Source organism: Phoxinus phoxinus, assembly GCF_949152265.1.
Source record: "Phoxinus phoxinus genome assembly, chromosome: 4".
NCBI lineage: Eukaryota > Metazoa > Chordata > Actinopteri > Cypriniformes > Leuciscidae > Phoxinus > Phoxinus phoxinus.
The window spans coordinates 23,184,252-23,472,609 of record NC_136879.1 but is presented as its reverse complement, the minus strand read 5'-3'; the positions used below and the strand labels follow the sequence as shown (position 1 = coordinate 23,472,609).

Genomic DNA, 288,358 nt, shown 5'->3' with positions numbered 1-288,358 from the left:
CGATGACCCGGGACCTGTCGTCAAAATCCCAAAAGTATGAGAAAAAAAAAAAACATGACCCGGGACTTGAACTCAATTTCTTTGTGGATGGAGCTTAACTGCCATCAGTTTAAAGAATATATTTTGCCTTTTAATAATGATAGGAAAGTATGAAAAAACAAACAAAAAAAAAAAACGATGACCCGGGACCTGTCGTCAAAATCCCAAAAGTATGAGAAAAAAAAAAGAAAAAAAACATGACCCGGGACTTGAACTCAATTTCTTTGTGGATGGAGCTCAACTGCCATCAGTTTAAAGAATATATTTCGCCTTTTAACAATGATAGGAAAGTATGAAAGAAAAACCAGATGACCCGGGACCTGTCGTCAAAATCCCAAAAGTATGAGAAAAAAAAAAAAAAAAAAAACATGACCCGGGACTTGAACTCAATTTCTTTGTGGATGGAGCTTAACTGCCATCAGTTTAAAGAATATCTTTTGCCTTTTAACAATGATAGGAAAGTATGAAAAAAAAAAAACAAAAAAAAAAACGATGACCCGGGACCTGTCGTCAAAATCCCAAAAGTATGAGAAAAAAAAAAAAAAAAACATGACCCGGGACTTGAACTCAATTTCTTTGTGGATGGAGCTTAACTGCCATCAGTTTAAAGAATATATTTTGCCTTTTAACAATGATAGGAAAGTATGAAAAAAAAAAAAAAAAAAAAAAACGATGACCCGGGACCTGTCGTCAAAATCCCAAAAGTATGAAAAAAAAAAAAACATGACCCGGGACTTGAACTCAATTTCTTTGTGGATGGAGCTTAACTGCCACCAGTTTAAAGAATATATTTTGCCTTTTAACAATGATAGGAAAGTATGAAAAAAAAAAAAAAACGATGACCCGGGACCTGTCGTCAAAATCCCAAAAGTATGAAAAAAAAAAAAAAAAAAAAACATGACCCGGGACTTGAACTCAATTTTTTTGTGGATGGAGCTTAACTGCCATCAGTTTAAAGAATATATTTTGCCTTTTAACAATGATAGGAAAGTATGAAAAAAAAAAAAAAAAAAAAAAAAACGATGACCTGTCGTCAAAATCCCAAAAGTATGAAAAAAAAAAAAACATGACCCGGGACTTGAACTCAATTTCTTTGTGGATGGAGCTTAACTGCCATCAGTTTAAAGAATATCTTTTGCCTTTTAACAATGATAGGAAAGTATGAAAAAAAAAAAACAAACGATGACCCGGGTTCTGTCGTCAAAATCCCAAAAGTATGAGAAAAAAAAAAAAAAAAAAAACATGACCCGGGACTTGAACTCAATTTCTTTGTGGATGGAGCTTAACTGCCATCAGTTTAAAGAATATCTTTTGCCTTTTAACAATGATAGGAAAGTATGAAAAAAAAACAACAAACGATGACCCGGGTTCTGTCGTCAAAATCCCAAAAGTATGAAAAAAAAAAAAAAAAAAAAAACATGACCCGGGACTTGAACTCAATTTCTTTGTGGATGGAGCTTAACTGCCATCAGTTTAAAGAATATCTTTTGCCTTTTAACAATGTTAGGAAAGTATGAAAAAAAAAAAAAAACGATGACCCGGGACCTGTCGTCAAAATCCCAAAAGTATGAAAAAAAAAAAAAAAAAAACATGACCCGGGACTTGAACTCAATTTTTTTGTGGATGGAGCTTAACTGCCATCAGTTTAAAGAATATCTTTTGCCTTTTAACAATGATAGGAAAGTATGAAAAAAAAAAAAAAACGATGACCCGGGACCTGTCGTAAAAAAATCCCAAAAGTATGAAAAAAAAAAAAACATGACCCGGGACTTGAACTCAATTTTTTTGTGGATGGAGCTTAACTGCCATCAGTTTAAAGAATATATTTTGCCTTTTAACAATTATAGGAAAGTATGAAAAAAAAAAAAAAAACGATGACCCGGGACCTGTCGTCAAAATCCCAAAAGTATGAAAAAAAAAAACATGACCCGGGACTTGAACTCAATTTCTTTGTGGGTGGAGCTTAACTGCCATCAGTTTAAAGAATATCTTTTGTCTTTTAACAATGATAGGAAAGTATGAAAAAAAAAAAAAAAAACGATGACCCGGGACCTGTCGTCAAAATCCCAAAAGAATGAAAAAAAAAAAAAAAAAAAAAACATGACCCGGGACTTGAACTCAATTTCTTTGTGGATGGAGCTTAACTGCCAACAGTTTAAAGAATATCTTTTGCCTTTTAACAATGATAGGAAAGTATGAAAAAAAAAAAAAAAACGATGACCCGGGACCTGTCGTCAAAATCCCAAAAGTATGAAAAAAAAAAAAACATGACCCGGGACTTGAACTCAATTTCTTTGTGGATGGAGCTTAACTGCCATCAGTTTAAAGAATATCTTTTGCCTTTTAACAAAGATAGGAAAGTATGAAAAAAAAAAAAAAAACGATGACCCGGGACCTGTCGTCAAAATCCCAAAAGTATGAAAAAAAAAAAAAACATGACCCGGGACTTGAACTCAATTTTTTTGTGGATGGAGCTTAACTGCCATCAGTTTAAAGAATATCTTTTGCCTTTTAACAATGATAGGAAAGTATGAAAAAAAAAAAAAAAAACGATGACCCGGGACCTGTCGTCAAAATCCCAAAAGTATGAAAAAAAAAAACATGATCCGGGACTTGAACTCAATTTCTTTGTGGATGGAGCTTAACTGCCATCAGTTTAAAGAATATCTTTTGCTTTTTAACCATGATAGGAAAGTATGAAAAAAAAAAAAAAACGATGACCCGGGACCTGTCGTCAAAATCCCAAAAGTATGAAAAAAAAAAAAAAAAAAAAAACATGACCCGGGACTTGAACTCAATTTCTTTGTGGATGGAGCTTAACTGCCATCAGTTTAAAGAATATATTTTGCCTTTTAACAATGATAGGAAAGTATGAAAAAAAAACAACAAACGATGACCCGGGACCTGTCGTCAAAATCCCAAAAGTATGAAAAAAAAAAAAAAAACGATGACCCGGGACCTGTCGTCAAAATCCCAAAAGTATGAAAAAAAAAAACATGACCCGGGACTTGAACTCAATTTCTTTGTGGATGGAGCTTAACTGCCATCAGTTTAAAGAATATCTTTTGCCTTTTAACAATGATAGGAAAGTATGAAAAAAAAAAAAAAAAAAAAAAAACGATGACCCGGGACCTGTCGTCAAAATCCCAAAAGTATGAAAAAAAAAAAAAAAAAAAAAACATGACCCGGGACTTGAACTCAATTTCTTTGTGGATGGAGCTTAACTGCCATCAGTTTAAAGAATATCTTTTGCCTTTTAACAATGATAGGAAAGTATGAAAAAAAAAAAAAAACGATGACCCGGGACCTGTCGTCAAAATCCCAAAAGTATGAAAAAAAAAAACATGACCCGGGACTTGAACTCAATTTCTTTGTGGATGGAGCTTAACTGCCATCAGTTTAAAGAATATCTTTTGCCTTTTAACAATGATATGAAAGTATGAAAAAAAAAAAAAAAAACGATGACCCGGGACCTGTCGTCAAAATCCCAAAAGTATGAAAAAAAAAAAAAAAAAAAAAACATGACCCGGGACTTGAACTCAATTTCTTTGTGGATGGAGCTTAACTGCCATCAGTTTAAAGAATATCTTTTGCTTTTTAACCATGATAGGAAAGTATGAAAAAAAAAAAAAAACGATGACCCGGGACCTGTCGTCAAAATCCCAAAAGTATGAAAAAAAAAAAAAAAAAAAACATGACCCGGGACTTGAACTCAATTTCTTTGTGGATGGAGCTTAACTGCCATCAGTTTAAAGAATATCTTTTGCCTTTTAACCATGATAGGAAAGTATGAAAAAAAAAAAAAAAACGATGACCCAGGACCTGTCGTCAAAATCCCAAAAGTATGAAAAAAAAATAAATAAAAAAACATGACCCGGGACTTGAACTCAATTTCTTTGTGGATGGAGCTTAACTGCCATCAGTTTAAAGAATATCTTTTGCCTTTTAACAATGATAGGAAAGTATGAAAAAAAAAAAAAAACGATGACCCGGGACCTGTCGTCAAAATCCCAAAAGTATGAAAAAAAAAAAAACATGACCCGGGACTTGAACTCAATTTCTTTGTGGATGGAGCTTAACTGCCATCAGTTTAAAGAATATCTTTTGCCTTTTAACAATGATAGGAAAGTATAAAAAAAAAAAAAAAAAAAAAAAAAACGATGACCCGGGACCTGTCGTCAAAATCCCAAAAGTATGAAAAAAAAAAAACCATGACCCGGGACTTGAACTCAATTTCTTTGTGGATGGAGCTTAACTGCCATCAGTTTAAAGAATATCTTTTGCCTTTTAACAATGATAGGAAAGTATGAAAAAAAAAAAAAAAACGATGACCCGGGACCTGTCGTCAAAATCCCAAAATTATGGAAAAAAAAAACATGACCCGGGACTTGAACTCAATTTCTTTGTGGATGGAGCTTAACTGCCATCAGTTTAAAGAATATCTTTTGCCTTTTAACAATGATAGGAAAGTATGAAAAAAAACGATGACCCGGGACCTGTCGTCAAAATCCCAAAAGTATGAAAAAAAAAAAAAAAAAAAAACATGACCCGGGACTTGAACTCAATTTCTTTGTGGATGGAGCTTAACTGCCATCAGTTTAAAGAATATCTTTTGCCTTTTAACAATGATAGGAAAGTATGAAAAAAAAAAAAAAACGATGACCCGGGACCTGTCGTCAAAATCCCAAAAGTATGAAAAAAAAAAAAACATGACCCGGGACTTGAACTCAATTTCTTTGTGGATGGAGCTTAACTGCCATCAGTTTAAAGAATATCTTTTGCCTTTTAACAATGATAGGAAAGTATAAAAAAAAAAAAATAAATAAAAAAAACGATGACCCGGGACCTGTCGTCAAAATCCCAAAAGTATGAAAAAAAAAAAACCATGACCCGGGACTTGAACTCAATTTCTTTGTGGATGGAGCTTAACTGCCATCAGTTTAAAGAATATCTTTTGCCTTTTAACAATGATAGGAAAGTATGAAAAAAAAAAAAAAAACGATGACCCGGGACCTGTCGTCAAAATCCCAAAATTATGAAAAAAAAAAACATGACCCGGGACTTGAACTCAATTTCTTTGTGGATGGAGCTTAACTGCCATCAGTTTAAAGAATATCTTTTGCCTTTTAACAATGATAGGAAAGTATGAAAAAAAACGATGACCCGGGACCTGTCGTCAAAATCCCAAAAGTATGAAAAAAAAAAAAAAAAAACATGACCCGGGACTTGAACTCAATTTTTTTGTGGATGGAGCTTAACTGCCATCAGTTTAAAGAATATCTTTTGCCTTTTAACCATGATAGGAAAGTATGAAAAAAAAAAAAAAAACGATGACCCGGGACCTGTCGTCAAAATCCCAAAAGTATGAAAAAAAAAAAAAAAAAAAAAAACATGACCCGGGACTTGTCGTCAAAATCCTAAAAGTATGAAAAAAAAAAAAAAAAAAAAACATGACCCGGGACTTGAACTCAATTTCTTTGTGGACGGAGCTTAACTGCCATCAGTTTAAAGAATATCTTTTGCCTTTTAACAATGATAGGAAAGTATGAAAAAAAAAAAAAAAACGATGACCCGGGACCTGTCGTCAAAATCCCAAAAGTATGAAAAAAAAAAAACATGACCCGGGACTTGAACTCAATTTCTTTGTGGATGGAGCTTAACTGACATCAGTTTAAAGAATATCTTTTGCCTTTTAACAATGATAGGAAAGTATGAAAAAAAAAAAAAAAAAAAAAAAAAAAAACGATGACCCGGGACCTGTCGTCAAAATCCCAAAAGTATGAAAAAAAAAAAACATGACCCGGGACTTGAACTCAATTTCTTTTTGGATGGAGCTTAACTGCCATCAGTTTAAAGAATATCTTTTGCCTTTTAACAATGATAGGAAAGTATGAAAAAAAAAAAAAACGATGACCCGGGACCTGTCGTCAAAATCCCAAAAGTATGAAAAAAAAAAAAACATGACCCGGGACTTGAACTCAATTTCTTTGTGGATGGAGCTTAACTGCCATCAGTTTAAAGAATATCTTTTGCCTTTTAACAATGATAGGAAAGTATAAAAAAAAAAAAATAAGTAAAAAAAACGATGACCTTAAAAATAAATAAAAAAAACGATGACGAAACCTTACAACGGGACCTGTCGTCAAAATCCCAAAAGTATGAAAAAAAAAAAAAAAAAAAACATGACCCGGGACTTGAACTCAATTTCTTTGTGGATGGAGCTTAACTGCCATCAGTTTAAATAATATATTTTGCCTTTTAACAATGATAGGAAAGTATGAAAAAAAAAAAAAAACGATGACCCGGGACCTGTCTTCAAAATCCCAAAAGTATGAAAAAAAAAAAACATGACCCGGGACTTGTTCTCAATTTCTTTGTGGATGGAGCTTAACTGCCATCAGTTTAAATAATATATTTTGCCTTTTAACAATGATAGGAAAGTATGAAAAAAAAAAAAAAACGATGACCCGGGACCTGTCTTCAAAATCCCAAAAGTATGAAAAAAACAAAACAAAAAAACATGACCCGGGACTTGAACTCAATTTCTTTGTGGATGGAGCTTAACTGCCATCAGTTTAAAGAATATCTTTTGCCTTTTAACAATGATAGGAAAGTATAAAAAAAAAAAAAAAAAAAAAAAAAAAAAACGATGACCCGGGACCTGTCGTCAAAATCCCAAAAGTATGAAAAAAAAAACATGACCCGGGACTTGAACTCAATTTCTTTGTGGATGGAGCTTAACTGCCATCAGTTTAAAGAATATCTTTTGCTTTTTAACCATGATAGGAAAGTATAAAAATAAAATAAAAAAAAAAAACGATGACCCGGGACCTGTCGTCAAAATCCCAAAAGTATGAGAAAAAAAAAAAAAAAAAAAACATGACCCGGGACTTGAACTCAATTTCTTTGTGGATGGAGCTTAACTGCCATCAGTTTAAAGAATATCTTTTGCCTTTTAACAATGATAGGAAAGTATGAAAAAAAAAAAAAAAAAAAAAAACGATGACCCGGGACCTGTCGTCAAAATCCCAAAAGTATGGAAAAAAAAAAAAAAAAAAAAAAACATGACCCGGGACTTGAACTCAATTTCTTTGTGGATGGAGCTTAACTGCCATCAGTTTAAAGAATATCTTTTGTCTTTTAACAATGATAGGAAAGTATGAAAAAAAAAAAAAAACGATGACCCGGGACCTGTCGTCAAAATCCCAAAAGTATGAAAAAAAAAAAACATGACCCGGGACTTGAACTCAATTTTTTTTTGGATGGAGCTTAACTGCCATCAGTTTAAAGAATATCTTTTGCCTTTTAACAATGATAGGAAAGTATGAAAAAAAAAAAAAAAAAAAAAATGATGACCCGGGACCTGTCGTCAAAATCCCAAAAGTATGAAAAAAAAAAAACATGACCCGGGACTTGAACTCAATTTTTTTTTGGATGGAGCTTAACTGCCATCAGTTTAAAGAATATCTTTTGCCTTTTAACAATGATAGGAAAGTATGAAAAAAAAAAAAAAAAAAAAAAAACGATGACCCGGGACCTGTCGTCAAAATCCCAAAAGTATGAGAAAAAAAAAAAAAAAAAAAACATGACCCGGGACTTGAACTCAATTTTTTTGTGGATGGAGCTTAACTGCCATCAGTTTAAAGAATATATTTTGCTTTTTAACCATGATAGGAAAGTATGAAAAAAAAAAAAACGATGACCCGGGACCTGTCGTCAAAATCCCAAAAGTATGAGAAAAAAAAAAAAAAAAAAACATGACCCGGGACTTGAACTTAATTTCTTTGTGGATGGAGCTTAACTGCCATCAGTTTAAAGAATATCTTTTGCCTTTTAACAATGATAGGAAAGTATGAAAAAAAAAAAAAACGATGACCCGGGACCTGTCGTCAAAATCCCAAAAGTATGAAAAAAAAAAAACATGACCCGGGACTTGAACTCAATTTCTTTGTGGATGGAGCTTAACTGCCATCAGTTTAAAGAATATCTTTTGCCTTTTAACAATGATAGGAAAGTATGAAAAAAAAAAAAAACGATGACCCGGGACCTGTCGTCAAAATCCCAAAAGTATGAAAAAAAAAAAACATGACCCGGGACTTGAACTCAATTTCTTTGTGGATGGAGCTTAACTGCCATCAGTTTAAAGAATATCTTTTGCTTTTTAACCATGATAGGAAAGTATGAAAAAAAAAAAAAAACGATGACCCGGGACCTGTCGTCAAAATCCCAAAAGTATGAAAAAAAAAAAAAAAAAAAAAAACATGACCCGGGACTTGAACTCAATTTCTTTGTGGATGGAGCTTAACTGCCATCAGTTTAAAGAATATCTTTTGCCTTTTAACAATGATAGGAAAGTATGAAAAAAAAAAAAAAAACGATGACCCGGGACCTGTCGTCAAAATCCCAAAAGTATGAAAAAAAAAAAACATGACCCGGGACTTGAACTTAATTTCTTTGTGGATGGAGCTTAACTGCCATCAGTTTAAAGAATATCTTTTGCCTTTTAACAATGATAGGAAAGTATGAAAAAAAAAAAAAACGATGACCCGGGACCTGTCGTCAAAATCCCAAAAGTATGAAAAAAAAAAAACATGACCCGGGACTTGAACTCAATTTCTTTGTGGATGGAGCTTAACTGCCATCAGTTTAAAGAATATCTTTTGCCTTTTAACAATGATAGGAAAGTATGAAAAAAAAAAAAAACGATGACCCGGGACCTGTCGTCAAAATCCCAAAAGTATGAAAAAAAAAAAACATGACCCGGGACTTGAACTCAATTTCTTTGTGGATGGAGCTTAACTGCCATCAGTTTAAAGAATATCTTTTGCTTTTTAACCATGATAGGAAAGTATGAAAAAAAAAAAAAAAACGATGACCCGGGACCTGTCGTCAAAATCCCAAAAGTATGAAAAAAAAAAAACATGACCCGGGACTTGAACTCAATTTCTTTGTGGATGGAGCTTAACTGCCATCAGTTTAAAGAATATCTTTTGCCTTTTAACAATGATAGGAAAGTATGAAAAAAAAAAAAAAACGATGACCCGGGACCTGTCGTCAAAATCCCAAAAGTATGAAAAAAAAAAAACATGACCCGGGACTTGAACTCAATTTCTTTGTGGATGGAGCTTAACTGCCATCAGTTTAAAGAATATCTTTTGCCTTTTAACAATGATAGGAAAGTATGAAAAAAAAAAAAAAAAAAAAAAAAAACGATGACCCGGGACCTGTCGTCAAAATCCCAAAAGTATGAAAAAAAAAAAAACATGACCCGGGACTTGAACTCAATTTCTTTGTGGATGGAGCTTAACTGCCATCAGTTTAAAGAATATCTTTTGCCTTTTAACAATGATAGGAAAGTATGAAAAAAAAAAAAAAACGATGACCCGGGACCTGTCGTCAAAATCCCAAAAGTATGAGAAAAAAAAAAAAAAAAAAACATGACCCGGGACTTGAACTCAATTTCTTTGTGGATGGAGCTTAACTGCCATCAGTTTAAAGAATATCTTTTGCTTTTTAACCATGATAGGAAAGTATGAAAAAAAAAAAAAAACGATGACCCGGGACCTGTCGTCAAAATCCCAAAAGTATGAAAAAAAAAAAAAAAAAAAACATGACCCGGGACTTGAACTCAATTTCTTTGTGGATGGAGCTTAACTGCCATCAGTTTAAAGAATATCTTTTGCCTTTTAACAATGATAGGAAAGTATGAAAAAAAAAAAAAAAACGATGACCCGGGACCTGTCGTCAAAATCCCAAAAGTATGAAAAAAAAAAAAACATGACCCGGGACTTGAACTCAATTTCTTTGTGGATGGAGCTTAACTGCCATCAGTTTAAAGAATATCTTTTGCTTTTTAACCATGATAGGAAAGTATAAAAAAAAAAAAAAAACGATGACCCGGGACCTGTCGTCAAAATCCCAAAAGTATGAAAAAAAAAAACATGACCCGGGACTTGAACTCAATTTCTTTGTGGATGGAGCTTAACTGCCATCAGTTTAAAGAATATCTTTTGCCTTTTAACAATGATAGGAAAGTATGAAAAAAAAAAAAAAAACGATGACCCGGGACCTGTCGTCAAAATCCCAAAAGTATGAAAAAAAAAAAAACATGACCCGGGACTTGAACTCAATTTCTTTGTGGATGGAGCTTAACTGCCATCAGTTTAAAGAATATCTTTTGCCTTTTAACAATGATAGGAAAGTATAAAAAAAAAAAAAAAAAAAAAAAAACGATGACCCGGGACCTGTCGTCAAAATCCCAAAAGTATGAAAAAAAAAAAACCATGACCCGGGACTTGAACTCAATTTCTTTGTGGATGGAGCTTAACTGCCATCAGTTTAAAGAATATCTTTTGCCTTTTAACAATGATAGGAAAGTATGAAAAAAAAAAAAAAAACGATGACCCGGGACCTGTCGTCAAAATCCCAAAATTATGAAAAAAAAAAACATGACCCGGGACTTGAACTCAATTTCTTTGTGGATGGAGCTTAACTGCCATCAGTTTAAAGAATATCTTTTGCCTTTTAACAATGATAGGAAAGTATGAAAAAAAACGATGACCCGGGACCTGTCGTCAAAATCCCAAAAGTATGAAAAAAAAAAAAAAAAAAAAACATGACCCGGGACTTGAACTCAATTTCTTTGTGGATGGAGCTTAACTGCCATCAGTTTAAAGAATATCTTTTGCCTTTTAACAATGATAGGAAAGTATGAAAAAAAAAAAAAAAAACGATGACCCGGGACCTGTCGTCAAAATCCCAAAAGTATGAAAAAAAAAAAAACATGACCCGGGACTTGAACTCAATTTCTTTGTGGATGGAGCTTAACTGCCATCAGTTTAAAGAATATCTTTTGCCTTTTAACAATGATAGGAAAGTATAAAAAAAAAAAAAATAATAAAAAAAACGATGACCCGGGACCTGTCGTCAAAATCCCAAAAGTATGAAAAAAAAAAAACCATGACCCGGGACTTGAACTCAATTTCTTTGTGGATGGAGCTTAACTGCCATCAGTTTAAAGAATATCTTTTGCCTTTTAACAATGATAGGAAAGTATGAAAAAAAAAAAAAAAACGATGACCCGGGACCTGTCGTCAAAATCCCAAAATTATGAAAAAAAAAAACATGACCCGGGACTTGAACTCAATTTCTTTGTGGATGGAGCTTAACTGCCATCAGTTTAAAGAATATCTTTTGCCTTTTAACAATGATAGGAAAGTATGAAAAAAAACGATGACCCGGGACCTGTCGTCAAAATCCCAAAAGTATGAAAAAAAAAAAAAAAAAACATGACCCGGGACTTGAACTCAATTTTTTTGTGGATGGAGCTTAACTGCCATCAGTTTAAAGAATATCTTTTGCCTTTTAACCATGATAGGAAAGTATGAAAAAAAAAAAAAAAAACGATGACCCGGGACCTGTCGTCAAAATCCCAAAAGTATGAAAAAAAAAAAAAAAAAAAAAAACATGACCCGGGACTTGTCGTCAAAATCCCAAAAGTATGAAAAAAAAAAAAAAAAAAAAACATGACCCGGGACTTGAACTCAATTTCTTTGTGGACGGAGCTTAACTGCCATCAGTTTAAAGAATATCTTTTGCCTTTTAACAATGATAGGAAAGTATGAAAAAAAAAAAAAAAACGATGACCCGGGACCTGTCGTCAAAATCCCAAAAGTATGAAAAAAAAAAAACATGACCCGGGACTTGAACTCAATTTCTTTGTGGATGGAGCTTAACTGACATCAGTTTAAAGAATATCTTTTGCCTTTTAACAATGATAGGAAAGTATGAAAAAAAAAAATAAAAAAAAAAAAAAAACGATGACCCGGGACCTGTCGTCAAAATCCCAAAAGTATGAAAAAAAAAAAACATGACCCGGGACTTGAACTCAATTTCTTTTTGGATGGAGCTTAACTGCCATCAGTTTAAAGAATATCTTTTGCCTTTTAACAATGATAGGAAAGTATGAAAAAAAAAAAAAAACGATGACCCGGGACCTGTCGTCAAAATCCCAAAAGTATGAAAAAAAAAAAAACATGACCCGGGACTTGAACTCAATTTCTTTGTGGATGGAGCTTAACTGCCATCAGTTTAAAGAATATCTTTTGCCTTTTAACAATGATAGGAAAGTATAAAAAAAAAAAAAAAAAAAAAAAAAACGATGACCCGGGACCTGTCGTCAAAATCCCAAAAGTATGAAAAAAAAAAAAACATGACCCGGGACTTGAACTCAATTTCTTTGTGGATGGAGCTTAACTGCCATCAGTTTAAAGAATATCTTTTGCCTTTTAACAATGATAGGAAAGTATGAAAAAAAAAAAAAAAACGATGACCCGGGACCTGTCGTCAAAATCCCAAAATTATGAAAAAAAAAAACATGACCCGGGACTTGAACTCAATTTCTTTGTGGATGGAGCTTAACTGCCATCAGTTTAAAGAATATCTTTTGCCTTTTAACAATGATAGGAAAGTATGAAAAAAAACGATGACCCGGGACCTGTCGTCAAAATCCCAAAAGTATGAAAAAAAAAAAAAAAAAAAAACATGACCCGGGACTTGAACTCAATTTCTTTGTGGATGGAGCTTAACTGCCATCAGTTTAAAGAATATCTTTTGCCTTTTAACAATGATAGGAAAGTATGAAAAAAAAAAAAAAACGATGACCCGGGACCTGTCGTCAAAATCCCAAAAGTATGAAAAAAAAAAAAACATGACCCGGGACTTGAACTCAATTTCTTTGTGGATGGAGCTTAACTGCCATCAGTTTAAAGAATATCTTTTGCCTTTTAACAATGATAGGAAAGTATAAAAAAAAAAAAAAAAAAAAAAAAAACGATGACCCGGGACCTGTCGTCAAAATCCCAAAAGTATGAAAAAAAAAAAAAAAAAAAAAAACATGACCCGGGACTTGTCGTCAAAATCCCAAAAGTATGAAAAAAAAAAAAAAAAAAAAACATGACCCGGGACTTGAACTCAATTTCTTTGTGGACGGAGCTTAACTGCCATCAGTTTAAAGAATATCTTTTGCCTTTTAACAATGATAGGAAAGTATGAAAAAAAAAAAAAAAACGATGACCCGGGACCTGTCGTCAAAATCCCAAAAGTATGAAAAAAAAAAAACATGACCCGGGACTTGAACTCAATTTCTTTTTGGATGGAGCTTAACTGCCATCAGTTTAAAGAATATCTTTTGCCTTTTAACAATGATAGGAAAGTATGAAAAAAAAAAAAAACGATGACCCGGGACCTGTCGTCAAAATCCCAAAAGTATGAAAAAAAAAAAAACATGACCCGGGACTTGAACTCAATTTCTTTGTGGATGGAGCTTAACTGCCATCAGTTTAAAGAATATCTTTTGCCTTTTAACAATGATAGGAAAGTATAAAAAAAAAAAAATAAATAAAAAAAACGATGACCCGGGACCTGTCGTCAAAATCCCAAAAGTATGAAAAAAAAAAAACCATGACCCGGGACTTGAACTCAATTTCTTTGTGGATGGAGCTTAACTGCCATCAGTTTAAAGAATATCTTTTGCTTTTTAACCATGATAGGAAAGTATAAAAAAAAAAAAAAAACGATGACCCGGGACTTGAACTCAATTTCTTTGTGGATGGAGCTTAACTGCCATCAGTTTAAATAATATATTTTGCCTTTTAACAATGATAGGAAAGTATGAAAAAAAAAAAAAAACGATGACCCGGGACCTGTCTTCAAAATCCCAAAAGTATGAAAAAAACAAAACAAAAAAACATGACCCGGGACTTGAACTCAATTTCTTTGTGGATGGAGCTTAACTGCCATCAGTTTAAAGAATATCTTTTGCCTTTTAACAATGATAGGAAAGCATGAAAAAAAAAAAAAAACGATGACCCGGGACCTGTCGTCAAAATCCCAAAAGTATGAGAAAAAAAAAAAAAAAAAAACATGACCCGGGACTTGAACTCAATTTCTTTGTGGATGGAGCTTAACTGCCATCAGTTTAAAGAATATCTTTTGCTTTTTAACCATGATAGGAAAGTATGAAAAAAAAAAAAAAACGATGACCCGGGACCTGTCGTCAAAATCCCAAAAGTATGAAAAAAAAAAAAAAAAAAAAACATGACCCGGGACTTGAACTCAATTTCTTTGTGGATGGAGCTTAACTGCCATCAGTTTAAAGAATATCTTTTGCTTTTTAACCATGATAGGAAAGTATAAAAAAAAAAAAAAAACGATGACCCGGGACCTGTCGTCAAAATCCCAAAAGTATGAAAAAAAAAAACATGACCCGGGACTTGAACTCAATTTCTTTGTGGATGGAGCTTAACTGCCATCAGTTTAAAGAATGTCTTTTGCCTTTTAACAATGATAGGAAAGTATGAAAAAAAAAAAAAAACGATGACCCGGGACCTGTCGTCAAAATCCCAAAAGTATGAAAAAAAAAAAAACATGACCCGGGACTTGAACTCAATTTCTTTGTGGATGGAGCTTAACTGCCATCAGTTTAAAGAATATCTTTTGCCTTTTAACAATGATAGGAAAGTATGAAAAAAAACGATGACCCGGGACCTGTCGTCAAAATCCCAAAAGTATGAAAAAAAAAAAAAAAAAACATGACCCGGGACTTGAACTCAATTTTTTTGTGGATGGAGCTTAACTGCCATCAGTTTAAAGAATATCTTTTGCCTTTTAACCATGATAGGAAAGTATGAAAAAAAAAAAAAAAACGATGACCCAGGACCTGTCGTCAAAATCCCAAAAGCATGAAAAAAAAAAAAAAAAAAAAACATGACCCGGGACTTGAACTCAATTTCTTTGTGGATGGAGCTTAACTGCCATCAGTTTAAAGAATATCTTTTGCCTTTTAACAATGATAGGAAAGTATGAAAAAAAAAAAAAAACGATGACCCGGGACCTGTCGTCAAAATCCCAAAAGTATGAAAAAAAAAAAAACATGACCCGGGACTTGAACTCAATTTCTTTGTGGATGGAGCTTAACTGCCATCAGTTTAAAGAATATCTTTTGCCTTTTAACAATGATAGGAAAGTATAAAAAAAAAAAAAAAAAAAAAAAAAACGATGACCCGGGACCTGTCGTCAAAATCCCAAAAGTATGAAAAAAAAAAAACCATGACCCGGGACTTGAACTCAATTTCTTTGTGGATGGAGCTTAACTGCCATCAGTTTAAAGAATATCTTTTGCCTTTTAACAATGATAGGAAAGTATGAAAAAAAAAAAAAAAACGATGACCCGGGACCTGTCGTCAAAATCCCAAAATTATGAAAAAAAAAAACATGACCCGGGACTTGAACTCAATTTCTTTGTGGATGGAGCTTAACTGCCATCAGTTTAAAGAATATCTTTTGCCTTTTAACAATGATAGGAAAGTATGAAAAAAAACGATGACCCGGGACCTGTCGTCAAAATCCCAAAAGTATGAAAAAAAAAAAAAAAAAAAAACATGACCCGGGACTTGAACTCAATTTCTTTGTGGATGGAGCTTAACTGCCATCAGTTTAAAGAATATCTTTTGCCTTTTAACAATGATAGGAAAGTATGAAAAAAAAAAAAAAAAACGATGACCCGGGACCTGTCGTCAAAATCCCAAAAGTATGAAAAAAAAAAAAACATGACCCGGGACTTGAACTCAATTTCTTTGTGGATGGAGCTTAACTGCCATCAGTTTAAAGAATATCTTTTGCCTTTTAACAATGATAGGAAAGTATAAAAAAAAAAAAAATAATAAAAAAAACGATGACCCGGGACCTGTCGTCAAAATCCCAAAAGTATGAAAAAAAAAAAAACATGACCCGGGACTTGAACTCAATTTCTTTGTGGATGGAGCTTAACTGCCATCAGTTTAAAGAATATCTTTTGCCTTTTAACAATGATAGGAAAGTATAAAAAAAAAAAAAAAAAAAAAAAACGATGACCCGGGACCTGTCGTCAAAATCCCAAAAGTATGAAAAAAAAAAAACCATGACCCGGGACTTGAACTCAATTTCTTTGTGGATGGAGCTTAACTGCCATCAGTTTAAAGAATATCTTTTGCCTTTTAACAATGATAGGAAAGTATGAAAAAAAAAAAAAAAACGATGACCCGGGACCTGTCGTCAAAATCCCAAAATTATGAAAAAAAAAAACATGACCCGGGACTTGAACTCAATTTCTTTGTGGATGGAGCTTAACTGCCATCAGTTTAAAGAATATCTTTTGCCTTTTAACAATGATAGGAAAGTATGAAAAAAAACGATGACCCGGGACCTGTCGTCAAAATCCCAAAAGTATGAAAAAAAAAAAAAAAAAACATGACCCGGGACTTGAACTCAATTTTTTTGTGGATGGAGCTTAACTGCCATCAGTTTAAAGAATATCTTTTGCCTTTTAACCATGATAGGAAAGTATGAAAAAAAAAAAAAAAAACGATGACCCGGGACCTGTCGTCAAAATCCCAAAAGTATGAAAAAAAAAAAAAAAAAAAAAAACATGACCCGGGACTTGTCGTCAAAATCCCAAAAGTATGAAAAAAAAAAAAAAAAAAAAACATGACCCGGGACTTGAACTCAATTTCTTTGTGGACGGAGCTTAACTGCCATCAGTTTAAAGAATATCTTTTGCCTTTTAACAATGATAGGAAAGTATGAAAAAAAAAAAAAAAACGATGACCCGGGACCTGTCGTCAAAATCCCAAAAGTATGAAAAAAAAAAAACATGACCCGGGACTTGAACTCAATTTCTTTGTGGATGGAGCTTAACTGACATCAGTTTAAAGAATATCTTTTGCCTTTTAACAATGATAGGAAAGTATGAAAAAAAAAAAAAAAAAAAAAAAAAAAACGATGACCCGGGACCTGTCGTCAAAATCCCAAAAGTATGAAAAAAAAAAAACATGACCCGGGACTTGAACTCAATTTCTTTTTGGATGGAGCTTAACTGCCATCAGTTTAAAGAATATCTTTTGCCTTTTAACAATGATAGGAAAGTATGAAAAAAAAAAAAAACGATGACCCGGGACCTGTCGTCAAAATCCCAAAAGTATGAAAAAAAAAAAAACATGACCCGGGACTTGAACTCAATTTCTTTGTGGATGGAGCTTAACTGCCATCAGTTTAAAGAATATCTTTTGCCTTTTAACAATGATAGGAAAGTATAAAAAAAAAAAAATAAATAAAAAAAACGATGACCCGGGACCTGTCGTCAAAATCCCAAAAGTATGAAAAAAAAAAAACCATGACCCGGGACTTGAACTCAATTTCTTTGTGGATGGAGCTTAACTGCCATCAGTTTAAAGAATATCTTTTGCTTTTTAACCATGATAGGAAAGTATAAAAAAAAAAAAAAAACGATGACCCGGGACCTGTCGTCAAAATCCCAAAAGTATGAAAAAAAAAAAAAAAAAAAACATGACCCGGGACTTGAACTCAATTTCTTTGTGGATGGAGCTTAACTGCCATCAGTTTAAATAATATATTTTGCCTTTTAACAATGATAGGAAAGTATGAAAAAAAAAAAAAAACGATGACCTGTCTTCAAAATCCCAAAAGTATGAAAAAAAAAAAACATGACCCGGGACTTGTTCTCAATTTCTTTGTGGATGGAGCTTAACTGCCATCAGTTTAAATAATATATTTTGCCTTTTAACAATGATAGGAAAGTATGAAAAAAAAAAAAAACGATGACCCGGGACCTGTCGTCAAAATCCCAAAAGTATGAAAAAAAAAAACATGACCCGGGACTTGAACTCAATTTCTTTGTGGATGGAGCTTAACTGCCATCAGTTTAAAGAATATCTTTTGCTTTTTAACCATGATAGGAAAGTATAAAAAAAAAAAAAAAAAAAAAAACGATGACCCGGGACCTGTCGTCAAAATCCCAAAAGTATGAGAAAAAAAAAAAAAAAAAAAACATGACCCGGGACTTGAACTCAATTTCTTTGTGGATGGAGCTTAACTGCCATCAGTTTAAAGAATATCTTTTGCCTTTTAACAATGATAGGAAAGTATGAAAAAAAAAAACAAAAAAAAAAACGATGACCCGGGACCTGTCGTCAAAATCCCAAAAGTATGAAAAAAAAAAAAACATGACCCGGGACTTGAACTCAATTTCTTTGTGGATGGAGCTTAACTGCCATCAGTTTAAAGAATATCTTTTGCCTTTTAACAATGATAGGAAAGTATAAAAAAAAAAAAAAAAAAAAAAAAAACGATGACCCGGGACCTGTCGTCAAAATCCCAAAAGTATGAAAAAAAAAAAACCATGACCCGGGACTTGAACTCAATTTCTTTGTGGATGGAGCTTAACTGCCATCAGTTTAAAGAATATCTTTTGCCTTTTAACAATGATAGGAAAGTATGAAAAAAAAAAAAAAAACGATGACCCGGGACCTGTCGTCAAAATCCCAAAATTATGAAAAAAAAAAACATGACCCGGGACTTGAACTCAATTTCTTTGTGGATGGAGCTTAACTGCCATCAGTTTAAAGAATATCTTTTGCCTTTTAACAATGATAGGAAAGTATGAAAAAAAACGATGACCCGGGACCTGTCGTCAAAATCCCAAAAGTATGAAAAAAAAAAAAAAAAAAAACATGACCCGGGACTTGAACTCAATTTCTTTGTGGATGGAGCTTAACTGCCATCAGTTTAAAGAATATCTTTTGCCTTTTAACAATGATAGGAAAGTATGAAAAAAAAAAAAAAACGATGACCCGGGACCTGTCGTCAAAATCCCAAAAGTATGAAAAAAAAAAAAACATGACCCGGGACTTGAACTCAATTTCTTTGTGGATGGAGCTTAACTGCCATCAGTTTAAAGAATATCTTTTGCCTTTTAACAATGATAGGAAAGTATAAAAAAAAAAAATAAATAAAAAAAACGATGACCCGGGACCTGTCGTCAAAATCCCAAAAGTATGAAAAAAAAAAAACCATGACCCGGGACTTGAACTCAATTTCTTTGTGGATGGAGCTTAACTGCCATCAGTTTAAAGAATATCTTTTGCCTTTTAACAATGATAGGAAAGTATGAAAAAAAAAAAAAAAACGATGACCCGGGACCTGTCGTCAAAATCCCAAAATTATGAAAAAAAAAAACATGACCCGGGACTTGAACTCAATTTCTTTGTGGATGGAGCTTAACTGCCATCAGTTTAAAGAATATCTTTTGCCTTTTAACAATGATAGGAAAGTATGAAAAAAAACGATGACCCGGGACCTGTCGTCAAAATCCCAAAAGTATGAAAAAAAAAAAAAAAAAACATGACCCGGGACTTGAACTCAATTTTTTTGTGGATGGAGCTTAACTGCCATCAGTTTAAAGAATATCTTTTGCCTTTTAACCATGATAGGAAAGTATGAAAAAAAAAAAAAAAAACGATGACCCGGGACCTGTCGTCAAAATCCCAAAAGTATGAAAAAAAAAAAAAAAAAAAAAAACATGACCCGGGACTTGTCGTCAAAATCCCAAAAGTATGAAAAAAAAAAAAAAAAAAAAACATGACCCGGGACTTGAACTCAATTTCTTTGTGGACGGAGCTTAACTGCCATCAGTTTAAAGAATATCTTTTGCCTTTTAACAATGATAGGAAAGTATGAAAAAAAAAAAAAAAACGATGACCCGGGACCTGTCGTCAAAATCCCAAAAGTATGAAAAAAAAAAAACATGACCCGGGACTTGAACTCAATTTCTTTGTGGATGGAGCTTAACTGACATCAGTTTAAAGAATATCTTTTGCCTTTTGACAATGATAGGAAAGTATGAAAAAAAAAAAAAAAAAAAAAACGATGACCCGGGACCTGTCGTCAAAATCCCAAAAGTATGAAAAAAAAAAAACATGACCCGGGACTTGAACTCAATTTCTTTTTGGATGGAGCTTAACTGCCATCAGTTTAAAGAATATCTTTTGCCTTTTAACAATGATAGGAAAGTATAAAAAAAAAAAAAAAAAAAAAAAAAACGATGACCCGGGACCTGTCGTCAAAATCCCAAAAGTATGAAAAAAAAAAAAACATGACCCGGGACTTGAACTCAATTTCTTTGTGGATGGAGCTTAACTGCCATCAGTTTAAAGAATATCTTTTGCCTTTTAACAATGATAGGAAAGTATAAAAAAAAAAAAAAAAAAAAAAAAAACGATGACCCGGGACCTGTCGTCAAAATCCCAAAAGTATGAAAAAAAAAAAACCATGACCCGGGACTTGAACTCAATTTCTTTGTGGATGGAGCTTAACTGCCATCAGTTTAAAGAATATCTTTTGCCTTTTAACAATGATAGGAAAGTATGAAAAAAAAAAAAAAAACGATGACCCGGGACCTGTCGTCAAAATCCCAAAATTATGAAAAAAAAAAACATGACCCGGGACTTGAACTCAATTTCTTTGTGGATGGAGCTTAACTGCCATCAGTTTAAAGAATATCTTTTGCCTTTTAACAATGATAGGAAAGTATGAAAAAAAACGATGACCCGGGACCTGTCGTCAAAATCCCAAAAGTATGAAAAAAAAAAAAAAAAAAAACATGACCCGGGACTTGAACTCAATTTCTTTGTGGATGGAGCTTAACTGCCATCAGTTTAAAGAATATCTTTTGCCTTTTAACAATGATAGGAAAGTATGAAAAAAAAAAAAAAACGATGACCCGGGACCTGTCGTCAAAATCCCAAAAGTATGAAAAAAAAAAAAACATGACCCGGGACTTGAACTCAATTTCTTTGTGGATGGAGCTTAACTGCCATCAGTTTAAAGAATATCTTTTGCCTTTTAACAATGATAGGAAAGTATAAAAAAAAAAAAATAAATAAAAAAAACGATGACCCGGGACCTGTCGTCAAAATCCCAAAAGTATGAAAAAAAAAAAACCATGACCCGGGACTTGAACTCAATTTCTTTGTGGATGGAGCTTAACTGCCATCAGTTTAAAGAATATCTTTTGCCTTTTAACAATGATAGGAAAGTATGAAAAAAAAAAAAAAAACGATGACCCGGGACCTGTCGTCAAAATCCCAAAATTATGAAAAAAAAAAACATGACCCGGGACTTGAACTCAATTTCTTTGTGGATGGAGCTTAACTGCCATCAGTTTAAAGAATATCTTTTGCCTTTTAACAATGATAGGAAAGTATGAAAAAAAACGATGACCCGGGACCTGTCGTCAAAATCCCAAAAGTATGAAAAAAAAAAAAAAAAAACATGACCCGGGACTTGAACTCAATTTTTTTGTGGATGGAGCTTAACTGCCATCAGTTTAAAGAATATCTTTTGCCTTTTAACCATGATAGGAAAGTATGAAAAAAAAAAAAAAAAACGATGACCCGGGACCTGTCGTCAAAATCCCAAAAGTATGAAAAAAAAAAAAAAAAAAAAAAACATGACCCGGGACTTGTCGTCAAAATCCCAAAAGTATGAAAAAAAAAAAAAAAAAAAAACATGACCCGGGACTTGAACTCAATTTCTTTGTGGACGGAGCTTAACTGCCATCAGTTTAAAGAATATCTTTTGCCTTTTAACAATGATAGGAAAGTATGAAAAAAAAAAAAAAAACGATGACCCGGGACCTGTCGTCAAAATCCCAAAAGTATGAAAAAAAAAAAACATGACCCGGGACTTGAACTCAATTTCTTTGTGGATGGAGCTTAACTGACATCAGTTTAAAGAATATCTTTTGCCTTTTAACAATGATAGGAAAGTATGAAAAAAAAAAAAAAAAAAAAAACGATGACCCGGGACCTGTCGTCAAAATCCCAAAAGTATGAAAAAAAAAAAACATGACCCGGGACTTGAACTCAATTTCTTTTTGGATGGAGCTTAACTGCCATCAGTTTAAAGAATATCTTTTGCCTTTTAACAATGATAGGAAAGTATGAAAAAAAAAAAAAACGATGACCCGGGACCTGTCGTCAAAATCCCAAAAGTATGAAAAAAAAAAAAACATGACCCGGGACTTGAACTCAATTTCTTTGTGGATGGAGCTTAACTGCCATCAGTTTAAAGAATATCTTTTGCCTTTTAACAATGATAGGAAAGTATAAAAAAAAAAAAATAAATAAAAAAAACGATGACCCGGGACCTGTCGTCAAAATCCCAAAAGTATGAAAAAAAAAAAACCATGACCCGGGACTTGAACTCAATTTCTTTGTGGATGGAGCTTAACTGCCATCAGTTTAAAGAATATCTTTTGCTTTTTAACCATGATAGGAAAGTATAAAAAAAAAAAAAAAACGATGACCCGGGACCTGTCGTCAAAATCCCAAAAGTATGAAAAAAAAAAAAAAAAAAAACATGACCCGGGACTTGAACTCAATTTCTTTGTGGATGGAGCTTAACTGCCATCAGTTTAAATAATATATTTTGCCTTTTAACAATGATAGGAAAGTATGAAAAAAAAAAAAAAACGATGACCCGGGACCTGTCTTCAAAATCCCAAAAGTATGAAAAAAACAAAACAAAAAAACATGACCCGGGACTTGAACTCAATTTCTTTGTGGATGGAGCTTAACTGCCATCAGTTTAAAGAATATCTTTTGCCTTTTAACAATGATAGGAAAGTATAAAAAAAAAAAAAAAAAAAAAAAAAAAAAACGATGACCCGGGACCTGTCGTCAAAATCCCAAAAGTATGAAAAAAAAAAAACATGACCCGGGACTTGAACTCAATTTCTTTGTGGATGGAGCTTAACTGCCATCAGTTTAAAGAATATCTTTTGCTTTTTAACCATGATAGGAAAGTATAAAAAAAAAAAAAAAAAAAAAAACGATGACCCGGGACCTGTCGTCAAAATCCCAAAAGTATGAGAAAAAAAAAAAAAAAAAAAACATGACCCGGGACTTGAACTCAATTTCTTTGTGGATGGAGCTTAACTGCCATCAGTTTAAAGAATATCTTTTGCCTTTTAACAATGATAGGAAAGTATGAAAAAAAAAAAAAAAAAAAAAACGATGACCCGGGACCTGTCGTCAAAATCCCAAAAGTATGAAAAAAAAAAAAAAAAAAAAAAAACATGACCCGGGACTTGAACTCAATTTCTTTGTGGATGGAGCTTAACTGCCATCAGTTTAAAGAATATCTTTTGTCTTTTAACAATGATAGGAAAGTATGAAAAAAAAAAAAAAACGATGACCCGGGACCTGTCGTCAAAATCCCAAAAGTATGAAAAAAAAAAAACATGACCCGGGACTTGAACTCAATTTTTTTTTGGATGGAGCTTAACTGCCATCAGTTTAAAGAATATCTTTTGCTTTTTAACAATGATAGGAAAGTATGAAAAAAAAAAAAAAAAATGATGACCCGGGACCTGTCGTCAAAATCCCAAAAGTATGAAAAAAAAAAAACATGACCCGGGACTTGAACTCAATTTTTTTTTGGATGGAGCTTAACTGCCATCAGTTTAAAGAATATCTTTTGCCTTTTAACAATGATAGGAAAGTATGAAAAAAAAAAAAAAAAAAAAAAACGATGACCCGGGACCTGTCGTCAAAATCCCCAAAGTATGAGAAAAAAAAAAAAAAAAAAAACATGACCCGGGACTTGAACTCAATTTTTTTGTGGATGGAGCTTAACTGCCATCAGTTTAAAGAATATATTTTGCTTTTTAACCATGATAGGAAAGTATGAAAAAAAAAAAAAAACGATGACCCGGGACCTGTCGTCAAAATCCCAAAAGTATGAGAAAAAAAAAAAAAAAAAAACATGACCCGGGACTTGAACTTAATTTCTTTGTGGATGGAGCTTAACTGCCATCAGTTTAAAGAATATCTTTTGCCTTTTAACAATGATAGGAAAGTATGAAAAAAAAAAAAACGATGACCCGGGACCTGTCGTCAAAATCCCAAAAGTATGAAAAAAAAAAAACATGACCCGGGACTTGAACTCAATTTCTTTGTGGATGGAGCTTAACTGCCATCAGTTTAAAGAATATCTTTTGCCTTTTAACAATGATAGGAAAGTATGAAAAAAAAAAAAAACGATGACCCGGGACCTGTCGTCAAAATCCCAAAAGTATGAAAAAAAAAAAACATGACCCGGGACTTGAACTCAATTTCTTTGTGGATGGAGCTTAACTGCCATCAGTTTAAAGAATATCTTTTGCTTTTTAACCATGATAGGAAAGTATGAAAAAAAAAAAAAAACGATGACCCGGGACCTGTCGTCAAAATCCCAAAAGTATGAAAAAAAAAAAAAAAAAAAAAAACATGACCCGGGACTTGAACTCAATTTCTTTGTGGATGGAGCTTAACTGCCATCAGTTTAAAGAATATCTTTTGCCTTTTAACAATGATAGGAAAGTATGAAAAAAAAAAAAAAAACGATGACCCGGGACCTGTCGTCAAAATCCCAAAAGTATGAAAAAAAAAAAACATGACCCGGGACTTGAACTTAATTTCTTTGTGGATGGAGCTTAACTGCCATCAGTTTAAAGAATATCTTTTGCCTTTTAACAATGATAGGAAAATATGAAAAAAAAAAAAAACGATGACCCGGGACCTGTCGTCAAAATCCCAAAAGTATGAAAAAAAAAAAACATGACCCGGGACTTGAACTCAATTTCTTTGTGGATGGAGCTTAACTGCCATCAGTTTAAAGAATATCTTTTGCCTTTTAACAATGATAGGAAAGTATGAAAAAAAAAAAAAACGATGACCCGGGACCTGTCGTCAAAATCCCAAAAGTATGAAAAAAAAAAAACATGACCCGGGACTTGAACTCAATTTCTTTGTGGATGGAGCTTAACTGCCATCAGTTTAAAGAATATCTTTTGCTTTTTAACCATGATAGGAAAGTATGAAAAAAAAAAAAAAAACGATGACCCGGGACCTGTCGTCAAAATCCCAAAAGTATGAAAAAAAAAACCATGACCCGGGACTTGAACTCAATTTCTTTGTGGATGGAGCTTAACTGCCATCAGTTTAAAGAATATCTTTTGCCTTTTAACAATGATAGGAAAGTATGAAAAAAAAAAAAAAACGATGACCCGGGACCTGTCGTCAAAATCCCAAAAGTATGAAAAAAAAAAAACATGACCCGGGACTTGAACTCAATTTCTTTGTGGATGGAGCTTAACTGCCATCAGTTTAAAGAATATCTTTTGCCTTTTAACAATGATAGGAAAGTATGAAAAAAACAACAAAAAAAAAAAAAAAACGATGACCCGGGACCTGTCGTCAAAATCCCAAAAGTATGAAAAAAAAAAAAACATGACCCGGGACTTGAACTCAATTTCTTTGTGGATGGAGCTTAACTGCCATCAGTTTAAAGAATAGCTTTTGCCTTTTAACAATGATAGGAAAGTATGAAAAAAAAAAAAAAACGATGACCCGGGACCTGTCGTCAAAATCCCAAAAGTATGAGAAAAAAAAAAAAAAAAAAACATGACCCGGGACTTGAACTCAATTTCTTTGTGGATGGAGCTTAACTGCCATCAGTTTAAAGAATATCTTTTGCTTTTTAACCATGATAGGAAAGTATAAAAAAAAAAAAAAAACGATGACCCGGGACCTGTCGTCAAAATCCCAAAAGTATGAAAAAAAAAAACATGACCCGGGACTTGAACTCAATTTCTTTGTGGATGGAGCTTAACTGCCATCAGTTTAAAGAATATCTTTTGCCTTTTAACAATGATAGGAAAGTATGAAAAAAAAAAAAAACCGATGACCCGGGACCTGTCGTCAAAATCCCAAAAGTATGAAAAAAAAAAAAACATGACCCGGGACTTGAACTCAATTTCTTTGTGGATGGAGCTTAACTGCCATCAGTTTAAAGAATATCTTTTGCCTTTTAACAATGATAGGAAAGTATGAAAAAAAACGATGACCCGGGACCTGTCGTCAAAATCCCAAAAGTATGAAAAAAAAAAAAAAAAAACATGACCCGGGACTTGAACTCAATTTTTTTGTGGATGGAGCTTAACTGCCATCAGTTTAAAGAATATCTTTTGCCTTTTAACCATGATAGGAAAGTATGAAAAAAAAAAAAAAAACGATGACCCAGGACCTGTCGTCAAAATCCCAAAAGTATGAAAAAAAAATAAATAAAAAAACATGACCCGGGACTTGAACTCAATTTCTTTGTGGATGGAGCTTAACTGCCATCAGTTTAAAGAATATCTTTTGCTTTTTAACCATGATAGGAAAGTATAAAAAAAAAAAAAAAACGATGACCCGGGACCTGTCGTCAAAATCCCAAAAGTATGAAAAAAAAAAACATGACCCGGGACTTGAACTCAATTTCTTTGTGGATGGAGCTTAACTGCCATCAGTTTAAAGAATATCTTTTGCCTTTTAACAATGATAGGAAAGTATGAAAAAAAAAAAAAACCGATGACCCGGGACCTGTCGTCAAAATCCCAAAAGTATGAAAAAAAAAAAAACATGACCCGGGACTTGAACTCAATTTCTTTGTGGATGGAGCTTAACTGCCATCAGTTTAAAGAATATCTTTTGCCTTTTAACCATGATAGGAAAGTATGAAAAAAAAAAAAAAAACGATGACCCAGGACCTGTCGTCAAAATCCCAAAAGTATGAAAAAAAAATAAATAAAAAAACATGACCCGGGACTTGAACTCAATTTCTTTGTGGATGGAGCTTAACTGCCATCAGTTTAAAGAATATCTTTTGCCTTTTAACAATGATAGGAAAGTATGAAAAAAAAAAAAAAACGATGACCCGGGACCTGTCGTCAAAATCCCAAAAGTATGAAAAAAAAAAAACATGACCCGGGACTTGAACTCAATTTTTTTTTGGATGGAGCTTAACTGCCATCAGTTTAAAGAATATCTTTTGCCTTTTAACAATGATAGGAAAGTATGAAAAAAAAAAAAAAAAAAAAAAATGATGACCCGGGACCTGTCGTCAAAATCCCAAAAGTATGAAAAAAAAAAAACATGACCCGGGACTTGAACTCAATTTTTTTTTGGATGGAGCTTAACTGCCATCAGTTTAAAGAATATCTTTTGCCTTTTAACAATGATAGGAAAGTATGAAAAAAAAAAAAAAAAAAAAAAACGATGACCCGGGACCTGTCGTCAAAATCCCAAAAGTATGAGAAAAAAAAAAAAAAAAAAAACATGACCCGGGACTTGAACTCAATTTTTTTGTGGATGGAGCTTAACTGCCATCAGTTTAAAGAATATATTTTGCTTTTTAACCATGATAGGAAAGTATGAAAAAAAAAAAAAAACGATGACCCGGGACCTGTCGTCAAAATCCCAAAAGTATGAGAAAAAAAAAAAAAAAAAAACATGACCCGGGACTTGAACTTAATTTCTTTGTGGATGGAGCTTAACTGCCATCAGTTTAAAGAATATCTTTTGCCTTTTAACAATGATAGGAAAGTATGAAAAAAAAAAAAACGATGACCCGGGACCTGTCGTCAAAATCCCAAAAGTATGAAAAAAAAAAAACATGACCCGGGACTTGAACTCAATTTCTTTGTGGATGGAGCTTAACTGCCATCAGTTTAAAGAATATCTTTTGCCTTTTAACAATGATAGGAAAGTATGAAAAAAAAAAAAAAAACGATGACCCGGGACCTGTCGTCAAAATCCCAAAAGTATGAAAAAAAAAAAACATGACCCGGGACTTGAACTCAATTTCTTTGTGGATGGAGCTTAACTGCCATCAGTTTAAAGAATATCTTTTGCTTTTTAACCATGATAGGAAAGTATGAAAAAAAAAAAAAAACGATGACCCGGGACCTGTCGTCAAAATCCCAAAAGTATGAAAAAAAAAAAAAAAAAAAAAAACATGACCCGGGACTTGAACTCAATTTCTTTGTGGATGGAGCTTAACTGCCATCAGTTTAAAGAATATCTTTTGCCTTTTAACAATGATAGGAAAGTATGAAAAAAAAAAAAAAAACGATGACCCGGGACCTGTCGTCAAAATCCCAAAAGTATGAAAAAAAAAAAACATGACCCGGGACTTGAACTTAATTTCTTTGTGGATGGAGCTTAACTGCCATCAGTTTAAAGAATATCTTTTGCCTTTTAACAATGATAGGAAAGTATGAAAAAAAAAAAAACGATGACCCGGGACCTGTCGTCAAAATCCCAAAAGTATGAAAAAAAAAAAACATGACCCGGGACTTGAACTCAATTTCTTTGTGGATGGAGCTTAACTGCCATCAGTTTAAAGAATATCTTTTGCCTTTTAACAATGATAGGAAAGTATGAAAAAAAAAAAAAACGATGACCCGGGACCTGTCGTCAAAATCCCAAAAGTATGAAAAAAAAAAAACATGACCCGGGACTTGAACTCAATTTCTTTGTGGATGGAGCTTAACTGCCATCAGTTTAAAGAATATCTTTTGCTTTTTAACCATGATAGGAAAGTATGAAAAAAAAAAAAAAAACGATGACCCGGGACCTGTCGTCAAAATCCCAAAAGTATGAAAAAAAAAACCATGACCCGGGACTTGAACTCAATTTCTTTGTGGATGGAGCTTAACTGCCATCAGTTTAAAGAATATCTTTTGCCTTTTAACAATGATAGGAAAGTATGAAAAAAAAAAAAAAACGATGACCCGGGACCTGTCGTCAAAATCCCAAAAGTATGAAAAAAAAAAAAACATGACCCGGGACTTGAACTCAATTTCTTTGTGGATGGAGCTTAACTGCCATCAGTTTAAAGAATATCTTTTGCCTTTTAACAATGATAGGAAAGTATGAAAAAAAACGATGACCCGGGACCTGTCGTCAAAATCCCAAAAGTATAAAAAAAAAAAAAAAAAAACATGACCCGGGACTTGAACTCAATTTTTTTGTGGATGGAGCTTAACTGCCATCAGTTTAAAGAATATCTTTTGCCTTTTAACCATGATAGGAAAGTATGAAAAAAAAAAAAAAAACGATGACCCAGGACCTGTCGTCAAAATCCCAAAAGTATGAAAAAAAAATAAATAAAAAAACATGACCCGGGACTTGAACTCAATTTCTTTGTGGATGGAGCTTAACTGCCATCAGTTTAAAGAATATCTTTTGCCTTTTAACAATGATAGGAAAGTATGAAAAAAAAAAAAAAACGATGACCCGGGACCTGTCGTCAAAATCCCAAAAGTATGAAAAAAAAAAAAACATGACCCGGGACTTGAACTCAATTTCTTTGTGGATGGAGCTTAACTGCCATCAGTTTAAAGAATATCTTTTGCCTTTTAACAATGATAGGAAAGTATAAAAAAAAAAAAAAAAAAAAAAAAAACGATGACCCGGGACCTGTCGTCAAAATCCCAAAAGTATGAAAAAAAAAAAACCATGACCCGGGACTTGAACTCAATTTCTTTGTGGATGGAGCTTAACTGCCATCAGTTTAAAGAATATCTTTTGCCTTTTAACAATGATAGGAAAGTATGAAAAAAAAAAAAAAAACGATGACCCGGGACCTGTCGTCAAAATCCCAAAATTATGAAAAAAAAAAACATGACCCGGGACTTGAACTCAATTTCTTTGTGGATGGAGCTTAACTGCCATCAGTTTAAAGAATATCTTTTGCCTTTTAACAATGATAGGAAAATATGAAAAAAAACGATGACCCGGGACCTGTCGTCAAAATCCCAAAAGTATGAAAAAAAAAAAAAAAAAAAAACATGACCCGGGACTTGAACTCAATTTCTTTGTGGATGGAGCTTAACTGCCATCAGTTTAAAGAATATCTTTTGCCTTTTAACAATGATAGGAAAGTATGAAAAAAAAAAAAAAACGATGACCCGGGACCTGTCGTCAAAATCCCAAAAGTATGAAAAAAAAAAAAACATGACCCGGGACTTGAACTCAATTTCTTTGTGGATGGAGCTTAACTGCCATCAGTTTAAAGAATATCTTTTGCCTTTTAACAATGATAGGAAAGTATAAAAAAAAAAAAATAAATAAAAAAAACGATGACCCGGGACCTGTCGTCAAAATCCCAAAAGTATGAAAAAAAAAAAAACATGACCCGGGACTTGAACTCAATTTCTTTGTGGATGGAGCTTAACTGCCATCAGTTTAAAGAATATCTTTTGCCTTTTAACAATGATAGGAAAGTATGAAAAAAAAAAAAAAAACGATGACCCGGGACCTGTCGTCAAAATCCCAAAATTATGAAAAAAAAAAACATGACCCGGGACTTGAACTCAATTTCTTTGTGGATGGAGCTTAACTGCCATCAGTTTAAAGAATATCTTTTGCCTTTTAACAATGATAGGAAAGTATGAAAAAAAACGATGACCCGGGACCTGTCGTCAAAATCCCAAAAGTATGAAAAAAAAAAAAAAAAAACATGACCCGGGACTTGAACTCAATTTTTTTGTGGATGGAGCTTAACTGCCATCAGTTTAAAGAATATCTTTTGCCTTTTAACCATGATAGGAAAGTATGAAAAAAAAAAAAAAAAACGATGACCCGGGACCTGTCGTCAAAATCCCAAAAGTATGAAAAAAAAAAAAAAAAAAAAAACATGACCCGGGACTTGTCGTCAAAATCCCAAAAGTATGAAAAAAAAAAAAAAAAAAAAACATGACCCGGGACTTGAACTCAATTTCTTTGTGGACGGAGCTTAACTGCCATCAGTTTAAAGAATATCTTTTGCCTTTTAACAATGATAGGAAAGTATGAAAAAAAAAAAAAAAAACGATGACCCGGGACCTGTCGTCAAAATCCCAAAAGTATGAAAAAAAAAAAAACATGACCCGGGACTTGAACTCAATTTCTTTGTGGATGGAGCTTAACTGCCATCAGTTTAAAGAATATCTTTTGCCTTTTAACAATGATAGGAAAGTATAAAAAAAAAAAAATAAATAAAAAAAACGATGACCCGGGACCTGTCGTCAAAATCCCAAAAGTATGAAAAAAAAAAAAAAAAAAAACATGACCCGGGACTTGAACTCAATTTCTTTGTGGATGGAGCTTAACTGCCATCAGTTTAAATAATATATTTTGCCTTTTAACAATGATAGGAAAGTATGAAAAAAAAAAAAAAACGATGACCCGGGACCTGTCTTCAAAATCCCAAAAGTATGAAAAAAAAAAAACATGACCCGGGACTTGTTCTCAATTTCTTTGTGGATGGAGCTTAACTGCCATCAGTTTAAATAATATATTTTGCCTTTTAACAATGATAGGAAAGTATGAAAAAAAAAAAAAAACGATGACCCGGGACCTGTCTTCAAAATCCCAAAAGTATGAAAAAAACAAAACAAAAAAACATGACCCGGGACTTGAACTCAATTTCTTTGTGGATGGAGCTTAACTGCCATCAGTTTAAAGAATATCTTTTGCCTTTTAACAATGATAGGAAAGTATAAAAAAAAAAAAAAAAAAAAAAAAAAAAAACGATGACCCGGGACCTGTCGTCAAAATCCCAAAAGTATGAAAAAAAAAAACATGACCCGGGACTTGAACTCAATTTCTTTGTGGATGGAGCTTAACTGCCATCAGTTTAAAGAATATCTTTTGCTTTTTAACCATGATAGGAAAGTATAAAAAAAATAAATAAAAAAAAAACGATGACCCGGGACCTGTCGTCAAAATCCCAAAAGTATGAGAAAAAAAAAAAAAAAAAAAACATGACCCGGGACTTGAACTCAATTTCTTTGTGGATGGAGCTTAACTGCCATCAGTTTAAAGAATATCTTTTGCCTTTTAACAATGATAGGAAAGTATGAAAAAAAAAAAAAAAAAAAAAAACGATGACCCGGGACCTGTCGTCAAAATCCCAAAAGTATGAAAAAAAAAAAAAAAAAAAAAAAACATGACCCGGGACTTGAACTCAATTTCTGTGTGGATGGAGCTTAACTGCCATCAGTTTAAAGAATATCTTTTGTCTTTTAACAATGATAGGAAAGTATGAAAAAAAAAAAAAAACGATGACCCGGGACCTGTCGTCAAAATCCCAAAAGTATGAAAAAAAAAAAACATGACCCGGGACTTGAACTCAATTTTTTTTTGGATGGAGCTTAACTGCCATCAGTTTAAAGAATATCTTTTGCCTTTTAACAATGATAGGAAAGTATGAAAAAAAAAAAAAAAAAAAAAAATGATGACCCGGGACCTGTCGTCAAAATCCCAAAAGTATGAAAAAAAAAAACATGACCCGGGACTTGAACTCAATTTCTTTGTGGATGGAGCTTAACTGCCATCAGTTTAAAGAATATCTTTTGCCTTTTAACAATGATAGGAAAGTATGAAAAAAAAACAACAAACGATGACCCGGGACCTGTCGTCAAAATCCCAAAAGTATGAAAAAAAAAAAACCATGACCCGGGACTTGAACTCAATTTCTTTGTGGATGGAGCTTAACTGCCATCAGTTTAAAGAATATCTTTTGCCTTTTAACCATGATAGGAAAGTATGAAAAAAAAAAAAAAACGATGACCCGGGACCTGTCGTCAAAATCCCAAAAGTATGAAAAAAAAAAAAAAAAAAAAAAAAAACATGACCCGGGACTTGAACTCAATTTCTTTGTGGACGGAGCTTAACTGCCATCAGTTTAAAGAATATCTTTTGCCTTTTAACAATGATAGGAAAGTATGAAAAAAAAAAAAAAAACGATGACCCGGGACCTGTCGTCAAAATCCCAAAAGTATGAAAAAAAAAAAACATGACCCGGGACTTGAACTCAATTTCTTTGTGGATGGAGCTTAACTGCCATCAGTTTAAAGAATATCTTTTGCCTTTTAACAATGATAGGAAAGTATGAAAAAAAAAAAAAAAAAAAAAAAAAAAAAAACGATGACCCGGGACCTGTCGTCAAAATCCCAAAAGTATGAAAAAAAAAAAACATGACCCAGGACTTGAACTCAATTTCTTTGTGGATGGAGCTTAACTGCCATCAGTTTAAAGAATATCTTTTGCCTTTTAACAATGATAGGAAAGTATGAAAAAAAAAAAAAAAAAAAAAAAAAAACGATGACCCGGGACCTGTCGTCAAAATCCCAAAAGTATGAAAAAAAAAAAAACATGACCCGGGACTTGAACTCAATTTCTTTGTGGATGGAGCTTAACTGCCATCAGTTTAAAGAATATCTTTTGCCTTTTAACAATGATAGGAAAGTATGAAAAAAAAAAAAAAACGATGACCCGGGACCTGTCGTCAAAATCCCAAAAGTATGAGAAAAAAAAAAAAAAAAAAACATGACCCGGGACTTGAACTCAATTTCTTTGTGGATGGAGCTTAACTGCCATCAGTTTAAAGAATATCTTTTGCTTTTTAACCATGATAGGAAAGTATGAAAAAAAAAAAAAAACGATGACCCGGGACCTGTCGTCAAAATCCCAAAAGTATGAGAAAAAAAAAAAAAAAAAAAACATGACCCGGGACTTGAACTCAATTTCTTTGTGGATGGAGCTTAACTGCCATCAGTTTAAAAAATATCTTTTGCTTTTTAACCATGATAGGAAAGTATGAAAAAAAAAAAAAACGATGACCCGGGACCTGTCGTCAAAATCCCAAAAGTATGAAAAAAACAAAAACAAAAAAACATGACCCGGGACTTGAACTCAATTTCTTTGTGGATGGAGCTTAACTGCCATCAGTTTAAAGAATATATTTTGCCTTTTAACAATGATAGGAAAGTATGAAAAAAAAAAAAAAACGATGACCCGGGACCTGTCGTCAAAATCCCAAAAGTATGAAAAAAAAATAAATAAAAAAACATGACCCGGGACTTGAACTCAATTTCTTTGTGGATGGAGCTTAACTGCCATCAGTTTAAAGAATATCTTTTGCCTTTTAACAATGATAGGAAAGTATGAAAAAAAAAAAAAAACGATGACCCGGGACCTGTCGTCAAAATCCCAAAAGTATGAAGAAAAAAAAAAAAAAAAAAAAAAAAAACATGACCCGGGACTTGAACTCAATTTCTTTGTGGACGGAGCTTAACTGCCATCAGTTTAAAGAATATCTTTTGCCTTTTAACAATGATAGGAAAGTATGAAAAAAAAAAAAAAAAACGATGACCCGGGACCTGTCGTCAAAATCCCAAAAGTATGAAAAAAAAAAAACATGACCCGGGACTTGAACTCAATTTCTTTGTGGATGGAGCTTAACTGCCATCAGTTTAAAGAATATCTTTTGCCTTTTAACAATGATAGGAAAGTATGAAAAAAAAAAAAAAAAAAAAAAAAAAAACGATGACCCGGGACCTGTCGTCAAAATCCCAAAAGTATGAAAAAAAAAAAACATGACCCGGGACTTGAACTCAATTTCTTTGTGGATGGAGCTTAACTGCCATCAGTTTAAAGAATATCTTTTGCCTTTTAACAATGATAGGAAAGTATGAAAAAAAAAAAAAAAAAAAAAAAAAACGATGACCCGGGACCTGTCGTCAAAATCCCAAAAGTATGAAAAAAAAAAAAACATGACCCGGGACTTGAACTCAATTTCTTTGTGGATGGAGCTTAACTGCCATCAGTTTAAAGAATATCTTTTGCCTTTTAACAATGATAGGAAAGTATGAAAAAAAAAAAAAAAACGATGACCCGGGACCTGCCGTCAAAATCCCAAAAGTGTGAAAAAAAAAAACATGACCCGGGACTTGAACTCAATTTCTTTGTGGATGGAGCTTAACTGCCATCAGTTTAAAGAATATCTTTTGCTTTTTAACCATGATAGGAAAGTATGAAAAAAAAAAAAAAAAACGATGACCCGGGACCTGTCGTCAAAATCCCAAAAGTATGAGAAAAAAAAAAAAAAAAAAACATGACCCGGGACTTGAACTCAATTTCTTTGTGGATGGAGCTTAACTGCCATCAGTTTAAAGAATATCTTTTGCCTTTTAACAATGATAGGAAAGTATGAAAAAACAACAACAAACGATGACCCGGGACCTGTCGTCAAAATCCCAAAAGTATGAAAAAAAAAAAAACATGACCCGGGACTTGAACTCAATTTCTTTGTGGATGGAGCTTAACTGCCATCAGTTTAAAGAATATCTTTTGCCTTTTAACAATGATAGGACAGTATGAAAAAAAAAAAAAAAACGATGACCCGGGACCTGTCGTCAAAATCCCAAAAGTATGAAAAAAAAAAAAAAAAAAAAACATGACCCGGGACTTGAACTCAATTTCTTTGTGGATGGAGCTTAACTGCCATCAGTTTAAAGAATATCTTTTGCTTTTTAACCATGATAGGAAAGTATGAAAAAAAAAAAAAAAACGATGACCCGGGACCTGTCGTCAAAATCCCAAAAGTATGAGAAAAAAAAAAAAAAAAAAAAACATGACCCGGGACTTGAACTCAATTTCTTTGTGGATGGAGCTTAACTGCCATCAGTTTAAAGAATATCTTTTGCCTTTTAACAATGATAGGAAAGTATGAAAAAAAAAAAAAAAACGATGACCCGGGACCTGTCGTCAAAATCCCAAAAGTATGAAAAAAAAAAAAAAAAAAAACATGACCCGGGACTTGAACTCAATTTCTTTGTGGATGGAGCTTAACTGCCATCAGTTTAAATAATATATTTTGCCTTTTAACAATGATAGGAAAGTATGAAAAAAAAAAAAAAACGATGACCCGGGACCTGTCTTCAAAATCCCAAAAGTATGAAAAAAAAAAAACATGACCCGGGACTTGTTCTCAATTTCTTTGTGGATGGAGCTTAACTGCCATCAGTTTAAATAATATATTTTGCCTTTTAACAATGATAGGAAAGTATGAAAAAAAAAAAAAAACGATGACCCGGGACCTGTCTTCAAAATCCCAAAAGTATGAAAAAAACAAAACAAAAAAACATGACCCGGGACTTGAACTCAATTTCTTTGTGGATGGAGCTTAACTGCCATCAGTTTAAAGAATATCTTTTGCCTTTTAACAATGATAGGAAAGTATAAAAAAAAAAAAAAAAAAAAAAAAAAAAACGATGACCCGGGACCTGTCGTCAAAATCCCAAAAGTATGAAAAAAAAAAACATGACCCGGGACTTGAACTCAATTTCTTTGTGGATGGAGCTTAACTGCCATCAGTTTAAAGAATATCTTTTGCTTTTTAACCATGATAGGAAAGTATAAAAAAAAAAAAAAAAAAAAAAACGATGACCCGGGACCTGTCGTCAAAATCCCAAAAGTATGAGAAAAAAAAAAAAAAAAAAAACATGACCCGGGACTTGAACTCAATTTCTTTGTGGATGGAGCTTAACTGCCATCAGTTTAAAGAATATCTTTTGCCTTTTAACAATGATAGGAAAGTATGAAAAAAAAAAAAAAAAAAAAAAACGATGACCCGGGACCTGTCGTCAAAATCCCAAAAGTATGAAAAAAAAAAAAAAAAAAAAAAAACATGACCCGGGACTTGAACTCAATTTCTTTGTGGATGGAGCTTAACTGCCATCAGTTTAAAGAATATCTTTTGTCTTTTAACAATGATAGGAAAGTATGAAAAAAAAAAAAAAAAAAAAAAATGATGACCCGGGACCTGTCGTCAAAATCCCAAAAGTATGAAAAAAAAAAACATGACCCGGGACTTGAACTCAATTTCTTTGTGGATGGAGCTTAACTGCCATCAGTTTAAAGAATATCTTTTGCCTTTTAACAATGATAGGAAAGTATGAAAAAAAAACAACAAACGATGACCCGGGACCTGTCGTCAAAATCCCAAAAGTATGAAAAAAAAAAAACCATGACCCGGGACTTGAACTCAATTTCTTTGTGGATGGAGCTTAACTGCCATCAGTTTAAAGAATATCTTTTGCCTTTTAACCATGATAGGAAAGTATGAAAAAAAAAAAAAAACGATGACCCGGGACCTGTCGTCAAAATCCCAAAAGTATGAAAAAAAAAAAAAAAAAAAAAAAAACATGACCCGGGACTTGAACTCAATTTCTTTGTGGACGGAGCTTAACTGCCATCAGTTTAAAGAATATCTTTTGCCTTTTAACAATGATAGGAAAGTATGAAAAAAAAAAAAAAAAACGATGACCCGGGACCTGTCGTCAAAATCCCAAAAGTATGAAAAAAAAAAAACATGACCCGGGACTTGAACTCAATTTCTTTGTGGATGGAGCTTAACTGCCATCAGTTTAAAGAATATCTTTTGCCTTTTAACAATGATAGGAAAGTATGAAAAAAAAAAAAAAAAAAAAAAAAAAAAAAACGATGACCCGGGACCTGTCGTCAAAATCCCAAAAGTATGAAAAAAAAAAAACCATGACCCGGGACTTGAACTCAATTTCTTTGTGGATGGAGCTTAACTGCCATCAGTTTAAAGAATATCTTTTGCCTTTTAACAATGATAGGAAAGTATGAAAAAAAAAAAAAAAACGATGACCCGGGACCTGTCGTCAAAATCCCAAAATTATGAAAAAAAAAAACATGACCCGGGACTTGAACTCAATTTCTTTGTGGATGGAGCTTAACTGCCATCAGTTTAAAGAATATCTTTTGCCTTTTAACAATGATAGGAAAGTATGAAAAAAAACGATGACCCGGGACCTGTCGTCAAAATCCCAAAAGTATGAAAAAAAAAAAAAAAAAAAACATGACCCGGGACTTGAACTCAATTTCTTTGTGGATGGAGCTTAACTGCCATCAGTTTAAAGAATATCTTTTGCCTTTTAACAATGATAGGAAAGTATGAAAAAAAAAAAAAAACGATGACCCGGGACCTGTCGTCAAAATCCCAAAAGTATGAAAAAAAAAAAAACATGACCCGGGACTTGAACTCAATTTCTTTGTGGATGGAGCTTAACTGCCATCAGTTTAAAGAATATCTTTTGCCTTTTAACAATGATAGGAAAGTATAAAAAAAAAAAAAAAAAAAAAAAAAACGATGACCCGGGACCTGTCGTCAAAATCCCAAAAGTATGAAAAAAAAAAAACCATGACCCGGGACTTGAACTCAATTTCTTTGTGGATGGAGCTTAACTGCCATCAGTTTAAAGAATATCTTTTGCCTTTTAACAATGATAGGAAAGTATGAAAAAAAAAAAAAAACGATGACCCGGGACCTGTCGTCAAAATCCCAAAATTATGAAAAAAAAAAACATGACCCGGGACTTGAACTCAATTTCTTTGTGGATGGAGCTTAACTGCCATCAGTTTAAAGAATATCTTTTGCCTTTTAACAATGATAGGAAAGTATGAAAAAACAACAACAAACGATGACCCGGGACCTGTCGTCAAAATCCCAAAAGTATGAAAAAAAAAAAAACATGACCCGGGACTTGAACTCAATTTCTTTGTGGATGGAGCTTAACTGCCATCAGTTTAAAGAATATCTTTTGCCTTTTAACAATGATAGGACAGTATGAAAAAAAAAAAAAAAACGATGACCCGGGACCTGTCGTCAAAATCCCAAAAGTATGAAAAAAAAAAAAAAAAAAAAACATGACCCGGGACTTGAACTCAATTTCTTTGTGGATGGAGCTTAACTGCCATCAGTTTAAAGAATATCTTTTGCTTTTTAACCATGATAGGAAAGTATGAAAAAAAAAAAAAAAACGATGACCCGGGACCTGTCGTCAAAATCCCAAAAGTATGAGAAAAAAAAAAAAAAAAAAAAACATGACCCGGGACTTGAACTCAATTTCTTTGTGGATGGAGCTTAACTGCCATCAGTTTAAAGAATATCTTTTGCCTTTTAACAATGATAGGAAAGTATGAAAAAAAAAAAAAAAACGATGACCCGGGACCTGTCGTCAAAATCCCAAAATTATGAAAAAAAAAAACATGACCCGGGACTTGAACTCAATTTCTTTGTGGATGGAGCTTAACTGCCATCAGTTTAAAGAATATCTTTTGCCTTTTAACAATGATAGGAAAGTATGAAAAAAAACGATGACCCGGGACCTGTCGTCAAAATCCCAAAAGTATGAAAAAAAAAAAAAAAAAAAAACATGACCCGGGACTTGAACTCAATTTCTTTGTGGATGGAGCTTAACTGCCATCAGTTTAAAGAATATCTTTTGCCTTTTAACAATGATAGGAAAGTATGAAAAAAAAAAAAAAAACGATGACCCGGGACCTGTCGTCAAAATCCCAAAAGTATGAAAAAAAAAAACATGACCCGGGACTTGAACTCAATTTCTTTGTGGATGGAGCTTAACTGCCATCAGTTTAAAGAATATCTTTTGCCTTTTAACAATGATAGGAAAGTATGAAAAAAAAAAAAAAAAAAAAAAACGATGACCCGGGACCTGTCGTCAAAATCCCAAAAGTATAAAAAAAAAAAAAAAAAAAAAAACATGACCCGGGACTTGAACTCAATTTCTTTGTGGATGGAGCTTAACTGCCATCAGTTTAAAGAATATATTTTGCCTTTTAACAATGATAGGAAAGTATGAAAAAAAAAAACAAACGATGACCCGGGACCTGTCGTCAAAATCCCAAAAGTATGAAAAAAAAAAAACATGACCCGGGACTTGAACTCAATTTCTTTGTGGATGGAGCTTAACTGCCATCAGTTTAAAGAATATCTTTTGCCTTTTAACAATGATAGGAAAGTATGAAAAAAAAACAACAAACGATGACCCGGGACCTGTCGTCAAAATCCCAAAAGTATGGGATTTTGATATTAAAGATATTAAAGAATATCTTTTGCCTTTTAACAATGATAGGAAAGTATAAAAAAAAAAAAAAAACGATGACCCGGGACCTGTCGTCAAAATCCCAAAAGTATGAGAAAAAAAAAAAAAAAAAAACATGACCCGGGACTTGAACTCAATTTCTTTGTGGATGGAGCTTAACTGCCATCAGTTTAAAGAATATCTTTTGCCTTTTAACAAAGATAGGAAAGTATGAAAAAAATAAAATAAACGATGACCCGGGACCTGTCGTCAAAATCCCAAAAGTATGAAAAAAAAAAAAAACATGACCCGGGACTTGAACTCAATTTTTTTGTGGATGGAGCTTAACTGCCATCAGTTTAAAGAATATATTTTGCCTTTTAACAATGATAGGAAAGTATGAAAAAAAAAAAAAAAATGATGACCCGGGACCTGTCGTCAAAATCCCAAAAGAATGAAAAAAAAAAAAAAAAAAAAAAACATGACCCGGGACTTGAACTCAATTTCTTTGTGGATGGAGCTTAACTGCCATCAGTTTAAAGAATATCTTTTGCCTTTTAACAATGATAGGAAAGTATGAAAAAAAAAAAAAAAACGATGACCCGGGACCTGTCGTCAAAATCCCAAAAGTATGAAAAAAAAAAAAAACATGACCCGGGACTTGAACTCAATTTTTTTGTGGATGGAGCTTAACTGCCATCAGTTTAAAGAATATCTTTTGCCTTTTAACAATGATAGGAAAGTATGAAAAAAAAAAAAAAAACGATGACCCGGGACCTGTCGTCAAAATCCCAAAAGTATGAAAAAAAAAAACATGACCCGGGACTTGAACTCAATTTCTTTGTGGATGGAGCTTAACTGCCATCAGTTTAAAGAATATCTTTTGCCTTTTAACAATGATAGGAAAGTATGAAAAAAAAAAAAAAAAAAAAAAACGATGACCCGGGACCTGTCGTCAAAATCCCAAAAGTATAAAAAAAAAAAAAAAAAAAAAAACATGACCCGGGACTTGAACTCAATTTCTTTGTGGATGGAGCTTAACTGCCATCAGTTTAAAGAATATATTTTGCCTTTTAACAATGATAGGAAAGTATGAAAAAAAAAAACAAACGATGACCCGGGACCTGTCGTCAAAATCCCAAAAGTATGAAAAAAAAAAAACATGACCCGGGACTTGAACTCAATTTCTTTGTGGATGGAGCTTAACTGCCATCAGTTTAAAGAATATCTTTTGCCTTTTAACAATGATAGGAAAGTATGAAAAAAAAACAACAAACGATGACCCGGGACCTGTCGTCAAAATCCCAAAAGTATGGGATTTTGATATTAAAGATATTAAAGAATATCTTTTGCCTTTTAACAATGATAGGAAAGTATAAAAAAAAAAAAAAAACGATGACCCGGGACCTGTCGTCAAAATCCCAAAAGTATGAGAAAAAAAAAAAAAAAAAAACATGACCCGGGACTTGAACTCAATTTCTTTGTGGATGGAGCTTAACTGCCATCAGTTTAAAGAATATCTTTTGCCTTTTAACAAAGATAGGAAAGTATGAAAAAAATAAAATAAACGATGACCCGGGACCTGTCGTCAAAATCCCAAAAGTATGAAAAAAAAAAAAAACATGACCCGGGACTTGAACTCAATTTTTTTGTGGATGGAGCTTAACTGCCATCAGTTTAAAGAATATATTTTGCCTTTTAACAATGATAGGAAAGTATGAAAAAAAAAAAAAAAACGATGACCCGGGACCTGTCGTCAAAATCCCAAAAGAATGAAAAAAAAAAAAAAAAAAAAAAACATGACCCGGGACTTGAACTCAATTTCTTTGTGGATGGAGCTTAACTGCCATCAGTTTAAAGAATATCTTTTGCCTTTTAACAATGATAGGAAAGTATGAAAAAAAAAAAAAAAACGATGACCCGGGACCTGTCGTCAAAATCCCAAAAGTATGAAAAAAAAAAAAAACATGACCCGGGACTTGAACTCAATTTTTTTGTGGATGGAGCTTAACTGCCATCAGTTTAAAGAATATCTTTTGCCTTTTAACAATGATAGGAAAGTATGAAAAAAAAAAAAAAAACGATGACCCGGGACCTGTCGTCAAAATCCCAAAAGTATGAAAAAAAAAAACATGACCCGGGACTTGAACTCAATTTCTTTGTGGATGGAGCTTAACTGCCATCAGTTTAAAGAATATCTTTTGCTTTTTAACCATGATAGGAAAGTATGAAAAAAAAAAAAAAAAACGATGACCCGGGACCTGTCGTCAAAATCCCAAAAGTATGAGAAAAGAAAAAAAAAAAAACATGACCCGGGACTTGAACTCAATTTCTTTGTGGATGGAGCTTAACTGCCATCAGTTTAAAGAATATCTTTTGCTTTTTAACCATGATAGGAAAGTATGAAAAAAAAAAAAAAAAAAAAAAAACGATGACCCGGGACCTGTCGTCAAAATCTCAAAAGTATGAAAAAAAAAAAAAAAAAAAAAACATGACCCGGGACTTGAACTCAATTTCTTTGTGGATGGAGCTTAACTGCCATCAGTTTAAAGAATATCTTTTGCCTTTTAACAATGATAGGAAAGTATGAAAAAAAAAAAAAAAACGATGACCCGGGACCTGTCGTCAAAATCCCAAAAGTATGAAAAAAAAAAACATGACCCGGGACTTGAACTCAATTTCTTTGTGGATGGAGCTTAACTGCCATCAGTTTAAAGAATATCTTTTGCCTTTTAACAATGATAGGAAAGTATGAAAAAAAAAAAAAAAACGATGACCCGGGACCTGTCGTCAAAATCCCAAAAGTATGAAAAAAAAAAAACCATGACCCGGGACTTGAACTCAATTTCTTTGTGGATGGAGCTTAACTGCCATCAGTTTAAAGAATATCTTTTGCCTTTTAACAATGATAGGAAAGTATGAAAAAAAAAAAAAAACGATGACCCGGGACCTGTCGTCAAAATCCCAAAAGTATGAAAAAAAAAAAACATGACCCGGGACTTGAACTCAATTTCTTTGTGGATGGAGCTTAACTGCCATCAGTTTAAAGAATATCTTTTGTCTTTTAACAATGATAGGAAAGTATGAAAAAAAAAAAAAACGATGACCCGGGACCTGTCGTCAAAATCCCAAAAGTATGAAAAAAAAAAAAAAAAAACATGACCCGGGACTTGAACTCAATTTTTTTTTGGATGGAGCTTAACTGCCATCAGTTTAAAGAATATCTTTTGCCTTTTAACAATGATAGGAAAGTATGAAAAAAAAAAAAAAAAAAAAAAAAACGATGACCCGGGACCTGTCGTCAAAATCCCAAAAGTATGAAAAAAAAAAAAAAAAAAAAAAACATGACCCGGGACTTGAACTCAATTTCTTTGTGGATGGAGCTTAACTGCCATCAGTTTAAAGAATATCTTTTGCCTTTTAACCATGATAGGAAAGTATGAAAAAAAAAAAAAAACGATGACCCGGGACCTGTCGTCAAAATCCCAAAAGTATGAAAAAAAAAAAAAAAAAAAAACATGACCCGGGACTTGAACTCAATTTCGTAGACAAGACCTGTTTAGTTGGCCCGTGTCACACCGCCTCTGCTCCTGCTACGAGCGCGCGGGCGCGGCCAGATCTGCCTCGCGCGCGCGCCGAGTGCGCACAGCTCGGACTACTGTCATTGTCATTGCGACTCCCCACCCTGCCTCCACGTTTCCCCCTAACTGTCCTATGAATACTTTGACCTCGTCTAACATACCCAGTAGCTTTAGACAAAGTCTCCACCACAATAATGTCGCCGCGATTGCGGAGAGGCACACGGTCAGAAGACAAACTACATGGCTAGCGCGGTAAAACATCTCCTGCCTCGTTCCCCACAACAATAACACGCCTGCTAACTTCGCGATGAACACTCCGACCCCGGGAAACATTGTTCCCACCACTGACATCGGGCAAAGGACCATCTACATTGGGCAAAGGATTCACCGTTTGTGCTTGGTGTAACGTACGGGCTATACTTTCACTTTCATAATCACCGTCAACTTCTGAAGGCAGATATTTCCCTTCAGAACCAGGGTCCGCGAATAGAAGACCCAACACTTCATTGTGGGTAAGCTTTATTGATGCAATTAGATAAGAATAATAAGAATAATCTAATGCAAATACTCGCTGACGTTGACAATATTGCTTTGACAAAAATGGCTCACTCGCACACTAGCTCCGCTTTTGTTCGCGCTGATTCAATGCGCTCTAGCTCGAAGATTTTGTATAAAAGCATGACGTTTTTTTGAGTCTGGGATGAACTATAACATGTCTGCCAACTAGTGGATGGGAGGTCGAAGGAAATTTGACACCCTATTTGACAAAATCGGCCGTTTTATTCAGTGCCGCATCTTGTCGAGTAAACTCGACCGTGGCGCCTAGAGGGTTAACAATGATGAAAGTATGAAAAAAAAAAAAAAAAAAAAAAAAAAAACGATCACCCGGGACCTGTCGTAAAAATCCCAAAAGTATGAAAAAAAAAAAAAAAAAAATACATGACCCGGGACTTGACCTCAATTTCTTTGTGGATGGAGCTTAACTGCCATCAGTTTAAAGAATATCTTTTGCCTTTTAACAATGATAGGAAAGTATAAAAAAAAAAAAAAAAAAAAAAAACGATGACCCGGGACCTGTCGTCAAAATCCCAAAAGTATGAAAAAAAAAAAAAAAAAAATACATGACCCGGGACTTGAACTCAATTTCTTTGTGGATGGAGCTTAACTGCCATCAGTTTAAAGAATATCTTTTGCCTTTTAACAATGATAGGAAAGTATGAAAAAACAACAACAAACGATGACCCGGGACCTGTCGTCAAAATCCCAAAAGTATGAAAAAAAAAAAAACATGACCCGGGACTTGAACTCAATTTCTTTGTGGATGGAGCTTAACTGCCATCAGTTTAAAGAATATCTTTTGTCTTTTAACAATGATAGGACAGTATGAAAAAAAAAAAAAAAACGATGACCCGGGACCTGTCGTCAAAATCCCAAAAGTATGAAAAAAAAAAAAAAAAAAAAAACATGACCCGGGACTTGAACTCAATTTCTTTGTGGATGGAGCTTAACTGCCATCAGTTTAAAGAATATCTTTTGCTTTTTAACCATGATAGGAAAGTATGAAAAAAAAAAAAAAAACGATGACCCGGGACCTGTCGTCAAAATCCCAAAAGTATGAAAAAAAAAAAAAAAAAAAAAACATGACCCGGGACTTGAACTCAATTTCTTTGTGGATGGAGCTTAACTGCCATCAGTTTAAAGAATATATTTTGCCTTTTAACAATGATAGGAAAGTATGAAAAAAAAAAAAAAAAAAAAAAAAAAACGATCACCCGGGACCTGTCGTAAAAATCCCAAAAGTATGAAAAAAAAAAAAAAAAAAATACATGACCCGGGACTTGAACTCAATTTCTTTGTGGATGGAGCTTAACTGCCATCAGTTTAAAGAATATCTTTTGCCTTTTAACAATGATAGGAAAGTATATAAAAAAAAAAATAAAAAAAAAACGATGACCCGGGACCTGTCGTCAAAATCCCAAAAGTATGAAAAAAAAAAAAAAAAAAATACATGACCCGGGACTTGAACTCAATTTCTTTGTGGATGGAGCTTAACTGCCATCAGTTTAAAGAATATCTTTTGCCTTTTAACAATGATAGGAAAGTATGAAAAAACAACAACAAACGATGACCCGGGACCTGTCGTCAAAATCCCAAAAGTATGAAAAAAAAAAAAACATGACCCGGGACTTGAACTCAATTTCTTTGTGGATGGAGCTTAACTGCCATCAGTTTAAAGAATATCTTTTGCCTTTTAACAATGATAGGACAGTATGAAAAAAAAAAAAAAAACGATGACCCGGGACCTGTCGTCAAAATCCCAAAAGTATGAAAAAAAAAAAAAAAAAAAAACATGACCCGGGACTTGAACTCAATTTCTTTGTGGATGGAGCTTAACTGCCATCAGTTTAAAGAATATCTTTTGCTTTTTAACCATGATAGGAAAGTATGAAAAAAAAAAAAAAAACGATGACCCGGGACTTGAACTCAATTTCTTTGTGGATGGAGCTTAACTGCCATCAGTTTAAAGAATATATTTTGCCTTTTAACAATGATAGGAAAGTATGAAAAAAAAAAAAAAACGATGACCCGGGACCTGTCGTCAAAATCCCAAAAGTATGAAAAAAAAAAAACATGACCCGGGACTTGAACTCAATTTTTTTGTGGATGGAGCTTAACTGCCATCAGTTTAAAGAATATCTTTTGCCTTTTAACAATGATAGGAAAGTATGAAAAAAAAAAAAAAACGATGACCCGGGACCTGTCGTCAAAATCCCAAAAGTATGAAAAAAAAAAAAACATGACCCGGGACTTGAACTCAATTTCTTTGTGGATGGAGCTTAACTGCCATCAGTTTAAAGAATATCTTTTGCCTTTTAACAATGATAGGAAAGTATGAAAAAAAAAAAAAAACGATGACCCGGGACCTGTCGTCAAAATCCCAAAAGTATGAGAAAAAAAAAAAAAAAAACATGACCCGGGACTTGAACTCAATTTTTTTGTGGATGGAGCTTAACTGCCATCAGTTTAAAGAATATCTTTTGCCTTTTAACCATGATAGGAAAGTATGAAAAAAAAAAAAAAACGATGACCCGGGCGGGACCTGTCGTCAAAATCCCAAAAGTATGAAAAAAAAAAAAAACATGACCCGGGACTTGAACTCAATTTTTTTGTGGATGGAGCTTAACTGCAATCAGTTTAAAGAATATCTTTTGCCTTTTAACAATGATAGGAAAGTATGAAAAAAAAACAAAAAACGATGACCCGGGACCTGTCGTCAAAATCCCAAAAGTATGAAAAAAAAAAACATGACCCGGGACTTGAACTCAATTTCTTTGTGGATGGAGCTTAACTGCCATCAGTTTAAAGAATATCTTTTGCCTTTTAACAATGATAGGAAAGTATGAAAAAAAAAAAAAAAAAAAAAAACGATGACCCGGGACCTGTCGTCAAAATCCCAAAAGTATGAAAAAAAAAAAAAAAAAAAAAAACATGACCCGGGACTTGAACTCAATTTCTTTGTGGATGGAGCTTAACTGCCATCAGTTTAAAGAATATCTTTTGCCTTTTAACCATGATAGGAAAGTATGAAAAAAAAAAAAAAACGATGACCCGGGACCTGTCGTCAAAATCCCAAAAGTATGAAAAAAAAAAAAAAAAAAAACATGACCCGGGACTTGAACTCAATTTCTTTGTGGATGGAGCTTAACTGCCATCAGTTTAAAGAATATCTTTTGCTTTTTAACCATGATAGGAAAGTATGAAAAAAAAAAAAAAACGATGACCCGGGACCTGTCGTCAAAATCCCAAAAGTATGAAAAAAAAAAAAAAAAAAACATGACCCGGGACTTGAACTCAATTTTTTTGTGGATGGAGCTTAACTGCCATCAGTTTAAAGAATATCTTTTGCCTTTTAACAATGATAGGAAAGTATGAAAAAAAAAAAAAAACGATGACCCGGGACCTGTCGTCAAAATCCCAAAAGTATGAAAAAAAAAAAAAAAAAAAACATGACCCGGGACTTGAACTCAATTTCGTAGACAAGACCTGTTTAGTTGGCCCGTGTCACACCGCCTCTGCTCCTGCTACGAGCGCGCGGGCGCGGCCAGATCTGCCTCGCGCGCGCGCCGAGTGCGCACAGCTCGGACTACTGTCATTGTCATTGCGACTCCCCACCCTGCCTCCACGTTTCCCCCTAACTGTCCTATGAATACTTTGACCTCGTCTAACATACCCAGTAGCTTTAGACAAAGTCTCCACCACAATAATGTCGCCGCGATTGCGGAGAGGCACACGGTCAGAAGACAAACTACATGGCTAGCGCGGTAAAACATCTCCTGCCTCGTTCCCCACAACAATAACACGCCTGCTAACTTCGCGATGAACACTCCGACCCCGGGAAACATTGTTCCCACCACTGACATCGGGCAAAGGACCATCTACATTGGGCAAAGGATTCACCGTTTGTGCTTGGTGTAACGTACGGGCTATACTTTCACTTTCATAATCACCGTCAACTTCTGAAGGCAGATATTTCCCTTCAGAACCAGGGTCCGCGAATAGAAGACCCAACACTTCATTGTGGGTAAGCTTTATTGATGCAATTAGATAAGAATAATAAGAATAATCTAATGCAAATACTCGCTGACGTTGACAATATTGCTTTGACAAAAATGGCTCACTCGCACACTAGCTCCGCTTTTGTTCGCGCTGATTCAATGCGCTCTAGCTCGAAGATTTTGTATAAAAGCATGACGTTTTTTTGAGTCTGGGATGAACTATAACATGTCTGCCAACTAGTGGATGGGAGGTCGAAGGAAATTTGACACCCTATTTGACAAAATCGGCCGTTTTATTCAGTGCCGCATCTTGTCGAGTAAACTCGACCGTGGCGCCTAGAGGGTTAACAATGATGAAAGTATGAAAAAAAAAAAAAAAAAAAAAAAAAAACGATCACCCGGGACCTGTCGTAAAAATCCCAAAAGTATGAAAAAAAAAAAAAAAAAAATACATGACCCGGGACTTGAACTCAATTTCTTTGTGGATGGAGCTTAACTGCCATCAGTTTAAAGAATATCTTTTGCCTTTTAACAATGATAGGAAAGTATAAAAAAAAAAAAAAAAAAAAAAAACGATGACCCGGGACCTGTCGTCAAAATCCCAAAAGTATGAAAAAAAAAAAAAAAAAAATACATGACCCGGGACTTGAACTCAATTTCTTTGTGGATGGAGCTTAACTGCCATCAGTTTAAAGAATATCTTTTGCCTTTTAACAATGATAGGAAAGTATGAAAAAACAACAACAAACGATGACCCGGGACCTGTCGTCAAAATCCCAAAAGTATGAAAAAAAAAAAAACATGACCCGGGACTTGAACTCAATTTCTTTGTGGATGGAGCTTAACTGCCATCAGTTTAAAGAATATCTTTTGCCTTTTAACAATGATAGGACAGTATGAAAAAAAAAAAAAAAACGATGACCCGGGACCTGTCGTCAAAATCCCAAAAGTATGAAAAAAAAAAAAAAAAAAAAAACATGACCCGGGACTTGAACTCAATTTCTTTGTGGATGGAGCTTAACTGCCATCAGTTTAAAGAATATCTTTTGCTTTTTAACCATGATAGGAAAGTATGAAAAAAAAAAAAAAAACGATGACCCGGGACCTGTCGTCAAAATCCCAAAAGTATGAAAAAAAAAAAAAAAAAAAAAACATGACCCGGGACTTGAACTCAATTTCTTTGTGGATGGAGCTTAACTGCCATCAGTTTAAAGAATATATTTTGCCTTTTAACAATGATAGGAAAGTATGAAAAAAAAAAAAAAAAAAAAAAAAAACGATCACCCGGGACCTGTCGTAAAAATCCCAAAAGTATGAAAAAAAAAAAAAAAAAAATACATGACCCGGGACTTGAACTCAATTTCTTTGTGGATGGAGCTTAACTGCCATCAGTTTAAAGAATATCTTTTGCCTTTTAACAATGATAGGAAAGTATAAAAAAAAAAAAAAAAAAAAAAAACGATGACCCGGGACCTGTCGTCAAAATCCCAAAAGTATGAAAAAAAAAAAAAAAAAAATACATGACCCGGGACTTGAACTCAATTTCTTTGTGGATGGAGCTTAACTGCCATCAGTTTAAAGAATATCTTTTGCCTTTTAACAATGATAGGAAAGTATGAAAAAACAACAACAAACGATGACCCGGGACCTGTCGTCAAAATCCCAAAAGTATGAAAAAAAAAAAAACATGACCCGGGACTTGAACTCAATTTCTTTGTGGATGGAGCTTAACTGCCATCAGTTTAAAGAATATCTTTTGCCTTTTAACAATGATAGGACAGTATGAAAAAAAAACAAAAAACGATGACCCGGGACCTGTCGTCAAAATCCCAAAAGTATGAAAAAAAAAAAAAAAAAAAAACATGACCCGGGACTTGAACTCAATTTCTTTGTGGATGGAGCTTAACTGCCATCAGTTTAAAGAATATCTTTTGCTTTTTAACCATGATAGGAAAGTATGAAAAAAAAAAAAAAAACGATGACCCGGGACCTGTCGTCAAAATCCCAAAAGTATGAAAAAAAAAAAAAAAAAAAAAACATGACCCGGGACTTGAACTCAATTTCTTTGTGGATGGAGCTTAACTGCCATCAGTTTAAAGAATATATTTTGCCTTTTAACAATGATAGGAAAGTATGAAAAAAAAAAAAAAACGATGACCCGGGACCTGTCGTCAAAATCCCAAAAGTATGAAAAAAAAAAAACATGACCCGGGACTTGAACTCAATTTTTTTGTGGATGGAGCTTAACTGCCATCAGTTTAAAGAATATCTTTTGCCTTTTAACAATGATAGGAAAGTATGAAAAAAAAAAAAAAACGATGACCCGGGACCTGTCGTCAAAATCCCAAAAGTATGAAAAAAAAAAAAACATGACCCGGGACTTGAACTCAATTTCTTTGTGGATGGAGCTTAACTGCCATCAGTTTAAAGAATATCTTTTGCCTTTTAACAATGATAGGAAAGTATGAAAAAAAAAAAAAAACGATGACCCGGGACCTGTCGTCAAAATCCCAAAAGTATGAGAAAAAAAAAAAAAAAAACATGACCCGGGACTTGAACTCAATTTTTTTGTGGATGGAGCTTAACTGCCATCAGTTTAAAGAATATCTTTTGCCTTTTAACCATGATAGGAAAGTATGAAAAAAAAAAAAAAACGATGACCCGGGCGGGACCTGTCGTCAAAATCCCAAAAGTATGAAAAAAAAAAAAAACATGACCCGGGACTTGAACTCAATTTTTTTGTGGATGGAGCTTAACTGCAATCAGTTTAAAGAATATCTTTTGCCTTTTAACAATGATAGGAAAGTATGAAAAAAAAAAAAAAAACGATGACCCGGGACCTGTCGTCAAAATCCCAAAAGTATGAAAAAAAAAAACATGACCCGGGACTTGAACTCAATTTCTTTGTGGATGGAGCTTAACTGCCATCAGTTTAAAGAATATCTTTTGCCTTTTAACAATGATAGGAAAGTATGAAAAAAAAAAAAAAAAAAAAAAACGATGACCCGGGACCTGTCGTCAAAATCCCAAAAGTATGAAAAAAAAAAAAAAAAAAAAAAACATGACCCGGGACTTGAACTCAATTTCTTTGTGGATGGAGCTTAACTGCCATCAGTTTAAAGAATATCTTTTGCCTTTTAACCATGATAGGAAAGTATGAAAAAAAAAAAAAAACGATGACCCGGGACCTGTCGTCAAAATCCCAAAAGTATGAAAAAAAAAAAAAAAAAAAACATGACCCGGGACTTGAACTCAATTTCTTTGTGGATGGAGCTTAACTGCCATCAGTTTAAAGAATATCTTTTGCTTTTTAACCATGATAGGAAAGTATGAAAAAAAAAAAAAAACGATGACCCGGGACCTGTCGTCAAAATCCCAAAAGTATGAAAAAAAAAAAAAAAAAAACATGACCCGGGACTTGAACTCAATTTTTTTGTGGATGGAGCTTAACTGCCAGCAGTTTAAAGAATATCTTTTGCCTTTTAACAATGATAGGAAAGTATGAAAAAAAAAAAAAAACGATGACCCGGGACCTGTCGTCAAAATCCCAAAAGTATGAAAAAAAAAAAAAAAAAAAAAACATGACCCGGGACTTGAACTCAATTTCTTTGTGGATGGAGCTTAACTGCCATCAGTTTAAAGAATATCTTTTGCCTCTTAACAATGATAGGAAAGTATGAAAAAAAAACAACAAACGATGACCCGGGACCTGTCGTCAAAATCCCAAAAGTGTGAAAAAAAAAAAAACGATGACCCGGGACCTGTCGTCAAAATCCCAAAAGTATGAAAAAAAAAAAAAAAAAAAAAAACATGATCCGGGACTTGAACTCAATTTCTTTGTGGATGGAGCTTAACTGCCATCAGTTTAAAGAATATCTTTTGCCTTTTAACCATGATAGGAAAGTATGAAAAAAAAAAAAAAAACGATGACCCGGGACCTGTCGTCAAAATCCCAAAAGTATGAGAAAAAAAAAAAAAAAAAAACATGACCCGGGACTTGAACTCAATTTCTTTGTGGATGGAGCTTAACTGCCATCAGTTTAAAGAATATCTTTTGCTTTTTAACCATGATAGGAAAGTATGAAAAAAAAAAAAAAAACGATGACCCGGGACCTGTCGTCAAAATCCCAAAAGTATGAAAAAAAAAAAAAAAAAAAACATGACCCGGGACTTGAACTCAATTTTTTTTTTTTCATACTTTCCTATCATGGTTAAAAGGCAAAAGATATTCTTTAAACTGATGGCAGTTAAGCTCCATCCACAAAGAAATTGAGTTCAAGTCCCGGGTCATGTTTTTTTTTTTCATACTTTTGGGATTTTGACGACAGGTCCCGGGTCATCGTTTTTTTTTTTTTTTTTCATACTTTCCTATCATTGTTAAAAGGCAAAAGATATTCTTTAAACTGATGGCAGTTAAGCTCCATCCACAAAGAAATTGAGTTCAAGTCCCGGGTCATGTTTTTTTTTTTTTCATACTTTTGGGATTTTGACGACAGGTCCCGGGTCATCGATTTTTTTTTTTTTTTCATACTTTCCTATCATGGTTAAAAGGCAAAAGATATTCTTTAAACTGATGGCAGTTAAGCTCCATCCACAAAAAAATTGAGTTCAAGTCCCGGGTCATGTTTTTTTTTTTTTTTTTCTCATACTTTTGGGATTTTGACGACAGGTCCCGGGTCATCGTTTTTTTTTTTTTTTTTTTTTTTTTTATACTTTCCTATCATTGTTAAAAGGCAAAAGATATTCTTTAAACTGATGGCAGTTAAGCTCCATCCACAAAGAAATTGAGTTCAAGTCCCGGGTCATGTTTTTTTTTTTTTTTTTTTCATACTTTTGGGATTTTGACGACAGGTCCCGGGTCATCGTTTTTTTTTTTTTTTTCATACTTTCCTATCATGGTTAAAAAGCAAAAGATATTCTTTAAACTGATGGCAGTTAAGCTCCATCAGTTTAAAGAATATCTTTTGCCTTTTAACAATGATAGGAAAGTATGAAAAAAAAAAAAAAACGATGACCCGGGACCTGTCGTCAAAATCCCAAAAGTATGAAAAAAAAAAAAAAAAAAACATGACCCGGGACTTGAACTCAATTTCTTTGTGGATGGAGCTTAACTGCCATCAGTTTAAAGAATATCTTTTGCCTTTTAACAATGATAGGAAAGTATGAAAAAAAAAAAAAAAAAAAAAAACGATGACCCGGGACCTGTCGTCAAAATCCCAAAAGTATGAGAAAAAAAAAAAAAAAAAACATGACCCGGGACTTGAACTCAATTTCTTTGTGGATGGAGCTTAACTGCCATCAGTTTAAAGAATATCTTTTGCTTTTTAACCATGATAGGAAAGTATGAAAAAAAAAAAAAAAAAAAAAAAACGATGACCCGGGACTTGAACTCAATTTCTTTGTGGATGGAGCTTAACTGCCATCAGTTTAAAGAATATCTTTTGCCTTTTAACAATGATAGGAAAGTATGAAAAAAAAAAAAAAAACGATGACCCGGGACCTGTCGTCAAAATCCCAAAAGTATGAAAAAAAAAAACATGACCCGGGACTTGAACTCAATTTCTTTGTGGATGGAGCTTAACTGCCATCAGTTTAAAGAATATCTTTTGCCTTTTAACAATGATAGGAAAGTATGAAAAAAAAAAAAAAAACGATGACCCGGGACCTGTCGTCAAAATCCCAAAATTATGAAAAAAAAAAACATGACCCGGGACTTGAACTCAATTTCTTTGTGGATGGAGCTTAACTGCCATCAGTTTAAAGAATATCTTTTGCCTTTTAACAATGATAGGAAAGTATGAAAAAAAACGATGACCCGGGACCTGTCGTCAAAATCCCAAAAGTATGAAAAAAAAAAAAAAAAAAACATGACCCGGGACTTGAACTCAATTTTTTTGTGGATGGAGCTTAACTGCCATCAGTTTAAAGAATATCTTTTGCCTTTTAACCATGATAGGAAAGTATGAAAAAAAAAAAAAAAACGATGACCCGGGACCTGTCGTCAAAATCCCAAAAGTATGAAAAAAAAAAAAAAAAAAAAAACATGACCCGGGACTTGAACTCAATTTCTTTGTGGACGGAGCTTAACTGCCATCAGTTTAAATAATATCTTTTGCCTTTTAACAATGATAGGAAAGTATGAAAAAAAAAAAAAAAAAACGATGACCCGGGACCTGTCGTCAAAATCCCAAAAGTATGAAAAAAAAAAAACATGACCCGGGACTTGAACTCAATTTCTTTGTGGATGGAGCTTAACTGCCATCAGTTTAAAGAATATATTTTGCCTTTTAACAATGATAGGAAAGTATGAAAAAAAAAAAAAAAACGATGACCCGGGACCTGTCGTCAAAATCCCAAAAGTATGAAAAAAAAAAAAACATGACCCGGGACTTGAACTCAATTTCTTTGTGGATGGAGCTTAACTGCCATCAGTTTAAAGAATATCTTTTGCCTTTTAACAATGATAGGAAAGTATGAAAAAAAAAAAAAAAAAAAAAAAAAACGATGACCCGGGACCTGTCGTCAAAATCCCAAAAGTATGAGAAAAAAAAAAAAAAAAACATGACCCGGGACTTGAACTCAATTTTTTTGTGGATGGAGCTTAACTGCCATCAGTTTAAAGAATATCTTTTGCCTTTTAACCATGATAGGAAAGTATGAAAAAAAAAAAAAAAACGATGACCCGGGACCTGTCGTCAAAATCCCAAAAGTATGAAAAAAAAAAAAACATGACCCGGGACTTGAACTCAATTTCTTTGTGGATGGAGCTTAACTGCCATCAGTTTAAAGAATATCTTTTGCCTTTTAACAATGATAGGAAAGTATAAAAAAAAAAAAAAAAACGATGACCCGGGACCTGTCGTCAAAATCCCAAAAGTATGAAAAAAAAAAAAAACATGACCCGGGACTTGAACTCAATTTTTTTGTGGATGGAGCTTAACTGCCATCAGTTTAAAGAATATCTTTTGCCTTTTAACAATGATAGGAAAGTATGAAAAAAAAAAAAAAACGATGACCCGGGACCTGTCGTCAAAATCCCAAAAGTATGAAAAAAAAAAAAAAAAAAAACATGACCCGGGACTTGAACTCAATTTCTTTGTGGATGGAGCTTAACTGCCATCAGTTTAAAGAATATCTTTTGCCTTTTAACAATGATAGGAAAGTATGAAAAAAAACAAAAAAAACAAACAAAAAAACGATGACCCGGGACCTGTCGTCAAAATCCCAAAAGTATGAAAAAAAAAAAACATGACCCGGGACTTGAACTCAATTTCTTTGTGGATGGAGCTTAACTGCCATCAGTTTAAAGAATATCTTTTGCCTTTTAACAATGATAGGAAAGTATGAAAAAAAAAACAAAAAAAACAAAAAAAAAACGATGACCCGGGACTTGTCGTCAAAATCCCAAAAGTATGAAAAAAAAAAAAACATGACCCGGGACTTGAACTCAATTTCTTTGTGGATGGAGCTTAACTGCCATCAGTTTAAAGAATATCTTTTGCTTTTTAACCGTAATAGGAAAGTATGAAAAAAAAAAAAAAAAACGATGACCCGGGACCTGTCGTCAAAATCCCAAAAGTATGAAAAAAAAAAAAAAAAACATGACCCGGGACTTGAACTCAATTTTTTGTGGATGGAGCTTAACTGCCATCAGTTTAAAGAATATCTTTTGCCTTTTAACAATGATAGGAAAGTATAAAAAAAATAAAAAAATAAAAAAACGATGACCCGGGACCTGTCGTCAAAATCCCAAAAGTATGAGAAAAAAAAAAAAAAAAAATATGACCCGGGACTTGAACTCAATTTCTTTGTGGATGGAGCTTAACTGCCATCAGTTTAAAGAATATCTTTTGCCTTTTAACAAAGATAGGAAAGTATGAAAAAAATAAAATAAACGATGACCCGGGACCTGTCGTCAAAATCCCAAAAGTATGAAAAAAAAAAAAAACATGACCCGGGACTTGAACTCAATTTCTTTGTGGATGGAGCTTAACTGCCATCAGTTTAAAGAATATATTTTGCCTTTTAACAATGATAGGAAAGTATGAAAAAAAAAAAAAAAACGATGACCCGGGACCTGTCGTCAAAATCCCAAAAGAATGAAAAAAAAAAAAAAAAAAAAAACATGACCCGGGACTTGAACTCAATTTCTTTGTGGATGGAGCTTAACTGCCAACAGTTTAAAGAATATCTTTTGCCTTTTAACAATGATAGGAAAGTATGAAAAAAAAAAAAAAAACGATGACCCGGGACCTGTCGTCAAAATCCCAAAAGTATGAAAAAAAAAAAAACATGACCCGGGACTTGAACTCAATTTTTTTGTGGATGGAGCTTGACTGCCATCAGTTTAAAGAATATCTTTTGCCTTTTAACAATGATAGGAAAGTATAAAAAAAAAAAAAAAAAAAAAAAAAACGATGACCCGGGACCTGTCGTCAAAATCCCAAAAGTATGAAAAAAAAAAAAAACATGACCCGGGACTTGAACTCAATTTCTTTGTGGATGGAGCTTAACTGCCATCAGTTTAAAGAATATCTTTTGCCTTTTAACAATGATAGGAAAGTATGAAAAAAAAAAAAAAAAACGATGACCCGGGACCTGCCGTCAAAATCCCAAAAGTGTGAAAAAAAAAAACATGACCCGGGACTTGAACTCAATTTCTTTGTGGATGGAGCTTAACTGCCATCAGTTTAAAGAATATCTTTTGCTTTTTAACCATGATAGGAAAGTATGAAAAAAAAAAAAAAACGATGACCCGGGACCTGTCGTCAAAATCCCAAAAGTATGAGAAAAAAAAAAAAAAAAAAACATGACCCGGGACTTGAACTCAATTTCTTTGTGGATGGAGCTTAACTGCCATCAGTTTAAAGAATATCTTTTGCCTTTTAACAATGATGAAAGTATGAAAAAAAAAAAAAAAAAAAAAAAAAAAACGATCACCCGGGACCTGTCGTCAAAATCCCAAAAGTATGAAAAAAAAAAAAAAAAAAAATACATGACCCGGGACTTGAACTCAATTTCTTTGTGGATGGAGCTTGACTGCCATCATTTTAAAGAATATCTTTTGCCTTTTAACAATGATAGGAAAGTATGAAAAAAAAAAAAAAAAAAAAAAAAACGATGACCCGGGACCTGTCGTCAAAATCCCAAAAGTATGAAAAAAAAAAAAAACATGACCCGGGACTTGAACTCAATTTCTTTGTGGATGGAGCTTAACTGCCATCAGTTTAAAGAATATCTTTTGCCTTTTAACAATGATAGGAAAGTATGAAAAAAAAAAAAAAAAACGATGACCCGGGACCTGCCGTCAAAATCCCAAAAGTGTGAAAAAAAAAAACATGACCCGGGACTTGAACTCAATTTCTTTGTGGATGGAGCTTAACTGCCATCAGTTTAAAGAATATCTTTTGCTTTTTAACCATGATAGGAAAGTATGAAAAAAAAAAAAAAAACGATGACCCGGGACCTGTCGTCAAAATCCCAAAAGTATGAGAAAAAAAAAAAAAAAAAAACATGACCCGGGACTTGAACTCAATTTCTTTGTGGATGGAGCTTAACTGCCATCAGTTTAAAGAATATCTTTTGCCTTTTAACAATGATGAAAGTATGAAAAAAAAAAAAAAAAAAAAAAAAAAACGATCACCCGGGACCTGTCGTCAAAATCCCAAAAGTATGAAAAAAAAAAAAAAAAAAAATACATGACCCGGGACTTGAACTCAATTTCTTTGTGGATGGAGCTTGACTGCCATCATTTTAAAGAATATCTTTTGCCTTTTAACAATGATAGGACAGTATGAAAAAAAAAAAAAAAACGATGACCCGGGACCTGTCGTCAAAATCCCAAAAGTATGAAAAAAAAAAAAAAAAAAAAACATGACCCGGGACTTGAACTCAATTTCTTTGTGGATGGAGCTTAACTGCCATCAGTTTAAAGAATATCTTTTGCCTTTTAACAATGATAGGAAAGTATAAAAAAAAAAAAAAAAAAAAAAAACGATGACCCGGGACCTGTCGTCAAAATCCCAAAAGTATGAGAAAAAAAAAAAAAAAAAAAACATGACCCGGGACTTGAACTCAATTTCTTTGTGGATGGAGCTTAACTGCCATCAGTTTAAAGAATATCTTTTGCCTTTTAACAAAGATAGGAAAGTATGAAAAAAATAAAATAAACGATGACCCGGGACCTGTCGTCAAAATCCCAAAAGTATGAAAAAAAAAAAAAAACATGACCCGGGACTTGAACTCAATTTTTTTGTGGATGGAGCTTAACTGCCATCAGTTTAAAGAATATATTTTGCCTTTTAACAATGATAGGAAAGTATGAAAAAAAAAAAAAAAACGATGACCCGGGACCTGTCGTCAAAATCCCAAAAGAATGAAAAAAAAAAAAAAAAAAAAAAAAAACATGACCCGGGACTTGAACTCAATTTCTTTGTGGATGGAGCTTAACTGCCAACAGTTTAAAGAATATCTTTTGCCTTTTAACAATGATAGGAAAGTATGAAAAAAAAAAAAAAAACGATGACCCGGGACCTGTCGTCAAAATCCCAAAAGTATGAAAAAAAAAAAAACATGACCCGGGACTTGAACTCAATTTCTTTGTGGATGGAGCTTAACTGCCATCAGTTTAAAGAATATCTTTTGCCTTTTAACAATGATAGGAAAGTATGAAAAAAAAAAAAAAAAACGATGACCCGGGACCTGTCGTCAAAATCCCAAAAGTATGAAAAAAAAAAAAAAAAAAAAACATGACCCGGGACTTGAACTCAATTTCTTTGTGGATGGAGCTTAACTGCCATCAGTTTAAAGAATATATTTTGCTTTTTAACCATGATAGGAAAGTATGAAAAAAAAAAAAAACGATGACCCCCGACCTGTCGTCAAAATCCCAAAAGTATGAGAAAAAAAAAAAAAAAAAAACATGACCCGGGACTTGAACTCAATTTCTTTGTGGATGGAGCTTAACTGCCATCAGTTTAAAGAATATCTTTTGCTTTTTAACCATGATAGGAAAGTATGAAAAAAAAAAAAAAACGATGACCCGGGACCTGTCGTCAAAATCCCAAAAGTATGAGAAAAAAAAAAAAAAAAACATGACCCGGGACTTGAACTCAATTTTTTTGTGGATGGAGCTTAACTGCCATCAGTTTAAAGAATATCTTTTGCCTTTTAACAATGATAGGAAAGTATGAAAAAAAAAAAAAAGTATGACCTGTCATCAAAATCCCAAAAGTATGAAAAAAAAAAAAAAAAACATGACCCGGGACTTGAACTCAATTTCTTTGTGGATGGAGCTTAACTGCCATCAGTTTAAAGAATATATTTTGCCTTTTAACAATGATAGGAAAGTATGAAAAAAAAAAAAAAAAAAAAAACATGACCCGGGACTTGAACTCAATTTTTTTTGTGGATGGAGCTTAACTGCCATCAGTTTAAAGAATATCTTTTGCCTTTTAACCATGATTGGAAAGTATGAAAAAAAAAAAAAAAAACGATGACCCGGGACCTGTCGTCAAAATTCCAAAAGTATGAAAAAAAAAAAAAAAAAAAAAAAAAAACATGACCCGGGACTTGAACTAAATTTTTTTGTGGATGGAGCTTAACTGCCATCAGTTTAAAGATTATATTTTGCCTTTTAACAATGATAGGAAAGTATGAAAAAAAAAAAACGATTACCCGGGACCTGTCGTCCAAATCCCAAAAGTATGAGAAAAAAAAAAAAAACATGACCCGGGACTTGAACTAAATTTTTTTGTGGATGGAGCTTAACTGCCATCTGTTTAAAGAATATATTTTACCTTTTAACAATGATAGGAAAGTATGAAAAAAAAAAAAAAAAAAAAAAAACGATGACCCGGGACCTGTCGTCAAAATCCCAAAAGTATGAAAAAACAAGTTGCACTAAAGGCACCGGGTGGCGGTGCCACCGGCTTGGGCCCTCCATCGCTGCTTGCAGCTTTAATTATATATATATATATATATATATATAAATATATATATATATACAAATATATATATATATATATATATATATATATATATATATTATGTAAATTCTTTTTTCCCCCTATTTTTAACATATATATTATTATATATATATATATAATAATAATATATATATTATTAACATTTTTGGATGCTAAACTATTCTTTATTATAGGCTTTGTACTTTGTACACTTTGTACACTCACGTTCCAATATAGAAAAATTATCCTCTTCAAATGCGCAAAAATGTGCTTGGAAACATCACAGTGGAGCGGTGCTTACTATGAACGGCACAAACTGTACAACTGACTATTTAAACAGAGCAGTGTAATTTTTATATGTAAGGTTGACTATTTTATTATTATATTTTATTAAGGCTATAATGAACATGCTGCGATGTCAAGATTGCAATGCTGGAATGCTGTGTGTGTGTGTGTGTGTGTGTATGTGTGTGTGTGTGTGTGTGTGTGTGTGTGTGTGTGTGTGTGTGTGTGTGTGTGTGTGTGTGTGTGTGTGTGTGTGTGTGTGTGTGTGTGTGTGTGTGTGTGTGTGTGTGTGTGTGTGTGTGTGTGAGTGTGTGTGTGTGTGTGTGTGGCTCGATCGAACAATGGAGACATAAAAACATACTCCTTCATTTTGTTCATACAGAACATCATTCAAAATGCAAAGTGTTTCTCTATATTTGTGTACACTCGCAATGAAACACAACATTGTGCTTTTGTTAAACTATAAACTCTTGTCAAACTGTAACCTACAACTGTCACCCAACCAAAATCACACACACACACACACACACACACACACACACACACACACACACACACACACACACACACACACACACACACACACACACATCCCCCCTCCCCTCCCCTCCCCTCCCCTCCCCACACAGACAGACACACACACACACACAGAATGGCAGAGAGACAGAGAGAGAGAAAATACACATTCAAACCAACTATAACTAAGTTATAACACACTTTATGCATCCTTTTTTAATCATAAATTTGTTTCCTCGCCACGGCCAAACCGTTCGAGATATCAAAAATCCCCTGTTAATTTATCATCCTCCATGTCTTGACTTCATGCACACCGAGTTTCGTGGTCATCGGATGAATTCTCTAGGAGAAGTGTTTCAAATGCCAGAACATATGTTTCCATACAACCCATAATAGCCGACTTCCTGTGGGACTGGCGTAAAACACGAAAGTTGTTCGGCCCGATGAGATCTATATGTGTACCGAGTTTCATATTATTACATGCAAGCGTGTTTGAGATATGGACATGTTTTTGAATCCCATTCCAGGGGGCGCTGTCGAGCCCCCCTGCCACACCCGGGTACCAGCTTCAGTCCGGCTCTAATGGCCGCGGGTTCTGACCCGTGTGCAAAGTTTCAAGAGTTTTTGAGCACGTTAAGGCCCCCAAAAGTGGCAAAAACCTTGAAAAAAGTTAAGAGCCTCAAATGCATCCAAAAAGAATATAAAAGTTTAAAGCATTGCCATGGCGACAGTATTAAAGATATCAATAATCCTTTCACAGGTCTACATCTGTCGTGTGTTTACATTATACAGATGAAGTTTGAAGCAAATCGGGTAAAAATAAGAGGGTGATTTCAAAGCATTTTGAAAGTGACACACTTCCTGCTGCCAGTTGGTGGCGCTATAACTTTGACTCACAATAGTCACATCCATGTGATCGGCCTCTTACAGCGAACACACTGCTGAAGTTTCATCAAGATCAATTAATGTATGCAGAAGTTATAACACACTTCCTGTTTCCAATATTCGCCATAAATTCGTTTCCTCGCCACGGCCAAACCGTTCGAGATATCAAAAATCCCCTCGCAACTTTTCATCCTCAATGTCTTGACTTCATGCACACCGAGTTTCGTGGTGATTGGTTGAATCGTCTAGGAGGAGTATTTTAAATTCCATTGCATGTGTTTTTTAAACTACGCCAAATAGCCGACTTCCTGTTGGGCTGGGGTAAAAAGTCAGAGCACGAAGGATATATGAACCGATGAGATCTATAAGTGTACCGAGTTTCATATTTGTAATATCTTGAGGTCCGAGTAAAACACTGAAGACGGTGGTTGTAATAACTTAATAGCGTTTACTGAAAAACTGCCAGAGAACAGCCGCATCAATACACACACACAGCTCCGCAGCTTACTTCTGAGCTTCCTGATTACACTCAGTCACGTGACATTAAGAACCAATCACATCACAGCATTCCACAACATGAGAACCCCAAACATGAGAAACCCAGTCTACTACATTCCTCCCCTTTAATATTAAACCCTGTTTACCAAAAAATAAACAACCTTAACTAGATCTTCTTGAACCAGGAACAGTACTTCAATTCTATTATTTATTTATTTTTAAACCCTGCCTCCATCTGACATCTTACAAGTCCAGTCTCTTGGGAGCATTCCTGAGTCTCTCTGGATTTCTCCTGGGCTCCACTCCGGAAGATACAGCAGCGGTGCTGTTATGACTGCCCGGAGTAGACGTCACATTGCCGGACAATGCTGGACCCAGGCAGACCCCCTTCTCTGAGGACTCGGAGTCCGGCAGTTTCACTCCGCTGGCCGATACTGGGTCAGGCTCTGGTGAAGCCTCGGAAGTTAAGTCTCGGCCCTCAAAAAGTGCACATGACTCCCGTTCCTTGAGTCCTCCTCTTCTCCACAGCATGTGGTCCACATGAACTAACCGCTGTCTGTTTCCTTCCCAGACACGGTACGTCACTGGACCTAAGCGCTTTATGACCGTCGCGGCAGTCCATTTCTCAAAGTTTGTTTTACTGCATTTTTGTCAAGGAACTGCTTGAATTCTGCGGAGGCGAACTGGGGTCCATTATCCGACACGACCTCTTCCGGAAGCCCATATGCAGCAAATAGGTTGCGCAACACCTCTATGGTTCGGCTTGACGTTGTGGAGGTCATGTGGAAAACCTCCAGCCATTTAGAATGACTATCCACTATCACTAGGTAGTACTGTCTATCCTTCTCCGCGAAGTCCAGATGGATTCTCTGCCACACTCTGACAGGCCACCGCCAAGGATGGAGCGGTGCCACTGCAGGTACCTTCTACACGGCCTGACACACAGTACAGTTTTGGACCAAGTTCTCAATCTCGCCATCCAACCCTGGCCACCATACATAGCTGCGAGCTAGGGCCTTCATTTTACAGATGCCGGGGTGTTCATGGTGCAGATCTTTGAGAATCTGCGGCCGGTGCATTTGAGGAACAATGACTCTGAGACCCCACAAAACACAACCTTGATCGGCTGACAGCTCATGCCTCTTGAGAAAGTACGGTTTCAGGCTTTCATCATTCAGGTAGTTAGGCCATCCATTCATGGTGAAGCTCCAAACCTTGCTCAACAACGGATCTCTACTGGTGCCTACTTTTATGTGCTGAGCTGTTACTGGCAACTCTTCCACGTGTGAGAAGTAGAACATTTTGGATTCCTGTGCTGTGTTGTCCAACCCGGTCACGGGAAGTCTGGACATCGCGTCAGCATTAAGGTGGTCCGACGACTTTTTGTATTCTAGCTCATAACTGTAAGCCATGAGAATCAATGCCCAGTGCTGCATGCGCAAAGCTGCCAATGTAGGCACCGCTGATTTTGGCCCCAAAATAGCCAGCAAAGGTTTGTGATCAGTGATGAGAGTAAATTTGCGTCCATATAGATACTTGTGAAATTTCCTCACTCCGTAAATGATTGCCAGTGCCTCTTTTTCTATTTGCGCATACTTTTGCTCGGCCTCCGTAAGAGTACGCGAGGCGAACGCAACTGGTCTCTCGTCCCCATTGTCCATCACATGAGAAATGACTGCCCCCACCCCGTACGGGGATGCGTCACATGCCAATCTCAACGGCTTCTCTGTGTCATAATGTACCAGAACCGTGCTGCTCAGCAACATCTCTTTACCTTTCTTGAAGGCTTCCTCACATGCAGGTGTCCAGCTCCATTTTTCCTCTTTTTTCAGCAGAGTGTGCAATGGCTGTAACACACTAGACAAGTTTCTCAGAAAACGGCCATAATAGTTCAACAGCCCCAAATAAGCACGCAACTCAGAGACATTTGTGGGCTTTGGGGCATTTACAATAGCCTCCACTTTGTACTGAGTGGGGTGCAGTCCTTCCTGATCTATCCGATGCCCCAAATACTCTACAATTGACTGTAGAAATCTGCACTTGGCCAACTTTGCTCTCAAACCATAGCGTGCAAGAGAGCTCAACACTGCATCCAGCCTTAAGTGCAGAGCTTTTGTGTCGGCTGTGATCAAGATGTCATCCAGGAAACAAGTCACCCCTTCTTGCCCTTGTAGAATCTGGTCCATCACTGATTGAAAAATTGACGGTGCGCTGGCAACCCCATAGCTGAGACGATGGTAGCGGTACAGTCCTCTGTGAGTATTAATGGTTAAATACTCTTCAGAGTCTTTGTCCAATCTCAACTGCTGGTAAGCATGAGAAAGGTCTAACATTGAGAACCACTTCCCTCCTGCTAGAGTCGCAAATAAATCCTCCGTGTTGGGCAGGGGATAAGTCTCTACTTCCAGCTGGTTATTTATCGTGACCTTGTAATCCCCACAGATGCGGTTGGATTTATCAGCCTTCGGTACAACTACGATCGGGGCCCCCCATTTGCTACGATCCACTTTGGAAACTATTCCCTCTTTTTCTAACCTATCCAGTTCTTTTTCCACAGCCTCTTTCAATGAATACGGCACCGGCCGGGCTTTGCAAAAGACTGGCTGCGCATCTGGCTGCATTCTTATTGTTGCTCTGAACTCCTCTATGGCACTGACCTTATCCGGAAACACCACAGAGTGGCGCTGCAGTACTGCTTGTAATTCCGGGTCGCCGTCTTTAATTCCTTTTTCGACTGTGAAAATATTCCTCCAGTCCAGCTTCAGCTTCTCCAACCAATTTCGGCCAAACAGAGCCGGCCTATCTCCTTTCACTATGATGAGAGGCAGTGTAGCTTTCTGGTCCCCGTACTGCACTGGTGCCTGAACATAGCCAAGAAGGGGAATTATTTCTCCTGAGTACGCTTTTAATTTGATGTTGGACTTTTCAATGGGTAAATGTGGAAACTTATTTTGGTGCAACACTTCAGATGCAAGAGACACTGCCGCACCAGTATCCAACTGCATACTAATGTCCTCCTCACACACTTTCACATTAACTTTAATGCCTCCATCCCCACTTGATGCCATGTAAACTGTAAAAACCCCTAACGGGTCATCTTCACTGTCTACATTATGATCCTCCATTTCCACGTACTGGGCCCTGGCAGTCTGTCTCCTATTCCGACATGCTCTGGAAATATGCCCTGTCTTGGAGCACGCATGACATTTCTCATTTTTAAATCGGCATTCCTGAGGTGAGTGTCCCCCTCCCCCACAACGGTAGCATCTTTGTTCGCTGTCCCCTTCCTGATAATTTTTCAGTTTTGGATTCTCATTTCCATGTCTAAACTGGCGTTGTCCTTTGCTTCCAAGATATGATTTAGAGACTTGATTTACAGCTGCAGCCTGTACTTTTCCCAAGATTTCAAGAGAATTCTTCGACGCCATCTCCATTGTCAACGCTATCTCACATGCTCGGGCAAACGTCAGCTCTCTTTCCGCCAGTAATTTTCTTTGAATTTATTCAGCGGACAGTCCACTCACAAGGCGATCTCTCAATGCGTCATCTAAGTGAGTTCCATATTCACAACCCTTCGACAATTGTCTTATTGCCACTATGTAATCCGTCACTGACTCTCCTTCTTTTTGATCACGTTTTTGAAAACGGAATCTCTCCGCTATGACCAAAGGCTTCGGCTGATAATGTGATTTCAATGTGTCCGTCAACTCTTTATAAGTCATTTCTGCGGGTTTCTTTGGTATTACCAAGTTCTTCAGCAGTCCATAAGTTTCTGGTCCAATGCACGCTAAAAATACACTGACCTGTTTTTCTGCTTTTATTTCGTTTGCCAGTAGCCATAGTTCAAATCTCTCCAGGTAGGAAGCGAAATCCTCCCGCGACTCCTTGAACTCTTCCACTCGTCCTATTAGCGCCATCCTCGTCGCCAATGTAATATCTTGAGGTCCGAGTAAAACACTGAAGACGGTGGTTGTAATAACTTAATAGCGTTTACTGAAAAACTGCCAGAGAACAGCCGCATCAATACACACACACAGCTCCGCAGCTTACTTCTGAGCTTCCTGATTACACTCAGTCACGTGACATTAAGAACCAATCACATCACAGCATTCCACAACATGAGAACCCCAAACATGAGAAACCTAGTATTATTTCATGCACGCGTGTTTGATTTATGGACCAAGTTTTCGGACCCCGTTCCAGGGGGCGCTGTCGAGCCCCCCTGCCACGCCCGGGTACCAGCTTCAGTCCGGCTCTAATGGCCGCGGGTTCTGACGGGTTTTTGAGCACGTTAAGGCCCCCAAAAGTGCCAAAAACCTTGAAAAAAAATTTATTATAAAGAAGAAGAATAACAAATATAGCTGCAGGCAGCGATTACGGGCCCAAGCCGGTGGCACCGCCACCCTGGTGCCTTTAGTTACACTAAAGGCACCGGGGTGGCGGTGCCCCCGGCTTGGGCCCTCCATCGCTGCTTGCAGCTATATTTATTTATATATATATATATATATATATATATATATATATATATATATATATATATATATATATATATATATATATAAAGCCGCCACCCCGTTGCCTTTCGGGTTCCTGTGCACGACGGGCAATAACGTAACCCGCTTTGACTGTCGAGAGGGCAATATAGCCCTATGTATCACTCGATTTTATTTAACCAAATGTTTTTTTAACAAAATATGTTATTTATCTGATTCATCCAACCCTATACTGCACTCTTCTACTAATACTATATTATATTTCATCGTTTTCATGTCTTGCCCTCAAACATATCTGTTTAATCTGCTTATTTTTAAGTTACACATAATACATTGATTGAAAAAGAAACTCAAACTTTTTGTTTATGGTAATATTATTTGATACAGAAAGAAATAAGTGAGACTGTGGGAGTGAGGGGAGGGTAATGACAGCCAAAGGGAGACAGAGACAGATAAGTTTTGAAACTAAAAAAATGACATCCTAACTTTGATAATCTGTGTGTGTGCCCTCCCTCCCCTCCCCACACAGACACACACAGGGGGGGCTGTCTATGTGTGTGTGTGTGTGCCCTCCCTCCTTCCCCACACAGACACACACACACAGACACACACACACACACACACACACACACAGAATGGCTGGGGGAACTCTGTCAGAGAGAGGCAGAGAGAGACAAAACCACATTCAAACCAAAATATCTGACTTCCTGTTGGTCGGAGCTAATGACTGTAAATCAGAAAGTTGTCCGGCTCGATGTGCACAATATACATACCAAGTTTTGTGAATGTAGGTAAAACTAACCCCCCCACTTTTGTCAAAAGTAACACACTTCCTGCTGCCAGTTGGTGGCGCTATAACTTTGACTCACATTAGTTACATCCATGTGATCGCTCTCTTACAACAAACACGCTACTGAAGTTTCATCAAGATCAATTAATGTATGAAGACGTTATAACACATCGTGTTTCTCTTTTCTCGCCATAATTTCGTTTCCTCGCCACGGCCAAACTGTTCGAGATATCAAAAATCCGTCAGCAATTTAGTATCCTCAATGTCTTGACGTCATGCTGACCGAGTTTGGTTGCGATTGGATGAATTTTCTAGAAAGAGTGTTTCAAATTCCAGGGGCATGCGTTTTCATACCACCCACAATAGCCGACTTCCTGTTGGACTGGCGTAAAACTTAGAGCACGAAAGTTGTTCGGCCTGATGAGATCTAAATGTGTACCGAGTTTCCTATTATTACATGCAAGCGTGTTTGATATACGGACAAGTGTTTGAATCCCATTCCAGGGGGCGCTGTCGAGCCCCCCTGCCACACCCGGGTACCAGCTTCAGCCCGTCCCTGATGGCCGCGGGTTCTGACCTGTGTGCAAAATTTCAAGAGTTTTCGAGCACGTTAAGGGCCCCAAAATTGCCTGAGATTTTGCACACAGCAGAGAAAGGGTTAAACTAAACTAGCCCCCCTCCTCACACACACACACACATACACAGATCCCCCCCTCCCTCCCCACCCCACACAGACAGACACACACACACAGAATGGCAGAGAGACAGAGAGAGACACAATTCACATTCAAACCACAATATCTGACTTTCTGTTGGTCGGAGCTAATGACTGTAAATTAGAAAGTTGTTCGGCTTGATAAGATCAAAACACACGCTGAGTTTTGTAACTGTAGGTAAAACTATAACTAAGTTATAACACACTTTATGCATCCTTTTTTAATCATAAATTCGTTTCCTCGCCACGGCCAAACCGTTCGAGATATCAAAAATCCGTTCGCAATTTAGCATCCTCCATGTCTTGACTTCATGCACACCGTGTTTCGTGGTCATCGGATGAATTCTCTGGGAGAAGTGTTTCAAATGCCAGAACATGCGTTTCCATACAGCCCATAATAGCCGACTTCCTGTTGGACTGGCGTAAAACTTAGAGCACGAAAGTTGTTCGGCCCGATGAGATCTATATGTGTACCGAGTTTCATATTATTACATGCAAGCGTGTTTGATATATGGACATGTTTTTGAATCCCATTCCAGGGGGCGCTGCCGAGCCCCCCTGCCACGCCCGGGTCCCAGCTTCAGCGCGGCGGCAGGTTCTGACATTTGTGCAAAGTTTCAAGAGTTTTTGAGCACGTTAAGGCCCCCAAAAGGTAGTAAAATAATAATAATAATAATAAAGAAGAAGAAGAAGAAGAAGAATCCTTAGAAAAACAATAGGGCCTTCGCCTTTTCAAGGCTTGGGCCCTAAAAAACCCTTAGAAGAACAATAGGGCTCTGCGCCCTTTCAGGGCTTGGGCCCTAATAAGCTGTATACATAAACAAAGTATTCCTGCTAGAGAGCAGTGTAATATTCACATAGAGGACAATTCTTCTGTAGACATGTGGTATACAAAACCCATCTACTTGTACAGTAAGTAGCGTATAATGTAATGCATTTATATATATATTTACACATATATATATATATATATATATATATATATATATATATATATATATATATATATATTGCATGGAAACTGTTTCACAATGTCATAATATGTTAAGTAGGCAGAAGTTGAATTATCATGGAAAAAATGGCACTACATAGAACTGGAAAACCAATATTGTTTATCAGTTATGAAAAGCCAAAACACTCGACAGTTTCTGGAACGCCACTAGATACTTTTTCATAATTTCCTTGTCAAATGATCCCTACTTCCCAGCATAAACTCGCTCAGCTGTGGTTCTTCCTCGCCATAGCTATAACTCTAGCTAATTCCAGCTGGATTAAACAGTGCCTGAAATCCACCCAATTTAGCCCTGAAATATAGTTGCTTAATGGATGATAGGTGACATGGAAAATAACATCACTGTAATTTTTGGCCAAAATCTGAAAAAGAGGACAGCTGCTCTGAGAAGTTCTTTGCTCTTCAAATATCAAAGTGATCTTTCCTCTTATGAGAATTTGCAAGCTGAAAAATCTACATTTGTTATTATATTTGTATATTTGTTATTATACTGTAGGTTCACTTTAAAGGGATAGTTCATCCAAAAAGAAAAATGTGTCATCATGTGTAATGATCAACCTCATGTTTCAGTGTAGATGATTTCAACCTGTATGAATTTCTGTCTTCAGCTGAACACAAATAAAATATATTTTAAAGAATGTTGGTAACCAAACAGTTGACGGGTCTCATTGACTTCCATAGTATTTTATTTTATTTTTTCTGCTATGAAAGTCAAAGGCTACCGTCAACTGTCTGGTTACCAACATTCTTTAAAATATCTTATTTTGACAGAAAAAAAAGAAACTCATAAAAAAACTCAGTGAAGTGAAGAGTGAAGTGAAGCCTAAGACAATCTTTTCCTTTTGGTGTTTTTATTTTATTTTGTTTAATTTATTCATTTATTTTTCGTTTTATTTGTATTCGAAAGAGCTGCTGAACATTATTCAAAACTTCTCTTCTTGTGTTGCAGAGAAGAAGAAAAAACAACATACAGGTTTGGGTGAATGAATGATAACTGTTTCTTTAAACATGTTGCGCTTACTTACTTATAAGGATTACGTTGTTGTTTCTTTCTTTTCACCTTGTGTTTTCAGGAAGAGGTTTAGTGTTTGATGTTCACAGTCACGCATATTATGGATCCATAACAGTGACGAATTGCACTCAGCCTGATTCAACAGCAAGCTGGAGGGGAAAAAAAAGGTTGACAGTTTGTTTGAAATGGCACATTACAAAAACTATAAAAGGACCAGGTCCATATGCTACACGGTGTAAACACGGAGCAATGTTTGTAATTATTTTGCTTGGGAATAATGACATAGCGGGTAAGACATCTAGCATGGTGTGTTGCCATGTTTTCTTTCTTGCCTTTCTTTGAGGTCCTTGTGTCTGTGCCTTGATTGCAGTCGAGGAACTGGGCTGTGTGAGGACGAACCGCTGGCCAACATCTGGAGGCGCATTTAATGATCATTAAAAGCGTGACGGGATATTTACTGAATGGGAGGAAAAGAGGGGGAAGCAGCAGAGCTTTCGAAGGCACGGAATGGTTCGGTAATGTATGTCCTTGCAAAGGTTTCAAACATGGAGAACTTAGATTTAACAGGCCTTGTTTTCAGTTTATGTGTACCAGTAAACTTGCATCCAAATACGTCCACTGTGGGTGGCTGGCTGGTTTGGTCTGCCTCATTGTCAAATTTAACCTAAGGTTCCCAGACTAAAAAATGCTCTAAACAGAAGGCTTGTGGCGTAGACACGACTTCAATAAGGTATGTGTTTGGGAATACAACCTAATTGCAATTACATTAAACCTTGTGTTTTTTTTTTCTTGTTGACCCCTGGTGAACCCAGCTGTATTATGACAGGCGACCACCCAATCAGAATGATCCTTTAAAGTAAAGATATACATTTAGTTATTTGATTTTAAAGATATTTAATAGATTGCCAAGTCCAGTTCGTGACCTTAAAACAACACACACACACATACGGGTCTATGTGGATTAGCCAGACTTTTTCTCCAAACAGGCCCGGTGGTGGTTTAGATGGACTACCCTTTCCTGAGGTCCTAGAGCTATGGGAGTTTGATTAAAACACTCAAAAAAATGTGAAAAAAATTCAGGACACTTTAGACTTCAGATACACCCAACATAGCGTGATACACACCACCCTAAAACTATTGTGGTTTATAGAGACCGTTGTCCTTTTGAAGAATATGTGACTTATAAGGTCCAAACAAACATTATGGGGACTTTAAAGGGACAATGACGTCACTTAAATAATTGCTCATTAACATAAATACACATACACAACCTGACACCACCAAGCATTAATGGGACTTTATTTTATTTCACAACTCACATCACCATTGTTAGTTGGTGACACTGACTAACAGCCAGATAACAGCCTGTAAGAGCTAAACAATAGATTCTCACACAACACAAGTGCCATGACAATGAGAATTGAGCAAAAAAGGTCAAATAAGTTATTCTTACCCAAATTTAAAAGACCCATGGTTGCTCATAACAAAAATAAATAAAATGAAAAAATAAAAGCTGTTTTACAGTTTGTTTTTGTGATGGCCTCTTTGTCAAACTATAACAAGCAGACAACAACTTGAAGCCACACTTTTTTTTTTTTTTACATTTAAGGAACATGCTGATTTTTGGGACTTTATCTTATTCACCGTATCCCCCAGAGTTAGATGAGCACATACACACACCCTTTTCATCTCTGTGCGTGCCGTAACTGTCTGACGCACACACCGTTAGCCTAGCTTAGCACAAAGACTGGAAGTAAATGGCTCCAGCTAGCATACTGCTCCCAATAAGTGACAAAATAATGCCAACATTTTCCTATTTACATATTGTGATTTGTATAGTCACATGAGACAGCATCTTCTAACCGTATACATACTTGGAACTATATTCTCAGAAGGCGAAGCACTGCTGGGCAGAGGGATTTACTCCAACTCTCTGCTCCTCTCCACGGGGCTTCTCAGGGGCTGCGAGCAAATCCCTCCACGGAAGCAGCAGTGCTTCGCCTTCTGAGAATATAGTTCCCAGTATGTATACGGTTAGAAGATGCTGAGCACTTATAAGTCCCAGTAGTGAAATTTTTGATTTACGTTAAAATTTGTAATTTGATGCTTCATAAATATAAACTTAGTGTCAATACACACCTTGACATAAAAAAAAGAATATGATTTAATGTAAAATTATGAAGCATTTGTAGGTCCAAATTCAAGGTTTATACTGTATTACATTGATAAGCCACAACATTTAAACCACTGATAGGTGCGGTGAATATCATTTATTATATCAGTAGAGTGGCACCTGTCAAGAGGATATATTAGGCAGCAACTGAACAGTCAGTTCTTGAATTTGATGACTTGGAAGCAGAGAAAAGAGTAAAAAGATCAACAAATCTGATCCATGGAGGCACCACCTCACAACCTGACACTACAGGACACATACAGGGGTCTTGTGGAGTTGTTTTGGCAGCATGAGGGGAAACTACATATTAGGCAGGTGGTTTTAATGCTGTGACTAGATTAATTATTTGCAATACACACTGATCATTGTAAACTAAATATAAACGTAATTTTTGCTACCCTTGATGATAACAGATTAACCTACAATAAGATGACAGAAGAGGGGTAATGAGAAAAGACCCAAACAGATATGAAGAGTTGTAGAAAAACAGCATTACGAAAAAGTCAGTGAAGAATAAAAAGCCAGAAGACAAAAAATACTGAAGGCCTCAAATTAAGTTTGTTGTTACAATAGAAATACATACATGTATAAGTATTTGAAACAAGAAAATATTTTTTACCATCAATACCTCTACCATCTTTGACAAAATACCTTTGTTTTTCCTTTACAGTAACCTATTAAAGTTACATTATTATTTAAGGTTACTGTCATTACCGCAGCAATGATTTATTTTTATTATTAATCAGCTTTTTGTTTGCAAAAAATATTTGAACACTTCAGTAGAGATGATTTACACATTAAAATGATAATATTCGTCATAAAAAGCTAAATGTTTTATCTTTGGCGTGTATGAAAGCAATTGAAATAAGGTAAACATCAACATTTTAAACGGAATAAAGAAAATCATAAAACCCCCTAATTTTATATTACTTTTTACAAAAATGGACAAATCTTGAAAGTAACTATGTAAGTGTAATTTTTTTTAAATAGAATTTAAAAAAGAAGAGAGTTTAAATTGAACATTATTGTAATGTTGCGGTAAGGACATTTAGTAAGAAGAGATAAACCATAAAAACCATAAAACCATAAAAAAACAAACATATTCCACATTAAAATCTTAATGACTACATTCAATTTTGTATACACCTTTTCATGTATTATGGACTGTGATGGTTAAAATTAAAATTCATTTTTTCATTCAAATTCATTCGAGTTTTTTTGTTTTTATTTTGGGAGAGTCAAAAGTGCCCATAGTTGCAGAAACACCCATAAACACGCTGTGACTATACAAATCACAACATGTAAATAGGAAAATGTTGGGATTATTTTGTCACTTATTGGGAGCAGTATGCTAGCTGGAGCCATTTACTTCCAGTCTTTGTGCTAAGCTAGGCTAGCGGTGGGTGCATCAGACAGAGTTACGGCACGCACAGAGATGAAAAGGGTGTGTGTATGTGCTCATCTAACTCTGGGGGATACGGTGAATAAGATAGTCCCAAAAATTGTCTGTGTAATTAAATCTTTTCTTTTTCTGACTGCCTCTTTGCAGCTATTCCTCTATTTCGAACAAAGTCCCTTATATTTTGCACGGTTCTTTGTGCCAACACAGGGTCTTCCACCAGTTTGCAGTGACTGCATTCAGTTTTGGTGGCCAGTTTTCCCCTGCTTACATGACCTCTGAAGTGTCGCATTACTGCCGCGACCTCAGCCTTAGACCACACTTTCTTTGCCACTCTTCTGGATCCATGTTCCTCATCAGCATAATTCCCTGAAAGATGGGCAAACAAGAAAAAAAGATTATAAATCACAAACAAAATGTGTTATTCAGTTGAAGCCATCAAAACAGGAGTTCAGTTAATGTCACAGTTGACAAGAAATTGCAGTTTACTTTTCTTAATTCACTTTGGGTATCAGTTGATTGCTCACTCGATGTGATTTCACCAACTTTACTAGCCCACATTAGAGTGTGGACAATATGGAGTGCATTGAAGTCATCAGCATTTAAAACAACATTTTTAGAATACCTTTGCTGTTCATCTATTTATGTGGCTAAAACTTTTGATATTTGAATTAATTGCAGTTAGTAATACTACGATAATTGTAATACAAGCTTTGCTATTGCCTGATACATGATAATAATATGTACAATGTGATCTGAGCATAGTCTTATACATAACGTTAGGCTATCTCGGCTATATCTATAACGTTAAGCTAACAACAGTCTGAAGCTAATGCTGCGTCCCAGGCAACCTGTAACCCGTGTTTTTCCAGCCTTATACCCGTGAAAGTGCACTGGAACGGCAGTCAAACCCGTGAACTCGTACTAGATCGATGTACTCCCAATTACCAGTCGTGAGCCGTGGTTTGAAGTCGTGATTTACGTGCTCAAAAACCTGCCAGGAACGCAGCATAACATTGTTCTCTCAGAGACCCCTGCCCTGTTCTCCTCATACCACAACTCAATTAACGTTAGTCTCTGACCGCTGTTCTGTCTAATCCTGGCCTGTCCCTGCTCTCTTGGCTTCATATCAGGCTCATAATTCATAAATAATAGGCTGAGGTCCGTCATACGAGTAAACATTTAGACTACAGCGTCCGAGTTGTCATTGCGATCCATTAATTTCCTATTGTTTACTTTGACTACTCTCCCCAACGCGACGTCACTGGTTTGGCGGTTTTCAAATGCGGAAGTAAAATTGTCTCACAAAAACGACTCAAGAAGCCTAAATAGAGTTTTATAAGTATATGTTTATATTTAAATCTAGTCTCTACATTATTTTTCTATACATAGGCTCACTGGGTACTCTAACTTGCAACATGGCCTTTAACCTCTTAATCTTCCAGATTTTGTGACTCAGTCATTCATTTTTAGTCTTTTAACCAACTTGCTAAAAAGAGAATTAATAGAACGTACTCATCATGGGAAATCAAGAGAACATATGAAGAGAAGGAGGTAACTTTACTTTTATCTCAAATTCAGTATACATCTCCTGATAATAAAGTAAGTGAAAAAGTAAGTAAAGTATGAATTTCATTGTTTGTATGGTATAAACCACTGTGTTTCTTTTGTGCATAGACAATAAACCTCTTAAATCTGAATCTTACCTTCAGAGGGAGGTACGCTCTTCTCACTTACTGTGGACGACACAAATGACACTGATCCTGTTGAACACAATTTAACAAATTACTTTTGTCACAGGAAAAAATAAATTTTATCAGCAGTGACTATGAAGTGAGTTAACATACCAAAGCCTCCCATGTCATGGTCTTGCTCTGTGGTTGTAGAGTCAAAATCCATAGGCTCCACATTTCCAAAGTCTGATGCTGTGACTTCTGTGTTGCTGTTTTCAGATTCGCTCCCACTGTCTTCAGCGTCACTTAACGCAATCTCATCTGGAAAGGCATTAGTAAAACTCAGGTGTAAAGAGTGCCTGAAAACCATACTTGAGTAAAAGGACAGATACCTTGCAGCAAAATTTACTCTTACTCAAGTCGTATTGGAATTGGTAACTTGTAATAAAGTGATTTTAACAGTACTTTAGTATTTTACTTATACTAAATTTAGGCTCAAAGATGCACTAGTCCTTGACACCTAAATAACAAAATAACAAACAATTGATTTGTAAAATGAGAAGTCATGTTTATTTCCTAAAATCGAAATAAAACTGAACACCTCAATAGTGCAATAAATAAACCTGTATATGTTTCTTTGTTCTGCTGTACACAAAGAAAGATATTTTATCTATTTTTGTAACCAAACTTGAGAGTGAGTAAATGACAGAATTTTCATTTTTGGGTGAACCATCTCTTTAAGCGTCTACAAACTCTCAAGTGTCAGTTAAGCTCAAGTGCACAAAAAGGCCACACGTAAACCAATATCCTTCAAAAAGGTCTTGTCAATAGAGTGGATAAATAAAATAATTAGGGCTGTCAAAATTAGCGCATTAATAACGCGTTAACTCGCGCATTATCTGTTTGACCCGTTGCCTAGCCCGTAGTTGGAGAGATAACGGTTATGCTGCTTTCACACCAAACGCGAATAGAGCGTCTGGCGCGAGTGATTTCAATGTTAAGTCAATGTAAAGACGCGTTTACGCGCGTCTGGGTGTCTCGTGGTGTGACTGAGGCGTTTAGCGCGGCTCGGTAGACGTCTGTTTGAGCAACTGGCTCATGCAGTGCAAAGAAAGAGAAATATGTGTTTTTTCTATATTCTTTTCTATATTCACATATTTTCTATATGCGTTTAATAGACATGAACAAGTTCTTTGAAAAACATGTCTGTTCTTTATGCTCTATGTTTAAGGTGGTTTCAGTAATAATAAATGTAAATTGTTCATGTTCAGAAGAAGTGAGCTGCCCTGTCGTGCGAAAATGTAAACAGGCTCGTGCAAGTAAATTGAGTAAAGAAAGAGAAGTAATGGGAACCTGGTATTTCTATTTCTATTATTTGCAAATAGTGATTAATCCTGATTAATCCACTGAAAATTCTGATTCATTTGATAAAAAAAAAAAAATAATCATTTGACAGCCCTAAAAATAATGTTAAGTAAAATTAAATAGTCAAAGTCTACTTACACTAGCTGCAGTCATGACCTCATCTAAATCAAACGTCAAGATATAGTTCAGTCAATGCCACTTCGATGGAAATATCACTTTATAGCAGAAACAAACTGCTGCAAAAAAAGTTAGCTGCCATACTGTAGACTTAAGTTTATATTTCTGAATAGTAGTACTCCACTTATATTTGGACATGAAAGGTGGGGTTTTTTTCTCGGAAAAGGATGCGGACTACGCCAAGTCTAGATGTTTATAAATTAACAGTTAAAGGAAAAAACAAACACTCAGATAATATCTACAAGGGCTAATTTCTGTACAAACCTTCAATTTCAATCTCATCCAGAGACTTCCCCTGCATGCTGGACAGGTTTCCTTTCTCCATTGACAAAAGGAGTTTGGAAATCTTAGCCAGTTGTGTTGTGGGAACTGGTAATCTGTAGAAGTCACGGTGAACACGGATGTCGTGACTCAGGAAATCCGCAACCTGATCAAGTTCGTTATTTTTTAAATTAAGGACTTGTGAGAGTGTGGCAACATGTTTCCGGAGTTGTGTTGACCTGAGGAACTCGGGGTGCTTTGCTCCACACTGGCTTGCATGAACACGCAAACAGTCCTGTCCTCTGTAGTGGCTCATTGATGTTGGTCTTGCAAACAGGAAAACATTTGTGGCACAAACGCCACATTCAGTTCTTCTACTGGCAAGTAGTGACAAAGCATCCACCACACTTGGTGTGAGCAGAACTGCAACCTTCCTGCCCCTTTTCCCCATGATTTAAATTCGGCTGAAATAGTTACAGAGCTTCTGTTCAGTCTTCGACAACCCCAGTGCAACATCTTCATGGAGCTTTGTGTTGTCCCTTTCATGAAAACTTTTGAGGTGCATTTTCGAAACCTCCCCAGCACGTCTTCTATTGAAGACAATGATTTGTGCAAGTGTGAGTTTCGCAAGTTGAGCATAGTTTTGAGTGCTGGCCTCTTCCTTCAAGCTGCAGAAGGCACTTTCTGCAGATTTCTCAAGGTACTGATGAAGGATGTGAACATCTTCAGTGAAGGGGAATGTTGATGCTTTATTGTATTTTGCATCACTCAGTGTGTTCAGGGCTCTGTGAGATACCAACTCAGACCACCTGGAGGTGTACAACTTTTTGAATGTGTCAGTGTACTTGATCAGTTCTTCATCTTGTGCCATGAGTGCCCTACAATGAATAATGTCCGCAATTTTATGCAGTGTATGCCCCAGTTTGAGCGCAAGGCTTGGTTTCTGGTACGCGTGTCTTTCCTCATCAAAACCTGAAACTTTCTTTACTGCTTGCACAACTCTCTGGAAATTAGCAGGTTTAATAGCATCCTCTAGGTTGTGTGAGAACTCTGTACGCAGGCATAACAACAAACGCCCCACTTCACGGAGCTTCTGTCTAATATATTCATATTTTGTAGGGTCTTGTCCATGTTTGTTATAGAGTGACTGGGCAAATTGAATAATAGAGAAGTCATTTCGCACAAGTGAGGCCACCTCATCTTGTTTCATGACACTAAGATGCTTCCACACTCCACTTGAGATCTGCTGACAGGATGTAGACTCCAGAGCTACAGCCAAGCCCAGTACTTTGGTTCTCCCAGGTGTGTCAACCAAATCATCGTTTTCAGGCTTAAATGGGGCATCTGCGGACATGTCTCCAAAGCTCCTTACGTATGTACATCCCTTGACAATACATGCAGTGAATAAACTTTCCTGCCAGTGCTTTAGCTTTTGGCTTTCTCTTCACTTTCAGTGATCCTGCTCCCTCTTGCAAAACTCCAATGTTATGTTTAAAATTTCCCTTATTCCTCATTTTTTCTAATAAGATCTTGCGGTCTTTTGAGTCCTCAGGAAGGGAAAACGCTTGGACAATTTCAGTGTGTGTCTTGTGTGTTTTCAAGTGGCGGGAAATTTTGCTTTGTGGCTTACCACAAACATAACAGTAATTTTTTTTACTCATAATCAGATGTGGTAATTCTTGTTCGTGAGTCACAGCTTCATCCTCTAGCATTTCCTTCGAGTCTTTGATAGAATTCGCTGAATTAGAGGTGTCAGCAGCATTGGCAATCATCTTATTTTTAAGGGGAGGCCAACATTTTGAAATACTGGGCACAACGGGGATGCCTGTGTCTGACCCAAAAGATGTTCTAACATCAGGTATTACTTGAATATGTGCAGCTCTTGCCTGACTTGACTGTAAGGGTATGCTGGCATCTGAATCACATTCATCATCGTATTCTGACTCCGAGTCAGGAATGTATTCCTTGTCAGACATGTCCTCAGCATCATCAGATGATATTTGGTCCAATTCTGGATGTAGAATTTTGTCCTGATCTGACAGCAGATCATCCTCAGAACCCTTAGGAGACTGCTGCGCCTGAATTGGTGAGAAAGCAAATTATTTTACATGATGATTGAATCTTATGGACAGTTCAAGTTCAACACTCACTCAGTGAATACTCACCTGTGCTGTGCTGTTAAAGTCATCTCTTTTAATTTCCTTGATGCAGGATTTATGCCAGACCCCTGAATGATACTGTTGCGCACACCAGGCGGTGTTTTTGACACTGTTTGCAAAAAATTTAATTGTAGTATTTATTTATGCCACATAGTTTGGACAAAAAGATATTTCATATTTGCATGTCGATATCCAATCACTTTAAATCCAATACCAATGTGACATTTAATTTACCTCATACATATTACCCTTTTATTGCATTGCATTTTGTTATCTTATTTATATGCAGCTTATTTATAGCATATCCTATATGAAGATATACCTTCATATTTTTTAATTGTAGATGGGGAATTTGTGGTTAGCCTCAGTGCCAGGAGCTGACTACTAGTAGCTCAGTATAACTAATAGGGTGCCTTTCCATTACATGTAACCAAACAACTTAGAATTCACATTAAAGGAGAACTCCAGTCAATTTTACCATTGAGCTAATTTTTTTTGCAAATTTGGAGTGCTGTCAATACAGAGAACAACGACAAAAATCGGTGTTGCCTACTCTGAAGGAATCACTCAGCATGGCTGGGCACTTGTAATGACACATCAAGGATGTTAAGAGGCTAAAAGCAGGTTTAAAACGTGCCCCATTCAAGTCAACAGGGTGCAAATTTTAAAAAGAGGATAACCTGGTGTAGGCAACACAGATTGTTGTCGTTGTTCTCTGTATTGACAGCACTCCAAATTTACAATAAAATGAGCTCAATGTTAAAATTGACCGGAGTTCTCCATTAAACCCAGATACAGATCCAATGCAGGCAGTCCAAGTGTTCTTAAAAACCAAAGTGATGCCTCTGGTGACAGGACCCTCTAAACTGTATGGACCTCCCAAGTCATATTTGGGTGGGGTTCACTGTTTGATACACACACTCAGATATTATACTGACTGAAGCTTGAAAAAGCATGTTTAGACAATGTCCCTCCATTTCATTGTCCACATAGAGCATGTTCTAGTCAGGTGACTGCGCGCGCACACACACACACACACTGAAATAGGTTGGTAGATTTAACATTTTGCCACAAATAACTTCACTAAGTTGTACATCAGATTTAATTTACCTCTCCAACCTTGGTGAGTGGGCCGAGCTCTGGACTAGTCTGATTCGGGTGGCTGACGGCTGTATGGATGCACTTGCTCTCAGTGGTCAGCTGTAGAAGATGAAACAGAGATAAAGAACAATAGAGAGAAAGTAAATGAAGAGAAACTCACTGACAACTTTTCTGATATTAACAATCAAGAGCAAGATATTTATACAAATCTTTGTGAGGATATACCTCTTCAGTATCATCAATTGTGACAAATCTTGTGGGATATCCTAACTGCTGGGATAATCACACGCATACACGTCCAATAATGACACGTCCAATTCGCGAACTAATGACTCATTTGAACCGATTCATTTTAATGAATGGTTAAAACAACTGATTTTTCCAACACTGAACTCATGAGACATCTGAATCGGTGTATAACTAATCGTAACACTTTACAATAAGGTTCCATTACATGTGCCAACCGTTAACGTAGCATGAGCGCCAGCAACTTTAAATCCAACACATCAGCTGTGTGGAGGCATTTTGAGATCTGTCGACCAGATAACAAACTTGCCATTTATGTTAGGGGTAGAGGTCGACCGATAGTGGATTTTACCGATAACGATAGCTAGGTTGGGCCACACTTGCCGATAACCGATTAATGAACCGATAGTTTTTAAAATTGATACTGGATAAAAACAAACATAACACTCCAAGTAAAACAGTGCTGAACTTTATTATATATATATAAAAAAAAAAAAACTGTATTGAACCATGAAAACATGCTAAATGAAATAAATATATAAATGTGAATAAATATTTAAGTCAATAAAAGACATTCATTCAAACTGAAACAAAAAGTAATACTCTAAATAACAAATAAAACCAGTTACATTCAAAATGTAACTATTTAACTGTTCTTTTCAAGCCAACTTAAGTAATAAAAACGTAACAAAATTTGTATTAAAGTGAAGATGAAAAAAATATATAACCGAAATCGAATGCTTTTCTGATTCGTTTATGTTTCTGTCGGCTGTATGAACATATCAGTTTGCTTACGTCTCTAGCTTTAAATATGCAACTTCTCTGCATATTTAATGCATAAAAGTGACCAGCTGGATATGAACTAATGCAAATAGAGGTAACAATTGTGACATTCGGGTCGGACTTACGTTTATGTTTGTCAGTGTTTTAACCGCTTGAGGTACTACTAATGTTAGCGTCCTCTCAGCCTCGAAGGCAAACAAACATACTGGTGTGCTGTTCTTTCTCTACTAATGCAGCATTTAGTCAACAAATTAATCACTTTATAATGATATGACAAAATGTACTGTATACATACATTTGAGCTGTCGGTGCTTTAAACGCGCATCTGATGTCAGCGCTCTCCACGCAGCATGTGCTCTCAGTGCAGCACGCAGAATCACGTGTCGAAATAAACAACACGAGGCACGAGTTTTTATTACACCTCTAGAGGCCGCTCTTGTACTGCATCATGCCAGCAGACCCTTCTCAGCTCTTACACTGTGTAATGAATGACAGCGTGCGCTTCTCAGCCACTCCAGCAATGGACGCAACCAGGAAAAACTATCGGTATATATTTTTGCCGATAACGATAGTTCCACCAGTCAACAATCGGTGCCGATTAATCGGCAAAACCGATGAATCGGTCGACCTCTAGTTAGGGGAGCATTTGGTAGACCTATTCAAGTAGGAGAAGATGTAATTTATTTATTTGAACATTTATTTTGCTCCTAAGGACCGAAGTTTGAAGTCTGAACTTAGAAATAAAATGTGACACTGGCATATCATTTATTTTCCAAGTGAAATAATTTACCTATTTTTCAGGGGTGAATGTCTGTCTACATTTGTAAAATGATAAATTTATGGTAGAATCAAATGTTGTTTTGTTTGTCTTGTGTATTGCAGTGCAGGAGAGACTTGGATTTCTCTTCAGTAAAATGAAAGTAAAAATATCAGGCAAAACAATTGTATATACATCTGTATCGGCCAAAATTAGTTTGAAAATATCGGCATATCGAACATCGGCCAAAATCCAATATCGTGCATCCCTAATTGATGACTTGATTGTTTTTGTTCTACCAGTCTGTAATGGTCAGTATCATCTTTGTGTGCCAATGCAGGCAGTCCAAGTGTTCTTAAAAACCAAAGTGATGCCTCTGGTGACAGGACCCTCTAAACTGTACGGACCTCCCGTCATATTTGGGTGGGGTTCACTGTTAGATACACACACACTCAGATATTATACTGACTGAAGCTTAAAAAAGCATGTTTAGACAATGTCCCTCCATTTCATTGTCCACATAGAGCATGTTCTAGTCAGGTGACTGCGCGCGCACACACACACACACTGAAATAGGTTGGTAGATTTAACATTTTGCCACAAATAACTTCACTAAGTTGTACATCAGATTTAATTTACCTCTCCAACCTTGGTGAGTGGGCCGAGCTCTGGACTAGTCTGATTCGGGTGGCTGACGGCTGTATGGATGCACTTGCTCTCAGTGGTCAGCTGTAGAAGATGAAACAGAGATAAAGAACAATAAAGAGAAAGTCCTGGGAGCGTGAAACTAGAGGACATTTGACATCTGAACAAAGAAATAAACCATTCTACTGTTGACAAAGACAGGGGAAAACCTCGCTTTAAAACTCACCGACAACTTTTCTGATATTAACAATCAAGATATTTATGAAAATCTTTGTGAGGATATACCTCTTCAGTATCATCAATTGTGGATGGGGGATTTGTGGTACCACACATTTTTGGAGCCATTTCGTCATCAAGGCCCTGTAAAAAAAGAAGAAAGAAAAATTATAATAAATATCTTGAAGACAAGATGTTCCCTCACTTCCCTGTGTAGCATTCAGTGAAAAGATATCATGGCTGTATTTCTGTGAGTGTTTTGTGGAAAACATGTTGTCTCTGAAACAGTTCTTTAGTCACTGAACAGGCCACATGACTACAGTCTAGACTAGGGATGGGCGATATGGACTAAAAACCATATTGCGATATACATTGCAGCCTCTTGCGATAACGATATATATTGCGATAATTAAATTATAATAAAACCATTTCAGAACAGTTAACACAGACTAGTAACACTAGTAACTCAGAAGGTCTGAAAAAGGTGACATTTCTCCTTAACTACTGTGACTTAAAATATATCTTAAAATTAAATAAAACCACTTTTCCTAAAGTAGAACAGTAGTCTTTTCAATTAATGAGATGTATGTATGCATTCTTTATAACTACTTGCATACATCATTTTTATTCTTTCAAGCGGACATATTTAAATAGTATTATATAATATAATATAATTAAATAGAATTAATCCTTAAAGCTATTAACAAGCAGTGAATGCTTTTCTTTTTCTTTTGTTGCTTGATCAATATTAAGGACACAGACCGGGTTAGGTTTATTACTGTCACTTTAAGACATCGGATCATTTCCAATGGCATGCGGATCCAGAATTGCACTGATGCACATCCGATACACTCACAACTGTTAGACCTAACCGACATCATTTACGTGAATACTCTCCAAAACCGACGTTTAGACAATGTTGTGTGTATTTGTCCATTCAGACACGAAACAGAGCTCAATTCAGTACTCGCGCGCTGTCTATGGCTGCACGCTTCGGTTCGGGTGTGTGCGTGCGCACAAAAAGATGAGAAATGAGACATGCAGCGCATGCCAACTCGTGTCCCGCTGGGTAAGTTACATCAGCAAGTTACACTACAGTATCTAGATATTAGCCATTCTCTGGTATCTACCACAAACGCAGGACATCAGTTCTGAATGGATCGCTTCCCAAATGACTCGTCAGTCGCGTGATGTACACAGACCTTGTACAACCGACCTTTTAGACCAGCTCCTCCGTTCCGCTTTCAGTCGTGTTTACTCAAGATGACGGCGTATATGATGCGTTGCAGCCGGTTGCAGCTCGTAGCTCTAAATTTTGCGGGCAGATTGCGTCATCAACATGCATTATCGCAATAGAATTAAAATCTCTATCGTAGGCCAATTTTGTATCGTTTATATCGCATATCGTTTATACCGTCCATTACTAGTCTCGACTATGAAAACTAGTCTGATGAAAACAGCATTTGATTACTTCGTTGTTTATCTATTGTCAGCCCACTTGCTAGAATGATTGCACTTCTAGAATAATTGACTAAGCTTTTACAGTCAGTGACTTTTTAGTCCTTTTATACTTCTTAGATTTGCTATGATTCTTTTTAAATGACATCTTGTCATGAATTTTCGTCAGTGCTGTTGAATGGGTGCCTTTCCATTACATGTAACTAAACAACTTAGCATTCACATTAAACCCAGATACAGATCCAATGCAGGCAGTCCAAGTGTTCTTAAAAACCAAAGTGATGCCTCTGGTGTAGTGTTGTCAAAAATATCGATATTTCGATAAATATCGATACTGAAATATCTGAACGGTACCAATACTAATTTCCCGAAGTATCGATACTAGCCGAGTGGTCACTTTCACTTCTCTCCAAAGGCGCGTTGACAAACACCACACGTGACGCACTCGTCTCATTCGCTCTGGTTAAATAGCAAAAGTGAAGTGAATGGAAAGATGGCGAGGGCGGCGCCCCCGCGACCGGCTTTGGTTGATTGATAAAGAACACCGCGAGCGGGCATGTCGGAGTCGGAGAATAGCGTGGACACGCGCTACACACCGCGAGCGGGTATGTCAGAGAATAGCGCAGACACGCGCTTCACACTGCGAGCGGGGAGAATAGCGCGGACACACACTTCACACTGCGAGCGGGGAGAATAGCGCAGACACGCGCTTCACACTGACTGCGAGCGGGGAGAATAGCGCGGACACACACTTCACACTGCGAGCGGGCTGCGGGCACCCAAAAGATTGTTTGACAATCAATAATCCCTCACATCACTCATTTTTTAAAATTATTGTATAGGTGAAAACAGACTTAAGGAACAGGCTCCAGGGGTACCATTTAGCAAGCATAGGCTACGCTCAGCATCAGGGGTGTTTGTTGTTTGGACAGACCTTTCCCCACTGCTAAAAAAATCCTAAACGAAACACTGTAACTCTTCTCATTTTAACTTTTCTGAAACATTAACCAAGATGGCCTAGTATTGTTGAAATAAGTCTGTGTTGTCTCGTTTTTTCACCGTAATTCTTAAAGTTAACATAATCTGACTGAGGAATCTTAGACAAGTAAATATTTTAACTGTGGTCAAATGTAAATTAACTTGTGCCTATTTAACTTTATTCAGAAAATTATTATTTAATTCTGCAATTTGCCTTCATTAGCGATTATCATCAATTTGATTACACAGATATGAATTAAACTAAACAGCTAGACAATGGCATCTCTGAATTCAATAATGAAATGCCTTTAACTGAAAATTTAATGTTTAATCTTATTATTATACATTACTGACACACTATCCTCCAATTTGATACTGTTAAGTGCTTTTTTGTTACAGTAGGCTATATTTTAATCTTTGATAACAGTAGGTTATACAAATACAACGGGTCATGTTAGCCCTGGTCCAATAAAAAAATATTAACAGATAGAACTCAGTACATTTTTGTTCATGTAAAATATACCTCATTGTCATGTTCTAGACTTGTTATATTTAGCTTTAAATAAAAAAAATACCCCCTTAATATAGTGGCAGTTTTTTTCTCTGTGGTATCGAAAATGGTATCGAATATCGATATTTTTCTAGGTATCGTATCGAAGTTAGAAATTCTAGTATCGTGACAACACTACTCTGGTGACAGGACCCTCTAAACTGTATGGACCTCCCAAGTCATATTTGGGTGGGGTTCACTGTTTGATACACACACTCAGATATTATACTGACTGAAGCTTGAAAAAGCATGTTTAGACAATGTCCCTCCATTTCAAATTGTCCACATAGAGCATGTTCTAGTCAGGTGACTGCGCGCACACACACACACTGAAATAGGTTGGTAGATTTAACATTTTGCCACAAATAACTTCACTAAGTTGTACATCAGATTTAATTTACCTCTCCAACCTTGGTGAGTGGGCCGAGCTCTGGACTAGTCTGATTCGGGTGGCTGACGGCTGTATGGATGCACTTGCTCTCAGTGGTCAGCTGTAGAAGATGAAACAGAGATAAAGAACAATAAAGAGAAAGTAAATAAAGAGAAACTCACTGACAACTTTTCTGATATTAACAATCAAGAGCAAGATATTTATAAAAATCTTTGTGAGGATATACCTCTTCAGTATCATCAATTGTGGATGGGGGATTTGTGGTAGCACACATTTTTGGAGCCATTTCGTCATCAAGGCCCTGTAAAAAAAGAATATATATTGTAGCCCGTGGACTATGAAAACTACACTCTGATGAACACAGCATTTGATGACTTCATTGTTTTTGTTCTATCAGTCTGTAATGGTCAGAATCATCTTTACTATGGTGTGCTGGGTAGGTGGTGCAAACAAAATATATAAAAATCATGTTCCACCTGAAGCTAGATGGAAAATGTACAGTATTTTGGTATGTGAAAAGTTCTATTCTTATATGAGAACTATCAATTTCACAGTCAAATTTTCACCTTGCATCTCCATGGCCAGTCTGAGTTACCATAATTATAGGTGATCTCCTCTCCTGGACTTATGTCTCGAATTGCAAACAAACAGAGATGGGGCTTCCCTTGCACAGTGAGGTACTTCATCTTTGCATTAGGGTTTAAATGGTCATCATTCACAAGTCGGCCGAGTGACGAATTCTCTGTTGCTGCATCAACACTACAAAAACACAAGTAACATTTTCAAAACAATCTGTTTTTATACTAATGCAATGTAAATGCAAATGTAGAAAACCTGACGTGAGAAAAGATAGTCATCATTCTGATTAGATTAACCAGTGACATACGTACCACCACAGTTTTCCATTAAAATGAAACTCGAACATAGACAATTTGAGGTGGTCATGGTAAATTCTCTGTCTCCTCTCACATTCTTTCTTGCTTATTAGATCACCTCTGTATTCCAATAGAAAGTCTCCTTTTTCAAACGGAACAGAGGCGAAGATGCCGCGACCTAATTCATCAAAGACAAAACAACAAATAAGTGGCAAAAAGTGATATAGTTGAAACATGATTAAACAATCAGAAGATTCAACTTACATTTTACAGCATTGATGTACTTGATGTCAAGTCCCACTTTGTCACTTTCAGCAGTAACATAAAATCTCGCATCATCCTTTGGATTAATGCGTCTACGCTGCTGCATGTTTACGGTTTACAGGTGTCACAGCCTAAATTACCAAATTACAATGTTCACTGGGACAAGCATGATCAGAAAACAAAAGTCTGGGTAAATAAGTAATGTACATAGTTATGTATCTGGACAGAAGCCAAATATTTTATTGATTCTATTAATACATTAAAAAGTGTAACAGCATTTCTCACAAAGTAACAGGCTGGTGGGAGTCAAAAGTATGTAAAACTACAAAAGAAAAGGCAGTACCATTCCCTCTACAAGTTTACTAGATTCAACATAGTCATATATTTGGAAAGTAGTCTAAACCCAGACATTTTCAGAGTCGGGGTTCAATCTTCAGCTGGCTGGCAGGAGCCGCCACTGGCGTGTCACGTGACCTGTCAGTGGCTGACTGGCAGCTGCCAGTCTGATTCTGGCATGTCACGTGACCAAGGGTGTAGATTTGGTTTGAACATTGGGGGGGTTTTCATGTGATCACTGGCTGACTGGCGGCTGCCAGTCTGATTCTGGCATATCACGGGACCTGTCAGTGGCTGACTAGTTGTCTGACTCTGGCAAGTTTCAGAAACCATTGATTTTTGGCAGTTTGGGTTTTGTGTTACTCCCTCTCTATAGCTAATTTATCATGCATCTGTTGATATGATTATGTTCTTTTGCATGATTGGCGTTTTAGATAATTTTATACCAATTAAACCAGTCAAATGGCCGTGATCTGACTGGTTGCTTACAGACGCTTTGCTGGGCGCTCAATACAGTCAGCCGCGGCTGAACTGCGAGTATAACGCGTTGTCTGTCACTCTCGCTGTAAGGAAATACATTGGGTTTTTTTCATGAATGTACTCTCATACATCTATTCTTTAGGTATGAGTGATGGTTAGATAATTGTATACCAATTAAACCAGTCAAATGGCCGTGATCTGACTGGTTGCTTACTGACGCTTTGCTGGGCGCTCAATACAGTCAGCCGCGGCTGAACTGCGAGTATAACGCGTTGTCTGTCACTCTCGCTGTAAGGAAATACTTTTTTTTTTTTTCATGAATGTACTCTCATACATCTATTCTTTAGGTATGAGTGATGGTTTAGATAATTTTATACCAATTAAACCAGTCAAATGGCCGTGATCTGACTGGTTGCTTACTGACGCTTTGCTTGGCGCTCAATACAGTCAGCCGCGGCTGAACTGCGAGTATAACGCGTTGTCTGTCACTCTCGCTGTAAGGAAATACATTGTTTTCTTTTTATGAATGTAACCTCATGCATCTATTCTTTTGGTATGAGTGATGATTTAGAGAAATGTATCACAATTAAACCAGTCAAATGGCCGTGATCTGACTGGTTGCTTACTGACGCTTTGCTGGGCGCTCAATCCATACAGAAATGCCTATGGTGCGTTCACACCGGACGCGAATAGCGCGTCAGGCGCGAGTGATTTCAATGTTAAGTCAATGCAAAGACGCGTTACACGCATTTTACGCGCGTAACGCGTCTTTGCATTGACTTAACATTGAAATCACTCGCGCCTGACGCGCTATTCGCGTCCGGTGTGAACGCACCATAACAGTGAGTGAATCTTTCTCTATTGTTCCCTAATGTTTAAACAATTTCACTAATTATATAGGCTAAATATATTCACTAACTATATTGTGAACTACATATATTTTTGATTAATGAATTGAACTACATATTTATATAAAATGTTTATATAAAATATTACATGTATAAAACATGTAATAAGTAATATCAAGATTAACATATATAGCACATCGATAATTAGTAATATTGTGCTGTAATTATTTGGGGGTTTTTTTAGCAACTGCATCAGGACCTCACATCTGGTGCTGTTAGATCACACAGAATGTTTTTACAGACACATCCCAATTATGCACCCAAACTGAAAAACCAATGCAACCTACGGATATCCGTTTTTGATCAAGAACAGGTAAAATAATATTTGTAAGGAATAAAAAGATGTTTAACATTAACTTGGTACTTGCAACATACTTGAGTCTTGAGGTAACATCTTAACATACCACAATTACTTATTTTTATAGATTCATGGTACTGTGACTGATTATCAATATCTTGACATTCATTATAATCTGAAACTATTGGAAAGTAATGAAATGATTCTTAGATGATGTTTTTTTCCCGACACTAATAAGTGAAATATCTGCATTGTTGTTTGTCATAGACTGAGGGAATCATTGACAAGGTTTGGGTGTACAGTGTTTTGGCATTGGAAAAAACTGATTTATCTAGCCCTTCGTATGCTATGGAAGTCATGACACCTGAGGTACATCATGTTTTGTGAAGAACACAATAATAATTCAAGAGCTAATGATAGACATTTGAATTATAGTGTGTGAATTATGCCAATTCTACATTTAATGCATAAATTATAATGTGTGATAAGATTTTAATGAGTGTTTTTTTTACCCCTTGACTATAGATAACCATTCTGATTCTCAGAAAGACAGAGGGTTTCCACAGATTCCAAGCGGAAATGGCCTTTGCAGATGCACCCTGTTTGTGTGTGTAATAATAGTTTAGGTGCTACAAGCAATGGCTTGTTGTTTTTTATAAATAGATTTTGTTTCTTTGTTTTTATTTGTAAATAGTTTTTGTTTCTTGGGGACTATTTGTAAATAGTCTTTGTAAATTTGAAAATACTGATACAGTCTGTGCTGCGTGATTTTACAGTTTAAATTGTCTTTTCTTTTATTGAATTATTAAAAAGCTTTATTTTATTGAATTAATAAAAATGATTACTGTGTTTTGTCCTGTTGTCCCAGAAAATGCTAAAAGCAATAACAAAGATTATGTTACTGGGATTAATTTACGTTTTAATGGGCTACTCTGCATCTAGGCTACATTATAACACAACTTATTACACAACGATTAAAATCGTCACAACTCGTGGCAGTATCCATAAATTAGATAAATTTCCTTATGAGAGACAGGCAACAGCAAAGCGTCAGTAAGCAACCAGTCAGATCACGGCCATTTGACTGGTTTAATTGGTATAAAATTCCCTAAACCATCACTCATACCTAAAGAATAGATGTATGAGAGTACATTCATGAAAAAAACAAACAATGTATTTCCTTACAGCGAGAGTGACAGACAACGCGTTATACTCGCAGTTCAGCCGCGGCTGACTGTATTGAGCGCCAAGCAAAGCGTCAGTAAGCAACCAGTCAGATCACGGCCATTTGACTGGTTTAATTGTGATAAAATTCCCTAAACCATCACTCATACCTAAAGAATAGATGTATGAGAGTACATTCATGAAAAAAAAACAATGTATTTCCTTACAGCGAGAGTGACAGACAACGCGTTATACTCGCAGTTCAGCCGCGGCTGACTGTATTGAGCGCCCAGCAAAGCGTCTGTAAGCAACCAGTCAGATCACGGCCATTTGACTGGTTTAATTGGTATAAAATTATCTAAAACGCCAATCACGCAAAAGAACATAATCATATCAACAGATGCATGATAAATTAGCTATAAAGAGGGAGTAACACAAAACCCAAACTGCATGCCAAAAATCAATGGTTTCTGAAACTTGCCAGAGTCAGACAACTAGTCAGCCACTGACAGGTCCCGTGATATGCCAGAATCAGACTGGCAGCTGCCAGTCAGCCAGTGACAGGTCACGTGACATGCCAGAATCAGACTGCCAGCTGCCAATCAGCCACTGACAGGTCACGTGACACGCCAGTGGCGGCTCCTGCCAGCCAGCTGAAGATTGAACCCCTGCTGCATTTTCAGTAGGCTCAGTAAGCATGTGCTGGTTGTATAGAAACTATGATGATTATACTACTGCCTCTGTCCTCAGCTAACTAAATGAAGAGTGTAAAGATCTATATTAACAGTAAACACTGTTTTTAACTTTTATTTTTTTATAAATAACACTCTACACACTGCACAAGATACCTGTCAGGTCTGTTGCCCCTCATGTTTTGTATATTGATCATTGTGGTTGGTTAGTATGGTACCAATTAATTATCTTCCAGGTTTAGTACACTAACAGAACATCATAAACATATTACATTTATTTAATGGCCTGAAAGTAGTCCTATTGATATCTCTTCCAGCCTTCCTGTGTCACTGCAACTTCATATTTAAACAAAATGTTGGGCTACTAAAAAAATATTTAATTTTATTCATAAAACAAACAAAATGTCTGTAATAAAAGTTAAGGCTTCCAGGTCCAGACCTCAGCAATTACAAAAGCTACAAGTGGATACAGACAGGCAGTTACATAAGCATTTTAATCAACTTAAGTTACTTACAGACCAGGAAAACCCAAAGATGATATCAATACATCCTTTTAGTTCTTTTTTTTGTTCCAATTCCCCCCAAAAAAACAGATCTGCCAACTAGCTGGCTGCTATCTAGTGCTCCTCTCCTGTCCTCTCCGCTGGCTTCCATTTCACGTAAATGCTAAACGAGGCTTAACAAGCAGGCCATGTGATCGTTAGGCCATGCATAGCCACAGCTCAACTTAACCTTGCTAGCTTTCATTTAAAAAACAAAACGACCAAATTTGACCTGTTGGCAACGTTGCTTCTGTCCTCATCTCTACCTGCTGTCCTTCACCTCTTTTGTCTGAGGCTTAATGAGCATGACATGTTGATAACCACTCAAGTTAGCTCAGGTAACATTGCGGTAAATATATAGCATTTTACAGTAATTGTAACTTACAAATTACACTTTCTTGCAAATAGGAAACACTTCTTCATGCAAAAATGCAACTATATTTACAAATATAATTATTACCTGTATGTATTTCATCCAATAAGTCCAATGACGTCGAGCCGACACTTCCAAGGTGTGGTCCATTAGGTTTTTAATTAGCGATGTCTCTCTGGGCCATGCTCTGGGTGGGCGGACCTTCCAGTCGACTTCCGTTTGTTACCGCCCACGTGCGCAAACCAGCCAATCACAAGACGGCCCGCCAAAATGCGCCGTGTGTATCAGAAATGTGTATGAAACTGCAATATATAACCCAGCTGTGGGGTCGCTGTTCTGATACACTGGGATACACTCAAAATCAGGTCAAGTGGTAAATGAGGACTTTCAAAGAAAAAGAGAATTTATGTTGTTTAGACACTAACAAATGCAGTTACACTCTTTGATTTATGAGGACCACCTTGGCATAGTCCCCGTATTACCCTTAGGTCCGGGGAGCCCAGGTGAAATGTCTGGCGTGTTGTCCATGTAAACCACATACACCAACACACACACACACACATACACGCACACGCACACGCACGCACACACACACACACACACACACACACACACACACACACACACACACACACACACACACACACACACACACACACACACACACACACACACACACACACACACAGTTTTTCATTTCTATCCTTGTGGGGACATTCCATAGGCGTAATGGTTTTTATACTGTACAAACTGTATATTCTATCCCCTTACACTGCCCCTATCCCTAAACCTACCCATCACAGGAGACATTCTGCATTTTTACATTTTCAAAAATATATAATTTAGTATGTTTATTAACCCATTCCCCTCATGGGGACCGCTGGCTGGTCCCCACAATGGAGGTGAATCTCAGGTTTTACTATCCTTGTGGGGACATTTGGTTCCCACAATGCATAATAAACCAAACCACACACACACACACACACACACACACACACACACACACACACACACACACACACACACACACACACACACACACACACACACACACACACACACACACACACACACACACACACACACACACACACACACACACACACACACACACACACACACACACACACACACACAATAAAGAGTAACACTTTATTTTAAGGTGTCTTTGTTACATTGTAATTATATGAGTAATATTAAGTAACTACATGTACTTACTATAGGGTTTGGTTAGGGTTAGTTGCATGTAACTATGCATAATTTTTAGTTATTAATGTAGTAACCATATGGACCATATGGAACAATGACACTGTAAAATAAAATACTCTTTTCTTTGGCAGACAAAGAGGGCACTGCTTTTTCAGTGGAAAAGGGCAAAATAACTGTTTTTTAGCTTTAACCATTATTTTTTTTTAGGTGCACGCAAGAATGTGGAGGTCAAAGGTTAAAAGTCAAAGGATGTTCATTTGAACGGTCAAACAAAAGCACACTTTTCCAATTTTTCACTTCCTCCTCGTGCTTGATGAATATTGGCTTGCAAAAGGTGAAGCATGTGAGGCGTTTCACACACCAACTAACATCTATTCCCAAGAGACTCAGTAACTGCTTCTTCCGTCTTCAGCTTGGCCTCTAAATAGTATTCTTTGTGAGACTTCTGAGATAGGCCCATTGCATAAAGCAAAATCAAATGTAAAGCTGTAAAAAAAATAATAATAATGGTCAGGTACCATATTAATTCAAAAATGTATTAAATCAAAAAGTATCATTTATATGACTGAATTGGAATAAGTGATACAAAACAAATATACATTAAATTTATGCAATATGTGTGTATAGGCAGGATGCTTTTAGTTACAACAGTAATGGGTTAAACATTGTGAGCTGTCACAATGATGCTATCATTCCTGAAGTGATACTGACACCTCCTGGTCGCACTAAGTATAGTAGAAAGACTGTTTATCTCCCTCATTTCGTTTTATATAAAGCTGCGAATCACATTTAATCTCACAGACATTTTTATTTCTATTTGAATTGTATTCTGTGTAAAAAATAATAATATTAGTACAATTGTTTACTCTCCAATACAATGCCGTTAGTATGTAACGTCGCGTACAGTAACCCTGAAGAATTTCACGTCGTCACTTCCGTTTGCAGAGAACAGAGAGGATTTGCGTTACCGAGCGACCAAGAGGATTGACAGAGGAGCCTGTGGAGATTATTTGCCATCCGGACATCCATTAAAACACACACATATCGCATTTTCATCATGGAATAATTTTAAATGTGGCCCGTGTGGTTCGGTTCAGCGGTTAAGACGGCATACAGGTTAGTAAAGCAGCGGCAGATGGGTCAAGCATCCTCTTCTCCCCGGTGTGTGTGACACGTAGCTCAGCTGCAGCGGCGCCGAGAAGAGGACGCTTGACCTGCTCCGGCTGAAGCGCGTCATGGCGTCTGTTCACATCACACACACTGACACTAGCATAAAGTATAATCCATCCCTTCCCCCTTTAGTTAAGGCCGCAATTTTTACCGATGCCGCTAGATTTTGTTTTTGTTTTTTTTGTATTGGCCCCCAGATTATTGCTTATAGACTGGGCTATAGATTCATGCAATGTGTCTTCTAATAAAACGTCATTGTTATGTGTATTTATCACTCTTTTATTAATACTTTTACATTATATTATAATACTTGTTTCAACACATGCTTCACTGAGACTTTTAATACAGTATGTGGTAGCCTATTAGACACCAGAGTTGGTTTTTACTATAGTGTGTATTAAGGGTGTAACCAAAAAGTCTGTCTGTATGTCTGTCTGTCTATCTATCTATCTCTGTCTGTCTGTCTCTCTGTCTCTGTCTCTCTCTCTCTCTCTCTCTCTCTCTCTCTCTCTCTCTCTCTCTCTCTCTCTCTCTCTCTCTCTCTGTTTGTTTGTCTGTCTGTCTATCTCATCTGCAATGTGTCTTTTTTTTTTGTAGATATCCATCATGACAGACAGTATTTTGAGCAAAGCCGCCACTATGGAAATACCCATCAACAGCAACGGGGACACCAGGACGGCAGAGGATGACAGTCTTGAGCAGGTGTATATCCACTGCCCATCCAACCTACTTTTCATGTCAGGTCCGCTGCTCAGTTACGTCGTGAACCAGACCTGATCGTGATGTGACATCCAGTTTCTGTGGAAATTGTGTAGCTGGATCTGAGAGTCCTTGAATAGTTGGCTTAATCACACATTCATGAGCCATTGTAAATATGACACTGTTCATTTTAGTTGTGTATTTCAGCATGTTTGTCTTCTCAATGTGTCTGTTTCACCATCTTTTTTTGCACTGTCTTCACATTTTATGTTTTTTCATGTCACAGGGTGCACAGATTGGTGGGAGCTTAGATGAAATTGTTGGCACACTACCAGTGGCCATGGTGAGGGAGAGTTTGTGGGTGTCCTCGTATGTTGGAGCCCTATTCCCTTTGATTTAGTGTGGTCGATGGTTTGCATAGTTGCACACATAGTAGTCATTGAGCTATCATGGGGCTTGGGCAAATGTTGGTGCAGGATTTATCACAAACGGGAGCTGTTTACTGGTCTGAAAAGTCAAGCAGAGACATGGAAAGCAGTCATGCAAATATTTTAATTTGAATATTTTATATCGACTTCTGATTTTTTTTCTTAATAGGGATTCTCTGAACTAAAGATGTCTGGCTAATCAGTGTATTTATCAACCAACTTGTTGAATTGCCACATTTGTTTTTACAACATTTTATAAAAGTTTTAAGGAGAAGGTAAGGATTTAGTATTAATATAAGGCCATCTTTTTTTAATAGGAATAAGCTTCTAGTCTAAAGCAACATATTTTTGTGTTTAAGTATTTAAACACTAGCCTATATATAAAGTTTTTTAGAATTTTTTTTAATTTATTATTTAATTTTTAGCTTTTTTCCCATCATCATCCCAGTGTTATTGTTAACTAAAACTATTAAAACTCATTATTGATCATTTAACAAAGCTGAAATAAAATTATATATAAATATTAGATGAAAAACTCTAATTTGAATAAACATCAACAAATTAGTAATATTGCCTTTAGCAACTAATGAAATTACTAAAACTGTAATAAACATTAAAGTAAAAAAATAAAAATAAAACACCCAATACAAAAATAAAAATAACAAAAACTTAAATTAACATAATTACATAAACATATTTACTAAAACAAAGTCAAATTAAAATAAAAACTGAAAAAAGCTAATTTAAAATGTTAATAAATACAACAGTATATACCATTAATAATACTAGAAAAGCTCTGCTCCATCCACTCTTTTGATACCCACTTGTGTTTTCCCCCACCTAGTGTGCAGAGTTTGTGCTAAATGTGTTTTCAGCTCTGTTTTGTAGATTGTAATGTACTGTGAAATTAAATCTCATCGCATCTAGGACTTGCAGCAGGTGATGGTGTCTGGACCGAACCTAAATGAAACCAGCATTGTGTCTGGAGGCTACGGAGGGGCAGCAGAGGGCATCATACCCACCAGTTCCATCAAAGGTAAAGAGCACTTAAATAGTTTAAAATGGTGTCCAAATCTGATCTTGATTTGAAGCAGCATCTGAGACATGTGGATAGACTTACATCTCTGGTGACGTATATGTTCAGGACCAGCCGTTCGTTTCAACCCGGAGTATTTTGACAGAAGATGTGGTAACACGCCCAAACCAGGTGTCTATGCATGATAACTTGACAGGAGATCTTTTTTTAGAATCTCTACAGCCCCCCCTCTCTCTCTCCCTCAGTGTAAAATGTGTTTGTCAGCATTTTAACAGCAAACGTTTGGCTCTTTTCTACAGGGTGCTGAGGACAGTCGCATGGTGGATGCATGTTTGCTATGCAACACAAAGCCCCTTGTTTGTTTTAATTTACTGTAAACATATGTTTGGTAACAAATGTTGTTTGTGAGCTGAATGTGTTTGAACTGTGAAATACACAGTCATTCTTTAAGTGGTGTTTCTTTATGCTCAGTAACATGGTTGGCCTTAACACATTAACATGGTGCTGAAACACATGCCCGAGTACCAAACCTAGCTGACAGTCAGTGGCGGTCCATGAGGAGTTTCATTTGATTTATTATGTTTAGTAAACTGAACATTCAGAATGGATATTCAACTAATCAAATGAGCCTTTGTTATTAGCGTCATCTGGAATTTGTGAAGTGTTTAATACAAATAATTAAATAAATTGAAATTTGGAAATAAAATGTAACTTTAAATTCATATTAATTAAATATTTTTTTATATATACACTACCTTTCAGAAATTTGGGGTCAGTAAGATTTATTTGAAAGAAATTGATACTTTTATTCAGCTAGGATGCATTAAATTGATCAAAAGTGACAGTAAACATTTATAATGTTACAAAAGGTTTCAAATAAATGCTGTTATTTTGCTGCTTATTTTTTTTATTCATCAAAGGATCTTATTCATGAAAAATGAATAAGATATAATGAATAATGTTTTCAACATTGGTAATAATAATAATACATCTTTCTTAAGCAGCAAATCAGCATATTAGAATGATTTCTGAAGGATCATGTGACACTGAAGCCTGGCGTAATGATGCTGAAAATTCAGCTTTGCATCACAGGAATAAATCATATTCTAAAATATATTAAATTTAAACTATATTAATATTTTACAATAATACTGTTTTTACAATATTTTTGATTAAATAATTTTTTTTAATAAAATCTTACTAACCCCACATTTTTAAACGGTAGTGTTTATTTATATTAATTTGATTTACCCCAAATTATAGAATACATTTCTCATGACCGCCACTATACACAGTCAATCCTTTAGCAGCAACCTAGTTTTCCATTCATTTTCATCCTCTACTTCCACCTTTTATCACCTAAATTTTGTATAAAGGTATGCATTTCCTCTATTTTGGTTTCCTTGCTCTTATAAACCTCTTAACCTTCACTTTTAAGCATTTAACTCTTAATTTTTGTGCATAATTCATCATCATAATCTTTATGTACATTTTGATAATACCTTCTATGAAATAATTTGTTTTCATCAGTTTACAGATCAACAACAACACAGTTAATGTTACAGTTATTGTTAATCATCTCTATTACCCCCAAAACACTTAATATAGCAATTTCCTTAATGGTCTTTCAGTTAAACTACATCTCCATCCCATTCCTCCACATGTCCACTGTTATTCATTCATTTCAGACATCCGCTCCAAATCCAGGGGTATCACTCCCAGCAATTCAGCTGCCAGTCGGATAGCAAACCAGCCAGGACATTACCCAGGTATCCCAGGGCCTCCTCACCCTTTCCTGCCACTGCCAGACACCTTTTTCTTCCAGCCCATAATTAGCAGTCATTACTCATTTACTGTCATCACACCTTTTATTCTTGCCCCGATTCATTTGTCAGCCTCAGAAATATCAGTCTCTAGTCTGATAATGATGCATTGTAGTAACATTCTTTCTCTGTAATATTGTTGTGATTACTGTAACATTATAGACGAAACTGGGTTGTGGTATTCAAAAGGGTGTTCCTTATATGCAAAATGTCCAATTTGAAATGATATTGTAGTTTGGGGTATGGCCCCCTATTTATAGTAAGTACCTGCATTTTCTACTCTCAGCTCCCAGCATGCACCACAGCAACAGCAACCCAATGATGTCAGAGGAGGCCACAAGAGGAGTAGCTGTAGAGAAATTTGACAGCGTGAAAAAGTGGAGCATTAACACGTACAAGGTAGAAAACCTACCGCATGGAAATAGTAGTTTAACGTTTTACAAGTCATTTTTGACTTTTATGCCACTATTATGCTCACCAAGGCTGCATTTTAGGAAAAATACAATAACAACAGCAGTATTGTATATTATTATTGCAATTTAAACTGTTTTTAATATATGTTTTAAATGTAATTTATTATTGGGGGGAAAGCTGTATTTTCAGCATCATATGATCTTTCAGAAATCATTCTAATATGATTTGGTGCTCATGAGAGATTTCTTATTATCATCAATGTTGAAAACAATATTTTTGAGGAAACCGTGAGTTTTTTTTTTTCTGGGTTCTTTAATGAATAGAAAGTTCAAAGGAACAGCATTTATTTTAATTAAAGATCTTTTGTACTTTGTATTGTTAAAAATAACTGTTAGAAAAAAAAATGTATATACATTTTCACTTTTTGATCAATTTAATGTTTGCTTGCTAAATAAAACTATTTATGTACAGGTATTTAGGATTTCTGAAAATGTTAGGTAAAGCCATCATGGGATTCATTTGTATCTGCTTGTGTCCTCTCTTCATCAGTGCACAAAACAGATGTTTTCGGAGCGCTTCGGCCGTGGTACGAAGACGGTGGACATGGAGCTTGAGGCTCAGATCGATGTGCTTAGAGAGACTAAGCTGAAGTACGAGTGTATTCTGAGACTAGCACGTGATCTCACCAACCACTTCTACAACATGGTGCAGACTCAGCAGGCTCTTGGGGACACTTTCGCTGATCTTAGCCAGAAATCCCCTGAATTGCAGGTACCAATTATTTTGGTGTCCCCTGTTCTGCCTGCAGGTGTTGGGCCAATTTATATTTAGTTCCATATTACTAGTACTGAATCTTACCTTACCACAGTGTCTTATTTGCCCTAACTTAAACTTAATCCCTTGCAGGATGAGTTTGGCTATAATGCAGAGACACAAAGACTGCTATGCAAGAATGGAGAGACGCTCCTGGGTGCCATCAATTTCTTTGTGTCCAGCATTAATACGCTGGTCAACAAAACCATGGAGGACACGCTCATGACCATCAAGATGTATGAGAATGCAAGGTATCAGAAGTTTGATGTTAATTAGTTACATGTAAATTCATGAGTAAATGAGTGAAAGTATTATTAGCTGCTTAAAGGTATAGTTCACCCAAAAATGAAAATTACCCCACAATTTACTGATCCTCAAGCCAGGTGTATATGACTTTCTTCTTTCAGCTAAAGTTATATAAAAGTTATAAGAGTTATATAAAAAAAAATATTCTGGCTCTTCCAAGCTTTATAATGGGAGTGAATAGTAACGGAGATTTTGAGGCCCAAAAAGTGCATCCATCCATCATAAAAGTAATCCATACGGCTCCAGGGGGTTAATAAAGGCCTTCTGAAGTGAAGCGATGCGTTTTTGTAAGAAAAATATCCATATTTTTTATAAACTTTATAAACTAATCACTAGCTTCTGGTAACGTTTGCATGCGTTCACGAGTCGAGTTCCTGCGCATGACATACGATGTAGGAGTATAGCATAAGCTTAGGTGAGAGCAGACGCCTCTCGAAGTTTAAACAAATAGACATTCGTCTTTAAAAAGGATTGTTTCTAATTCGTGACCGGTGATTAGTTTAGCTCTATCCTCTGCGCTTCCACGTTCAATTTCTTCCTTTTTTAGCCTAGGATTAGTTACATTGATTTTCTGAACCAGTTTATACTAGTGAATAAATATGTTTTCGTTTTAGACTGGAATTCGATGCCTATAGGACAGACCTGGAGGAGGTGAGCGTGGGTCCGCGGGACGCTGCAGCCATGATGCGCATTGAGATTGCTCAACAGCAGTACCAGGTCCAGAAAGACAAATATGAACGACTGCGCAGTGATGTCACCATCAAACTCAAGTTCTTGGATGAGAATAAGGTACCATATTGAAATCCCTGGTGTTCACATGTTGTGTTTCATACGTCAGAGTTATTCCTTGCTTTTTGTGGTAGTTTCTTCAGATTTGTGTATGTTGATTTCCAGGTAAAGGTGATGCACAAACAGCTCCTACTGTTTCATAACGCTATCTCGGCATATTTCGCTGGAAATCAGCAGCAGCTGGAACAGACTCTCAGACAGTTCAACGTGAAGTTGAAGCCACCGGGTTCTGACAAGCCGTCGTGGCTTGAGGAACAGTAATCACTTTGTCAATGTAAAGAGACACTCAAACATGGAAACCTGAAAATAGATGGATGGGGTATAAGGAGATGCATTATATGTGATTTGTATGAACGATTAAGACAAGAGAAGTGGATGTTTTTATTTTGCCAAACCCTGGAAAATGTTCCGTTTTATTTAAAGCCGGAAAAATCTTCCGATGAATATTAATTTGATTAACCGTGGTTATGCTTTACAGCTGCCTTAACTTTTAGGTACAGCGTATGGGCTGTTTAAAGTAAAATTACACAAAATGACATGGAACGAATCATTCACTCTCTTTAAAAACATTCACATGTGATGAGGCATTCATCATAGTCATATTCACAAAACTGTCATACTCCCCTCCCAGGCCAGTTTATATATTTTTGTTTTATCTTGATGGAATAGAGCTGAAAGGAATGAATGTTGTGCTTGTGCGTTTGTTTTTAATGTAAGGTAATTTAGGGGAATATTACGTCAAGGTATAAGAAAGGAAAATTGCTCACGGTATGTGTCATAAGAAGGTTAATATATTTATATTTATGTAAATTGTGAAGTCCCACATATGAAATTAAAACACATTTGAAGGCGATAGAATCGTATGAGTATGTATTGTGATGTTTATCGTGTCTTGCATGTGTGTCTTTTGTTTTTTTTCTGCCACCCAGCAGCAAGTTTCTGAGCAATGTCTTCAAACTCTTCCGTGCTGGCAGCAAACGCCACTGGTAGAGTCTGCTGCCAGCCAGGAAAGATTTAACCGCTTTTCCTTGATCGGATTGTTATTCCCTTGGCTCTTTACTCAAATAAGGGAAGGGTTTGGTTTTGGTTTCACTGTGGTAATCAAATTGGATCAGGCATTTTTTCTTGGAAGAAATACTGTGCTTTTGTACTAGTATGAGTTTGCTTTAACAATAATTTGTTACGTTTGCAAGTAGATTTTATCCGTGTTACACAATTTTAATATTGATTCAGCAACCATGCCTGGTATTTTATCTTCTTAAAATGCTCACAACCCATTTTCTGAGGGTCTGTTTCGACAGAGGTATTTTCTAATAGACTAATATTGACTAGATTGATCAAATCAATCCAGTCCTATACTGTACATTTCCCCCACAAATGTGCGTAGTAACATTTACATTAACTGATTTTTTAACTTTGTTTTAATCAATTCAAAAATATTTAATGTGACTGAATTGCTCAGGTTGTTTTTTGAAATGATATAAAAATGTCTCGCCGTCACCCCAGTTAAAGCGTATGTTTTCGTTGTTCGCGTGTTATGAACACACATTTTTAAAATTTGCAATGGAATTTCTGCACTGTAAAAAGTGACCAGTTGACTTGACTTAAAAAAAGTGAGGAAATCTGTTGTCTTAAAATTAAGTAAATCAACTTGGAATTGTCAAGTTCACATAACTTCATATTTCAATTATACATGAAGTTTATTTAGTTAATAATTTTAAGGCAACGGATTTACTTTTTTGAGTTAAGTCAACTGATAGCTTTTTACAGTGTGTGCAAATCATTAATATTTAATGAGTCCTTTTCATAAACAGTATTTTTATGATTGGTTGTCTGTTGTTAAAAAACTTAAAATTCTAGCACCTGATTGTTTTACACTCACTTTCTGTAAAACATTTTTACATTTTATGAGTCATTCAGCCATATTCACAAAATTGTTCCTTGTCCAGTGAGCACCTCCCAGTTTATATATTTTGTTTTGTATGGATAGAAAAGAGTTTATGAAAGGAATGAATGTATGCTTGAGCGTTTGTTTAACGTAAGGTCGTTGCCTCTTGGCTCCGTAATTCGGGTTAATCCAATATATTTTTACCCATGATCCATGCTGAAAGCGGTACTAAACCCTTAAAAAATGATAGTGTGTTAAACGGCCTTTATTCTGAGTTTAAGAAAACGCGGGAAACCTAAAACAAATGAATGGAAGCTTTCGAATTCTAACGGTTGTTGCTGTTATTGTCTTAATGTAGGTAGGCGAATCAATACCCATTCATGCGGTACTTTTATGAAATTTGAACAATCATGACACATGGATTACGTCTGAAACAAGCGCTGACGAGTTCTGGGCGTGAGCTACAGGTAAGAGAGCAGATTGCAACATCACACTTCCGCAGAGCGGGTACGGTCACCAACAGTCCCGTGGGAGAGAGTAGGCTACTATGGAGCATGCTTCTCTTTTCTGGAGTATATAGCCAAAGTAAATTCGGATATTGTCAGACAGTCATTTCTGTTGGTAGACCGCTACCTCTCAAACGAGTAAGTAAAATATGTTTTATAGGCTTACTACGTTGTTACCATGAGAAAACCATAACGTTAGACATAAAAAAATGCCATGGATATCCAAGGGACAATTATAACCACCACGGACAATTATTGTAAGGCTACTCTACAATACCATTTAAGTACTATGATAAAACTGAGAGACGAATATGGCATTAGGGTAGCCTACAAAACAATTGTTTTACAGGTTTTTTAAAGATTTTAAACGTTTCTCAAGAAATTATGGTAGGCTGTATGGTAAACTAACCCTTACAAAAAAATAAACTAGTTGTAGTACCATACAAATATGTAAATTTAATTTTGTACCCACAAATGTAACCATGGTACTTCTGTGTAAATGTCTAGCAAATTTTAATTTTGACATTAAACGTCATGTAAACCTTTGTAAACCTATTAGATATTTTTCACTGTCCTGGATTTGTTAGTTACCGGTATGTAGGCTACTCACCAGTGCTTATCGCCTACAGTTTCTCGGTTAACTTCCCTATTACACAAATCCTTCCTTTTTCAGTTAGATGACAGCAGATAGTAGACATACCAACATATGGTTTCATTTTCTGTCCTTTCTTTAAAGGGATGATGCAGCAGTATCTTTGCAAGTGACATCCAAACCATGGTACCACCGCCGCCACCTCCTCCTCCTCCTCCTCCTCCTCCTCCTCCTCCTCCTCCTCCTCCTCCTCCTCCTCCACCCCCTGGCCTCAGTGGAGGCCCGTTTTCCAGAGGGCCGTCAAGGGCCTCTACAATGCGTAATTTTAATTGGGAGGCCATACCAAAGGACACTGTGATAGGCAAACATAACATATGGACGGCCGAGAAGAGCAGGGATTTCGAGTTGGACACCAAAGGTATGGAGGAGCTGTTCAGCCGCAATGACCAGAAGAAGGTCCAGGCCACAACCCGCAGCAGTGTACGCCAATCCCCAAGCAAGGCCCCAGGACCTGAAATGGTGAGTTCAGGTGCGATGTGCTAGAAAACATGTTTTGTGTCTGCAGGCTTACAGTAAGTGGGTGTTTCCAGGCTCATCTACTCAGAGAGATTTACATATGCTTTCATCAAGCTTGTCACTAGGGTAGGCTTTGTGTCTGTCTCAGGTCTGGCAAAACACTGTAAAGATGACTTAGTTAGTTGTAACCTCACTAAATGTGATATAATCAGTTGGCTTTGGGATCTGTGAGTGTTTCTATAGTAATGATTACAGAGCTGAAGGTGATTCAAGCATCTCATATTCTCATGCCGAATGCATGAGGTATCCTAATTGCTAGTTTTGCATAAACCGTTTCTTTGTGGTCAGTTATCTTCCATGTAGTGTACTATCGTAGTATTTCTATCTATTTCTCTATAAAAGTGGTAACCTGCTGTTTTTACAGCTACTTTTAACCCTGACCTAAGCCTTTTATTTATTTATTTATGAATTTATGTGTAAAACAGCTTATAAATCAGACAGCATAATGTTTTTTTATTTTATTATTTAATGCAGAAAGTTTTCTCTGAGGGTTGTGCTTAGTGGTAGGTTTAGGTTCAGGGTATAGAATATACAGTTTGTACAGTATAACAATCATTGTCTATGGAAAGTCCCCATAAACCATGGAAACCCAAAATACGTACAGTGTGTAAAAGAAAGTTATTTATGGTTATTTTTATATTACTAAATTAACCAGTTTTATGGCTAATGTGGACCAATTTAAAAAATGTTGTCATCATTTCACTCTTTGGTAATTTAACTTAATTTCATAATAAATTCTAGGTTATGTTATGACATTTAGTCAGAAAACATGTTTAAAAACTGGCTTTACTTCTGCAATCACATGACACAGAAGAACTAATCGATAACTAATACTAATGTCAGATAGATAAGTGGAAAAGAAAAGTTTACTAAAAGGAAATTCAAATCACAATATGATTTTAAAATGACTGCTGTTTTCTAGCTGGAAAAAAAAGTTTTTACATTTTTCTTTGTTGTAATCTTAATTCTTGTCATGCTGTGGCCCACAGTCAAAAACAAAAAACACCCTAGCACTGCAACTTTTAGATTTGAAGTAACTTTCTCTTTCAAATAATGCTTACAGTCATTCATAAGACAATACTGTGGCATTTATGCCACTTGACTTTGTTTGTCGTTTGATCTGAACTCTTTTCAAAGGTGGAGGGATTTCGTCTTTTCTCTAAGTGTTTACATAAGGTGTACTCCACCAATATTGAATAGCACTGTGATGCAGAACATCTAATATTACAACTGCTGAATCACATCGTCGCAATGTTCCGTTGATTATTTTTAATGCTAAAAAATTAATAGGCAGGGTTGTTGGTGTTCGTAAATCATCATTAGTTTTTCATAGTTTAAAACTGATTAAACGCATCAGGGTGGAGTAACTACCTAATACAGTCTGTTTACATTTATGTTTGTTAATGGTGTAATATACATAATAAGCGATCAGCCTAACAACTGTCTTTGTCAAGCCATGTCCATATAATTGTCTTTTTTCCCTTGCCAGGTGTCCATTCTCAACTCCAAGAAGAACATGAACATTGGTATCTTCCTCAAGCAGTTCAGAAGGTGAGTGTACCACAAGGGAGTATTAAGAAAAGCTCTCCTAGGGTGGAAACGCTTACTAGTCATATGATGCATTGCTCACATGTCTCTGCAAGCCAAATTCATTTTCCCTGACAACATCAGTCCAGGCATATCTTTTCTACTGGAGTACAAACATGGAGATAAGATGAGCTTTGCAGCAGTTCTCTTAATCATGCAGTTTTTCTCCTCAGATATTGATTAGTTGATTGTGACAGTTTAACTTTGACATGTTAATGAACACATCAGTTATATAGTGCTACAGCTAGAGCTTGCGATACCAGTTTGGTGTGCTTGGTTATCTCTAAAAAAAAAAAAAAAAAGAAGCAAGATGGGGCTTGTCTATCCTAGGTATTTTTTATGATTGGCCAAGAAGAGGAGATTAAGAGTGTATAGTAACCAGAACAAGGTGAAGTATGACTCACAGTGTGGAAGTACATGTGTTGGACACTTCCTCTGTACTGTTCTTACAGATGGACCGCTTGATGTGTAATTTGCAAATTGAGTTTTACAATGTAATCAGTCTATTTAAAGGTGACGTGTGTCTGTGCTATTACCAGTGAAAGTATTCAATGTTTTCAAACTAGCTTCTCGAACATTCCTCCAGCTGTCATTGGTTGGACAAACAGGTAGTCCCACCACCAAACTCACGCCATTGGTTGAGTCATTGTTGCTGTGTTCGGCTGCTCAAACAAGCTGAGCAATGTTGACACGCCACAGAAAATTAATCTTCAAATATCTTATAGCTAGTTGTCACGGCACATTAAACTGGCATAGGAGACGGTAAGGAATTTTTCACCCGAAAATTTTAATTCTGTCCTAATTTACTCACCCTCATGTTGTTGCAAACCTGTATGACCAAACAGTTTTGGTTCCCTTTGACATCCATTATGTTTTTTTAACCATACAATGGAAGTCAATGAGAACCGAACTGTTTGGTTCTAACATTTTTCAAAATATATTCTTTTGTGTGAAGAAAAGAAGTAATTACAGGGTTGAAACAACAGAAGGGTGAGTAAATGATGACCGGATTGCACCAAAAATAAAATAAAATAAAAACAAAAGCTGATGCATGTAAAACTATTTTTTAATTTATTTTTTCTTTTTCTTTCATACGTTTATAAGGAAGCCTGGGGATTACTATATCATATTGGTAGAGCCCCACTTTCAGTGAATCTTTGGGAAATCGGATATATATATATATATATATATATATTTTTTTTTATGAAGCAAACAATATAATGCAGATAAGTACATAAAGTAAACAACAACAGAGAACAAATATAGCCTAGATGTTGAAAAAGCAAGTATCAGACAAATAAGCTTGTTGACGACAAACAAAAAAAGAATGCATAATACGAGAGGAAACAAATGTTAAAACAAAAGAATGTGTCGGTACAATGTGTGTATATATATATATATATATACACATACAGACACATTGTATACAGTCATGGCCAAAATTGTTGGCACCCCTGGTAAATATGATCAAAACTGGCTGTAAAAAATAAATCTGCATTGTTTATCCTTTAAGTCTTTCATTCAAAAAATTGCCAAAATTCTAACCTTTCATTGAAGCAAGAGAATTGAAAGTGGGGCTAAATCACATTATGAAATAAATGTTTTTCTCCAAAACACGTTGGCCACAATTATTGGCACCCTTTTATTAAATACTTTTTGCAACCTCATTTTGCCAAGATAACAGCTCTGAGTTTTCTCCTATAATGCCGGATGAGTTTGGAGAACACCTGACAAGAGATCAGAGACCATTCCTCCATACAGAATCTCTCCAGATCCTGCAGATTCCCAGATCCATGTTGGTGCTTCTTCTCTTCAGTTCAGCCCACTCATTTTCTACAGGGTTCAGGCCAGGGACTGGGATGGCCATTGCAGATCTTGGTTTTGTGCTCAGTGACCCATTTTTGTTTTGATTTTGATATTTGTTTTTGGATCACTGTCCTGTTGGAAGATCCAAACATGGCCCGTTATAAGATTTCTAGCCCCGGCTGTTAGGTTTCGATTTTTTATCTGTTGGTATTTGATCCAATCCATGATGCCATGTATCTGAACAAGATGTCCAGGACCTCTGGCAGAAAATTAGGCCCACAGCAGTAAAGATACAGCAGAGTATTTCATTTTACACATGGGGTACTTTTTTATCCCTGTGTGCACCAAACCCATCTTAAGTGTTTGCTGCCAAAAAAGCTATTTTTTTGGTTCCTCTGTCCATAGAACATTTGAAAAGTACCTGACACTACTGGCACTTCAAACGGGACGGGTTCTATGGACAGATGAAACAAAAAAATAGCTTTTTTGGCAGCAAACACTTAAGATGGGTTTGGTGCACACAGGGATAAAAAAGTACCCCATGTGTAAAATGAAATACTCTGCTGTATCTTTACTGCTGTGGGCCTAATTTTCTGCCAGAGGTCCTGGACATCTTGTTCAGATACATGGCATCATGGATTGGATCAAATACCAACAGATAAAAAATCGAAACCTAACAGCCGGGGCTAGAAATCTTATAACGGGCCATGTTTGGATCTTCCAACAGGACAGTGATCCAAAAACAAATATCAAAATCAAAACAAAAATGGGTCACTGAGCACAAAACCAAGATCTGCAATGGCCATCCCAGTCCCTGGCCTGAACCCTATAGAAAATGAGTGGGCTGAACTGAAGAGAAGAAGCAGCAACATGGATCTGGGAATCTGCAGGATCTGGAGAGATTCTGTATGGAGGAATGGTCTCTGATCTCTTGTCAGGTGTTCTCCAAACTCATCCGGCATTATAGGAGAAAACTCAGAGCTGTTATTTTGGCAAAAGGAGGTTGCAAAAAGTATTTAATAAAAGGGTGCCAATAATTGTGGCCAACGTGTTTTGGAGAAAAACATTTATTTCATAATGTGATTTAGCCCCACTTTCAATTCTCTTGCTTCAATGAAAGGTTAGAATTTTGGCAATTTTTTGAATGAAAGATCAAAAGGATAAACAATGCAGATTTATTTTTTACAGCCAGTTTTGATCATATTTACCAGGGGTGCCAACAATTTTGGCCATGACTGTATCTCCCCATCCAGAATGTGTTGTATTGTAAAGTAGCGAATGTATGATGTTATTGAAATCTGAGATTTTGTAACTCAAATAGTCTGTGGTCCTGATCAATAATTTTATCACATCTTGCTCTAACTTTCTCCACAGGCCAGTGAGTGAAATGATTGACGACATTATCAGCGGCAGAGGAGAACGATTTGGTACTGGGAAACTGAAGGAGTTGTGTAAACTACTGCCAGAGGATGGAGAGGTGGGTGTAAAATCTGATTAGAGCCTCAGTTAGACACATTGAGCATTTCCAAGACATTTTAAAGGTTTTTTTACTTTAGACCAGAATAAGAGTATTTTATGTAGCACTTTCATTTGAATCGCAAACCTAAAAGCTTGTTGCTATTATGTTTCTTCTTTCATTAGGTGCGTCAGCTTCTTGATTTTAAAGGAGACTATTCAACTCTGTCTGAACCAGATCGGTTCATGGTACAACTTGTCAAAGTTCCTTGGTGGGTTTAAACAGCCACACAAAGGCAAATACACACTTAACACGATTGTACACAGAGCTCTTTCGATACAGTAATGTTTGGATATGCCAGCATGATTATTTTTATTTGTTTGTTCTTCCTCTAGTTATGAGGAACGGTTAAACGGTTTAGTACTCAAAGAGGAATTCTCCCATTTTGTGGATGAGGTGAATCACTCAACTGCAGTCATGACCTCTGCTGGACAAGGTATGATTGTAGATTACAACAAATTACTACCTATTGTAAAGTATTACCATAAACATCAACATGCCCTCTTCCCTTTTTTGAAGCAAAAAAAAAAAAAAAGAGATATATATATATATATATAAGAGCTATTCATGGTTATTAATTATTATTCATTTTAAATTCAACATGTAAATAATTTAAATCAACTTTAAAAATGCTCTCATACTATATGATCCTCATAGTTTCTTAAAGCATGACTAACTTTATGGGTTTGATTCCCAGGAAACTTGGCTTGCTTTGTTTATTAGTGCAATTACAAGGATGTGACTAGGTTTGATTCGTTTTATTTCACCTAACCCATGTATGAAATTATTTCCAGAGCTGTTGGAATGTGCAGATCTACATTCAGTCATTCGACTAGTCTTGGAAACAGGGAACTACATGAACTCTGTGAGTATAATCATACCACTGTATTTTGTTACGATTGTTGAAAATGTTTAAAGTTGGTTAACCTCAAAACAGCCCTGCACATTTGCGTGTTTACACTGTCATGGGATCCTAATCGTTCTGCCCCCACTCTCACCAGGGAGGGTACGCTGGCAGCGCGGTGGGATTCCGGATAACGTCTCTTCTCAAACTAGCGGATACCAAAGCCAACAAGCCTGGAATGAACCTCATGCACTATGTTGTGATGGTAGCAACGATGTTTAATATTATACTATGGTGCCAGAGCCACATAAGACCGCTTTCTTTCCATGTTAATTCTTTTCTTATGTTACCACAGCAAGCCCAGAAGATAGATGCATCGCTGCTGAAGTTCCCAGAGAAACTACAGAACATTGGAGAGGCAGCAAGGTAGGCCACACATCGCTGTTTGAAGAATTGCACTTCCCTATAATTATTTTATTTTATCTGATTAATTTAATAGTTGCGAGATGTAAAAATGCACACACACAACACACACACACTACAAAAATCTTTAACAATAAAATGTGTTAAATGTGATTCTAGTACTCAGTAATTTCCTTGTAATTTATTGAGGTAAGAATCTCAAGCTTGCTTTAGCAAAGTCTTTCAATAGATCTGTAAAGGTTCAATTATTGTGCTCAGTACTAAATTGCACTGAAAATTCAAAGTGAAATATATCGTCTGTCTTCCTCAATGCAGGATTCATAAACAGGAAATTGAGTCTGATTTCCAAAAGGAAGTGAGTAAAGTCCAGGTGTCGAAGCAGAATGCTAGTAAACATCCAGATCTGGAAGAACAGATGAGGGATTTTCTGCTGGTGAGGCATTTTATATTTCTCACAATTCCTTAGTTAGAACCTATTTATCTCTGAATGTGAGCATGCAATTTTTTTTGTTCAAAGTCTTATGGTGTGGTAACATGCTATTGAGCCTATTGACTACTGAAGTGCTGACATGCACATAAACATCAGTGCATTTCCCTGATTGCATGAAATGTTAATGTGTTAAATAAGAAGTGTCACATCAGAACAGCTTCTTCCATTTGTCTTTTCTTTCTTCTTTTTTTAGAATGCAGAAACCAGTTTAAATGAGACCGAGACAGCCTTCAAGACCCTTTCTGCTGTGAGTGATTCGGTAGCAGAGTATTTCTGTGAGGACCCCACTCAGTTCAAACTAGAGGATTGTTGCTCCATTTTCTACTCTTTCTGTGAGAAGTTCAAACGAGCGGTTCAGGTAATTCTAACCATACATTGTAGGTGCTCTAGTCTAAGAAGAAATCTTAGCCCGGGTTTTTTTTTACACGTAAAGAAATCAATAGGACTTCTGCAAAACATGTTTGAAATGATGCACAGTGGGGTCCAAAAGTCTGAGACCACGTTGAAAATCCAGTTTAAACCTGGAAATGTTTTAGAAAAAAAAAATCATCAAAGAAAAGTTTTAGCATAAAATGAAGTAGAAATGCAACACACTACTGTTCAAAAGTTTTGGATCACTAATTTATTTACAAATAAAAAATTGGAAAAAGTTCTAATAATCATTCTAATAATAACACTAATTTGGTGCTCATGAAACATTTATTATTAAGATTATCAATTTTGTACTGTTATACTGATTTATATTCTTTTTAATTAAATTGCTACATTTATTCAGCAAAGATGAATTCAATTGATTAAAAGTGACAGTTAAGATTTCGGTCCGTAATAAATGCTGTTCTTATCAAATAATCTTAAAAAAAAGATCACAGTTCCCACAAAATATTAAACCGCACAACTGTTTTCAACATTGATAGTAATGATAATAAATGTTTCTCGAGCATCAAATTAGAATGATTTCTGAAGGATCATGTGACACTGAAGACGTTTTACCATTTTTGCTGTACTTTTTGATTAAATAAATGCAGCCTCTGTGAGCATAAGAGACTTCTTTCAAAAACATTGAAATTCCAAAACTTTTGAATTGACCTGTGATGCTGCATCCACAGCAATGTGTGTAAGTATAAGAATCAGGGTCACTGTCATTTTGGCCAACAAATGATACAAAAACAACATTTGAGCATATCTGTAAATGTAACCTATTCGAATGAGATAATAATAATAATAAACATAATATATATGTATATACGGTAAATATTAAATATTGTTAACCTATTTAATTATTGTTAACCAATTTGATTTTTTTATATTCTTTTTTTGTTTAGATTTTTTTTTAAATTGTTTAGATATTGTCAAATTAAATTGTCACAGACATCTGTAAAAATATTGTTTATTCTCCTTGACCAGATAAAATAAAGGTAGCTTCATGAATAACATTTCTCTATCATCTTTCTGCCATAGGAGAACCTTGAACGAGACATGGTGGATGTGAGGCGCAGGCTGCGAGAGCGCACTGAGATTGCTGCTAAGCGACGCTCCACCGCCACCTGCTCATCACGAGACAAAGACATTGAAGGAGACGCTCTGGAGTCCATCCTACACAGGTTCAACAGTCGGCAATCCCGCCGTAGAGCGGGGACCGGTTCACCCACGCTGGGGAATCTGACTGAGACCCCCTTGAAGAACGACCACCCCGTTGACAACAAAGAAGTTAAGAGGGACAGCTGGATCAAAAGTGCCATGCAATCCTCCTTGATCAAGGAGAGCTTTGAAAAGGAAGAGACGCCCAATCACCCAGAGGTTATAATCTCAAGCCCGGTGCAGGAAAGTGCCGGTACCAATTCCTCATCAGATCAACGAGTCTCCGTATCCTCGGAGCAGGAGGAGGCAGATGCCCAGACCGAGAAAGAAGTGCAGAATATGAGAGAGGTGTCACGGAAAGTTTTACAATACCAGTCCAGTCGAAGTAGTATTTCATCCGGCGAGGCCCTGTCGCCGATCCTGTCTCCCAGGAAGACGTTCTTCCAGGAGGACAGAAGACAGCTGCTGATCATGGCCATAGAAGAAAACGCTTCTAAATCCAGCCCACTGCTGCAGAACAGCAAGATCATCAATCGCCGGCACACAATCGCACTTCCTGAGACCAAATGTGGAAGTACCAGCCAAGAGGACCTATTTGTGGCCTGTGATGTAGATGCATCTCCGGCTCCCTCTATAGGTGTTATTGGAAAAGGGAAATCTGTGGAATGTAATATGCTCACAGCACAACGAAACTCTTTAAAGATTGTTAAAGATTCAGAAGCAAAGCCTCTAAATTCTCTTGAAGAATCACAACCAGTTAACTTATCACAGTCACAATCAGCCGAGCCGGATGCAAAGACTGAAGAGACAGTGCCTAGCTTGCAATTTGGTACTGGCAAAAGAAACAGTCAAACAACATTATTTAAAAGCGCTAAAGAGGGCTTTATGTCTTTATTTACCGTTAAGCGCTGGCGTGAAAAAGACAAATCAAAAGAGCTTGATTCTGACAGTGTGGACCCGTGATATATATATAAAAAAAACACTGCTGTCTATTTATTCAGACTTTCATGCTGAGTGTCATGCTGCATTTATGGAAAACAAGCTTGGTGCTTTGTCAATGTTTGCTTGTTAAAACAGTGAATGGACATTTATTTCCACGCACATGCAACGGCATCCAAAAAACACAATGAATTTAAATATAGTGTTGAGATCAGTGGAAAATAAGATTTTATCTGCAATGTCCTTTATGTAACACAAGGGGGCAGCACATATGGCATTACATTGAACCATGCACAATTATGCCTGACTCTGACTATGAGTAATTATTCTCTTAGTTTAGTTTATATACTGACCAATCAAAATACAAGTAAGTTGGTAAATGTGGTTGTAATGCACCGCATAACATCACAAATTCTTGTCTGATGAATAATTTAATGTTTAATCATTATTATTTTATTTATTATTATTATATTTACCTGACACCTTAGCTCATGTTTCTGAAAGTGGACTCTGTATGGTCATTGTAGGTTTCCTATGAGAAACCTGTCTACGGATCAAAGCACTCGCCTTCGTGATGAAAATGGGAAGAGAGTTCATGTAATTTGTGGTTTTCAGAGCTCCGGAAATGAAAGAAGGCCTTTTATTTGAGTCGTTCCAGAGCACAAGCTGATAAAACCTCTGCTTTTGATTCTCAATATGAGATTGCAAGAACATTTAAAGACCATGGTCCAGTTAAGAGTTGCTCACACACTAAGATGCTTGAGTGCATTTTTATATGATGCTGTTTGTCCTGTTTTCAGGCAAGATATATTTATATTTTTTTATGTTACGTTGTTACGCTTGACCTCAACAACATCTCCTGTGCTACTTGATGGGGTCATACATGGTATTTGATGTTTTTTGTCCACTGAGCTTCTGGAGTAATGAGGAACAAGAAGAAGCTAAAGGGGCTTATCCTTAATAAAGACATTGAAGGCTTACTTAGGGAGAATAGATAACGTCATGGGCTCCAGATAGGTCCTCTTTAGTGCTTTCTAGACAGCCTGAGACCCTGGCGGGGGGGGGGGGGGGGGGGGGGTGTTTGGGTGATTGTGTAAGTGAATCATCCTTATCAGTCTCACAGAACTGAGAATAAAGGGTCAAGCACCGATTGAATGTCACAACATGCTATGGTTATAGTCCGGTTCATCCAGAAAATGGCTTATTAGATTGTTGGATGGGTTTTGTGGCTAATAAGTGTGATTTCATGCTGTTACAGTGCATTTCTAATTGCTGAATGCTGTTTATTTCAGACACTTACCATGAATTGTTTAGAGATGTATTTCATTTCTTTGAATATATTATAATAAACAGTTTATAAAGGTAATGACATAAATGATAGGTCTATTTCAGTATAACAAACACAAATGTATAAAAATTATTATTATTATGTGAAACAGAATTAGAATGTATCATTATTTAATATATTGGTTGAAGTACAATATATAATCAATAATGATCATTTTTGTCACACTTTAAAATATGATTTTTTTTTTTTGATTTTTTTTGTAGAGCACACAATATGATGCACATGATATGCAAATGTATAATGATGTTCAGTCTATGTCTTAATGTAGCGTTTGCTGACGTGGCTGCGGGAGACAGTCTGCTTCTGCCATCTGGCTGTCTTAGGCTGGATGCAGTCTCCATAGCAACCACCACCTTCATAATGAAAGCCCAAGAACACGGTCTTACCTCCCCCACCTCACTGTAAACAAAGCCCAACCCTTGCACTGTGTAGCCTCGTATCCCCACCCCAAACTGACGTACTTTCACTCGTATCACCTAAGGTCGTGGATTGACTGAACTATTAGCCTTGTAATAAAACACGTTTCTGGGTTTAAGGGAAAAAAGAGCACCAGATGTTTTCCCTTTTAAAGATGTCTTCTAGGCCGGGTGTGTAGCCTACAAAGATGTTTCCTCCTCTTTGGAGTAAATTATTGTTGTAATATGACTGCCATTCATTATTGTAGGCTATATACTTTTTTTTAAGCGGGGGAAATTTTCATTGTTGTCTTTAGCTTGATAAAAGTGAAGCAGTTACATGACTGAAAAATTATCTACTTTATCATTTGTGGGGAAACGCATAATGCTTAAAGTCTCTTTTTGGATTTTGGACACCCTTTACTACCTTTTAGTAGATTTATAGACACGCAAATTTGATGTTAATTTGTTTTTCAATTATAGCACAAACAGACACTTGTCGACATACGGGCATGTAACGTTAACGTGATTCAAATCAGTCAACCTAAAGCAAATCTTTTCAGTCATATTCAGATTCGAGTCACTGGGTTGAACCAAAAGCCCCACCACCAGTGAATCGCCCCTTTTCATATATGCATTTTAAATAATTACATATTCCAAAACACTAACTCTTATTGGCTATCATAGCTCCTCCCATTCCAATGCTGGCCAATGACCGAGCATCTATTGCATTCGCCCACGCCCACAATCTCTGTTCACTGTCCCCTCCTTACCGACTCCCATTCGGAGAAAAGGACTGCAGTTTTTCATAAAAATCGAAAAAAACCGGATTATTTATCGGACATTGACAATGAAAAACGCTCTCTCCCGTTATTCATGCTGACTCCTCTCTAAATCCGGTCCAAATTTCACGTGAGTTTACTAGTTTCTACCGTCGCCTCTTCCCAAATTAGACTCATTTTGTCATTGCGGTGAATGCGTTGATACATGCTGAATAATTCATTGACATATGTACTGGAGTGGAGACACGCATCTCTTTGGCGTGACTGCTGAAATCAGCCCGTTCTTTGTAAATGTTCAGTGTTTCAACGTCCACCATCTCCGAGGATTGTGAGGAAGTCTTAAAATATCTGCAGGATGTAGATTCCCCTTTATGTCATGGGGCTGTGCGTTAGGTCAACGAGTTGTACAGTAATTGATTGTTTTCATATTCCATTGTTTTGTGCATGTAGAATAATTGTCATCCCATCACATATTATTAGCACCTTTTATAGCTAGTGTCCTTAGGCTTTGGGGCATCTTGTCTTTCAAGAAAGCACATCTTTTGTAAAGTTTATAAAGGCCTTCTGATGAATCATCCAAATTAGGTGCTGTATATGCCTTTAGTGATGCATAATACATCACACTGGATGTGTTTAGTAGAGATTGACAATATAGTTTTTTCTATGACTAATTCTGATTATTTTAATGTTTTAAGTGCCCCATAACATTGTAAAACTAAAACTTGTTTTTAATGATCAATTATTGTTATTATAGGCCTAATTATTATTCTTACACAATGGGAATGGGAACTAGCCTACATAATCACTGGACAACAATAAAAACACATTATGCATTTTGCTTATTTTATTCAGTCATAATAATAATAATATTGTTGACACAAGCCTATTATGACAAAGTTGAATGTTTCCGCAAGGGAAATTGGAAAATAATTTTTCCTTTTGGTGTAACCTATTTCTAGTCATTAGTACAATTTACTACAAATTCTACTGAGAAATCAGGTGAAGTCTTACTGTATGTAAATGACCATTGTCTCAGCAGCATTTTTGTTCCCTCAACAGTCTGTCTTAATGGCTTTAGTTTTGTGTATTGTTTTTTTGCAATTTCCTCCATCATACACAAGTGCTCATGCATGACATACATTTCACTAGAGAAGCCCTATTAGTGTTCCATGCATCAGTTAATTTACTATATTTGCAGTTTATTAATATGAGTTAAAGACATGTTTGGTCTGAAGTTCAAGACATAAGTGGGTTTGTTTTAAAATAGACAGGTTTGTTGGTGACAAAGGCGATATAATTATGCTGCACACTGCACAGGTTGGCATGTTCTGTTATGCAGCAATTAAAATGATGATATTTAATGCTTTCTCTAGTCAATCACATTGATTTGTAGTCCATATACTGAAAGACTTCTTGTTCACTACACAGTCGTCAGACAAGTGCGGCAATAAATGGATATGCCTCAATAATATACAAAATGATGAGAGGAAATGCCAAATTGAAACACTTTGATTCCTGATTCACAAATGCAATAAGACCAGATACCTCAAACGAGTAGTTTAGAAAGATTCCAGTTTCCAATGAGCTACTAGTTTAATGTTAAACTACATGGAGAGTCGAGACTTCCAAAACCCTGCGCACTTGTTTATTGTACCCTCTTATGCAACTAGGCTACTGTATATAAAGTGTGTTTCTGGTCAAATGAAGTAGAAACAGTAGTCTTGAGAAAGTTTTACCAGCCCGTCTGCTCAATATAACAGCTGTTGCCTGCTTTGGCACAGTAAATGCTCAGCTGTTCCTGTCTTTATCAGTTTGAGAAGAAGGATGAAAGTGCAGACTATACATCAGCATTTTTACCCAGCTACAGATAATGCATTATCTATTTTCACTGACATGTAAAAAATATTTCCTGCAGTACCATCATGAGAATCTGCTTTCTGAGTAGGATGTTAATGCACATTCAGTGACCTTTTGTTGTTTGCTTTATAATGCTGGCAAATCCTGAGCCAGTTTGGATAGTGAGATGCTACACTATAATAGACTAGTTAAACCCCGTAGATAACATGTTACTTTCGTTGATCGTTATAATTGCAACAAAATAAAATGCACCATCGCTGTTTATCCGACCAGAAGCATAGCTGTGGAGAAGCTTGTCATGTCATGTTTAGTGTCTGTACAGGTTTGGTGAAGCTGGCGTTGGCCTTGCTGGACAGATGCTGTCAGGTTGATGTTAAGCAAAGCATACAGGCAGACAGCAGCCCGTTCCAGGTGAATCAATGTGCGGGAATCATGTCTGCGCGTGAGTGACAGTTTACTCTGCATTCTGCCATCGAGTTGACAGGGGGCTGGGCGGCGCCTGGTGGTGTGGAATATTTTGACCTTGCAGAAATGTGCAGTTTGTGTATTTCTGTGTGTGTGTGTGTGTGTGTGTGTGTGTGTGTGTTTGCAGAATGTAGGCCTAACTTGTTACACAGACAGATGCACACAAGTGAACTCATGCATCACAATGAATCCAATCATGCTGACTAGATTTGTCTAGGTAGTGTGAGATTGATTTTATCGGATATGTCTCTCTTCTTCTTCTTACCATATACAGTCAAAGTAAACAGACATTTAAAAACTTTTTTTGCAGGCAAAATAAATTACCGGTAGTTTTGACTGGTATTCGTGTTACATCCGACTGATTTTTCATTAATGTTTCATTTTTTTTTTTTTTTTTTTGTCTAAATAAGTACTAAATAGTCGTTGGACTACAAAATATTTGTTAAAAAATCTAATATGGTTTCATTTCGCGTCCCTTTCATATTTATGCACAATTAATTTGTGACCTCAATAATGCAAATTTATTTTGACCTACTGTTTACTTCTAAATGTGTAGTTCTCACTTTGGAATTAATGACTGTTATGTAAACTAAGTAGGCCTAATTTGTGCAAATAATACATCGATTCTTTTTACTCGCAAATACTTAAAAAAATGTTTTTAATTAAAATGATATCATATTTAATGTTTCATTCAATATCCTATTACAAATCACCAATTTAGTTGAAAGGTGTAAATGTCAGTAAACAAAAAAAATAATACATTTTTAATGTATCACGCAATATTATATTAAATGGAAAATAAGCAAATAATAATATTTAATAATATTTCATTATACTAGACTACTGCAGATGCACTGAGAGTGCCCACTGTCCAGATGACCACACCACACTGCTGGTGGACAGTAACACAAGTTTACATAGTGTGACTAATGACTGCTTTGGAAAATGTGGCTTAACTTGTTCTGCAGCAATTTGCCTTTGCCTCAGCATCTTATGTCACAAAGACAAATGGCTTCGTTTTCATCCTTCTGTCTGTTACAGTGTACTAATGAGTCAATGTGGCGTTGAATAATCCTTGGGTAAGTGATATAGGGTAACTGATAGGAAGTAATGGACAGATTCATCCATCTGGTTTTAAAGACACATGGAGCTGTGTGTTACAGCAGACAAGGCTTTCATCAGGCTGAACAGTCAGGACAGAGCCAAGCATCTCTCAATGGACAGCAGCAGGACAGCCCCATGCCTCATAACAGCATTGTTTGGGTTGTTCAGGATCAGCTGTGATAAGACATTCATGAACTCGTCTGTGTCTCGTTTGTGATGAGATCCACTCTTGGTTGTGTGTGGATAAAGATCAGAGTTGATGATATCAACCTCCTCTGTTTCCATGGTCCATGACTGTTAGTTCATCTGATGGTGAAACCAAAAGAGCTGTATGATGTGCTGACACATCATCATTGTCAGAAAAAGCCACTCAGTGTTTATGTGACACTGATTAGAAATGGATTGTGTTACTACCTCTTACACTCTCTTGCATTTGAATGCATTTTTTTTCACACCAGCTTTCTCTAGTAGTCTTTCTTGATTAATGTGACAAATACTCTTAGTTTAGTCACTATATTTACTCATGTCACATGCCATGATAAAAATATAGTTTTGAAGAATCTTCATACATCCCCCCCAACAACACCCCCGTGTTTTTTTCTCTTCAGTCCAATTTGTGAACTGGATCAACAATTGATTTTCAAATGGAACGTATGCAATTCTTGTGTTCAACTCAATGATGCTACTCTTGAGTTATCATATGGCTTTTGATGGAAGACTTGAAATATAGTACATGAGTCACGTGGACCACTTTTATGCGGTGCCCTTTTGCCCTTTTTTCAGCTTGACAGACATGGACACTGTGAACTGTTGTGTATGGAAGAAAGCTGTGAAAAGATTCTTTAAACATTCTCCATAAGGACATCAAATCTGTTCAACTGTTCAGCTATGCCTTTAAGCAGTGGAATTACACGCTCAAATGTTAAAAACTAGGCCTTGAACTTTAAACTTAAACAGAGAGAACAATAAAACTATGCAAGATCATTGCTCACAGTCCAACTGTGAAATATATCACACAATGCAAATCCATAGTCAGCGTCTGTTTTGAATTTGAAGATGTTTGAATTTGTTAATTATTCATGGATGTACAAACAGTGTCAGAAAGTAACGGGAAGTGACTACTGTACCGGCCCACGGCTGCAGTTCAAACCAGACATATAAGGATAAAGAACCACAGATGCATCACTTCTGTTAGTGCTCTGTGACTCATGGCATCCCCCCAGACACAACACTGCACATGCCGCTTACGCAACTCTCAGCATGCCAAATCAACCCAGTTATATGGAATAAATCCATGTAACTGCTTCCTTTTGGGTCTTTAGATGTTTCTTAAAAGTCTAAACACGCGGTTATCTTTTCTGAAAGCACACTCTTACGTTACGACCTGGTGTCGAGGGTCTTTTGTAATTGTTTTCAGCAGTCCTGCGGTAAATTGCTTATTGCCTGCTGCGTGCAATATCCGTCAATTAGACACAGGTAATGGAAAGAGTCGCATGCTGTCTTGCTGAGCGGCTTCGCTAATGTTGACTAATTGCCAGAAAGTGAATTTATGGAAATTATGCAGTCTTGGACTATCTACTCGGCTCCTAAACGGACATTCTATTATTTAGGTGGCGGTCTCTGTCCCAAGCAGATTAGACCCAGACTGTTTTTTTTTTGTGTGTGTGTGTGTGTGGAATGTAAGTCAGCGTTACAATCCGATTAAACGCCATCCCTGCTGAGAAAAGATCTTAGAATTGGGCTTTAAGAAAGAAATATGTTAAATGCCCTTTAAACCTAATGCTTAAAACCATGATATTAAGTTTAGGCATATATCCACCTTTATTATGTTGTGCAAATTATTTTTTATATTAGCCTGTGGAGATGTTGCATTATACAAAACCTGTATATTTTAATTTATTTAGATTTTATCCTAAGCCACATAGCCACTTTGAAATGATGAGTATTTCACAATGACTACACATTGTCGCTGCTGTTGAATATTTATGCTTGCACAGAATGCATATACTATACCGGTAATTGAGATTCATTCAGCAGGAAATCGTAAATCACTGTATGGTGAGGTCAGTGCTGTCTGCTGTAGAAGATACTCTAGAGCTGTACTTGCAATATTCGTTGTGTTGGTCCTCATTATTCTGCAGCTATCTGGGACATTGAAAGATATATTTGTGTAGTTTGAGGTTAAGGTTTAGTTTACTGTGTGCAGTACAACTTTGTTGTAACAGCCTGTGTGTTATGAACTATCTCTGCCACTGTAAACCTAGGATATAGTTGATATTCAGTAGCTATACCGTTCAAAGGTTTGGGGTCAGTAAGATTTTGTTTTGAAAGAAATTAATAGCCTACTTTTATTTAGCAAGGATGCATTACATTAATCAAAAGTGACAGTAAAGACATTTATAATGTTACAAAATATTTCCATTTCAAATAAAATTGTATGTTATTTAGAATGTTTCTATTCTATGTTTCTATTTAGAATGTGGATACTGTCATTCGGAATCACAGATTACCGTATACTTTTTGGAAGTATGACCAACATAAGAATTTTTACCAGAAAAATGGCATCTGAACAAGTAAGAAACATCCACTTTTGTTCTGACCAACTAAGGGAAAGAAAGCAGTGCAGTAAATCGCTTATCATATCACGTCAAACGGTGCAAATTATACTTTGTTCTCAAATTGTTAATGTTAACAACATCAGCATTGCGTGACTACATTTAGCCTAATGCCCTTCCAGTATTATCCTTGTTTTCGCATGGGCCCGGTTGCAGTCTCTTTTTTTTCTTTATTCGCAAAGCACTGGGAAAAGTAACTTAATGATTATGAATGTGTCGGGAAAAATAGGTCAGTAGCCGTGTTTTCATTACAGATTTGCGCAAAACTTTTGAGATATTTTCTAAATGTCTAAATTGTAAAATGACTTTTTGATGATTGTGAAATGACGGCGTTTCGATTAACCAATGTTATGTGACTGAAATTTAATTTTTTCCTCTCGCGATAAGTCATTCCAAAAATCATGTCAACGGATGTTAGTAGGTTTACGTATATCCCAGTCACCGCACTAGCCATTATTTTTAATCGAAGGAGACGCATGCCTTGTCCAAATACCCACACTTGCGGTTTTTGCACTTGCATGACATATTTCCTCTATTTGGCCCAATTGTTCAAGTAAGTGTAAAGACAGCAAGTATAACTTTTGATTACTTGATGGGACACACTTACAGTCTTGCAAAAAAAAAAATTGGTGTTTACAGAGCTTTTATTTATTATATTTTCAGTACATTGCATTTTTAAATAAACGTATACATGTCTGTTCAGTAGTTGCTATGTAACTAACAGAAGACACAAATTTAAAATTGTGGTGCTTTTAATTAAGTGATAAAAACAGTTGCAAATGTTGTACAAAATAGGCGTACACATACCATACTCATCTTTGCACCAATAAAATGTGTAACACTTTGTTTTTTTCTACCAAATTATATGTATTTTTTTTAAATTACAGTGGAATGTTTTCCTCGATTTCGGGGCACATGAGTTCCCTAACATAATGCATGATGGGATACACTTAGCCTCTAATACCGCTCCGAAGCGGAGATAGTGTGGGTTTAGTGTGCATGAAGGGCATGCACTGCACTTTGGCATTTTAAAGACATGGGACAGTTTCAGGCAAGCATGAAAACTTTGTGATACAAGAGTTTTTGCGAAAATGCATTTTCAAATCGCAATTTAAATGTACTCAATTTGAAGGGTAGGCTAATGGAAACGCGGCTAGTGTTGGCTGCATAGATGACGTTGGTGTTGTTAATAACACGTCATATCCGTAGTAATTAGAGTGCGGATCGGGCCGAATTTTTCTGTCCGAGCCCGGCCGGCCCGCGTCCGACAGAGCAGTAACCGAACCCGACCCGAGCCCGACAGGCATAAAGATATTTATGTCCAAGCCCGACCCGAGACCGGCAGTTAAAATCCCATTTTTTTTCTCATACTAATGACAATTGTACGTTTGTTTGTGTGGAAAGCCCGCTTTTATTAAGCAACTGTAGGAAGGCAATCGGAATGTCAACAGGATGAGCGCATCAGCGCGCTCATTGTCACGGCTACATAAACAAATGTCCGCACACAGGAAGACAGATGTTATGGTAATATTTTACATGTATTTTAATCAAAGTTTGCATCAAGTGAAAGCTTTAGGCACATTGGCTACCTACATAATAAGCTGTTTTAAATTTAAAATGTTCAATGCCTTATCACGCTGATGTGACCGAGCCCGACCCGAACCCGAACATAATTTCATAATATTAATAATATAAAATTTATTGTGGAAATTCACACTTAAAGGTGGGGTATGTAATTCTCTTTTTTGGCCATTTTTTCAAAATCACTTAAAATCCTATTCCTAACCCACTTACAGCCACTGAGTTAGAAGCACTGAAATAAAAATTAAGCAATTTAATCATCTGTGGAACGGGCAGGACTCGAAAAACTCCAGCCAATCATTTCCAAGACCACCTAGAATCATTGGACAGTTACTGCGTCAATCAATTGGTCGTACCATCCCCCCCTCCCCCCATCCATGTCCATGTTCTTTGAATGGGTGGAGTCAAAGGAAAGAAGGTAGGACCATTTGAGTTGTGTATTTTCAAAATCTGCCAGCCGTTTTGCAAATCACATACCCCACCTTTAACTCATTTTTTTGTTTTGTTCAGACTGGATTTGTGAGGGTGTGAATGTACAGTTTTCAGAGTATCTGATCCAGACTGTTCATGGTGATTTTGGCTGCGGGGGGTCATTAAGCTATTAACACAGTGTGAGAAGGATTAGAAGAGAGTATCGCATTATATGGCTTATTGACACAAGTTTATATTTCACATGCTAAGCAACATTATTAACTTAAAGGAGAACTCCATTTTTAGTAAATTTGGAGTGCTGTCAATACAGAGAACAACGACAAAAATCATTTGCACCCTATTGACTTGAATGGGGCAAGATTTAAACCTGCTTTTATCCTCTTAACATCCTTGATGTGTCATTACAAGTGCCCAGCCATGTTGAGTGATTCCTTCAGAGTGAACACGGTGAATCTGACTGCATTAGATGTGAAAGATATTAATAAAAAATGATGTTAATTCAACAAGCGCACATACCTATTTACTTCCTGTTTTCGGTCGAAATCCACAGTAGTCGACTGTCGAGTTCACGCGCGTGATCATAGGTAACTAAGATGATTTTTTTTACAAATATCCATCAGAGCTGATATTCTCAAAACACCACACAGCACCGTCTTCGGCTGACAGCTGACAGTCTGAGTCTCCACTGTTGCTTAGTTACCTATGATCACGCGCGTGAACTCGACAGTCGACTACTGTGGACTTCGACCGAAAACAGGAAGTAAATACAGGTATGTGAGCTTGTTGAATTAACATCATTTTTATTAATATCTTTCACATCTAATGCAGTCAGATTCACCGTGTTCACTCTGAAGGAATCACTCAACATGGCTGGGCACTTGTAATGAAGCAGGTTTAAAAATGTTGTCCCATTCAAGTCAATAGGGTGCAAATTTTAAAAAGAGGATGACACGGTGTAGGCAACACAGATTTTTGCCGTTGTTCTCTGTATTGACAGCACTCCAAATTTACTAAAAATTGAGCTCAATGTTAAAATTGACTGGAGTTCTCCTTTAAACAGTGTCTTAAAGTCCCTGTAAAGGCAATTCTAAAAAAAAATCTAAACACATTATAAATGTTTGAAATGTAGCCTATTGCTGAAACATATTACAAAGACTGTGAACTGTGAAGCACTGAATTGTGGAGTTAGACCGTTAAACAGTTTTTCACCATTGCTGTGTTCTGGATTTTTTGGGCGGGGCTAAAACGGTGGCTCGATGACGCACTGGAGGCACTGAGCTCCTGGCCCCGCCCCTACTTGATGACGCACTGGAGGCACTGACGCTGGCCCCTTCCCTAACAATAGAGCACATTCACATCAGTTTGCCGCTCAATCGCGAGTTACTGTCAGTACTATTATTTTGATAGCTTATTTTATGTACTTGCCAGATTTTTTATCATTCGAATTTGGCTGGGTGTTATTTGGCTAATAACACATTTTTCTGTGGTGTGACAAACTCAACACACATACTTAATTTTGACTTTACAGGGACTTTAATAGTACATGTACTTAAAGGTATGCTGAGAATGACTGATCCTGAGCAAATAAACAGTGCTCGCATTCTCCGTGTTCATTAGTTTACAATCTGTCTAACACGTTATTAGATAGAACTGTTATACATAGAAAGTAGATAGTATATGAAAAGTTATTAGCGTATGCCGTGTGCGGTTGATGTCCAGTGTTGCTAGAGCAGAAATAAATGATCATGTTTAGCTTGGTCCCCTCAAAGTTGCTTTGGATTTTCTCCTCAGCGTAAAGGTTAAGAGGCCCATCTATCTCTGTTTTACATGTTTGTAGAGTTAGTTTCTGGAGTAAATATATAGTCTATAATCTGTGTGTTTACAAAGCTTTTTAAAATGGCGGCTGCTGGTGTTTCGCGTGCATTCGGCCAATCCGTGTACACTAACGTCACAGATAGTTCCTAGTGCTAGTTTAGACCCTACTCTGAAGTAGGAGCTAAATTAGTTCTACCAAAAGAGTTCCTAAAACTAAAATCGTTCCTAGTTCCTGCAGTGCGCGAACACGCCGACATCCGGGTACTTATGCCAATAGTTCTAGGAATTAAGAAAAGGTTCCTCCGGTGCGAAAGCCCCTTATTATGGTTGTTGTAGCTCTGGGCCTGGAATTTAGTTTCAAGGACTTCAACTAGTCAGCTTGATCCTTTCGATCTAAACTGGTTATATCTCTTAAGCCTATTTATAAACTCTTAATGAGAGCACAGTACGATAACCATATTCATCTGCACAGTCACGCACAGCCGAAGCACAACCAAAACAATGTTCTTCCACAAAATGCATGCAGATTTGTTTTAACTGCTAGAGGGCCAAAAGTTACATAGTGTACCTTTTGCATTTTGGACGATCAGTGGTTTGGAGTGGACTTCAGATGAATTGTGACTGACTTTGGTCTGCTCTTATCTCCAGTAAATGCTAGTTAAGACAAATTTTGTCATTATCTACCCATCCTCATGTTGAAACATGGTGAGACTGGGATTAACTTTCACAAGGCTAATATCTCAGTGACCATAAGGTACAAAAAGTAACATGTTTACAGTTCAATAATGGCACTTTTTCTCAAGTCTGCGCACAGTAAATGGACTGTAATGACCGACACAGACTCTGAAATGCTACAGCTTAAGGCTTTTAAAATTTCTACCGGGCTTTAGAGTAAGCATAATAATCTCGAGAGCATGAAGAGAGAGGAAGAGACAGCGAGAAGCGGTCAAAGAAGGAGGGAAGGGCAGCTGTGATGTCAGCGTTCAGCTGCTCTCATTCAGGGCTTATGATGAAGGGGGTGGGGCGGGACAGCGAGGGGGGCTGCGCTGGGGTTTCTTGGTTACTGGGCTTGGCTAGAGCGTGCAGGAAACCAAACAATGAGGTCTGCTTGAGAAAATCCACTGCTCTGTCTGGTGTGTTTTTCATGACCATGGATAATCTTTCTAGTGTTTTGTGTGTGTATATGGAAATTAACGCCCATGTGCAGTAGCTAAACACTGGGGCGAATTGATTAAACAGTTGCACATGGTATTTCAGCTATTTTTGTGCATCATATTTGCTATCACTAAATTATATTATATATTTGCAAACTGTCCACCATGTGCTGGGAAATTCTCGATTTTAATCAATAAAACAGCTTGCAAAAAATATGATTTTACCAGTTGTAGAGTCTCTCCCTGACTATTAGTTCTGACAATCAATCCGGAGGAATATTTTTGGTTTCACTTCTTTTGTCACTCATTCTGTCTTAATTGTTGTTATTTCTAGTAAACATGCCTACTTTCTATAGAAAATTTGTCAAATCATTATAGATAAAGCCTTAATCACAAAACCTTTTATTGAAAAGCAAGGGCATTTCTAATGTTTCATAAGTACTTCCCCATAAGTACATTTCTAATGTTTCATAAGTCCCCCCCCCCCCCCCCCGTCACATTTACATCTATGCATTTGGCAAACACTTTTTTCCCAAAGCGACTTACATTGCATTCTGGGTATTATGTTTATAAGTTCATACATCATAGGAATTGAACCCAGCGCCATGCTTTACCAGAGCATAACTGTCCCCATATTGTGGTACTCTTTTTGTTATTGTGTTATGGATTACTTACTGTTATGGATTGGATATATGAATATAATAATCATATTTTGACTTTACCTGCACTCAGTACAGAGTCACTCACAAGCTGCATGTGCAAGAAAGAGCTGTCTTAAAAAGTATTATTTCAATGTGAGAAACCGCTGCAATCAACTCAGTGGATGAGTTAAATGTCCGAATGAATCAAACCAAATAAATCACCAACAATGTCAGACCTTTTACACCCCTATTGAAAAATGATGTTTGTGTAAATTTTCTATTGATCATAACGGAATTAGAGGCTGACATAATTTTGCATTCAATTGTACCTTTCTATTCTGCTGTTTAGATATTTCTGTTCTTTTCATTATTGCATCACATCTCAAAAGCGTGTCTCGAGACCCTTTTTTTTTTTTTAAAACAACAAACAGAAGTTTTCAACTGAAACAAACACATTTATTGTTAACAAAATTTCACCAGGGTTTTATCTGTGCTGTAATATTTTGGAAATCTTTCTCGTCTTTACATTTATCCCAGTGGCTAGCAATGACTAGTTGATCTTTCTCGCTCTCTCTTTGTCTCTCTCTCTCTCTCTCTCTCTCTCTCTCTCTCTCTCTCTCTCTCTCTCTCTCTCTCTCTCTCTCTCTCTCTCTCTCTCTCTCTCTCTCTCTCTCTCTCTCTCTCTCTCTCTCTCTCTCTCTCTCTCTCTCTCTCTCTCTCTCTCTCTCTCTCTCTCTCTCTCTCTCTCTCTCTCTCTCTCTCTCTCTCTCTCTCTGTGTCTCTGTGTGAACGGATGCAGGAACTGGGAGGATTTTTAGGAAGTGCCTTTTAGAGACTTCCATTTTTTCCTTCCTCCTGCGATGAGACAGAAATGAAAGGTGTGGTGCTCATATAGATAATATTTCAAGTGTGTGTGTGTGTGTGTGTGTGTGTGTGTGTGTGTGTTTTATTAAAGTCTAAAACCACTTTAGGGAGCATAAAGAGAACAGAATATTGCCGCAGCTCCGGGGCACTGCAGTCTGCTGCTTTTCCACTAGCTGGAAATGAAAGATTACACTAGAAGCATAGAACGTCTTGACGTTACAGGTTAGTCATGATGGAATAGGGAGGTTTCTAATCCCGGGATGTGAGGGATGAGTCTGCAGTTTTCCTGTCTTCTCACAGCTGCTGGTGTGTTCATTCTTCACACTGCACTAATGTTAGCTACAGAATACAGACCTTATTTGATTTGACATGAGTAACAACGAGGCACTCTAATCCTAAAACCAACAACAGGGAATCAGACGTGGGTCAGAGGTGGAAAATCGCGGCAGACAAGGAAGCACGTGGATGTTGAAACAGCAAACAATACCATTTGCTTACAAAAACAGACAGACAGACATATCTCTCTCAATAACAGAAAGGCTGTTATGTTTTGGGTATCATGGGATTTCACATTTGTTTGTGAATGATAAACTGCTGCTCTGTTGTCCACATTCATTTATTCTGAACAATAACATGTTGTTAGTTGACGGAGAGAACAGGGTTAATCTGTTTTCTATCTGAGCAGACAGATGTTCACATGGATGTGTGTCATGGATATAGCTGATGGCCAAAGCTCCTGCTTTCAGACACGTCAAGCTGTTCATTTCTATGGACACTTTTATGTCCAGGGGTTGGTTTTTATTAAAACTACCAGATTTTCTTATTATACATACCATCATTCAAAAGTTTGGGGTCGGTAAGATTTTTTTTAATGTTTTTGAGTAGTAATGTAGTCTTTTATGCTCACCAAGGCTGCTTATTTTTGTTAAGCTTATTCAGTTTTTTACAATAACTGTTTTCTATTTATTCATGTGATGGCAAAGTTGAGTTCATATATGCAGATTTGTGGCTTAAGAAACCTTTCGTATTAGTATTATCAATGTTAAAAACAGTTGTACTGCTTAATATTTTCATGGAAACCATGAACATTTTTGTGGGGATTTTTGATGAATAGTAAAGTTTAAAATAACAGCATTTATTTGAAATATGAATATTTTGTAACAATATAATCTTTAATTTTACTTGTGATCTTTTTAATTAGTCATTGCTGAAGTAATCATTAAAAAAAAATCTCACTGACCCAGTGGTGTAAGGACTTTTCAAATTCCTGTTATATTTTGTTTTCCCCTAGTTCTGGACCCAGATTTTTAACTGCAAAAATATGAAACTACATAATATGAATGATTACATTTTAATTACTGGAGGGCATATTTTAGATAAAATATGTAACCCAAAATCAATGTAAATATTACTAGAATGTTTGTACTGTGCATTATTGTTATTTTGTAAAATTGCATTTCAATATTGTAAAATATTATTTCATAGTATTTAGGTGTGATTTGATTCCAGATCATGTTTAATTGTACTACCTTAAAACCTTGCCATGCATACAAACCTTTATTGTGTGATTTTGCATGAAATGACAGTTTGAGTTTATGCAAGATTTTTATTGGTCCTTGCATAAACATGGGATTGTAGAGATGAAATATGCATATCTACAGCAGTATTCAAAGATTAAAGTTCTCTCTCTTTCTCTCTCTCTTATAGTCTGAGAGGCCTCTGTCTCTTCATTTGAATGCCTCTCACGATGGCTAAGCGGGAAAGCGGCAGCACCAGCCCGGTGGTGCGTCAAATAGACAAGCAGTTCCTGGTGTGCAGCATCTGTCTGGAGCACTACCACAACCCCAAAGTCCTGCCCTGCCTGCACACCTTCTGCGAGAGGTAAACTGACACATCACAATAAAAGTGCCTCGTGCATGAATGATTGAATAGCCTGAATGCGACTGTCAGAAAATGCTAAAGACTGTCTGTGTTCACTTGTGTGGAAGAAATGCGCTCAATACCGCCCAAAACACAAGAGGTCTGTGGGTTTGGGGGTGTGTCTGTAAAATCACAGCAATCTAGTTGTCTTCAAGATGATCCAGTGTTGGGTAGTAGCTACTTTAAACCAGAACAAAAAAACACACTACATTTAACTACATTTTAGTAGCATGACAAATATTCTCCAGCAAATCACGATGTACATCAAAATGTTTTGTTTTTGTAATATTGTATTTTAGCCGAGCGAACTGAGGTAATAATGAAACATGCTTGCTGTCCATTCTCTCTCTTATGAAACGTTTGGGAATTTTATTCATCTTAATGAATCGGATCATTTGGATAGTTCTGTTAAATGAGGCCTCATCCAGATGCCGTTAGTCTTTAGTTTAAGTTTTTAAGTAGCTATATTCAAAATTATATTTTAAAAACATTTTTCTTTTATAAAATAAACATAATTTCTCAATTGCTGGATGGTACATACAATGTCAATTTAATACACTTCTTAATTCTGCCTCAGCTTAGCCATACTGAACATTTTGTAAAATAATATCATATTTATTACATTTGAATAAAATGTGATCAACTTTTTATTGTCTTTAGAAATAACATAAATTCAAACAAACAGACAGGGAAGGGGGAGCAACAGACATATTATCCATAATTTAACAATATGAGAGAGGGAGATAAAAAATAAAATAAAATAAAAAATATATAAAAAAACGAATAAAAAATATATAATATAAAAAAACACCTTTATATAGTCATTCCTTTATATAGTCCAATATATTGGAAGAAAAACATTGCCATGCATCAATGGTTCTAGGTTTAGCCTTGTTAATTCGTGATGTTAAACAAACTTTATTTCTGAATTGCCAGAGTATCAATTTAATACACATAATTAAAACCTACCAGTCTAGCCACACTGAAACAATATTTACAATAATTGTACAAACAATATTATATATTCAATTAAAGCTGCAGTCTGTAACTTTTTTTGTGTTCAATATTTAAAAAATGTAAATAATAAACATATACATTATGAATTCATTCTCGTTTTTGTCTTATCCTGAATCACTACGGTACACCTACTGTATATTAAGTGTTTATATTCAGACTATTTTAGACTGGTTCGGGTCGTACCACTGCGGAGTATCACAGTACCCGCTTGACTCGCAATAGACATAAACAGAGAGAAGTAGCTCCGGCTACAATGTTCTTCCACAAGATGCATGCAGTTCTGTTTATTAACCGCTAGAGCGCCAAAAGTTACGGACTGCAGCTTTAAATAATAATAATAATACCTTTTTTTTTTCTGGATTGTCCAAGTACACATATAAATGTCAAAATATATATTTTTTTTAATCCCACAACAGTCTAGCCACATTGAGAATTTTACAAAATAATATTTATTAAATTTAAAAGTAGTACTAAAATATTAAACAAACTTTATTTCTTTATTTGCCAAAGTACACATTCAGCGTCAATTTAATACACTTTTGTTAATCCTGCCAGTCTATAGCAACTTTGAAAGCATGCAAACTCCATTTAAAATTAAGTTTATTATTGAATTTAATATAGTAAATTGTTTGACAATCTAATTTAGGCAAAATTTAAAACGTTGTGACAGACGTCACTGCCTTCACCTCACAGTGATTGGCTGCCGCCCATAGTTTTTCACCACTCATTTGCATAAAGTTCAAGATTTCCCAAGATTTCCACACTCTCGTCACTCTGTTGTAAACCGCACACTTCTCTGTGTGCAGGTCTGCCGCTCAGCTCCTATAGAGAATTAATTGAAATACCCTAACCCCACTCAGATCCACCATGCCAGTGAACATGTACAGTTTGATTTAATGCTCTTCCTGGGCTTCCAGAATTGCAAGAAAGCAACGACCCAGATGCTGGATTTTGGTTTAGAATGCCTGTCGTATGACATCATGTTTAGAAACCGCCCTGTAAAAGCAAAGACAGAGATGACCATATTCCCTCTGCCGTCACTGACCTGGAATGTGAGCCTCAGATTTTATAAACAGATCATATGTCTTCACATGACTGTTAACTACTTTTATTTTCTATCCTCCTGTCAAAATATTTATTACTGGGATGTAATGAGACTGACAAAATACAGACCACTATTGATCACATCTTGGGTTATATCTTCTTTTACAATCCACTTGATGTGGAGGGACATCTTTACATCTTGCACTATGTTTTCATCACAGATGCCTCCAGAACTACATCCCCCCTCAGTCCTTGACCCTGTCCTGCCCAGTGTGCAGACAGACCTCCATCCTGCCAGAAAAGGGTGTTGCAGCACTGCAGAACAATTTCTTCATAACTAATCTGATGGAGGTGTTGCAGAGGGAGCAGGACTGCACCCGTCCCGAGGCCTCCAGTGGGCTGGACTCAGCCAGTGCTGCTACATATGCCCCACCCCTGTCCTGCCCCAACCACGAGGGCAAGGTAAGCACCCAGGCCTTTTCCTGCATAGAGAATTATGAGGCGGCCGCCTCCGTCAAATTTCGTGCCGCCTCCGGCTCTCGACAAACCTCGGACAGACAGTCACATGCTCAGATACACTTTTTCCACCGTGACGGTTAAGTTGCGGATTCCCGGCCTGTGTCCATTCTCAAACCGTATAGTTTGCCAATAGTGCTGCGCGGATCATAATCCGGCGGGGCAAGTAATAAAAACATAACGTTACAATCGAGGGTGGATGACAGATAAATCATTATAGTGTGTTGAGTTTAATAAAGACACAGATCTCTCATCACGGTAAAACGCAATGAACGTGCGTCACTCTTTTACTTTCCTTTTCAACAACAAGTTTTTCTTCAAGTAAAACCAATCAAGGAAAACATATCAGGGCTCGACATTTAGACTTGTCCGGGACACGTGTGTTTTGTGAAAAGAGAATTGAACTTGCCCAACCGGACAAATGCCCTGATTAAAACAATTTTCAAAATCAAATAAATTAAATAAAAAATAACTAGGGAATCACCGATTCAATGTAAGTGGCGATTGATAGCCTATAGTTGATAATAATATACTGACAGTAACAAAGTTGCGCTGTTTCAATTTGAAATTAAAGATGGAGCATACATTTAATAAAATTAGGGGATAAAGTTTAACCTTTATAAAGTTAAAAAAATTATTCTGATAAGAGTGTTTTCCAACAGTGATGTAATGAAACATTGACTATTTAAGTTTGAAGGGAGTAAAGCCTCTGTTTAGGCTATTAAGGAAATTTAATTTTGCCAAAATAACATTTATTTTAAATTAATGTAATTTTTTTAAAGCAGCCTACTTCAGTGTGATATTTTACCATATTATCATGCTTAACACTGAGAATTTGAATAATTGTAAATAATGTGATGATCAGATATCATATGGTTTGGGCGGTCGGCGGGTGGATTATTTATTTTTAACAGCGGATTCGTGGGACTCAAAGTGCACCAGATTAATGAATTTATCTTTAAAATGTACAAAATTCTTTCAGGGGGGCATGCCCCCTAGAGGTACCAAGCTCCACCCACAAAAATACTGTAGACAGTAGGCTATATGATGGTCTACGAAAAATACTAATTGAATCATCCTGTATTTAATTATTAAAATACATGATGAGGATTTTACCACCTCCGCCTCATTTTGAGCCAGGAAAAACCCTGAAGCACCCACACATACTGACAGGCCAGTACAGATGGGAGTAGTGCAGTGGCCTCCTACTATGAACTAAATGTACATACTTTGCTGCTGATAGGAAAAATATATACATTTGACCAAGTAGATGGTACAAGTATTGGGACATTTGCAGCCTTTAGGTTGTAATTATTATAATTTGTAGTTATGTCCTTATGAATATATCAACCTAATTATTATTTAGCAGAAGTGCTATTTTTGTCTTATTTATATACTGTTATAGTATTTGAATTTCAAAATATTTATTAAAAATTGTCATTTTATATATATATATATATATATATATATATATATACTATAGTATTATTATTATTATTTCAACTTTATTTGACCAAATTAAATTATTATATTTAATTATTAATCATTTAATTATTATACCAACAATAGATACATTTATTTATAAGTTGTTTTTATGTACAATTTTACTATTTTCAGTTTTCTTTTTCATTTTAGTTTAAATTTAATAATTTTGTTATGTGCTTTTGTCATTTTTATTGTTTTAAATATATATTTGTATTTAAGTGTAATACAATTGTATTTTAATAATTTTAGTACTTCAATTTAAACCTATTTATTTGTTAGTGCAATATTTCTAATTGGCAAAGTTTTTTAAATGTAAGTTTTATAATCTGACATTTATATTTTATTTTATTTCTGCATGTTTCAGCTAATATTTATATTTTATTTTGCTTAAGCTAATATTTAATTGTATTTTTTATTTCAGTCTCTTCCCTTCAGTGTTCAGCATTTCAATGAGTTTTTACCGCCCTCTGCAGGTCATGGAGTTTTACTGCGAGTCTTGTGAAACGGCCATGTGTTTGGAGTGCACAGAGGGAGAGCACAGAGAACATGTGACCGTTCCACTGCGGGATGTTCTGGAGCAGCACAAGGGCGCGCTGAAGAACCAGCTGGATGCAATCCGCAACAGGTTACCGCAGCCAGAAATAATATGAAGCTCGCTGTTTATCTGAGCCAGTAATTTGCAGCTCATTTTAACCCATTCTTTATACACTGAATCATTCTTTAGGTTTAAAGCTCAGTTATTTAAATGGGAATAAATGACATAATAAAATACTACAATCTTGTTTTATTTTTAAACATGTTTTATGTAGTATCTGCTGTGTTTGCAACTGCTGGAGTCACACTATGACCTCCTTATGGAAAGTTTGGCTGAACATTGTCCTCATTCTGCATCTGCAGGCTTCCTCAGCTGACTGTAGCTATAGAGCTGGTAAATGAGATCTCCAGGCAGCTCACAGACAGGAAGAATGAGGCAGTGAGCGAGATCAGCAATACATTCGAGGAACTAGAGAAAGCACTGACCCAGCGCAAGACTGCCCTCATCACTGACCTGGAGAACATCTGCAGCACCAAGCAGAAGGTGAAAAGCTTACTCCTCAAAAGCATAGTTCACCCAAAAATTACAATTCTGTCATTATTTTCTCACCCTCACATAATTTCAAACCCATACGCTATTATGTGGATGCACAATTGTAATTATATCGACTTTTGCTGCAGGTGCTGCAGACCCAACTCACTGCATTACTGCAAGGGAAGGAGAACATCCAGAGCAGTTGCAGCTTCACAGAGCAGGCGCTGAACCACGGCACCCCCACTGAGGTGCTCCTGGTGCAGAAGCAGATGGGAGAGCGGATGGGCGTTCTCGCCCGCCACGCTTTCCCTGAGCAGCCCCATGAGAACGGACACCTGGACTGTCAGGTGGAGACAGAGGGGCTGCGTCGCTCCATACAGAACCTGGGAGTCCTGCTCACCACCAGCGCTGTGGGCCACACCAGCGTGGCGACTGGAGAGGGTCTCAGACATGCTGTTGTCGGGCAAAACACCACTGTTACAGTGACCACAAAGGTTAGGAGTGTCAATCTTGTGTTTGAGTTCTGTTTGTAAGCATTCTGTAACTTAACCTTTTATTGAAAAACCAAGGGGGTCTGCTGTTGTGTCCAATATAATTTACACTGCTCCATTGTTCAAAAACAGCCTCCTTCGAAAGTCTCTATTACATTGTGATAGATTCATAAATCAGCCAGTGTTGCATTTCATTTGTGAATAAGACGCTTATGTAGTTAGTCTTAATTAGAATTGCAGTGATAAAAGTTTTGTCTGATGCATAAATAATCAATAATAAATTAAACAATAGTATAATACATTTAAAATGAATGATAGAAATTTAAATATAAAGTAAAAAATTAAGTAATCATAAAGTAATGATTTTTTATTTCATTTGAATGTTTATTTATTGTAAAAAAAAAATATATATATTTTAAATGTATTAAATATTTATTTATTATTGACAAATTGTTTATTATTTAAAAACTATTTAAAAATTAAATATCTTTATGAAAATACATCATTATTTATAATATCTAAATATAATATTTGAAATAATAATTTAACCATTCATTATGTAAATTACTTTATATAAATATATATATATATATATATATATACTTTTTAAATTTATTTGTTTTTAGAATTTACTTTTTTTTTTTTAAAGAATGATGTATATATTATAAAAAATATGATTAATGTCTAATCTTTAAATCTCCATTATCTGCCAAAATGAAATCATTTCAGTTCAAATTTATTTGTATAGCGCTTTTCACATTACATATTGTTTCAAAGCAGCTTTACAGAAAATGCATGTTGCTGTAGGTTTGATCTAATAAAATGAGCAAAGCACAAACCACATGTTGTTTCAGAGGGACTGTCCTAATAAATGCTGTAGGCCGATTTAGTTTCGTACTTCGTAGCATAAGTCTTCAACTGCCTTCCCTAGGACAAAGACGGCGAGCTAGTAAAGACTGGAAATGCTGCACTGAGGGTTCAGATCGGCGGTCCGGATGCAACCGTCACCCAAACAGACATAACAGACAACAAGAACGGCACCTACGAGATCGGCTACACGCTCCGCTCAGAGGGCGAGTTCTCCTTCTCCGTCCTGCTCTACGGGCAGCCTGTGAGGGGCAGCCCCTTTCGCCTGCGAGCCATTAAACTCTGCGACGCCCCGCAGTCGCCCGACGACGTGAAGAGGCGCGTGAAGTCTCCCGGAGCAGGCGGAGGGGCTGGAGGACATGTGCGCCAGAAGGCGGTGCGCAGACCCTCAAGTATGTACAGTACAACGAAGAAGAAGGAGAATCCCATAGAGGATGAACTCATCTTTAGAGTGGGTGAGTTAAGAGTAGGGCGTTTTATTTTACATCTTTACATCAGATTGTATCCTGAAATCCAATAATACATATTTATGATACATTTCAGATTGTACATATACTTTAAAAGTACAGTTTGTAATATATTTTGGTATGTGAAGGTTTAAACTAAATATAATTCCAACTTTTGTTTGGTACTAAATGAGATTCCAGCCATGGAAATATATATAATCTTAAAAGTCATGGAATTTTCAATGTCACACATTTTTGAAACGGAAAATACTTGCACTGTGAATCTACGGAGCCCCTAAAGGGACATGGCAAAGGAAACAGTTCATCTGTAAAGATGAAAAGGTCATTTCTGCATTGTGCTTTATTGTTGGCCTGCGTCAGAATGTGTCAGCTCAGCTCTTATTTGATGTGACAGGGACGCGGGGGCGAGAGCGGGGGGAGTTCTCCAACCTGCAGGGCATCTCTACCACCAGCAACGGACGAATCGTAGTAGCCGACAGCAACAACCAGTGCATACAGGTGACACTAAGCAGCCTGTCGGCCACCTTTAAAGGAGTAGTTCACTTTCAAATAAAAAATTCCTGATAATTTGCTGTCCATATCTTTCTTTCTTCAGTCGAAAAGAAATTGAGGTTTTTGAGGAAAACATTTCTCCATATAATGGACTTCAATGGCAACCAACAGTTTGAAGGTTCAAATGTCAGTCTCAATGCAGCTTCAAAGACTCGACACGATCCCAGCCGAGACACAGGGTCTTATCTATTATCTTACCGCTGGTTGCCATTGAAGTCCATTATATGGAGAAAAATCCTGGAATGTTTTCCTCAAAAACCTTAATTTCTTTTTCGACTGAAGAAAGAAAGACATGGACATCTTGGATGACATGGGGGTGAGTAAATTATCAGGACATTTATATTTGAAAGTGAACTAATCCTTTAACAAGTAAAGATATGAATAAATGTGGACTGTGTAGCCAAAATCACTTTTGGTGTATTCTGTAATCTTATAGGTGTTCTCCAATGAGGGTCAATTCAAATTGAAGTTCGGGGTCCGAGGTCGCTCCCCTGGCCAGCTCCAGCGCCCCACTGGTGTTGCAGTTGACATGAATGGCGACATTATTGTGGCCGACTATGACAACAGATGGCTCAACATCTTCTCCCCCGACGGCAAGTTTAAGGTAAGTTGCATTTCTTTTATGATTGCAGTTTTGATTGTTAGCAAATTATTAATATAAAAAATAATTAAATACATTAAATATAAAATGCATTACAATTACAATAAAATACTGTAATTCATTATTAACTTTGTAAAATTATAAAATAAAACTAGAAATCATAGAAAATAAATGTTTGGATTTTAAAATTTCATATAATTTAACAATAAAATAAAATATAAACTGATTTCATTCATCATCGTTTTTGAACATTAAAAACGTACAATACAAAAAAAAAAAACATGTATTTTACACACATTCTAGACGCCCTCCTCATTAGTCCTATTATGCTTTTACACTTTTTCAACTTATAGTGTGTAATGTTACAAAGCTCAAAGTCCACTCCAAATGGAGATATTTAATTTAAAGGGTAACTAAACCCTGAAACAACTTTTTTTTGTTAATAATCTGTAAGACTTTATTAGTGTTGTTCATTGATTCGAGTAAATGTTTTGACCTTTGGGTATAAAGTGTTTTAGTTCTACAATATATGGTGTAAAAGCGCCTGAGTGCTGCCCTCTTCAGGTTGAACGGTGGCGACTGCAGTTGAATTTTCCTATTGGAAGTTGTGGTGCCGTGTGAAGTATGATGGCTCTGCCAACGGCTCACTACCCACGCCCCCAGCACGAGCTTGCTTTGCAGAGGGGATATTCTTTGCTTTGAGAGAATATTCATGTCTCTGATATTATTTATAAACATTTTAAAATCTCTAAAATGACTGAATATAAGACTGCAATTGTAAACGATAACACCATTCATGTATTTTTTTGCCCTCGGTTTGTCCCCCCTGTCTCCGCTGGCCTCTGCCCAGTTTTCCAGCGTTTTTCAAATATTGCCAGCGGGTGGAGTTAGGCTCGGACCAGGGGTTTAGTTACCCTTTAACAGAATTAACTTTCCAAGAACTACAACGAACAACTCGTTTGGACTACAAAGTTTTTTTTCCTGGATCTTATGAAGTCACAATGTTACACATTTAAATAATACACAAAGATGCTGCATTACAGAAGTAAGTGACAAACTTAGAGTGGTTAACTTATTTTAAACACTGTTCCTGAACATTATAACCCCAACGTTTATCTGTGCGCTACACATTTTATGGAGAACAGCTTGATTTCTGTTGCTTTGGTCAAGTCAAGTCACATTTATTTATATAGCGCTTTTTACAATACAGATTGTTTCAAAGCAGCTTTACAGAGAAAACAGGAATATAATCCAAAAAAGTTTGTATCCAGAAGAATATAGCGTCACAGTCCATCTTAAGTAAGTTCAGTCATGTTTCATTTTTGTTTAAAAAAAAGTTATTAATTTAGTTTATTTATATATATAGCCGCTCTGGAGTAAACTTTGATTTCATCGTTCAGTTCAGTTCAGTTCTTGTATAATAGTGTCAATGCAGGCAGATCAATATTATTGTTGAATACTAAGCAAGCCAAGCCAAGCCAATGGCAACAAAGGTGGAAAAAGGCGACAGTGGCAAGGAACCAAAACTCCATCAGGTGGCAGAATGGAGAAAAAAAAACTTGGGAGAAACCAGGCTCAGTCGGGAAACCAGTTCTCCTCTGGCCAATGAACGAACAGTGTATGATTATGATTCAGGCAGCATTACAGGTCAGAAGTCAGATTGGTTTGGAACAATCAGAATATTCGATCGGAGTCACGCCGGTGTGGAGACGGGTTTGCTGAGCAGTGCCACTTGCTGTCGTGTCGATGAGGCCTTCACAGGGGAGAGTCCAGTTGACACAATCTCTGCTGAAAAGCGCTTGCTTTTGTAAGACGGTTCACTGCTCCTTATGAAAATTTGCCATGGTTTTGTGATCGATTAGTGTTTGTATTACCTTAGTTGGTGGATAACATCGTACCTATAATGTATAAGGAAATTACAAAAAACATACCACTCTGAAACGTCCTGTGAAATCCGTGCTTGCAAAGTCCGTGCATGAAATCCGTTCTGGACGATCCTCATGTTTGTTAACATTGTCAGGGTCTGAATCGGGCTCGAATTGGTTTGAAATTGACGCCATGCGTAACATTTACACCAGAGCAGAACTCGCCGTTATGGAGGGGCGGGACATTTCCTGAACATGTGCTAAGCGGTGCCAATCACAACACACTGGGCCAGCTAACCAATCACAGCACATTTCATATTTCGGAAGGAGGGGCTTCATCGAAATTGGCGTGTTTGAGCCAGGCTAGGGAGAGAGGTGCTGTAATAATGTAAAATATGTGAAAAATAAAGCGGATTTTGAATAATCAAGCATGAAGTATATTCAAGTACACCACAAAAACAAGACTTGTTAAAGGGCATAATAGGACCTTTTTAACATGTGATTATGGGAAAAATCTAAAGTGACAAGAATAAGTATATGATTAAATAAACAGAATAATGGTCATGGTTGAATAATTATTACATTTTAAATTGATGAGTAAAATTCAATCTAAAAATCCTTTAAAACTATCGTAAATCTCTAATTAAAAAGTATTATTATTATTATTATAAGCTCACTATTCCAAGCATCAGATTTGTACTGATTTATGTTGCTTGTGGTATTCTATAAATGTCTACCACAGTGATTTGATGAATTAGTTGCTAATCGAGTGCTAATGTGTTTTACTTGGCTTTCTGGCAGAATAAAATCGGTGCAGGTCGGCTGATGGGTCCTAAAGGAGTGGCTGTGGATAAGAATGGTCATATTATCACAGCAGACAACAAGGCCTGCTGTGTCTTTATTTTCCAATCCAACGGCAAACTGGTGACCAAATTTGGTGCCAAAGGAACATCAGAGAGGCAATTTGCAGGTGATGTCTCTTATTTTGTCATGGTTCTTGTGCTACTGCACTGGTCTTGAGCATTTCATTCATGGCCAGATCAAACTTTTAATCTTCCTGTTTCTCTGCAGACAAAACTACTCCGAATACACCAACTGAGCCAAAGCAGAGTAAATCTGGCCCTGCCTTCAGTGCGTATTCACCTTTTTTTATTTTTAGATGAACTATTTCTTGTTGTAGATTGTATTATTGATTATTGAAAGAGGTCATTTTAAAACAGAAAAACAGAAAACGATGAAAGCTTTGTAAGATAATTGATTATCCACATAAAGAGATCAATGCTGAGAGAAATGTTTTGTGTGTGTGTGTGTGTGTGTGTGTGTGTGTGTGTGTGTGTGTGTGTGTGTGTGTGTGTGTGTGTGTGTGTGTGTGTGTGTGTGTGTGTGTGTGTGTGTGTGTGTGTGTGTGTGTGTGTGTGTGGGTTTCATAAATCAAGTGTTCTCTATGCTGCCAGACTTTCTTAGAAACAAAACAACATCTTCTGAATGTAACAGTAACTCTCTCTCTCTCTTTCTCTCTCTCTCCTTCTATGCCCATAAGGTCCCCATTTTGTGGCTATAAACAACAAGAATGAAATTGTTGTGACAGACTTTCACAATCATTCTGTTAAGGTATGCTGAGCTCTTCCCTTTTATTGCATAAATTGTTCCAAATGCCATAACATGTATTCATCCAAATCTAACCATGTCTGCGGTCTGTTTTTATGTTCTGCCTCTAATTAAGGACATTTCAACTTTTGCAAATTAAAAGATGCTTGTTTTGATGCACATTTCTTAACATTGTTTGCTTTTTTGTGGGCTTTTTTCCCTCTGTATTTAACATGGATTGTTTGATTTACGACTTCTTGCAGGTTTACAATGCTGATGGAGAGTTCCTGTTTAAATTTGGATCGCATGGAGAAGGGAACGGCCAGTTCAACGCTCCCACTGGTGTGGCTGTTGATGGCAATGGGAATATTATTGTGGCAGACTGGGGGAACAGTAGGATACAGGTAGGCTATGGAGCACTCTGATTTTTTATCTTCACATTTAATATAATTTATAATAGTTATAGTTTGGGCCAATTCATCATTTTTTGTCATAAAAGTATATGGAAACTTGACTGTTTCTATATAATGACCGAAGTATTTACACACTTAAGACAGAATTCCAAATTTGTGAATTTTATTGCATTAGATAAAATATCAAACAGCATCTGCAAACATTCAAATTATTATAGATCTTTCCTCAGAACTAAATTCTAAATAACTAAATATAAATTTTTTAATAAAAATAAACAGTTTTACTTTTCGGAGACGTATTTGCAATTACTTTTAGCCAAAAAAAAAAAAAAAAAAAAAAAAAATATATATATATATATATATATATATATATATATTTTTTTTTTATAATGCAATATTTCATTTAATAATGCGATTATATGTTTATTGTATTTTCATTTATTGTAATTTATTTTATATATTATAACTGGTAACACTTTACAATAAGGTTACATTTATTAACATGAACTAGTAGCAATGAACAATACTTCTATAGCATTTATTAATCTTAATGTTATTCTTAAAATTTACAAATACATTTTAAGATCGAAAGTTGTATCTGTTAGCTGCACTGTGAACTAACATTAACAAAAGTTAATAAATGTAAGAATATATTGCTCAATGTTAGTTCATGTTAGTTAAGTTAGCAAGACCTTATGGTAAAGTGTTACCACATAATTATATATATATATATATATATATATATATATATTTTTTTTTTTTAGTTATTGTTTTATTTAAAAAACGATTTGCTTTTTCTTTCAACGACCTAGCCCTGATTTATTTGTATAATTGTATTTTGTGTATGTATATATATTATAATTATTATTATACAATCTATTCAAACTACCGGTACATATTTGTTGTCATGTAGGTGTTTGACAGTTCTGGCTCTTTTCTGTCGTACATCAACACGACGGCGGATCCTTTGTACGGTCCGCAGGGTCTGGCTCTCACGTCAGATGGTCACGTGGCCGTGGCAGACTCTGGAAACCACTGCTTTAAAGTATACCGATACCTGCAGTAAAGACTCGCCGTGATAACAAATATACTGTAAGGTCTTTGGCATTTCATGTTTTCCTTTGCACAAGTCTCTGCACATAAATTTCCAGCCATTTGACTGATGTTGATGTGAACACACCCAGGGCTTCATGAATGTTGCATCTCTATTTGATCAATTTGTGTTAAGAGTCATTTCCTAAATGAATGTACTGTATATTGAACCCTAGCAAGTAATAACAGGCGCTGTGTATGTAACAGTGACCGAGAGGGCAGCTATATTTGTGCTTTTTACAAAATCTTTCATGCAAAACTTAAAACTGCTTAACAAACCCCTCTGTTAAATTTAACAAGAATTGCAGGGAATAAAATGGCCGTCAATAAATGTTTTCTTGGCAAATCATTAATGCAACAGCTTAAGAATGACCTGTGGATGGAGCTCAAAATTCTCACATCGAACTGGCCTTTTGTGCATTGACTAGCTGTACATGTGTACGTATTTGTATCATATGGTGTACATTTGATCGCCATTGATTTGCTGTAATATCTTATTTTGAGATCCACTCTCTTAGTGCGCTAAAGCTCAATATTACAGTAACCCAGCTGTCAATGTGCTTTACTGGCTTTACTAGAACTGCTTGTAGGTTCATCGTGCCTCTGATTTTAAATGCGACTTGGGCTTGCTACATATCACTGACCACAACAGCACAATTGACATATTGCATGCTTTGTATTCACGTAAAAAGGTTATAAAGCAAGTTTATTTATTTTGTACACAATGGTATAATGTACAAGTTATTTTTCTAAGTTGAAGTGTTTTGTTTATCTGCCGCCTTCAGTGGTTTTCACAAGGTGTACAAAGCTAATGTCTAGTGAACTACAACAGTTTTTTTCTCATGCACATGATAGTCACCACATCAAAGGGAATCTGTCATATCAAGACAATGGAAATATGAACATAAAACAATAAGGGGAAATTAAATCACACAGCCACTGCTGCATTTTAAGTTGCCAAATTCATGGAAGAACAATTTGCAGGGTACTTGCCATAGTTTACTGTATTACTGAAGCATTTACTACTGTTTTTTATTTTGATTTATTGCTTGTTTTCTATGAATGTAGGAAAATGAATGAAAAATGTAAAAAAAAAAAATATTATTATTTACTGCATTGACAGTTTAATCATTTTGGCCCAGATGTTACACCACGACGTTCACAAAAGCAATGAATTCACAATCAGGACATCATCTGTACTTTATATGGAGTTATGAACGAGTGCAAGCGATAACATTGAAAACATTGTTTAAACCACTAAATACAGTATTCCATAATACAGCTGTACAGTGTATAACCACAACACATGAAGCATTTTATTTAAACTGCAATAATGCACTCTTGAATATTGAAATGTAGCATTTCTAAAAATACCCATAAAAAGAGGACCCTTGTTTTATGGTGTTGTAATACTGAAAAGCTGAAGATCAAGTGTCAAAGAGATAATATCTGGAATTATCGTTATAAATTTATTCCATTTGACTTCCCTCTATGTATCAGAATGAAAGATGACGTGAATCTACTGTATTGCCAACACACACGGAAAACTGAATTGAAATGCTTGACTCTATTTTCCAATGTACCAAACAACTGTAACAGTCTCTTTATATGTCAGTATATGCACTAGAAATAAAAGCACATGATTTACAGAGCCAAATAATTATGTTTTAAGTGGTTATTTTACCATCTCCGTTATGTTTTCTAAATATCACAGCGTTTAATGGGGTGATTCTTGATAAATTCATTCAGATGAGAGCAGGCAGAGCGACTTGAGGTTGCCTTGCATTTCTTTTCTTCTGGTATCTTCTCGATCCAAAAGTCACTGTTCAGCACATACCTGAAACTTCAGAAACAATAGAAGAACAATGTTTTATGAATCAAAAAACACTTTGCATTTTTGTCTTTTCAATAAACTTCAGATTTCAAAGCTTACTGTTGTCCATCGTTATTCAGAACTGAGATTGCGTTGTTCTGACCCATGAACAGATATTGTGCTTCATTACTCAGCTCCATTTTATCACAAGATAAGCGCAGTATCATCTGGCGCGTGACATCTTTCTGGATACCAGAGTCCATTCCTTTAACAAGAAAGGTTGTGTTGATATATTATTTATTGCGGTAACAATTTACAATAAGGTTCTACGTTATTAGGTATTATGAACTTTGCAGAATCTATTACTTGAAGTATGTACGCACGGTCAGTCGACAATTATCACAAAATAGGTCGGGTCAGGTCAGGGTTTGTGGACAAGAGATGTTGGTTGAATTAATTGAATTAGGCCATTACAACCAGGGCCTAAAACTAACTTTTTGCTACACCTGCCAAAGGCTGTTTTTTTATTATATTTTAGTTATGACACCAAAATTTTAGATACCAGTGAAATTCCCAATTTTCACAGAAATTGTATAAAGTAGGCTTATCAAATGTAAAATAACACTGCATAGTCTTCACTGTATAAATGAAACCTTATTAAAGTTACAGAGGCTGCAGAGCAGATAGCTGCAGGTATATTAGGCTGCTGTCACTTTAAGACCACATGCACAGATCCAATTATACTAATACATTCTGTACACGTGCATTTTCTTTCTCAACTTCGTTCATTTAAGACACAACCGACTATGTTTACTAGGATACTCGTCATGACGGCCATTTTTTTAACATAATTTTGAGTGAATTTACCAGTGGATGGCGCGATTCACCAATCAAAACCAAGTATTCAAAACAGCCATAGGCTACAATAACTAATAGTTATAACTTGAATCAACCTGCAGAACCTACAGTAATTACAACTTGTTTAGTTTTAAATTTAAAAATACTGAGGACCAAACTTACCAATCTGAAGAACATCAGTGATTAATGTGGTATAGTGCATAAACACTTCATCTCTGCTTGAGTTGATCATTTTAATCACATAGACTATGGAAAAGAGAACACATTTCAAATATAAGTTAGTATAGTGTTAAGGCTTGGCAACATACAGTATTTGTACATTATCTGACTTTAGTTTCTCACCGTAGTCAACGACAGGATCGTAGCATGCATATCTGCTCCGGGTGTTATCTTTCATGTCCTTGCTGAAGGTCACTTTCAGATTTGGACAACCGCCTGAAAAGTGTGAAATGTACATCTGGCTTTCACTTATGCATTTGTGGCCCGTGTGTTCAAATATAATCACAGTACACTACAGTTTTTCCCACCTTCTGCACATGTACACACATCCCCATTACACAGTTTGGAGATCATTGGGCTTTTCTGAGGGGCTGTATAGAAGATGCCACATCTCTTTTCTGTTTAACACATTGAATAGCATTAGTCAGTGTTCATACTCAAAAGTGTTGTCAATCAAGTGTTCTGTTCATAGCGTTTGATGACCTGGACTGTAATAGTCATAGATGACAGCAGAAGCAGGTTGGACAAGGCCCATGGGAACGACCTGGTCAGCACCAAACTGAAGACACTCCTCGGTTTCGGTGATCTGTTGACATGAACCATGTAATCAACTTATTCGTGTCTGCTGGTTCTGTTGCATAAGTACTGATGAATAAAAGTGGAGCCAATTTAACTCAATGACATGTATGTTCAAATTCAGCAACAACAACAAAAAAAGTTGCAAAACATACATCAAAAAGAAACTATTTAAAATGCATGCAGGATTCTTGAATAGAAACTCTTCCAAACCTTCGCAAAATAAAGAAAGACTTTATTATGGTGCGTTTCGTAGTGATCATTGTACCTCTCTGAGCCCTTTACATTCTGTGGGGGGGAAATTATTGAAATTAATTATTAGAAAAAAAATACATATTTTATATCACATAGTATTTGTATTATTTGTAACAGAACAAAGTCAGGAAATTACAGAAAACTTCCAGAAATATGGTGCTTAGTTTTTTTATTGTATTAATGTTTATAATTGTTTTTACGTAATGCTTATTGATACCATTGAAATGGTAAATAATATTAATACTTACATTGTACTAACAGAATACTAACAAGTCATATAAATATATTGTATTTTTGATAACTACATGTAATAATAATAAAAATAATAAATGCATATGCACATGTTCCAAATCCTTGATGTTTGGCATCAGTCCACTTAGGAGTGAGATGTCCACCATGACCATGCCAACAGAATTGTTCTTTTTCAAGCTGTGTGAGGACAGAGGAGAAAAAAATAGGCCAAACAATTCTGCTGAACATTTATATAACAAATCAATCATTTTGAAGTGCATAAAAAGATGTTTTACTGTGCTCACCCCACACACACTGTGTATATGAGTGAACTCTCTTTCTTTGGCTCTTCTGAGATGTGTCTTTTTCTGCGGCTGCGAAGATCAAACCATTCTATGCTGCTCATGGGCTCATCTTTTTGATCCTCCTCGGCTTCGTAGTTGTAATAATCATCAAACGTTTCTTCCTTGTTGTACATTTCTAGAGAAGAGTATATTGACTTTAAGTCATATGATACCTAATCTAAATTATTATTAGATGATGTTTGTAACTCCTCCTCCTAAGATCACCCTCACCTAAATAGATATGTGCAACTTTAATTGAATGTAAAGTTTTTAACATCCTGTCTGGTTGAATAAAACATTTATACTTATAATTGAATTGTGTGTATACATTTATTTTATTTTTTTTCTTACTCTGAGTGACCTACAACAACAGCGGCTGTCGCATTATATATTACGTACTGTATTCCAGCTCTCCTTCCACTGTAACGCTAAGGTGAAAAAGATCACAATATGATTCATCCTTCTTCATAGTTCTGTATGTCTGCACAACCTGTAATGAGCAAAAAGTCATTGAAAATAGCATTAACTGAAACATCATAGATCATCAACAATGTAAATTGGAGGAAAAAAAATAAATCTTACTGCTAATGTTCCACGTCCCGTTCCCTGAACATTTAGGGTAATTTTACCAACATTTCTGACCTGTGTAAACAAGTGCACATATAGTGAGGGTTTTGTACTCGTTATGGCATACTTTATCACATATTTAAAGACCAAGAAAATCACTTGATGAGTTTTCTGCACTATATTCCCCATTGAAACTGGATGTTACAACATTTCAAAACGTTTGTTCCTTTTTTAAATTAGTTGCACCAAAGCCATGAACCTACTTTCTAGTCGCTTGAATATGGAATTAGTGGGAGGGGCTTATTTTTTACATGTAAAGTATATGCATATATCTGCTGAAGATAAATAAGTCACCTTTTAGGAATAGTACCATTACTGTTTTAAGTAATCTTTCTTACCTTAACAGCTTCTATGGTGAGCGCATTATGTTCGGTCAAGTGTAAATCTTGCTTTTGGCCATTTTCAAGGCACATTTCCACCCTCAGATTCAGGTCTCCTATATCATTGTTCAGTATGCTGTATTTCGTCAGAGCCTCAATGGCCACGACTGTATCCTATGTATATATATATATATATAGAAAAACATGGATTAATGCAAACTAGAAAACCAACAAAAATGGTGGAAGAAATTGGGCTGACAAGTTTTACAAATGCTAATGTGCCAAAAATGTACATGGTCTTGGGCCTAAAAAAATCATTAAATTATATGTCTTGTCATTGAAAAAAAATGCAACCTTTTTAAAAACAGTGTCATATGACAAGGAAGTGACCCCATCATGGCCCTTGTTTTGCAGGTTGTACATGACCCATGTGCATTTACTATGGTATTAAATGCACTTGTGCAGCAACTTGAGGTTTGTTGCCTACTGTCGTTCAAGGCAAGGTCATAATAGTTATATATTCTTTAGTAATAGTTCATGGAGCACTCTTTCAACCTGCAACCTTATGCCTCACTGCTGTTTCACATTTGAGTACACAAAGTTATTTTATGAGTTTTTAACTAATTAGCAAGAAACAGTCCAATGCAATGTGTGTGAGTGTGTATTAAGGATCTGTTACAACCAGACAAATTAATAAAAGGTACATAATTTTTTTTTATATTATAATTTACAATAACTGTTTTCTATTTTAAAATATAAAACAAATAATTTACAGTATTCTTGTGGTACCAAAACTGAAGCAATACTCCAGTCTTTGTCACATGATCCTTCAGAAATTATTGTAATATTCTGATTTGATGCTTAAGAAACTTTTTTTTATTATTATTATTATAATTAATATTATAAATGTTGAAAACATGTATCACTTTTTGTGTGGAAACTGTGACATTTTTTTTTCTCTTTGAATAGAAAGCTCAACAGAACAGCATTTATTTGAAATAGAAATCTTTTTTTTACATTATAAATATATCTAAAGACAGCATTACACCACTTTTTTAATATTGTTTTATAAGGAATTAACCTATTAAGAATTGGGAGTAAAGTCACTTTTAAACATTTTATAGTTCACTTTTTCCCCGCCATTGACGGAAATTTCAATCGTTTGTGAGAAAACGCTTCCGTAACGGAAATTTCCGTTTTTTCACTGTTATACGGTAGGGAGTGCTATGGCATCTTCTGAAAGAGTCCTGAATCTCCTGATCAAAACGGTATATAAGATGGACACAGCGACCCCATAGATTTCAACGGAGAAAAGTGAAGCCCATTAGAAGCACTCACTTCCTTGCCAGGCGTACTGCGCAGGCTCAAACTGAGCTTGACGACGTAGATGTGACGTAAGTCTCCTAGTAACTGTGCCGAGAGAAATCTGAATCATTCCCTTCCGAATCTCGCAGAGACGGAGAGCGTGAGTATTAGCTGTCCATGAGCTAGCAGCAGGAGCAACTTTATCACTCTCTATGGGCTTTTCCCTTGACTTTATGCCTCCACGCCCCCCCCGATTGCTTGTGAGCTTCTCCGCGGGTCTATACGGTAATTTCACAGAGAGTCGCGTGGTTATGACACAATCGTTAGCCTATTTTTTACAAAAACTGCTTCTACAAGGTCATAACGTAAGATACAAGGTATGGAGCCTTTTATACATTGTCATGTTTCTTTAGAAATAAATAATGGACAAATGCAGTCTTTGGACACCTCAGATGTAAAGTTATTCGCTGTCAAAGTGACGGCAAAATGAATGGGAGTCAATGGAATGCTAACAGCAGGTGCAGGTCTGCTACAATGGCGGCCCCCGGGGAAGCTTCAGTTTCCGGTCGGGTGGATTACCCCCTTGATCAAAACACATGCGAAGAAAATGCAGAAACATGCATTGTCACTGTCTATGGTTGTCATATGTAATCATATGCATAATATGTAAAATAATGCGATCAACAACATTAAACAGCACATAAATCAAAACTGCCTAATGCTACTGAATGAAATGTCGACCCAGGACAAGCCATGTCGACTTATGCCATCCAGGACTGTGCAAGCTTTAAGGATGTTGATGGACTCGATCTACTCCATCATTTTGATCATCCTTCTGAATCTGATCTGGATGTAGTCTTTGACAAAACGCTATTTTCCCAGCTTCTTCTAAATTTTTTTTATTTATTTTTAAGCAGAGGGTCTGTTCTTTCTTTTGATATATTGCATGTTCAGATAGGCCTATTCATACAACAAGATATTCTTGGGGCCATAACACTTGACTTTTGTGAAAATTATCAATAACGCTCGCAGTGGCTGGCAACTTTAAAAAAACAAAAAAATGCTAGCGGGGAAAGAGTTAAAATAATTCCACAACCCACCTGTGTGGACTGGAATCCACCACCATATTTGCGCTGCTCTGTCAGCCAGTTTGCAGCGAGTTTAGCCGTCTCCATGTCACGCACTGACAGCATAGTGAGTAGAGCATATGCTGTGGTCTCCACAGATTCAGCCTCAGCTTTTCCCACTGATTTGCCTCTGCCACCTCTGGCATTCCAAAAACACTTGTCTGTGCAGAAAGGAGAGAAAATATGATGCATGGATTGGATAATTTGATAACTGAGCTAAAAAAAATTTTTCCACATTTTTTACAAAAAGTTGTTTTTTGTGATTCTTTATTTATATAGACATGCAGTTTTTAAGAATATCTTCTGATGTGTTAAGTGGATTATGTTCTAAGAGAAAGAATTCAAGATGTAAAATTGCTGGTAATAATTTAATTACTGACTGTTGTCACAATTAGCAATGTCTTTTAGCTTCTTCTGCACTCGCCGGGCTTCTGCACTTTGTTGGTCATGCAAGGTCAAGGCATAAGCTGTGATGGCAAGCGAATAGGGACTCTCCAAAGCATCCAACTGCCCATCTAGATATGACTTTGCTTTATCAATAGCTGCTCTCTGGAAATAAACAGAGGTTTGTATTGTTTATTCAGTAGATAATGAATTGAATTGAATTGATGTCACTAGAGTTAATATGTTACCAGTTCTGTATCACTTCCCAGCTCGTAGACTTTCAAAGCACGGTTCATTGATATAAGGAGAAAAGCAGTTAGGGGAACATCATCTTTCGCCTTTCCAACTCCTCCCTGAGGACAAATATTCGTCTAGTTTCAGTCAATGTTAGCAATCAATATTGATAAATAAAATAAATATACCCTTTTAGCTGTACCTTCATTCCTCTGTCATAGAGGCGATTAGGATCATCCCATGCACCATTGCTCTTCTGTTTGGAAATGAGATAAGACATGGCATCCTGAATATATAAGTCATTCACAATGATAATGTCCCGGGACTCCGTCAGCTCCTTGGCAATAAATGCAGTAAGCCTACATGAAGGTTGGATAGAATAAAAACAAAAACAAAAAAACACCTTTGTACTAACATATATCAAAAACAAAATCTTAAATAATGTGTGGATTTCTTGTAGTTAATATAAAAAAATAATTTTAAGCATTCTTGGCATTGCTATGTCATGCTGTACCCGTTGCGCTAACGGCTAGAGGAACCAAAAACGTACCAAATACTGCTGGGAGTCCACAGAAAGGCTCCGTAAGAGCCATCAGTTTTCTTGTGTGTCAGGACTGTGGTGTAACCTGGTACATAAGAAGTTGAAACAAAGATGTACAGTATGTGGTTTAAGTATGTTTCAACATCCTAACATTTGTCAGGTATTTTAATACTTAATACTTTTGTATAATGGTGGGCCCAACAAAAACTCTTGTCTCACATATATATGCAAATTGCAAATATATGATACAATACTGTTCAAACGTTTGGGGTCAGTACGATTTTTTAAAAGAAATTAATAATTTTATTCAAGAAGGATCCATTACATTTAAGAAAAGTGAGAGTAAAGGCATTTTTTATGTTACTAAAGATTATATTTCAAATAAACAAAGTTTACAAAAAAATACGTTTTCAACATTGAGAATTATAATAAAAGTTTCTTGAGCAGCAAATCAGCATATGAATGATTTCTAAAAGATTACGTGACACGGAAGACTAGAGTAATGATGCTGAAAATTCAGCTTTGCCATCACATTAATAAATTATATTTAATAACACATTCAAATAGAAAACAGTAGTTTTGATCAAATAAATGCAGCCTTGGTGAGCATAGGAGACTTCTGTCAAAAACCTTTCAAAACAATTTTTTACTGACTCCAGGAACGTGATTTCAATCGAGGAGGAAGAACCCGATTAAAATTGTGGGGGACGCATTTTCCACCAAGGAGATCCCACAGCAACAACCTGGATACCCTAGTTACGGCCCTGCTCATATGACCTATTCGAATATTTATTTGATTTTTTGTCATCTAAAGGTATCTCATAATGGTTACGCACCAGTTTGGATCATTGATTGGGCCTCATCTCTTCGTTCAGCTTTCAGTGATATCCATTGGTTGGTGGCATCCAGGTACCTCATGGCATGAATAGCAGGAGACATCATCACCATAGTCTGCTCTGCACAGCCAGTGGGCAGCTGAATGAGTTTATTAATACCCTCCAGGTTTAGACAGTTATCTATCGACTCGCCCATCACACCACCTGGAAAATAACAAGGTCATTATCTACTGTACCTCCACTCCATCCATCCATCCATCCATCCATCCATCCATCCATCCATCCATCCATCCATCCATCCATCCACATGCACACACACAGGCTCACGCTCTCCAGAAACAATCACAATAGGAATTCACTTATTCGATCATTGGACTGAAAACTTTCCTGGAGTTTATATATATATATATATATATATATATATATATATATATATATATATATATATATATATATATATATATATATATATATATATATATATATCACCTTACCTTTTAAACTCAAAAATACGTCTGAGTCTGTCCCACCAGGGATCTCATCATCAGGGACTGGAATATCAATCTCTAATTGCCTCACTGCATAAATAGACAAAAATAAATAAATAATAAAGTTTACTGCAGTTATGGAAAGCCTACGAACAGATCTACTATTTATAAACTGGATCCTTACATTTTTTTGGATCAATGTTGAACTCCCTGTCAATAGAGGCGATTTCCCCTTCCCCCTAAACATGAAGGATTACAAAGAGAGTTTTTGGGTGAATGCTGAATTACTTGTAGGAAACAAGAGCATTCCCTTGAGAAACACCTTTAATTTCTCAGGAACTGAAGCACAGTAAAATCGAGGTATGCCACACTTTACCTCCACACGGAGCTCCTTTTCTACTCGATCTTGGGCAGTGTCTGAGGCGTAAGCCAGCACGGTGATGGGGATATTTCCGATAACAAGGGGCACCACGGTGAAATACACGGCCACTGCAGAGTTACCAGGAACCGTGACGTCCTCCTTCACCTCACTGCCGCCAGCAGTGCACAAACTTTCCTTCTTATTCATCTTCACTATTACCTATGGAGACATGATATGGCATTCTCAGCCCTTAAACGGGAACTAGAGTTTTGCGGAGTTTCTACAAAGTATTTTAATCCTGTTTGTCACACTAATCATTTTTCAGGCACATGCACTGCTGGCTGGTTAAAAATAATAGCACCTGAAATAAAGATGGATTAAATTTACCTGTAAACTCTCTTGCTTGTAATTGTACACAACAGCTTTAACCTGAAGCTGTTCATTTCTTTTCACAGAGTAAGGAAGGGTGACGGACAAAAAGAAGTCTTGGAAGACCTTCAGGGGCTTTGGCTCTGCAATGCAGAATCCTAAATAATAATAATAAACACCTTTTGAAAAATGATCAGCATCTAAATAGCACACCAAATGGCAGATTGTGAGTTAACGGCAACCTTTTGTGGAAGAAATGCCCACAGCCTGTATTTCCCAAGTGGTTATAGAATCAGGAGAAACTGCATCATGCCTTAAAGTTTACAAAAGACAAAAAAAGTATTTACATATATAAAGAAATTATGTTATGATGTGATTTATTCTATTCATCAATATATATAGTCAAACTCATTATAATATTTATTTATTTGTCTGATTAATTGGTGACCTGATAATGCCATTACTATCTGATTCAATGACTGTCCACATCCATGACTGTGGGAAATAATCACGAAGGTAGATTGCATCCTCATTAATAACAATTTCGTCCAGTGTGTCGTCAGTGACTACAGTGAGAGACAGAAAAGGAGAGTAGATTTCAGCTTTTGAAAGTAGCAGTAGGAATATAATAATACATTTTATATTTTATAATTTATATTGTAAGTGTAAGCAGCCAATTGACTATTAATGTTGACAATATTGTAATAATAATACTAATAATATATACTAAGTGACTTCACTCCTCAGTAAAAAAAATTATATGTTTTACATTTTATAATTTAAACTATAGTGGCAGTGAAGCCAATTATTGATATAGACAACATTTTAACATTATTATTAAGGATATTAACACTACTAATAATAATAATTACTAATAAACTAAATTGGCTTCACTGCTCTCACTCACTTCTTTGTTTGGTTTGATTTAGAAAGACAAGTCACTGTAGAAATGTGCAATACATGTGGTTCTAATCCACAGAAAACCCTTCCGAGAAGTTATGCAAGACAAATTGTACCTCTTCCAAGACTGGTTTTTCTCCTCTCAAATTTATCCCTCTTCCTCCTCTCATTTGCAGCTTCGCAGCATTGTTTAAAAGCCTTACGACAGCTGTCCGACTCTTTTACTCTTTTGAGACGCTCATCACAGGACGTATGCAGTTTGCTTGGCCTTACACCATCAAGGCAGCATTTCCTGTCGCTGTTCGTATAGCTGTTGACTGTTGATGATATTATCAATTGACTATGATTAAAAGACAAACCATGTGATCAAGGGTTGTCAAACTGTTGTTTTGCATCTTACCGACTGCATTGTATTTTGCAACATAGTCCGCTGCTCTCCTGATACGAGGTTCAGGTTTAAAGTTGTAACACTTGTGCTCTGAGAAGAAGTAAAAAACTGTGTTGATCACACTTTCATGCTCTTATGGTTCTTGAATAATACTTCACAAAATAGATTGTAAGCAGGTATTTTACTTTGGGGTAAAGGGGTGTCCAGATCACAGTTACAAATGAACGTTAGCCCAGCTCTCTGCAGAACAGCACTGGAGTCCTCTCCTCCTCCGACAGAGCAGGCCAAGTCATACGAGTTCATGTACTCAAACATCTGTGGGAAAAAAACAAATCATCTCCATCGTGAGCGGCAATACTAAAAAGGTACATGCAGTACTTTTTTAGGAGTGCACTAGCATTGAGTACTAGATACTCCACAAAAACATTATGTTTTGATTTTGTACATAATATACAGAACATAATCCCAAATGCATTACCTTTTGAAGGCTTAGTTTGTTTTTGTTCAGAATGTAAACAGCTGAGTCCACTGCGGCAAGAGCAACCTTGGCCTTTGGATCTGTTCTGACCGTCACCTTAAACTCAGTTGCAGGTTTTATCTCAGCCATTGGATCAATTTCTACCTATACAAACAAAACGGTATGTGGAAACACTCGCTTCTAAAACATTTAATCATATTTAGATTCTGAATGATAAATCATCTCGGCTGTACCTTGCCTTTGCAGACATCTTTCACATCGACCCACACAGAGTCAGCCACTATTTTTCCAGGTGTAAGACCTGTAAAATAGTAGGCGACCAGGCGAAAAGAAGGCACCATATCCACATTGAAGTTCACATTGACTGTTGTGATTTCAGTTCTTGGCACCCTCCCCAGCTGCACAATTCGTCCTTTACTCCAAATCTGTTTGGGGAATGATTTATTTTTTAAATGATGGACATTAGATGGACGATGGACGAATGATGGACAAAATACATTAGATTGAAGATAAAGCAAATCTGGCAAAGATCTATTAAAAAAATGACATCCAAGCTGATTGTTCTTAGTCTTACCATAAAATAAAAAAAAGTTGGTTTTCCTGAACCCTGAGGTGTAATGTCCCGTAATGTGGCTTTCAAGTCTTCTCCAGGCTGTAGGAACTGTTGCTCCACTTCCAAACTAAGATAGCTGTATTCTTCAGCTTTTATTGCACTGGCTGTCATCTTTGTATCACTTTGAATTACCTCCCGGTCTCTCCCCTCGGCAAAAACCTGCAAAATAAGGACCATATAAAATGGACAGTCCCAGTCCAGGCTGCTGATGCTGATTGATGCTGATTTAACAGCTAATTTAAAACAAGGTAATTGTATATTGTGGCCACTTTGGAATGGTAATAAATATATATTATCATGTGAAATATCACCGTTATAGCTAAATTCTTAGCCTGTGGTGGTATTTGAAAGGACATGGTAACATCTCCCATTTCATTTCCCCAGCCCTCTTTGCTCAGAAACGGCTCTGGTGATTCTTTTATTCTAACAGTGGCTGTAAATTTCAAGTTTGGGACTCTTTGGCCATCTGGATATGTTGCAGTAGCCTGCAAAAAAATGCAGTATCAAAAAATTATTTAATTAATTTGTGTATGCAGGTGTGATACTAACATATCTTTTAAAGCCAGAGAAGGATAAAATTACATATTTAAGTAAAAAAATTATTTAGGCCACATACCAAAATGGAAAACATGCCACCCGGGGTGAAATATGTCTTGGTTTTTGACAGATCAACAACATATGGGGATGTCACAATCTTAACAGAAGAACTTTCAGCTTCCTCTAGATTGCCAGCTGCATAAAATAAATGCTAATATTAATTGTGATATAATATTCAGTCATTAAACATATTTTAATACCCATCTAAGGATAAATTCCTGATTTAATCATTCCATTTATACTCACTTGCTTTTTCCAAAACCGAGACTGCAATATAAAGATGGCCTTGAGTGCTATTTAAGACCTCAGTGAGTACTTCTGTATTTGCAGTGCCATCCTTTACCTACGTAACAGAAAAATATAAACAAATAAACCAAATCAGATACTGATAAGATTTTACACACACACATCATATATATATGTATATATATATATATATATATATATATATATATATATATATATATATATATATATAGAGAGAGAGAGAGAGAGAGAGAGAGAGAGAGAGAAATATATATATATTTTAGATAATTTATTTTTATTATCTGAAAGACTTAATTGTCAGAAACATTTGAGCTTTTTTCTACTGCAAAGTTATTTACTTACTGCTATCTGCTGCTCAGTGCCTGGGAGATATATCTTATTCCCCATTTCATTAATAATTCCAAATCGAACATATGCTATCCCGTTGACCCCCTTACCATAAGTATATCTGAAAACACCAAAAACTGATGAGTTACATGGCAAAATCTGAAGTCAACAACAACAAACCCCATCAGCATGTGATGGAGTAGTACATACCTGGCAGAGATGTTGAATGGAAAGGACTTGCTCATCAAAATAAGGTAATGCTGTGTAGACTCAATCTTAACCTCAAATGTGGGCAAAACTGTGATAAATGAAAGGTTAAAGTGACCGATTAAATGAGAATTCTTAAAATAGATGCACCTGCAATTTCATAATACCTACCGTATTTCTTGACCTCAAACTCCAATGCTGAGATAGATTCAGGGTACTTATAGAATGATGCAGAGATTTTCCATTTGCCAGCGCTAGAGGATGAAGAAAATGTACACACAATATATCAATGAGGTTCATTACAAGTCCATAGCTGTCCCCAATAACGTAATGTTGCCCATTGTATAAGAATATGTATACTGTCTATGCAAATGTGATTTTTACAACCAAAGCTTTAAACAATCACTATACACACTTTATTTAGTGTAAGTGTTGTTTAGTGTTCATGTAGTTAACTTACAGCTCCACTTCCGGTATAGTGATAGTTTTTTCCAAGATTTGGTCAGAAATCAAAATATGATTGGAAACAATTAAGCCTTTGCAATTCTGTAAAAAGAAAGTTTTTCACCTGCTCATTTCGGTATTTGTGCATATTATTTGCGTTTCATCATGGACAATAACAACTTACTGCTATTTGAACGAGAATTTCATCCTTTATGGGGAGCATGTAGTTGTCTAGGGTGAAGATTCTGTATTTTGCTGAAAAACATGGAATAAAGAGAAACTAAACTAATGTGGCCGTTTTTAATACTGGTAAACAAATAATATATATTTAATAAAAGTAAATAAGTAGAAGAAAGGGAAAAAATAAGAAAGTGAATAGTCATACAGTACCTGTTTCCCCTGGATTATAAATGGGCTTGTCTGTTTGGATAAAAATGTACCCTCTTTTAGTTGACAAAAAGATGTTGGCTTTTTTTACTTTGTCTCCAAAGACATCACTGCTTTTAGCTGCAAGCTGAACATATGAATCCATTTTTGTACTTCCATACATCATAGGATCAACCTACAGTACGGTTTGAAAAAACATTTAAGTTAAGACATCAGAGTTTGCTGTGGAGAAATAGATTTGAACACTTTTTAAAAAATCTCAAGTGTACAGACTTACTTTAAGTTTCACCACAGCTTGGTAGTTATTGTCCTTGTTAAGGATTATAAATTTAATTTCTGACAGACGTTTTGTAGTAATCTGGTTATCAAAGTATAGCTGCATGCTGGTTTCTTTAGTTGCTCCATGAAGCTGCACACTCACAGTCTCTTCCACTCCCAGGTGAATCTTATTTGGAGCAACAATTAGGCATCTGCGGTATAAACGCATACACATGTACTGTATATAAGCACTGATAGGATAAAACAAAATGCAAGAAGTGGGTAATTATGAGAAAACAAATTGTTTACATTTGTAAAATTAGTCAATAATTCTAGTACTTACGTGGGTCTCTGTGCATCCACTACAAGAAAAACCAAAAATGCAAAAAACAGAGGGCAGATCATCTTGCTGTTTCACCTTGCTCATATGTGATTATTCCATTAGGACAGCGACTAACATCACCTACCAACTAACTGAGAAAAAGACTACAAGGGCTATTTACCACCTCCGTCAAATTGGGCTTTGACAAAAAAAAAAAAAAAAAAGGAAAAATCTTGGCAAAAAAATGCATGGTCATGTGCTTTACAAGAAATCTTGTTTAAAAGAACATAGCAGGAACAGCAGCTGTCTGGAGCAAAGGCAATGAGAAAAGAAAACACCAGTCTAATTAATACAGTACATTCAAAATTGTATGCCATGTTTCTGTTTTAATTTTAGTAATGTGATTAATATAATGGGTTTTCCCCCTTAGATATTCCACCAATATGATAGGGTTGGGTACAAAGCTTGCTTCCGCCATGGAAACATGTAAAAGATAATTGCGATTTTATATCTCACAATTCTGACTTTTTTCTCATAATTGAAATATATAAACTCGCCATTGCAAGTTATGTCAGAATTGTGAAACAAACACGCAATTGCAAGAAATAAAGTCAGATTTGCAAGATAAAATCTCGCAATTGCAAAACAATGAAGTAGAATTGCGAGATATAGATTTGTTTATAGTTTAGCTCACGCATCGCGGCGGGGGGTCGTGTTCATCTTCATCACAACCGTTGTTCCCTTTCAAGGGAACTCGAGCTGCGTTTGAGACGCGGTGGGAACGCCCTGCGTGATTGAATCGTGAAGCACGTGTATAATCAGTCCAATGGGAAGACGAGACCAGCGGGTGACGTCACCGACCAGGAAGCAATAAAGCACACCTGAAAACCGACCGCGTTAGCTTCTGTGCCTTCAGCAAGCGATCTGTGTATTCTGTCCTTGTCATATTTATTGTTGTCTGTTAAGTTGCAATATATATATATATATATATATATATATATATATATATATATATATATATATATATATTATAAGAGAGCAAAAGAGGGCAAAAGAGAGCAAGCAAGTGTTGTGTTGTTCCCTGCCCACGTTATATTACGGGTGTGGACACACACATCAGCTTTGTGTTGCTTGTTTGAGAGTGAAACATGTCAGTTCTCGAGGTCAATCAACTGTGAGCATTGTTACCCACCAGCCATCATAAAAAATAGATAAATATTATTAGGCAGCGCTGGTGGGTAAAGTATATAAGGACATGGATGAATGTGAGGATGTCAGTACTGATGCTATTCGAGAATTGCATCGCGCAACAGATAAACTATACCGGGGAGGGACTTGTTTTGAGAAATCGTTTCTCCTCGGCGTCCTCTGGGGGGCGACTCTCTGAGGAGGGTCGCAGCGCTGCCAGTTCAGTTGTTTTCCTGCTGGTGGCCACGGAGTGATATATATATATAGTTTTTCTGATGTAAAAATAAAGATAAAATATGTCTGTTCTTTTGGATGCTCCGCTTTAAAAAAAACTAAGACTTAAACTATTCAGCGGCGATTCAGAGGTTTCTTCCTCACCGATCTAATGTTCCTGAGACTGCTGGGCGGGAGCAATCTCAGCCTACTAAAGCTCCTCGCAGCATAGAGTGCAGCAAAACAGAGCGTCGCCATTCGGGCTCCTCCACAATCGAGGGGGACCTGGGTGGCGGTCGCAGTCTAGCCAGTTAGAGATATGCCAGATCTGAGGACTATTTTATCTCTAAAATAGCTTGGAAGAAGAAGCCCTGACGCCGAGGCTATCAGGCTTCTGAGGGTGGTCCCCTCCGGGGTAGGGATGGTTTTGAGAAATTGTTTCTCCTCGGCGCTCTCTGGGGTGCGACTCTCTGAGGAGGGTCGCAGCGCTGCCAGTTCGGTTTTCCTGCCGGTTCACGTTTCAGGACACCGAGGTGTCAGCGTCCCCAAACGATCCTCCGAGGAGGGTCGTAGAGCAGTCAGTTTGGTTTCCCTGCCGGTTCGCTGTTTCAGGACGCCAAGGTGCCTGCTTTTTCATGCAGGGTGCCACGGTCATGTGGAAGAATCTTGGTTCCTCGCCCAGGCCCAGTGTTGGGGGCTTCTTGTCGACGCATAATGCTATCGACGGATGCTTCCCTCACAAGTGGCGGGTGATCATGAGTGGTCGCTCGGTGAAGGGTCTTTGGCAGGACCATCTTCCTTTTGGCACATAATTGGCTAGAAGTGATGGCGGTATTCCGAGAATCTTAATACTTCCTGTCAGACCCGAGAGGTCACCATGTGCCTGTCCTTCCGGACAACACACTGATGGTCTCGTATATCAGAGCAGATATCCTGTTGAGGCAGGGGCTGAGGCCCGGGGAATGGAGACTTCACCCCAAGGTGGTGGAGCTTCTTAGTCTACCTTTCACATCGTTTTATACAACGCATTGCCCTATGTGGTTCTCCCTGATGCATCCAGCTCCGCTTTGACTGGATGTGATGTATTACGTGTGGTTGAGGCTACACTTGTACGCATTGCCCGATATCTTTGCTCCCGGGAGTTCTGGAGAGAGTTCGCCAGATAGGGGCTCGTCTATTATTAGTAGCCCCATTCGGGCCGGCCCGAGTGTGTTTCTCAGACCTAGTGTCCCTTCTAGACGGCTCTCCCTTGGATATTCCGATCAGGAGGGACTTAGAGTCCCAATCAGGGGATATAATATATTAACCCTTATCCGGAGTTATGGATACTGTGGGCTCGGCCTCTGAAGCCTGCACGTACTTGGATTTGCACCTGGTATGGTGATAGTCTTTCTTCACCCCAGGCCGGATTGTATTCCTTGGTCCCTACTAAATTTGTGGGTTATTTGTGCTGCAGGCCTTCTGTCCTCCACCTTAATACCCCAGATCAGGAAAAACTTAATCTGTTATGCCCTGTCTGGGCTTTGGATGCTCATGTCCACAGAGCTGCCCTGTGGCGTATATACAGTAAGAGCAATTATTTGTCTGCTTTGGGTTACCTAAGATAGGTTGCCCTGCATCTAAACAGATAATGAGCTCACTTGCTTATGAAGCGTCCGGACAGGCTTCACCTTTGGCTGTCCAGGCCCATTATACCAGGAGTATGGCTGCCTCTAAGGCTTTATTATCGGGGGTTTCCCTCCATGACATCTGTGATGCGGCAGGCTGGTCCTCACCGCATACATTTGTTAAATTTTATGACTTGGATCTTGGTTCCACTCCAGGGTCAAGGGTGCTGGCTTCTTAGTGTGCGCATTGACTTCACACAGAACAGGCCTTTGTTACTATGGCGTCGTGGGTATTGGGTTCACACCGCGTCTCAAACGCAGCTCGAGTTCCCTTGATAAGGGAACGTCTCAGGTCACGTATGTAACCCTGGTTCCCTGAGAGGGAACGAGACGCTGCGTTGCTCTGCCATACTCCCTGCATGCCTGTGATCGACTTTTTTTCAGAAGCTGTTCAGGTGTGCTTTATAGCTTCCTGGTCGCTCGTCTTTCCATTGGACTGATTATACACGTGCTTCACGACGCAATCACGCAGGGTGTTCCCACTGCATTTCAAACGCAGCGTCTCGTTCCCTCTCAGGGAACCAGGGTTACATACATAACCTGAGATGTTTGTCACCGCCACCGGAGTAGCAGGTGTCGCCGCTAGAGGCCGACTGATGGTGGTTATCTTTGTATCTGACTGGAATCTGATCTAAAATTATGTCCACAGTATCGCAACTGTTCAAATCCGATTTGTGTGTCCATGCAGCTCTTTGGCAATATGGCAATGACGTTGCGTTGATGGAGGGGTTTGCATTTGCAATAGAGATGTTGTCTTATTTAAATGTTACAATATGGAAATGTGTAGTCGCCGCGCTGGACTACTGCGTCTTGAGCCTGCGGCAAAACTGTAGGAGGCTGTTATGTACAGCTTTTTTTTCCGCGCTCTTGTCTGCGCCGGTTTCAAAATAGGTTTCAAAAATAAAAATGTTCTGCTCGTCCGTCACTTTGCAACAACACAGCCTTGTTTCGTCAGCAGCTTTCAGCATGTTCCCTTCAACGTCTAACGTTTATATTTTACGTGGCGTGAGAGTCACATAGCCTACCACGCGAAATCCGATCAGAGCGTTCAGACTGAAGCTGATGTCCTGATATGTGATTTGAATAGGATTTCAAACCACATATGGATGTAGCTTGAAACGGATTTCATGTGCTTTTTTGGACTTACAATCTGAACGTAGCCTATGTCGGAATAAGAAATAGAAGGAAGAATTGCAGTAAGGGCTAGAAAAGCTAGCCCATTTGGATCTTTATCACATATTAACTTTAGTTTGTCAAAATGTCGCACTCTTTCCTGCTAACTAAGTCCTTCTCTATATGATTTCGCAGCTTCCACATGTTTTTTTCGTGGTTTATTAGTGTAACAATGTGTTCAGTAGTACATAAACAGTGCAATCCATGCTGTTGTTTACATCTGAGTGCCTCCATAATGGCCGCACATCCGGGTTACCGCCCACAACGTGACGTCGGTGAAAACCCTCACATTAAAAACGCTATTTTGAATAAATATAAAAAGAGGTTACAATGTCTTATGGATGGATATATAAGGCATACTCATTTCCATTCATTTTTACCAGAATCACAAATAAGAGCACTGCAAACTCCAGATAAAACTTGAAAATTATGTTTTAAATGCTAACATGGTCAACTGTGGAATTGTGAAATATAATTTGGCAGTGGTCGTTTAGATCTCTTTGTGGAGATTTACAGATTTACCCCATCATATTTATTCATCAAGTTTATTGTCTTTTTTATTAGTTTTTTCATTAGCAGTTTTCTTTCAACCTTTCATTTAGATTCTGTTGCAGGTCTTTTATTGGTTGTAGAATCCAGTAAAATGCACACAGATATAACTCAAATGACATATTTCATGACCACTTACCCCACATCCTGGAGGCACAGCATACTGAGGCTGTAAATGAAAGGAATAATTGTTGGTTATAACAGGTAGAATACAATTATAAAAAATATTTCTTAACTGACTTTGATGTTGTTTTAACATTTTCCTCCCACTTGAAATACCGCGTGTGGTTGAATACTGGAAAGATAATATGTAAAGCGCAAGTCCATGCAAAGCTATTCTTGGATACAGAGCAGTATCTCAGTTTTTATTTGCATATAGATAAGCTGAGCTGATATGATCTTATCTGCCTCACAGGTGTAGGGTTATAGACTCACTGGAAAAGCTGGTTGTGGAGGTAAATAGATTTGCCATATTATGGTAACATGTACGTACTGTTTTAGTTTTTTTTTTTCTCTCTGTTTGCCTGTTCATATAAGTTCCCTTGGTTAGTCATTCACGCTCTAGTTTGTTGCTGTGTTTAATGACTAATGATTAGATTCTGTTCACCTCTGTTCATGTAGGTCCCTTTGTTTGTTCCTTGTAATTAAGCCCTAAGTTTTCCGTAGTTCACTTGTCCATTATTGTTGATGTATGTTGTTATTGAGTTATATGAGTTATTATTATATGAATTATATACAGCAATCTCCTGAGTGTTTATTTTAGATTAAAGATTATCTTGATTTTCCATTCCTTCGTCGTGCACGGTTTTCTATATCTTATTTATTTTGTTGACGCTTTGCAGTATTTTTGCTAAAAGATTTTGACATTTTTCTTGGATGGGCACTTAATTGCATGTATTTCCATGTATTTATGCCCATCTCTGCATACAGTTACACTTCAATTAAGTAGGCTATAGCCTAATGGTGCAACGCAAAAAAATATTTAGTAGTGCCTAATTAATTAGTGTCCCTTTATGTCAAAATTATAGGCTACTACGTTGTAACTTAATACGCACAGCTGAAGCAGTCGATAAAATATACATTATAATTATTTCCAATGGCTGTTGTAAACAGTACGCAACAGCAGATGGCGCAGTTGTCAATACTTTGCAGGGGAAAGCCAGAGCTTCTTTAGGGTTTATTTCTACTATAAAGGGTGAACTATTCCGATGTGAACTATGTGGCAGCTAAGTACCACCCACTACCAATATCAGTCTTTTAACAAATCCGGGACGTCATGTAAACTAATTTATATTTATGAGCCAAACAGTCACAGTATCACACTCACTCACTCACTCACACACACACACACACACACACACACACACACACACACACACACACACACACACACACACACACACACACACACACACACACACACACACTAACTAACCATTCAAAGAAAACGACATTGGACTATTACTATTTACCTTCAAAAAATAAAATGGAGCTTGAAACTCGGAAACAACACTGTAAGTTATTTCTGAATACTTGGCATTTTCCCCCCATGGATATATAGGAGAGTGCGGGGCACAATAACGCGGGGTTAAATATAACACGGACCTTTTAGTCAGGGTCAAGCAGGTTGTGTTACCGCAGGCTACACTCGCTGCCATAATAATAATAATATGAATTGCACCTTTAAAAGCAACTTCTCAAAGCGCTTTAGGCTACACAAAATAAGCAATAGGCTACAAAGCTCAAATTAAAAGAAGCCAGCCTCCCGCTGATTTGTGGAAAGTTAAGATTTCGTGAAGATACTGGACAAAGAGTGATTTGACACCATGCAAGTAAAAATTTTCATCATATGCCTACGTTTTTTTCGGTTTCTGAGTTGGGTGTGTAGCCAAATGTAACTTGTATTACCTTAATCACTGTCTTGTTGGCTAAAACATAGCACCATTTTGAAACATGTCAGCAACTCCTAGCAATTTTTTTTTTTTTTACTCATAGCAACTGTTAGCCAGGCTTAATAATTTGAACACATCGGGGTTAGTTAATTAGTAAAACAGTGTTACAACTAAGTCGCCAAGTGTACAACGATAATGAAATGAAAACAGGGAACTACACAACTTTCCAGGCTTGAGAATTTATTTATTTATTTTGCAACATTTAACTTTGTTGGACTTTCACAAACAATGTAGCCTATGATTTTCCCCCACATTTGTTTACTATGCATTGATAATTTGTTTATTTATTAATATAGCCTGTTTTCATGCAATAAACCCTTTAAAATGTAATTTAAGCTGGGTTGTATTATTATTACTGTTGTTGTTGTTGTTAATAATAATAATAATAATAATAATAATTTTGCGTACAGCTGCCATACAAATATAATTCAATTGCAATTACAATATTTGATGATTTTATTTATTTATTTATTGCAAAACTGCAGCCCTTATATTTCTATATTGATCCATAATAGAAGAAGGATGATTGGATGAGGGATGGATATCTATCTAGATGCACAAACAATATCAAACTATACAGATACATTAGTACTGAAATATGTGTGTTACACACAAGTGTTATAATGTATACAACTAACCCCTCTGTTTGTTACAATTAACCCCGTATATGGGGTAAGTTGTAACATTTGCACTTCTGTCACTTACAGTGCAACTGCAAAAATGGTAGGTCCTAGAAAAAACTTTACGTAGTGTTCATTTGTATCAGAGATGTGTATGTTGCTTGTATAAAAAAAAAAATTCATCGAACTTAATTCTTTTTTTAATAATTGAGCCAATTATTGGGGGGGGGGGGGGGGGGGGATATTTGTGGTTGGTGAATGTTAAAAGTGTACCGTATAGGGGCCACAGACATGGGCTGTATCTTGCAATTTTACATTTTTGGTTTACTTAAAAATAACATTAGTTCAGTCTTATTATTATTAATGCTATTTAATAATAGTATTAATCATTATAATTAAATGGGTCATATTAAAGGATTAGTTCACTTTCCAAAAAAAATTTTTGCTGATCATTTACTCACCCCGATGTCAAGATATCCATGTCTTTCTTTCTTCAGTCGAAAATAAATTTAGGTTTTTGAGGAAAACATTCCAGGATTTTTCTACACAGAATGGGCTTCAATGGCAACCATCTATCCTAATGTTCAAAATAAGTTTAAAATGTCCGTCTCATTGCAGCTTCAAAGTCTCTTCACGATCCCAGCCGAGAAATAAGGCGTAAAGGCGAGAAATAATACATAAATAAAATAAAAATGTATATACTTTTTAAGCACAATTGTTCGTCTTGTGCTGGTCTGCGACGTGCACGTATTACGTCATCACGTTGGAAAGGTCACAAAAATAAATAAATAAATTAAAACAAAGATGTCGGACAATTTTAAGTTGGAGAAAATGAGATTTTTCGCCCTCCTCTACTTTTTTGAACCGGAGTACACAGACAAACAACTTAGATAGATGACGTGAACGTGACCTTTCCAACGTGATGACGTAATGCGTGGCGCGTCGCAGATCAGCACAAGACAAACAATTGTGGTTAAAAAGTATATAGATTTTTATTTTATTTTAGAAAATGACTGATCGTTTCGCTAGACCCTTATTTCTTGATCGTGAAGAGACTTTGAAGCTGCATTGAGACGGACATTTGAACCTTCTTTTGAACATTAGGATAGATGGTTATGGGATTAATATCCTGCCATGATTCAAAACTGAAAATAAAGTTCTGAAAGGTTGAAACTAAGTGTTCGAAAACTCAAAATCTTAAAAAAAAAAGTTTTGCAAGATCGAAAAATAAGATTTACAAGCTTGCAAAATGTAAAAAAATAAGAATATCTCTGCAAACATTATGTTGTTTTTGAGATTTCCTTCTTCAGAACTGCAAAACATTTTTTACGATGTTGCGCAATTTTTTTTTCAGAGTTTCAAATTTGTCAGTGTTCTCCCACTGTATAGTTTGTTTTCCAGATTTGAAACCTTGAAACCCGTGATCTGAAAACTGGTGTGAGAATAGGTGAAAAAAAGTTTTGAAACTCTGAAAACTGAGGTTCGAAAGGGCGAAACTTATTACATTACATTAAATTTGCACTCCTTTGCAGACTATTTTTTCAGAGCTGAGTTTACAACACCCACTTTGCGGAGATACGCGCACACAGTTGCAAGCTTGCGACTCGCGTGATTGTTGGCAGCGATGTCACACAGCTCTGCTCTGAAACTCTGAAACTCAGTCTCAGACTGAGCGAAAATGAAGCTTCGCAACCTCGCAACTTAAAAAAAAAAAAGCATGGAGGGAGGGCCTTTCTGCTCTTGGCCAATGCTTTGCTGTCTGCTGACGTACAGTCCAATCACAAGTCGTATTTACTGGAAAGGTGGCTTCTACACTGGTTCTTTGCATGCGTCCGGCAGATTGACCGTGACGATTGCTTCTGTACAGAGTGCAAATCCTTCCTCTCATTACCATGATTTACCTTTTTCTAGGATGATGTATAATTATTTACTATGTTCTAGTATATGATTCACCATGATTTACCATGACTTACCATGTTCCAGTATGATTTACCATGAATCTAGCATGATTTACCATAGTTTACCATGACATACCAAGTTCTAGTATGATTCAGCATGCTTTACCCTGTTCTAGCATGGTTTACAACAATTGAACACATTCTAGTATAATTAATATAATTCTAGCATGATTTACCATAGTTTACCATGATTTATCTTAGTTTACCTTATTTACCATGTTACAGGATGATTTACCATGATATACCACATTCTAGAATGATTTACCAGGATTCTAGCATGATTCACCTTATTTACTATGATTTACCATGTTTCTAGCGTTATTTACCATGATTTACCACGTGTTAGCAATTATGTGACGCATCAGAACAAATGAAGTGATAAACTCTGATACAACTCTGAACAAAATATGATTGTGTTATAATAGTAATTGTTATGTAAGGAATTTTTAGTGTCTAAATATATGAATGCAAAAGCACATGTGAAAAGACTATTAAATTGTAGATTGTCCAGCAGAGGGCAGTAGAAGACCACTTATTGGCTCACTTTCATTTTTACAAGTCTTGATTTTTACCAGTATTTTAAGTGGTCTTCTACTGCCCCCTGCTGTCTCTTCATCATACTACTCCCTAATATTGTTATATAATTCATATTTAGACTTTATAAAATCATTATTTTAACATTTACAATCACATTTTGTCAAAATTCATCTATTGGAGTATTACTATTGACAATTGTGTCACATTGAGAAATGGGAATCCTGAAAATGAAAGTAAAAAAAAAATCCATTTAAGAGCAGCAGGATTATATTTGTAATCTTTTAATCAGCTTTCAGCATTGGCTAATAAACAAATGCTTAAAGCTATATATTTGTTATTATGACATACGTGTAATATGTGTGTAAGCATGCATAATGGAGTTAACATGGAGAAACCGGTTTGCTTTAGTGCAAAAAAATACTGGTAAAAATCAAGACTTGTAACATGCTGAATCATACTAGAACTTGGTATATCATGGTAAACTATGGTAAATCATGCTAGATTCATGGTAAATCATGGTGAATCATATACTAGAACATAGTAAATAATTATACATCATCCTAGAACAGGGTAAATCATGGTAAACTTTGATAAATAATGGTAAACTATGGTAAATCATGCTAAATGTATGGTCAACTGTGGTAAATTGTACTAGAATGTGGTAAATCATGGTAAACCATCCTAGTACATGGTAAATCATACTAGAATCATGGTAAATCGTACTGGAACATGGTAAGTCATGGTAAATCATGATAAATCATCCTAGAAAAAGGTAAATCATGGTAATGAGAGGAAGGATTTGCACTCTGTACAGAAGCAATCGTCACGGTCAATCTGCCGGACGCATGCAAAGAACCAGTGCAGAAGCCACCTTTCCAGTAAATACGACTTGTGATTGGACCGTACGTCAGCAGACAGCAAAGCATTGGCCAAGAGCAGAAAGGCCCTCCCTCCATGCTTTTTTTTTTTTGAAGTTGCGAGGTTGCGAAGCTTCATTTTCGCTCAGTCTGAGTTTCAGAGTTTCAGAGCAGAGCTGTGACATCGCTGCCAACAGGCCCGTCGCGACAAGGCAAGCAAACCAAGCAATTGCTTGGGGCCCCGAGCTGGCCTGGGGCCCCAAGACAACGACTGGTTAAGAATAAAATGCAACGACAAAATGCGTGAGCACCCCTTTGATAGTCAACGCAGTAAAGTGCAATGACACTGTTATCGGGATACCCCTCAAGAGGGCCCCTCTCGCTGACAGCAGCCAGCCAACCACGCGATCTCTGCGGCCGGCAAAATACAAAACCTCCTCGGTAGTCATAATGAAGCGGAATTATGCTTCAGGAAGCCAGAAAAGAAAAAGAAAAACAAGATAGTGGTAAGTGATAAATTACACTGGATAAAATAGCTCTACTTGTCTTGTACAAATGGTGTAATTTTGCAGCAGGTAGGCTAGCAAAAATATGTTTATGTTAGCTACCTGCCTGACGGCAAATGCTGCTGGTAACGAACAGTTAGTGCAACTTTTCTTTTGCTGTAATATGTTTTTTTAACGGGATAAGGAAGACGCAGATCTGTTCCAGAATCACTGTTTATCGTATTTAATGACATGACATTGCTATAGCTTGTAATAGGTTTTGATGAAAGTGGCATAGTATGCTATAGCCTACTAACTATTCCACCGTGATAATCTATTTATGGGGGTTAGGAAAACCACACAATAAATTATGTGCGTAAAACATTAGCTTGAGATGATTTTAAGCATTGGTAGGCTAGTTGTGAAAGCAGCTGCATCCCTTTCCTTCTAATATCAAAATATGGAAATGCTAACATATCTTTTCGGTAACGCTTTATAATAACCATCATTAATAGATGGTAAATTGTTAGTTATTTAATCTTTAGTTAATTGTCATTTAACAGTTAGCAAACAGTCTTTTTACCCATCTATAAACAGTATTTAACCAGAAAGAGGCAGAGGAACATGATTTTTTCATAGCTTATCTTAATGTGCTAGTGTCGTGTGATATACAGTTTACGCAAATATGACATTATTTTTATAAGTTACCAATGGACCTTGAACAGTTACTTTATTCTGTGTGGCAATTTTTACACTGTTACATTTTGAAGTACAGTATCAGGATTCAGGACAACCCACGTGTTTTACTGGTACTGTTTATTAACTATTTAACAAGGTATTATAGTCATCTGTCGCAACTTTATAATAACCTTCCAGATAATGTTTATAGACAGTTTACAAACCAACTAGTAACCCTTAACAAAGTGTTAGGAATATCTGGTCCGTCTATCTATGTAATGTTTATAGATGTTTAAAAAAATGGTTCCTTAAAGGTTTACAAATTTTTTTTAATCATTACCCGATACCCAATATATTATATGATAGACATAATGTGTGTTACAATAAACTGTTAATTTACAGCACTATTAATAATTATTAAACATTATATAATAATGGGGGGGGGGGGGGGCCCTCCATGTCCATTTTGCTTGGGGCCCCCAAATTCCTTCAAACGGCCCTGGCTGCCAACAATCACGCGAGTCGCAAGCTTGCAACTGTGTGCGCGTATCTCCGCAAAGTGGGTGTTGTAAACTCAGCTCTGAAAAAATAGTCTGCAAAGGAGTGCAAATTTAATGTAATGTAATAAGTTTCGCCCTTTCGAACCTCAGTTTTCAGAGTTTCAAAACTTTTTTTCACCTATTCTCACACCAGTTTTCAGATCACGGGTTTCAAGGTTTCAAATCTGGAAAACAAACTATACAGTGGGAGAACACTGACAAATTTGAAACTCTGAAAAAAAAATTGCGCAACATCGTAAAAAATGTTTTGCAGTTCTGAAGAAGGAAATCTCAAAAACAACATAATGTTTGCAGAGATATTCTTATTTTTTTACATTTTGCAAGCTTGTAAATCTTATTTTTCGATCTTGCAAAACTTTTTTTTTAAGATTTTGAGTTTTCGAACACTTAGTTTCAACCTTTCAGAACTTTATTTTCAGTTTTGAATCATGGCAGGATATTAATCCCATAGATGGTTGCCATTGAAGTCCATTCTGTGTAGAAAAATCCTGGAATGTTTTCCTGAAAAACCTTAATTTCTTTGACTGAAGAAAGAAAGACATGGATATCTTGGATGACATCAGGGCGAGTAAATTATCAGCCAAATTCTTTTTGAAAGTGAATCCTTTAAGTTACAAATTTGTAGCTATTTAGGTAGGGCATTGTGTAGGATAACAGAAAATGGAAAACGCAATTTGTTCATAAAAAGTAATGCACTGTGTGACAACATAATTCTTTTACAGTTCACAGGGAAAGATCACATGGATGGAAGTATTTTACGGGGTTGTGTCTACTGGTGATCATGAGTTGTCTGGTAAGTTCATTTATCACAGCTGCATCTTTTAAAATGGCAGCATTAATTCTTCAAATTAAAAATCAATATTGCTTAATCAAACTAAATAGTTAGGCTACAAAATATTAGGCACCATGTGGATAATGTAAAATTGTGTAAATAATTTTGACAATAATTATTCTTTATGTTATGCTAAAATAGACTAGCGTCTATTAAGTCGCCTATGCAGACTGACAGGTGTAATGGGGTCAACGTTACTGTAGGGTATATGCTACATAATTCTGAACTTCTCAATGTTGTCTAGCTAGCCTGTGGCTATAATATTTTCCCAGTCGCATTGTTTGTCTTGAGGACCTATAGGCTGCTTTGCTTGCTTTTAATCTTGTTACTCTCGGTATTCTGCAGATTTGTACTTTACAATTAGGCCTATGCTCCTTGCAGATATTGTTGAAAACTTTTTATTATGATTTGAAATGTCAAACTGAAAAGAATTAAAACCCAGAATAGCCTAATTGTAATTTCTTACGCATGTTGCGCGAGCGCACTTCAGAGCGAACTCACATGTTTCCATGTTTTATAGGGACTTTCCATAATGATTTTATACATGTAAACTACAGTAGAGCCCTGCGTGGGATTGTTTTTTTAATCCCGCTCCCCCTGAATTTCGGACCATTACCGCACACTCCCGCAACGTGTGTGTTCCGCTCCCGCCCGAATCCGCAATATTTGCGTAACACGAGAATTAACCTCATTGGATCTTGTACCGACTCGCGGAAAAACACACAATTTGTGAGAAATCAAGATTACCAAAAAAAAACTTAACAAAATATAATCCACTTCATCTTCTCTGAGGTGAATAGCCTGTAGGTACCTGTTGTGTTTGACATAAGAAGTAGGCCTGCTAGTTTTCAGAAATTTACGTTGGGTCCCGCAGAAGCCAACTCCCAATGCAGATCTCTACTGTACAGACTGTATTTTAAAAAAGTACCTGTGTAACAAATGAGAATGCCTCGGATTCTCTCGCCATGACTGCATTCTCTTTTGCGGTAGGGCACCCTCAAGCACGGGATCCAGTCGCACCGGTTGTATTGCCCTCATGTCATGATGGCCATGGGTGTGAAACCTTTTTCTAGTGTGATAAAAATATTTAGGCTATCTAATAGGTATTTTCAACATTAAATGTACAAAGAAATGCAGACTAAGAATGCTCAGGTCAAAGATCATACAGTATTTACCCAAAAAGTGCTTAACACTGTAGAACTAACAGTCATATGATTAGCTTAGATCATTACAAACCAATCACCAGAACAAATCGCAATGAAGAAGACTTGAGTGACATTGATTTTTACTCAACTGTATGATTTAAATGTATATGCAGGGCTCCAGACTGCGACCAAATGGTCGCATTTTGCGACCAAAATTTGAGCGTGTGCGAATGAATTTTACATCCAGTCGCACATGTGCGACCAGTAAATTTGTCCCCTTTTTTTTTTTTTTTTTTACACATTAAACGTGGAAGGGGCTTATCAATGAATCCGGAATGTGTGGCAGTGCGAGAAGAATATAGCCTGGGAAAACCCAGACCACTTCCGGCAAATTTAGATTTGCTCTGCAAGTGGGTCTGGCAAAGAGCCCATTGAAACCCATTTCCAATCCGCCGAAATCGCGGCACCAATCAGAAACGTTTTACACGATGACGACAGAGCAGAGACGGTGACGCAGATTTTGTACATTACAGGGTCAGGGGATCTCTGGATAATCCGTAATTCGTTTGTAATTATAAAACGAAAATACCGTTTTTCTGTTTTTTGTTTCAAAACGAAAAACCAAATAACCGTTTTTGGTGTCAGAATCAAAAAACGAAAAACCAATTAAAAACGGGCCGTTTTTCGTTTTTGGCGATCATTTTATCGTTATTCCTTTTTGAACAAAGAATGAAGAGAGTCTTTGAACTTCAGTCAATTCGTTTTTCGTTTATAAACCAAAAACGGAGGTCACGTGGTGGATAATCCGTAATTCGTTTTTCTGTTTCAAAATTAAAAACCAAATAACCGTTTTTGGTGTCAGAATCAAAAAACGAAAAACCAATTAGAAACGATCCGTTTTTCGTTTTTGGCGTTCATTTTATCTTTATTCCTTTTTGAACAAAGAATGAACGAAAAACGGAAGTCACGTGGTCTATTCCTTTTTTGGAAGCGAAAGTAGGCTAACCCTTTCAAAATAAAAGTAACTAGCTATATTTAGCGAGGTGATTGTAGACTAAAACTGAACTAATATAACGTTTTTTAGGACAACTAAAGTAGCACTGGGTGTGAAAAAAAACACTTTAGTTAACTGAAATAAAAATTAAAAATAATAAAATAATAATGGCTGTTAGGGAGAATTAAACATTTGTAAGACCATTGGTGACCTGTAACTTCAGATTAAGACAAGTGAACTCATTTTATATGTAGCTTAGGATAGCAGGTAGCCTATTTATTTATAAGTTTCTATTATTTAATTCACATTTTAGTTTTGTAACATATTTATAGCCCTTCTTGCTATGTGGAAGCTCAACCAGCAGGTCCCCCTTCTGTGCACCGACTCTTTCTGTGGCGACAACAGGCAACAAGGGTTTGACCTTTTGACTTGTGTTTTTATCAAAGAGAAGGCAAGCACTGCTACCAACAGAAGCTAATCATTGAGTTTGAAGGGTGTGCAGAACTTCACCTGCCTTCCAGCTCTTCTTTCTATGGCACTAAAGCTGCTAAAAACTCTCAGCATCCACCATACTGTTACCCCTTTCTGTGTCAAAAAAACAAAACTCTTCCAAAACAAATCTATAAAGTTGTATACTTTTTATTTTCCTTTGCATTTTTCTCCAGTGTAATATACTTATTATGTTAGTAAAGTAGATGAAATATTTTTTTATGCAGCTTGTAGTTCTCATTAGTTATGTAGACCTTGTGTGTGAAACCTAGCCTTACTCAGTCAAAAATTATCTCTAGCTCTGGGATTTTCAGATCTTTTAGTGCTTTTTTAGGTTTAATTCTGTTTGATGAACCACCAGGGAAAGGCAGTGCTCTGTACTCTTGGTACTTGTGTAAAGTAAAATAAAAGTGAAGTTAAATCATTTAGTTTTTCTCCCTGGTACTCGTGTCAGGGCCTCCCAGAGTTTCCCCAATACCTGGAGGAACAATACCTGAGCACTATGTGCTGGGTTTAAGGACTGATGTTAGTAGCAAGACTGGCCCCATGCAGTCACCTACCATCACTCTCTCTCTTCAAATAAATGCTGGACTGGCAGGACAAAGCAGCACACCACTCCTTCCTCCGGCACCATAAAAGGGCCTTGTTGTCACTTTCAGATATTTACATCATGGTTTATGGTAAGCCACATCTTTGAATTGTGGCACTACTTTTGTGGAATTGGATGATGTCAACTTATGTCTTTAAATACAAATGTACATCATAATGTACAACGGTACAGTGAAGCAGGGCTCTGCATTGCAACTCTTTCACTTGCATATATGCCCTTAAATGATTTACAAGCATAGTGGGTGAGTGAAGACTAAAACCTACTGTAAATGTTATAATGTTAATGTTATATTATACTTTTATACATTTATACTAGTGGACAGATGTAGATTTAGCCAGAGCCAGGTGCCAATACAGCCTCCTCCTGAGAGCAACACATTCCCCTTGTAGTGTTTTACATAGATAATAAATAATGTTCACCAATCTTTTTTATATAAAGTGTGGTGTTGGTTGTGCATGTGGCAAAATGGTCTTAAAATGTTTAATTCTCCCTAACAGCCAGTTATTATTTTATTAGTTTTAATTTTTATTTCAGTTAACTAAAGTGTTTTTTTTTTCACACCCAGTGCTACTTTAGTTGTCCTAAAAAACGTTATACAGTTTTAGTCTACAATCACCTCGCTATAGCTAGTTACTTTTATTTTGAAAGGGTTAGCCTACTTTTGCTTCCAAAAAAGGAATAGACCACGTGACTTCCGTTTTTCGTTCATTCTTTGTTCAAAAAGGAATAACGATAAAATGAACGCCAAAAACGAAAACCGGACCGTTTCTAATTGGTTTTTCGTTTTTTGATTCTGACACCAAAAACCGTTATTTGTTTTTTCGTTTTGAAACAGAAAAACGAATTACGGATTATCCACCACGTGACCTCCGTTTTTGGTTTATAAACGAAAAACGAATTGACTGAAGTTCAAAGACTCTCTTCATTCTTTGGTCAAAAAGGAATAACGATAAAATGATCGCCAAAAACGAAAAACGGCCCGTTTTTAATTGGTTTTTCGTTTTTTGATTCTGACACCAAAAACGGTTATTTGGTTTTTCGTTTTGAAACAAAAAACAGAAAAACGGTATTTTCGTTTTATAATTACAAACGAATTACGGATTATCCAGAGATCCCCTGACCACAGACATGGATGCCGCCGTGGAACATCACAACATCACTCGTTCGAATCAGCTATCGCGTCTGTTTCAAGCGATTTAAAATGGTCATTTTCGTTAACACAAACAGAGAATTGCTGAGAGTCTCGAGATGTTTCTCCGTCGCTCTGCATACGTCATGTCATTCATCGCTCTGATTGGTTTTAGATCTTTCCGACGTCCGTTGGTGACGCCCCTGTGGAAATGAATTGTCTATGGAGCTTTGCCAGACCCTTACTCAGTTACAACTGAGAGGGTCTGGGTTTTCCCAGGCTAAGAAGAATAGGGAATGGCCACTGTAAGTGGCTAATGTGTGGAGGGGGAGGGTCCTAGAGATAATCGAGCGCGCGTTTAAACGTCTGTGGGAAGCAGACGGAGACAAATATCACAACCTGCTATGTGCGTCTGAGCAACGAGCAAGCGAACTATTGACTCGTTCTTCCGACCTGCGGCTAGTATGCCAGTTAAATTCACTTGCTGGCTTCTCAAATAAAACATTACAACAGCGATAATAATAAAAAAACGTGAAGAAAATGATTACTCTTTGTGCATTGTTCAATGTGAGTCCCAAATGCTCGAACATGACCTGTCATTTACGCCGTCATCACCCGGGAGTTGATAGCGCACGAGCGCAGGCGAGACCTGAACTGCAGATGTTACCATCGGTGTTTAAACTAAACTCATTTATTTTGCCAATGCAAACATTCAAGAGCAAGACGCGAAAGAGAACTCGCGTCTAGATTTGTGCGCGCGTGTGTGTGTGTGTGTGTGTGCGCGCGCGCGCGTGTCTGTGTGTATGCGTAGGTTACTCATCTCGGACAGCGCGCAAATATTATCTTTCAAGTTATCTTTCAAGTCTTGCTCTTGAATGGACAAATTCACACAAAAAGTATGTCAACATGTCCGTCTTGATGAGCTCGTATCCTAGCAGACTGTTATGTCTGTTATGCCTTAAGTGAACATGTATGAAGAAAGACACTCACAGTATCGGTGTAGGCCTACTGAATCAGCTCTGAATTAAATAGCTTTTGTAACTTTAATAAGGATTCATCTTTAATTTATACAGTCAAATATGCAATGTTATTTTATATTTGATTATTTTATTCAATTTCTGTATCTGAAAACTAATGTTAGACCTACCTGAAAAGCATAGTTTATTTTATTAGTAGGCTTGGCTATCTTTGCTCTATTCTATTTATTTGTGCTTTTGCTTGTGGGTAGATTATTTCTTAATTTTTTTGACAGTAGTCTTTTTTTCCCCTGAACATAACACATACCGAATCATACCGAAACCGTGAACCTAAAACCGTGATACAAACTGAACTGTGAGCTATTTGAAATGTTGCAGCCCTAGTAGCCTACAGTGTCACAGTCGGATGATGATTCAGAGTGAGAGGTTTTAGTGGTGAAAAAGGCCGAACCCACCATTTTTGGGAAGACTGGCTGCAAGAATTCAGCTGGTTGAGGTAGTACTTTAAGGAGACGAATTCCATGAACTGCGAATGTTGCAGTCGCTACCCCATAACTGCGGGGAACACGAAGTTTGCCGACAGTGCAGGCACTTCACAGTTTAAACACAATACTCTATTTAATAACAATCTTATCCTCAAGCATAGAGTATGCGGTGTTAATAAATCAACTGCCGGTTGCTTTTAGAAGACAAGCTGTAACGTTAAATCAGAGTGCAAAGGCATTGTAATTTCTGCATCTATTATCAAAGTATTTATTAGTAATACACTGGAAATTAGTAGAAATGTGAATATTTGGTTAGTATGTTGATTTACGGTGTGCGCTTCTAAATTTCCTGGTTGTGCTCCTAAAATTTTCAGTTAGGGGCCACTGTGCTCCTAGGGAAAAAAGTTAGTCTGGAGCCCTGTGTATATGTACAGTATCATTCCATTTAGGAGACTCACTTGGTTGTTGTGGCCAGTGATCTCCCGGCCGTGAAAAAAACTTGGGAGTCGTGTCAGGTATATGCTGCGCAGCTGAGAAATAGATTCTACGCTCAAAATTCAACAACAGAAACATCTACAGTATGTGGGATTGAGGTAGTAATAGAAGTAATAAAGATTCTAGGCAAGGCAAGTTTATTTATATAGCACATTTCATACACAATGGTAATTCAAAGTGCTTTACATAGAAGAAATTAAAATAATCAAAGAAATAAGAATAATTAAAACAGTTTAGAATAAAAAAATGTAAAAAAAATACAGTACAAACAGTCGGACGAACAGTGGCACAGTGCTCATTTATTAAATGCAAAGCTAAACAGATGTGTTTTGAGTCTGGATTTGAATGTGGCTACTGTAGGAGCACATCTGATCTCTTCTGGAAGCTGGTTCCAGCTGCGGCTGGCATTATAGCTAAAAGCGGACTCTCCTTGCTTTGAGTGAACCCTTGGTATTTCTAGCTGATGTGATCCTAATGATCTGAGTTATATGTTGGGATTATATTCAGTGAGCATATCTGCAATATATTGAGGTCCTAGGCCATTAAATGATCTATAAACCAGTAATAATACTTTAAAATCAATCCTAAATGTAACTGGGAGCCAGTGTAAAGACCTGAGGACTGGTGTGATGTGTTCATATTTTCTGGTTCTGCTCAGGATCCTGGCGGTAGCGTTCTGTACGAGCTGCAACTGTCTTATGGTCTTTTTGGGAAGGCCAGTGAGGAGTCCATTACAATAATCCACCCTGCTGGCGATGCACAAAAAGCATGCACAAGTTTCTCTAAGTCTTGACTGTAAACAAAGCATCTAATACTTGCAATATTTTTCAGATGATAGTATGCTGATTTAGTTATTGCTTTGACATGACTACTGAAGCTAAAGCCTGGTTCACACGGCAGGATAATTAGGCCGATTTTAGTCCCAATTCACCCCTTCCGACAATCTTAAGGATGCTCCAATTATCGTAAAATAATCTGATCAGATATTCCTGCCGTGTGTGGTGTGTTAAGACTGCTCTCGTCTGCTCGGAAGGACATCGGGACCGCTCCGATCTCAAATCGGGGATATCCAACATGTTGGATTTATTTGGCCCGATTTCTTCTCGTGTGTGGTGTCCCCCAAGGACAAACGAGCACGCAGCCTGTGGACTGTGGCGTGTAGCCAATCAGAAAGCGAGGTACGAGGCGGCGAGGAAGTACCGGGAAACAAAAATCAAAACAGCCGGCGGCATGATGGCGCACCAGAAAGTCCGGTGGACGTCATAGATGGAGGACCAACTCGTCGACCTGTGGCAACACCACGAATATATGAACGTTTATTTCAACGGTAATTAATCTGTGTAGTACGTAACGACATTTCTATGAGATAAAACAACAACTCACCTCCATGTCATGATGTAGCAAGTATAGTCCATGCTCGCGTTGTCTCCACTTCTTTGGCCATCGCCTTTTCTTGTTTTTCTTATGTTTTTTTTCGCTTAAAAACAAAGCACAAACTATGGCCACTGCATCCTCTTCGTCCGCCATGATTGTTTACTCTGAAGTCACGTTTGATCTCGAGGGATTTTGCGAGATTTCCCATCTTGTCATGGGCGAACAAAACAGGAAACAATAGCAGGTGCTCAAAGTGTTTATTAGATGAATAGACAAAAATCCAACAGAAGGAAAGGGCGGCGACTCAGGCTCGTGCAGGGACTAGATGGTCAGAAGTGCGCTGGTGCAGTGAGAGTGACGAATCCCATCCGGAGCTGGAGTGCGGTGAACCCAGTGACGAAGACACGAACGGCAGGAAGACAAGGCACGGCAAACAAAGACACGGCAACTCCACGGGAACAGACACGGCAACAGACAGGACCTCAACAAACAATCCGACACTGGAACAGAGAATGGAGTGAGCATATATAGGGCACGGAAATGAACAGCAGCTGTGAACGGTGAGCATGATGATGATAATGATTATCAGCTGGAGCGCTGACGGACACGTGAGCGGGACAACGCCCACTCACACATAAACAAACATAGACACGAGACAAGAAGGAAACAATGTCTCCAACAACCGTGACACATCTGACCTGGGAATGCTCGGGAGTCAAATCGGTTCGTGTGTGATGTGTTGATTTTGCCGTGTGGCTGCACACCACACATTGTACGACCAAAACTGTTAGACCCGTGATTTTTTATCGCCGTGTGTGGGGTCTCTCAGGTTTGGAAAATCGGCCGACAATTTTAAAATCGTCCCGTGTGAACCAGCCTTAAGGTCTGACTCTAGAGACACACCAAGATTCCTGACTTGATTTTTTGTTATTTGACCTCTAGAGTGAAGGTATGCATTCACCTTGAGAACTTCATCTTTGTTTCCAAGCGCAATGACTTCAGTTTTGTTTAACTGAAGAAAGTTTTGGCACATCCAACTGTTTACTTCATCAAAGCATTGGAACAGGGAGTCAATGGGGCTGTAATCGTTAGGCGATAGGGCTAAGTAGATCTGTGTGTCGTCTGCATAGCTGTGGTAAGCAATTTGGTTGTTTCTCATTATTTGGCTCATTGGAAGCATGTACAGGTTGAATAGGAGTAGCTATTTTCTTTGATTCTACGCTCAAAAGACAACAAAATAAACAGGGAAGTATTGTAAGTATTCAGGGAATTACCTCAAGATACTGTGGTTATTAGCTATTTTTAACAACTGGAAGTTATTTAAATTGTCCGTGGTGAATGTTACCTTCTCCTCCCAGTCTAGGGGTCAGGAGGAGAGTTAACAAAGGAAAAGAAAATATGATAATAAAAAAAAAAGGGGGAGACGTAAAAATATGTGGAGAATACACTTCAACCTCAGCCTCAGAGTGACAACATAACACAATCTTAAAGGATTAGTTCACTTAAAAAACTTTTGCTGATAATTTACTCACCCCGATGTCATCCAAGATGTCCATGTCTTTCTTTCTTCAGTCGAAAAGAAATTAAGGTTTTTGATGAAAACATTTCTCCATATAATGTACTTCACTGGGGACCGGTCCAAATAACAGTGTCAGTGCAGCTTCAACGGGCTTTAAATGATACCAGACGAGGGTCTTATAATAAGGGTCTTATCTAGCGAAACGCTCGGTCATTTCAAAAATAAATAAAAAAAGTTTAAGTTTTATAAGCACTTAAACGCTCGCCTTGCTCTGTTCTGTGATGCGCGTTCGTGACGTCATGTAATACGCAGTTAGGCCGTGTGTCCACCAAAGCGTTTTTTCACGCGGCTGGCTTTATTTTTCTATTGTTGTCAATGGGAACGCCGCGTTTTTAGAACGCCATGAGCGTAACGAGGCGCTGAGCGAGTATTTAACGCTCAAGGTGTGTGCACACTACAAGCGACAAAGCGACACGTTACCATTCATTTCAATGGGGAGCGGGCGTTTTCCGGCGACATGCGCGATCGCGGCCGTTGGCGACCTGATGGGGCGTGTCTGGCGACGCGACAAAGTTGAGATCTGTTTAACTTTATGCAAATGAAGAGCGACTTTCGGGAGCGACAACCAATAGGAGTGAAGTCAGTGGAGCGCGCATGATCATCCGTCACTCTCTGACAGAGGCAAGTTGAACGAGAAGCTAATTTTAGCAGTCAGAAACTGTGCCATAAGTTGTGATGTATCTCCGTGTGCATACAGTGGTGTTCACAGTACTGACTCAGAGCCGGATTGGGGTATTTGCCCGTTTGTTGCAATTAAATAGCCGCGATGGCAAAAAGCACTCACAGTTTCTCGTTCATCTTTAATATTATGCATGTCATGTACTGATTCCATTTATATTTCGAATTTTCCTTCCAAAATGTTTGTTTGTAGTGGCAAGAAAACGGTTGTGTACAACACGGAGAAACATCCGTGAATGTCACTCACAAACATTACTAGGCAACCAGTAGCGGGAACGCCCACTAGCGATCGCACCGCCAGCCACTGGCGACCTGCAGCGATAAAGTCGCTTGTAGTGTGCACGCACCTTCAAGCGCTGAGCGCTCGGCGTTTTTTACAGGTCGCCGAGAGTTGAAGAATGTTCAACTTTGGGTAAAACGCAGCGCTCATCACTGTCACTTTTTAGCCAACCGTCTAATCACTGTGGAGGAGGGGTGGGACTAATACCACACAGACCAACGGATATTCTGTATCATAGCAACGATGCGTCTCAACTGAAAAAAAACTGCGCTGCCAAAACGCTCTCAAGTGCCCGCAGCTCGGCGTTTCCAGCAGAGTTTTCAACTGGCTAAAAACGCTTTGGTGGACACACGGCCTTACGTTGAAAAGGTCACGCTTCTATGAAAAGTAAAACATTCTATCTTGACAAAAAATTTATTTTAGGCTTTTTAATATTACAACACCCAGGATACGCACACGCAATGGGCATTTTAAACGATAAACTGACACAAAGACATTTGAATATGTGTATATGGTCCTCCTTCCGTATTGACTCGGTGAAGCGTGACCTTTTCAACGTATTGCGTATTACGTGACGTCACGAACGCGCATCACAGAACAGAGCAAGGCGAGCGTTTGTGCTTATAAAACTTTATTTATTTTTGAAATGACAGAGCGTTTCGCTAGATAAGACCCTTATTCATCGTCTGGTATCGTTTAAAGCCCGTTGAAACTGCACTGACACTGTCATTTGGACCTTGAACTGTTTGGTTGCCAGTGAAGTACATTATATGGAGAAATGTTTTCATCAAAAACCTTAATTTCTTTTCGACTGAAGAAAGAAAGACATGAACATCTTGGATGACATCGGGGTGAGTAAATTATCAGCAAAAGTTTTTTTTAAAGTGAACTAATCCTTTAAGGAAAAGTATTTATTTATTGCATATAAAAGAAGAGGTTAACAAAAAATAGGAATTAGACTTCAGGAGAAAGCATGGCCTAAAATAATAAACAAAACAAAAGCTAACTGAGGTTTAAGCAACACAAACACAAAGATGAAAAACAACAACACAAACTTCCCTCAGCTTCCTCTCTAACCAAAAAACAGGAGAAAATATACAAAATAAAAAGGCACTCTCTCCCTACCTTTCCCAGATAATCAAACAAGTTGACAGAGCTAATAAGTTATACAGATACCTTCTAAATTACCCACATGTAAAAAGTCTTCAATAGAAAGTTAGTTAATAGTTGTTGACACACAACAGTTAAGTACAGGTTCTCACTCAAACCCAGCACAAACTACGTGTACACACACAATTTCCAGTCTAAGGCGGGGGAGAAATGTTCCTCAGCACAGGCTTCTCCGAGTGCACCATTTATACTGCTCTGCTCAGTCTCAGGCATGCTCACAACGAGTTGCAGCTGATGGTAATTAACCTGAGTGAGAGAGAGTGAGAGAAACAGAGCACAACACAGGGTACACAAGCATTTTCATACAACAAATGATATTAGGACACCCTGGGACGTAACAGCGAAGAAGTCAGATTTAGTAGATTGTATTCGTATGAAGAATTTCCATGACATTAGATAGCAAAAATAACATTATTATTATTATTATATTATCTTAATCCTATTTAACAATATAGAAAGAACACAATGATTGTTTATAAAATGTTTGTTTGAAAAAAGGAATATTGCCTTTCATCAATCAATCAATCAACCAATCAATCAATCAATCAATTTAATTATTAATTAGTTTCCTCCTACCTTTAATGGAATGTAACTGAATGTGTTCTGAAGGAACTTGGAAAATAAGTTAATGTTTAAAACGGTACACCACTGGGCAAATAGAGACTTATAACTTTTATTTCATGAAAATCCAATAACAATTGAGTTACATTTCATGTAACATTTCATGAATATTTATAAAATTTAGACAATAAGATAATGTTTAAAATAGGACATTACTTTTTACATCACATATTTATATGGAATTTTGGTTTTGGCATATGGCACATTAAATACTTTTCAATGAATGTTAGGGTTTCCCGACTTTGAAGGTTCAATATATAAGTACGGTATATTGGAAGTATATTGCCATACAACAATAGAGCCATGGTCACATCGTCAACTTCACAGACCTTCTCCCCTTCCATCATTATTTGTAAAAGAGATTCTGCATCCAAGGCACATCCATGTATACAGTACAGGGTTGGGTGTATGTGGTTCCTAAACAAGGATAGAATAATGTTATCTATTCAATACAACAATATTAACAACACCATAAACAATTCTACTCACTTGTGTTTGAAACACAATTCTACTCACATTAAGGGCTGGATATCATGAAAATATTTCCTGTGTGGAGTGATGTTTTAAATTTGTAAGGGTACACTAGCCTGGCTCTGCCCTCCTACTTCTGCTCAATTTTCATTTCCCTTCATGTTAAACGTATTGCACCCTTATACATTGTATTACGGTATTGACTACCTATAGTTTTTATTTGGAGGTATACGGTTTGTACGTGATGACGCTACGTTTTATGTCATATTTTTTCTAAGTTGAAGATAGAGTGAACTGACTTGAGTGTTCAAGTGAAGGTTGCTAAATAAACAGCACTAAGCATCGTTTTGTTTGTTTTTCCTACACGCGAGTGAAGGTAAATGGCGAACTCGGATGCTCAACACTTCAGTACTACGTCTGGGTTTGTGGTATATTCGCGGGTTTTCTCCGGTCAATTTTTTACCGGTACAATCAGTGAACAGAGGGAGTGGCTGAGAACGATGACGTTGAGGTTGTGCGCTAATTTGAGTCGTCATACGTCACGACCAAACGTTAGCGATTGGTTATGACAGATCCATAGTGGCTCTGGGCAGATCCAATAGTTTTAAACTTCAACAGAGTACCTGCCTTCAAGGAAGTTAATGCTTGTCAATGGAAAAGGCCAGACTCTGAACAAATGAACTGTACAAAGTCTGGTAAAACCAGCTACTGTATCCACTTATCCCGGAAAAGCGATAATGTCGAGCCCTGGATAATGATAAATATGAACATAATAATGAATGAATAAAGATAAATATTTACCTCAGAATGTGGTACTATCTCAAGCAAATCAGTACGTGGTTGATTTAGCTCTATTGCGTTCGCCAGCCAGCTTTTTTCTTTCTGCTCTGTTGTGGTAACAGTTGTGAAGGTAAATGAGTAGCAAAACTCGAGAGCACGTAGATGTGAATTTGAGAACTTGTACAATAAATATTTGTACTTGTATGCTCAAATTTACACTCACAGCTCTGATGTGAAAACCTGTAAAATAAAAATCTGAATTTGAATGTTGAAATTTGTACTCGCAGAGAACAGTCACAAACCTGTATTCTGAATTTGAAGCTGCAGACAAGTAGTCACAAATGTGTAAAATGCCATTCACAAAAATACAATGACTGACACAAACGTCAAACGTGTAATATATATTTGCACTTCTTCTCACTGTACGTTCACACCGCCGCCGGCGAGAGCGGCAAAATTCGCTCTCGCCACCCTGCCATCGACGCCGTGAGATTCGGGGACTCTCTGGCGCTCTGACGTAGATTTTAGAATGCGTGATTTTTTTTTACTTTATTTAAAGGAGCCGCAAATCAAATAAGAACTGAACATAAATCAGTATCCAATTTTGTGTATTCTGGCCACACGTAGGGTATAGGTTAACCTATTAAAATCTTTTAAATGTGAAAGTAACAAAACACCAACAATTTCAGACACCTTTTTCATTCGTCGTTCTTTTTATTAATGTCCCTGTATGCAAACAGGGACACGTCGTACAATAACGGGAAACCCGCAACAGAAATAATGAACTTTTCCTCCATTTTGCTTAGGAACTAATGTGATCGGAACCAAAGTTTACATGATTGTGTTCTCTGGTATCCTCTCAGGCGGAGGACTTCTACATTCCGATTGGTTGCCGCTGGTTGCCGCCGAACCGCGTCATAGCTTATTATCATAAAGTTGACTTGATTTCAACTCTTCTCGCCGCTCTCGCTGGCCAAGACGCGCCGCGCTGCTCTCGCCGGAGCTCGCTGCCGGCTCTCATTGAAAATTAATGGCTTCCGGCCACTTTGACGCTCTCGCCGCCTGCGGTGTGAACGCACAGTTACATTCATATTCCCAGTACAACCTCAAATAGGCACTTGCAACTCCTCAAATTTCGCGCCTTGACTTTTGCTACTCATTTCGCGATATATGAGGTGCAAAACTGACTTGTGCACTTGCAACTCAGCGGCGCGAGAGAAGGGGGCGGGAGCGGGGGTGTTTAAAGGAGCCGTTCTATTGGCTGGCGCCTAGCCAATGAAATGGGTCTTCTATTGTACGTGATGATGTCACGAAACCCGCCTCCTCGTGGAGGATCTGAAACGCTAACATGGCTTAATGCATTAGACTGATTTTAAATAAATAAATGATATTATCAAAATATAGCAACAAGTCAAGAAATATATAAACACAAATTTGAATGGTGCATCATGGTTGTTGCTCCACTCTCTCCCTGTTGTTGAGCATTGGGAAACCCCATCAGACTGTGGCAGCTGGGAACATCAAGGAATGAGTCACAATATACAAAATAAAGTGTAGTGAGTCGTGACGTCAACTCTCAGTTATTGCTCTTTGACACTCGCACACAACAGATTAATCTGTGTGTGGTGGTGATTTTATGATATTCCTTGTCTTTAGTAAAATATGGATGATTCAACAGAATGTCACATGTGTGACTCTCACTTGTAGTGAGAGAAGATTCTTTTTATGTACTTGGGAGGCAGAAGGGAGAGACACTCCAGAGAACAGACGAACAAGGACCTCTGACCTAGATGTCAGAAGGCCATTTGGTGAAGGAGGGCTTAGTCTATGGAAAACTACTGGTAGTATAGCGGCAGCCAGTAACCGCTAAGAGGCTGAGTAGAGGGAGTAAAAGATGACGCGTTTCCATTGCAGTCCAGATGATTTATTGTAAAATTGAAGTGAACAGACACATGATGAATGATGACGGTAAAGTAAGCAAAACAAATTAAATAAAATAAAACTAAATGAAATGAAAACGGTCAACAGAAAGTGAGCGTCCCAGCTACTCACCCCCTTCCTACATGCAAACCACAGACAAACTAACAGGTAATATATGCACCTGTAACAAGTGACGTAAACCAAAAACAAATTTCAAAATAAAAGACATCAACCCAAACCTGGCATCTACATTCCAGCCCCTGATTATTACATCCCAAGACTGTAATAATCATAACAATACAATCACGCAAAATATATATCACTGAATATTTACCTACATCCATAGAAATCGCTAAATCTTATTTCACAAATAAACAATGTATACACATGTGAATGTGTAAATGTCCAATTCTTCAATGTGTGAACAGTGTCCGTAATCAACTGAAGTAAAACATGTCCATCAAACGGTCTTTTAGTCAAAGTCATCAGTAAGTCATTTGAGAGCTCTCATAAGTCAGTCAGTCAGTCAGTCGGTCATAGAGGAGTTAAAAGTCCTCCGTTTCCAGAAGAAGGCAAACTTTAGTAATGGGTCTGGTCAAGCAGGAACTCTTGGTCTTGATTCTTACTTGCCGTGTCAATCCCTTTTTATCCTGTGTGATCTGAACAATCTTGCCCATTATCCATGAGCTCCTTGGAGCAGTATCATCCACTACAAGCACAATATCTCCCACTTGAAAATTGCGTTTCTTCACCAGCCACTTCTGGCGTTCTTGTAGTGCAAGTAGATACTCCCCGATCCATCTCTTCCAAAATAGATCCGCCATGTATTGGACGTGTCGCCAACGTCGTCGAGAATACAAATCCTCCCTTTTAAACAGTCCAGGTGATAAAGACGGCTGCGTTTTCAAGAGGAGAAGATGATTAGGAGTAAGGGCCTCCAAATCATTAACCCTCAGGGGTCTGAGGTGTTTTCTGGGTCCTGGAGGTGTTCTGACATGCTCTAACATTTGTGCTTATTTCTGTTACTTGTGACATTTTCATGGCTAAGGTCTTATTACACTGCATTCAGCACAAACTCTGCTACAATAATATGTCAGCAGCATGTATGTAAAAGTTTGTAGTTTTGAGATAATAACATTTATGCGTGGTTTGTGAAAATGACCCAAAAAAAAGTCACTGAAATAATGTCATGAAACACAAACTAATTATTTCTTCGCAAGGCTTTTGAAAATTGTATCACGTAGCCTAGAATATTTGCTCCAAAACTATGTGAAAATCATCCTGAATACTCATTCAGATAAGACAATATATTGATTTAAAATTTGTATGACATGTTTTGTGTAAGAAAGCTTTATGCGAGGAGGCGTTAACCACCATGAATATTGAGTGTTTCACACCTGAGAAAGACAAAGACCCTCCCATAATGGCCCTATTAGGAGCTCTCAGGCACTATCATTACATTACCTTGCACAAAGAATGAGGAGATTTAAAAAAGAACGGCTTTTTGATTGTTTGAATTTATTTACAACAAAACATAATCCAAAGATACACAACAAATGGCAAAAAGCACATTATTTAACACACTGAACTAAAGACAGAGACTTAACCAGTCACACACCTTTCCTTTCCTGAAACATAGTGCATACCTGTCATTTCCAAGGTGTTTGATTTTTCACTTTACCTCCTCATGCTCATGTTGAAGTCAGCAGGACGGGTAGCTACCTAAAATATATATATATATAAAAAAAAGCTGTGAACATGCTGATATCAAGAAGAAACCAGGGCTGCATGATTGTGGGAATACATTTTAGATTTCTGGTGAAAATTCCTTTTTAAAATTTACAAAATACACACACACACACGCACACACATATATATATATATATATATATATATATATATATATATATATATATATATATATATATATATATACACATATATATATACATTTGTTGTGCCTTGTAGGCATACCTGCAGGGCTGAATCAAATAATAAGAACAATAGTATAGCAGGCATCGTTAAAAAGGAACACTTCAGTAACACTACACTAGAGAAAAACATATTGATTATCATATTACTTCAAATGTTTACAATCGATATGACGTTATGAAATGAGATTGGAGTAAAATCATGGTGCGTTTTGCTTTTCAATGTCACGCAAATGCGTCTCTATAGCACGCAGTGTGTTTATCGTGCAATTTATACGCAAAAATGAGTTTTTACGTGGATATGATACGCAGTTTTGCGCGTGCATATGATACGCACTTTATTGCGTGATATACACACGCACCCCACACCACTAATCCTACCCAAGCGTATAATACACACGCACCCTACCCCACCCTAAACCCAACCATGGCTATCCATGCGTATACTATGCACGTAAAAACTCATTTTCGCGTATATATTACACGATAAACACACTGCGTGCTATATAGACGCATTTGGTGTGATCGGGTTGCTCAAACACACAGCGCGTGCAGGGAACATTCACTGAAGTAACTTATCGTGCAACAGTTCAATGGCAATATGAAGTTTATGTAACAATAACACTAACTAATATAATTCAGAATTATTTCTTACCTTAAAATCGTTCTTGTCTTCAAATCGCGATCTTCTTCTTCAGATGTAAACCCAATAATCTCACAGCATGTCTTCCAAACTCGACGACTGCAGGACTGATAAAGTTTGCCGCTTTGTTGTTGAGGTAATGGGGGCGTTCGCGCGACGCATGGACGATTTGCATGTCTATATGTTTTGCGCGTGTGGGTGTGGTCACATTAAAACTAATGAGGAAGGGTTAGAGAAACTGAATATCTTGTTGGTTTTATACAAATTACTTAAACAGAGAATATTTGTTTTCGTTTTGAATCAGATAATTTAAAACTACACACTTAAATGATTATAAATATATAGAGCTCACAAATGTGTGACAAATATTCGCTGAGTTTTTTAAATGTTTAGAGACGTGCTCAAGAAAAAAAAGTTCACGAGACGGAGAGGCAGAATGCACACCCTGTTTAATTTCTTTATTTTACAAAAGCACAACGTTTTGTTTTGATTGTAAGTGGACACATACAAAAGTAGACATCTCAAAGATTTTTTTTTTCATTTTTATTAAGTCTGTATGACCATATATGACGGAGTATTTTAAGTTTATTCAGCTGCTATGTGAAAAAAAACGCGCAAATCACGCCGGCGTGATTGCCGACCCCAGGGGGTTAACATCCAGAGATGCTCTTGATATTGGACGATTATTAAGGATTGATTCAACTTCACAAAGAAGTGTGTAAAGACCTTCCTCGTCTAAACTTTGTCCTCTAAGGATAGAATTTAAAATCTTCCTTACTGATCTTATAAGGCGTTCCCAAATTCCTCCAAAGTGCGAACCAGCCGGGGGATTAAAGTTCCACTTAATCCCCTTTTGAAGCAGAAATGAATTGATCTGACTATGATTCCAGTTTGTCATAGCCTGCTGCAGTTCACGTTGGGCACCAACAAAGTTTGTACCATTGTCTGAACGGATTTCGACAACTTGTCCTCGACGTGCAATAAACCTTCTTAAGGAATGGATGAAAGAGTCTGTATCAAGTGAATTTGCTATTTCAAGGTGAACCGCTCTTATAGTCAAACATGTGAATATCACTCCATAACGTTTTACAACACTCCTTCCCCGTTTGACTTCAAAGGGACCGAAGCAGTCCAGTCCAACATGCGTGAATGGCGGTTTGTCAGGTGTGACCCTATCTTGTGGCAAATCTGCCATCTGCTGATGACCCGGGATTCCATGAAGACGTCTGCAGACTACACACTTGGACAAAATTCTCCTTATAGCCGTGCTAGCACCAGGGATCCAATATCTCTGCCGCAAATTAGCCAGCATATAATTACGCCCACAGTGTCCAATGTCATGATGAATTTGCTGCAAAATCAAATCTGAAATGTGTAGATCCTTGGCCAGTATTACCGGATGCTTAACCTCTTCAGGCATCATAGCCTTGTCCAGACGCCCACCAACTCTGATGACATCTGAGTGAAGCACAGGGTTAAGTCTATAGAGTTCACTATTCCGTTTCACCAATCCATCTTTCCGTAGACTAGCCAGTTCCTCAGAATACCTCTTCTTTTGGCAAAGACGGATAATCTCCAATTCAGCTCTTTCCAGCTCATCAGTAGACAACAATTTTGCAGACGCATTGGATTTTAATTTTTGGATCTCTCTCTTAACAACAATCTCTCGTTGCAACTTGTTCATATCAGAGTAAGTAGTCATCAACCTTTTCCTTTCCTTGCTGAGATCAATTAGTATGTTCCTGAGTCGAAGGATCCAAGCTACGCCCTTTTTTAATTGCATCCATGAAGAGTAGCATTTAAAGTATGGCATAAAATCATACTCCTGATGAACTTGCACAGTATTCACCAGAACACTCTTTTTCACTTCTGGGTCACAAGACGACATCACACCTACATCAGTAGGATCCACAGGCCACAACTCTTGTGGTTGAACAAGAAATGGAGGACCAGAAATCCATATCTGGTTCTTTAAGAATGAATCAACCTTTAGACCTCTGGATGCTAGGTCAGCTGGATTGTTGGAAGAATTCACATACCTACATTGTCTGATCTCAGAAACACTTCGAATTTCAGCAACTCGATTGGCTACAAAGCATTTGAATCTAGAAGTCTCATTTTGGATGTACTTGAGGACAGAGGTGCTGTCGGTCCAAAACACAGAATCCTGAAGTTTCATCTTCAGCTCTCTCTTCCACAACTTGTCCATGCGACCAGCAAGTGTGGCAGCTGTGAGCTCCAGACGAGGGATAGTGATAGGTCGTAAAGGTGTCACTCTTGCTTTACTCATTAAAAGAAAGGAATGGGCACATTGTTGATCATTATGAAGTAGTAAATACAACACCATGCCATAACCTTTCTCACTGGCGTCCGAAAAGTGATGCAATTGGGCAGATATAACTTCTCCAAACTTTTCCGGCTTTAAACACCTGCGGACCTCAAATTTCTCCAATTCATGAAGTTTCTCCAACCAACTCGTCCATCGCTGAATGTACACTGTTGGAATAGTGCTGTCCCATCCAATTTTTTCATGAAACAGATCTTGAAGTATCATTTTGGCACGTAGAATCACAGGAGACAGAAAGCCAAGAGGGTCATAGATGGAACTAATGATAGAAAGAATTCCTCTTCGAGTAAGAGGTCTATTATTGATGGTCACCTTGAACTTGAAAACATCAGACTCCGCACACCACTGCACACCTAATGCTCTTTCCAGAGGTAGCGTGTCATGTTCCAAATCCAAGTTCTTAACTTTCTTGTCTCTGTCTTCTTCAGGGATGGCATTTAACACAGTGCGGCTGTTACTTATCCATTTGGTTAATCGGAATCCACCTTTAGCGCACATTTCTGTGAGCTTCTGGTACAATAGAACAGCTTCTGAATCTGTAGGCACAGAGACAAGACAGTCGTCTACATAGAAGTTATTAAAGACAATGTCCACGATCTTGGCATCATACAGATCCTTATGGTCCTCTGCACACTTTCTCAATGCATAGCTAGAGCAACTTGGAGATGAAGTTGCTCCAAATAAATGCACAACCATTCTGTATTCTTCCAGATTGGCATCAATGTTTCCTCCAGGCCACCAAAGAAACCTCAAGAGATCACAATCATAAGGATTTACCTTAACCTGATGAAACATCGTTTCTATGTCAGCCATCATGGCAACGTACTCCATTCTGAAACGCACAAGAACACTCACCAGCGAACTTGTTAAATCTGGACCTTGCAAAAGATGTTCATTCAATGATGTTCCTTGATATGATGCTCCGCAATCAAATACCACTCTGATCTTTTGCTTTTTAGGATGGTACACACCATGGTGAGGTATGTACCATAAGCGTCCATCAAGTCGTTCCAGTTCAGCTGTGGGAACCTTTTCAGCATGGCCTTTAGCGATGACACTCTCCATAAAGGTAGTATAGTCAGAATGAAAAGAAGCGTTTCTTTGAAGCCTTCTTCGAAGATTCAGAGCACGTTGTTCCACGATTGCTCTATTCTTGGGCATGACTACCTTTTTCTTTTTAAGTGGAAGACCAATGTAATAATGCCGATTGGTCAGTCTTGCTGACTGAGAAACAAAATCCATGAATTGATGATCTTCCATTGACAATCCTTGCTGTTCTTCCTGAGCACATTCAGGAAAGTCACCTTTGAACTGTTGCTCCCATAACTCATCCAGTTTCATAACTGTGATCCTATTGACAGTCATGTGAGAATCTTCCTTAACAACATACTCTTCCTGTCGCTTGATTGGTCCATTAACTGCCCAACCAAACATGGTCTTAATGGCATATGGTCCACTGTCTTGACAGCGAATAATCTGCCATGGCTCCAAAGCCTCTGGCACATTAGCACCAATCAACAACTCCACATCAGCATCAATTGAAGGCAAGCATAAATTACTTAAATGAGGCCAACAAGCAAGATCATTTTGTGTGGCGATGTTGGTTTTACTTACAGGCATGGTTTTCTGCGTGTATACCTCTGGCAAAGAACAGTAATGCTCTTGATTCAATCCTGACACTTCCAGATCCTTCAGAAGATAACAGCAAACGGATTTGTCCTGACTCATGGTTCTCATTAGAATGTTAACTTTCTTTGCGGAGAGATTGAGCTTGGACATCAAACTCTCTGTGCAGAAAGATGCAGAGCTCCCAGAGTCCAGAAAAGCATAGGTGATCACAACTTTACTTCCTTTCTTTGATTTCACACATACAGGAACGATAGACAATGCACAATTTTCTTTACCAGCCCCAGTGAGAGCACTGGACTGGAGCGAGACCAAACCACTTCCCACGGTTGACTTTGGCTCATCTTTATACTGAATGGCCCTTCTTTCTGATGGAAAAATATGAAGAAGACTTGGGTGTTTGAGATGACATATTCTGCATATACTTCTCTCTTTACAATCACGGCTGAAATGTCCTATACATAAGCAACCGAAACAAATCCTCTTTTGCGTCAGGAAATTCATTTTTTCTGCATGAGATCTTTCAACAAGCCTTTTACAGAAGTCCAATGCATGCGCTCCATCACAGAAGAGACAGGTTTTAGCCTTCCCAACACACTCCTTTGCACCAGTTGCATTGACTGTGGTGGCAGTGGGTATTCTGAGGCGATTTGGTATTCAGGTTTCTACCTCCAATAGGCAGGGCATCTTGAATGTTTCCAAACACCGGGTCTGTGACTATTTTCACCTGTCTTTCTATGAAGTCCACAATATCAGAAAAGCAAGCTGGATGGTTACGTCTTTCCTGCAAATCATATGCCACCATTCTCCATCTTTCTCTGAGCTTATAAGGAAGTTTTGCAAGAACAATTTGCATATTAGAGGCAAGATTCAACTCATTCATGTAACAAATATTTTGCATAGCATTGCAGCAACTCCTGAGAAATAAGCTGTAGTCCTGCAGAGCCTTAGCATCCTCAGGTCTTATCGCTTGCCATGAGAGCGCTCTTTTCATGTAAGCTGAGGCTATCCGTACCTCATTGCCAAAATGCTCCTTGAGCAAAGCCTTAGCCTTTATATACCCTTGTGAAGGACTCATCAGTTGACAGCTTCGAACAAGATCCTTAGGTTGCCCTCGAGTGTACTGCTCCAAGAAATGCAAGCAATCTACATGGCCACTTGCTTTCTTTTCCACCACCTCTTCGAATGTTCGCATAAAGTCGTGATAACGCAATGGATCTCCATCAAAGAATGGGACCTCCCTTGGTGGAAGTGAAGATAAGTTGTGTTGCTGAACTAATAAGGCAGCAATTTCATTTTGTTTGTCAATAAGCTTAAGGATACTTCCTCCTTCCAAACCATCCTGTAATCTTGATCCATGTGCACCCTGCATTCCAGGTCTATGTCCATGTCCACCATCATGACTGATACTGGGTAATGTAGAATGTGTCAACCTTGTGTTAGAATTTACAATCTGTTGCTGTTGTCGAGCTGACAGAATTGGAAAACGCATAGGATTCTCTGGTGCTGCTTGAGCTGGTGTATAAGATACAGGTGGCTGTAGTGGCATTGAATGTGAACTTGAAGGTAAAAATGGATCCACATTTGGGTTAAGAGGACTGGTTCCAGTATTTCTTGCCCTTAACGCACTGGCATCAGAAGAATTTGTACAATCACCTTTTTCTGATCTCACGTCGCTATACACTTTCATCTTGGCCATGGATACAGCAATTTTTGTGTCCAGTTCCATTTGTTCTTTTCTCCTCCTCAAATCCTCCTCTTCCTTATCCAATACATGTTTCCGTGACAGCATTTTTTGATGTGCCAACAAGGCTGCCATTTCGGCCTTAACTTTAAGATGAGCAGATACAATGGAAGATCGACTGGTTCGAGATCCTTGAGTTGTTGTCGTTTTTCTGCTCACGTTAGAGACACTATCAGTTGGTTGTATTTGATTCTGCACATCACCATCGTCTAGATCACCGTTCGGATATTCACTTGGAACATGCATATTATGAGATGATGAAACTGGTTCAGCAGAAGATGGAATATTAGAATCACCACTCAGTTGAGGTTCAGCAAAATTATCCATTGCTCTTGAATCATGAATGACAGAAAGTGACGGGCAAAGGTTTGCATCACGTTGAGTAGAATTTGGTTCACTTATTGCATGTTGCCTCAGATTCCTAGCTTCATTCAACCATCGTTCAACATCTTCCACAAATCCATCATTGTGCTTAGAAACAGCATCAAACCACTCATTTTGTTTGTTTTGTTCATCAGGAGGAAGAAAAGGAAGTACTTCTTTGTGCAACACAGATGCATCATCTTTCAAACATTTCAAAGATTCCACCATTGAAGACACTTGCAAAGCATTTTCATCACATTCCATGAGATCTTTCATTGATACAATCAAGCTCTTCATTTGATTCACCTTAGCCTTGCGATCCTTTTGCAATGCCTCAATTTTAAGCGCCAATGCCTTTGCCGTAAGCTTAGGCTCTCTTTTGCTGCTCACAGCAGCGTGCGCAGACTCATCTGCATCCATTTCACACACCACGCAATCCCAGTAATCCAAACAGCGCCGTAATTCAACGCGCAGATCAAGCCAACAACTTCATGAATGGGCGCAGCACCACAGCGCGATTACGAGTGCGTAGTAAACTTGCACTTCATTCCACAACCGCATTCCATCCAATTAGCGGCACACAAACACTGCACGGCCCGAGACCATAGCGTCTTCTCATTCAAATAAACAGCAATGCTGCAGCCAAACATAGCAGAACCGCGCACATACCTCTTCTGCCGTCAGGATACAGAAGCGCGATCTCACTTCAATGTGTGCGTCGGCGTTTCACATGCGGTGTGCGAAGAAATCCTTTCCAATCCACGGTAATCAAATCCAACAGCGAGCCATTTCTGTTGACTAAATATAGCGGCAGCCAGTAACCGCTAAGAGGCTGAGTAGAGGGAGTAAAAGATGACGCGTTTCCATTGCAGTCCAGGTGATTTATTGTAAAATTGAAGTGAACAGACACATGATGAATGATGACGGTAAAGTAAGCAAAACAAATGAAATAAAATAAAACTAAATGAAATGAAAACGGTCAACAGAAAGTGAGCGTCCCAGCTACTCACCCCCTTCCTACATGCAAACCACAGACAAACTAACAGGTAATATATGCACCTGTAACAAGTGACGTAAACCAAAAACAAATTTCAAAATAAAAGACATCAACCCAAACCTGGCACCTACAGGTAGGAAGGCTCTGGCAGGAAGAAGGCCTTGAAACGGAGATAAAAGCTGGTTCAGTCTGTCTGGGGGTGTGTCACTCTTCTGCACAGGGTAACAACTGTGTATTAGACTGCTCCTATTCTTGCAAGAATAAATACTTCTATTTTATAATTTGACTCTGAGTGTCTCTTACGCAGTGATGTTTGTTTGATGAATTTTTGCCACAACATGTGTTATTTTAGTATTACAGCTTTACAATTATAGTTATTATTAATATTTTAAATTAGCTTTTTTTATGCATCTTTTTTTATTCTTTAGTAACTTTGTTTTGTGTTTTTGTAAAAAAATAAGAGTCCTTTTTAAATATTACTATTATTTAGATTTTATTTTATGTCAGTTTTTTATCATTGATTTCTAGTTGTTAATGTTATTGCTGCATCTAATATTTGTATTAATAATTAAACTATTTCAGCTTTATTTCCATTAACAAAAATGTTTTTAATATTTTCACTTGATGATAATAACCCTGGATATGATCAGATGGTTACATATGCCCCAAAGTATTTGGACACCTGGCTTAAATTCTTAATGTTATTGCCTTACATAACAAATGTTTAAACCAAAGTAGTGTTTATTTTAAAGAAATATAGCAAAACCTAAGGGGACCTGATACAAACACTAAAGAGCACCGTATAAATGATTACCGGTAGTTAAAAAAGAAAAGTGACATCATTAGTTATAAAAAAAAGTGCTAGTATCATTAGCAGATGCTTATGTGCTTTAATGCCTAATACTTGTAGGTCAACTGTAATTTCATATATACAGGTTTCTTGTATACAAACAATACCGGATGCGCGCGCATCCTAGAGGCAAGACCGCTATATGTTATGCCGAGTTCTGTAAAAGAACATTGTAATTAATGTAGATTTCGCATTGTTTGTAAATTCTTGTTTACTCAATAATAAACTGCAATTTCAGAGTTGGATCTGTTTGCTTGTGTTTCATTTGCATATTAATATAACATTATGTAAAACGTTAGTTAGTTGACTGTATGAAATTGTCCAACTAAGTTTGCGAATCATAAAAACCTGACATACTCTATTTATTTAGGTTAGTTTACAGCACAACAGCTCCGCGTCATCTCTGCTTCTGCTAGATATAGCCGTAAAGAGTGTTGCTTTCTGCCTCTTAGATGCGCGCGCATCTATGTGATGACGTTGCACAGAAACCCGTGTATAGAGCATGATATCATCAGATGAAGCCGGTTGTGACATCATTACGTCAGTATGACTAAACATGCTCAGATACAAAGTATATACTGGTATTTAACCGTTTTTATGTAACAACACATATGTTTATGATCAGTCACAGTAAGATGACACCCAAGATAGTTCTCCATTTCTAGTAACTGCAATGTAAATAAATACTCACACAGCAGTAACAATATCAAGGGTGTTTCCTAGGAACTCTGTAGACGCACCAGGAACCACAAGCCACACATATGCAAAATATCTCCAATGAAACCCCTTTCCCTAAACTGTCTAATCATGCAAATACAACCAAATTGGCCAAAGTACCATCTTGATGGCCACACACTCTCAGAAAAAAAGGTCACTGTCACTGGGGAGGTACACTTTCAAAAGGTACACCTTTGGGAACTAAAGAGTTTTGACCTTTTTAAGGGTACCGGCCTAGGGACAGGTTTTGTAGCATTTATTTTCTGACAGTGCAGGAGGAACAGCATTTCGATGCTCTTCCAGAGAAAGTTCTGTTCCATTCAATTACACTGGGGCAACTGGATTCCCTGCTGTCCTCTCCGAGAGAGGCAGGCTGCCTATGGGTGTTATTATTTTAAATACTAAAATAAAATAAAAGTCAACATACTTTGAGTATGTAACTGTAATTATATTCAAAGTAAATATAAATATTTTCCAGACTACATTAAATGTGTTTTCTTGCAAAAAGAATACACATAGTTTATGCTGACCACAGTATGTTTTGTGCTGTAAATGACTGACTGCCAATATAATGTTATTCTTCTTAAACAATTATTAATATCAATACATTTTCATTTAATTTAAAGAAATTTTAGTTTACTTTTGTTATTTTTAGTTTACTTACCATTTAGTTTACCATGGTCTTGTACGTCTTCATTTTCTTCTCAAACTTTGTGATTTCGCGCCCTTGATTTCCTTTCTTGGTAAACGTATTATGATTTCCGGTTTCAGTAGTGACGCGTCATACTCATACACTAAAAATGTGTTTTTAAATCGGCTCAAAATATCATATCCTCCGACTGGATGGAATCATAGTCTGAAGCTAAAAAAATTGGAGTCTCTGGCCATTATACACTACGCACATTTTTTAAAGTCAAATTTAAGGCTTTTTAAGACCTTTTTAAGACCTGAGGAAATCAAAATTAATACCGTACATTAGGGGTGTGCAATATTAACAAAAATATATCTCGATATTTTCAAAGTTTTGTTGATAAAAATTAGATGATATTTTACTGATTTTGTACTGGTACCATGGCTGGTTTAGGCCTGTTGTTTACATTTACATTGTTGATAGCAGACTCACGAAGATATTCATATTTATTCTATGCAGTGGTCAGTTTACAGTAGTGACTGAAATTATTATTTTTTATTAGGGGGCAATATTTGCCACCTTAAATTTATTTCCAGGGGCATTTTCACCTAAATATGGAAATTATTTCTAAACGTATTTAGAGGTATGAATCACATTTTATGTCAAATTCTAACATTCAAATTAAATTCTATTAGAATAACACAGTACCACTGTCAAATGAAATAATTAAATAAAAATCCATCCTTGCAGTGCAGAGGTGACACAGAAGCGGCATCCGAACTGGCATTACTATATTTACACTTAATTTGCAATTGCATAAATAAAGCTATTCAATATTTATATATGAAATGATTTATAATTTTAACATTTTAATTAAAGGGTACTTTAAATATGAAACTAAACCCGCCAGTAGGTGGCGGTAAGTCACTGTCTTAATAAGCGAGTTGTTGGAGTCATTTATTCAACAGATTTGTTCAAACGGCCGATTCATTCATTGAATCAAATTATTCGTTCAGAACGCGGATTTCAGTTAAAAAAAATAATCGCTGTCTGTTGGACTAGTTTCATTATGAAATTCTCGTCGGCGAAATAAAGGCGGAAACAAACAATATTGACAATATAAAAAGTAACACACAATGTTAACTTTATTGTTAATTTAACTGTTGTATAAAATAAATAGCACATTTACAATTGTGCACAGGAAAACGGCACTCTTGCTCATGTGACATTCTAATATAACAACATATTATGATATAAATATAATGAGACAAAAACTCATTTGGGGACATATCTATAACTGCACTGACATCACGCAGTTAACCTGAAGTGTGTATATAGACTAATACGTTCCTGTACTGTTTTTGTGTGTGTGTGTGTGTGTGTGTGTGTGTGTTCTGTTAAAGGTTTTGATGCACATTTGAGCTATTTGCATGGACTATTCACCTGTAGGCTACTGTTTTAAGAGTTGATTACTTGCATCAAGACAAACAAAACATGTATTACAAGTTTTTTTTAATTGTTTGTTAACATGGGCATTGTTAACATTGTTAACATTCTTCTTCTCTCTCTCTCTCTCTCTCTCTCTCTCTCTCTCTCTCTCTCTCTCTCTCTCTCTCTCTCTCTCTCTCTCTCTCTCTCTCTCTCTCTCTCTGTATGTAACAAGCCATTGTTCAGTAAAATTCAATATTATAGTTCAAAATAATCAATGATGGACTTTGGCAACGGTGAGAGCTTTAGTGAGGAAATGCTATCTAAAGAAAAGAGTAAAATATTTTTGGCTTTCATTGGGGGTGGGGGTGAATGGGAGAAAAAAAGGGAGAACATTTCTCCCACATTTCTGTATGTGGGAGAGAAAAAACTTGCATCACAATAAGTTGTGATTGTGATAATTTTATTATCGGAATTAATTTTATTAAGTTTCCTGACAACATGTTACAATGTTTAGCTGCATGGTTACAATTGCTGGCAGGTTACTGTATTTATTATTGCTTGACATCTTGATTCAATATCGATTCATTTTGATAATTATTAGTTACAGTAGATACATGTTAAAAAATAAATCACTAATGCTGAAAACATAGAGCCCTAGCCTATTTTTATTAAAGGTTAAAAATAGCAACTTAAATAAAATATAATGCGTTCTTTATTACAATAACAACTTTATAATATTGTGGCGCTGACGCTGTTTATTCTCTGTTATAAATATGCTTACTTGATTCACTTATTGTTGGGGGGAGGTGTCCGGGAGGGAAATGGTTAAGGGGGAGGGGCTTAGGGAAAGGCGGGCGGTTTTTGAGATGAATCTGAGAGGGGGAGAGAAAAGTGAGAGGGGAGACATCTCTGTTTTTGGGAACAGTTAGGACACCTCCTGATACCCGTGTTTTAGGTTGTACACGTTCAGGAAATAAACCTCAGCCGTTTTGGTGCTTATAAACCGGATCCTCGTCTCCTGTCTGTTTCTCTGGGAAAGTGCACGACGTCACACTGGTGTCAGAAGTGGGACATTAAAACCACAGCTTTCTACTCGTGATTCCCAGAAGACGATGGAGAATAAGCCGGTAAGATCGCTTCAATTATCCGCTGAGAAGTTAGAGCAGAACAGGGGAGAGCCCCGGCATGGGCGGGATGAGCGTAATCCCGAGGGAAAGCATCTAACGTTACGAGACGGAAGAAATGAGCTGATTAGCACACTATCGCCCAATAATCCTTTTCTGCCGCTTTTGCTGAACGAATGTGATCAAGAATATTCACTTAAAGCTAGACCACAGACCCCCGCACCCTGTTTTAGCATGTCTCGTGCTTTTGGTGAACATGATTTCATCGCGAGCACTCCGATCGCGGGAGGTCGCGGGCGCGGCCGGTCGGCTGACCCGGAAACGGAAATCAGCGAGGATCAAAACATCCGGTCTGTATCGCGGATTGCGGAGAGAGAAGCTGGTAAACAGAGATGCTGTATATGGGTCAAGGCGGATGAAGCCCTTTCTTTCAATCCTGAAGATTCAAGCTACAGTTATAATTATCCCCAAACGAGCCATATGCATGTCAAAGAGGGGATTTTTGGAGAGAGATACAGCGCCGTTGGTAGCCGAGCTAATCCATTTGTTTTACCAGAACAGATGAATAACCTTATTCAATCGCTCCCTCTTACAACGTTCAGTGGCCAACTGCACTGCCATATAACTTCCCCCACCAAATGAGCTGTGTCCACAAGCACTCTGACTTACCAATAATGAGTAATAGGAGACAAACAATGGAAACTCAGCCAGTGTGGGACATGTGTCCAACCTTATCAGCAACCTCTCCTCGCTGGCCCTTAGAATCTCCAGCCAGAGAACCCATACCCACTGGCTGCTCCTTTTCTAACCGGCCAATGCAGTCCGTCACACTCATGCCTGACCGGGGGTCTTGTAAAACCCGTAGCTGTCTGAAATTGGGGCGCTATGATGGTCATTCTTCTTATGAGGCGTTCCGGAAGAAGTTTGAGCTGGTGGCCGAGGCTAATGGCTGGGACGAAGCCGAGAGAGTGGGCCAACTCGCAGCGGCTTTAGATGGCGATGCACAACAGGTACTGCTGGATGTCCAGGGAAGTCAGGTGTATAGTGTTCACGCGTTGCATCAGGCTTTGTCTCGCCGCTTTGGGGACATTACACCCCCGCTGGCCTTACGGCAGCAGTTTCAGGAGCGGATTCGTCAACCAAAAGAACCCTTGGGTGTGTTTATGGCTGACCTGCGACACTTAGCCCATCGCAGCTACCCAACGTTCAGCGAAAGCGTGAGGGATGCATTGGTTCTGGACGCGTTTGTACGGGGATTGACCCCAGATCGGTTGCGACAGCAAGTACGAATAGCTCAGCCATCTAACTTTGACGAAGCCCTTGATCAAGCGCAGGTTATAGAGGGGATATTGGATGAACGGCTCAGCGGAACGTTAAGCAACAATAATGTTGGCCGCCCCAGAGTTTTTGCTGCATGTTCCGGGGAACAGACTCACCCGCAAACGGTTAAGGTGAATTTGTCCGAGAGGGAACCTATGATTTGTTGGCGCTGTGGAAAAACAGGTCATTTGCGCCGGGAATGTGCGACCCTGGATGTGGCTGGGTCCACTATGCCGTCGGGAAATGGACAGGGGCCGGAGTAGAGGGAGGTGCTCTCGGCCCATCAGCCATTTCAGAACCTCCCTGTGGATCGTCTGTTGCGTTGGTTAGTCCAGTAGAGTGCTGCCGAATTGAGGCCAAAGTGGATGGACAACTAGTGCGGGCCTTGTTGGATACTGGCTCTACAGTCACCATTATTCATCCTAAATTCTTGACAAGGAGGGTCCTTCAGCCAGCTCGTTTTCCCCTGGTCACTGTCATGGGTGAGAAAGCAACTTTGATGGGCCGTTGTGAGGCGGAAATCTGTGTGGAGGGACACAGTACAGTTATGTGGGTTTGGGCCGCTGAGATTCCAGAATATTGTCTCCTGGGTATCGATTTCCTACACCAGGCAGCTGCGGTTTTGGACTTGAGGGCAGCGACCCTAAAGCTAGCTGGAAAATGTTCGGTGCCAATTCACTTTAATTCTATATGGATGGGTCCTCAGTCGCGCTACGTGGGTCGTCTGAATCCTGGCTCACAAGCACAGGGAGTCCCGGGTTCAAACTCTTCAATTTTGTCACCAACGTCACAGTCTGTAGAGACACCATGGTCTGGCTCTGCAGTCGGGCTTCCCACCATTCCACCCCCAGCCGTCTCTGATGGTGGGAACTGCAGTCAAGTTGAGGAGAGCCCAGTTTTGGTGCAAGCAGCAAAAGCTGTTTGGGAGAGAAGTAGTGAGGGTTTGGAAGAACTGCAGAAGCAGAAATTATGGCGAGTGATGAAACGCCATGATAACCTCTTTGCTGCCTCAGCCAGTGATGTCGGGCAGACGAAGTTGGTACAACATTGTATAAACACAGGGGATGCACCACCCATCCGGCAACGTGCGCGGCGGTTACCTCCCATAAGGCAGTCGGCTGCAGATCACTGCCTAGAAGAGATGAAAGCTTCGGGAATTATAGAGCCATCGGAAAGCCCGTGGGCCTCGCCGGTGGTATTGGTCCCCAAGAAGGACGGTGGCTGGCGTTTCTGTGTCGACTTCAGACGCTTGAATGAAGTGACTGTCAAGGACTCCTACCCGCTTCCGCGGGTTGATGAGTCTCTGGATCGGATCACTGGGTCCAGGTGGTTCTCTTCACTAGATCTGCGTAGCGGGTATTGGCAGGTCCCTCTCAGTGCTGATGCAAGACCAAAGACTGCCTTCACGACAGGGACAGGCCTCTGGCAGTTCAAGACTATGCCCTTTGGTCTGTGCAACGCTCCGGCAACCTTTGAGCGGCTGATGGAGCGGGTACTCCAGGGTATTCCGAGAGAGGTGTGTCTGGTTTATTTAGACGACATTTTAGTGCATGGAAAAGACTTTGAATCGGCCTTGAGTGCTCTCGATTTAGTCATGACCAGAATAGCCCAGGCTGGCCTGAAATTGCACCCGGAGAAGTGCCAGTTGATGCAGAAAGCCGTGACCTTCTTGGGCCATTATGTGAGCACGGCAGGGGTGGCCACTGATGACCAGAAGACAGCAGCTGTTCGCGATTGGCCGGTCCCGTGCAGCCTTAGGCAGTTGCGAGCTTTCCTAGGACTAGCGTCGTATTACCGGAAATTCGTCCCTGGGTTCGCCACTGTTGCTGCTCCCCTCCATGAGTTGACAAAGAAATCACAGCGGTTCCAGTGGGGTCAAGAACAGCAGCAGGCTTTTGAAAGCCTGAAGGAGGCTTTGTGTCATACGCCCGTCTTGGCCACCCCAGACCCTAGATTGCCATTCATCCTGGATACAGACGCCAGCAATGTAGGTCTGGGTGCGGTTCTCTCCCAGGAGGGGGAAAAGGGAGAGAGAGTGATTGCCTACTATAGTCGGGCCTTCAACAGGGCGGAGCGTAATTACTGTGTGACCCGACGAGAACTCTTAGCCGTGGTGGAGGCAGTGAGCCATTTCAGACATCACGTCTGCGGTCTTCATTTCGTGATCCGAACAGATCATGCTTCCCTACGTTGGTTGTTGTCTTTCCGGGAGCCAGAGGGACAGGTGGCACGGTGGATAGAACGCCTGCAGGAGTTCCAGTTCACCATTCAGCATCGCAAGGGAGAAAATCACCAGAATGCGGATGGGTTGTCAAGACGCACCTGTATGGCATCCTGCCCACAATGTGAGCGACTGGCTGGATATGTGATGCAGGGACCGGCTGACACGAAACCGGAGACGGGGATGGAGGCGTCTTGTTGTGCAGTGCTGCCTGATTCAAATGTAGCATGGGCCGCTGAGCAGCGCAAGGACCCCGAGCTCCAAGTAGTTATCGACTGGGTGGAAGCCGGGAGGAGGCCTACGTGGGAAGAGGTCATGGCTTTTGGACCAGTGGTGAGGGGGTTGTGGTCTATGCGGGATGGCCTGGCATTGAACTTGGGATTGCTGCAGAGAGGATTCGTGGAACCTGTGACAGGCGTAACCAGGTGGCAGACAGTAGTGCCTAAGTCCTGTCACCGCTCGGTTCTGGAAGCAATGCATGGACAACCGGGGGTAGGACATTTTGGAGTAAACAAAACATTAAAACAAGTTCGGCAAGAGTTCTATTGGCACACCTGCCGTAGGGATGTGGAGTCATTCTGTCGTCGGTGTGATGCCTGCACTGCTAAAAAAGGTCCGACGGGCCGGTCTCATGCCCTGCTACAACAACGGCTGGTAGGCTGTCCCATGGATCGTGTGGCCGTAGATGTCCTAGGACCGTTTCCACAGACCCCTCGAGGAAATCGATTTGTGGTAGTCGCAATGGACTACTTTACAAAATGGCCAGAGGCCTATGCTGTTCCCAACCAGGAGGCGGGGACAGTGGCGGACGTCCTTTTGGAAGGTCTGTTTGCTCGCTTTGGGGTTCCCTCTGAGATGCATACGGATCAGGGGAGGAACTTTGAGTCACACGTGTTCTCTGAGTTCTGTCGGCAGTTGGGTATCCGGAAGACAAGGACAACTCCCCTACACCCTCAGAGTGATGGGTTAGTAGAGAGGTACAATCGAACACTGGCCACTCAGCTAGCCTTGTGTGTGAGCCAGGATCAAAAGGACTGGGATCTTCAGTTGCCGATGGTCTTGCTTGCAAGTCGGAGTGCGGTGCAGGAGACCACCGGATGTACGCCAGCTCTCCTCATGCTGGGCAGAGAATTGCGAACCCCATCCTCCCTGCTGATGGGTCAACCACCCTGCTGATGGGTCAACCACCAGATGCACCAAAGGCCCCGTCCGGGTTGGAGTATGCCCATCAGCTACAGGACCGGCTGCAGTCAGCCCATGAGTTTGCTCGTCGTCAGGCTTTGCAGGCGGGTATACGCCAAAAACGGGCATATGACCATCATTGTACAGGACGTGATTTTAATGATGGGGAGCTGGTATGGGTCTTTAGTCCGAAGAGGAAAAAGGGACGTTCACCTAAGCTGGATTCTGCCTGGGTAGGACCCTGTTACGTTGTGAAGAGGCTGGGAGAGTCTGTTTATCGTGTGCGGAAGAGGCCTGGGGGACAAGCTGTGGTGTTACACCGGGACAGGATGGCTCCATATTTGGGAGAACGGCAACCCTTCAAGAGCAGAGGACAATGGCAGACCGCTGGGGCGACCCACCCTGCGGACGGAGGAGCTGGAGACGCAGCGTCGGACAAGGGGTGGGGAACTTCAGCGGGCTGTGAAGAGGGTGACCTTTTGACCCAGGCTCCTGGGGGCACTCTGGATACTCTCGGAGGAGCTGGAGACGCAGCGCCGGGAGGGTCTGGAGTTCTTCTGGGGCGGTCTGGGTTGGGGGCGCCTGAAGATCGCACCATGAGCACTGATCATCGTTCGAACGGCAGCAAACATCGCAATGGAAGCCAACGTATCACCCCAGAGGTGGAGTACCGGTCGACTACCCCCTTGAGGCCTAGACTACCTGCCAGTGAGCCGCAACAGACCCCAAGAGCGAGGATGGGATCACGACTTCGGCCCAGAGAGGCACTTCGGGTGCCCCGGCATTTCATGGATTTCACCTTCCTCGGGGACGAGGAAACTTGAGGAGGGGGCAATGTGGCGCTGACGCTGTTTATTCTCTGTTATAAATATGCTTACTTGATTCACTTATTGTTGGGGGGAGGTGTCCGGGAGGGAAATGGTTAAGGGGGAGGGGCTTAGGGAGAGGCGGGCGGTTTTTGAGATGAATCTGAGAGGGGGAGAGAAAAGTGAGAGGGGAGACATCTCTGTTTTTGGGAACAGTTAGGACACCTCCTGATACCCGTGTTTTAGGTTGTACACGTTCAGGAAATAAACCTCAGCCGTTTTGGTGCTTATAAACCGGATCCTCGTCTCCTGTCTGTTTCTCTGGGAAAGTGCACGACGTCACAATATTTTAATGATATAAGCAAAAATATATGTAGCCTAATATAGTGGACATATTTAACAAAACTCTATAGCTAATTTTTCCAGCCTATAAATGGTCATTAAATTGCTTTCCTGATGTAAATGTAACTTATGTGACATTGTTGTAGCCTACCTGTTTTGCAGTCCATTTACATTTACCATTTACCTGTTTTATTGACTTCTTACCGCGGTTGAAAAACACTGATTGATCCGAGGCATACATTTCGGTAAGTTCGGGTTTATTTACTAGTAAGAGTAAGAGTTGATCAGGTCATGTGCCGCTTGAACTGAGGTGCTACAGAGATCTATCACGTCACATTTAGGCTACAAGCGCCAAAATTGTATTATTGTTTGAATTGCGTAATAAATTTGATAGAATCGGAGAGCTGATAATTTATGTTATATCAAAGTAACCTGCTCCGTCTAGTCTGTCGTGACTCGTTGTCAGTGTCCTCTTTGCTCCGCGATTTTTTCCTGCGTGAGAAAATGGATGTGTGGCGTGTATGGATGGAAGGCCAAGAGGGCCAAATATGCGCGAATTTTACGTGTAGTGTAAAACACGTGTTAATTACGTGTGACAAATTCGCACGTGAAATACGCGTGAAATATGCGTATTTAACTCATGAAATACACATAAAATACGCGTTAAAACAGTTTGAACGGGTCAGTGGCTGCTGAAGACTTGGGTCTAACCATTTCTGTGAGCTTAGGGGGTGTACCGTTCATATACTAACTAGGCTACCACCATTTTACATGCTATCAGTTATTTTACATCAGCTTATTCAGCCTATTTTGTCCTTTTTTTAATAGAAGTTATATAATAGTATATATATATATATATATATATATATATATATATATATATATATATATATATATTAGGGCTGTCAGAAGATTAATCGTGATTAATCGCATCCAAAATAAAAGTTTGTGTTTGCATAATATATGTGTGTGTACTGTGTATAATTATTATATAAATACACACACATTCATGTATATATTTAAGAAATATTTGCATTTATATAATGTATATACATTTATATAATTAATATTATATATAAATATTTTATATATAAATATAACCAATTTTTCTTACATATATACATGATTGTGTGTGTTTTTATATATATAAATAATTATACACAGTACACACACATATATTATGTAAACACAAACTTTTATTTTGGATGCGATTAATCACGATTAATCTTTTGACAGCCCTAATATATATATATATATATATATATATATATATATATAGTTATATATATAATAGTTATATATATAATAGTAATATATTTAAATTGCACATTATGAAAATTTAGATACAAATATAATTGCCTTGTTTTTCTCCACTCGTCTTTTGAACACATTAGTGGACATTCTAGCTTTAACATCAACGCATTAACAATTGTGTTGGGAAATCAGTTACAGTGGAGGTAAGCAATCAATGCAGGTTTAAGATACAGACCATTGTAATCAATATATGTCTTTGGAAAACAATGTGAGCTTTGGTTGTGCTTACATTTACAGCTATTGCAAGCAGGTGGCGCTTATTGAAACCTTTTTGTTCAGAGATTGTGCATTCATCAGACAAACAGTAGGCACACAGGTGGTATTATCCATTTAAATTATTTTTTAAATACTTAAAGTATTTAAATAGGGTTAATCAGTTTAGCGATGTGTGTTCAGGAGGCGGGACTCAGATCTATTGCCAATTTTTTTAACGACGACAAGCCGGAATGAAAACAAGCAAAAATGAAATAGGAGTAACGAGGCTATTTTTAAAATGTAAGGAGTAGAAAGTACAGATAATTGCGTGAAATTGTAAGGAGTAGAAGTAAAAAATCGGCTGAAAAATAATTACTCCAGTAAAGTATACCAAAATTTTAAGTAATGTAACGAAGTATTTGTATGTACGTTACTTGACACGGCTACTCTCAGTAAACTAGTTTAGTAGTTAAATACTGCACGTATACTTGCAAGTTTTATTTTAGTGTACTCTCAGTAAACTACTAGTTTAGTAGTTTTATAGGCTACTGCAAGTTTTCTTTAAGTGAACATAACATTATACTTATAGTTTACTATTTATATATTATTTTTGCACTTGCAGTAGGCCTATAGGCTACTAGCCTACGGTTCAAATGTAATATTTTATACTTGAAAAATACCTTTAACGGTCCTTTACGTTTAAAAACATTTTATTAGCTTCATGCAACCTTTTTTATCAACACTTGAATGTTGGTAAGTTTCATAAAGAAAGGCAACATTTTAAACAAACATGTTGAGAAAATCTCATTTTTGTCAAAGACTACGCCTTGATCAGATTCAGAACGATGATCAAAACACAGATGGAGTAGATCGAGTCCATCGCCCTCATATGAAAAACTATGTAAAAAAAAATATATATATATATTTATTATGCTAGTCGATCAGAAGAGTTCAAACAACTACAAGCCAAGTTTACTTTGAATACTTAATTATCCTTTTAAGTATATCTCGATCAAAAGATTGAGCACAAGTACAGGCCAATTATACTTGGACTTTTCTCTCAGTATAAGTCAAGTACACTTAAGTGTAATTTTAAGTATATTTCTGAGAAGTATATAAAATGTAGACTGAATTACTAAAGAAGAGTAATTATTATCGCTGTGTACAAGATCAGGTTCAGTTCCATGCTTATTTTATTTACTCTATAAGCTATTCCACCGTGAAAGCTTGTTACTATAAACTTGAACATGTTAGTTTATAAGACAGTGTGTAATATGTTTTTTTAATAAGCTACTCAATCATAAAAAACACAAGTACAAGCCAAGAATACTTAGAATACTTAATTATACTTTTAAGTATATCTTGATCAACAAGTATAGGCCAAATATACTTAGACTTTTCTGTTAGTATAAGTCAAGTATACTTAAGTGCAATTTGAAGTATATTTCTGAGAAGTACTGTACATAAAGTATATTTCTGAGAAGTATATAAAAAGTAGACTGAAAGTATACTTTCTTATTTTTAGTTTAAAATAAGTATACTAATTGCACACTTGAATAAACTTATTTTTCGTAAGGGACATCGAATGCGTTGCCTGCCCAGAAAAAAATAAATTAATCAGTTTTGACTATAAGTGGGCTACAATTAGCCGGTCTGACTACGAGCTAGATCGTGTCTACGCACAGCCTACACATAGCACATGTCAAAGAAATGAAACCAAACACCTTGTAATCACAGTTGACTTTGCCTACATGATGGAATATCATACTTATCGCAAGTTATTTTGGGGAAAATGAAATGTAACTAGATTCAATGTTATTTTGTCAGTTAAATGTGATCCAGTCAGCACTGATGGCATGCGCTTGATGCATGTCTCAACTCGTTTAAAAAATGTAAACGTCTGGGAGAAAGAGAAGAGCAGACATACCATATGGATAGATCTGAATAAGAGTGAAGACGTGAAAGAGAGCTTTATTCTGTATGTTTTTCTATGCGAACACACACACACACGACCCGAAGCGTGCAGCGTGCTTTTTTTTTGTGGCTACTTTTCCATTCTCTTATCCTTGTGACCCATTTTCTGCTTAGCATTACAGCATTCAGACTTTTACATGAGACAAGGGAAGTTCTCCAACAGTAACAGCTGGAAGTAATTTGGCATAATGAGTACGTACAGGCAATAGTCAAGGGAGGGAAAGCAAGGGTCTGGAGAGGGGTGCATTCTGGTGGATATGCAGGGCACTTCAACTGGTGATCATGAGCATGACACATATCATATTCAATGTCAATTATCATTTATATTAAGCTAATAACTGTTTTTTAGAGCACTGTCTTTTTGTCTACAATTTTCCATTTCAATAAAGTAATAAAAGTCCCTAATTGACACAACATGCTTTTTTTAATGTGAAACCCAAATAGAGGCTACACGATATTATAAGACTAGGCAGAAAGATATAATATATATATATATTATATAATATAAAACACAATATAAAAACAATATATATATATAATAGATATAAAATATACATTTATAATATACAGAAATTAATATACAAGTTTTAATCAAACTAAAATATTAATAATAACTTATAAAAGGGTTCTATTTAGCACCAAAAGGGTTCTGCTATTGTTACAAGCCAAATAACCATAATGTTGTACTGTTTAGAACCATTTTTCTAGAACTGCCATCTGTCAATCAATTGCCGTGTTCCACACATCAGACACAGGTCGCACCTGATGGTGTTCCCATAGCGTTAACGCTATGCCTATGACGCATTGTCTCATTCCCTACTCAGGGAACCGGAATATATACATAACCTTAGATGTTTTTTGTTTAATAATCAACAAGCATGATTCATACAAATGCAAAACTTTTGATTACTGGTAATAACAATCTTTGTATTTTTAGGTTGTATGGTCTTATACAGGCAATGAAAGGAAGAAACACCCTCCACCCAGCTTTTTGTCTCTGCACTTTGCAGGAACATATTCAAACTCCACTTCTCGTTCAGTACTCAGTTCAGAAGAGTCAAGCTCATTTGACTCTGAAAAAGGAATCAATTTAGACGACTACTCCAGGTTACAGAAGGATGTTTACTGGCCCGGGCCTGACAGAACAATCACAAATATGTCCATGAGTACTAGTCCAGGCTACACCAAATTCATCATTCAGAACCTTAAAGAGAGCTATCAAATTGGTGAGGAGCTTAATGTTACGGTGCACGCAAAGGATTTTGACAACAAATCCAAGAGTTATGGAGGCGACTTTTTTCAAGCCAAGCTATTCTGGTCTAAAACTAAGGTCAGTTATTGTACACATTAGATTAACTAAAATTACTTGCCCGATTTATTTATCTCCCTGCGTCAGAGAGAATTGTACTGAGAATGTACTTCTATCACAGGCCAGTGTTTTTGGGGAGGTGGTGGACCTGCTCAATGGCTCCTACTCTGTACGTTTCCTCTTGCCGTGGGTCGGCGAGGCACAGGTGGCTGTGCGTCTAATTCACTCCAGTGAAGCTGTGCAGGTCCTGAAGCATCACAGAGATACTGACTCTGACAGAGTTTTCTTTAATGGATATTATGAGGGACCAGGACCAAATAAGACAAGGCTGAGTGAAACAGTGACGTGTAATGTAAAGTGGGAGAACAATGGACTAGAGCATATGGGAACAGAAGACTGCTGCTGTGAATACAACGATGCCCGTACCGGAGATACATGGCGCTGTCGGAGGCCCAAATCGCTGCCATGCAGTGCCCTTGTGTACCACTCTATGGGTGGTTATAGAAACCGCCTGACTAATGATGAGAAAATGCTTATGTGAGATTAAAGAACTCTTGTTTGACTGTTTGTTTGATATATTTGATGCATTGATGGAAGACAGTATGACAAACATGTTCTCTTTGGCAGGACGCAAACTAACAAAGGTATCAATGGAGATAAAAGGATCATCAACATTTTTCATTCCGAGGGAAATGAAACTATTGGTACGTTGGTCAATGGTTTAACCCAGCAGAATAATTCAGTACAAGGAGGCGAATATGCTGGGAAATGTGTTGCACATAATACATTTTCTGACATTTAGACAATGCAAGTCAAACAAAATCTCCAGTTTTGGCAATTTTTTAAAAACATATACCTTTGACACAGAACTTGCATTTACTCGTCCTGCAGATGTTACAGAGAAATGTCACCCTGGTTTACACACTCCAGTTCCAGCTGGCTTTTACTTGAATGATGTGTGGACCTCTTTCGTCTGTAGCACCCGCCATTTTACAACCCAAACGACAACTGAGTGTCTGAAAGACAAAAACATCTACATGATGGGAGACTCTACTATGAGACAGTGGTTTGAGTTCTTTGTGAAAGCAATACCAAGTGAGATAAATAGTTGCTTATTTGTTAATTACAATTATTTATACAGTGCATAGATGCATTAATTGTGGGTCTGTTTTTCAGCCCTGAAGCAGATGAACCTGCATGGTCAATATCAGTCAGGACCGCTCATAGCAGTGGACGTGGATAACAACATTGACTTACACTGGAGGGCTCACAGTGTACCTTTGCGCACTATGAAAACAGCATTTGCTGATCTGCACTACATCAGTAATGAGATCGATGACCTGGCTGGAGGACCCCACACAGTCATTATGTTCAATCTGGGACCCCATTTCACCACGTACCCTCTGGATTTCTTCACCCATAGAGTGTTGAGGATTCGCAAAGCTGTTCTAGCATTGTTACAGCGTGCACCTGATACAACTGTTATAATCAAGACTGTCAACACTGGCTATAAGGTAACGTTATAGGCCTTCATCACACTTCAAAAGCAGACGCTGTAGCCTGTATCAATGGCAGTACCTGTGGCACAGCATTGTTGTGATTTATTGATGTACAGTTAATCACAGATATTTCATACTTCAGCTTCACATCAACTTCAGTTTACTATCATTAATTGGGTATGATAAAAAAAGAAAAATGGTCTAATGTTATTCCTAATTCCTAACTAATGTTATGCACAAGCCTACTGTATTTCTATGTGCAATACTTCAGAGTCTGATTAACTTTTTATTTTAAGTAAATGCAAGAATAGAATACAAAAACATATCACATGAAAGACCATTAGAATTAGATAATTGGGCAATGCTATACACGACATCCCATAAAACATTAATTGCATTGTTTTCTTGCACTTTCTAATACAATAATTAAATTCTGGATCAAATTTAAGATCAAATAAAGGAACATTTCCTGCATTCCATTTCTATTTTTTTATTCAAAAGTAGTTGGTTTTGTTATCTTAAACGAGCCATTTTCTCCAGGTTTGGATGCAATGATAGCATCATTGTATTGTAGGGTATTTCGGTTATTCCTCCAGCAATAACTTACCGGTATATCTGTCAGGGCTTGGGTGGTGAAAGGAGCTAGGAATCAAGTGCAGAGTTGATGGGCTTTTAATAATAAAACATAAAACAAAACCGACTACAAACACTACCCGAGGGGGAAAACTAGGGATGGCTGACGCGAAACAGTCGTTCCGAAGCTTTGCGAGATCCCGAAGCGCAGATGTTTCGAAACACTGATCCGAAGCGTGATTCAAAACACCCATGTCACGTGACTATGGCCAAACGAAGCCTCGAAGTGTTTCACAAGTGTTTCATCAGGTGTGATCCGCCGAATCAGCGTTTGATTGACAGCTTCGGGAACAGACCACACAATCGCACATCTGTATAAAAGTGAAATCAACGCATATTGACCTCGTGGGTTTTTGTGAGAGTTTGATTTTGAGATAGCGGATCTTTGGTGATATAGTGACATAGTGCGATTTGATTAGTTATAGGCTATTTAGGCTTACATTTAAATTCACACAACACAACTGATAGGCTATAGCCTACAGACAGAGTAGGCTATACAATGACACATTAATAGATACATATATATATATATAGTTAGATTAATAAATAGATACATATATAGATAGATTATCTATTTCATGATTCACTAACTTACTGGAAAGAGAGAGCAGTAATCTTTCCTCATTTGTATGTCCTAGCTAAAAAATATATTTGCATGCCAGCAACAATTGTCCCTTGTGAGATGATTTTTTCAAAGGCTGGAGAAATTATCTGTAAAAAAAAAAAAAGTAGGCGGCTAAGTCCTTCCACAGCAGAAAAATTTATATTTTTGAATAAAAATCTCTAAAAAAAAAGTGAGACATTGTGGCTTGATTTATTTTATTTTATTAATATTCATTTTGCAGGACCAAAATAACATTATGCACAGTGAGGAGCCTATAGACTACAAGCTTCACATATTAGAAAAATACAATAATAAAAAAACAACACATTTTTTAATGGCTCGACGAGGTTGTTTCAGATCAACACCTACAAATGACCACTAGGTGTCACCGTTGAGACGGGTGTCGGATTGAATCGAAGCCTCGAAACAATATGGCCCATTTGGTTCAACCAGAGCCCGTCTACGGAGAGCCTGTTCACTCCCTATTAAGTCCTATTGTACCGAATTTTTTGTTGTAGTTCCACCAGAGTTCCACTGGGGGCGATCGCCCGAGTGCAAAATGAATGGGAGTCTATGGGGCTAGACGGCTAAATTTGTCTCTTTCACCCGATTGCCGTTGAGAAATCTCAGATTTGATTGTAGGTTTGGCAAGTTCAACATGGGTTATAGGTCGAAAATTGAATGAACGAGTACTTATGTCCTTTCGATTTCTTACAGGTTGAGTTGTTGTTGCCCATAACACGCTAGCATTCTGCTAACGAACGCTGATTGGTCAGTGAATGACTGGTTACGACCAGAGATACCGCTTGATGGCATCATGGCATCCGAAGCGGGAACAGAATGTATTCTAGCAGAAACTCTTCTAACACGTGTGTTTACCTGTGTCAGCTATGCTGGCGATGCCTCGAGAGAAAAGAAAGTGCAGAGCGCGAAAACACCAAAGTGACTGAAGGATTGCCGTAAAGCAGTATCTCTGGTCGCACGATGTGTATGACGTCATTGACATTTTGAAAGACTTTTTAAAGCAAATAAGTGACTCTAAAAAATCTAACACCCAGCAATAAGCAATTTCTTTGCATCTCCTTTCGAATACAACATTCAAATTACTAGACAAAAAATTATATCTTGAGAAAAGTGGATTTTGAGGGGTATAGCTCCATAGTCCACCATTCATTCTGCACTCGTCCTGTGAGCGCCCTCATATGGAATCAGAGTGGAACTGCAACCAGTCAGAAGCCGGAAGTGTAGCGAGAGTGAACCTTCTCCCCTTATTAGACATTCTCTGGTTCAACTGTTTCATTGCTTCACGAAGCCTCGATCTGCCCACCACTAGGGAAAACAAGACAGACTTGGCTTAACTTGACTGCAGCAGGGAAACACACAGTGTACATACGACAACGAAACAGCACAGGACTGAAAACACACAGAGAATAAATAGGGAGAGCAAACAAAGCAGGTAATGAGGAGGGAGGACAGGTGGGGCAAATTAATCAATAATCAGGTAACAAGATGGGAGGGGCCATAGACATCATATAGATAGACGCCCTATCGACGCTACTTGCCTACTAGCGCGGTCGAGCCGTGGGGCCGCCATCTTAAACCGGTCACCCGCTCCACTCAGTGTATTCTGTATGGCAGGTGCAATGAGCTGTCAGCGCATTTAATTAATCATAACTCACTGAATACTGAACTGATTTTCATGCGGGGTTTTTTAATGCAAATTTCATTCATGTAGCTATGATACAGGACACATGGTTCGGCATATTTTAATTTTCATAGTAGGCTTAACAGTAATATAATATTCTGATATAAGATATAAAGTGACCAGACGTCCAAAATCATAATATGTGATGTAGGATATAAGGTACCGGTATTTTATGAATCACACACTATAAATATGATAAAGAAGCAGAAACAGAGTTGCAGTAAAGTAAGATATTTTAATAAGTTGAAGAAACAATAATGATTTGTGACACACAAACACACACACACACACACACACACACACACACACACACACACACTCTCTCTCTCTCTCTCTCTCTCTCTCTCTCTCTCTCTCTCTCACACTCGATTTGCGCATCGCCGACGCCGTCATGTGTGTATTACACAGGTAACTTAACGTTAACGTTATTAACGTTACATTGCTTCCTGATATCACATGCGCAAACACAAATAACCTATATTTATATATGTTTATACTACAGGGCCGTTGAATGCTTGTATCTGATAACCGAGAAGCTCTTGTAATTATTACTTTAACGTTACCCCACCTCTCCATGCCGAGTGATGCAGTAAACACAGCCTAGCTAACGTTAGCTGGCTACGATTTCAGTCCAGTAATATCAAAGATCCTTGCTCCTCCTCAATTATCTGGTAATATTCTATTCACAAAATACAACCAAACGTACGGTAATGTTAAAATTTACTTGTGAAAAGTAATCCCGGGCCCTATTTGCGCTGGTCCGCCGATTAGAACAGGAAATGCTCCACAGTGTTCTGGAATCTAACTGCTGCTAAGCAACGAAACTAGGAGTACGACCGGTTTAAGATGGCGGCCGTATTTCTCGGTGCCCAGCGGCCAATAGGGCATCTAGTCTCTATATAATATCTATGGGAGGGGCTGGCTAGGCAATCAACAGGAGGCCACCTGGCACAAGGAAACACATGACAAGCCATGTGCTCACACCAAACATGACAAAAAAACAGCACAAAATCACCAGTATGTGCTCACACAAAACGAGACATGAACACGCAGCCAATGAGAACACTCATAAGCCACGTGTTCACACAAAACAAGACAACATGAAAGCACACAGCTAGTGTGAAACACAAGCTGCTACACAGCACAAGACATGAAAACACATGAAACAAGACAAAACAGGAGTGTCAGGGCTCTGTCACAAAACCAAGAAATAGACTAGACAGAAGTGACAGAACCCTGACACTATCTCTATATCTCTTATATTTTTTATCTCTAATGGAAGATTGCACACATGGTAGGGTATTGTGTAAGGATAAATAAACCATTTGAAATATTGACGTTAATTGTCAAATTGCTAGTTTAATTTTCTTGACAAAATTAGCAACCGTCCATTGACAATAATGCAGGTGGAAAATCAATTACGCTACTAATCTGTAACTTATGTGACAATACGTGGACTGTGATAAAGGTCTATAGAGTACCTAAAGCCGCGTTTCCACCGAAATTACCCGGAACAATTTGTCCCAGGAACTTTTTTCCCGGAACTTTTTTTGCCCCAGACCGGTTACTTTCTGCGTTTACACCGCGGTCTAAAGTACCGGGAAGATTATAAACTGCGCGCGACTGCTCCTCCCAGTCTGCGACGGACAGTAATTAGTTTTGAGCGCCACATTTATAACAAGTATGGAGGAGATTCAAACTGTGCTGCAGTTGTTTGTGATGTATTGCGGACATTGAATGTGAGATGGCTGGGACGAACGCGCAGAAAATGTCCTGTTACACAAATACGCGTAATAAAGCCTGAACCTCGTCGTCGGTCCAGTGTTTTTTTAATAATTAAATTCCATATTTGCAGACAGACAACTCTTAATGCATGAAGCCACGAACCGCAATAGATTTTTTAAAATGCCGGTTAAAATAGAATGCTGCGTGGAGTCCTCCAGTCAATATGCGGCGTGAATACAACCAATCAGCACGTTCAGCGCACAAGTCCCACCCCCGAAAGTTCCTGAACTTTGAAAAAGTACTACCTCGCCAGCAGGGACTTTCTGAGGGGGAAATATTTACCTGGAACTTCATTTAGACCCTGGTTCCTGCGGTGTAAACACACCGAGTACCAGCCCAAAGTTCCTAGTTCCTGGGGAAAGCTCCCGCGGTGGAAACGCGGCTTAAGTGTTCAAATAATTAAGGCACTCTGTGCTGACAAGTTTATGGATGATTTTGTGTTTCTCTGTCTTTATGATAGGATATTTTTGGCAGTGACTGGTACTCTCTACAGTTGGACAGAATTCTACGCTGGGCTTTTCAGGACGTCGGTGTTTATATTATAGATGTGTGGCAAATGACCGCATGTCACTACAGCAAAGAGAACATTCATCCTGGCCCTATCATCATTAAAAATGAGATTGACATTTTACTCTCTTTTATTTGCCCTTAGTGAATTTAAATTAAATCATCTTGGCAATTTTTTTGTTCAATAACAGTTCAATAACAACTGAAATCCTGTTTGACTTCCCTGAGTTGTAATTAAATTGTCCAATTATAAACCACTGCTTGAATTCTCTACTACAATAAACTTTTTAAAGAATGGTTTAGAATGGTCTTCTTCTTCTCTTTTTCTTTGTAAGAAAAAACAAACAAACAGAAGAATCCCATTAGGGGAAAGTTTAGAAAAAGACCCAAATATAGCCTATCCATTTCTTTTTTTGTGAATAGGGTAAAACTTTTAACCTTTAGATATCACCATGAAAATTACTGAGTTGATTACTTGCATCAAGACAAACAAAAAATGTATTACAAGTTTTTTTTAATTGTTTACTAACATGGGCATTGTTAGCATGGGCATTAATTGTTTACTAACATGGGCACTTCTTCTCTCTCTCTCTCTCTCTCTCTCTCTCTCTCTCTCTCTCTCTCTCTCTCTCTCTCTCTCTTCTCTTTCTCTCTCTCTCAGTGTTCAAGGTTGAAACCTTTATTTATTGTTTTAAACAACATTTTTAAATGTTTTAATGAGTGTTTTACAATGAAGACGTTTATTTGTGGTTTCAAATATTCTCAGAGCCGCAAGTATCAATGTCAGGTGTTTAACTTTATTTTGGGCCAGGGGAAGATGGCAATTTACATTACAAGAAAGGAGAAAGTTGATCAAGGTGTATGTAATAGTTTAGAAGCTGTGTTTGGTAATTCTGTGAAATCTAGAATCCTAATAGATTTTAATTATTATAAAGCAATGGATGACCTTGTAAAGTTTGAAATAATGTGGTGTTGTAAAGGGATACTGTGCAAAATTGTTAATGATGAATTATTTTTTCTTATTTAAAACAAAATTTGTTTTTTTTTTAGTGATTGATGTTTGATTTAAATGTTGGCTATGGATGGATTGTTTATTGTAATTAAAGGTGTTTAAAAATCTCTCTCTCTCTCAGTCCATTATGCACATTAAGGGTAAAGGTGGCACCTACGCCTCCATATATAGAGGCTACCAATTACTGCTGATACAGAACAATATCTTGTCAGTTTTTTGGCCTTGCTCTTATGTAGTCCGCAAATCACAACTTATGCACATGGCCTAAACTACCAAAAATGAGGGCAATAACTTTACAGGAGTAGCCAAAGTTATTGAAAACATTGTACCATGGTTGTCTACCAGGTGAGACGCCGGGTCATATGTGCGCCATTGTTGTATGTATATTTTGCCAGATTTGCAGATCTTCTTTCAGGGTTCCCTTCAGAGTTGTTATTAAGCACATTATGTAGAGTATTCTTAGCTGCACATTACACATCTTTTTCTGCGTTTTCGGCGGCAGTTACCACACACACACACACACACACACACACACACACACAACCTCTCATTACCCTCTCTCATTTTCCATTCACTGACACACCCTCTCATTTCTCTCTCTCTCACTCACTCACACACACACACACACACACACACACACACACACACACACACTCTTATTACCCTCTCTCACTCACTCACTCACTCACTCACTCTCACACACACACACACACACACACACACACACACACACACTCATTACCCTCTCTCTTTTTCCATTCACTGGAACCCTCTTGATGGAGGCCAATGCAACCAGGAGCGCCTCTCAGGAACCTGATGACCAGGTCGTGCTTTCCCACCGACTTACCTTCGACTGCGTCGTGATGTGCGGCGATAGCGGCAACATACACTTTCAGGATGGAGGGAGACAGTATTCGCTCCAACCCATCCTGCAGGAAGGAAAGCACAACACTGATCGGGCATGATCTGGGGTCTTCTGAGTGAGAAGAGCACCAAGAGACGAAGAGGTTCCACTTCAATGCGTAGGCATATTTAGTGGACGACGCTCTAGCGGAAGTGATGGTAGCCACCACCGCTGGTGGTAGGGTACTCGACCCTGCCTCGTCCCGTCCAGGAGCCACACGTGAAGGTTTCAGAGATCGGGACGAGGGTGCCAAAGGGTGGCCCGTCCCTGAGAAAGGAGGTCCTTCCTCAGAGGAATAGGCCAGGGAGGTGCTGTCGCGAGGAGTACAAGTTCGGAGAACCAGGTTCGGGTGGGCCAGTGCGATGCAACCAATATGACCTGCTCCTCGTCCTCCCTGATCTTGCACAGGGTCTGTGCAAGAAGGCTCACTGGGGGAAACGCATACTTGCGGAGGCCCCATGGCCAGCTGTGCGCCAGTGCGTCCGTGCCGAGCGTGCCCTCAGTCAGGGAGTAAAACTGGGCGCAGTGGGATGAGTCGTGGGAGGCAAACAGGTCTACCTGTGCGTCCCCGAACTGATCCCAAATCAGCTGAACCGTCTGGGGATAGAGTCTTCATTCTCCAGGAAGAGGCTGAAGCCGTGAGAGCTCGTCGGCTGCACAGTTCAGGTCTCCCGGAATATAAATGGCTCAAAGCGACCTCAGATGCTTCTGACTCCATAAGAGGAGGTGGCGGGCGGGGTTGCGACATACGGCGGGAGCGTAGACCACCTTGTCGGTTGATGTACGCTACTGTCGCGGTATTGTCTGATCGGACTAGTACGTGCTGGTTTTTGAGCAGCGCATGGAAGCGGTGCAGATCGAGACGTACTGCCAGCAACTCGAGGCAATTGACATGCCATAGGCGGTGGGATCCTGTCCAGGAGCCTCCGGCAGCATGTCCATTGCACATGGCGCCCCAGCCCGTGGAGGAGGCATCCGTTGAGACAACAACATGCATGGAAACTCGTTCTAAGGGCACTCTGGCCCGTAGAAAGCTGAGGTTCGTCCACGGGGTGAAGGTCTGACGGCAGGTCGGAGTAACTGGTACTCGGAACGTGCCCTGGTGCCATGCCCACCTCGGGACTCGATCGCGAAGCCAGTGCTGAAGTGGTCTCATATGAAGCAATCCGAGCGGCGTTGCCGCGGCTGCAGATGCCATATGCCCCAGGAGCCTCTGAAAAAGTTTCAGTGGAAACGCACTCTTGCCCTCGATTTGTCTCAGACAAGTCAGCAGTGACTGCGCGCGCTCGCTCGTAAGCTGCGCGCACATGGCGACCGAGTCGTTTTCCATAGAAAAGAGTTTTCCATCTCATTTCCGAGAAAAGAGATCCTCTGCAAGGGGCAAAGTTTGCTCTTCTCCCAGTTGACCCGAAGGCCCAGACGGGCAAGGTGCCGGAGTACCAGGTCCCTGTGTTCGCAAACCTGGTCCCGAGAGTGAGCTAGGATTAGCCAGTGGTCGAGATAATTCAGGATGCGAACCCCGTGTTGCCGTAGCGGCACAAGGGCTGCCTCGACGACCTTCGTGAAGACGCAAGGAGACAGGGCCAGCCCGAATGGGAGAACCACGTACTGGTATGCCTGCCCCTCGAAAGCTAACCGCAAGAACGGTCTGTGTCGAGGAAGAAGTCAAGTCAAGTCACCTTTATTTATATAGCGCTTTTTACAATACAGATTGTATCAAAGCAGCTTCACAGTGATAACATGAAAACAATACAAAAAACAATTTCATCATCGTCCACCTTTAAGGCAGATCTATAATATTGTTGAATATTAAATGTCCCCAACTAAGCAAGCCAGAAGGCAAGGCAACAGCGGCAAGGAACCAAAACAGAATGGAGAAAAAAAACTTGGCAGAACCCAGGCTTAGTCGGGGGCCAGTTCTCCTCTGGCCAATGAGTGAACAGTGTATGATTATGATTCAGGAGCATTACAGGACAGAAGTTCAGAATGAATCAGAGTATTAGTCTAGTTCCGGTTGGTTGAAGTCGGAGTGGAGAGGAGGAGAGACTGGTTGACACTTCAGGTCAGCGGCGTCGTCATGTCCTGGCGCTGGTCCTTCATCAGATCTGGATACGGCCTGGTTCCAGTAGACAGCGGTAAAACTCGGGATAGACAGAGAGACTATAGCGTAGACGCCATCCTTCTTATGATGTACCAAGTACATCAGGATTTATGGGAAGTGTTCCCGGTCCCGGCTGTTCTAAACTATGCAGCCTAACATTGAATTATAGAAGTCTATAATGTGTTATGTGAATGCTAGGCCGAAGAGATGTGTTTTTAGTCTAGATTTGAACTGACAGAGTGTGTCTGCTTCCCGGACAATGTTAGGAAGACTGTTCCAAAGTTTTGGTGCTAAATAGGAAAAGGATCTACCGCCAGCAGTCGATTTTGATATTCTAGGTAAGAATGGAGACATGAAAGTAGGCGTCCTTCAGGTCGATCGCTGCAAACCAATCCTGTGGCTGCACACATTCGAAAATGCGCTTCGCTGTGAGCATCTTGAACGGAAGCCTGTGAAGGGAACGGTTCAAGACGCGCAGATCCAGGATTGGCCGTAACCCACCGGTCTTCTTGGGGACAATAAAGTAGGGGCTGTAGAAGCCGGACCTCATTGTGGCTGGAGGGACAGTCTCGATCGCACCCTTCGCCAGCAGGGTGGCGACCTCCGCTCTCATGACAGGGGCATTGCCACCGACCATAGTGAAGCGGACTCCTCTAAAGCGGGGAGGAGACCACGCGAACTGAATGGCATAGCCGAGCCTGATGGTTCGCGCGAGCCAGCGGAACAGGTTGGGAAGCTCTAACCAGGCTCCCAAGGACTGTGCCAGCGGGGTCATGCGAACGACAGACGTCCCCCCGGGGGTGCAGCGAAGTGGAATGACCGGCCCGGACGTGGGTGGCATAGCGGCCCGGTGTGGGGGCACGGTCATTAGCCGCGTCCTGCCAGAGTGGGCCAGGGAAGGACCAGCGTTCCACGGGGGCGTGCTCTGGCAACAGAAGGGGATGAGAGTGGCGAGGCCCGTGGGCGGCGCGCACTGTCATCCCTTTCTGGGGGCTCAGAGATGGGGATATCAGTTCTTTCTTTAACCACATTAGGGTGCTGCCCACCCGTGGGTGAGCAGCGGGGAGTGGAGAACAAAAGATTCTCCCCCGGCCCTCCACCGGGGGAAGGAGTGGTCCTACTACCATCTCCTGCAAAGAACTGGTCGCCATCTCTGAGCAGCCCATCTCAGGAGCGCCGCTTGGCCTGGCGTTTAGCGGGGCGCGGGGCTGGAGAGAGCTGTGGCGCCTTCCTGCAGCTTCCTCCACGACGCGGCCCGGGTGAAGGCTGCTGCTGGGGCCGTGCGGGAGGGGCGGGAGCCGCGGGAGGGCCCCCTCGGCGGCGAGCAGGCTGAGGCGTCTGAGCCGACGGCTGGGTGGAGGCAGCAGCGGGCCGTCGGGGCAGAATATGTTTTATAGCCTCAGTCTGCTTCTGGGCAGTTGAAAACTGTTGGGCAAAATCTTCAACCGCTCCACCGAAGAGGCCAGCCTGGGATATGGGGGCGTCGAGCAAACACTAGTGGACATCACCTGGCACAGGGAGCGTGCGGTCACTTTCGTCGCCCGGAGAGCAAGGTCAGTGGCGGCACGCAGCTCATTGAAGAGCCCTGGTCAGTCCTCCCCTCGTGCATATCCCTGAGCATCAGGGCCTGCTAGACCTGCAGAGTGGCCATGGCATGCAAAGAGGCGGCTGCCTGCCCCGCACCTCTATAGGTCTTCGCCACCAGAGTAGACGAAAACCTACAGGCTTTGGAGGGGTGCTTAGGATCGCCACGGGAAGAAGCACTCTGAGGACACAGTTGCATCGCAACAGAGCGTTCAAATATAGGCACCCCAGTGTACCCGTAAACAGCCGCCTGATCAAGGGGAGGAAAGGCGGAGGAGGTCGCCGAGCGATCACGGGAAGACAAGGGTGTCTTCCAGGACCTCGAGACCTCCTCATGCACATCCGGGAAGAAAGGCATTGGGGTCGGACGCCGACGTGAATATACATTGTTGTTAAAAATGAAAGTAAAGAAGTGATCAATGTTTTAGCAGTGAAATGAGTTCCTTTTTTTTATTCAAATCAACAAATACAAGTTCAAGATGCACTGAATCCAGTAAAATGCATTTAATGATTGCATATTATAATAAAGGAAAATAAACTTGCCACTACTTAAGGGAATTTATTTTAGAATAAAAAAGCTATTTTTACCTACTAGCCTTTTATTCAATTCATTATATTTAGAACTAGTATAGACTGAATAGGTCCCATAGTCTAAATTACATCGTATCACTCGAACCTGGGCAAATTGTGTGCCAGTCAAGTAATTTGGCTATTTAAAACGTTATTACTCAAAGTGATAGCAAATAGGCTTTCCAACTAATGTAAAAAATATCAGTATATTTATATGGTAAAATAGCAGTGAACTTTTCTCTCACACGTGTCCCGCATTCACTCAAAATCACTACTGTCCTGCAACAGAGCAATAACCAGGTGGTCACCAGAGTAACGGCTGATAGACCCTATTCAGAGCAGCTCCATGACAGGTATGAAAGCGAGGCTGCAAAGTTTACCATGTTTTCAATGGTATCCACTGTAAAAAACAAAACAAAAAAACAGATCTCTCTGTTTAGAGAAAAATCCAAAAACATTAAATAACAGTACAACCAACTGAAGAGATGAATGTATGCATGTCTATCCCTCACAGCCTCCCTTTCATTACCGTTAAAAATCAAAGATGGCGCTGCCGTGAAAAGGTCTATTGTGTAACGTCAAAGAAGCGCAACAAGGCAAAATCATTTGATCATTTCCCCCAACATTTTATCTGACTTATAATACACTATAATACATTTTTACACAGTAAGTGTAGATAAAAAATTAAAATAAAATCATGCAAACTTACTGACCATAAATACGTAAAATACAGAAAAGGAATAGACTACTAATGTTCTGTTGTTTTGCCAAAAAATTAAACAATCTCATTCTTGATAATAGCAAAAGTTAGTTTGAAAGCTAGTTTGATTTTACTGAAGTTATTGTACTACAGTATATTTATTTTGCAAAGTAGAAATAATAGCAGTGGGAAAACAACACATAAACGTAAGAACAAAATTATGTTATGGATGGATCACCCATCCAGTATATAGTACAATTCATTCATCCATAATAATAATAAGTCAATAAAAATGATCAGTGACTTAAAACAACCTGTATTTATACAATATTATCCTTTTCCATAATACCGTTCTTTCATCTAGCACCTTTGGATATAAAAGTAAAACTTTCATTTGGATGAATATCGATGCCATCAAGCAGTAGTAACAGTAGCAGTAGTACACAAGACTCTCTCGGCAAAAGATTCAGACTTCAAACTATTATTAAAGCAGTGACAACAGAAGTGCTTCTGAAATTCAAGTACACTTTCGGACTGTCAAAATCCCAAGGAGAGGTAGAGAGCAACCACTCCGAGTCACTATGTGTCTTTGCGTGCCCAAGCAAATAATCAAGAGGCACTTGCAAACAAAAAGTGATTTGAATAGGGGGGTCCACTGTTGGGAAATCAAACCTCTGAACTGTTGGTGCTATCGAGGACTTGCGTCATCATGGGCTCTGTGCTGTTGGAGCTTTTGGGGGACTCCGTGACGTTCTTCTCCCGCCTAGATCGCACCACCAGAACGACTAGAACGACAAGGACGATGGTGAAGAGAAGACCTACCAAGATTCCTATGATCAAGACAAGCCGGTCATCACTAGAGTCCCTGTGATTCAGTTCTCTGGGAACGACACCCTCCGCTTGGGATTCCTTGTGAAGGTTGGGTTGTTTTTGAGTGCTGCGGTCCAGCGCTATATGCAAGATGTTTGTGCCACGACTATTTTCTGCACCAATATCCTGAGCCAAATCTGGAACGCTGCTGGCTGACCTTTTGGAAATTGAATGGCTGTGTGTCACAGAATGATAGTCAAGGCTCCTTTTCCCAATGCCCCGGTTTGCGTTGTCTCTGGACCGGACGGTGTAGATGGTGTGAATGTACCACTCCCTGCCTGCCGACACCTGGGAGGAGTGTTACAGTGTTAGCATTAGAACATGATCGCAACGTTTCTTAATGTACCTGCTGTTGTGTGCATCTCACCTGAAACAAAGCTGTGGAATCCATTCTAAAGCCATCAGAGCCTGGCTGCCTTACCAGCACCAGAGCTTGAGGATCGTCTACAGCGAGGAAAGCATTGAAACTAATGCTACCAAATGTTCTCGCCTGAGTCTCTGGCTGAGCTTTGTCCTGTAAAGCAGAATAAGTTCAAACTTATATGTTATACTGTCAAATGATCCTGAAATCAACACAAAACCAAGGTTGTTCTCCATGCTCTCAATAACAATTATCAATCCTGAATGGTATAGTTAATTAAAACTATCATAGTTAATTAAAACTATTAACTCTTTCTCCACCATTGGCAATTTTCTGGCAATCCATGTTTTCAGTGTTATATGGTAGGGGGCGCAATTACGCATCTCCTATAAGAGTACAGAAGCTCCAGATCCCAAAACAAGTGAAGAAGCATTGCGTACAAATGTAATCTAACGCTATCATCAAACGTTAAACAGCATAAAAATCAAATCCGCCTAATATTACCGAATTAAATGTCGACCCAGTAAAAGGTATAGGACTTGAAGGTATAGGTGTTGATGCACTCAATCTATGTTTTGATCATCGTTCTTAAGACGATCTGGATGTAGTCTTTGACAAAAACGTGATTTTCTCAGCTTTTTGTTCAAAATGTTCAAGTGTTGATAAAAAATTATAATGCACGATTCTGGGGGCCTTGAAAGTTTTAAGAAAATGATTAAAAAAATGCCGGTGCTGGATGGCAACGTTTTTTAAAGCTGGCAAAAAAAGAGTTAAACAACATTTATGTTAATTGTAATATAATAACTGAAATATATATTTTTTTATTTCAGTTCCTTGCCAAGGCAACATTTAGCTAATAAAAACAACAAAACAACAAAATGACCACAACTTAAACCTGAAAATATAATGGAATTAAAATATAAACTACCGGTAATTCATGATGTCACTATGTTTAATTGTTTTCTAAATACGATTAATTGTAATTACAATTAGCTGTTTGTATGTATTTCTTTAATGCAACTGCGTGTTTTTTAGTTTTAGTTTTTTGTTTTTCTCAAAAACCTACTAAAAAGTAAATATTAATTTATATTATTATTATTATTATTTTTTACAATTGATTTAGACTTTAAAAGTAAATATTCAACAACAACAAAAAATCCAACTGTTTGTGCAAAGTTTGTGTCTATACTTACAATGATCTTGAATCGGTACAAAAGAGATGGTGAATCAGCTAAGCAGCCGTACTCAAAGTTGTCAGGGTTGTACTTCGGGATGTATCCATCCGCCCCTGTGCAAAGGAACACCTTCTCGATGTTACAGATGAACGAGTCCCCAAGATTCTGAACAGGATCTACCATTACACGGCCATAGATGACATCTCCTAGAGAAATACAACAGTCCTGAATTAGTGAGAGGTGTCATACTTCAGTTCTCATAAACTTTACTTTGGACAAAGGATCAAATCACATGTATGAATAAAATGTTGTTTTTAGCATTTTACCCTCTGAGAAAGCAGTATCACTCTCCTGACCAAAGCCCATGGAGCCGTCTGACAACCAGAGAGTCCTCTTTGAAAGTAGGAGCATCTGTGTGTTAAGACTGAACTCTGCTGGCACTGGATCACTCACCTAAAGCGAATAACATGCACTTTATTTTTCACTAAACTTCATATTACACAAAATTATAGTATTATTATATTGTTTGAATTTTACTAGATTTTGAAATAGAGTTTGATGTACTATGAAAAATTACTGTAAATACTAAGTCCAAAAAGACAATTTATTGCACATAAATTGCAAATATGCAAATTTGAATTTGATTGTGAGGGTAAAATTTGGTTTGGGCGGGTGGACAAAATTTGAGCAGAGTCGGCTGGTGTTGGTGTTGACGTCGCCAACGAGCAAACAATTTTAGCCAATCAGCGATCAGCAGGCAAACATGATCATTCATGAGTAACAGGTTTTTAGCGCGGTACTTGTAGCTGGATATTCAAGTGATCGCTATGCCAAAAGTGGCATACATATATAGTAAGTTGTATCTACAGTAAAGAGTGGGAAAGTAACCCAACTCTCAAAATGGGGATTATACCTGTGGTGGGAGACGACTCAAAGGCTCTTCATAAATATAACTAACTGTGAGAGCACAGTTGAATGACTTAATTGAAATCGATTATAGGACAACTCCTGTTCATCGTCATGTGCACACTGGCCTGACCAGGACATCTGCAATTTTAAAACAGTCGAGACTGCACTCTACTCATCCCCGGCAGCCGCCAAAAAAAGGTTTGAATCAACAATTAATCAGTTTTGAATGTGCTTAGTTCTGCTTTTCAGAATTGATTGTTTTTTAAACCTGTCAGACTGTAATGTAGGCTTTGCAAAGATGTACAGTATGTATGATGTGGTCCCTGCAAGCTTTAAGTGCCATAGACACACACACACACACACAGGAAAACTCTGAGCTCGGCTATACAGCCACTGACGTGAACCCTTTGATGAGTGCTTGTGATTCAGTACTGACCTGTTGGAAGCGTATGTCCAGATCAAAGGTAATTGGCTCTCTGGGATGGCACACAGGACGGAAGCTATACTCGACATTGGGAGGAGCCGTGCAGGGAACCAGTTTCACTGTGTAAGTTCCTGAGTAATCCCTCACCTGGAGGAAAGTATTTCACACTTATCAGGAAATACAGTAATGACCTAATAATGACAAATACAACCATGTACATTATGGGCCCTATCATACACTTTGCACAATGCAGCGCCATGCGCAACGCAAGTGTTTTGTGCTAGTTTCAGCCCGACGCAATTATCCTTTTCACGTCCTGTGCCACGTTGTTTAAATAGCAAATGCATTTGCGCTCATCTGTGCGCCCATTGGCGTGCTGGTATAAAAACAAGTTGTGTGCAGGCGCATTGATGGTACAAAACATTTTTGTGTTATTTAAAGAGCGCGTTAGTAATGTGCGCCTATAGGCGGGTTCACAACACACGTAAACGCTGCTTATTAAACACACAGGGATGCGCAGCAGCACACAAACATGCCAAATATTAAAAATAAAAGGATTAAAATGTAAAAGATGATTATTGTGTACAAAAAGATATGGTGAAATTCGGCATGTCCCGTAGAAGGTCTACTCGCGCGCATGAACCAAGCAGATCTGTTTGCGCTCTGGAGACGCGCTCTGTCTTTCCACTATCAAATTCCGTCATGCAAATAGCGAATCCGCCATGGCGCGAGCGCAACTGGCATTTAAAGGGAATGGGAGATGAGACTGATTGGTTTATTGCACGTAAAGCCAAAAACACACCCATTACTCAATAAGAGAACAGAGAAAACCCTTTTAGACCATGCGCCTGGCGCGCTGACCATTTTCCCCGTCGTTAAACTATAAAGTGGATTCGGACACGTCCTAAGTGCACTTGCGCCATGCGCTTTAGCCTAGACCATGCGCTTAGAAAGTTAGAATAGGGACCATAGTATAAAGAGCAGATTTTGCTTTGAATGCAGAAAAATCAGACACCCTGAAGACTTACAGAAAAATCAGAGATAAAGGTCCATTGCTGCATTGGCTGGTTGTATGTTGGCTCACTTCTCACCAAGCTAAGGTTAAAGGTCAGCCTGGGGTGGTCCGCACACATGACCATGGAAGTCATAAGGGAGGCTGTGTTAACAGAAATGTTATTATTCTGATTGAACACAAGTAAGATCACATGACACTGCCTCATCGTTACAAGTTGCAATGAATTGACCCATTATATTAACACATTTCACAAGAAAGGTCTCTTAATTCACCCCCAAATCAAAACTGTTTCATATATTAATTTCTAATAATTAGAAAATACTCAAACATTACATTTGGCATCAACCGTTATTTACAAAGATACTTAATTATTTTACTTGAATTACAGTTTTAAGAATAGAGTTGTAACAAGAGCTGGTTCCAAAAATAAGCTTCATTTTCTATATTCAATATATAATTTCTTGTGACTTATGACTATAGGATTTATCTTCACAGTTGCATCCAGTTGAATAATTGCTTTCATGAAGCTGTGAGCCAAAAAATTATAATAAAAAAGCAAATGAAAAACAATTATTAGAACCAGATGAAATCATTTACATGTACCTTTTGTATATTTAATATGCTTAAGATGTTATAACACACCTGAATGTGCAGTAACAAAGAGTCCCCGAAAACGTGCTTCTGTACGGAAGTTGACAACCAAGCGACCTTGTTCGTTTATCCGCATGCTTGTAGGATAGAGGGCCCCTAAAAAATACATTTCACATAATGAAAAAATCCATATAAACTACTGTTCAAAAGTTTTGGATCAGTAAGATTTTTTTCAAGTGACAATAACGACTTGTACATTGTTACAAAGAAATTCTATTTCAAATAGAATGCTGGAATCCTGAAACAAAATGTATCACAGTATCACAACAACAACAAAAAACATTAAAAACACAAACGTTTTCAACATAAATAAATGTTTCTTGAGCATCAAACCAGCATAGAATGATTTCTGAAGGATCACGTGACACTGAAGACTGGAGTAATGATGCTGACAATTCAGCTTTGCTTCACAGGAATAAATTACATTTTAAAATATATTCAAATAGAAAATTGTGCTGTCTTGCCTTGTAATTCAGCCTCTGGTGGACTACCAATGCCATCTCTCCACAAGATGGCAGTATCATAAACAAAAGTGAGACGCAGCTCCGACTGCAGGTCAAAGTGCTGCCAACCACCAGCGCCAACGGGTGAATGGAACACGTATGACACGTGCAGGGGCACACGCAGGGTCACATAAGACTGCACCAGGTTCAGCACCTACACAGGACAGAAAGGTCAATACTAAAGTAACTACTCAGATAACAGTTTTTGGAACCTACCTGGGAATCTAGCCAGAATTAACATACTAACGTTCTCTGTTAATTAGTCAGGAACGCTTTCTTTTCGTAAACAGAATGTTCCCTTTAGGTTTGGAGAAGGTTTACATTTGGTTCATTAATGATTATAAAAATCACTTTCAGTTAAAGATCCATAAAGGTTCTCTTTAGCTTGTCAGCAAAAAAAAATCTGCCTGCAACATTATGGGAAGATTTGTAGTCCAACTTTTTTTTATAACGTCCTGCAATGTTCTGGGAAGGTCAAATTATGGTTATAAAAATAAAACCTACAGTAAAAATAACTGCAAGAGAGTTCTGTATAGGTTCTGCACAGGTTGTCACACAAACCTCCCTGAAACTTTCTTTCAAAAAATAACCTATTTTTTAGTCCCGAAAAACAAAACAAAAACATGACATTATAAGTTAATTCTGTGTTTGCTGGATAGACAGTCTCAAATCATTTTAGCACATGAGATTCTAACCACCTCATGATTATTACATATATACTTTGGTTGCCAAATAAAAGAGGCAAAAGGCATTTGGCATGACTGTATATACATATTTGCCACCAGCAGATGGTGATGTTGCTCTGGCTTTACGTTAACTCTGCAAGCCTCATTAGTTTACCCCATTTACTAGTTTACCCTGAAAAGAAATTATAAATTAATTGAAAAAAAAAAAAACCTCTTAAAATTACATTAACAGTCAGAATCACACATTTCTAATAGAATAAGGTATCCTAAAAGATTTGCAGTACTTTAGTTTGAAGCACTTCAGCATAGTCCACTAACTGCTAACTCTTTAAGAAAGTGTTTTGGATAACTTCACATATCGACTTCACTGAACTTGAATGTGGCCTGTACACCCGTCCATCCCTGTTTAACGACACTAGTCCACTTTAATTAACTGCAGAGTAAACCAACATGTGTCCATGGTGAAGATGAACGACTGGCTCAAACAGCCATGTAAACCGTTGTCTTCCAAGCTTGTTTTAAGGACTACCCTTTCCAAGCTGTTAAAAAGGAAGAACAGAAAAAAAAGAGAAGATTTTTTTATGATCTAAAGGTCAGTTCTCTTACGTAGAGTTCTCTCCTACTGCGTCGAAGCGACGCCACGGGAAAGATATTCTTTTTCGAGATTGAAGCCAAAAATGAATCCTTCATTTTGTAAATATGTAAAACGCTTCCGTTTGTATGCTACAGAAAAGCGTTTTACATATTTACAAAATTAAGGATTAATTTTTGGCTTCAATCTCGAAAAAGAATATCTTTCCCGTAGCGTCGCTTCGACGCAGTACTCGTTCCCTCTCCTAGAGAGAACCGAGGTTACGTTAGTAACCGAGTACGTTTTGACTCATTGTTGGCAAAAGACAAATAGTGGGCTGCTTAAACTTGAGGTGCATAAAGCCTTTGCCAAAAAGCTAAAACGGATAGCCACAGCATAATGGTTTGATGTGATCTCAGCACTGTGAAATAAGTTTAATATGTTTGGCATAGACTGTAAATCCATACATCAAGAGCAGGAGTCTAAACCTTAAAAACAAATGTTAAATGCATTCCTGAATTGACACTGAAACAAAACAAAACAGAGATAGAGACATGTTAGCCGCTTTTAAGGGCACAAAATACATTCTTACACTACCGTTCAAAGGAAGTATCTTTTTCTAATCAAAGGCTGCAGTTATTGGATAAAACTTACAGTAAAAACAGTAATATTGTACATTTTCAGCATCATTACTTCAGTCTTCAATGTCATATCACATGATCCTTCAGAAAGCATTCTAATATGCTGATTTGCTGCTCAAGAAACATTTCTTACTGTTATCAATTTAAAAAAACACAGTTGTGCAGCTTAATATTTTTGTGAAAACCATGATATTTTTTTCAGAACACTTTGATAAATGGAAAGTTTAAAAGAAGAGCATTTATTTATAGAAATCGTTATGTCTTTACTGTCAATTTGATACATTTAATGCATCCTTGCTAAATAAAATAATTTCTTAGAAAAAAACACTTTTGAACGGTAGTGTATTTGACTTTTTATTTGCCTGATGCTAAAGGCATGATGAAATGTAATTAAATAGTTGTATTCTCTTTCCTCACCTGTCCATCGGTCCCGATGTTCCCTCCACAATCGTTGAGCAGTTCAGACATGTCATAGTAGCTGACAAACTCCCACAAGCATGCCTCCAGATGCAGGTTTCGGTAGAATCGTAGGGTATTTTGTCCCCTGAGGGTCGTGCTATACTGGTAGGGCGCAGTCCCGCCAATGGCATCTGGATTGCGGGTGGCGTCGGAGATGAAACCGTAGCGTGTCCGCACCTCTGAGAAGTCCAGCAGGTTTGAGCAGCGATGGTTTCCAACACGCGTGCCGTCTGGACTCAGGGTCAGTTCAAAGTTGGAGAGCGGCCGAGTGGAGACTACAGGTAACATACCTAACAAGGGAATGAGGCAGATGATGTAATATAGATGTATCTGTTGTTATTGTTAACTAAAATATTAAAAATATTTTTTTGTCATTGGAATAAAGCATGCACTCATAAATACATAAATAAAGAACTAAGTTGAAGTACTAAAATAACTAAAACTGAAACAAAAGTCATTTTAAGCTAAATAGAAATATAAAAAACTCAAAAACTAATCAAAATGACAAAACAACACAAAAAGTTTTAAAACCTAAACCTAAATTACAATGAAAATGGAAAATCTAAAAATAAAAAATAATTCACAATATTAATCATAACTATAAAAGTACATAATACTAAAATAACACTGATCTATTAGAAATGTATCAAACTCTTTTAAACAGCATTTATATAAATATATATATATATATATATATATATATATATATATATATATATATATATATATATATATATATATATATATATATATATACACACACACAGAGTATTTGTGCTTTTCTAAAATGTCACACCACAAGTGTGCAAAAAAAGATGCGAAGAAAATTGATAAAATATGAAAATTAATATACGTTTTAAAGAAAAGTCATTGTGATTTATCATATGATTCCCTATAAGCTGGACAGTCTGATAAGCAAAATCTGCTTCCACTACGGTAGGTGTACTGACCACTTAGATGTATGTCATTGCTTGCGTTGCACGAGTGCCCACTACTAGTGGAACGCCCTAAGCCCTTAGTCACTTAGAATCTGCTATGGTTATGCTTTATTATTTAAAGTTTTTCAGTTCACTTATGAATTTGTTTTACTCTCCATTCTTTAGCCCTCTGAAGTTGAGTGCACTTCAAAATGGCGATGGTGCTTCCCGCAAGGAAAAGTGCTAGTAAGTTTGCGAGTTAAACGCAGTCCAACAAAGTGTAATTCTGACTTTTTTAATTCTGAAGTCCTAAATACCTTTTATCTTTTTTTATTCAGTGGTGGAAACAAGCTTCTATAGGTTTTAAACTGGCCATGGGAAACTACATTTTACCATGTACATTTTTTTGGTACAAGAAACCTTGACTAACATTATAAGTGGACTTTAGGGGAAAAAATAATGGAAATAAACTTTTAAATATTATCATTTTACTTGACAGATTACTGTCAAAAAATGTACTGAGGAAATTACAGTCATTAACACTATTGTAGCATAGCAAGGCTAAAATTATATCAAGATCAAATGATGCAGAGCTCTAGAAAAAAACAATTTAATCAGAAAATGTAATCAGACAGCCACTTGTCTTTTCATCTTTTTTTTGGCCCAGAAATGGTCTAAAACTGGTGGTAATTTTGTAATGCACTAAACTCACCATCTTCCTGGCTGATGGAAACTATGGGGCTGGTGAGCTCCAGGCCTTCATCCCCATTTGAGTTGACAGCCCGGGCTGCACACTGCACACGCAAGCCTGCCTGGAAATACACTGAGTCTAATGTGATTGTTTTGGAGGAGGTGAAGAAGGTGTCAAAATCCACCTCCTTCATGGGGCTGGTCACACCGTCAGGTCCTGTAGGGGCACTGACCAGCCAGCGGTACCGGGTCAGGGTGTTATTAATGTGCTCCGAAACACAGATGGAGCCCGTCCGGTCAAAGTCAGGATACTTGGAGTTGCATGACTATAATAAATATAGAAATAAATTAACATACTGTATGTATGCATGTATGTATATATATATACAGTCATGGCCAAAATTGTTGGCACCCCTGGTAAATATGATCAAAACTGGCTGTAAAAAATAAATCAGCATTGTTTATCCTTTTGATCTTTCATTCAAAAAATTGCCAAAATTCTAACCTTTCATTGAAGCAAGAGAATTGAAAGTGGGGCTAAATCACATTATGAAATAAATGTTTTTCTCCAAAACACGTTGGCCATAATTATTGGCACCCTTTTATTAAATACTTTTTGCAACCTCCTTTTGCCAAGATAACAGCTCTGAGTTTTCTCCTATAATGCCTGATGAGTTTGGAGAACACCTGACAAGAGATCAGAGACCATTCCTCCACACAGAATCTCTCCAGATCCTGCAGATTCCCAGATCCATGTTGGCGCTTCTTCTCTTCAGTTCAGCCCACTCATTTTCTACAGGGTTCAGGCCAGGGACTGGGATGGCCATTGCAGATCTTGGTTTTGTGCTCAGTGACCCATTTTTGTTTTGATTTTGATATTTGTTTTTGGATCACTGTCCTGTTGGAAGATCCAAACATGGCCCGTTATAAGATTTCTAGCCCCGGCTGTTAGGTTTCGATTTTTTATCTGTTGGTATTTGATCCAATCCATGATGGCATGTATCTGAACAAGATGTCCAGGACCTCTGGCAGAAAATTAGGCCCACAGCAGTAAAGATACAGCAGAGTATTTCATTTTACACATGGGGTACTTTTTTATCCCTTTGTGCACCAAACAAGAAAATAGCTTTTTTGGCAGCAAACACTTAAGATGGGTTTGGTGCACACAGGGATAAAAAAGTACCCCATGTGTAAAATGAAATACTCTGCTGTATCTTTACTGCTGTGGGCCTAATTCTCTGCCAGAGGTCCTGGACATCTTGTTCAGATACATGGAAATAGATTTGAACACTTTTTAAAAAATCTCAAGTGTACAGACTTACTTTAAGTTTCACCACAGCTTGGTAGTTATTGTCCTTGTTAAGGATTATAAATTTAATTTCTGACAGAGGTTTTGGAGTAATCTGGTTTTCAAAGTATAGCTGCATGCTGGTTTCTTTAGTTGCTCCATGAAGCTGCACACTCACAGTCTCTTCCACTCCCAGGTGAATTTTATTTGGAGCAACAATTAGGCATCTGCGGTATAAATGCATACACATGTACTGTATATAAGCACTGATAGGATAGAACAAAATGCAAGAAGTGGGTAATTATGAGAAAACAAATTGTTTACATTTGTACAATTAGTCAATAATTCTAGATACTTACGTGGGTCTCTGTGCATCCACTACAAGAAAAACCAAAAATGCAAAAAACAGAGGGCAGATCATCTTGCTGTTTCACCTTGCTCATATGTGATTATTCCATTAGGACAGCGACTAACATCACCAACCAACTAACTGAGAAAAAGACTACAAGGGCTATTTACCACCTCCGTCAAATTGGGCTTTGACAAAAAAAAAAAAAAAAAAAAAAAGGAAAAATCTTGGCAAAAAAATGCATGGTCATGTGCTTTACAAGAAATCTTGTTTAAAAGAACATAGCAGGAACAGCAGCTGTCTGGAGCAAAGGCAATGAGAAAAGAAAACACCAGTCTAATTAATACAGTACATTAAAAAATGTATGCCATGTTTCTGTTTTAATTTTAGTAATGTGATTAATATAATGGGTTTTCCCCCTTAGATATTCCACCAATATGATAGGGTTGGGTACAAAGCTTGCTTCCGCCATGGAAACATAGATAATTAAAATAATTAATAATAAAATAACAAAGATAATTGCGATTTTATATCTCACAATTCTGACTTTTTTCTCATAATTGAAATATATAAACTCGCCATTGCAAATTATATGTCAGAATTGTGAAACAAACACGCAATTGCAAGAAATAAAGTCAGATTTGCAAGATAAAAACTCGCAATTGCAAAACAATGAAGTAGAATTGCGAGATATTGATTTGTTTATAGTTTAGCTCACGCATCGCGGCGGGGGGTTGTGTTCATCTTCATCACAACCGTTGTTCCCTTTCAAGGGAACTCGAGCTGCGTTTGAGACGCGGTGGGAACGCCCTGCGTGATTGAATCGTGAAGCACGTGTATAATCAGTCCAATGGGAAGACGAGACCAGCGGGTGACGTCACTGACCAGGAAGCAATAAAGCACACCTGAAAACCGACCGCGTTAGCTTCTGTGCCATCAGCAAGCGATCTGTGTATTCTGTCCTTGTCATATTTATTGTTGTCTGTTAAGTTGCAACATATATATATATATATATATATATATATATATATATATATATATATATATATATATATTATAAGAGAGCAAAAGAGGGCAAAAGAGAGCAAGCAAGTGTTGTGTTGTTCACTGCCCACATTATATTATGGTGGGGACACACACATCAGCTTTGTGTTGCTTGTTTGAGTGTGGAGCATGTCAGTTCTCGAGGTCAATCAACTGTGAGCATTGTTACCCACCAGCCATCATAAAAAATAGATAAATATTATTAGGCAGCGCTGGTGGTTAAAGTATATAAGGACATGGATGAATGTGAGGATGTCAGTACTGACGCTATTCGAGAATTGCATCGCGCAACAGATAAACTATACCGGGGAGGGACGGTTTTGAGAAATCGTTTCTCCTCGGCCTCCTCTGGGGGGCGACTCTCTGAGGAGGGTCGCAGCGCTGCCAGTTCGGTTGTTTTCCTGCTGGTGGCCACGGAGTGATATATATATATCTTTTTCTGATGTAAAAATAAAGATAAAATATGTCTGTTCTTCTGGATGCTCCGCTTTAAAAAAAACGAAGAAATAAACTATTCAGCGGCGTTCCAGAGGTTTTTTCCTCACCGATCTAATGTTCCTGAGACTGCTGGGCGGGAGCAGTCTCAGCCTACTAAAGCTCCTCGCATCACAAAGTGCAGCAAAACAGAGCGTCGCCATTCGGGCTCATCCACAATCGAGAGGGACCTGGGTGGCGGTCGCAGTCTAGCCAGTTAGAGATATGCAAGATCTGAGAACTGTTTTATCTCTAAAATAGCTTGGAAGAAGAAGCCCTGACGCCGAGGCTATCAGGCTTCTGAGGGTGGTCCCCTCCGGGGTAGGGACGGTTTTGAGAAATTGTTTCTCCTCGGCGCCCTCTTCACGTTTCAGAACACCGAGGTGTCAGCGTCCTCAAACGATCCTCAGAGGAGGGTCGTAGAGCAGTCAGTTTGGTTTCCCTGCCGGTTCGCTGTTTCAGGACGCCGAGGTGCCTGCTTTTTCATGCAGGGTGCCTCGGTCATGTGGAAGAATCTTGGTTCCTCGCCCAGGCCCAGTGTTGGGGGCTTTTTGTCAACGCATAATGCTATTGACGGATGCTTCCCTCACAAGCGGCGGGTGATCATGAGTGGCGACGCTCGGCGAAGGGTCTTTTGCAGGACCATCTTTCTTTTGGCACATAATTGGCTAGAAGTGATGGCGGTATTCCGAGAATCTCAATACTTCCTGTCAGACCCGAGAGGTCACCATGTGCCTGTCCTTCCGGACAACACACTGATGGTCTCGTATATCAGAGCAGATATCCTGTTGAGGCAGGGGCTGAGGCCCGGGGAATGGAGACTTCACCCCAAGGTGGTGGAGCTTCTTAGTCAACCTTTCACAACCTTTTTATACAACGCATTGCCCTATGTGGTTCTCCCTGATGCATCCAGCTCCGCTTTGACTGGATGTGATGTATTATGTGTGGTTGAGGCTACACCTGTACGCATTGTCCGATATCTTTGCTCCCGGGAGTTCTGGAGAGAGTTCGCCAGGTAGGGGCTCGTCTATTATTAGTAGCCCCATTCTGGCCGGCCCGAGTGTGTTTCTCAGACCTAGTGTCCCTTCTAGACGGCTCTCCCTTGGATATTCCGATCAGGAGGGACTTAGAGTCCCAATCAGGGGATACAATATTTCACCCTTATCCGGAGTTATGGATACTGTGGGCTCGGCCTCTGAAGCCTGCACGTACTTGGATTTGCACCTGGTATGGTGATAGTCTTTCTTCACCCCAGGCCGGGTTGTATTCCTTGGTCCCTACTAAATTTGCGGGTTATTTGTGCTGCAGGCCTTCTGTCCTCCACCTTAATACCCCAGATCAGGAAAAACTTAATCTGTTATGCCCTGTCTGGGCTTTGGATGCTTATGTCCACAGAGCTGGCCTGTGGCGTATATACAGTAAGAGCAATTATTTGTCTGCTTTGGGTTACCTAAGATAGGTTGCCCTGCATCTAAACAGATAATGAGCTCACTTGCTTATGAAGCGTCCGGACAGGCTTCACCTTTGGCTGTCCAGGCCCATTATACCAGGAGTATGGCTGCCTCTAAGGCTTTATTATCGGGGGTTTCCCTCCATGACATCTGTGATGCGGCAGGCTGGTCCTCACCGCATACATTTGTTCGATTTTATGACTTGGATCTTGGTTCCACTCCAGGGTCAAGGGTGCTGGCTTCTTAGTGTGCGCATTGACTTCACACAGAACAGGCCTTTGGTACTATGGCGTCGTGGGTATTGGGTTCCCACCGCGTCTCAAACGCAGCTCGAGTTCCCTTGAAAGGGAACGTCTCAGGTCACGTATGTAACCCTGGTTCCCTGAGAGGGAATGAGACGCTGCGTTGCTCTGCCATACTCCCTGCATGCCTGTGATCGATTTGCTTCGGCTTTTTTTTTAGAAGCTAACGCAGTCTGCTTTCAGGTGTGCTTTATAGCTTCCTGGTCGCTCGTCTTTCCATTGAACTGATTATACACGTGCTTCACGACGCAATCACGCAGGGCGTTCCCACCGCATTTCAAACGCAGCGTCTCGTTCCCTCTCAGGGAACCAGGGTTACATACATAACCTGAGATGTTTGTCACCGCCACCGGAGTAGCAGGTGACGCCGCTAGAGGTCGACTGATAGTGTTTTTTACTGATAACAATAACTAGGTTGACCGATAACAGATTAATCAACCGATTTGTAAAATGGATACTAAATGAAAACAAACATAACAAATAAAATTATTGATATATTAATTATACCTTGATCAGTTGTTTAATTTACAATAACATTTACAGTTTTAAGATGTTAAAATGTATTAGTAAATGTTCAAATTAACAATTAACCATACTGAAAACCATTTCTTATAAATCCAAACAGTCATGCTTACAGATAGCCTGTTAAAAGCAAGAAAGTTCTCAAAATAGATTCTTCTTTTGGATATGTATACATTCATTTAAGAAGCCCCTATTGCATTTTTTTTTATTACTGGCTCAACCTAAGGCTGAAATATAAGTATTGTTATATTTTATAAATATTATATATTTTTATATTTCAAATTATATTTGTACCCTGTTTGTTAGTTTGTTAAGTTAAGCATAATAAAAAAAAATAAAGAAAGCTTACAGATCCATCTTCAAATATCTACACAAACGGCATTGAAATTAGACACATATCATAATATTGCTGCTGAAAAATTGTCGAGTTTTGGTCTTTACTAATCTGTCGCACCGGGGAAAAAACATTTCGAGTTCTATAGACTGTCAAAAGTTAAAGAGAAGAGTGCAATAAACTGATGAAAGAAGGCATTTGTGGTTGAGAGAGGTAACTTTACAGCATCAGCCTCATCATGTGTAAATGAAGCGTTGACTATGGCTAAAATGTTGACGTAGTGTTGACTATGGCTACATTCACACTGTCAGTCCAAATCCGATTATCTTTGTATCTGATTTGAATCTGATCTAAAATTATGTCCACACTGTGTATCGCAACTGTTCAAATCCGATTTGTGTGTCCATGCAGCTCTTTGGCAATATGGCAATGACGTTGCGTTGATGGAGGGGTTTGCATTTGCAATAGAGATGTTGTCTTATTTAAATGTTACAACATGGAAATGTATAGCCGCCGTGCTGGACTACTGCGTCTTGAGCCTGCGGCAGAACTGTAGGAGGCTGTTATGCACAGCTTTTTTTCCGCGCTCTTGTCTGCGCCGGTTTCAAAATAGGTTTCAAAAATAAAAATGTTCTGCTCGTCCGTCACTTTGCAACAACACAGCCTTGTTTCGGCAGCAGGTTTCAGCATGTTCCCTTCAACGTCTGACGTTTACATTTTACGTGGCGTGAGAGTCACATAGCCTACCACGCGAAATCCGATCAGAGCGTTCAGACTGAAGCTGATGTCCTGATATGTGATTTGAATTGGATTTCAAACCACATATGGATGTAGCTTGAAACGGATTTCATGTGCTTTTTTGGACTTACAATCTGAACGTAGCCTATGTCGGAATAAGAAATAGAAGGAAGAATTGCAGTAAGGGCTAGAAAAGCTAGCTCGTTCGGATCTTTATCACATATTGGGCCCTATCTTGCACCCAGCGCAATTGACTTTGAACACCGACGCATGTATCATTCCTATTTTGCACCCGCGCACAGCGGACTTTTCCCTCCACAGACGCACGTCGGTAAATTAGGGAATGAACTTGCGCTCGCGGGGGAGGTTCAGCGCAAAGAGAAGGCGTGTTCCGGCGCAAAACTTCCATGGTGCTATTTTCCAGTTTTAGAAAGCAATTGCGCCATTGATCAGGAAAAAAACAGTCTAAAGACAGTGGCGCGTTGCGCGTTAGTGATATGGTATTTTAAGGGCGCGTGCTTGGCCATAATGTTAACGCGCATCCACTTTGATTCTCTAATATAAACAGATGCAGCAGTTTTCATTTTTGCAAATCATACATTATTACAAGGAAAAATATTAACACACGAGGGAAATCATTGTTGTGTCCGTGAAGATGTGAAAAAGATCTATCTAGATAAAAAAAAAAAAAAAAAAATCTAGATTAGGCTACACATTTACCCAAATTATACGCCTGTTTAACCGAACCTAATTTGGGTGGGTTTCTCCCATCATCCCCAATGTCACTTCTCTGTGTTTTAACAGCCCTGACGAGAACGTCGGTTTCATCAGCTGTGAACTGCTCCTGGCGTGCGCCGGCAAATCCGCCGTTATAATAGCAATCCGCCATGGAACAAGCGCGCCTGCTCTTAAAGGGAATGTGAGATGGCGCTCTGATTGGTTTATTTCACGTTACGCCCAAACCACACCTATGAATAATGAAGCTACTTCAGACCAACCCCTTTTACATTTGCGTCGGGCGCAAGAGTCATTTATCCCGCTGGGAAAATAGCAACAGCGCCGGGATCCGCCCACAAAGTTACTTGCGCTTTGCACTTTGACACTTGCGTTTCAGATCGTTAAAATAGGGCCCATTAACTTTAGTTTGTCAAAATTTCGCACTCTTTCCTGCTAACTAAGTCCTTCTCTATATGATTTCGCAGTTTCCACGTGTTTTTTTCGTGGTTTATTAGTATAACAATGTGTTCAGTAGTACATAAACAGTGCAATCCATGCTGTTGTTTACATCTGAGTGCCTCCATAATGGCCGCACATCCGGGCATTAAAAACGCTATTTTGAATAAATATAAAAAGAGGTTACAATGTCTTATGGATGGATATATACTCGTTTCCATTAATTTTTACCAGAATCACAAATAAGAGCACTGCAAACTCCAGATAAAACTTGAAAATTATGTTTTTAATGCTAACATGGTCAACTGTGGAATTGTGATATCATTTGGCAGTGGTCGTTTAGATCTCTTTCTGGAGATTTACAGATTTACCCCATAGTATTTATTCATCAAGTTTATTGTCTTTTTTATTCGTTTTTTCATTAGCAGTTTTCTTTCAACCTTTCATTTAGATTCTGTTGCAGGTCTTTTATTGGTTGTAGAATCCAGTAAAATGCACACAGATATAACTCACAAGACATATTTCATGACCACTTACCCCACATCCTGGAGGCACAGCATAGGCCTACTGAGGCTGTAAATGAAAGGAACAATTGTTGTTTATAACAGGTAGAATCAAATTATTAAAAATATTTCTTAACTGACTTTGATGTTGTTTTCACATTTCCCTTCCACCTGAAATCCTGCGTGTGGTTGAATAAGATAATATGTAAAGTGCAAGTACATGCAAAGCTATTCTTGTATACAGAGCAGTATCTCAGTTTTTATTTACATAGAGGAATAAGCTGATATGATCTTCTCTGCCTCACAGGTGTAGGGTTATAGTACTCACTGGAAAAGATGGTTGTGGAGGTAAATAGGGCTGCAAAGACAAACAAAAAGTGTATTATCCATATTATGGTGACATGTACGTATATTCTGTTTTAGTTGAGTTTTCTCTCTGTTTGCCTGTTCATAAGTTCCCTTGGTTAGTCATTCACGCTCTAGTTTGTTGCTGTGTTTAATGACTAATGATTAGATTCTGTTCACCTCTGTTCATGTAGGTCCCTTTGTTTGTTCCTTGTAATTAAGCCCAAAGTTTTCCGTAGTTCACTTGTCTATTATTGTTGATGTATGTTGTTATTGAGTTATATGAGTTATTATGCCAGTTATATACAGCAATCTCCTGAGTGTTTATTTTGGATGAATGAAAGATTATCTTGATTTTCCATTCCTTCGTCGTGCACGTTTTTCTATAATTTATTTTTTTGGACGCTTTGCAGTATTTTTGCTTAAAGACTTTGACATTTTTCTTGGATGGGCACTTAATTGCATGTATTTCCATGTATTTATGCCCATCTCTGCATACAGTTTCACTTCAATTAAGTAGGCTATAGCCTAATGGTGCAACGCAAAAAAATAGTTAGTGCCTAATTCATTAGTGTCCCTTTATGTCAAAATTATAGGCTACGTTGTAACTTAATACGCACAGCTGAAGCAGTCGATAAAATATAGGCTACATTATAATTATTTCCAATGGCTGTTGTAAACAGTACGCAACAGCAGATGGCGCAGTTGTCAATACTTTGCAGGGGAGAGCTTCGTTAGGGTTTATTTCTACTACAAAGGGTGAACTATTCCGATGTGAATTATGTGGCAGCTAAGTACCACCCACTACCAACATCAGTCTTTTAACAAATCCGGGACGTCATGTAAACGAATTAATATTCATGAGCCAAACAGTCACAGTATCACACTCACTCACTCACTCACACACACACACACACACACACACACACACTAACTAACCATTCAAAGAAAACGACATTGGACTATTACTTTTACAAATACATAGGCGATCTTCAAAAGCATGCCTTCAAAAAATAAAATGGAGCTTGAAACTCGGAAACAACACTGTAAGTTATTTCTGAATACTTCTTGGCATTTTCCCCCCATGGATATATAGGAGAGTGCGGGGCACAATAACGCGGGGTTAAATATAACACGGACCTTTTAGTCAGGGTCAAGCAGGTTGTGTTACCGCAGGCTACACTCGCTGCCATAATAATAATAATATGAATTGCACCTTTAAAAGCAACTTCTCAAAGCGCTTTAGGCTACACAAAATAAGCAATAGGCTACAAAGCTCAAATTAAAAGAAGCCAGTCTCCCGCTGATTTGTGGAAAGTTAAGATTTCGTGAAGATACTGGACAAAGAGTGATTTGACACCATGCAAGTAAAAATTTTCATCATATGCCTACGTTTTTTTCGGTTTCTGAGTTGGGTGTGTAGCCAAATGTAACTTGTATTACCTTAATCACTGTCTTGTTGGCTAAAACATAGCACCATTTTGAAACATGTCAGCAACTCCTAGCAATTTTTTTTTTTTTTTTTTTAACTCATAGCAACTGTTAGCTATAGGCTTAAAATAATTTGAACACATCGGGGTTAGTTAATTAGTAAAACAGTGTTACAACTAAGTCGCCAAGTGTACAACGATAATGAAATGAAAACAGGGAGCTATAACTTTCCAGGCTTGAGAATTTATTTATTTATTTTGCAACATTTAACTTTGTTGGACTTTCACAAACAATGTATGATTTTCCCCCACATTTGTTTACTATGCATTGATAATTTGTTTATTTATTAAGAATATAGCCTGTTTTCATGCAATAAACCCTTTAAAATGTCATTTAAGCTGGTTTTTATTATTATTACTGTTGTTGTTGTTGTTATTAATAATAATAATAATTTTGCGTACAGCTGCCACATACAAATATAATTCAATTGCAATTACAATATTTGATGATTTTATTTATTTATTTATTGCAAAACTGCAGCCCTTATATTTCTATATTGATCCATAATAGAAGAAGGATGATTGGATGAGGGATGGATATCTATCTAGATGCACAAACAATATCAAACTATACAGATACATTAGTACTGAAATATGTGTGTTACAAACAACTTCACAAGTGTTATAATGTATACAACTAACCCCTCTGTTTGTTACAATTAACCCCGTATATGGGGTAAGTTGTAACATTTGCACTTCTGTCACTTTCAGTGCAACTGCAAAAATGGTAGGTCCTAGAAAAAACTTTAAGTAGTGTTCATTTGTAGCAGAGATGTGTATGTTGTTGTGTAAAAAAAAATATTCATCTAACTTAATTCTTTTTTTAATAATTGAGCCAAAACCAAAATATGTGCCCCGCTCTCCCATATAAAAATAGGCTAATATATAATTAATGTATATATTTTATGTATGCCTTAATAATAAAATTTGGTCACTGATCAGCAAACAATTATTAAACACAAAATAAACAAAAATCCCCCATATACACTATTAGGATTGTTGTATTATCAGTGAACCTGTGGTGATTTGCTATAGCAACCATAAACAAAAATGTTTTATAGGCCTATCCGTACGTAAACTATTAGCCTATTTGTTGGGGGGGGGGGGGGGGGGGTATTTGTGGTTGGTGAATGTTAAAATTGTACCGTATAGGGGCCACAGACATGGGCTATATCTTGCAATTTTACATTGTTGGTTTACTTAAAAATAACATTAGTTCAGTCTTATTATTATTAACGCTATTTAATAATAGTATTAATCATTATAATTAATTGGGTCATATTAAAGGATTAGTTCACTTTCCCAAATTTTTTTTGCTGATCATTTACTCACCCCGATGTCAAGATATCCATGTCTTTCTTTCTTCAGTCGAAAATAAATTTAGGTTTTTGAGGAAAACAGTCCAGGATTTTTCTACACAGAATGGACTTCAATGGCAACCATCTATCCTAATGTTCAAAATAAGGTTAAAATGTCCGGCTTCAAAGTCTCTACACGATCCCAGACGAGAAATAAGGCGTAAAGGCGAGAAATAATAAATAAATAAAATAAAAATGTATATACTTTTTAACCACAATTGTTCGTCTTGTGCTGGTCTGCGACGTGCACGTATTACGTCATCACGTTGGAAAGGTCAAAATAAATAAATTAATTAAAGAGGCTTTATGTTTTTTTCTGAAATTTAAACTCGCGACTGACACCTGTGGCCAAAAAACAGAACTGCTCTTCCTTTCTGCTCGCTCGTCCGTGCACACTTCACAAGTCATCTGCTGCAAGGAGGTCAGGTCAACATTATGTTTACAGAGGTAAGAACAGTCAAATACATTTATTGTTTGAGATAAGTGTTCTGAGTGATCTGAAACGTTTAACATGAACGAGCTTGACGTCACATCCGCAGACAGCGCGGGAAAAATCCGACCCGACAGAAAATAGGAAAAATAGGATACAGGCTTATAGGTGCACCCACTGTGAGCAGACAAGGTGTCAGTATGCTCATCAGGAGATGTTTGAGTCATAAATGGTAAAATAAAAAGGCTATTGTTTCGTTTATTTTGGGGAAAAAGTTCCATATAGCCCCTTTAATTAAAACAAAGATGTCGGACAATTTTAAGTTGGAGGTGAAAATGAGATGGAGTTTTTCGCCCTCTCCTACTTTTTTGAACCGGAGTACACAGACAAACAACTTAGATAGATGACGTAGAGCGTTTACGTCATCTATGCTTTGCAAATGCTTTCCAACGTGATGACGTAATGCGTGGTGCGTCGCAGATCAGCACAAGACAAACAATTGTGGTTAAAAAGTATATACATTTTTATTTTATTTTAGAAAATGATTGATCGTTTCGCTAGACCCTTATTTCTTGACTGGGATCGTGTAGAGACTTTGAAGCTGCAATGAGACGGACATTTGAACCTTCTTTTGAACATTAGGATAGATGGTTGCCATTGTCCATTCTGAGTAGAAAAATCCTGGAATGTTTTCCTGAAAAACCTTAATTTCTTTTTGACTGAAGAAAGAAAGACATGGATATCTTGGATGACATTGGGGTAAGTAAATTATCAGCCAAATTCTTTTTGAAAGTGAATCCGTTAAGTTACAAATTTGTAGCTATTTAGGTAGGGAATTGTGTAGGATAACAGAAAATGGAAAATGCAATTTGTCCATAAAAAGTAATGCACTGTGTGACGACATAATTATTTTACAGTTCACAGGGAAAGATCACATGGATGGAAGTATTTTACGGGGTTGTGTCTACTGGTGATCATGAGTTGTCTGGTAAGTTCATTTATCACAACTGCATCTTTTAAAATGGCAGCATTAACGTTAATTCTTCAAATTAAAAATCAATATTGCAACAGCGCTGCTGGACTGCATAACTTTCCACCAGACTTGGAAATTAGGCACCAGTGTTTACATGCACTTGTGTGCCAAACGCTGCTCTTCCTCCATGGACTCCACAACCGCCGGCGCGTTTTGCTGGATATTTTTTTTCACATAGTGGCAAAATATGATTAACGTAGGTCAACAGTAATAATCCACTCAGATACTGGCCCCATTCTCTCTTGCGCGGCTGCTTCGCTAGCATCGTCGGATGCCGATCGCGATGCGGGAGTTAATGCGATGCGACACCGCAGTTTGAGCTAGCGGCTCGAATTGATATGGTTTTAGCTCTGTGTCCACAGACAATTCCTCCACTTCAGGGGAAGGTGGGGGAGAAAAGTCCTCGACTTCAAATGACCGCTCTGTTGCAAAGCTACTTGCGTCAATCCAGTCACTCTCCAGCTTAGCGAGTCTGACAGCAGCTGTCAATTACTCAGGTGCACGCCCAGCCTTTAGTTACCCTTTACAAAAAGTACCTGTGTAACAAATGATAATGCCTCGGGTTCTCTCCCCAGACTGCATTCTCTTTTGCAATGGGGCCCCCTCAGTCGCACCGTCTGATCCAGTCGCACCGGTTGTACTGCCCTCATGATGGCCATGGGTGTGAAACCTTTTTCTAGTGTGATAGAAATATTTAGGCTATCTAATAGGTATTTTCAAAATTAAATGTACAAAGAAATGCAGACTAAGGAAGCTCAGGTCAAAGACCATACAGTATTTACCCAAAAAGTGCCTAACACTGTAGAACTAACAGTCATATGATTAGCTTAGATCATTACAAACCAATCACCAGAACAAATCGCAATGAAGACTTGAGTGACATTGATTTTTACTCAACTGTATGATTAAAATGTATACAGTATCTTTCCAATTAGGAGACTCACTTGGTTGTTGTGGCCAGTGATCTCCCGGCCGTGAAAAAAACTTGGGAGTCGTGTCAGGTATATGCTGCGCAGCTGGGAAATAGATTCTACGCTCAAAATTCAACAACAGAAACATCTACAGTATGTGGGATTGAGGTAGTAATAGAAGTAATAAAGATTCTAGGCAAGCCAAGTTTATTTAGCACATTTCATACACAATGGTAATTCAAAGTGCTTTACATAGAAGAAATTAAAATAATCAAAGAAATAAGAATAATTAAAACAGTTTAGAATAAAAATAATAATAAAATACAGTACAAACAGTCGGACGAACAGTGGCACAGTGCTCATTCATTAAATGCAAAGCTAAACAGATCTGGATTTGAATGTGGCTACTGTAGGAGCACACCTGATCTCTTCTGGAAGCTGGTTCCAGCTACAGCTGGCATAATGGCTTAAAGCGGACTCGCAACTGCAACTGTCTTATGGTCTTTTTGGGAAGGCCAGTGAGAAGTCCATTACAATAATCCACCCTGCTGGTGATGAAAGCATGCACAAGTTTCTCTAAGTCTTGACTGGAAACAAAGCATCTAATTCTTGCAATATTTTTCAGATGATAGTATGCTGATTTAGTTATTGCTTTGACATGACTACTGAAGCTAAGGTCTGACTCTAGAGACACATCTAGATTCCTGACTTGATTTTTTGTTATTTGACCTCTAGAGTGAAGGTATGCATTCACCTTGAGAATTTCATCTTTGTTTCCAAACGCAATGACTTCAGTTTTGTCTTTGTTTAACTGAAGAAAGTTTTGGCACATCCAACTGTTTACTTCATCAAAGCATTGGAACAGGGAGTCAATGGGGCTGTAATCGTTAGATGATAGGGCTAAGTAGATCTGTGTGTCGTCTGCATCTGTGGTAAGCAATTTGGTTGTTTCTCATTATTTGGCTCATTGGAAGCATGTACAGGTTGAATAGGAGTGGCTATTTTCTTTGATTCTACGCTCAAAAGACAACAAAAGAAACAGGGAAGTATTGTAAGTATTCAGGGAATTACCTCGAGATACTGTGGTTATTATTTTTAACAACTGGAAGTTATTTAAATTGTCCGTGGTGAATGTTACGTTATTCTCCAATTCTGAATGTTACGTTCTTCTCCCTATATACTGATTGGCTTCATCACTGTCTCCTCTCCACCAGTAAGCTGGTGGGCGTTCTGGCGCAATATGGCTGCCGTCGCATCATCCAGGTGGATGCTGCACATTGGTGGTGGTTGAGGAGATTCCCCCCTTCTATGTAAAGCGCTTTGAGTGTCCAGAAAAGCGCTATATAAATGTAATGAATTATTATTCTAGGGGTCAGGAGGAGAGTTAACAAAGGAAAAGAAAATATGATAATAATAAAAAAGGGGAGACGTAAAAATATGTGGAGAATACACTTCAACCTCAGCCTCAGAGTGACAACATAACACAATCTTAAGGAAAAGTATTTATTTCTTGCATATAAAAGAAGAGGTTAACAAAAAATAGGAATTAGACTTCAGGAGAAAGCATGGCCTAAAATAATAAACAAAACAAAAGCTAACTAAGGTTTAATCAAGCTTCTTACCCTGCACAAACACAAAGATGAAAAACAACACAAACTTCCCTCAGCTTCCTCTCTAACCAAAAAACAGGAGAAAATATACAAAATAAAAAGGCACTCTCTCCCTACCTTTCCCAGATAATCAAACAAGTTGACAGAGCTAATAAGTTATACAGATACCTTTTAAATTACCCACATGTAAAAAGTCTTCAATAGAAAGTTAGTTAATAGTTGTTGACACCCAACAGCTAAGTACAGGTTCTCACTCAAACCAAGCACAAACTACGTGTACACACACAATTTCCAGTCTAAGGCGGGGAAGAAATGTGTTCCTCAGTACAGGCATCTCCGAGTGCACCATTTATACTGCTCTGCTCAGTCTCAGGCATGCTCACAATGAATTGCAGCTGATGGTAATTAACCTGAGTGAGAGAGAGAGTGAGAGAAACAGAGCACAACACAGGGTACACAAACATTTTCATACAACAACTGATATTAGGACACCCTGGGACATAACAGTGAAGAAGTCAGATTTAGTAGATTGTATTCGTATGAAGAATTTCCACGACACTAGATAGCAAAAACATTATTATTATTATATTATCTTAATCCTATTTAACAATATAGAAAGAACACAATGATTGTTTATAAAATGTTTGTTTGAAAAAAGGAATATTGCCTTTCATCAATCAATCAATCAATCAATCAATCAACCAATCAACCAATCAATCTACCTTTAATGGAATGTAACGTCTCAATTACGTATGTAACCCTCGTTCCCTGAGTACAGGGAACAGAGACGTGTCGTCGGGGAGTTCCCTGACGAATTGGGATCACGCTAGGGAGACCAAATGCCTACGAGAGAATTAAAACGAGCCAATAAAAATTGGCATGCAGGAATGCATTCCGCAGCCCGCCTACCAGCGCGGGTATAAAAGGCGGAAGCAACGCATGCATAGTGCTTTTCGCTGAGGAGCCGAACGGTGTCCAGTCCTCCGCGAAGGTACAGCAACATGGCGAAGGGACGACACGTCTCCGTTCCCTGTACTCAGGGAACGAGGGTTACATATGTAACCGAGACGTTCCCTTTCGTCCTGGGAACTCCGACGTGTCGTCGGGGAGTTCCCTGACGAATTGGGATCCCTAATAAAACGCCATGGTGCTGGCCCCTTCCAGCGCCCAGCTAAGCTACCCTGCAGCAGTTTCTGAATAAGTTGCAGGAGCTAGCTAGGAATCACACTGCTGTTCCACAAGACCCGCTCAGTGGATATTGGATAACACTGGGAAAACGTGCCCTAACCCCAAAAAAAGGGGAAGGGAACGCTGCGGAAGCCCCAGCCTGCCTGAGGAAGGCCTGGAATACACATGTACTAGCCCAGTGGGATAGTGAAACATATGGCAGTCCCTGAGGTGGTCCCATCCGAGGAAGTGGGAGCGAACTCAACAGGGACGACAGAAAGAGTCTGTCTAGGGGAAGACACGGCTGAACTGCACGTGGCATCAAGGGTCACAGTAGAGACCACTAGAGAACACCCAGTCTACTAGCAACTCCACTAGAAGTAGCAGACCTGGTGCTGGCGGTCCGCTACGCCAGGCACCGGAGGGGTGATGGAGGAACTCACGAGGCTCACCGACGTTGGGCGCCAACGAAGCAAAAAACGCACGTACCTGGCCGAAGCGCAGGATGGCGAAGCAAGCCGACACAACCTATTCCCTCGCACCACTGGCCGTAGCGAGCACTCGGGAGGAAACAGGTTCCATACGCAGGCTATAATACCTAGCAAACGTGTTAGGTGTCGCCCAGCCCGCAGCTCTACAGATGTCTGTCAGCGAGGCGCCTTGAGCCAAAGCCCAGGAAGCGGCAACACCTCTAGTGGAGTGAGCACGCAACCTGGGAGGACAAGGCTCACCCAGAGACTCATACGCTCGGGTGATAGCATCCACTAACCAGTGAGCCAACCTCTGCTTGGAGACAGCCTTCCCCTTCTGCTGGCCTCCATAACAAACAAAGAGCTGATCTGAGGTCCTAAGCTTTGCGTTCTGTCAACAAAAACCCGCAGGGCGCGGACGGGACAGAGAAAAGCTAGGGCTGGGTCTGCCTCCTCCAGGGGCAGCGCTTGCAGGTTCACTACCTGATCCGCGAAGGGGGTGGTAGGAACCTTGGGCACATATCCAAGCCGGGGTCTCAAACAACGTGAGAAAGGCCCGGCCCGAACTCTAGGCACGATTCGTCGACCGAAAAAGCTTGCAGATACCCGACCCTCTTGAAAGAGGCCAATGCCAACAGGAGCGCTGTCTTATTGGACAGGATATTAAACTCCACTGTTGACAAAGGCTCAAAGGAGGACTTTGAAGAGCTCTGAGCACCAGAACTAGGTCCCAAGAGGGTACAGGGTGCAAAACGCGAGGTGGATTTAACCTCCTAGCACCCTTAAGGAATCTGATGATCAGGTCGTGCTTCCCCAAAAGATTTACCCTCTACTGCATCGTGATCTGCGGCTATTGCAGCAACATACACTTTGAGGGTGGAGGGAGACAGCCTTCGCTCCAACCCATCTTGCAGGAAGGAAAGCACGACTCCGATCGGGCAAGTTCGGGGGTCCTCCTGACGGGAGGAACACCAAGCGACGAACAGGTTCCACTTCAACGCATAGAGGCGCCTCATAGAGGGGGCGTCGAACTCGACACCAACCCACTTCCACCGGGGGGCAGACGGCAGAGAAGGCCCGTGGGCGTTCTGCTGCGGGCTACCCGGTGGCGAAGGGAGCGGGAGAGACGAGGAACGAGGCCCTGACTCCTCATGTGCTGGTCTCTGCGCCTCCGGGCCCAGCTGCAGACCGGAGCGACGCAGCCGAGGCTGCGTCACTGCTATCCGCGAGCTGGGGAGAGGGGAGCGGGAGTGTCGCCGTTCGGGGCGGCGCACACTGCCATTCTGACCCTCTCGGACGGAGGAGACAGGTCTTATTTTACTGCCAGTCCCGACCGTGAGGGGAAACTAGGAGCGAGGCCCGGGGGCCTCGAGTCCTGGTTTCCGCCTCGTCGCCCAGCGAGAGACGAGAGTGACAAGGCCGTAGCCCTCACTGTCATCTAAGCGCTGGGGCCCGTGAGTGACTCAGAGGAAGTGAACTGCTCAAAATTTGGGTACCGCTGACTGGATGACCAGCGGCGGAACAGAAACGAAATTCTCCACCCGGCCCTCCCCCGGGGGAAGGAGTGGTGATAACACACACTCCCGAAGAGCAGATATCACATACTCTGGGTCACTCCTCTCAGGGTCGTTTCCCATCCTCTTGCTGAGGGGAAACACACCCCGAGCGGGCTGGTTTTAAGGCGCTTCTGGACCACCAGTGTGGACATCGTCTGGCCGAGGGCCAGCACTGTGACTAATCACGGTCAGTCACAAGCGCAGCTCCACCCCAAGTCAGAACTACCCACGTGCACTGAATGTGCAGGGGTAGTGAGAGAGGAAAAACTTCTATAGATTTTGGCATGTTTGGCTTGCCATATTGGCACCAAAATGCTTCCATACTGCCAAAATTTTTCACACTCACCCAGACACTTTAGAATAGCCCAGGAAAGTGTAGCTGTCAAGTCTGAATCTTCAGCATGAGAACATACTATTATAGTAGGAACGCAGCATCATTTTCAGAGTATAACAGCCCTCTCTCCGATGTAGCGATCGACATCTGTCCTCCCCTGGAGCCCCGAATGAAATGCTTGGTCCCCCATGAGAAGGACCAGAATCCCATCCGAAAGCCTCGACGGCACACGGCACGCTGAGCGGCTCAAGCCTTTACGTGAAAGGGGAGACGAACAACGTGCCGACGTGGTCATGCACTCATGAGAGAACATGAACCACCCACGAACGCAGTCTCAACACACTGATTAGGCATGTGAAACAGTGATCATGGCCGTCACCAGGCATGCAAGACAGTGAACGTGGCTATCATTTCGATGACACACGGCACGCTGGGCGCTCAAGCCTTCAGGCAAGGCGAACAACGTGCCGACGTGGTCATGCTCTCATAAGAAAGCATAAACCACCCACGAACACAGTCTCAGCATGTTTGCGATGCGCTAGAGGAGTGGGAAGCTCGTGAGGGTCTTTCACCTGACGAGACATTCCGCACTGTAACCCCCTACAATCACCAAATGCTCATTAGCCAAAGTAGTCCTCTCCTTTTTAGAAAAGGAACTAGATTGGGGAACAAGCAAAAGGGACTCAACCTCGTAGAGGTACACGAGTCTCGACCGCGCATCTAGAGCGCCGAATGACGCGCGCTTGGTTGCCGTGACAACCCGCGCTGTCAGCCGGCGCTTGACGGCACATGGCACGCTGAGCGGCTCAAGCCTTTACGTGAAAGGGGAGACGAACAACGTGCCGACGTGGTCATGCACTCCTGAGAGGACATGAACCACCCACGAACGTAGTCTCACACACTGATTAGGCATGTGAAACATTGAACGTGGCCGTCAAATGAGGACAGGAAACGATCGCATCCAGAAACACACGAGTGAAACGTCATCCTGAAAACAAGGACGCGATCTTCACTCGTGTTGCTCTTTCAGGAAGAAAGTACTCTCTCTATTGTGCTGAAGCACACAGGGACCCAATGCGGCAGCACAGCGGGGAAACTGCAAGCCCGCTGTGCGCACTCAACCGTTTACCAGCTGTGAGAACAGCTTTTTAAATAACAGCGTGTAAACGCAGCCGGCAGACAGGAATCGCCGCGGTCACTGAAACGCCGTCTCACCAACACAGAGAGATCCCGTCCCGAAACAGCAGACTCGTTGAGCGTAAGATACAATTTTAAAGCTCATTCACTCAGAGAGGACACAACCGGTCGTCTCCGAAGCTAAAAGCACTATGCATGCGTTGCTTCCGCCTTTTATATCCGCACTGGTAGGCGGGCTGCGGAATGCATTCCTGCATGCCAATTTTTATTGGCTCGTTTTAATTCTCTCGTAGGCATTTGGTCTCCCTAGCGTGATCCCAATTCGTCAGGGAACTCCCCGACGACACGTCGGAGTTCCCAGGACGAAAGGGAACTGAATGTGTTCTGAAGGAACTTGGAAAATAAGTTCATGTTTAAAACGGTACACCACTGGGCAAATAGAGACTTATAACTTTTATTTCATGAAAATCCAATAACAATTGAGTTACATTTCATGTAACATTTCATGAATATTTATACAATTTAGACAATAAGATAATGTTTAAAATAGGACATTACTTTTTACATCACATATTTATATGGAATTTTGGTTTTGGCATATGCCACATTAAATGCTTTTCAATGAATGTTAGGGTTTCCCGACTTTGAAGGTTCAATAAATAAGTACGGAATATTGGAAGTATATTGCCATACAATAATAGAGCCATGGTCACATCGTCAACTTCACAGACCTTCTCCCCTTCCATCATTATTTGTAAAAGAGATTCTGCATCCAAGGCACATCCATGTATACAGCACAGGGTTGGGTGTATGTGGTTCCTAAACAAGGAGAGAATAATGTTATCTATTCAATACAACAATATTAAAAAGGACATAATTTCTGCAAATGTTTGCTTTGAAACACTATTCTACTCACAACTCAGGGGATTAAAAAAAATATTTCCTGTGTGGAGTGATGTTTTAAATTTGTAAGGGTGCGGCAAAAAAACATTTCCTAGGTCGCACCGGTGCACTTAACGTCCTCGCATCCGCTGCCTCTCCACGGCACGGCCAACAAAAGGCTTATTCTTATCGTGGTCTAAACCAATCAGAGACAGAGATGGGGTGGGTTTTTCCCTCTGATTTGCTGTGGTCCAGATATTCCTGTAGGCCTACACTGCTCGTGCTCCGTGCTGTGAGATTGAAATTGCGTCTTGCTGAGCACCACCAGCGAGTCAGGTGTCATTTAAACTGTGAAATGTGACCCAATTCCGATTTTTTGCTCATATGTGACAGATCGGATGTGTTCTATGACCGCGTAAACAGGAAAAAAACGCATGCATTCGCATATTTCGAGATCGGTTTCAGGCCTTGTTCTGTTCATATGTGGAAATCAGATAAATCAGATATGTGCCAATGCGACGGTCATATAAACAGGTAGATCGGATTTTCTCAGGCATTAGGCTACGTCTCCGCGGTTTAATGACGAGAGCAACCCCGACGTGCATCTGCAAAGGGACGGATGGCCCAATGAAACATTGTGCCGTCGTAGGAGAGCAATGTGGACAAACGTTGACACAACATAACCTATCAAAGGTTGGCTTGCTCAACCTACATTTTAAACCATGCTAATGCATTACCACTAAAGTGAGCTTTAAGTAAAACTGTAATATTAATAACTTATTTTGTGTCATGTAGCTTGAGGCATCCCAAAGTATTGGAAAAGAGAGAGTTAAAAGTTTCTGTCACAATATCAAGTTCTTCTAAGCTATCTGGGATGTTGAGATGATGGAACTGATCAGGAAGATTATTGATAAAGCAATCTTCAGTGGCAGAAGTGATAGGTCTAACATATTTTGTAACACGGAGTCGGCTTTGCAGCCTTGGCTAAATGTTTACACGAGAATAGATAATGATCTGAGATGTTATCGCTCTGCTGCAGAATTTCAACGGCATCACATTTATTCAGTGTGATAATATTAGATCTAAAGTATGATTACGACAATGACACGTGTTGTCTAACTCCAATAGAGTTCAGAATATCTCTAAATGCCAATCCCAATGCATCTTTTTCGTTATCTACATGTATATTAAAATCACCAATAATTAGGACTTTATTTGCACCCAGTACTAACTCTGATAGAAAATCAGCAAATTCTTTGATAAAATCTGAATTGTGCCCTGGTGGCCTGTATACAGTAACCAGCACAAAAGTCGAACAGGATTTATCACTTACACTACTAACGTTACATAAAGCACCATCACTTCAAATTAATTATATTGAATACTGAAGATATTGCTATAAATTACAGCAACACCTCCCCCTCTTCCTTTTAAACGAGCCTCGTATTTATAGTAGTAATCTTGCGGGGTGGACTCATTTAAAGTAATGTAATTGTCTGGTTTTACCTAAGTTTCTGTCAAACACAGCACATAGGTTAAGGTCTGTAATCATTAACAAAAAGTGCTTTTGATGAAAGGGATCGAATATTCAGCAACCCGAGCTTTATCATTTGTTCATCTGCATTATATTTGTTTTTTATTTGTTGAACATCAATCAAATTTTTACCCTTAAATGGGTTTGGGAGTTTTTTTGTATTTCATAGTTTGGGGAACAAACACAGTCTCTATATGATGATATCTAGGTTAAAGAGTCTCTATGTGATGGGATTTATCTGACCTCAGTGACGTGAGACAGCTAGCAGACGGTCGGTTAAACCAGTCTGTCTGTTTTTTTATCTTCAGTTAATTTAAAGCTGTGGCTGAAGTCAGTTGTAGGTCTTGTGTTCTGCTAATCTCTTCTCTTTTTTCTGTTCTTGTTGTTTCTCTAAATTGACATTCCCAGAATTCCCTGCGTGACACTTCACATTTGATGTTATTTCATTTAAATAATAATGTTTCTTCTTAGTTTTTGTCATCAGTTATGTACATTTGGGGTTTATATTACATAATATATTGTTTAATGAACGTTTATGGCATTATTTGGATTCATGTGTGTCATCATGATGGTGTTTTGTATTTATGTGTATGCAGTGGCGTAGGTTTGAAATTTTGAAATTGGTGGGGACAGGGACATATATTTTAAGGTTTGATCAAAATTATTGCTAGGGATATATCAGTGTCACTGGATATTGGTAGGGACACGTCCCTAGCGTCCCTACTAAATTATACGCCCCTGCGTGTATGACACTGTGCACCTTCTTTTAAAGGTGAACTATGCAGTTTTTTTTTTTTACTTTAACTAAATAGCTTCGGAGTCAATAAAATGGTTATATTACTTTTTTCGGGTTAAATAGTGGTCATCTCGCACCCCATGGGACGATTACCGGGTTCACGATAAACCACGATAAAATGTACTGACGGTTAGTATTATCGTTTAAAAATTAATTATCATTAAAACCGTGTTTGATTATCGTGATTTTAATAACTCACTGTAAATCCTGTCCAGTCAGCAACAGTTTGACCTCAATACCAAAACTACGTCTGGGAAATAATTGGGCACAAAATGTTGTTTTGAGTTTAAATATTTTATCTCACTCACTTGAAATAAACGTGAAGCTTCCGCGAAGAAAAGTTCGCAGCAAGTGGCTTTGAGCCAAAGACGAACGAGCAAGTTCAAACAAGACTATTATTAAGAGTGCCATTTAAGTAATAATAATGTATAGATTCATAATTGTACACTTATTACACCGATTTTTTTTTTTCAACATAGGTGTAATAAAGTCCTTATGAGTGTGAGAAGGAAGGAGACCGGGGTCGGCTGACTGAGGATCGTGGGTATTTTATTAAATAAACTCAAATCACAATCACGCCACATGCACGTCAAACTCAAACCTCAATACTCAATACTCAATACTCATTCCACTATTCATTACTCGGCAGCATTCGTCTTTCTCAACCAGAGATATCTTTTCACGGTCCCACGAGTACCCAGTCCTCTCTCACTGTTGCATGTTCCAGTCTGGCTTAAATACGGTCTCCCCAAGCCAATTACTGCAACGAGACACAGGTGTAAGTCATTTTGCACTATGCGATATTAAATCGAAATCACGATACGCAGGTCCACGAACCTGTATCGCGATGTGAGAAGGCAGAATCGCGACACACCCCTTCCAGCTCCCAGAGTTATCCTTCCTGTCCAGATCCAATGCTACCACATCTTTAAATTACTATTAGTATTATTAGTAGCCTATTATTTGAAGTTAACATTATAAAATTCGTAGACATTATAAAAAGCGTTCTCCAATTACGTGTGCTACCTTAAGCTTTCCAATCATGTGACGCGTCACGCGAGCTAGTTGAAGAATGTGAGGAAACATCATGACAAACAATCCAGAGATCGCGGACCCTCCTAATACTTTTAAGTCAGCAGTATGGCAACATTTCGGCTACCCGGTGGAGAACAAAGATGGTAATCGTGTAGTTGACAAGACCCACACAATTTGCCGTAAGTGTTTCAAACAAAACGTTGCGCTTTTCTAAGCGTGTAAAATGGATAACTATATTGTATGGCGGAATACCATAGCAAGTGCTTATGAGCACTTCGACTTGGCGGAGTAATATCTTCACTAGAGGGAGCGGGGGCCGGTGAGAGGATTTTTCACGAGTGAAGATATTACTCCGCCAAGTCGAAGTGCTCATAAGCACTTGCTATGGTATTCCGCCATACAATATAGTTATCCATTTTACACGCTTAGAAAAGCGCAACGTTTTGTTTTGTGTCACCGTCCTAGGTCGAGTTACACTACGCGAGTAACTGTATTTAAATAGGGAAAACGTGGAGGTGTTTGGTAGCTTCTCTGCTTGGCCCATATTGAATGAACTGAGTGAACAAAGTTTCGCCGCGCGCCACAGCGATTGAGTGCACGCACTGAGACGAGAGAGAGGTATGTATCAACTCGTCTTAGTGAAGGGAATAACTAAGCCTTAGTTACCTCAGTGTGAAAAAACAGTTAACATTTAATTTTCTTTGTAAATGTCAGATTGATTGAAGAAGAATTTTCAACTCGAATCATCTCCACTATGGACTTTACTTTTTTTACTTTTTGTTTTTCAACAGTATTTTATTACAAAGAAAACAGAAGTGTTAGGCTATAGCTTTGGCTATATAATTTATTTTACTTAGGTGTATATTGTTAATAATTTGCATAGTTAATATTGTTTTTTGGTGTTCAGTTTATACAGGCTTTTCATTTCCCCGCGTTGCTATTGACGACGGTCATTATAATGAAGGAAATGGCACTAGGAAATTCTAGTCTGGGTCTCACGGTCAACTGGACCAAGAGCTCATTACTGCCCAGCCAGACGACCTCTTTTCTGGGGATAGATCAGGACTCTGTGTCTATGACGGCCCGCCTGTTGGCGCAGCGCTCGCCCGTGCTCGACACCTGGCCGCTTCATTCCAGTCGGGCAGCCTTGTTCCCCTGAAAACTTTTCAGAGAATGATAGGCTGCAATGCTTCAGCCGCAGCGGTGCTTCGGCTGGGTTTGTCAAGAATGTGCCCACTACAGCGCTGCTACTTAGGGTGCTACCACGTGCTGGTCCGCACGGACAATACGTTGGTGGTAGCCTGCGTGAGCCGTCAGGGCGGTGTCAGATCCAGAAATCTCAGCGCTCTAGCGGAACGCCTCCTCGTTTGGGCTCAGCATTCCCTGCTCTTGCTGAGAGCCGTGCATGTGCCTGGACGCCTAAACGACGGTCCAGACAGACTGTCTAGGGACAATATGGTCCCTGCATCCTCCGGTCCGGTCTACAGTCCGGTTGCTGTGGCGCCGTTTCGGCAAAGCGAAAATCGACCTGTTCTCGTCGAAAGAGAACGCTCATTGCCCACGGTTCTTTTCAAAGAACAAGGACGCGCTGGCCCAAGCGTGGCCCAGCTGCCCGCTATACACCTTTTCCCCCAGTCTCACTGTTACCACAGGTAATCAGGAGAGTCAGGGAGGCGGGCCACTCGGTGCTCCTCGTGGCACCAGGATGGGAAAATCAAGTCTGGTTCCCTGAGCTGATGCAGCTGACCGATCTAGCCCCATGGCCAATCCCGGTGAGAAGGGATCTCCTCTCTCAAGCCGGCGGTTCAATCTGGCATTCAGATTACCCAGAGCGCTGGTCTCTGCATGCGTGGATAATCAACGGGTACCTGTTGTCCTGCCAGAAGGGGTGGTGAACACGATCACACAGTCTGGAACTCCCACCACGAGGAGGCTATATGCGTCGAAATGGTCTGTGTTTACTAACTGGTGCGCGGGGAAAGACCTGGACCCACAAACCTGTGAGGTCCCTGAGGTACTTGGTTTCCTTCAAGAGCTGTTGGAAAAGAGCAGGTCCCCTTCCATGCTCAAAGTTTACGTTGCGGCTATTGCGGCGTTCACGGAGTCGACGCGCGGCCAGGCAATAGGAATGAATGAATTCGTCATCCGCTTCATTAGAGGAGCCAGGATGATGAATCCCCCGTGCTACCTGTCGGTTCCCATTTGGGATCTTTGGGTGGTCCTAGAGGCCTTGAAAACACAATCCTTTTGAACCGTTACAGACCGTGGATCTGAAATACGGTAGCCCAAAGGGAGCGCCAGCGGATATTATAGAGAAAACCGATTTTCATTTAAACATATCGACGTACACTACACATTTGAGTTAATCGATAAAATCGATTTATCGCCCAGCCCTAGTACATGTACTGGCCCACTGCCCGCTATACGCTTTTTATACTCGGTTACTAACGTTACTATACTCTGTTACTAACGTAACCTCGGTTCTCTCTAGAAGAAGGAACGAGTATTGCGTATCTTGCCATGCCCGCCTCGAGCTGGTATCGCTTCAGTCGATGAAAACCAGGTAAGCAGCCCCCGAGCCCTTCCTTATATACGCAAAAGCCACACCCATTCTGGCGGGCTCTGACACGTGAGCCACTCAGGATCTGCCATAACCAATCGCTAATGTTTAGTCGTGACGAAACTTCAACTCAAACTAACACAGGACCTCAACGTCATCGTTCTCAGCCACTCTCTCTGTTCGCTAAATTGACCGGAGAAAACGTGTGAATATACCACAAACCCAGATGTAGTACTGAAGGAAAATGTAAATTGAGCGGAAGTACGTAGGAGGGCGGAGCCAGGCTAGTGTATGATGCCTGCTGTTTAAAAATCTGTTAAAATTTTAAAAGTGGTGTAGTGTATGCCAGCCTTAACATGAAGCTTTTTTAAGCTAGATGTTCTATGGCACAGGCAAAATATCAAAACTAAGGCATGGGCAACAAGGATAAGGCTCGGAAATGCAGTGCAAACACATAGAAGACTTCACTATGAATGACTGAGGGAACAGGGTTTATATCATAGACAGTATATAAAATGGACACAGCGACCCCATAGACTTCAACATAGAAAAGTGAAGTCAATTAGAAGCACTCACTTCCTGATGGCTGACCATACTGCGCAGGCTCAAACTGAGCTTGACGACATAGATGTGACGTGAGCAACCTGTCTGACAGTTGTAAGTCTTCTAGTAGCTGTGCCGAGAGAAAACTGAATCATTCCCTCGCAGAATCTCGCAGAGACGGAGAGTGTGAGTATTAGCTGTTCATGAGCTAGCAGCAGGACTCTGGGCTTCTCCCTTGACTTTATCGGGACTTTATGCCTCCATGTCCCCCCGATTGCTTGCGAGCTTATCCGCTTGACTACACGGTAATTTCTCGACTGTGCGACAGAGTCGAGTGGTTATGACGCAATCGTTAGCCTATTTTTACAAAAACTGCTTCTACGGGGCCATAACGTACGATACAAGGTAATGGTGCCTTTTATACACTGTCGTGTTTCTTTAGAAATAAATAATGGACAAACGGAGTCTTTGGACGCCTCAGATGTAAAGTTATTCGCTGTCAAAGTGACGCCAAAATGAATGGGAGTCAATGGAATGCTAACAGCAGGTGATGGCTTGTTAGCCAATGGCGGCCCCCGGGGAAGCTTCGGTTTCTGGCGGATGGATTACCCCCTTGGTTTATATAGGCTGGGCTTAACAAGGTAATGAGTAATGGTTCGGGTCTCTACTGGTTCGGGTCTCGAAAAAGCTCTCAGAGTCGAAGTTCCAGGTCAGAAGATTTAACTTTATTGTACAAACAACAAAGTGAGAAGCCAGCTGGTCATCTGAGGTTACAATGGCCAGTCAGTGTTCATGTTTTATACCCAGGGGTGCACATAACTTCCAGCAAGCAATTTTGCATCTAAAAGATGTCTACCGGTAATAGCCGTCAAAACACAGCCCAGACGTCTAGGGTAAAACAAGGCTGAATTTGGGCTGTCAGTGAAAATCTAATAGACATCTAACCATAGCCCAATAATAAGACGTCTAACCATAGCCCAAGAATAGACTAGTCATCAATTAGACGACTATTGAACGACTACATATATACGTCTAATAGACAGTGCATATGGGTCTAGGCTAAAACAAGGCTGAATTTGGGCTGTCAGTGAAAATCTAATAGACGTCTAACCATAGCCCAAGAATAGACTCGTCATCAATTAGACAGCTATTAAACGACTACATAAACATGTAACAGACAACAAAATGATGGCTAAAGGATTCTTTTCACTCAAATCTCAAATGACAATCCATCCAAACAAATTAAATATAAAGGTTTTATTTAGAAAAAGAACATTAACAACTTAGACGACTTACAAAAACATCAAAACATAAAAATGATCAAATAAAATATTAAAAATGCAATATAAAGACGATAAAAAAAAATATGGAACATCAATTTAGGATTATAAAAATATAAAGAATGACCAAATAAAAAGTAAAATAAAATAAAAAAAATTAACTGCTGGCTTTATTTCCTTAATGCACATCTGAGCTATTTGCATTATTATGGACTATTCACCTGTAGGCTACTGTTTTTGAATGGAGGCATCTTGAATGAAACTTCATCTTATTGTGCTTGTACAATGACAAATATTAGTCTACTCTGTTAGCTTATTCTCTCTCTCTCTCTCTCTCTCTCTCTCTCTAAAAGTCAATATTATAGTTCAAAATAATCAATGATGGACTTTGGCAACGATGAGAGCTTTAGTGAGGAAATGCTATCTAAATAAAAGAGTAAAATATTTTTGGCTTTCATGGGGGGGGGGGGGGGTATGTGGGAGAAAAAAAGGGAGAAAATTTATCCCACATTTCTGTATGTGGGAGAAAAAAAACTTGCATCACAATAAGTTGTGATTGTGATTATTTTTATTAAAGGATAATTCCGGTATTTAACACCTTGAGTCTATGTAGTTTGTTTTGGATGAACAAGAGTGGTGGACAAATTTTTTTTGACAATGGTTCCTCTCGAGTTTTTGACTATAAAAGAATTGGCCATGGACCCATTTAACATTGGAGTCAATGGTCATGTCCGAAAATGTAATTAAAACAACCTTTAACATTAGTTTTCAAAACTGTGCAACTCACCGAGTGATTAGTGATGTTAGTTGATGTTCCAGAAACAAAAAGTGTTGCGAAATACAGTTTCTGTCGTGTTTTATTCGTCATTTTGTAAAATCCCATTGAATTCTGTTGAAGGACTGAGTGCTCGTTAATATAAATGCGCTACCGGTAACGGAAAGGGGGCTGTTTACATTTGGTCGATGTAGTCTTTTTGCTCGCTTCCGTTTCTCATAAGGCTAGCGAGCAGAGCAACTGTGCTCCGGGAGAGTAAGCGAAATAAACAAACAAAACCTTCATTAATTGTTACTTGTAATATGGTTAAATAGTTCCACTATAGCAAAATAAACGGATTGGAATCATATATTGCGACGATATATTGTTTATAATCATCAACGAACACCACTAACCTCTCGGTGAGTTTAACAGTTTTGTAAAAGAACATTATTGGCTGTTTTAATTACATTTTCGGACATGACCATTGACTACAATGTTAAATGGGTCCATGGCTAATTCTATTATAGTCAAAAACTCGAGAGAGGAACCATTGTCAAAAAAATGTTGTCCACCACTCTTGTTCATCCAAAACAAACTACAATATAGACTCAAGGTGTTAAATACCGGAATTATCCTTTACGTTTACTGACAACATGTTACAATGTTTAGCTGCATGGTTATAATTGCTGGCAGGTTACTTATTTATTATTGCTTGACATCTTGATTCAATATCGATTCATTTTGATAATTATTAGTTACAGTAGATACATGTTAAAAAATAAATCACTAATGCTGAAAACGTCTCGGGTTACGACTGTAACCCTTGTTCCCTGAGGAGGGAACGAGACACTGCGTCGTTGAAAACGACTCTTTGGGGACGCTTCCTAAGCGTACGCCTCTGAAGTATGAATGAAACTAATCCAATCCTGATTGGTGTTGCGTCGTGACGTAACATGTGACGGCATAACCGGATGCATAAAAGTGTCGCCGGCGCACACACACATTAGCCTCGTGATGAAGCAAGCCGCTCCCAGGCGTTAAGGGGCGTGGCAAGACGACGCAGTGTCTCGTTCCCTCCTCAGGGAACAAGGGTTACAGTCGTAACCCGAGACGTTCCCTTTCGTAGGGAACTCGCACTGCGTCGTTGAAAACGACTCTTTGGGGAACGAATACCCACTAGGCCACGCACCGTAAAAGCCTGTCCTAGAGTGAAGCTGATCTCAGGCACTTAAGCTAGGACGAGAGCACTCGTGCGCCAGACGCACTAAGAAGGTGAAGACAATAAAACCTGATGAAAGTGTGCAGGGTAGCCCAACCGGCTGCCTCACAGATCTCCTGGAGGGGCACTCCCGAATGGAGGGCCCTAGAGGACGCCATGCCTCTTTTAAAATGAGCCCTTACGGCCAAAGGTGAAGGCAAATTGCGCACCTTGTAGGCCTACAGTACTTATGGTTTGTTTGGATGCCGGGAGCCCCTTATTAGGTGACCCAAAACACACTAACAGTAGGTCCGACCTCCTCGAAGAAGAGGACCTCTCAAGGTAAATACTCTGACTGGCAGAGCAAAGGAACCTCTCTTCTTCTGCCGACACGTGAGGTGGAGGATGAAATGCTCGCAGGACCATGGACCTAGCCATGTTAGAATGCACTTAAGGCACATAGCTGGGTCTCGGGTGCAGGATGGCCTTAACTCTGCCGGGGGCAAAACCCCAAGCAAGCTGGCGTTAGTGCCAGGGCTTGGAGATCTCCCACTCTCTTAATATTTTAAGAAATAGCTAAGAGAAAGGCTATCTTGAACGTGAGGTCCTAGGCGAAGCCGACTGGAGGGGTTCGAAGGGAGCCAGGGATAGCCCTTCGAGAACCACCGCCAGGTCCCAGGAAGGAACCCTGGCCCTGACAGTCGGTCTCATCCTCCATGTACCATGGAGAAATAGTATGACCAGCTGGTGCCTCCCCAAAGGCTCATCACTGGGTGGTGCATGGACCGCCGCAATGGCAGCCACGTACACCTTAAGTGTGGACGGGAAGAGACCCGCAGAGAAACGATATTGAAGAAACTCCAGAACTGAAGCCACTGGGCAGTTAACTGGATCTAACTCATGTTCTCTACTCCAAGTGGAAAAACATACCACTTGAGGCCATATAATCTCCTAGTAGACGGAGCCCCTAGAGCTAAGTATGGTTTTGACCACCCCAGCTGATAGACCGGCATCTAGGTACTGGACCCCCTCAGGGGCCAGACCCACAATTTCCAAAGCTCCGGGCGAGGGTGGAATATTGTGCCCTCCACCTGAGACAACAGATCCCTCCTCAGAGGAATCTGCCACGGCGGAACTATCTGAAGTGAAATTATGTCTGAAAACCATACTCGGGCCGGCCACAACGGGGCTATCAGAAGAAGACTGATGCCCTCCTGACGGACCCTCTCCAGGACTCCCGGGAGCAGAGCGATCGGGGGAAAAGCGTACAGGCGAAGCCTTGGCCAGGCCTGTACCATGGCATCCAACCCCAGTGGGGCTGGATGAGTGAGGGAGAACCAAAGTGGACAGTGGGACGTCTCTCGAGACGCAAACAGATCCACTTCCATTGGTCCAACCTCTGCCATATCAACTTCACCACATCTGGGTGAAGTCTTCATTTCCCGGGCCTCAGCCCCTGCCTCGACAGGATGTCTGCTCCCTGATTCTGAACCTTTGGGACATATATTGCTCTAATAGATAATCATTTCCCCTGGGACCATAGATTAATCTGATGCGCCAGTCTGGATAGAGGGCGCGATCTGAGTCCCCCTTGTCGGTTCAGATAAATTGATGTCTGGGAGGAAGCTCCTCAGAGCCCTGAACACAGCCAACATCTCTAGGCAAAATATATGCCAAAAATGTTGATGGTTCTGCCACAGACTCCTGGCAAAGCGGCCATCCATGACCGCGCCCACGCCAGTGAAGGAGGCCTGTCGAAACGGTTTTCCGGCCCTTGGGACAGGAACCAAGGTTTCTTCCATATTAATTAGGGAAACGAAGGCATCGGCGCGTAACCCTGATTGTTCAGAACAGATTTACCCTTGGGGAAATCCCCTTGGCTATCAGCCACCACTGAAGGGGCCTCATGTGTAAAAGGTCCAAAAGGTATTATGTTGGACACAGCTGCCATGAGGCCCAGCAGTCTTAGAAATTGCTTTACAGTGATGGCCTGGCCTAGCTTTATCCCAGACGCCATGGCCGGGATGGACTCGATACAAGATTCTATTGCGAATCCCGCGATCTGAGTCGCCACGCCGCCTCAACGGACGCGGGACCCGAACCGCGGGGAACGCGAGCTGGTGAATTTAACTCACGCTCATCCGGCCGCCTCGATGCTGAACACATCCACTCCCTCGGAAGCAGATAGTTCAAACATCGAGGTCTCGTCACGGGCAGAAGAAGCCGCAGCGCGGGCTTCTGCACCATGAACGAGAGCCTTAGAATCTTCAGATGAAGAATGAGAAGGTGCCGCAGCAGTCTCATCCTCGTCTGCAAGATCCCTTTGCGAACCCCGCGATCTGAGTCATCGCGCCGCCTCAACGGACGCGGGACCTGAACCACGGGGAACGCGAGCGCAGTACTGATAGGGAGTGTTTCACAGAGATTACAGACAGCACCCTCGAGAGCTGCCCGTGTGTGTGTTACACTCCCAAACAATTCACACACAACTGATGCGTGTCCCCACTCGTTCCAGCCTATAAATGGTCATTAAATTGCTTTCCTGATGTAAATGTAACTTATGTGACATTGTTCTAGCCTATCTGTTTTGCAGTCCATTTACATTTACCATTTGCCAGTTTTATTGACTTCTTACCGTGGTTGAAAACGTACTCGGTTACTAACGTAACCTCGGTTCTCTCTAGAAGAGGAACGAGTACTGCGTCGAAGACGCTACGGGAAAGGTTCTTTCTCGAGATATTGAAGCCTAAAAATTAATCCTTAATTTTGTTATTAATGTAAAACGCTTTCAGCAGCATACAGCCTTAGGCGGGACAGCTTGCGCGCCTATTGGCTGTTCTGCGGCAAAAGCAGCAGCCTATGCGAGGCCCCCAGTGACGCTTGACCCAATGAGGACGCTTCGCGCCCTCTGCGTCACGTCCTGCCGAAACGGGCATGGCCTAGGCCTATAAATATCCGAGCACGGCTGCAGAATACCGATTTTCGCCATCGAAGCGACGCAAAGTATATGCATGCACGGCACAGAGACACAGTAAACGTTCCTCTTCTAGAGAGAACCGAGGTTACGTTAGTAACCGAGTACGTTCTCTTACGAGAGTTCTCGAAGACGCTACGGGAACCCCGTGCAAAACGCTGTGTGTGCTCCGATCCGACACAGACACCCAAGGGCGTGCACGCCCGGGGCATACAAGTGCCTGATAACAGGAAAAAAACTCACAGAGAGTTACAGGGAGAGCGGCTAGAATAGCATCATCCCTTTATAATAGTGCCCCGAAGGACGTAACAGCATATATATGTAAATAAATAAATATATATGGCGGGTCATGGCATTGCTCATGGGACACAGTTGTCAGTGAGTGATGCTTAAAACGTTAGGTGGTCTGGGCCGCAAGGCGGGGCAGGAACACCGTGTTGTGTCTTCTTAGACTGAGAGCAGTTTTGCCTGCAAAGCGGGAGCCTCTAGGTTATAGAACCTTATAAATGTAGACGGGGAGGCCCAGCCTGCCGCCATACAGATATCTTGCAACGAGATTCCACTATACCAAGCACACGAAGAGGCCATGCCCCTCGTAGAGTGTGCTCTGATGCCCAATGAGCATGGTAAACCTTCCGATGCGTAGGCCAGCCCAATGGGCATGGTAAACCTTCCGATGCGTAGGCCAGCGCTATGGCATCCACTACCCATCTGGACAGGCTTTGTTTCGACGCGGCTCGTCCCTTAGAACGCCCACTGAACGAAACGAAGAGCTGCTCCGTCTGTCGGAAGACACGTAAGCTCTTAATGCCCTGACCGGGCAAAGGAAGCTAGCATCGTCCTTTCCCTCGGAGGTCGGCAGAGCCGACAAGGAGATGACCTGAGCCCTGAACGGTGTGTTGAGGGACTTAGGCACGTACCCATGCTTCGGTTTTAGTATGACTTTAGAGTCGCTAGGCCCGAACTCTATACATGACGCTCTCACCGAGAGCGCCTGCAAATCCCCCACGCGCTTCACTGAAGCGAGAGCCAGAAGAAACACTGTCTTGAAAGACAAGTGATTCATGTCAACTGAGTGTACAGGCTCGAATGAGGCACCCTTCATTGCATTCAGTACCGTAGAAAGGTCCCAGACGGGGACTGAAGGAGGTCTGGGAGGATTCAATCTCCTAGCTCCTTTAAGGAAACGAACCACCAGGTCGCTCCTGCCCAGTGAACGGCCAAGCGTCGGATTGACGAACGCTGCTATAGCCGCCACGTAGACTTTGAGCGTGGATGGGGTCCTACCCTTATCCAACATCTCTTGCAAAAAGGAGAGAATCTCCATTTCCTCGCAGTGTAGGGGTGATAGACCCCAGGCTGAACACCAGCCAGAGAACACAGACCATTTAGAGGTATAGAGCCGTCTCGTGGACGGGGCTCTAGCCTGCTCGATCGTGTCTAATACTCCCTTCGGGAGGTTAGCGGGCACCCGTTGATGGCCCACACATGTAGGGACCATAGCTCCGGGCGAGGATGCAAAATCGAGCTCCTGGCCTGAGAGAGGAGGTCCCTCCTCACTGGTATCGGCCATGGAGCAGTGCTCTTCAGCTGCATCAGTACTGGAAACCACGCTTGGTTCGTCCAGAACGGAGCAACGAGTAACACTGAACATCCGCTTTCTCTGATTCGCTCCAGTACCTGAGGTAGGAGTGAGACAGGAGGAAAGGCATAGACCGGGCAGCGGGGCCAGACACGGGCCAGCGCGTTCTTGCTCTTTGAGAAGAATTTCAGGCAATGAGCGTTTTCCTGAGATGCAAACAGGTCTATTTTTGCTCTGCCGAACGTTTTCCACAGCAGTTGCACTGTCTGTGGGTGTAAAGACCACTCTCCCGTGGGAACGTTGTTCTGTGAGAGTCACACAGAGTGGCTACAATTCATATATACAACTATACCACAGAAGTATAGTCCGAGCCTTGTGCTTTGTTCGCGCCATTTTGAAGACGATTGCTTTACCAACTTAAATGCAATCAAACTTGGATTCGCGAGCCGGCTGATATTGAAGGAAGGTTCAGTTCCAAGTGTATTTTGCATCAGCTTCCTCCTCCGTATCACAACCTGTAAGTGTATTAATAATTGTTGCTTTTATGTTTTATGTAGCATGCTTAATAATTATTTTGTTTGTTGTGTAAGCACCGTTTAGCTTCTAGGTCTTCAATGACAATTGTATTGAGATATGTGAAGTGTTTGTCGTTGTTTTCGGAGTTGTCTTAAAGAATAGAATAATACCTCGTAGTAACGTAACTTTTTTTTTTTTTTTTTAAACGTTATGTTTATGCATCGGGCTAATGGCAAACAAAGACTGATTGTGCTTTTACAATATGAACTCTGGGCTATGCTCGCTAACATAACATTAAATTCTTTATCTTATTTTTAGTTTTTTACTACAAACTACAAAGCAGTGGACTATAATCATTATTATAACACAATTTAATTGATAAAAGCATCATTGTACTCCGTGTTAAACAATATTATCTCTGTAAACACTGCTGGGTCATCTGACCAATCGCAGATTAGCGTCGCGCAAAGGAGGGGTTTGGAAAAATGAGTCTGTTTTGGGGGACTCCCAAAACAACATTAGGAACATTTTAAATGTCATAATAGGTGCCCTTTAAAGTAAGTATATCTCGATCAAAAGATTGAGTACAAGTACAGGCCAATTATACTTGGACTTTTCTCTCAGTATAAGTCAAGTACACTTAAGTGCAATTTTAAGTATATTTCTGAGAAGTACATAAAAAGTAGACTGAAAGTATACTTTCTTATTTTTAGTTTAAAAGAAGTATAGGCCTACTAATTGCACACTTGAATACATTTCTTTTTCGTAAGGGACATCGAATGCGTTGCCTGCCCAAAAAAACTAAAATTAATCAGTTTTGACTATAAGTGGGCTACAATTAGCCGGTCTGACTACGAGCTAGATCGTGTCGCACAGCCTACACATAGAACATGTCAAAGAAATAAAACCAAACACCTTGTAATCACAGTTGACTTTGCTTACATGATGGAATATCATACTTATCGCAAGTTATTTTGGAAAAAATTAAATGTAACCAGATTCAATGTTATTTTGTCTAGAACTGGGTTACACATAGCCGGACTATCGGGTCTATATTTAACCGAGACGGTGAAATAACGGCTATTGCTTGCTGGGCTGGTACGCAGGTAGGCTATCAAGAATGCGTAATTTATGCAGGTACAAAAATCAAGAATGCGTAATGCCACTTGTGTTACTACGCGCCTTTGCGTACTTTAAGGGCTGTCGCCAAAATGCAACCTAGGCAGTGGTAATTTCATTTTTTCACACAGACGAAAACGAGACGATATAAAACCCGTTTTAAATGACGACCACTATGACGAAAATGTATTGACATTGACAACGAATAAAAACTAGACGGAAATGTTAGGGAGGGATGATTGGGGAAGTGATCCAGTCAGAACTGATGGCATGCGCTTGATGCATGTCTCAAATCGTTTAAAAAATTTAAACGTCTGGGAGAAAGAGAAGAGCAGACATACTGTATGGATAGATCTGAATAAGAGTGAAGACGCGAAAGAGAGCTTTATTCTGTATGTTTTTCTATGCGAACACACACACACACACGACCCGAAGCGTGCAGCGTGCTTTTTTTTGGGCTACTTTTCCATTCTCTTATCCTTGTGACCCATTTTCTGCTTAGCATTACAGCATTCAGACTTTTACATGAGACAAGGGAAGTTCTCCAACAGTAACAGCTGGAAGTAATTTGGCATAATGAGTACGTACAGGCAATGGATTATGGGAGATATAGTCAAGGGTGGGAAAGCAAGGGTCTGGAGAGGGGTGCACTCTGGTGGATATGCAGGGCACTTCAAATGGTGATCATGAGCATGACACATCATATTCAATGTCAATTATCATTTATATTAAGCTAATAACCGTTTTTTAGAGCACTGTCTTTTTGTCTACAATTTTCCATTTCAATAAAGTAATAAAAGTCCCTAATTGACACAACATGCTTTTTTTAATGTGAAACCCAAATAGAGGCTACACGATATTATAAGACTAGGCAGAACTATATAATAGGCCTAATATATATATATATATATATATATATATATATATATATATATATATATATATATATATATATAATATAATATAAAAATAAATATATATATATATACTATAATAAAATATACATTTATAATATACAAATATACAGATATTAATATACAAGTTTTACTCAAACTAAAATATTAATAATAACTTATAAAAGGGTTCTATTTAGCACCAAAAGGGTTCTGCTATTGTTACAAGCCAAATAACCATAATTTTGTACTGTTTAGAACCATTTTTCTAGGACTGCCATCTGTCAATCAATTGCCGTGTTCCACACATACCTCAGACACAGGTCGCACCTGATGGTGTTCCCATAGCGTTAACGCTATGACGCATTGTCTCATTCCCTTCTCAGGGAACCGGAATATATACATAACCTTAGATGTTTTTTGTCTAATAACCAACAGGCATGATTCATACAAATGCAAAACTTTTGATTACCGGTAATAACAATCTTTGTATTTTTAGGTTGTATGGTCTTATACAGGTAATGAAAGGAAGAAACACCCTCCACCCAGCTTTTTGTCTCTGCACTTTGCAGGAACATATACAAACTCCACTTCTCCTTCAGTACTCAGTTCAGAAGAGTCAAGCTCATTTGACTCTGAAAAAGGAATCAATTTAGACGACTACTCCAGGTTACAGAAGGATGTTTACTGGCCCGGGCCTGACAGAACAATCACAAATATGTCCATGAGTACTAGTCCAGGCTACACCAAATTCATCATTCAGAACCTTAAAGAGAGCTATCAAATTGGTGAGGAGCTTAATGTTACGGTGCACGCAAAGGACTTTGACAACAAATTCAAGAGTTATGGAGGCGACTTTTTTCAAGCCAAGCTATTCTGGTCTAAAACTAAGGTCAGTTATTGCACACATTAGATTAACTAAAATTACTTGCCCGATTTATTTATCTCCCTGCGTCAGAGAGAATTGTACTGAGAATGTACTTCTTTCACAGGCCAGTGTTTTTGGGGAGGTGGTGGACCTGCTCAATGGCTCCTACTCTGTACGTTTCCTCTTGCCGTGGGTCGGCGAGGCACAGGTGGCTGTGCGTCTAATTCACTCCAGTGAAGCTGTGCAGGTCCTGAAGCATCACAGAGATACTGACTCTGACAGAGTTTTCTTTAATGGATATTATGAGGGACCAGGACCAAATAAGACCAGGCTGCGTGAAACAGTGACGTGTAATGTAAAGTGGGAGAACAATGGACTAGAGCATATGGGAACAGAAGACTGCTGCTGTGAATACAACGATGCCCGTACCGGAGAAACATGGCGCTGTTGGAGGCCCAAATCGCTGCCATGCAGTGCCCTTGTGTACCACTCTATGGGTGGTTATAGAAACCGCCTGACTAATAAGGAGAAAATGCTTATGTGAGATTAAAGAACACTTGATTGACTGTTTGTTTGATATATTTGATGCATTGATGGAAGACAGTATGACAAACATGTTCTTTTTGGCAGGAAGCAAACTAACAAAGGTATCAATGGAGATAAAAGGATCATCAACATTTTTCATTCCGAGGGAAATGAAACTATTGGTACGTTGGTCAATGGTTTAACCCAGCAAAATACAGTACAAGGAGGCGGATATGCTGGGAAATGTGTTGCACATAATACATTTTCTGACATTTAGACAATGCAAGTCAAACAAAATCTCTAGTTTTGGCAATTTTTTAAAAACTTGTACCTTTGACACAGAACTTGCATTTACTCGTCCTGCAGATGTTACAGAGAAATGTCACCCTGGTTTACACACTCCAGTTCCAGCTGGCTTTTACTTGAATGATGTGTGGACGTCTTTCGTCTGTAGCACCCGCCATTTTACGACCCAAACGACAACAGAGTGTCTGAAAGACAAAAACATCTACATGATGGGAGACTCTACTATGAGACAGTGGTTTGAGTTCTTTGTGAACGCAATGCCAAGTGAGATAAATAATTGCTTATTTGTTAATTACAATTATTTATACAGTGCATAGATGCATTAATTGTGGATCTGTTTTTCAGCCCTGAAGCAGATGAACCTGCATGTTCAATATCAGTCAGGGCCGCTCATAGCAGTGGATGTGGATAACAACATTGACTTACACTGGAGGGCTCACGGCGTTCCTCTACGCTCTAGGAAAGCATCATTTGCTGATCTGCACTACATCAGTAATGAGATCGATGACCTGGCTGGAGGACCCCACACAGTCATTATGTTCAATCTGGGCCCCCATTTAACCACGTACCCTCTGGATTTCTTCACCCATAGAGTGTTGAGGATTCGCAAAGCTGTTCTAGCATTGTTACAGCGGGCACCTGATACAACTGTTATAATCAAGACTGTCAACACTGGCTATAAGGTAACGTTATAGGCCTTCATCACACTTCAAAAGCAGACGCTGTAGCCTGTATCAATGGCAGTACCTGTGGCACAGGATTGTTGTGATTTATTGATGTTAATCACAGATATTTCATACTTCAGCTTCACATCAACTTCAGTTTACTATCATTAATTGGGTATGATGAAAAAGAAAAATGGTCTAATGTTATTCCTAATTCCTAACTAATGTTATGCACAAGCCTACTGTATTTCTATGTGCAATACTTCAGAGTCTGATTAACTTTTTATTTTAAATAAATGCAAGAATAGAATACAAAAAACATATCACATGAAAGACCATTAGAATTAGATAATTGGGCAATGCTATACACTATACATCCCATAAAACATTAATTGCATTGTTTTCTTGCACTTTCTAATACAATAATTAAATTCTGGATCAAATTTAAGATCAAATAAAGGAACATTTCCTGGATTCCATTTCTATTTTTTTATTCAAAAGTAGCTGGATTTGTTATCTTAAACGAGCCATTTTCTCCAGGTTTGGATGCAATGATAGCACTGCCATTGTATTGTAGTGTATTTCGGTTATTCCTCCAGCAATAACTTACCGGTATATCTGTCAGGGCTTGGGTGCATGGTGAAAGGAGCGAGGAATCAAGTGCAGAGTTGATGGGCTTTTAATAATAAAACATAAAACAAAACCGACTACAAACACTACCCGAGGGGGAAAACTATGATGGCTGACGCGAAACAGTCGTTCCGAAGCTTTGCGAGATCCCGAAGCGCAGATGTTTCGAAACACTGATCCGAAGCGTGATTCAAAACACCCATGTCTCGTGACTATGGCCAAACGAAGCCTCGAAGTGTTTCACAAGTGTACACACAGAAACACACAGTGTACATACGACAACAAAGCAGCACATGACTGAAAACACAAGGAGAATAAATAGGGAGAGCAAACAAAGCAGGTAATGAGGAGGGAGGACAGGTGGGGCAAATTAATCAATAATCAGGTAACAAGATGGGAGGGGCTAGCTAGGCAATCAACAGGAGGCCACCTGGCACAAGGAAACACATGACAAGCCATGTGCTCACACCAAACATGACAAAAAAACAGCACAAAATCACCAGTATGTGCTCACACAAAACAAGACAACATGAAAGCACACAGCTAGTGTAAAACACAAGCTGATTGCTACACAGCACAAGACATGAAAACACATGAAACAAGGCACACAGACAAGACAAAACAGGAGTGTCAGGGCTCTGTCACAAAACCAAGAAATAGACTACAGAAGTGACAGAACCCTGACACTATCTCTATATCTCTTATATTTTTTATATCTAATGGAAGATTGCACACATGGTAGGGTATTGTGTAAGGATAAATAAACCATTTGAAATATTGACGTTAATTGTCAAATTGCTAGTTTAATTTTCTTGACAAAATTAGCAACCGTCCATTGACAATAATGCAGGTGGAAAATCAATTACGCTACTAATCGGTAACTTATGTGACAATACGTGGACTGTGATAAAGGTCTATAGAGTACCTAAGTGTTCAAATAATTAAGGCACTCAGTGCTGACAAGTTTATGGATGATTTTGTGTTTCTCTGTCTTTATATAGGATATTTTTGGCAGTGACTGGTACTCTCTACAGTTGGACAGAATTCTGCGCTGGGCTTTTCAGGACGTCGGTGTTTATATTATAGATGTGTGGCAAATGACCGCATGTCACTACAGCAAAGAGAACATTCATCCTGGCCCTATCATCATTAAAAATGAGATTGACATTTTACTCTCTTTTATTTGCCCTTACTGAATTTAAATTAAATCATCTTGGCAATTTTTTTGTTCAATAACAGTTCAATAACAACTGAAATCCTGTTCGACTTCCCTGAGTTGTAATTAAATTGTCCAATTATAAACCACTGCTTGAATTCTCTACTACAATAATTTTTTAAAAGAATGGTTTAGAATGGTCTTCTTCTTCTCTTTTTCTTTGTAAGAAAAAACAAACAAACAGAAGAATCCCATTAGGGGAAAGTTTAGAAAAAGACCCAAATTTAGCCTATCCATTCTTTTTCTCATGTGAATAGGGTAAAACTTTTAACCTTTAGATATCACCATGAAAATTACTGAGTTGATTACTTGCATCAAGACAAACAAAAAATGTATTACAAGTTTTTTTTAATTGTTTACTAACATGGGCATTGTTAGCATGGGCATTAATTGTTTACTAACATGGGCACTTCTTCTTCTTCTTCTTCTCTCTCTCTCTCTCTCTCTCTCTCTCTCTCTCTCTCTCTCTCTCTCTCTCTCTCTCTCTCTCTCAGTGTTCAAGGTTGAAACCTTTATTTATTGTTTTAAACAACATTTTTAAATGTTTTAATGAGTGTTTTACAATGAAGACGTTTATTTGTGGTTTCAAATATTCTCAGAGCCGCAAGTATCAATGTCAGGTGTTTAACTTTATTTTGGGCCAGGGGAAGATGGCAATTTACATTACAAGAAAGGAGAAAGTTGATCAAGGTGTATGTAATAGTTTAGAAGCTGTGTTTGGTAATTCTGTGAAATCTAGAATCCTAATAGATTTTAATTATTATAAAGCAATGGATGACCTTGTAAAGTTTGAAATAATGTGGTGTTGTAAAGGGATACTGTGCAAAATTGTTAATGATTAATTATTTTTTCTTATTTAAAACAAAATTTGTGTGATTGATGTTTGATTTAAATGTTGGCTATTGATGGATTGTTTATTGTAATTAAAGGTGTTTAAAAATCTCTCTCTCTCTCAGTCCATTATGCACATTAAGGGTAAAGGTGGCACCTACGCCTCCATATATAGAGGCTACCAATTACTGCTGATACAGAACAATATCTTGTCAGTTTTTTGGCCTTGCTCTTATGTAGTCCGCAAATCACAACTTATGCACATGGCCTAAACTACCAAAAATGAGGGCAATAACTTTACAGGAGTAGCCAAAGTTATTGAAAACATTGTACCATGGTTGTCTACCAGGTGAGACGCCGGGTCATAGGTGCGCCATTGTTGTATGTATATTTTGCCAGATTTGCGGGCTTCTTTCAGGGTTTCCTTCAGAGTTGTTATTAAGCACATTATGTACATTCTTAGCTGCACATTACACATCTTTTTCTGCGTTTTCGGCGGCAGTTACGACACACACACACACGCGCACACACACACACACACACACACAACCTCTCATTACCCTCTCTCATTTTCCATTCACTGACACACCCTCTCATTTCTCTCTCTCTCTCCCTCACTCACTCACTCACTCACTCACTCACTCACTCACTCACTCACACACACACACACACACACACACACACACACACACACACACACACACACACACACACACACACACACACACACACACACACACACACACACACACACACACACACACACACACACACACACACACACACACACACACACACACACACACACACACACACACACATTACCCTCTCTCTTTTTCCATTCACTGGAACCCTCTTGATGGAGGCCAATGCAACCAGGAGCGCTGTCTTGATTGACAGGAATTTAAGCTCCACTGATTGCAGAGGCTCAAAGGGAGCACTCTGCAGGGCAGTTAGAACCACTGAGAGGTCCCAAGAGGGAACGAGAGGAGGGCGAGGAGGATGTAGTCTCCTCGCTCCTCTCAGGAACCTGATGACCAGGTCGTGCTTTCCCACCGACTTACCTTCGACTGCGTCGTGATGTGCGCCGATAGCGGCAACATACACTTTCAGGATGGAGGGAGACAGTATTCGCTCCAACCCATCCTGCAGGAAGGAAAGCACAACACTGATCGGGCATGATCTGGGGTCTTCTGAGTGAGAAGAGCACCAAGAGACGAAGAGGTTCCACTTCAATGCGTGGGCATGTTTAGTGGACGACGCTCTAGCGGAAGTGATGGTAGCCACCACCGCTGGTGGTAGGGTACTCGACCCTGCCTCGTCCCGTCCAGGAGCCACACTTGGAGGTTCCAGAGATCGGGACGAGGGTGCCAAAGGGTGCCCCGTCCCTGAGAAAGGAGGTCCTTCCTCAGAGGAATAGGCCAGGGAGGTGCTGTCGCGAGGAGTACAAGTTCGGAGAACCAGGTTCGGGTGGGCCAGTGCGATGCAACCAATATGACCTGCTCCTCGTCCTCCCTGATCTTGCACAGGGTCTGTGCAATAAGGCTCACTGGGGGAAACGCATACTTGCGGAGGCCCCACGGCCAGCTGTGCGCCAGTGCGTCCGTGCCGAGCGTGCCCTCAGTCAGGGAGTAAAACTGGGCGCAGTGGGATGAGTCGTGGGAGGCAAACAGGTCTACCTGTGCGTCCCCGAACTGATCCCAAATCAGCTGAACCGTCTGGGGATAGAGTCTTCATTCTCCAGGAAGAGGCTGAAGCCGTGAGAGCTCGTCGGCTGCACAGTTCAGGTCTCCCGGAATATAAATGGCTCAAAGCGACCTCAGATGCTTCTGACTCCATAAGAGGAGGTGGCGGGCGAGTTGCGACATACGGCGGGAGCGCAGACCACCTTGTCGGTTGATGTACGCTACTGTCGCGGTATTGTCTGATCGGACTAGTACGTGCTGGTTCTTGAGCAGCGCATGGAAGCGGTGCAGAGCGAGACGTACTGCCAGCAACTCGAGGCAATTGACATGCCATAGGTGGTGGGATCCTGTCCAGGAGCCTCCGGCAGCATGTCCATTGCACATGGCGCCCCAGCCCGTGGAGGAGGCATCCGTTGAGACAACAACATGCCTGGAAACTCGTTCTAAGGGCACTCTGGCCCGTAGAAAGCTGAGGTTCGTCCACGGGGTGAAGGTCTGACAGCAGGTCGGAGTAACTGGTACTCGGAACGTGCCCTGGTGCCATGCCCACCTCGGGACTCGATCGCGAAGCCAGTGCTGAAGTGGTCTCATATGAAGCAATCCGAGCGCCGTTGCCGCGGCTGCAGATGCCATATGCCCCAGGAGCCTCTGAAAAAGTTTCAGTGGAAACGCACTCTTGCCCTCGATTTGTCTCAGACAAGTCAGCAGTGACTGCGCGCGCTCGCTCGTAAGCTGCGCGCACATGGCGACCGAGTCGTTTTCCATACCGAGAAAAGAGATCCTCTGCAAGGGGCAAAGTTTGCTCTTCTCCCAGTTGACCCGAAGGCCCAGACGGGCTAGGTGCCGGAGCACCAGGTCCCTGTGTTCGCAAACCTGGTCCCGAGAGTGAGCTAGGATTAGCCAGTGGTCGAGATAATTCAGGATGCGAACCCCGTGTTGCCGTAGCGGCACAAGGGCTGCCTCGACGACCTTCGTGAAGACGCAAGGAGACAGGGCCAGCCCGAATGGGAGAACCACATACTGGTATGCCTGCCCCTCGAAAGCTAACCGCAAGAACGGTCTGTGTCGAGGAAGAAGTCAAGTCAAGTCACCTTTATTTATATAGCGCTTTTTACAATACAGATTGTATCAAAGCAGCTTCACAGTGATAACATGAAAATAATACAAAAAAAACAATTTCATCATCGTCCACCTTTAAGGCAGATCTATAATATTGTTGAATATTAAATGTCCCCAACTAAGCAAGCCAGAAGGCAAGGCAACAGCGGCAAGGAACCAAAACAGAATGGAGAAAAAAAACTTGGCAGAACCCAGGCTTAGTCGGGGGCCAGTTCTCCTCTGGCCAATGAGTGAACAATGTTAAAATTGTACCGTATAGGGGCCACAGACATGGGCTATATCTTGCAATTTTACATTGTTGGTTTACTTAAAAATAACATTAGTTCAGTCTTATTATTATTAACGCTATTTAATAATAGTATTAATCATTATAATTAATTGGGTCATATTAAAGGATTAGTTCACTTTCCCAAAATTTTTTTGCTGATCATTTACTCACCCCGATGTCAAGATATCCATGTCTTTCTTTCTTCAGTCGAAAATAAATTTAGGTTTTTGAGGAAAACATTCCAGGATTTTTCTACACAGAATGGACTTCAATGGCAACCATCTATCCTAATGTTCAAAATAAGGTTAAAATGTCCGGCTTCAAAGTCTCACGATCCCAGCCGAGAAATAAGGCGTAAAGGCGAGAAATAATAAATAAATAAAATAAAAATGTATATACTTTTTAACCACAATTGTTCGTCTTGTGCTGGTCTGCGACGTGCACGTATTACGTCATCACGTTGGAAAGGTCAAAATAAATAAATTAATTAAAGAGGCTATATGCGTTTTTCTGAAATTTAAACTCGCGACTGACACCTGTGGCCAAAAAACAGAACTGCTCTTCCTTTCTGCTCGCTCGTACGTGCACACTTCACAAGTCATCTGCTGCAAGGAGGTCAGGTCAACATTATGTTTACAGAGGTAAGAACAGTCAAATACATTTATTGTTTGAGATAAGTGTTCTGAGTGATCTGAAACGTTTAACATGAACGAGCTTGACGTCACATCCGCAGACAGCGCGGGAAAAATCCGACCCGACAGAAAATAGGAAAATAGGATACAGGCTTATAGGTGCACCCACTGTGAGCAGACAAGGTGTCAGTATGCTCATCAGGAGATGTTTGAGTCATAAATGGTAAAATAAAAAGGCTATTGTTTCGTTTATTTTGGGGAAAAAGTTCCATATAGCCCCTTTAATTAAAACAAAGATGTCGGACAATTTTAAGTTGGAGGAGAAAATGAGATGGAGTTTTTCGCCCTCCCCTACCTTTTTGAACCGGAGTACACAGACAAACAACTTAGATAGATGACGTGAATGTGACCTTTCCAACGTGATGACGTAATGCGTGGCGCGTCGCAGATCAGCACAAGACGAACAATTGTGGTTAAAAAGTATATACATTTTTATTTTATTTTAGAAAATGACTGATCGTTTCGCTAGACCCTTATTTCTTGACTGGGATCGTGTAGAGACTTTGAAGCTGCAATGAGACGGACATTTGAACCTTCTTTTGAACATTAGGATAGATGGTTGCCATTGTCCATTCTGTGTAGAAAAATCCTGGAATGTTTTCCTGAAAAACCTTAATTTCTTTTTGACTGAAGAAAGAAAGACATGGATATCTTGGATGACATTGGGGTAAGTAAATTATCAGCCAAATTCTTTTTGAAAGTGAATCCGTTAAGTTACAAATTTGTAGCTATTTAGGTAGGGAATTGTGTAGGATAACAGAAAATGGAAAATGCAATTTGTCCATAAAAAGTAATGCACTGTGTGACGACATAATTATTTTACAGTTCACAGGGAAAGATCACATGGATGGAAGTATTTTACGGGTTGTGTCTGGTGATCATGAGTTGTCTGGTAAGATCATTTATCACAACTGCATCTTTTAAAATGGCAGCATTAACGTTAATTCTTCAAATAAAAAATCAATATTGCAACAGCGCTGCTGGACTGCATAACTTTCCACCAGACTTGGAAATTAGGCGCCAGTGTTTACATGCACTTGTGTGCCAAACGCTGCTCTTCCTCCATGGACTCCACAACCGCCAGCGCGTTTTGCTGGATATTTTTTTTCACATAGCGGCAAAATATGATTAACGTAGGTCAACAGTAATAATCCACTCAGATACTGGCCCCATTCTCTCTTGCGCGGCTGCTTCGCTAGCATCGTCGGATGCCGATCGCGATGCGGGAGTTAATGCGATGCGACACCGCAGTTTGAGCTAGCGGCTCGAATTGATATGGTTTTAGCTCTGTGTCCACAGACAATTCCTCCACTTCAGGGGAAGGTGGGGGAGAAAAGTCCTCAAATGACTGCTCTGTTGCAAAGCTACTTGCGTCAATCCAGTCACTCTCCATCTTAGCGAGTCTGACAGCAGCTGTCAATTACTCAGGTGCACGCCCAGCCTTTAGTTACCCTTTACAAAAAGTACCTGTGTAACAAATGATAATGCCTCGGGTTCTCTCCCCAGACTGCATTCTCTTTTGCGGTGGGGCCCCCTCAGTCGCACCGTCTGATCCAGTCGCACCGGTTGTACTGCCCTCATGATGGCCATGGGTGTGAAACCTTTTTCTAGTGTGATAGAAATATTTAGGCTATCTAATAGGTATTTTCAACATTAAAGGGATAGTTCACTTTAAAATAAAAATTCTGTCATCATTTACTCACCCTCAAGTTGTTTCAAACCTGTATTAATTTATTTCTTCTGCTGAACACAAAGAAATATATTTTGAAGAATGTCAGTAACCAAACAGTAGTCTGTACCCATTGACTTCCATAGTAGGAAAAAAAAATACTATGGAAGTCAATGGGTACAGACTACTGTTTGATTACTGACATTCTTCAAAATATCTTTATTTGTGTTCAGCAGAAGAAATAAATTAATACAGGTTTGAAACAACTTGAGGGTGAGTAAATGATGACAGAATTTTAATTTTAAAGTGAACTATCCCTTTAAATGTACAAAGAAATGCAGACTAAGGAAGCTCAGGTCAAAGACCATACAGTATTTACCCAAAAAGTGCCTAACACTGTAGAACTAACAGTCATATGATTAGCTTAGATCATTACAAACCAATCACCAGAACAAATCGCAATGAAGACTTGAGTGACATTGATTTTTACTCAACTGTATGATTAAAATGTATATGTACAGTATCTTTCCAATTAGGAGACTCACTTGGTTGTTGTGGCCAGTGATCTCCCGGCCGTGAAAAAAACTTGGGAGTCGTGTCAGGTATATGCTGTGCAGCTGGGAAATAGATTCTACGCTCAAAATTCAACAACAGAAACATCTACAGTATGTGGGATTGAGGTAGTAATAGAAGTAATAAAGATTCTAGGCAAGCCAAGTTTATTTAGCACATTTCATACACAATGGTAATTCAAAGTGCTTTACATAGAAGAAATTAAAATAATCAAAGAAATAAGAATAATTAAAACAGTTTAGAATAAAAAATTAAATAAAATACAGTACAAACAGTCGGACGAACAGTGGCACAGTGCTCATTCATTAAATGCAAAGCTAAACAGATCTGGATTTGAATGTGGCTACTGTAGGAGCACACCTGATCTCTTCTGGAAGCTGGTTCCAGCTACGGCTGGCATAATGGCTTAAAGCGGACTCGCAACTGCAACTGTCTTATGGTCTTTTTGGGAAGGCCAGTGAGAAGTCCATTACAATAATCCACCCTACTGGTGATGAAAGCATGCACAAGTTTCTCTAAGTCTTGACTGGAAACAAAGCATCTAATTCTTGCAATATTTTTCAGATGATAGTATGCTGATTTAGTTATTGCTTTGACATGACTACTGAAGCTAAGGTCTGACTCTAGAGACACACCTAGATTCCTGACTTGATTTTTTGTTATTTGACCTCTAGAGTGAAGGTATGCATTCACCTTGAGAATTTCATCTTTGTTTCCAAACGCAATGACTTCAGTTTTGTCTTTGTTTAACTGAAGAAAGTTTTGGCACATCCAACTGTTTACTTCATCAAAGCATTGGAACAGGGAGTCAATGGGGCTGTAATCGTTAGATGATAGGGCTAAGTATATCTGTGTGTCGTCTGCATCTGTGGTAAGCAATTTGGTTGTTTCTCATTATTTGGCTCATTGGAAGCATGTACAGGTTGAATAGGAGTGGCTATTTTCTTTGATTCTACGCTCAAAAGACAACAAAAGAAACAGGGAAGTATTGTAAGTATTCAGGGAATTACCTTGAGATACTGTGATTATTATTTTTAACAACTGGAAGTTTTTTAAATTGTCCGTGTTGAATGTTACGTTCTTCTCCCATTCTAGGGGTCAGGAGGAGAGTTAACAAAGGAAAAGAAAATATGATAATAATAAAAAAGCGGAGACATAAAAATATGTGGAGAATACACTTCAACCTCAGCCTCAGAGTGACAACATAACACAATCTTAAGGAAAAGTATTTATTTCTTGCATATAAAAGAAGAGGTTAACAAAAAATAGGAATTAGACTTCAGGAGAAAGCATGGCCTAAAATAATAAACAAAACAAAAGCTAACTAAGGTTTAATCAAGCTACTTACCCTGCACAAACACAAAGATGAAAAACAACAACACAAACTTCCCTCAGCTTCCTCTCTAACCAAAAAACAGGAGAAAATATACAAAATAAAAAGGCACTCTCTCCCTACCTTTCCCAGATAATCAAACAAGTTGACAGAGCTAATAAGTTATACAGATACCTTTTAAATTACCCACATGTAAAAAGTCTTCAATAGAAAGTTAGTTAATAGTTGTTGAAACCCAACAGCTAAGTACAGGTTCTCACTCAAACCAAGCACAAACTACGTGTACACACAATTTCCAGTCTAAGGCGGGGGAGAAGTGTTCCTCAGTACAGGCTTCTCCGAGTGCACCATTTATACTGCTCTGCTCAGTCTCAGGCATGCTCACAACGAGTTGCAGCTGATGGTAATTAACCTGAGTGAGAGTGAGAGAAACAGAGCACAACACAGGGTACACAAACATTTTCATACAACAACTGATATTAGGACACCCTGGGACATAACAGTGAAGAAGTCAGATTTAGTAGATTGTATTCGTATGAAGAATTTCCACGACACTAGATAGCAATAACATTATTATTATTATTATTATTATATTATCTTAATCCTATTTAACAATATAGAAAGAACACAATGATTGTTTATAAAATGTTTGTTTGAAAAAAGGAATATTGCCTTTCATCAATCAATCAATCAATCAACCAATCAACCAATCAATCAATGAAATTATTAATTTGTTTCCTCCTACCTTTAATGGAATGTAACGTCTCAATTACGTATGTAACCCTCGTTCCCTGAGTACAGGGAACGGAGACGTGTCGTCGGGGAGTTCCCTGACGAATTGGGATCACGCTAGGGAGACCAAATGCCTACGAGAGAATTAAAACGAGCCAATAAAAATTGGCATGCAGGAATGCATTCCGCAGCCCGCCTACCAGCGCGGGTATAAAAGGCGGAAGCAACGCATGCATAGTGCTTTTCGCTGAGGAGCCGAACGGTGTCCAGTCCTCCGCGAAGGTACAGCAACATGGCGAAGGGACGACACGTCTCCGTTCCCTGTACTCAGGGAACGAGGGTTACATATGTAACCGAGACGTTCCCTTTCGTCCTGGGAACTCCGACGTGTCGTCGGGGAGTTCCCTGACGAATTGGGATCCCTAATAAAACGCCATGGTGCTGGCCCCTTCCAGCGCCCAGCTAAGCTACCCTGCAGCAGTTTCTGAATAAGTTGCAGGAGCTAGCTAGGAATCACACTGCTGTTCCACAAGACCCGCTCAGTGGATATTGGATAACACTGGGAAAACGTGCCCTAACCCCAAAAAAAGGGGAAGGGAACGCTGCGGAAGCCCCAGCCTGCCTGAGGAAGGCCTGGAATACACATGTACTAGCCCAGTGGGATAGTGAAACATATGGCAGTCCCTGAGGTGGTCCCATCCGAGGAAGTGGGAGCGAACTCAACAGGGACGACAGAAAGAGTCTGTCTAGGGGAAGACACGGCTGAACTGCACGTGGCATCAAGGGTCACAGTAGAGACCACTAGAGAACACCCAGTCTACTAGCAACTCCACTAGAAGTAGCAGACCTGGTGCTGGCGGTCCGCTACGCCAGGCACCGGAGGGGTGATGGAGGAACTCACGAGGCTCACCGACGTTGGGCGCCAACGAAGCAAAAAACGCACGTACCTGG

General features: G+C 38.5%; 8 protein-coding genes across 25 annotated transcripts; 5 read left to right on the top strand and 3 right to left on the bottom strand.

The window, feature by feature from the left end:
- Nucleotides 1–73,191: 73,191 nt before the first annotated feature.
- LOC306997872 (histone-lysine N-methyltransferase trithorax-like) lies at nt 73,192–92,305 on the bottom strand. Of its 3 annotated transcripts, none has more exons than XM_079611432.1 (12): nt 92,139–92,305; nt 87,259–87,389; nt 87,010–87,172; nt 86,686–86,878; nt 86,346–86,420; nt 86,139–86,219; nt 80,105–80,194; nt 79,001–79,103; nt 78,722–78,913; nt 75,207–75,353; nt 75,066–75,122; nt 73,192–73,728 (listed from the first exon to the last, which is right to left on the bottom strand). In XM_079611432.1, the coding sequence occupies exons 2-8, from the start codon at nt 87,362–87,364 to the stop codon at nt 79,050–79,052; spliced, it is 762 nt and encodes a 253-aa protein (XP_079467558.1). In that variant the 5' UTR covers nt 87,365–87,389; nt 92,139–92,305; the 3' UTR covers nt 73,192–73,728; nt 75,066–75,122; nt 75,207–75,353; nt 78,722–78,913; nt 79,001–79,049. The 3 variants fall into 3 exon arrangements, with proteins under 3 accessions (XP_079467558.1, XP_079467556.1, XP_079467557.1); XM_079611430.1 differs by having other exon boundaries at nt 86,130–86,219; nt 92,139–92,290; XM_079611431.1 differs by lacking the exon at nt 92,139–92,305 and adding an exon at nt 91,911–92,024 and having other exon boundaries at nt 86,130–86,219.
- A 1,732-nt stretch (nt 92,306–94,037) lies between these two features.
- Nucleotides 94,038–102,242, top strand: arfip2a (ADP-ribosylation factor interacting protein 2a). Of its 8 annotated transcripts, XM_079611422.1 has the most exons (11): nt 94,038–94,376; nt 95,028–95,132; nt 95,416–95,472; nt 96,485–96,593; nt 96,702–96,764; nt 98,282–98,362; nt 98,703–98,815; nt 99,380–99,601; nt 99,737–99,894; nt 100,564–100,738; nt 100,844–101,600. In XM_079611422.1, exons 2-11 carry the CDS (start codon nt 95,037–95,039, stop codon nt 100,997–100,999), a joined length of 1,230 nt encoding a protein of 409 aa, XP_079467548.1. In that variant the 5' UTR covers nt 94,038–94,376; nt 95,028–95,036; the 3' UTR covers nt 101,000–101,600. The 8 variants fall into 8 exon arrangements, with proteins under 8 accessions (XP_079467548.1, XP_079467549.1, XP_079467550.1 ...); XM_079611423.1 differs by lacking the exon at nt 95,416–95,472; XM_079611424.1 differs by lacking the exon at nt 96,702–96,764.
- Nucleotides 102,243–102,993: 751 nt separating this feature from the next.
- fhdc4 (FH2 domain containing 4) lies at nt 102,994–114,851 on the top strand. Of its 3 annotated transcripts, none has more exons than XM_079611420.1 (12): nt 102,994–103,093; nt 103,869–104,243; nt 105,790–105,851; nt 109,068–109,170; nt 109,335–109,420; nt 109,545–109,645; nt 110,004–110,074; nt 110,211–110,318; nt 110,409–110,479; nt 110,792–110,909; nt 111,160–111,324; nt 112,425–114,845. In XM_079611420.1, exons 2-12 carry the CDS (start codon nt 103,908–103,910, stop codon nt 113,505–113,507), a joined length of 2,304 nt encoding a protein of 767 aa, XP_079467546.1. In that variant the 5' UTR covers nt 102,994–103,093; nt 103,869–103,907; the 3' UTR covers nt 113,508–114,845. The 3 variants fall into 3 exon arrangements, with proteins under 3 accessions (XP_079467546.1, XP_079467545.1, XP_079467547.1); XM_079611419.1 differs by lacking the exon at nt 102,994–103,093 and adding an exon at nt 103,104–103,270 and having other exon boundaries at nt 112,425–114,851; XM_079611421.1 differs by lacking the exon at nt 102,994–103,093 and having other exon boundaries at nt 104,203–104,253.
- Nucleotides 114,852–115,963: 1,112 nt separating this feature from the next.
- On the top strand, nt 115,964–145,253 carry trim3a (tripartite motif containing 3a). 3 transcript variants are annotated; one of them, XM_079608878.1, is made up of 14 exons: nt 115,964–116,138; nt 130,244–130,417; nt 132,739–132,979; nt 134,992–135,143; nt 135,416–135,596; nt 135,734–136,081; nt 137,010–137,400; nt 137,807–137,910; nt 138,401–138,568; nt 141,232–141,400; nt 141,502–141,561; nt 141,971–142,041; nt 142,281–142,421; nt 143,344–145,253. In XM_079608878.1, exons 2-14 carry the CDS (start codon nt 130,272–130,274, stop codon nt 143,494–143,496), a joined length of 2,325 nt encoding a protein of 774 aa, XP_079465004.1. In that variant the 5' UTR covers nt 115,964–116,138; nt 130,244–130,271; the 3' UTR covers nt 143,497–145,253. The 3 variants fall into 3 exon arrangements, with proteins under 3 accessions (XP_079465004.1, XP_079465002.1, XP_079465003.1); XM_079608876.1 differs by lacking the exon at nt 115,964–116,138 and adding an exon at nt 121,987–122,007; XM_079608877.1 differs by lacking the exon at nt 115,964–116,138 and adding an exon at nt 129,326–129,388.
- On the bottom strand, nt 144,212–238,412 carry c4 (complement component 4). 2 transcript variants are annotated; one of them, XM_079608875.1, is made up of 41 exons: nt 238,255–238,412; nt 237,930–238,122; nt 159,022–159,193; nt 158,816–158,886; nt 158,648–158,733; nt 158,359–158,441; nt 158,191–158,278; nt 157,996–158,101; nt 157,633–157,729; nt 157,406–157,521; nt 157,101–157,274; nt 156,751–156,948; nt 156,410–156,601; nt 156,177–156,320; nt 155,884–156,013; nt 155,711–155,788; nt 155,427–155,627; nt 154,859–154,976; nt 154,653–154,723; nt 154,429–154,568; nt 154,057–154,260; nt 153,865–153,919; nt 153,687–153,770; nt 153,193–153,396; nt 152,366–152,441; nt 152,018–152,174; nt 151,830–151,934; nt 151,578–151,746; nt 151,171–151,358; nt 148,784–148,939; nt 148,401–148,460; nt 148,218–148,308; nt 147,780–147,954; nt 147,585–147,672; nt 147,202–147,276; nt 146,896–146,998; nt 146,721–146,810; nt 146,536–146,628; nt 146,356–146,439; nt 145,456–145,600; nt 144,212–145,365 (listed from the first exon to the last, which is right to left on the bottom strand). In XM_079608875.1, the coding sequence occupies exons 1-41, from the start codon at nt 238,314–238,316 to the stop codon at nt 145,224–145,226; spliced, it is 5,064 nt and encodes a 1,687-aa protein (XP_079465001.1). In that variant the 5' UTR covers nt 238,317–238,412; the 3' UTR covers nt 144,212–145,223. The 2 variants fall into 2 exon arrangements, with proteins under 2 accessions (XP_079465001.1, XP_079465000.1); XM_079608874.1 differs by lacking the exons at nt 237,930–238,122; nt 238,255–238,412 and adding exons at nt 159,296–159,488; nt 159,620–159,774.
- On the top strand, nt 165,714–220,985 carry LOC306997267 (NXPE family member 3-like). Of its 4 annotated transcripts, XR_013797336.1 has the most exons (9): nt 165,716–165,902; nt 172,758–172,828; nt 212,760–213,152; nt 213,253–213,668; nt 213,759–213,835; nt 214,023–214,226; nt 214,308–214,645; nt 219,818–220,123; nt 220,168–220,976. XR_013797336.1 is itself a non-coding variant. In XM_079610494.1 (8 exons), exons 1-8 carry the CDS (start codon nt 165,875–165,877, stop codon nt 220,007–220,009), a joined length of 1,719 nt encoding a protein of 572 aa, XP_079466620.1. In that variant the 5' UTR covers nt 165,714–165,874; the 3' UTR covers nt 220,010–220,976. The 4 variants fall into 4 exon arrangements, 3 of the variants coding, with proteins under 3 accessions (XP_079466620.1, XP_079466621.1, XP_079466622.1); XM_079610494.1 differs by having other exon boundaries at nt 165,714–165,902; nt 219,818–220,976; XM_079610495.1 differs by lacking the exon at nt 165,716–165,902 and adding an exon at nt 165,963–166,216 and having other exon boundaries at nt 219,818–220,976.
- LOC306997421 (FRAS1-related extracellular matrix protein 2-like) lies at nt 225,892–235,291 on the bottom strand. Its single transcript, XM_079610727.1, has 9 exons — nt 234,959–235,291; nt 232,605–232,797; nt 232,132–232,236; nt 231,503–231,630; nt 230,487–230,621; nt 229,468–229,594; nt 229,160–229,347; nt 227,973–228,119; nt 225,892–227,893 (listed from the first exon to the last, which is right to left on the bottom strand). Exons 1-9 carry the CDS (start codon nt 235,286–235,288, stop codon nt 227,402–227,404), a joined length of 1,845 nt encoding a protein of 614 aa, XP_079466853.1. The 5' UTR covers nt 235,289–235,291; the 3' UTR covers nt 225,892–227,401.
- A 7,596-nt stretch (nt 238,413–246,008) lies between the features above and the next one.
- LOC306997360 (NXPE family member 3-like) lies at nt 246,009–279,580 on the top strand. The gene is made up of 8 exons (XM_079610662.1): nt 246,009–246,176; nt 249,326–249,396; nt 274,795–275,187; nt 275,288–275,703; nt 275,794–275,870; nt 276,055–276,258; nt 276,340–276,677; nt 278,291–279,580. The coding sequence occupies exons 1-8, from the start codon at nt 246,131–246,133 to the stop codon at nt 278,483–278,485; spliced, it is 1,740 nt and encodes a 579-aa protein (XP_079466788.1). The 5' UTR covers nt 246,009–246,130; the 3' UTR covers nt 278,486–279,580.
- Nucleotides 279,581–288,358: the final 8,778 nt, after the last annotated feature.

Excerpts from the sequence above, each read along its gene's own strand:
- LOC306997267 (XM_079610494.1), top strand. The coding sequence starts at position 165,875 with ATGGAGCTTGAAACTCGGAAACAACACT. Across the intron at positions 165,903-172,757 it reads TGAAACTCGGAAACAACACT|TTCACAGGGAAAGATCACAT; the intron begins GTAAGTTATTTC and ends ATTCTTTTACAG. Across the intron at positions 213,669-213,758 it reads AATGATGAGAAAATGCTTAT|GACGCAAACTAACAAAGGTA; the intron begins GTGAGATTAAAG and ends TCTCTTTGGCAG.
- LOC306997421 (XM_079610727.1), bottom strand. The coding sequence starts at position 235,288 with ATGTTACCTGTAGTCTCCACTCGGCCGCTCTCCAACTTTGAACTGACC. Across the intron at positions 229,348-229,467 it reads TGATACTGCTTTCTCAGAGG|GAGATGTCATCTATGGCCGT; the intron begins GTAAAATGCTAA and ends GTATTTCTCTAG. Across the intron at positions 228,120-229,159 it reads TGTACCGATTCAAGATCATT|GACAAAGCTCAGCCAGAGAC; the intron begins GTAAGTATAGAC and ends TCTGCTTTACAG.
- LOC306997872 (XM_079611430.1), bottom strand. The coding sequence starts at position 87,364 with ATGCAGCAGCGTAGACGCATTAATCCAAAGGATGATGCGAGATTTTAT. Across the intron at positions 87,173-87,258 it reads GTACATCAATGCTGTAAAAT|GTCGCGGCATCTTCGCCTCT; the intron begins GTAAGTTGAATC and ends TTGATGAATTAG. Across the intron at positions 80,195-86,129 it reads CACTCACCAAGGTTGGAGAG|CTGACCACTGAGAGCAAGTG; the intron begins GTAAATTAAATC and ends CATCTTCTACAG.
- arfip2a (XM_079611422.1), top strand. The coding sequence starts at position 95,037 with ATGACAGACAGTATTTTGAGCAAAGCCGCCACTATGGAAATACCCATC. Across the intron at positions 96,594-96,701 it reads ACCCACCAGTTCCATCAAAG|GACCAGCCGTTCGTTTCAAC; the intron begins GTAAAGAGCACT and ends GTATATGTTCAG. Across the intron at positions 98,363-98,702 it reads CCAGCCAGGACATTACCCAG|CTCCCAGCATGCACCACAGC; the intron begins GTATCCCAGGGC and ends TTCTACTCTCAG.
- trim3a (XM_079608878.1), top strand. The coding sequence starts at position 130,272 with ATGCCTCTCACGATGGCTAAGCGGGAAAGCGGCAGCACCAGCCCGGTG. Across the intron at positions 138,569-141,231 it reads CCCCCGACGGCAAGTTTAAG|AATAAAATCGGTGCAGGTCG; the intron begins GTAAGTTGCATT and ends GCTTTCTGGCAG. Across the intron at positions 142,042-142,280 it reads TTCACAATCATTCTGTTAAG|GTTTACAATGCTGATGGAGA; the intron begins GTATGCTGAGCT and ends GACTTCTTGCAG.
- fhdc4 (XM_079611419.1), top strand. The coding sequence starts at position 103,908 with ATGGTACCACCGCCGCCACCTCCTCCTCCTCCTCCTCCTCCTCCTCCT. Across the intron at positions 104,244-105,789 it reads AGGCCCCAGGACCTGAAATG|GTGTCCATTCTCAACTCCAA; the intron begins GTGAGTTCAGGT and ends TTCCCTTGCCAG. Across the intron at positions 110,910-111,159 it reads AGATGAGGGATTTTCTGCTG|AATGCAGAAACCAGTTTAAA; the intron begins GTGAGGCATTTT and ends TTCTTTTTTTAG.
- LOC306997360 (XM_079610662.1), top strand. The coding sequence starts at position 246,131 with ATGCCTTCAAAAAATAAAATGGAGCTTGAAACTCGGAAACAACACT. Across the intron at positions 246,177-249,325 it reads TGAAACTCGGAAACAACACT|TTCACAGGGAAAGATCACAT; the intron begins GTAAGTTATTTC and ends ATTATTTTACAG. Across the intron at positions 275,871-276,054 it reads CGAGGGAAATGAAACTATTG|ATGTTACAGAGAAATGTCAC; the intron begins GTACGTTGGTCA and ends CTCGTCCTGCAG.
- c4 (XM_079608875.1), bottom strand. The coding sequence starts at position 238,316 with ATGATCTGCCCTCTGTTTTTTGCATTTTTGGTTTTTCTTGTAGTGGAT. Across the intron at positions 158,887-159,021 it reads TTATAATCCAGGGGAAACAG|CAAAATACAGAATCTTCACC; the intron begins GTACTGTATGAC and ends CATGTTTTTCAG. Across the intron at positions 148,461-148,783 it reads TCACCATAGAAGCTGTTAAG|GTCAGAAATGTTGGTAAAAT; the intron begins GTAAGAAAGATT and ends TTGTTTACACAG.